We start from the raw sequence: 288,358 nt of genomic DNA on the forward strand, positions 1-288,358 counted from the left end.
ACTTCACCAGAACACCTTAGCCAAGTTGAGCCTCTGAATTGAACTTCCAGGAAATGTCCTTGTCTACTGTCCTTGAGTAAATGTTTTTGAGAGCCAAAATCACTTTCCTACAAGACTCAGATTCTGCAGGACATGAAACAGGCTGCATTCATCACAAGGTACAACTTCTGCCAGATACATGCAGGATGGGGTTTTTTTTTAACCCTGATTGCTCAAATGAAACACGTAAGGAGCCTGGGGGAAAAAAAAAAAACTGATTTGTATAGACCCACCTCTGGCTAATTAAGTTAGAATCTCAGGGGGAGCCAGGAATGAAAACCATTAACGTATAGCTCTAGGCATATAAATATCAAATCAAATGGCCTCGCTAGTAAATCCATTCCATTCTAGAAGGTGTTATGGTGAGTTTTGAGATATTTATTAATTTAGCTTATATTGTAGACCAGAACTCTCATTCATTTATCCAATCAATATTTACTGATCATTTGATAAATGTCAGCTACTACCCAAAATGAATTGCAATTTGGAGGGGGAGATAGAATATCAGCAACATTAATACCTGCAAGGGGGAAGTGCAGAATGAAGTGCTTGGCAGAGAGGCAAACACTCTGCATTTGGCGACACAGATTTTCATCTCCTGCTGACCTCAGTCCTTGGCCTCCTCACCCTCCTCACCCCTACACCCCCATCAGCACACTCTTGGGATTATGGGGCCCATGTTCTAGGGGAACTTCACCATTTATAACCATTTGCCAAAGCCAGATGGTGCTTTTAGTAAATCTTGGGAGCACCTGAATTGCTTTATTTTAAATTTAAAACAGGAAAAAACAACTGACATTCCTAAATCCCAAGGTAACATGAAAATTTGGAAGTAATACATACTGAGAGGGTTTCAAGCTACAGAATAGGCTGATGAAATGAGCCCTTGGCATCATCTATATGGAGGAAGCCAATGCCATAGCAGAACCTTCTACAGAAATATATCTGGCCAGAGCAGAGGTGCCAAGGAACTCATGTGAAGTCAGAGCTGGCGGAGGTGAGACCACGCTCAGACTTTGCACGACAAATCGCAGGGGAATGTCTTACTGTTCTTAGGAGGTGGGGGGCAACTGTCTTCAGCCACATTATCAAGGGAATGATTTCCTCCTCTCCCCCATGCTAGCAAGCATCGTCCACAAAATGAGCCACGTAGGTAGATCGCTGTTCTAGAAAATGCTGATTCCTGTAGTGCATCTTTTTAAAGTTTTTTGAATTAAAAAAAATGAAGATTTGCAGACATGGATGATGGACCCACAGTCGAGCATAGCCACTGAAATTGGGTTGTGAAAGTTTGAGGATAGCTTGTCCCTGAGCCCAGAAGCCCCTTGTCCCAGGCGGACCCTCCTTCAGGGCACCTTTATTCTGTGCTATGTCTAAGAGAGGAAAACTGCACTTGACTATTAGTTCCATGTCTGAATAGGTGGATGATCTTAGGTCATTTAACCTGTCTGGGAGACTCATGTCCCTGGTCTATAAATTGGGGATGACGTCCACAGGATTGCTGCAGATTTTCAGTAAGTAGTTTTGAGTCTAGTGTATGGCACAAAGTAGCAATTTAAAAGAGGAGCTCTCAGTATCTCCAAAATACAAACACACTCAGAGGGGACATAATGTCACAACTTTGAATAGTTGGCCTCCTACAGCAGTACCCTGCATTTTCTTCTTATCTAATAAATAAAAAAAGAAAATAAGCCCTGCATTTAATAAACGGTATCTCCCAGATCAGCAATGTGTGACTGGTACTGAGCAGACATAGGACAGTATCAGGAAGCTGACATCTCAAACCAGCTTTCTCACACATTGTCAGATTGTAAATTGTCTGTAATATCCTGTTGTTACGTAGCTATTTAGCATTTTCAACATGATCACCTCAAGCCAAGTTTTCAGAAAACTCTGGTAGACAAATGGAAAATAAAATATGCCTTGCTCTCAAGTTAGACAATGTTCTTTTACTTAAAAACACATTTTCAGGGTCAGAAACTGCACCCCCCCCAACACCACCAGGAACTGAGGGAAATGAGCAGGGAGGGGAGGATGAGATATGGCTAAGGTTTCATTAGAAGCATCAAAGACAAGAGAAAAAAGGATCTGGCAGGCACTCTGGAGGGGCGTCCACCTGGGACAAGAGTCTTCTGGGCTCAGGGACAAGCTAACTTCAAACTCTCACACCCCAGTTTCAGTGGGATGTGCTCAACTACAGGTCCATCATCCATGTCTGCAAATCTTCAGAATGTTCCTCTTGGCGCAGAAGGACAAACTCGGATCGTTAACTGAGACCAGTTCTGCCAGGCACTTCTGACTGTCCACTGTGGCGCCAGAAATCAAGCTCCCACATCATGTCCTCAGTTCTCAAGATGAATGGAATCATTTGAACCTGTTCGGCACACATCGTATGGAAGCACAATTGGACATGAGACGCATCTTCTCTTCATCTTAAATCTTAACCTTTTCTTCTCTTGGCACTGACTAAAGGAGCGGGTAAATTTAGACAGCACTTTTCTCCTGACTTATCTTTGTCAGTTGGCCACATCTCAAGCAATAAGCTAACTCTACATTTTCTCTTAAAAACAGGAGGCTACTTCAGAAATGTATATGTCACTTCAAAATAGCATGAAAGTGCTCAAGTAGTCTGCCATATTCTTGAACCCCCAAAGTAAAAAAAAGAAGGAAAAATGTTAGATACATTGAAGAACCAAGAAAAACAATAGACTCATGTCTATTATGAGCAGGATCACTATAATTAGTCAATTAAATGTAAGAAATCAAGTTTATATAAACTTTTCACTATGTGCAGATAAAATAGATATATCCTACTGTGTTATCTTCATTTATTTTTTTTAAAGATTTATTTATTTATGCATACAAGAACTGGGAACAGGCCAGAAGTGGGGGGGGGGTGGTAAGAAGATTCACCAGAGACAGAGCGGGGATCAGAGCAGGCAGACTGATGAAAAACACTGCTGAGGGAAGCAGCAGGCAAGTCAGGAGAGGTCTGCTGCACTATGTGGGTAGCTCCCTGGCCAGGGATAGAACTCATGCTGAGTGGCTGCAGATAGCTTCATAGGTTGCGTCTTAACCCTTGCACCACTGGGAAGGCCCTGTTGTTTTCATTTAAAATATAGAAATGTACATCAATTCACCAAGGCCTTTCCACTGGGCATGAGTCCACGCATTTGAGTTTCCCATTGGCCTTCCAGAAAACATATTTAACATGCATCACTCTAGTGGAGACTGCTGGCTTATCACCCAAAGTTATTCTCTCTGTAATAGAGAGATTGTAATTCAGTGTGTTTCTGGCCCCAATCCTAACATACCCCTGTTCTCCTGCAGTTAGGTATGATCACACTACTGAGATTTTGTCAATAGGGCACTTGCAGAAGTGATGGGTACCACTCTGGCTTATGTCTTGAGGTAAAGGCTTTGCCTACTCATGCATCTTTGCTTTAATTCCAGAACCCCTAGTAACATGTTTTTAACAACTTAAATAACAAGGCTCTAGGGCTGGCTGAAGAGAATGATGAAAAAACCTGGATCACTGAATGATTAGAAAGATCCCTCTGATCTACAATGATCATCTTGGATGACTACACAAAAAAAAAAACAAACAGGGCCCCCCTGGTGGCACAAGGGTTAAAGTCTCAGCACTATCAAGCTATCACCAGCCACTGGGGCCTGAGTTCAATCCCCGCCAGGGAGCTAACCCACATGGCCATCAGAGCTCTCCTGTCTCCCCGTTGTACCCCTCAGCAGTGTATTTCAGTAGATCTGCCTGTTCTGCTCCCCACGCTGTGTCTGGTGAATCCTCTCACCCCCCTGCACCTCTGGCCTACACCCCAGTTCTTCTATGCATAAATAAATAAATCTTTAAAAAATAACAATACTATCAAAATATGCATGCTATTTGGCAGCATTCCACAGGAATGGAAGAAGTGAGAAGGTAAAGAAAGACTAAAGGCAGAAGCCTTTTGCCCAAGAAAAAATTCACCAACAAATTAGTTCTCATTCTCAGAGCTATCATCATTTATGTTTGGCATTATTTTTAAGGTTAATAGGTTAATTTGTAGTAGGAAAGCATGCTAATGAATGACATTTATTAATTCACACAAAGAGGCTTACTCATGATTTTTTTCTCTCTTGCCGAATTATATGCATGCCTCACTATATTAGATATTTATAGGGAAGAAAAAAGTAATTTCAAGTTACCATTACCAAGCTGCAGTTGGAGTGGATGCAATGGCTGTGGCCCTTCTGCAAGCCAAATGTGTGGAGCTGAGTAAGTGCCTAAGGTCCCCAGGGTCTCTGTTTCTCCATGAACTAAATGAACGGGCTGAACTGCAACCCTGAGGGCCCCTCAGCTATAACATCTCTTGAAACTGAGAAGACTCATTCTGATTTAGAGGCCTTGATGCAGCACATGGGTAAAGCTATGATTTTTTTTCTAGTCTCTGGCAATCTCCCTTATTTTTTTCCAGAAGACTCAGTATGTATTTAGAAATTTTATGCTATAATATAATTAAGTATCCTAGATGTCTGTAGTGGGAAAGTTTTCAGGTTATCCAATTCACTACACTGTAAAACCTGAAAGTCCTAATTATAAGTACTTAAAGAATTCAGCCCAAGTGGTCAAACTGGGGGATTTTCATATCTTTAAGTGATTACTGTATTAATCATAAAAATAATCATTAAAGCACAGTGTTAGAAAAAAAAAAGTTTACCTCAGGACCATTTAAAGAAGGATTATCACAAACACTAAAGTAGAATCAGATAATTCAGACTAAAAATAAATAGAATAATTATACAAATTGGAGCTTTATAAAAATTAACTTTAAAAGTAAATTAACAATGTGAATTTACAAAATCAAAAAAGATAAACTCATGCCATTTGAAGCAACATGGTGGAGCTAGAAGGGATTATGGGGCCTCCTCGGTGGCGCAGCGGTTGAGCGCTGGGTTGCGAAGCTGCCCGCAGCCTCTGCAGCACCAGTTCGATCCCCGGATGCTCCCCGGTCACCAGAGGAGGGTCCCACATGGCGCGCAGACCTCTCCTGCCGCCCGCTGCTCCCCTCAGCAGTGTACTTTGGTCCTTCTGCCTGCTCTGCTCCCCACTCTGGCTCTGGTGAATTCTCTCACCCTCCCGCGCTTCTGACTGTACACAGTGCTTGTATAAATAAATAAATAAATCTTTAAAAAAAAAAAAAGATTAGAAGGGATTATGCTCAGTGCAATAAGCCAGAAGGAAAAAGAAAAATATCGGATGGTTTCACTGATAGGAGGAATATAGTGGAACCAAATAAAAGACTAGGAAAAAATAAAAATAAATAAGCAGAACTAGCAGGCAACTATAAACCAGAGACAGTCTTCAAGGGGGGGGGATAAGGAGGGATCAAAACAGGGGAAGAAGAACATAAGGAACTGTGGTGATGGTTCAGGAGTGAATTGGTGGTAGGAATTTTACCGGTACTACACCTGAGAGGAGAAAGCAAACATTGTACAAAAATGAACAACAATATAAAATATTTATAAATAATTAAAAATTTTTGAATGATTCTTTTAAATTATAAATTAATAACTCTCCTTTTATAAATAAGCTATGTCTTAATTAAAACGCTTTTAATGAAGATAAACATTGTCGAAATCAACAAAATATTTAAAAGTCTAAATGACTCAGTAACTTGAAAGAAAAAAATGTAAGTTATTAGTGGATTACCTTTAAAAAGACTCTGGATTCCAGTTAGCAGTCTAAGTTCTTTTATATTTTTAATCTTAAACAATTCTTGGGACACATAGTTATTGCTACCATGCAGATAGCCTCAGATGACAAGTTCTATTCTCACCATCACCTATTACTGCCAGTTTTCCCAGGAGAATGTAAGCTCCATCAGGGAAGCAACTATTTTGGTCACACAGACCACCGTATTACCACCTTATGATACCAGTTTGAAGTATATTTGGCTAACTAATGCACTGCTTAATAAACACATCAAGAGATTCTAGTAAATAGCCATTAGAAGTACTAAAAATATTTAATAATATTAATAAAGTAGCCAGCCACAAAATATTTACACAAAGACTTCTTAAATGTTACTATTTGCTAACTTGAAAATAAGCTGGATTCAGAATTTCCATTTTCATTAGCAACTACAAAGTGCACATGAACAAAATTAAGAACATGTAGAAATGATGAGAACTAAAATCCTGTTTGAAGGACACAGAATGAGGAGACACACAATCTGAAAGTGGAAGGCCATATTTTGCAAAGAGGTCAATGCCCTCTACAAGCTAATCCATGTTAGATTTAATTTCAAGTAGTGTTGTAAACAAGAGACAAATCATAAACCCTATGAGCTAAAACAGTATGATAGCAGCATAAAGTTAGATAAACAGATAAATGGAAAAGAGAACTATCAAAAAATGGAAAGATAGAAAAAAATGTCAGCATATAATGCTATCGAAAAATGCCAGTATGCTAAATGTATATATACCAGGATCCCAATTTTGTCTTGTTTTTAAAGATAGAGTATGTGTGTGTGCTCATGCATATAAAATCCTTCACAATTACAGATCACAACTTTAAGAGAGGTTATTTCTAGCTGAATGGATTAGGAATGTTTGCTGCTTTACCCCTTTCTTTATTTTCCAATGTCTCAAAAATAAACATTTTCACCTTTATCATCAGAAACAAAAATAAGGTACACCCATATGTGAAGTGCCCACAAGGGTCCTCAAGTCTCTCCAAAGTTGGACACTCCCTGAATGGAACAAACCGGCTTGCGTGATCTTTGGAGGATGATGCACCATAGGCAGGCACAGCTAAGCAACAAGATTATAATGTCAAACACTCAACAACTTCAAAAATGTGCTTGGCTGATTCCAGATGTTCTCAAAATCCAAACTGCATTTAAGAATCTTGATGGAGCATCAGAAGGGAACAAAACAGATGGAATGCCAATCCTACTGAGTATTGCTTGTTTGAGTTGCATTATGCTTTAAAAGAAATTTCTATCAAGTCAGAGCCCAGAGGGGGATCAGGCAGCAACCCCTGGGGCAGACCACGGGTGCAGTAAAGTGCACTTCCGACTCGCCATTTTAAAATAGGAACCTTTGATTCAACCAAGACTGCTTGGAACTGGGAGAGGGCTGCCCCTGCAGCCAGAGGTGAGCTGGAAAGCCCCCTCATGCCAGGCCCTGTCTGGCCACAAGTCTGAGCCCAGAGGGGGATCAGGCAGGAGCTGCTGGGGCAGACCACAACACGGGCACAGGGAAGTGCATTTCTGACTCACAATTTTAGAATAGGGACCTCCAGGGCAGTCCTTGGGACTTCAAGCACACCTTTGGAAATAAACAAATACAGAAGGAGGAGATATTCTGTGACAGTGACCATTAACATATTCATAGTACCACAGCCCTACTGGACTTCTGGCATAACAGTATTTAACTTGATTGGACCACCAGTTTCCAACATCTCAGAAAGAACACACCAAAAAGGTGCCAACCAGTACCAGTGATACAGTACCCAAGGCACAGGACAAATTAGAAAACAAGCAGCAGGGAGAAGAAAAACTACAAGCAACCAAGCATTCCTCAGAGAAAAGACACACCACAAAATGAAAATCACCCACCAGATTGCAACATCAGTGACTTAGAAGAACTTCTGAGACTTCCAGAAAGAGAATTTAAAATCATCATGATTAAAAAACTGACAGAAGTGATAAAGGAAAACAACAATAAGGGGAAAATAATCAATGATCAGAAGAACGAAATTGAGTCCCTAAAAAGGGAAGTGAAAGAAATATAGGCGATCAAAGGATTGATGGAGGGGCTAAGAACTCTGGGGAAAACAGTGATAGAAGAATAGATGAAATAGAAGAATGAATAAGTACTCTCGAAGACACAGAAATAAAAAGAACCAAAGCAGAAAAGGAAAGAGAAGTACGAAAAAAGAATAAAAAGAATGAAGAATAACTTTGGGAACTATCTGATTCCACGAGGAAAGGAAATATAAGAGTTATAGGAAACCTAGAAGGAGAGGAGAGAAACATAGGAACAGAGAAAATATTCAAGGAAATAATTGAAGAGAACTTGCCAAACATGAAGAAGGAGCTGAAAATAGACATACAAGAAGCAAGAAGAACTCCAAATGTACATGATGAAAGGAAAAATACAGCAAGACACATAATAGTAAAAGTCCCAAGAATCCAAGACAAGGAAAAAATAATGAAGATGACAAGAGGGAAGAAACAGATAACATAGAAAGTAAAACCAATTAGGCTGACATCAGACTTCTCCAAAGAAACACTATGGGCAAGAAGAGAGTGGAGGGACATAGTCAACAGACTCCATGAGAACAAATGCCAACCAAGAATACTCTATCCTGCAAAGCTCTCCTTCCTCTATGAAGAAATAATAAGGACCTTCCCAGATAAACAGAAACTCCGGAATTTCATTACGACTAAACCCCCACTCCAAAAAATACTACAAGGAGTCCCAAAGCCAGAACCAACAAAGGGATGAATAAGAACAAAACAAGACAAAAAAAAATTATTTAAAAAATAAATAAAACCAGAAAAAAACAAACAAAATGGCAAATAAAGACGCTAACATATCAATATAAACCCTAAATGCAAAGGACTAAACTCTTCAATAAAAAGACACAGAGTTGCAGGCTAGATTAAGAAACAAAACCCAACCTTTTGCTCTCTCCAGGAAACTCACTTAACTACAAAAGATAAAAATGGACTAATAGTAAAAGGATGGAAAACAATCCTACAAGCAAATGGACCAAAAAAGAAGGCAGGAACAGCTATACTTATATTAGATAAAACAGATTTCAAATTCAAAAAGGTAAAAAGAGGGCCTCCCCGGTGACGCAGCGGTTTAGCACTGGGTTGCGAGGCTGCCCACAGCCTCTGCAGCACCAGTTCGATCCCCAGCTGCTCCCCGGCCACCAGAGGAGGGTCCCACATGGCACGCAGACCTCCCCTGCAGCCCGCAGCTCCCCTCAGCAGTGTACTTTGGTCCTTCTGCCTGCTCTGCTCCCCGCTCCGGCTCTGGTGAATTCTCTCACCCTCCCTCGCTTCTGACTGTACCCATTGCTTGTATAAATAAATAAATAAATCTTTTTAAAAAAAAGTAGACATTTAAAAAAAAAAAGGTAAAAAGAGACCCAGAAGATCTCTACATTATGATCAAATGGACAATACATCAAGAAGACATAACACTCATTAACATATACTCACCAAATGAAGGAGCACCAAAATATATCAGACAACAATTGTCATCTCTGAAAACAGACAGAGAAAACACATATGTAGTAGGAGACTTCAACACACCACTATCAACAATGGATAGATCAACAAGACAAAAAATAAGTAAGGACACTAAAGCTCTAAATAAGGATCTAGACCTCATGGGCTTAACAGACATCTACAGAACACTAAATCTAAAAAAATCTGAGTACACATTTTTCTCAAGTGCACGAAGATCATTTTCCCAGATCAATCACATACCGGGACACAAGACAAACATCAACAGGTACACCAAGATTGAAATCATACCAACCATCTTCTCTGACCATGAAGGCATCAAACTAGAAATAAACCATAAAAAGAAGGCAAGGAACTCTCCTACCTCATGGAGATTGAAACCCACACTACTGGAAGACCACTGGACTAATGAGGAGATCAAAGAAGAAATTAAAAAATACTTTGAGTTGAATGACAAGGAGGACACCAATTTCCTAAACGTATGGGATGCAGCAAAAGCAGGAATAAGAGGAAAATATATAGCAATACAGGCTCACATCAAGAAACAAGGAAGAACTCAAGGAAACGACCTAATCTCACAGCTCAAAGAACTAGAAAAAGAACAACAAAAAGCCCTAAAACCAGTAGAAGAAAAGAAATAATAAAAATCAAAGCAGGAATAAATGAAATTGAAACTAAAAAAACAATCCAAAAGAGCAATGAAACCTAAAGTTGATTTTTTGAAAAAATAAATACAATAGACAAATCCCTAGTCAGGCTCACACACACACACACACACACAAAAAAAAAAAAAAAAAAAAAAAAGGGAGAAAGCACAAATAAATAGGATCACAAATAAAAGAGGAGAAATCTCAACAGACACGACAGAAATCAAAATCATCAGAAACTACTATGAACAGTTATATACAAACAAGCTCAACAATCTAGAAGAGATGGACAAATTCCTACAACTCTACAATCACCCAAAGCTAGATAAGGAAGACATAGAACACCTAAACAGCCCAAATATAAGCAGTGAAATTGAAATGGTAATCAAAACCCTCCCCATAAACAAAAGCCCAGGATCAGAGGGATTTACAAATGAATTCTACCAAACATTCAGAGACGAATTAGTGCCTGGTGCAGGCAGTTGAGCACAGCGCTGTGAAGCTATCTGCAGTCTCTGCAGCGCCTTTCAATCCCAGACACCAGCGAGGGTCCTGCATGGCAAGACAGACCTCTCCTGTCACGCCCACTGCTCCCCTCAGCAGTGTGTTTTGTCAGTCTGTCTGCTCTGTTCCCCGCTCTCTCTGTGGTGAATCCTCTAACCCTCCCATGCATCTGGCCTGTACCCCAGTTCTTGCATAAATAAATAAATCTTTAAAAAAAAATTGAGGGCCTCCCAGGTGGTGCAGCGGTTGAGCACTGGGTTGCACAGCGCCCTCAGCCTCTGCAGCGCTGGTTCCATCCCCGGCTACTCCCCAGCCACCGGAGGAGGGTCCCACATGGCGCGCAGACCTCTCCTGCTGCCCGCTGCTCCCCTCAGCAGTGTACTTTGGTCCTTCTGCCTGCTCTGCTCCCGGCTCTGGCTCTGGTGATTTCTCTTGCCCTCCCGCACTTCTGACTGTACCCAGTGCTTGTATAAATACATAAATAAATCTTAAAAAAAAAAATGAGTTGGGCCTCCCTGGTGGCGCAGTGGTTGAGCGCTGGGTTGCGAAGCTGCCCGCGACCTCTGCGGCGCCGGTTCGATCCCCGGCTGCACCCCGGCCACCGGAGGAGGGTCCCACATGGCTCGCAGACCTCTCCTGCCGCCCGCTGCTCCCCTCAGCAGTGTACTTCGGTCCTTCTGCCTGCTCTGCTCCCCGCTCTGGCTCTGGTGAATTCTCTCACCCTCCCGCGCTTCTGACTGTGCCCAGTGCATGTATAAACAAAAAAACAAACAAACAAATAAATAAATAAAGCATGCCTCTAAAAAAAAAAAAAAAAAAAATGAGTTGCTCTTAAAAAAAAAAAAAATGAGAAGGAAGGGATAATACCAAACACGTTCTATGAAGCCAACATTACACTAATACCAAAACTGAACAAGGACAACACAAAAAAAGAAAACTACAGGCCAATCTCTCTAATGAACATTGATGCAAAAATCCTCAATAAAATTTTAGCTAACAGAATCCAACAATGTATCCATAAGATAATTCACCATGACCAAGTAGGATTTATTCCAGGTACACAGGGATGGTTCAACATCCAAAAATCAATCAATGTAATCTAACACATCAACAAAAAGAAATATAAAAACCATATGATAATATCAATAGATGCTGAGAAAGCTTTCAACAAAGTAAAACACCCATTTATGATAAAGGCCCTTGAAATTCTAGGCATACAAGGAACATACCTCAACATCATAAAGGCCATATATGACAAGCCCACAGCCAATATCATTCTCAATGGTGAAAAGTTGACAGCACTTCCATTAAGATCTGGAAAAAGACAAGGATGTCTGCTCTTACCACTGCTTTTCAATATAATACTAGATGTCCTAGCCAGAACAATAAGACAAAAGAAAGCCATGGACGGAAGAGTCAAGCTATCACTATTACAGATGATATGATAATATACATAGAGAACCCCAAAACTCCACAGAAAAACTAATTCAACTAATCAATCAGTTTAGTAAAGTGGCAGGATACAAAATCAACACACAAAAATCAGTAGCCTTGCTATACACAAACAATATATCTGAAGAAGAAGAAATCAAGAAAACCATCCCTTTTATTATTGAAACAAAAAAATCAAATACTTGGGAACAAACCTAACAAAAGAGATAAAGGACCTATCCAAAGAAAACTGTAAAACACTGTTAAAAGAAATAGAAGAAGACACAAAGAAATGGAAAGCCATCCCCTGCTCATGGATTCAAAGAATTAACATTATCAAAATGGCCATCCTACCAAAAGCAATTTGCAGATTCAATGCTATTCCAATCAAAATTTCAATGACATTCTTCAAAGAAAAAGAACAAATATTGAGAAATTCATATGGAGCCACCAAAAACCCCGAATAGCCAAAGCTCTCCTGAAAAAAAAAAGAAGGGAATGGAGGTATCACACGCCTAGATTTCAAACTATACTACAATGTCATAATAATCAAAACTGCATGGTATGGGAACAAGAACAGACACACGGACCAATGGAACTGAATAGAAAATCCAGAAATAAACCCACAGACTTACAGCCAACTAATCTTTGACAAAGAAGCAAAGAATATGCAATAGAGCAAAGAAAGTTTGTTCAATAAATGGTGCTGGGAAAACTGGGTTGCCACATGCAAAAGAATGAAGCTTGACTACTACCTCACACCATGACAAAAACCAACTCAAAATGGATTAATGAACTAGACATAAGACCTGAAACCATAAAATATATAGAAGAAAATATAGGTGAAATACTACATGACATGCATCTCAAAGACATCTTTACAGACACTTCACCCAAAGCAGTGATAGTGAAGGCAAAGATAAACAGCTGGGACTACAGCAAATTAAAGAGCTTCTGCACAGCAAAAGAGAGAGTAACCAAAACAAAGAGAAACCCCACTGACTGGGAGAAAATTTTTGCACACAACACTAATGGTAAAGGACTGAGCACAAAAATCTACATAGAGCTGATGAGAGTCAACAAAAACAAAGTAAACAATCCAGTCAAAAAATGGGCAGAAGAGCTAAAAAGCAACTTCTCCAAAGAAGAAATGCAAATGGCCAACAGGCATATAAAAAAATGTTCAGCATCATTTATAATCAGGGAAATGCTAATGAAAACTACAGTGAGATACCATCTTACACCAGTGAGAATGGCACATATTAAAAAAAACTAGCAACAACAAATGTTGGCGAGGATGTGAAGAAAAAGGAACTCTCCTGCACTGCTGGTGGGAGTGCAAAATGGTCCAACCACTAGGGAAAGCTGTGCAGAGATTCCTAAACCTACTAAAGATAGAGCTTCCATATGATCCAGCAATTCCACTTCTAGGTATTTACTCAAATGACACAGAAACAGTAATTCAAAAGGGCACCTGTACCCCTATGTTTACAGCAGCATTATTTACAATAGCTAAGCTTTGGAAACAACTCAAATGCCAAAAAATAGATGACTGGATCAAGAAGATGTAATACACCATGGAATATTACTCAGCAATCAAAAAAGATAAACACATGCAGTTTGCAGCAACATGGATGGAGCTAGAAGGGATCATGCTCAGTGAAAGAAGTCAGAAAGAAAAAGAAAAATACCAGATGGTCTTACTCATAGCAGGAATTTAGAAAACCTAAATAAGGGACCAGGAAAAAGACTAATTATAATAAAGAAAAAATCAAAATCAACAAGCAACTATAAACCACACTATTGGGGGGGGCAGAGAGGAAGGATTAGGGTCAAAATAAGGGGGGTGTGCAATTGTATGGGGAATATAACCAAAATGAAAATGCATACATTGTGCATAAACAAAAAATGATGTAAGAATTATATAAAATAAAATATATTAAACATAAAAAAATTTCCTATCAAGTCAGTATTTACCCAAAGTACTTTACTTCACATTTTACTGCTTATCTGGGAAGTGAAAAAGGGATCTTTTCCTTGAAGGACAGGCAACTTTCCTGCCTTGTCTTCAAAAGGGATGTATCGGGGACACTAATCCGGCATGTGGCACACACCTGTCCTTGTACCTTGCCATCTTTACATTTGGCTCTGTCACCCCACCATGAAGCTACCAGCATGTCTGCTGTTCTAGAGGAACTCTCATGAATCAACATGCCAGAACATAATACCACCACCTACATAATAGTAAGAATCGACATATACCTATTATGTGCCCAGCAATGTTCTGAACACTTCCCATGTACAAAATAACTCATTTGATCTTCATAAGAATCCCACTGGGAAGTACTAACACCATCTCTAAAGGAGGACAAGTGGTGGAAAGAGGTAAAATGCTTTTGCCAGAACCACACCACCAACATGTGGTGAAATAGGAGTTTGAACACAGAAAGTCACAAAGGAGGAGATAGAAAATTAAAGGTAAGAATGCAGCTCAGGTACACAGTTGGCTGTCCTTGCTGAAACGGAGGTTGGCTCATGCTAGATAAGCAGCAGAGAAAGTGCAGTTCTACTGGGGAGCAAATCAGTCAACACAGATGAGGGAAGGACAAGAACTTAAAAAAAAAGTGGAGGGAGTCAGGCAAAGGCTAACCGACTAGGACTAGACAACAAGCAGTTAAAATGCTGTGAACATGCATGACATGGACAGAGCCAGGGCAGTCATTCTGTGGCTGCAAGGGCCATGGAGAGGAAGGGTGGTGACCATGTGAAGATCGGATATAAGGGGTGTAAAAAAACAGAGAAATCAGTGGTAGAGAGGTGAGACTGTCAGCCAAGAGGAAGGAGTGGAAATGCAGAGGTAGAGATAGTTCCACTCTGGAAAAGCAAGAGGCAGAGGGCGAAGCCGCCGGTTTGAGAGGAAATGGCATCATTTCCTTTCACTGTTATTCTAACCCTTGCATGATGTCTTCCTTAGCTGCCCTGCCAAACTAATTCAGAAAGATGAACTAACTCCTCCCTCCGGACTTAACACTATGGAGAGTGAAATGGCAGCACACGCTGCAACTGCCCTGCAACTGCCCCGGGTGCCCTGCATTAGGTCAGATGCGTGGTTTTCTGCATATCTGTTTTCAGGGATTCTAGCCAAGAATCAAGTAGGACTTCAGGTGAATGGATACTATTTGAAAAGAGGGTTCTTCTCTGGCAGAATTACTGTGCGCATGAAATGAGATCACTGGTGTAAAGGACGTATGTACAGGGTTTGACACTAAGTACATGCTCAATGAATGGTGGCCACATGGACAGTGTCTCTCCTACTCAAACTTAATCTCTCCCCACTATAATTGGGCATAAGCCCAGGCACGGAACGCCCCCTGCTGGTTGGCTTTAATCTGACTCAGAAATGCCAAAAGTTAACGTGGGAGGATTTGAAACTTAAATGGTATATGTCCCCTTGAGCACAGAGTTAATTCATGGACCACAGAAGTTTATCTACCGACCAACTCTTTCAGGACTGGGGGGGTGAGTGTATCCTGGAATGTTGGTCAAGTTTGGATAAGATATGAACTGTAGGGTCACTGGAGAATGACCTCTGTTCTGTTCAGATGGTGGCTGAGTGGCGGGGAGACACTGGCAAATTCAAGATGAAAGGAATGAAAAAAATGAAGAAAAATGAAGAAAGAAAAATTTTTCATAAGAAAAATGAAGCTGGAATATCGTGTTTTAAGATAGATGACCACAAGTGGTCAAGCATAAAAATAAGCAGAGTAGTGTGTTCAGGGCCCTCTTAGCAAAGCCTAAGACAAACCTAGAGCAAGTAAAAAGAAAACCACTATAGACATTCCCCAGTATAAGCAAGATAAAAGTCACTCAAGTCTATAGTCCAGAGAGACAAATCTTATTTTTAATATCATCAGTCTGGGCTTAGTGCAAAAAAGCTACTCTCCTTCCTTACCCTCCCTCCCTCCCTCCCTCCCTTCCATACTCTGCTTCCCTGCATACACTCCATATACAAAAACCTTGATTAAAAAGGCTGCACCCCACCAGAGGGAGAGAGGGTGTGGATTCCAAAGACTCAAAAAGCCCAGACTTGCTAGGAAAATATCCATCTCCCCTTAGATTCAGAGAGAACTCATAGCCAGGAGGGAAAGCCAGCTGTAGGGGACCCACTTCATCTTCAGCATGGCCAGCCCCTCTCACTCATTGTGTTCAACTCAGTGCATCCCCTTCAGTGGAACTGGTCACACTGCTGTCCCCTACCCACCAGAATCCTCCTGTTTCCTCCTTCACCAATCAACCTTGCCCACATTCCATTCCCTGGCTTAAATCCTTTCAATTTCTCTTGGCACAACAACCCATATTTAAACTTGATTTTTTTATCCATGAAGTAGGATAATATTCCATTAGAGATTTAGCTATTAAAACATAATGATGGTCATAATAATAACTGACATTTACAGAAGAGCTTAATATATGTTAGGCACTGCCCTAAGTCCTTTACTTGCTTGACCTCACTTAACCTTTATGAGCCTTTATGAGAAAGGTACTGCTATTACATACAACTAGCAACCAGGCACAGGCAGGAGAAGTAACGTCCCAACTGTCATACAACTCAAAGGTGACAGAACCCTATCTCAAGTCCAAGCAGTTTGGTGCCTGAGCTTTCATTAACTGCTACACTCCACAGCACTAAAGGCATTAAGGTGATAAAAGAGCCAGAGATGCAGGAAAATCTAATCATGCCCCAATCATGTCCATTCCAACTGCAAAGCCCTCTGAGAAGTAAACATACACGTGGCAATGGCAAGATACATTTTGTTTTTTTTCAAATTACTATTTTATTATTTGCCCCATAACACCTAAAGCTCTACTTGACCACCTGCAAAAGTGTGCTAGCACCTTGTTTCAATTTCCCCTGATTTTCTCCTGCTCTTCCTTGGTAAGGTTTGATCCTGGAGTGTTTGTTCTCTGCAAAGCAATGATTAGGCAGGAAGCACATGAATCCTGATTGATCCTTCCTGCCTTGCTCGGCAGTAGAGCATGGATGCCCGAGCTGGACACCTGGTTTCAAAGCTTTGGCTAAGTCACTGTGTGCCTGCTGTGTGACCTTGAGCAAATCATACCACCTCTTGTACCTCACTTCTCCCAGGAGTACAGTGTATTGTGAGAATAAGCGATATACGCAAAGCACTGTGGGATGGTTCCTGGCACACAGTGAGTGTAGGGTCCAGCTCAGAACAGTTAAGAATCAACATGTTTGTGTTGCTCCTTAATGTTTGTTCTTTTGTACACCTTTTTATGTTTTTAAAATTTCTCTTTCCTCCCCCTGCCCAATTTCATTAATTTGTGTGTACATTTTCACAACACAATATATGTACATGTTTCACTCATCCTCCAACGAAATTCTCATGTAGATGTCCTATTCCCTTCCTTCCCCTATCCCCCCTTTCCCCCCCCCCACGTGAATTATTTTGCTAGTTTGTTTTCTTTGGTTATTTATATTCCACAAATAAGTGAAACCATCCAGTAAGATCTAAACATCTCTAAAGAACACATTCAGAAGGCCTCCAGACACACGAAAAAATGGCAAATATCATTATTGAACCCAGTACTGTCATAAAGTGATTATACCAATTTTACAAGTATCATCTCAGAAAATATGCACTTAACTACACACAATCCTATTATCTAATTTTAAAGGCAAGAAAACCAAAACTCAGAAACTATATATCCAGTCAGTGGGTAGATTGGTTTTCTACTGCTGCTTTACAAAAGACCACAAACTCAATGTCCTTACAACATGACATTATCTTTCTGTTCTGGAAAATCAAGTCTTTGGAAGGGGGCTCTATACTGTCTCCGGGGGCTCTGAGAGAATCTGTTAACTTTCCTTTGCAGTGTCCTCAGACCACCCACATTCCTTGGCTCCCAGTCCCTTCTTCCATCTCCAATGACTACATCACATTGCTCTGACAATTTTCCCTTTCTAACATCTCTCGTCACAGTTGGGGCATCATCTTCTCTTTAGAGACTCAGTTAGATTGCACTCACCCAACTAACTCATGTTAATCTCCATTTCAATATCCTTGCCTGAATTAAATCTTCTGCAAAGTCCCTTTTTCCATGTCAGGTAACATGTTCACAGTCAGGGATTAGAGTATAGATATCTATTTTGGGAAGGTGGGGCAAATGCATTCTTTTGCTTACCACTGGGAAAAACAAAATTTGGATGTTGGGATAAAATTCAAGTGTGATTCCAGAATCCATACTCCTCCTCCTTCTTTTTCTTTCTTTCTTTATATATATCATTTTTAAACAATGTTTGCCCCCCACCCCAAACAGGTATAGTCCCCATAGAATTTCCTTGCTTCTTCTAATATACAACTCCACACAAAAGCTAAATTAAATGTTTTTGTTGTGTTTTCTGGTGGCCAAATCAAGCATGGCATATAAGTTTAGTGCAGCTGCAGGCAGCCTGAATCCATTTACATTTTAAATTGAATTAAATGGTCCTGAAGTACATTTTGTTTATTGTTATTCATTTTGCATTCTCCTTAAACTCAGCAAAACCCAGTGCTTCTTTGCAATTGCAAAGCCTTATGATAATGCACAAACATCTAATTGTTTTTCCTGCTCATTATTTAAGCTAACTGAAAAATAAGATAGGAACCAAGGAACTTCTTTAGGATTTGCCAGTGAATTACTAATCCTCTTAAGCAACCATTTTGAAGTAAGATTAGTAAGTGAGCCTTGAACATTTGACTCCCTTGCAAGGTGCTTGATGACTACTGGGGGCCTGCATTAACAAAGCACTCAGATTCCCTCTGCTATAGCAGCTAGGTATGCCTGTATGTGGATATTTAGCCCCTAAGCCATGGAAAGAGACATCCTGTACTTGCTGAATGCATTATAATAAAGTAAAAATCAAAATCAACAAGCAACTATAAACCAGAGACACACTGCTGGGGGTGGGGGGGGGGTGGCGAGAGAAGGGAGTAGGATCAAAAAAGGGGGATGGGAATTGTATGGGGACTATAACCAAGATGAAAATGCATACATTGTGCAAAAATGAAAAATGATGTAAAAAATATAGAAAAGAAAAGAAAAGAAAAGAACTAGGCTTAATTTTTGAGTACTAATTCCAATTCACAGCACGGTTCAGTTACAGACATAGTGCCATTAGGATAAATGAACAGAGAAATATTTAGTACGAGTTCTTATAAACCAATCTGTTATGGGTTAAAATAAATAGTGCCCCCTCTTCTACCTCACAACAGCTTGTTGAAGTTCTAATCCCTGGTATCTCAGAAGGTGGCCTTATTTGAAATTACAGATGTGATTAGTGAAATGGAGTCACATTTAAGTAGGGTGGGGCAGTGTTCTAATAGGAGGAGAGAGGAGTGGGAGGAGAAGAAGGTGACCATCTGACAACAGAGGCAGAGGGTGGAATGAAGAAGTTATAAGCCATGGAACACCAAGGAGTGCCAATAAACAGGTAGAAGAGCATAAAATGATTCTTCTTACAGGTCTGGAAGGAACCAATACTCAGTTTTGAAATTCTAGAATTATAGCCTGTCCTAAAATCTTCCCCTCACGCCAGCCCTTTATCTCACTTCAGAGGAATGGAGAAAGAGCCCAAGAAGAAACACATGTAATGTTAGTTACACAAGCCTGAGAGTCCTTAAGTTACAGCCAGAGATACAAGTACATTGCTTGACTTGAGATTTAACCATAAAGTTAGAAAACCCCCTCCCGCATACCAAGAATGCTATATATACTAGAGATTACCACAGAAAGAGCTGTAAGACACAGATTCTCTCTGAGGAGGAGTACTTAGGGACGCACAGTCAAAAGGGTAAACAAAAACAAGAATACTAGATGAATGTGAAGCCTCTGGCATCAATAGTTACAGGAAACAATAAACACAGCCTAACTTCTGAATACATTAACATAACTAAATACATTAACATAAATGTTCACATTAGAGGCCTACTTCAGTTTCTATTATTCAATACAATATGCCCAGCTTTCAAAAAAAAAAAAAATTACAAGGCATGGATAAAACAATCAAAAAAATAGTCTGAAGAGATCAAGTAAGCATCTGAACTAGACTCTGATAAGATACAGATTAGAATTATCAGGGAATTTAAAATAGCTGTCATTAATATCTTGAGGGCTCTAATTGAAAAAGTACCTATAAGAACACACAGGTATTATATAAGCAGAAAGTTGAAAATTCTAAGACTTAAAAGTGAATGCTATAAATCAAAGCACTAACTAAAATAACAACAAAAACCATCTAGGCATATATATTTAACTTGTAGAAATCAAAGGTAAAGAGAAATATTGAAAGAAAACTACCTTATAGAAACAGAAACAAGGATAACAGTGAATGTCTCTTCAAATACCATGCAATCAATCTGAAGACACTGAAGTGAAATTAAATATAAAGTGTGGAAAGAAGAAAAAGTGGTAACCTAGAATTCTACACCCAGCAAAAATATCCTTCTAAGTAAAGGATAAATGAAGAAGAAGGGTCACTAGAAGACCTGTGCCATGAAAGGGTATTAAAGAAGTATTAAAAGGAAAATCAGTATTAAAAGGAAAATAGGTTAGAAATTTGGATCTATATAAACAAAGAATGAGTATTAAAGATGAAATAAAAGGTGAAACCAAATCTTTGATTTTTAAAATTCTTAACAGATCTAAAAGATAACTAGTTAAAATAATAACAACATTGTATTGGGTGATTATAGCATATGGGTAAGTAAAATGAGTGACAGACAGGGAGGAAGAATTTAAATCTTTAAAAAAGAAAAATAGGTTAGAATAGATCATCTTTCTCTATTCCCCCTCCTGTCTGTGACTGAAAAAAAAATCAATTTTAACTTATTTTAATTCTTATTTTGATATCTACAAGGAAGAGTTTGTTGAAAGGTACAAAGAGCTTTTGAAAACATTTTCCTGATCTGTTACTTAGTAAGTTTGGGTTTCCATATTTCCATGCTGTGAATTGCCTTTAGCAAGTTTGTCTAGTAATTATAATAAAATATTTGATTTGCTTACCTGGTTTAGCATTCCACAGTGCATTGTGCTGTGAATAAGGAAGACACAAGGCAGAAGGGAAATGGCCATTTCATGATATTGATTTTACTGTCAGAGACACCATGGGACATATGCCTATCAATCTACAAAAGAAACAAGCCAAGCTGCCTTCTGTGCCTAAATAGAGCTCGAATCAGTTTGTGATTACCTCCAGGTCTGTCAATAGACTTCCCTTCCCTGGGTGGCTGTCAATACACTTCTGACCTCAGCCCATACTTTTATGATACAACTTCCCTGTCAATCAAAAAGTTTTGCTCTTTTAGATGATTGCTTAAGTTGCAGTGCTCATTAAAAAAGAAAAGAAAGGCCACTTTGGTGCTAGCCTCCAGAGCATTGTGGAAACGACCTTCCCCTTTTGAAATGAGATACTGATTTTGCTTCAGGTTGAAGCTTTTGAGAAGGGAAAAAAAACAAGCTTAAGGCCTACTCACAGTCTTATCCCAAGGTTTTCCCTGCTATAACTCCATGTAATAAAAATCCCCAACAAGCAGAATTCTAGACATAAGGCCAATTTCCAATTTGAAAAACATGTTGTTAATGGCAGCCAGATATAAATGAATTCATACCTTTTCTAGCAGTTACTCGCATTCTATTTTTGCCCAACTGGGAAATTAAAGTGGCATGAAAATCAATGTTTTACTTTGATGAAAAAAGGGCCAGATAATCAATCACACATTGATACACTCCTTCCCTGATTAGAAAGTTCTTCAAAGCACAATATGCCTAAATAAATTCCAACAGGCCCACGTGAGTTAGATGCAGGCATTAACTGGAACAAGTAGCAATTCTTCTTGCTAGTTAAAGATCTTTAGCTAATCAGAGGCCCTCCAGTTGTATAGTAAGGAATGTAGTCTATGGCTCTGTTTGAAATTTTACCCACACACTTCAGGGATATAAAGATCTTCTCAGGCCAGGAGGCTCAACTGCCCAGCAGTAAAAATGATAGCTATGGCTCCTTTCCAGGATACTAGGTATTCACCCTAAGGACTCTAAAGCCCAACAGTCTAAGGTTCAAGCCCTATAGCCAAATGGATTGGTTTTCACTTTGGGTATCAGGTTCTCTAAAACGGGTGTTTGGGACAGAATGCAGTTTCTTCTTACGAGGAAAAAAGGGGGCTTTAAACTGCTGTTTCAGATATGAGGCCCATGTGGATACCAAGAGTAAAGCTTCACATTTAAGGAAGTGATTCTGGGCCTCCCTGGTGGCGCAGGGGTTAAAGACAGCTCTGTTGAACTATCGCCAGCCACTACAGCATGAGTTCCATCCCAGGCCCACCAGGGAACAACCCACATGGCGCAATAGACCTCTCCTGTCTTGCCCGCTGCTCCCCTCAGCAGTGTGTTTCAGTAGATCTATCTGCCTATTCTGCTTCCCACTCTCTCTGGTGAATCCTCTTACCCCTACCCCCCGCACCTCTGGCTTATTCCCCAGTTCTTGTATGCATAAATAAATCTTTAAAAAAAAATAAGTGATTCTTTTCTTGTTTCTCATTTGCCAGTTGATAATATACTGCCTCATATCACCCTAAACCACACAGTCTAAAGTCTAGCATGTTTCTGCCTTTTAAGCTCAACCAAGATATGATAAAGCATTTATAAAGTTATTAAAACAAGAACATTGTTGCATATTTGCCTCTTTGCCAACAGTCTGCAAAATCCAAAGAGTGTTTTGGTCATGAGAAATGAGAAACAAAGACAATGCTTGCTTTTATTTCAATTTTAGTGATGTGTAAGTTCAGGTTATATTGGTATTCACAAAAAACTAGATACTTAAAAACATGGAGGGGACAGAGGAAAGAGGGAAAGGAAATAGATGACTTATGGTAAGAGGAAGTGAGGAGCCTGTAGAGGAGCAACTTCCAAGCCAGTGGGTGGCACTCATAACCAACTAGATGGTACAAAGTATTTTCTGGACTCTACCTCCTGGTTGGGGTCTGATGGTAAACAGAAGCAGGGGTAGTCCTTTGGCAATTAAACCTTGGGGACCTAGGCGGTTAAGACCCCTGGTGAGGAGTGTCTGTGGAGAAGCCACCAGCTTACCACATGTGGTTGAACAGCTTGGACCCTGGTCTCTGCAAAGCAGCCACTATCTGGGCAGAACAGATGTGATTTTTGCCATTTGCCAGCTTGTATATACCTTCTCTCATCTCTCTTCTCACTCCCTATGTAAATAAGTTTTGTCATCATTACTTCCCCCCATGTTTCTGCTTTGGAGTCAGGTCCTGCTCACAGATAAGAACCCACCTACTAGGTCACCCCCAGTCCCTCAGGTTTGTCCCACTTCTTCTTGGCTAAATGGTGTGCCATAACAATAATGCAATTTCAGAGACTTAAGAAGGTTGATGAAATTTGCACCAAGTACAAAAAACCTCTACCATAATTTAGTCACCTGACTTCTCCAGCTTAAAACTGAAGAACTTTTTGTAAATAAAAAAGCAAGCCAGTAGTGCCAAGAACTCTAAGGTAAAATAAAAACAAAAACGTAATTACTGGAAATTTCTAGGGCTGTAATGTTGTTTTGATAATGGAGAGGCCAGGGGAGCACCACTTAAACCATTTCAGTCTCATCAACAAGAGACAACCTGACATTACGCCCCAGCAAGTGTACAACATTACCAATGCAGTCTCGTTGCCAAAAATGTTAACCTGAATCTGATTATGAGGAGACAATTAGAATACTGCATAATAATGGACACTATACAAGAAGCCAGCTGTCTTGGATTCTTTCAAAAACTCAATGATATGAAAAAAGAATTATTCTAGGTTTAAAATCTAAATAGTCAAGTGTAATGCAGAAATCTTAAATGGATTCTGGGTCATGAAAGAATCAGCATCACATGAAAGAGATCTTTGGGGGATTTGAGAAAACTGGTGAACACATTTTATTAGATATTGCACTAATGTAAATTTTCTTAGGCGTATATGGTGTTAATGTAGAGAAATGCCATTCTTAGAGGTATGCTGAAGTATTTGGAGGTAAAGCGTTGTAACTGTAGTGTCTATAACTTTCAAATGACTCAACACACACATTTATGGAGAGAGTAAATGTGGCATAATGAAACAACTTGGTGAATCTAGGTGAAGGGTGTATTGGTGTTCATTATACTCTCAGTGCTTCTGTAGACTAAACACTTCTTTCCAAAGCTAGGGGAAAATTTTGTTTTTCCTGACATCAAACTCCTCTTCCTTTTATCCACTCTCCAACAACTTTTAAATTTTGACTCATTTGGGATTTCTAAGGTTTACAGAAGTAGAATAGAAGATGCTTACCCTTAGTAGGAGAAACATTTAATTCACGGAATTGGAATTAGTTGTGAAGCTACAGAGCTCTAAATCTTCAAACTCTTAACAATGATTTTGCATGTTTATTTCAAATAGCTCTAAGTGTGGAATCCAAGAACTGCCCAGCTCCAGTTTGGTGTCCTTTACTTTTAAATATCTTCACCAAACTATGGTGTTTGAGAATCGTTTCCAAATGTACAGCAAATGAAACAATGGCAGTTCATTCTCTTTTATACATCACTTTCCACTGCATATGCAGTATTCCCGAATGTACACATCCTTAAAACCACTGTTTTCTTGTAGCAGGTTGACAAGTGATACTCCCGCTGACTTATAAAACTACATGCGGTCATTTCTGTTCTAAACCCAGAATTTAGCGTAGCACTATGTATGACACAAAAGAAAAATTCAACAACCACTAGTTGGATAATGAAATAGATAAAATAAATATCTATGCTGAAGATTTTCTAAGGGAAACTGTAAACTGAGTATTTTAACATATTAATGATATGGGGACTACTTTAATAATAAAAACTTTAAAATGTTATTATTGGGCAGAGAGTTGAGAAAAGCTTCTGGAATGTAAGAAATACGGGACTGTAATTATAGACTAGAAATGATCATTACCTTGTATCAGGAACCATAATTCAACCAGAGACATGGCTGAGCTGTTTGTCCAAAACTTTACAGGTTTGCTATGAAGCTGCATTAATAAACAAAATCTGTAAATCAATAATCACATTTTACGTCTTGAGTACTTAGAAATTCAAAATAAATGAACTGTTTTTTTCCTCAGCTATTTACAAAGTCTATTTAACATTTGAGTTTCAAAAATGAATTAAACCCTTTCCTTCAGATAATTTTTTTTTGGCAAAGTAGCTATTTTAGTAACATTTGCTGTAACACTAAAATGAAATCTGTCAGGAACTAGAAAGATGAGTATTTTACCATAATTGAAAAACTAGTGCAGATTTGAAAATTTCTGATTAGCATTAGTGGAAATAGTACCTCCAATGACAATAATTAAGTCAACAAAAAGAAATGGCTCTTCTTAGATCAGTTTTGAGGACTGAGTAATAATGATAAAGAAATATCCCATTAAAGAAGCTTTTAGTCTTTAAATGAAAAGATAAACTAAGAGTAACATCTGTAATATGCAGCAGTGCTACCTATGAGGACAGAGTCAATGACAGAGTATGAAAGAAAACTTCCTTTCACTGGGCAATTTTTATGAATTCTTTTTTTGTAGGGCAGGAAAAAAAAATCAAAACAGTCAAAGGTGAGGTATCTTTGGAAAATTTAATTTGGACCATATTTTCCCTCTTGCTGAAAACATCAAATATTTCCATACATTTTGGGTTCCACAGCTTACAAAGGGGCAGTGGGTTTCCCGCAGTTACATACTGTACCCAACTTTCTATAGAAAGATCAGACATTTTCCAACTTTGCTTTTGAATATTTCCTTAAAAATGCTTTAAAGGTTTCTTTCAATACATGGCAAGTAAAACAAAGTAAGGCTTATTTTCTCCTTTTCCCCCTTTTTGGTACTGCATGTTGAAGGAATAAGGAAGGAAGACTTGTCACATCAGTGTGGGTACCCTGGGGATTGCTGCTAGGTCCTCAGGGCACACCCGTATCATCGAAGCCCTGCTGTACTCCTGCACTGAGGAACCTGAGATGGCTAAGTGCTGAATGTACTGTCACAGCCATGTCACAGCACAGGGGGTCTGTGGGCTGCCTGGTTCTTCTCGGTGCTCATGGGTCTCCTGACTATCAATACTAACAAAGGAATGAAGACCAATCATAACCAGAGGTCTCCCAGCGGGTACTGCAGTACACATCTTCACTTCTGTTGGCCTTACAATGTGCATTTAAAGACTATACATAAATACTGAAAATAAAATGAGAAAAAATCCCTTTTACTAATAATTCTTATATCAAATTACTAGGATGAAAATAAGAGGATTTGTTTGAATAAACATATTTTTGTCAGATGGAAGCTACTCCCTTAAAAGATAATCTCAATTTATCTTTGTCAAGTATATTTCTGCTTGTTGCACATTTTTAAATGCATCATCTGAATAACTTTGTCATTTTTCAAACTTTCAGTTTCATTAGCTTAAAAAAGGATATGGCAGCCAAATTTAATTTTGGTTGAAGAAAAACATTTCAGATATTAACCCTCATCTTCTTAAGTGTTAAGAGCACATGATTAACAAGTAATCGAAGTTTCTTCTCTTAACAGGAAACTAAGCTCTAGTGTTGTCAAATCTATCTCTAGTAAACACAGGGCCCCCTTATAAATACAAAATTAAATTCTTTTCAGGAACAGATTTGTAATTTTAGTTATGCAGGATTTACATCTATTTGCCGAGTTTTGTAGTTAGAAAAATGTGTGGTCTTTGCCTCTTTATTTTCATACTCAAAGGATTTCTTCATCGTCTCAGCAGGCTCTCAGGGACAGATGGCAGGTTGCATTTCTCAACTTATTTCAGAAAGAGGAAGCAGCCACATGTTATATGATCTCAGAAACCCTGTAAAAATTCCTGTAGCTGGGTGACGATCTCTGTGTCCACCGTTTCCATAAGGGACTGAAAGCCTTGCTCTCCCAGCAGTTCTTGCTGGGCCTTCAGCTTTTCATAGATGAACTGCTGCAGTGATACCGTGTGCACCGGGTCCTTCAGGGCCAGCTGTGAGACAGAGAGGAGTTATACTGTGTCAAAGAGGCAAAACAAATCCCTCATACTTGCAGCTAACACTCTCTGTAATGTCTTTGTAAGTAACAAAACTGCTTCTGTTTCCTTTCTATGGAGGGATTCTAAAACAGTCCTGTGTTTTAAAGAAAAGTTCATTCAATTAGTCTAACTTCAGTTTTCTAGAACCTTTGAACATATTGACTGATTAGCCCTATTTCTTAACAGCTAAAGGTTTGTTGATGTAAAGCATCAAACCCAGTTAACGTATCCTAAAAGAAACAGCATTTACACATAATTGTTCCATGGTTCTAGAAAGATCAGGTACTCCACTGTGGCAGCTCAATGAGACCCTCAGGACTGACAGTGGACACTGATATTCAGGGTTGCTACACTACTTACCTTCAAACGGTTTGCAGAGAAGGAGAGAGGGAGAAAGGAAAAACAGATAACAAAACATATGCTCCCCTGCCTCTTTAGAATAGCTGGGAAACAAAATACAATTAAAAATAATTCATAATTCTATTTTCGTAAGATGATAATTGTAACAGAAAACATTCTAGTCTCCATTCTCTTTTCAGTGCCTATGAGTTGCACATAAACATATAAGTAGATACACAATTAGCACAGGTTTTTGCATTTAAATATTACACAAAAAATCCTACTCTAATACATTTTTAATATTCTTATTAGGTCAATAATTTTCTATGATAACGATGTTGAAGTAATCATGGTGTAGTTTAAATACAATCTTAATTGATTCCACTGAAAAACCTATCACTATTCCACTTTACTACAGACACAGCTTTTCCTCTACATTGGATTATTTCCTTAGAATATTTATCCCTCAAGAATTACTAGATTAAAAGGTGCTTAATACACCTGTGTAGTTGTTTTCCTCATGGTTTGTACCACATGAAAAGGTACAAGAGCTTTCAGTTTATGACATTGCTGTTATCACTATTTAAATGCTTATAATATAACGAGTAGAAAATAACACTCTATTGCTTTGAGGAGCAATTTCTCACATTATCAGTAAAGCTGGACATCTGCAAGGCCTAAATAATAAACAAGAGTTTTTGTGCCCACTATGACTACACAGAAATTCTTTCCTTTCCTCAGTGGTAACTCAATTTTATTCTAGGTAAATGAAGAAGCTGAATCACATCTGCAACTTGAGCAATGTAAATAGATTTAAAAATAATAACAAGTGGAAAATCTAATTGAGAGATATAAGTAGCACAAATTTGAAAATAAAATACTTTATCCACATTTATTATATGATCACATGGTTGGTCTTCATTCTATTAATATTGTATGGTGTACCACATGACTTCCAGATGTTAAATCCACCTCAAAATCTGGGGATATATCTTGGATCATGGTGTGTAATCTTTATTTATTGCTTAATTATGCTTATAAGTTTGTGTGTATGTGTGAGTAGGGGCAGGAGGTTGCATTCTATATTCAAGAGGCATACTGGTTTGTAGTTTTCTTTTCTTGTGATATTTGTGTTATACCAGCATCATAGACTCAGTGGGGAAATGTTCCATTATCTTCCATTTTATAGAAGAGCCTTTAAATCCTTGATCAAATTTACCAGTCAAGTCATTTATTCATGAGTTTTTATTTGTAGGGGATCTTTTATTTATAAACTCAATCTCTAGTTTTTAAGTCCATTCAGATTTTCTACTTTCTGTTTTGCCTATTTTGGTATGCCACTTTTTTTTTTTGACATTATTTTATTTATTTTTAAGATTTATTTATTTATTTATACAAGTACTGGGTACAGTCAGAAGCACGGGAGGGTGAGAGAATTCACCAGACTCAGAGCAAAGAGCAGAGCAGAGCAGGCAGACTGATGAAGTACACTGCGGAGGGGAGCAGCGGGCAGCAGGAGCGGTCTGCACACCATGTGGGACCCTCACCCGGTGGCCTGGGATCAAACCCGAGCTGCAGAGGCTGTGGACAACTTCACAGTCCAGCGCTCAATTGCTGCGCCACCGGGGAGGCCCGGTATGCCACTTTTTAAAAGTATCTCTCTTCAGGATAAATTTTACAAATGTATCACTTACACTTTTTCTGTAAGTATTCTCTCAAATGTGAGATGTCTATTAGTCAAAGACCTAACAAACAAAACTTTTAGTATGTTCCTTCTTGCTAAAAATTTTCAAGCACTAATATTTAGTTGTATTTGCAGATAGGGCCTTTAAGGAGGTAATTAAGTTTAAATGAAGCCATAAAGGTGGAGCCTTAATCCAACATAACTGGGGCCTATAATATAAGAAGAAACACATATACCAGGAATGCAAGCACACAGAGAAAAAGATCATGAGGACATAGCAAGAAGCCTGAAATCTGCAAGCCAGGTGAAGCCTCAGGAAAAACCAAGCCTGCCAACACCTATATATTGTTGTTTAGCCTCCAGCACTGTGAGAAATAAATTTATGCTGTTTAAGCAACTTAGCTGGCGGTATTTTGTTAGGCAGCCTTAGCAGATTACCATATACAGTATGTATTAAGTATGATAATCAGAACTGGGTGTACATTCCAAAGCAAACAAGCACATGAATTCTGTACAACAAGATGGTAAACATATAATAATAAAAAAAAAGTTCCTCAAGAGACAACTATAGTAGCGGTGATAAAAAGTCTCAAAGGGCCCCTTGGAATTTGGGTTTCATATTGTATGCAATTAGTGACTTAACAAAGAGTAAGAGTAATACAGATGCCAACTGGAACCTACCTCATTAGTAGGGTGCAGCAATTCAAAGTTAGATACTGACTTAGGAACATTTGCATCCAACAGATTCCAGAAATTTAGATGATTTAGGTATATTTTAGAAACTGTCAATTATTTACAGTGAAAAATGAGAGGCCAAAAAAATTTTAAGTTTAAAATTTTATTTTAATTAAAGTAGGGAGTTTTTGAACACCACATGATTACATTTTTGTAAGCAAATTTCTTTAAGATTTTTGGCCTGTTGCATAGCTATTGTGTTTACACATCATCTACTGGGTTCCGTACAAATCTATATTTTTGAGACTCAAACTTTATGAGATAAAAAATGACAGCATGCATACAGTGACAAAAACTGAAATTCCAATTTAGCAATTAAGCTTGTAATTTAAGTTTTCTTATGTAATTATTTTTCTCTTTGTATCTGTCTTAGGCCTAAATCATTACTTGGGAGATTTTACTCCTTTTAGTTTTACACTAATTATGCATTTCATTGTATGGGCTTCAAATCCCTACAAAATAAGCTTGAGAAAATGTACAATTTAAGCAGTTAGCCAAAGTAATTATTTCAAGTTCAGATCTGAGCAACAGAACTGTTTACTTTCTCATATTTCAGTATGCAATGTTCTTCAACAGAACAATTACATAGGAATCAAAATATTATATATCCATTTGCTAACTCATGGCTACAAGCTAATAAGCACGTGCTAGGCACAGACTAGGTTCTTCATGTTTATTATTATAATTTAAAACAATAAAGATAAAGAGGAAACAGATCTCAGCAATGTAACAGAAAATCTTTATATAACAGTGGTTCTCACCAGTGGCAACATAATGGAAATGTCTGGGTAATTTTTAAAAATGCTGATGTCTCAGTTCTACTTGTAAAGATACCAATTTGACTGGTTTCAGGCACTGGGATTTTTTTTAAAGCTATAGGCATGCTAGGGCATGCTATATGTCAGCGTCTATAGTATTTTCCCCCCATTTTCTGGCTCCATCATCCAAAAAGCCCATTTTCTAGCTCCATCACCCAAAAGGGCATCATCACCATGCCCTTTTGATCTTGGTTTTCATTTTCAAAACTCCGAATGATTCTCTCAACCTCGGTTTAAATGAGATTCAAATCTGTAAGGACCTTTATTTTGCCTGCTTTTTCTCATCTGTTATTGTAGATATATAACAAGAACATACATTTATATAGTTACTGCTTAATTGGCCACCTTATAAAACTCTCTCCATAATTGATCTATTAGTATCTCGGACTTTTCTGGCTTAAATGATCAAACAACTAATGACTCTTTTCTCTTCTTTGCCAATACTTAAACCTGTAATCACTCACAAGCGAACTTATTGTCTTTCTTCTCATCACATTGGCTAAAAATTCCAGACTGTTAGCTCATCATCGAACCTATTTACCTTCTGCCTAGGCACATAAGTCAGCCGCATTTGCCAGTCAATGGACAGTGTGAAGAAAAGCTATGTGCATTGCCAACCAGTCTGACTTAAAACACTCCTACTCCTGTCTTCCCATTTCGTCTTCCAGCTAGAAAGATGCCAAGACAGCAATATCTCAATACATCGGGATCAGCCCTGAGTTACTATGGACTATATACCCACTCCAAACCCTGTTGTTTTGTGCCCTTCCTGAGTAAGAAATAAACTATTATATTAAGCTGAGATTCCAGGGGTCTGTTACAGAAGATGGCATTCTCTGGCATTTAGATCATTCACTAAGTGGTATGTCTGCATCTAATTCCACATAATTTTTAAAATCCTATTAAAGACATATTCTGTTGCTTTTTAAGAACGAATTTTACCTAGAATACTGAATTTTACCTAGAATTTTACCTAGAATTCAATTTGCTGTATAATTTTTGCATCTATTTTTATAAGTAATCTATATTTTCTGCTTTAATCTTTTTCTGACAACTCCTAGAAGAGTTGAACTACCACAGGATTACCTGCTCCTTAAAATTGGGAAATAAGGAGAAAAGGAAGGACCTACTCCAGGAACTCAACCTCCACAATGCCTTGGCCATTTATTTAACTACAGATTAACGGCTTCTATCCAGTGAATACTGATGCCATTAGATATGTCCACATATCTGGTGCTTTCCACTGACCAGAGTAACTGAGAGAATTATCTTCTTTTTGTTATTTATCCTGACACCCTGAGAGGCTAAAAAAGAAGAGTATTTTAAGTTTAAAATTTTAAACTTCTCCCTTCGCTTCCATTTTCTTTTACCTCTTTTTCTTTCCTTTTCTCTTTCTCTTACCGATCTCTCTACCCTCTTCTCTCTCACACACACACAGTAGTTTCCTCATTCCAACAAAGTATTTGCAGCAGTTTATTACCATTTAGTATTTAATAAGCTGTATCATACCACTAAGTTTCATGTTATCTTAGCTATCTCCACTTCAACACCTCCCCATTCTCCCCTTTTAAAATTAACTTTACATATAGGAACTCTGCACTGAGAGTGATACAAAATACATTCTCAGAAACTTTTCATTGAATTAGATGCTAGAGACAGTAAATTTCTTATATGTTATATATAAGAGTATAAGTCCATAAGTCTTCGATTGGCTTGAGCTATCTATCTGCTAAGAACTGGTCTTTGGTAACCAGATGTTGACCAACTGCTTTGTAATTGATTCTAAAATTGCTTGATAGGGCCTCCCCGGTGGCGCAGCGGTTGAGCGCTGGGTTGCGAAGCTGCCCGTGGCCTCTGCGGCACCGGTTCGATCCCCGGCTGCTCCCCAGCCACCGGAGGATCCCACATGGTGCACAGACCTCTCCTGCCGCCCGCTGCTCCCCTCAGCAGTGTACTTCAGTCCTCCTGCCTGCTCTGCTCCCCACTCTGGCTCTGGTGAATTCTCTCACCCTCCCGCGCTTCTGACTGTACCCAGTGCATGTATAAACAAAACAAACAAATAAAATAAATAAATAAATAAAAACATGCCTCTATTAAAAAAAATAAAAATAAAAATAAAATAAAATTGCTTGATAACATTTCACCAGGAGTTTTATTTCTTGAACAAAAATACAAACATAATTCTCAGGGACTGGTATAGTTAATTTAAAGTCTTAAATTCTAAGGATATTGTAGATATTCTGATAATGGTTACTCCATTTTTTAATGAATAAATATTGATAAGTTGTTTGAGACTTAAGTAATCTCCAACAAGGAAAAGCAAATAGACAGATACTTTTAAATGCTTGAATTGTATTGTTTTCTAAATTAACATGATAGGGCCTCCTTGGTGGTGCAGGGGTTAAAGACATAGCGCTGTCAAGCTATTGCCAGCCACTGCAACATGAGTTCGATCCCCCGCCAGAGAGCTACCCACATGGCACAGAAGACCTCTCCTGCCTCGCCTGCTGCTCCCCTCAGCAGTGTATTTCAGTCAATCCGCCTGTTCTGTTCCCCACTCTGTCTCTGGTGACTCCCTACGCCAGAGCGGGGAGCAGAGCAGGCAGAGGGACCGAAGTACACTGCTGAGGGGAGCAGCGGGCGGCAGGAGAGGTCTGCGCGCCATGTGGGACCCTCCTCCAGTGGCCGGGGAGCAGCCGGGGATCGGGGATCGAACCAGCGCCGCAGAGGCTGCGGGCAGCTTCGCAACCCAGCGCTCAACCGCTGCGCCACCGGGGAGGCCCTGGTTGGTTGGTTTTGAGAATTTTCCATTTGACTTCTGTAGACAATTCAGTAGTGGAAGTACTGCTGTGGGATTATTCCTTTGTTTTGTGCCAAACTTGCCAACTAAAATAAATGCACAGTGTAGTTTAAATCATGCATAAGACTATTTTAAGTACTCCAGCACATTAGGTGAAACAATCATAGAATTAGTTTTTCTTCTCTCAGAAACAGAGATAATGCCAATCTTAAAATACTGCAATTTCTTGAACAATTTACCTATATCAACAGATGGTCAAAGTGGTCATTCCCCCACCACATTCTGACATTTTTATAGGTTATTGATGATTTATAGTTTGATGAGATGATAATACCAATTTTGAAATAGATTGAAGTCACTAACTTATTATTAAACCTTCTTGTGTTTATAGGTTCTCTTTCAGCATTTTCTATTTCGAGCACTTACACTTTTCAATCTGTCACCTGAGAGCTTGACCTTATGGAGCATTTTATCAAGACACTTGAGATTCTCATAAGATTTGCTCAAGATCTCACTTCTTGGAACCACTGAGGTAATTGGAACAATAAAGGAGCAGGTGTTTTTCTAGATGGTTTATACTTGTCAGGTTCAGATTTTTCAGTTCCTTTAATAAGGTGGTATGCAGAAATAAATGATATTCATAAAACCAGAGAGTGTAGCCAGAGATGACATTTAGGTGGTAAAGTGAAATCTCATCTGATTTTTCTCAGTGTTTCTCTTTTATCCTCTTTCCATCCTCTGTATCACAAATTATTGGATCAGTGTATTACAGTACATATTTGGTTTTAGAGTATACTGTCTCACAGAATGAACAAACATGAATATTAGTAATATTTCTGAAGGAAATACTAGAATCAAAGTCATTACTGGGTAATAATGTTTAGAATCTACCACGTGATTGCTTTTTAATTTAACAACATTGATAGCACAGCCCTAAATATCCCATTAAACTTTGTTTTATAGTCATTTTACTTTGATGATGAGAAGATGAATAGAAGGAGGAAATCCTTCTATTATTTAGTTATATATTAGAAATTGAATGGAGATAGTTTTCAATTTATAGCTGAAATTGGTTTACAGCATAAATGCTTTCATAAAACATAAAGGATGATTTCAAAAAGCAGTCCATTTTTGTAGGATTCTAAATATACACCTATGACCATAATGTCTTTATTGACTCAATTTATCCTATTTTAGTAAACATTTCCAATTCAGTGATGTCACATTATCCTCATGGCCTTCTGAGTAAACTGATATTTAAGATAGTCTTCGGTAGTCTTGTGATCCTGTAAGTTAGTTGAGCCGAAAAAGATCTCCTAGTTGGTGCGTGGTGACATATCTGAATAAAATAATCAGTAAACTTAATTTAGTAGTAGCTATTTATCAAAATTCTACCCCATAAATAGAAAATACTTTTTAAAAATGTTCATGAGACACATATAAAAACTGAGCACATTCTAGGCTCTCAAAGAAAACCTTTAATTTCCCAGAGCAGAAATAGCACACGTCATATTCTCTGACTACAGTGATTTAAAACCCTAAGTTGGGCCTCCCCTGGTGGCTGAGCGGTTGAGCGCTGGGCTGCGAAGCTGCCCACAGCCTCTGCAGTGCCAGCTCCATCCCCGGCCACTGGCGAGGGTCCCACATAGCACGCAGACCTCTCCTGCTGCCCGCTGCTCCCCTCAGCAGTGTACTTCCGTCCTTCTGCCTGCTCTGCTCCCCGCTCTGGCTCTGGTGAATTCTCTCACCCGCCCGTGTTTCTGACTATACCCAGTGCTTGTATAAATAAATAAATAAATCTTTAAAAAAAAAAAAAAGAATGGGCTCTATTTAAAAAAAAAATGCTATGCAAATCACGTAGTGTTTCGCCTATATTTCCTTCTATGTATTTTATGGTTTCAGGTCTTATGTCTAGTTCTTTAATCCATTTTGAGTTGATTTTTGTGTATGGTGTGAGGTAGTGGTCAAGCTTCATTCTTTTGCATGTAGCAACCCAGTTTTCCCAGCACCATTTATTGAACAAACTTTCTTTGCTCCAATGCATAGTCTTTGCTCCTTTGTCAAAGATTAGTTGACCATAAATCTGTGGGTTTATTTCTGGATTTCTATTCGATTCCATTGGTCTGTATGTCTGTTCTTGTTCCAATACCATGCAGTTTTGATGATCTTTACAGACACATCACCCAAAGCAGTGATAGTGAAGGCAAAGATAAACAGCTGGGACTACATCAAATTAAAGAGCTTCTGCACAGCAAAAGAGACAATATAACAAAAACAAAGAGAAACCCCACCAACTGGGAGAACATTTTTGCACACAACACTAATGATAAAGGACTGATCACAAAAATCTGCAAAGAGCTGATGAGACTCAGCAACAACAAAGAAAATAATCCAGTCAAAAAATGGGCAGAAGAGCTAAAAAGAAACTTCTCTGAAGAGGAAATGCAAATGGCCAACAGACATATGAAAAAATGTTCAACATCACTTGTAATCAGGGAAATGCAAATCAAAAATACCATCAGATACCATCTTACACCAGTGAGAATGGCACATATTAAAAAAACTAGCAACAACAAATATTGGCAAGGTTGTGGAGAAAAAGGAACTCTCCTGCACTGTTGGTGGGAGTGCAAACTGGTCCAACCACTATGGAGAGCTGTGTGGAGATTTCTGGACCTACTAAACATAGAGCTTCCATATGATCCAGCAATTTCACTCCTAGGTATTTACCCAAAGGACACAGAAACATCAATTCCAAAGAACACCTGCACCCCTATGTTTATAGCAGCACTATTTACAATAGCTAAGCTTTGGAAACAACCCAAATGCCCAAAAACAGATGACCGGATTAAGAAGATGTGGTACATATACACCACGGAATATTACTCAGCATTCAAAAAAGATAAACACATGCAATTTGCAGCAGCATGGATGGCGCTGGAAGGGATCATGCTCAGCGAAATAAGCCAGAAAGAAAAAGAAAAATACCAGATGGTCTCACTCATAGCAGGAATCTAGAAAACTTAAATAAGGGACCAGGAAAATGAATAACTATAAGAAAGTGAAAATCAAAATCAACAAAAAACTATGAACCAGAGACACTTTTTGGGGGGTGGGGGCCGGGAGGGGAGGGATTGGGGTCAGAATGGGGCATTTGCAATTGTATGGGGGAATATAAAAATAAAATTTATTATTTATAAAAAAAAATGCTTGAGAAAAATATCAATCATGTAGAAATTTTAAAGCAATACTTTAAGAGGGAAAGTTTCAATTTTGAATAATGAGATTATTACACATAAAAACATGTGGGTACATCAAATTATTCACAGTGTTCAGTCATTTTATTATCACCCAAGAAAGAATGAAAATAAAAGAACTCAGAACTCATTTCAGGAAATGAATAAAAAAGTCAAACTTAGGAAAACAGAACTAAGACATTAATAATTTTAAAAATAAGTTGGGGGACAGAAAAATAGCAAAATCAATGAATAAATGTAAGAGGTATATATCTTTTCTTTTTTAGTAGCAGCAAAATAAGCAAACCTAGTTCTATTAGGTAGCTGGTCACATGGTCATAGTTGGTATTTATAACTATCTTCTTTCATTGACCTTTGTTTTCCTTTTGCTTATTAGCAAATCCCTCATCAGGTTATTCTTTACCCAGTGGACTGGCCCAAACTTTTAATCTTGGACTAGGCCAGTATAGTTTTCTACTGATCTTAATTACAAGGCACGGTAATGGTAAAAAATACCTTAAGGCATCTCATATTCTGGACATACTGTCCTCTCCATTATGGACTAAAAGTCTTATCTTCCCTTGATAATAAGGATCAATCACCCCAGCCAGCACAGTAACTTCCTTCTTTGTCTGTTTATTCAGGGGCATAGGAGTCCTGGTGCCATTCTTAACTTCCAGGCCAGTGGAATCACTGTTATGTCTCCTGATGGAAGCATTCCTTCCTTTGGAACTGAGACCACTGGTTCCAGCAGAGAATAAGGTCACTGGGACAGGAGGCAAAACTTTTGCTAGTGGGTCACTAGGAGTTATAGTGAGTGGTGCCATTTCCATTTCCACCTCCTGGTTCGTGGAGCCATGAATGCTGGCTATGGGAGAAACACATCCCTGATTCTGAACATAAGGAGAGTATATTAAGGATAACCTTGCCCCAGGCCTGCAAGATATTGCCGTTATTGATTCCCAAGGGCCTTTGTCTGACTTTCACAAATTAATCTTCCACAAATTTTTAAATTTCAAGTGAGGAATGTTTACTGTAGATTACACAATAGGAGAGGGGCAGGAAGTATCCTGGGCCATGCTCTGGCCTGAGAGCAGCACAGGTCATGGTTTTATGGAGCTGATTACCAGGGTGGAGTGACCAGGGAGCAAGTTTTAAGCCTGTCAACACATTCTACGAAAATACCATCTGTAACACAACTCTTATTTAAAAGAAAAAAAAAAATACAAAAATGGGGGAAAATACAAATAATTCATTCATCACACAAAGGAATATAAATGAGCTATAAACATCTGAAAAATGCTCAGTCTTAAACATGAGTTAAAGTACATTAAATAGCCAGTCACTGTTTTCTGCCTATCATATTGTCCAAAGTATGGTATAAATCATGTGCCATTGCTGGATACATAATTAAAAATATTAGTTGTTTTTCTTGCTCTCAAGAAAATGTATGCTACACTCAACACTGAATAGCCATGTTAGTCTGTCAGTTATTCCTCCACATTCAAATGGCATTGCATGAAAAATGCAGTAATTCATCTCACAGAGAATATTCCCATTTGACACAAAATATTTAAAAGATGTGTGCTCAAGAATGGAAATTTAATATAACTACTAAATTGTACTATGTCATCAACTGTATTTTTAAATGAAACTAGCTTTTTTTTTTTTAAAGATTTATTTATTTACGCATACAAGAGCTGGGGTACAGGTCAGAGGTGTGGGGGGGGGGGGTGAGAGGATTCACCAGAGACAGAGTGGGGAACAGAAAAGGCAGATTGACGAAAGTACACTGCTGATGGGAGCAGTGGACAAGTCAGGAGAGGTCTGCCGCATCATGTGGGTAACTCCCTGTCTGGCCAGGGGAATTGAACTCGTGCTGCAGAGACTTCAGACAGCTTCATAGGTTGCATCTTAACCCTTTGCACCACCAGGGAGGCCCTTAAATGAAACAGCTTAAAAAAAAAAAAACCTTCCCACGCCTCTTGCCTGTACCCCAGTTCTTGTATAAATAAATCTTTAAAAAATAAAAAAAAATTTAAAAAATAAAAAAAACAAAAACAAAAACAGTTTACTATGCAAAATAGTAATACTCTCAAAAGGGCATCCAGGATGCTCCTTCCTTACTCTCTGTGGACTGCACTTTAAGAATTGTTGCTCAAGAGATGCATGGGATGGACACCATTTCAATGGAATGTCAGCATAAGCAATTATGAAAAGAAATGATGCAAAGCTAAAGTTACGTACAGGGAAATAGCTTCCTGTATTTATTACCTTTAAAAACTAATCAGAAAAAAAAAGTATTTCTTATTTGTGTACAACACACAGCTCATCTGGAAATAAGTATATCCATCACAAAGTTAGTAAAAGCTACTATGGGGAAAGGGCACTTCATATATTATAATTATTTCATGGTCTTAAATTAGTATAAGTTACTCTTAATTTAAAAACCCTCAAAATATCAACTTCCTTATATGGAACAATTCTTTGAAAAGAATTCCTTAATTGTCCCTCTCTCAAAAGATACATTCTTTATTAAAAAAAAAAAAAAAACAGAATTAGCAGTACTGATAATTTGAGAAAAAGAATGAAGCAGAAGAGAAAAGCAGAAATCAAAGTGGGATAAATTGCTGAGAAGATAGTCTATATAATTTCACCAGCAAGTTACCTAAGTTACTGAAAACAAGCAAGGCTATATTCATCATCTAGAAACATCAGAAGTTCATTTACATTGAGCCAATGCCACACTGCCAAAGCTTCCAAGTGAACAGCATCAAATTTCTAAACTGCTTCCTGATTAGGATTTTAGTAACAATTAAGTAAATAATGAAGAAATAGTGAGGCTGTCTGCTTTATAATATTCAAGAATACTGCAGTCAGTGGGAAATTAAAAATCTCAACAACAAAAAACCTCAGAACTAAACCTTTTGTTTAGTTCAATGTTTTGAACAGATTTTTCTTTTCTAGTGCCTTCTGATTACTTTCATCTAGCCTACTGTGAACGATCTTAACCTCTGGATCTCAAACTACTTTTTGACTAACATTTTTGTTCTATCACAGGAAGAACTGCTGTCTCAGGAGGATGCCTGGTTATCAATTTGTGTCTTTATTACATCTCAGTTGGATTATTTCAATTCATTATTTCCTATCCTTTTAGATTGTTTTAATGTCACTTGCAACCCCACAGTTTACAGAAGACGAATTAACCATTACAACAGTGTATTTTTAAGATCTGGGATAAGTTTAACACTGATTTGAAGAGCTCAATTTTAAGGTAAGATATACAATCTACAACTTTAAATATCTGTTGTTTTTTAATACAGTTTTAAGTAAAGTTATATGTTAGGGTAGTATTCTGTTTGTTTCAGTATCACCCAGAAATGAAGACAAGGCTACATTAGCAGCAGTATAACAGGCAGTATAATAGTATAACAGCAGTACAATTGAAGAGAAGACAGTAGAATCTGAGCAAAGCATGGAAAACAAGTAAATCCTATTTTAAGAAACTGACTTTTTAATAGGATAATGATATTGAGTATTTCAAAAAGAGTATGTATGTTTGTATTATTTATCAATATATACCAAAAGATAGGTTCTGTGGGTATAAATACAAGCTAGCGGTGGAAACATTGATTATAAAGATCAACACATTTCACATGGTGAACATTCAAAAATGTGTGTGAAATGAGTATGAAAGAAAAACGGTTTCATGCTGAAGATGCTACTCTAATGCTATTGTGTGGAAGTGGAGAGAAGCAGCTTACTCCCTGGAACCTTTGTCCAGGCAGTAAAATATACATCTTCTCCCTAATCTGCATGTAATATCTCAAAGTGTCTATAAATTTCACCCAGAAGTCAATCAACAGACTGAATCCCAGGTTAAGAAATTCTACGTAGATGAAACATTGATCCCAATCTTTACCACCACTCTCCGCAACCTTATGAATTAATAATTCTCAAACTAGGTCATTCTTTGGATGACCCAAAACCCAAATGCATACTTGCTATTTTCCCATCTTAATTTACACATTATTATTAACTAGAATCCTGTTTATAGACACTGATACTTAAATTGAAATTATTTTGAGAATATAAATCCAATGTTTTAAAATTCTCTAGTTTCTATGTATACAATAATTACAGCAGACATAATACTAATTACTCATGCCAACTTATACAAAAAAATGCCATCCTCTCAACATACTGTTTTCCTTGCAGATTACAAAGAGAGAAGTGACCTATAGATTGTATCATCAAAGCCACAAAAAGTTTGAAAATAGAAGATCTGAATTCACTTGTAATAATTTTACACAACGATCAGGTAAAGGTTAAGTGTTTTCTAGAAGGTTTTCTTGGTTATATATAAAGACCACTGACATAACTTACTGTGAGAAGCAGGATAGTTCCTGCCAGGACTGATCAGCTATAAAATCAATTAGAAAAATTATGCTTATGTGGTGCTAGCTCTATCTAATGGTATTAGTAAATTTCAAGATGAGGAAAAGAGATAGTTGGGAATGGATCTAGATTTGTACTGAGAATGAAAGAGTAGAGCACTCTGAAGACTTAAGACAGATTTAAGGGAAAAGATCCAAAGACACAGCCCTCACCAACGTGCATACAGCTTTCCATGGCCTAAAGAAAACAGTGAAGATGCTTCAAAAATTAAAAATGAAGAGAATACCCATATTTAAAGAAACACTAATATGTAATACAATAATATTTGTGCAACAAAGCTTTACTGAATCTTTTCTGCATAGCAGTTATACATACAAAGATAAATGAGACAGGGTTCCAAATTGCTAGCAGACAATAGATTTACTAGGTTAAATAAAACAGAAAGTGGTACAGGCAGTGAAAACATACAAAGGAGATACTCTACAGTTCAGAGGAGGACTTATTACTGTCACAGTAACTGGGCAAGGGTGGGAAGCAGGATCCAATAAGATCATGGGCTCTAGATTCTGTTTGACTATGTAAGGTGTAAGTTAAAAATAAAAACTCTAATAGCCATATAAATATTTGAGCCTATCAAAAGCTGAAGACTATTACAATCCAATGAAAATTCACTGGGAGAGCTCACTAGATGAACAGCAACTTAGAAGTAACGTATAATACATTAAAATGATATTTCAGTGGTTCATAGTATGATTTTTTTTTTTTTCAATTCTAATCTACCTCCCTGAGATAGGTAACAGAAAAATAGTAATTCACATTTATGGACTGGATATAATATAGCCAAAATTTTTTCTTCTAAAATACATTAAGATATATTTCCAAATGTGCATATAAAAGATGAAAAATAGAGCAAATTCATTTTAAGCATAATCTCAGAAATGGTTAAAATTATTGCCAAAATTATATTTCTGCTGAGAAAAAATACATGGATAATACTAGAAAAGGAGAAAAAATAGTGTTATTGTCAACAAATTAAGAAGGAAAAATCCCATTACACTCTTCAACTGGCTAAAATTCAGCAAAAAAAAAAAAAAAATTCTAGGACAATACAGATATCAAACTTTTAAATTTTATAAGCAGCTACAAACTTAGGAAACTATTTACTTAATCTAAAGCTTCACAAATGTAATGCTCCTTGACACTGACATTATTATATAGACACACAGAATTTCTTTAGCCTATAAGCTCCTTTACAACAGGGACTGTTTTGTTCACTGCCATGTCCTCAATGCCAGGAATTATGTCTGGTATACAGCAGTAATTCAATAAATATTGATACATAAAATACCTTCAAATAATAATTAAATCCAACACATACTAAATGTTATTCACAAAGGATTACCATCTTTGTGAATTTTAATATTCTTACTGAAATTGATTTTTTCTTTGAGCATTCCTCAAGTTTATATATCTAGCTCTCAGTTATAGTTTGTTCAATAACTGCAAACTAAATTTAATTATTAAAAAGTAAAGCAAATAAACCATCCATTTCCTAACATGCTTATCAAAAAAGACATGATATGCTATACTTACTATGCAGATTCAATTCCACATAGCTAACCTGTGATCTAACCTAGTATATTTTCCCCCTAAACCTGTAGATCCCATAGAATTTGCAGTTTCAGCAAAACAGTGTACAGGACTCCTCAAAAATATTTTAGAAAAGTGACAGAAATTTTAGAAGTTAAAATTCAAAGAGTGCATCACATGGCAAATTAATCAAGTTCAGCTTTAATCTTGGTCTTACCAATCTGAAACTCTGAACAAGAGGTAAGTTCTTAGTGCCCCAGTTTCCTCATCTGTAACTGGTCACAAAAATGATATGGGGGGAAAACAGGATGACACACACTAAAATATGCCAAAAAAATAGACAATGTTGTTATTACTATTATTGTTTCAAAGTCATAGAAGTAATGTTGGTAAAGACCATTCTGCATTATGTAGCTACCACTGTAAACAGGACAAGTGAGTGAAAAGTTAGTATGATATTTAATAATGGTTAAACTTATTTATACCATTATTACCAATTAATGCATCTAGTAAGTATATGTTAAACTAGGTTATTATTTACAGGAGAGTATCGAAATATTTCTAGGGTTTAACCTGAGAAATGCAGTAAAGAAAGATCAGAAATACCTCATTAACACAGATTCATTTGCTATATCAAATATTTCATTAATAATGCTTTCTTAAATGCAAATGGCCAACAGATATATGAAAAATGTTCACCCTCAGTTGTTGTCAGGGAAATGCAAATTAAAACCACAATGAGATACTGGTGAGAATGGCCCATGTTAAAAAACAAAAACAAAAACACAGAAACATGTGCTGGTGAGGATCTAGAGTATATGTAAAAAGAACCCTCTTACATTGCTGGTAGGAATGTAAACTAGTCCTGCTACAATGGAAAGCTGTGTGGAGGTGCCACAAAACACTAGAAATGGATCTGCCATATGATCTAGCTATTCCAATCCTAGGGATCTGCTCAAAAAAACAAAAACACTAATTTGAAAGGAAACCTAAACTCTTATGTTTATTGCACCACTATTTATAATAGCGAAGAAATGTAAACAACCTAAATCCCCCAAAACAGATGAATGGATCAAGAAGATGTGATATATATACACAGTGGAATACTACTCAGAAATTAAAAAAACAAACAAAAAAAAAACTCATGCCATTTGTGGCAACATGGATAGAGTTGGAAGGCTAAGAGAAATACGTCAGAAGGAAAAAGATAAATATTGGATGGTTTCACTTATATGTGGTATAGAAAAACCAAACAAAGGGTCAAAGACAACCCTTGAAAGCTGACCACAGATATGAGGCATCAATGAGGGCAGGGGGAAGGAAGATGGTGAGACAGGGTGTAAACATGGTGGGGATAGAGCACTAGGGAATATGGTGATAGACTATGGGTGCTTTGGTGGTGGGAGAACAAACTATGGTGACCACACATGAAGGGAGAAATCATATACTGTCTAAGCATTAAGTAAATTAGTAAATAATAAATAATGCTTTCTTAGCAGTTACCAGAAAGACACCAGAAAGCACTAATATACACAAACACTTAAATTTATTAAGTACAACTTACAAATGCTTTATTTCACTAGAAATAGTTATATTAAATAATTCACTAGAACACTACATATCAGCGAAGGAAAGTAACATTAAAACTAAAAATATCAAACCATTTTTGAGCTTACAGGTCCTGGAAATCTGATGATCCAATTTCTCCTTCATTTCTCAGCAGAAGAAAAAGGCTTAGAGAGACATAGTTTGACCAGTTCAAGGTCACCACTAACAGCACTAGCAGGAATAGAATTGAGGTCACACAAGCCCTTGGATACTGTCCTTTACTCTACATTAGCTGATAGGGAGATGATATTGAGATAAAAGCAAAGTAAAATGGATAAAAGTCAAACACAGCTTACAGGCTGCAGAGCAGTAAGTATTACTATACTCTGCAAATGAGCATGACACCCTTGAGGGTTAATGTGGGACAGTTTAAGAAGTGAATATCATAATCACACTAAATAATGAGTGCCAACATTTACACAGCAATTGCTGGGTGTTCAGCATTATTCCATGACTATTTCATATATTATTGATTCTATCTTTAAGTAGGTATTGTTGTGTTCATTTTGCAAATGAGAAAAGAGGACACAATGAAGTTATTAACTGCTGAGGTGAGGAGACCAGAAGAGATTCCAGGAGAAAGTGGTAAAGTTTATTTATATACCTTTTTACATTCAAATGTCAAGGTAAGTATATAAAATTCAAGATTGTAAATAACTTTTAAAAGCAAGGTATTTAGATGTTTCCATCTTTTTTGTTCCCTTTTTCTTCTGAGATTTCCATAGTGAGAATTAATATCTTCAAACAAGTTAGTAGCTTATTTAAAGATTTTTTATAATATATCTCAGAAAAAGTTTATTGTAAAGATCCACATGGCACAGCAGATCTCTCCTGACTTGCCCACTGCTCCTCTTAGTAGTGTATTTCAGTAAATCTGCCTGTTCTGCTCCCCAATCTCTCTAGCGAATCCTCTCACCTCCCACACTTCTGGCTAACACCCTGGTTCTTGTATGCATAAATAAATAAATACTGAAAAAAAAGAAGTTTGGGAAAAAAAAAATCCATGAAATAACAAGGAATGAAACCACTTCAGAAAATCTCAAAACAGAAGAATTAGCATTGCAACTTAAATAAGGTTTGATAGTCACATGTTTCTGTAAGTAAAAGAGTAAACCCTCTGTTCTGCTTAAACAGGTAGCAATTATTTCAGATCAAAAGTTAAACTCAACTCCCTGTACAATTTATCTTTGTGTTTCAGAAATACTTCCAAAATTTCAAAATTCAGTGAGTTTGCAATAATTCTACCACAAGCAATGATGGATAGATGCCTGGATGAATGGACAAATCAACAGATATTTTCAAACCTACAGAATACAGTGCTGATACATGGTTCTCCAAAATTTCTGAAGCTACCTTAGTAACTTACCATCTTTTTCCTCTTATCCTGCTCTGTGGGAGGTTCTTCATCTTCTGTTACTTTTGGTTCTTCAAGATGAGACATCAACATACAACTGCAGTCAAAAAAATATTTTTAGCAAATTATAAATGCCTACAAGATACTAAAATTACCTCAAAACCACAGATTAATGGTTCTACATATGAAAACATGTGGAATAAACTAGATAAATTAATTCAAATTAATAATAACTATTAACTATAAAAAGATTCCTCACTTTAAAAAAAGTCACACCAAAAAGAATTTAAAGCATTTAACTTTAGCATATTTATGTATAGGCAATTTGTGAAGCAACCATTGCTTGGCATAGCAAGGCATATCTTTTATAGTTTTCTAAAAAACTATACAAACACTTTAAACTAATGCTTCCACTTCTAATCTTTGTATACCTGTAGATTATTACACTGTTTCATAGCAGTAGCAATAATTTAAACAATAACATTGTTAAAAATACTGCTAAATTATCCAACAACCTTCTTTGTGCTCCAAATGACATTGCTGTTCTGTGAGAACCTTATAGCTCACAGCATTTGTATCTGCAGGACAGTTATAAATCATTTCACTTTGATTATCTGCACCACTGCTCTTCCCCATTAGCAGAGATAATAGAAATATAGATTCCTATTCAGTCAACACAAGGAGAAAAGAAATGAATATTGTCTACTGAATCAAGTGGATGGTACAAAACCCACTTTTCCCTAGTTCAGAATAGTAAAATATCTCAGTTTATCAGTCATAGGTTCCTAATCAATAAACCATGTCAAAGGAAGTTTGGTTTTTCTTATGTTTTGTAGCAATTACAAGTAAAGGACAATTCCTTACTTAGTTGTGTAAGTTTACTGTTAATTCAGGGTTATGGGCAGGTGTTGACACCAGAAACACAACAGGACTCACTCCTGGAGAGGACATGAGTATCCTTTCCCAGTCTAACCCACAGTTATAAAAAAAAAATATTCTGGAACAAGTACCTCTGGCCTAGCCAGTGCATAGAGGTGGGGTCAAAGAGAAAGAACCTTAAACTGGAAATCAGAAGTCCTGAAAAAGAGCTCAGTCCCTAACTCAGTGCATGGTCTTGATCTTTTGGAGCTGCAATGCTTTGGTCCACCATCATATAATATGGTGCAGCACAGCTAACGAGAAACAAGAAAATGATGACTTTACTACTCAACCCAAAAGCTATCTAATACAATGAAATGTCCAGAGAAAGCCTAGCTCTCAGTTGGTATTTAGAACTGAAGAGTAAGATGAACTTCCATCATGCTAGTTATTTAATGCCTGCTGCAGACTTGAATTCTAGCTACAATTAATCTGAATCTATAAGGAACTATGCTTTATTTTACATCAGATTCCTTACGGCAGCCCAAATTTGTTAACTTATTTGTATAGTAAGAACTCCCTATTCTACTTTTCTGAAATTAAAAGATGTAGCACATTAATAATAGTGTATATATTATAAATACACACACATTTTTCCCACCTACCAAAAAATATCCAGAGAACAAAATAGTTTTGTTTTGTAATTCTATACATTGCAGTGATCTGAAAGATGGGACATTAAAACAAATTCTGGGATTTAAAAGCACAAACTGGGGCCTCCCCTAGTGGCACAGTGGTTGAGCGCTGGGCTGCGAAGCTACCTGCAGCCTCCCAGCGCTGGTTCAATCTGTGGCCGCTGGCAAGGGTCCCACATGGAACAGCAGTGTATTTCGTCGGTCTGCCTGTTCTGTTTCCCGCTCTGGCTCTGGTGAATTCTCTCACCCTCCCATGCTTCTGACTGTACCCAGTGCTTGTATAAATAAATAAATAAATCTCAAAGATAAATAAATAAATAAATGAATAGATGAATAAATAAATAGATAGATAGATAGATAGATAGATAAATAAATAAATAAATAAATAAATAAATAAATAAATAAATAAATAAATAAATAAATAAATAAATAAATAAATAAAAGCACAAACTGATACTCTCTCCTAGAGGAAAATCAGAAGAGTTAACAGGTTGGGACTTAGATGGCATCCAAAGTGGGTACACTCTTGTGTGAGTGAGCCCTTAATCTGGGTCTCTACACATCCAGGTAGTTAGTGTCAGAACTGAATTGAATTAAAGAACACAGCCTGTGTCTGAAGAGAATCTTTTGATGTTGAAAAACACTACAGACTACGGAACTGGATATCAGCTAAGTTGATTTAAGAAACCATTTATGGATCACTTCTGAATGTTATAATGAATAGAACTGACAACATTATTCAACTGGTTTCTGTAATATATACTTAAGCTGCTTATATAATTACCACTTTCCCTAGCCAAGCACCAAATTTGTCCAGTTGTCTCCTTTGTATCACCATATGTTTCTGGGGGGGGAAAAATGATACAGTTCCAAAGGCTCAATAAGTCACTATGGAGATCCTATTCGCTTGGTCAATGGCCACTTTCAATTGAACATGTTTAAGAAATTCTAGCCAATCAGACATGAAGTTAAGTCTGACAGATGGGATGTAGGAAAGACTTTCTTTGAGGTTAACAAAGACATAAGGAAAAAGAAAATTAGCTATCTGGCACTGAAATTGTTGTGAATTGTTATGTCTTAAACTGTTTTGTAACAATGAGAGAAGGTAGTCTGCAGACCAAGTCAATATGGTAAAGGATGGAAAAATAAAACAGGTCTTTGATAATGTTGTGAGGTCACAGTCAATCCTGGAGTCATTTGTTGGGTTGTCAGAAAAGTCATGATGTATCTTTTCTGGTTTCAAGCAAAAATATGTCATGACTTCTCCGACAACCCAATACTTAAAGAGTTATTTTGTTGTCAGAGATAACTAATGCTTTACTGTTAAAGCCAGTTGACTCAGAGTTTCTTTACTTGTAACCAAAAATACTTTTCTAGCCCCTTATATATGAATATCCACTTAAAAATTCATTTCTGGTGTCAGGCCAATTAAAGAGTCTCCCATTCCTGATATACCTAACTATTTCTTCCTACTTGAAAATAAGAACTTTGTAATTTCTAATGGCAATTAGGAAGTGCAAAGCTGAGCCTTACAAACAAGATGCCATAAGTTTCTCCAATTAAGGTTTCTTATTTAAATTCCTTCAATCCTCCGTTAATAGTTTTTGGTCATAATGAGCAAGAGCTTTTCTTATGGATTGTCTCAAATCCTTATAGTCACTAAACTGAATATAGGCAACTAACACTACAAACTAGCAGTACAGATAAAATACCACAAAGAAACAGAAAAGGAAGCAATGAATTCTTCCTGAAAATCTGGAAAGGAATCTTAGACGTAGCTATTTGCCAAGTAGGGTGATGCTGAGGGCACAATATTCCAAGAAGAAATGTTACAAGCCAAGTGAGATCTGTTAAAGAGAGTAGCACATTTGGGGAATAATGAAAAATCCAGAGAGGTAAGAGAAAACACTCTAACTCAATATACACTGAGGGCTAGCAATGAACAGCAGCTCCATCAACTTTATAAGAAACCGCACTTTCAAAAAATAAGGCAGAATGTATCAGAGGGGAAAGATATCCTAAAAAGGTCACTGGGACCTACACAAGTCAGGATAATATACAGAGCATAATGTTAGAATCAAGGGATTTAAGGCTTTTTTTGGTATTTTTTATTCCATTCTGAAGAGCCATTGGCCAATGTATCCAATGAAGAAGGAAAAAAATGCTTATAAAATTCTATGTTTTAGGGCCTCCCTGGTGGCGCAAGGGGTTAAGCACAGCACTGTGAAGCTATCCACAGCCACTGTAGCACCAGTTCCACCCCCGGCCAGGGAGTTGACCCACATGACATGGCAGACCTCTCCTGTCTTGCCACTGTTCCCCTCAGCAGTGTATTTCAGTGAATCTGCCTGCTCTGTTCCCCACTCTGTCTCTGGTGAATCCTCTCACCCAGCACCTCTGGCCTGTACCCCAGTTCTTGTATGCATGAATAAATAAATCTTAAAAAAAAACATTCTAAGTTACTTCTGTTTCAAACAAAATTACTTTCTTTACCGTGTTTTATACTTTTTTTTAAAAGATTATTTATTTATTTATTTACTTATTTATTTATGCAAGCACTGGGTACAGTCACAAGCGAGAACAGGCAGATGGACAGAAATACACTGCTGAGGGGAGCAGCAGGCGGCAGGAGAGGTCTGCGCACCATGTGGGACCCTCGCTGGCGGCCAGGGATCGAACCGGCGCTGCAGAGGCTGCGGGCAGCTTGGCAGCCTAGCGCTCAACCACTGTACCACCCAGGGAGGCCCATGTTTTATACTCTTAAAGCTATAAAATCCACAATTTTAGTTGTTTTTTAGAAAAAGAATTATAGTGCCTCTAAGCTTACTAAATTGCTGGCTAAATCCTTTCTCCCTTTTTACGTCCCAAACTTGGGCAAGGGGCTGTCAATTTCATGTTCCAATGTGCCTAACAACAAACTATTATTTAAGGGGAAAAAAAAGGAAAACATTCTAACCAAAGATAAGTAGAAAGTAAATTTCTAGCCTCATTAATATATTTTCCTAGTTCAATAAAATATGACCTCTACTAACCAAATCACAAAGACAAAAGAAACCTATATTCGTAAACTCTCAAAATGGAACTCTTCTTTCTTTTAAACAAACCCATTTCCTATACTATTCTCAAGAAATAACTATCAAGACTAATAAATTTGAGGTCTGGAATCTCATGAAGGCTTGTTTATTATTATAAGAAATATACCCTTTATTAATAGTATTAATAAGAAGGTATGGCAATTAATAAGAAGGTATGGCAATTCTGCTCAATAAAAAAATACACTGAGAAAGAAAATTTCAAATTAATAGTTGCGTAACTATGAGATTATCAGCATTTCTGACAACATAACTATATTCTCTTCTGGAACCAGGCAAGTATGACATAACCCTGTGCTTCTTTGACCAAGCAAACATGAAACAAACCATCCATTTTTACCCCATAACTGGTTTGAGGACAAGGAAGAGGAATTTTGTTAGTTAAGCAAAACAACAATTAAAATTGTTTTCTCTATAAGACATGAAATTTCAAAATTGTCATACTGTACTTATATGCTGAGGAACAAAAATTATGCAGGATTTAATTACCCCCCAAATCTAAGTGTGATTAAATTAAATGATCTACCTACTCTTTGTAAGTTCCTGTTTCAGTATCTTCTGTCATGACATCATGTAGGCCCTCCACTGAGATGTTTATGATCCCACAGAATTTATCCTGGATAACACTACAATAAAAGAAGAGCAAAACAAGTTAAATTGAAGTATTTCAAAGGGTAATTCTTGTTATTTTTCTAATTTTCAAATCCTCTTGAAGATGAATAGAAATTTTAGTTCTGAAATGCAAAAGAAATTATTCAGTAAGTATATATCATTTGCTCATTTAAACAACTCCACATTGGGCCTCCCTGGTCGCACAGCAGATGAGCGCTGGGTTGCGAAGCTGCCCTCAGCCTCTGCAGCGCCTGTTCGATCCCCAGCCACAGGCGAGAGTCCCACATGGCACGCAGGTCTCTCCTGCTGCCCACTGCTCCCCTCAGCATTGTGCTTCAGCCCTTCGGCCTGTTCTGCTCCCTGCTCTGGCTCTGGTGAATTCTCTCAACCTCCCACGCTTCTGACTGTACCCAGTGCTTGTATAAATAAATAAATAAATCTTTAAAACAAAACAAAACAAACAAACAAAAAAAAAAACAACTCCACATTGTTTTCAGTAACCTCTTTTTTAGTCAAAATGCACATGTGTAAAACTATAGGTTTTTTGTGTGTGTGTGTGTGTGGGACCCTCGCTCAACCGCTGCGCCACCAGGGGAGGCCCTAAAACTATAGTTCTTAATCTTGTCTTAGTATTTCCTGTAGGTACAGCATTTTAAGGAATTTTCTAGAACTATAAAAACTATATCTATAGAATATGTGAGCTGCAGAAACAAACTTCATGCAGCGGTGCTTCATCCTGGCTTTTGAAAACTATGCAGTAAAGAAAAAACAAATCAATCCATCTTTCATGTGCTTGTTCACCCTACTTAAAAACCATGCTTCCTTAAAATTGCCTCTGACCTCTTGCATCATGATGAACCCACGCACAGGTATTCGAAAAACTAAATGCACTTAGAAAGATAAAATTTCTCATGGCCAAAGGCACAATAAATTAAATATTCTAATATTCACTTGGTTAGACTAAACAATATTTGGTTAAATGAGAATAGGACTCTAATTTCTTTTTGTCCCATTTTTATTAGTATTTGTCCTAGTGAATATTTTATACTTTTCACTGTTTTAGGTAACTGACCCATCACCATAAAACATGATCTTTATATTACTTCTCTGTAAGGGATGAAGCTACATACTTATATCACAAGGTCAACCCCTGGCACCAGGGAGGAAAACAAGCACGCAGGGACACAAAATTTTTGATTACCCTTTCCGAAGAGCTTTACAATCTAAAATTGATGTTTGAAGTTTTTCACAGTAGCAGGCCCAAGAAATAAATGAATCAGAACCTAGTCACAGAACTTCTCTACTCTGGAAATGCAAATCAAAACCACAAGACACCACCTCATACTCATGATAAAAACCAGAAACAACTGTTGGCAAGGATGTGCAAAGAAAGAAACTCTTGTACACTGTTAGTGAGAATGTGGACTAATTCAGCCCCTTTAGTAAACAGCATGGAGGCGTCTCAATAATGCTGTAAATAGAAATACCACACTGAGCAACTCCATTCCTCAGTATCCATGGAATGCAAAGTTACTAATTCAAAGGGATATATGCATGCCTATGTTCACTATATCACTATTTACAATAACCAAGTTACGGAAACAATCTAAATACTCAAAGACAGGTGAGGGAATAAAGAAGGTGTGGTATAGATACATAACAGAATATTCAGCTATAAAAAAGGTGAAATCTTGTCATTTGTGTTAACATAGAATTATGCTAAGTGAAATTAGGAGAAAGACAAATACTGAATGATTTAATACATGTGGCATATGAAGAAACAAAACAAAGGAACACATAAACTAAACTAAATGAACCCTAGAAACATAAATGTAGATTCAAGCTACTATGGGGAGTCAAGGAGAATTTAGATGGAGAAAAATGGGGGGAGGAAGTCCAATGGTCAATGGTGTAGGATATTGGTGCTTTGATGGTGGTGACAGTATGGTAACATACATTTAGATCTCATACAGTACTGTAGACCAGTGTTCCCTCAACACAAAATAATTATAGGAAAGAAATATACTCTAGCCAAATCACTATTATTCAACTTAAATATCAACCTAATTAACATTTGGAGTCACTATCACAATACTGTATCTTAAATATAGGGGGTCAGTGGAGTTAGGTAAGAAAGCAAATTTCTAGGCACCAAAAAAAAAACTAACCAGTAAGATTTTCTGGTAACTACATTTCTCTGCTTATATTGTTTAACAGGATTAAGTACAGAATAGTTTAATGAAAGAAAAAGGTAAAAGAAGAAAGTTCTGATTTATTGGTCTTGTTTCAGAATTTGTCCATAGCAGAGACTACAAGTGGTAACATTCACACTAAAATTAGGGTTTATTTTCCTCCTCCAGATATTTTCTAGGATCTTGGCTGCAAATACATTTGTCACTTAAATGGAGACACACATCTTTTTTACTCCATATTCTCTACATGGTCATGGAAAATTGTATTAATAAATCTAGTTCCTCTGTCAAATACTAGCAAAAAAATAGGATAAAAAATTCACACTGGAAATTTACTGTTATTTTAAAATGAAAGTTGAACATTTTTCCATCAACCTTCTTTCTTACAAACATTTTCTAGCCTCAGGAATTTTACAGCCCTTTCCAAGTGCTAGGAATTCTATCACCTGGAATTTACCCGGTTAATTGTATTTACAATAAGAATATAACTATAAGTGTATATGGTCCTTGAGTCTAGAATCAGTGCTCAAGCAAGGTTTCATTGGTAAAAAGCAGATAATTGAAAATAACAGGTTTTGAAAGTCAAAACATAAACTCAAGTAGACATAATTTTTTTTTTTTGCTCTTTGGCGTCTCAAATAAAACAAACTTTTTTATTAAGGCTAGAAAAAGGAATACCACAGAATATCATAGAATAAGCCTTATTTTATCAAAAACAAGACTTTCCAAAACCAAAGATCCCAACTAAGTCAGGGTTTATGCATATGCACTGGGAACTGAAGACATACAAGAAGACATGGAGATAAAGTGAAAAAAGAAGACAACATTATGTATTTGTGTAAAGTGTGTACAAATATATATAATCTCACACTATTCAGGATCAGAAAACTACTTCCTGCTAAAATAGTGTGTCTACTACACCACATGATGCTTCAAGAGTTAGAAGCGGGGCCTCCCTGGTGGCACAGGTGGGTGAGCGTAGTGCTGTGAAGCTGTCCAGAGCCTCAGCAGCGCGGGTTCGATCCAGGCCAGCCGGGGAGCTACCCACATGGCGCAGCAGACCTCTCCTATGTCGCCTGCTGCTCCCCACTCTGTCTCTGGTGAATACTCTCACCCTCCCACACATCTGGCCTGTACCCCGGTTCCTATATGCACAAATAATCTTAAAAAAAAAGTCACAAGCAACAATAAAGGCACATGAGACCAGCACATAAGACTGCAGACTATACATTTCCTTTATTCTCTTCTTTCCCCAGGGAAACTCTCTTTTAACCCACAGGGTTTCCCACATTAATGTGTAGTCACAAGATCCTACCAACTTCAGCAGAGTGATGTCTAAAGGTACTAAACAACTTTAGTCAGTTTTTTTTTTTTTTTTGCATAAAGTTTTTCTTTCTTTAAACTTTGCTTAAAATAGTGTAATACTAGTATAGGGAAAAAAATAGCTCTATCATCTTGTCACCAATATTCCACAGCTGTGAAATCAGTAAGAGACTAGATAATAAAGCAATCTAAGAAAACCCCTGGGCCTACCTGGTGGAGCAAGGAGTTAAGACGCAACCTATGAAGCTGTCCGTAGTCTCTATAGCACAAGTTCGGTCCCCCAGCTGGCTAGGGAGCAACCCACATGGTGCAGCAGACCTCTCCTGACTCACCCACTGCTCCCCTCAGCAGTGTACTTCAGTCGATCCACCCGTTCTGTTCCCTACTGTGTCTCTGGTGAATCTTCTCATCCCCTACACCTCTGGCCTGTACCCCAGCTCTTGTATGCATAAATAAATAAATAAATAAATCTTAAAAACAAAAAACAAAAAAAACTCCGAAGTTACCTAAGGGCTCATCATTAAATATAGTAACAGAAAAGAAAAAAATAGACATTTTAATAAAAAAAATATAATGGCTCTTTCTAGGAGAAAAACTTGCTCTTCGGCCAGAGTTAGGCATAAATAAAGTCTAATCAGTAAACACAACAGAGTTCTGTTTTGTGTCACAAACCCCATTCTCCTTCTTAGTCCAAAGCAGCACATTTTATTTTTTAAAAGATTTATTTATTTTTTATACAAGCACTGGGTACAGTCAGAAGTGCGGGAGGGTGAGAGAATTCACCAGAGCCAGAGCAGGGAACAGAACAGGCAGACCGCGCCACGTGGGACCCTTGCCGGCGGCCGGGGATCGAACCTGTGTTGCAGAGGCTGCAGGCAGCTTCGCAGCCCAGCGCTCAACCACTGCGCCACCAGGAGAGGCCCCAAAGCAGCACATCTTATTACAGGACCACACTCAGGTTCTAAGCCTATGATGGAAAATATTTGTGACACCAACTTGGTACAACCCCTAAAATTAAAGCTGTTTTTCAAAACTTTGTAAAAGAGTTTCCGACATTTTCTTTTCCCTTTTTCAAGCCTTAAAAATAAATACGGCACATTTTACTGTTATTGTCATGGTGTAGGTTAGATAATTAGGTAAAAATGCCCATGTGATTTCCCCTCAATTTCAAGCTTAAACAGTTGGGTATTTTTCTTTTAATCCTTAAGCTCAAAAAAATGTCAAAATATGTATGTTTGAAATATTGAATTTCTTGATCTGAGTTATTTGTCCAATAGTAACATTGGTATAGATGGGATTTGAATAAAAGTTAGTATTACTTGGGGGATACCTAAAAATAAAACATACAAGGAAACAGGAAAGAAGAGAATAAACTTGTTAACTCAAACACAGGTTGTCATAAAACAGCAGATCAGCAAAGTAAACCTAAAACTTTATGTATGAGAAAGCTGAGGATTCTAAGAATAAAAAGTAGTAGACAGAGCATGAGGAAGTACACAAGTTTATTTTTTCTTATTACTTACCTGTTCACACAAATCTCTCACTCTCCCACAAATATCCATCCTTACCTGTACCCATCATTTAGCCTTGAGCTATGAACACAGTGGTAACCCCTCACTTCCAGAAGACGATGAGACCCCAGGCTACACCACTCCATCATCTGTGACCGTCCATTTCCTGTCCACTCCTGCTGAAGTCTGTCCCATACCACTGAAGTCCTCACCAACAACCTGACACCAAATCTACTCCATTGCCAGGAGGGGGTTGGGAGTATGTTCCCAGTTATACCAGAAGTGGGGATACGCTTCTGAAATGTCACACTGAAATTCTAAATATATTTAGAAGGTATAGTGATATACACAATCAGTCGTTGAACTCATTACTTTCTCATTTACTTTATGGAGTGAAGGGGGAGACTTTTTTTGGTATGCCTTGGAAACTTACCCACCTTTTATAAAATTTAGTAGAAAAACTATATGTGTATCTAAAACTATCTTTTCCTGAGTTTGCTAATCAAGAATCCTTAGGAAATAGTATAGAGCTATAAAAACCTTAAGAAAAGTAAGCTTCCTAAGCTTCATCAATTGAGAATCTTACTTGGTTTTAACCTTGCTGTTTTTTCAATAGAGTGGAGTGCTATTCAAGATGTGAAAAAATGAAATGCTGAAATTATAGCAGAAAATTTCTTTGCACCTATCTTAAGTTTAAAATGTACAATTATTGGGCCTCCCTGGTGGCGCAGCGGTTGAGCTGCGCAGTGCCGGTTTGACTCTGCAGTGCCGGTTCGATCCCCGACTGCTCCCCCGCCACCGGAGGAGGGTCCCACATGGCGCGCAGACCTCTCCTGCAGCCCGCTGCTCCCCTTAGCAGTGTACTTCGGTCCTTCTGCCTGCTCTGCTCCCCACTCTGGCTCTGGTGAATTCTCTCACCTTCCCGTGCTTCTGACTGTACCCAGTGCTTGTATAAATAAATAAATAAATAAATCTTTAAAAAAAATAAAAAAATAAAATAAATAAAATGTACAATTATCAAATAGTGATTTGTGAGCACTCTAAAACATTTTTTTTTTTTTTTTCGAAGTACACTGCTGAGGGGAGCAGCGGGCGGCAGGAGAGGTCTGCGCGCCATGTGGGACCCTCCTCCAGTGGCCAGGGAGTAGCCGGGGATCGAACCAGCGCCGCAGAGGCAGCGTGCAGCTTCGCAACCCAGCACTCAACCGCTGCGCCACCGGGGAGGCCCCTCTAAAACATTTTTAAAGGAGTGGCTATGACAAAAACTAGAATGAAAACCATCTTGCATAACTATCGTTCCACATATACAAATTAATAATAAAAATTAAAATTTTCTAGTCAAACCTAAATCAGTAAATTATATATAAAAACAAAAATTTGAGTTTCTAAATAACTTTTTATAAATTTGAGATTTTGTTTTAAGACCCAGACAAACACGTCATACGGATTTTTCCTAACTTCAAATAGCCACTTATTGCTGATCACAAATATCTTTAAGAGGATATGGTTTAGGGCCTCCCCGGTGGCGCAGCGGTTGAGCGCTGGGTTGCGAAACTGCGCACGGCCTCTGTGGCGCCGGTTCGATCCCCGGCTGCTCCCCGGCCACCGGAGGAGGGTCCCACATGGCGCGCAGACCTCTCCTGCCGCCCGCTGCTCCCCTCAGCAGTGTACCTCGGTCCTTCTGCCTGCTCTGCTCCCCGCTCTGGCTCTGGTGAATTCTCTCACCCTCCCGCGCTTCTGACTGTACCCAGTGCGTGTATAAACAAAACAAACAAACCAGCAAACAAATAAATAAAGCATGCCTCTATTAAAAAAAAAAAAAAAAAAAAAGAGGATATGGTTTACATCATGGAGGAAGAGGGCATAAAAGGGTTTCTTTCCTTTCACTTTAAATATTTTTACATTGTTTGAATTATTTTTGTAAGAAGCATGTATGTTTAGCAGTTAAAGAAAAACTTATTTGGAGTTGTAGGGGTTATGAAGACTCAATAACAAAAAAAATTATTATAAAAAATGTCTTTCAATGTGAAACAAATATCACAAACTCTTTCATAAGAACCAATTTATGCAAGACCAGTTTTATTTAAAATATATTCATGTTTTCTACTGAACTCAACCTAGGACAAAGCTTTAAACTAGGCAAGGAAAAGCTCTTGGGGTGGGAGGATTTTAATTTTTCCTTGCAATTTCCAGTATATCACAAAACCACTCCTCCACTCCTTCCTGCTTTTCTCACAGATATCTTAGGGCAGTGGTTCTCAAAGTGTGGTCTGTAGACCAGCAGCATGAACAGAGTCACAGGTCTCACTCCAGACTTTTCAGTCAGGAGCTTGGGAAGGACAGGGACAGAAGTCTGTAGTTTCAGCTTCCAGCTGATTCTGAGTCTGAGAACGTCTGTCTTAAGGTATATTGGACAATATAACACCTTCTTATAATTACTTTAATCTCACAATACAAAGTTGATAATTATCACTTGCTTTAAACACTCCCAGATTGTTTCAGGCTAATTTTATATTGATAGTATTAACTTTGAATAATAAAAAACAGAAATTTGGAAGAAGACAGTATAATGCTTAAGAAAATTTTAACATATATTGGTTCAGTCACTACTTACAGAATGAGAATGGACACTTACCATATGCCTAATATTCTACAGATGATAAACATAAGCAGAAATTTATGCTGACAGAGAAAAACATTATATCACTTCCATAACTTCCGTTCTTATCAATCTATACTAAAGATTCTCAACTGAGGCTACTCCATCTCCTGGGGCTCTTTCATCTTATTCTGCCTCATATACATCCGTCTTCCAAAATCATGAGCAAAGCGGTAGCTGTTATTGTTTCACTTTCTTTGTAAAGGCAGCACAAAAAACTAACACCTTTGACTTGATACTTGCCTGCCAACAGTCTGCCAATCACCAAGGCAGTTCCTCTTACTTCCAAAGTAGCTCTGGCCCCATCCTTCTACTACCACTATCCTGGCCTAGGACTTGAGCATTTCCCCACTGATTAGTGATTCAGATTCATACTCAATTCATCCTGTCTCCAGACTCACTGCTCCTTCTGGAAGGTGTACTTTCTAAAGAGTAAATTTGATCATGCCAGTCAACTGTTTAAAATCCTTGCATGGCTCCTTAAGGGGAAAAAAAAAAAAAAAAACATGAAATTACTGTATCTTTCATAATCTGATCTCTATTCACCTGCAATTATCATACCACCACCAATAGCTTCAGTAGTACTGAATTTTATTTCTTGCAAATCAGTATTTCTTTTTCTTCTGTCTTTCTTATATAACTTTATTCCTACCTACTATTCAGCTCTCTTCTTTGGGCTAAATTAAATTCTATTTTCCTTCAAGATCTAGTTTCATTACTTTTCTCATAAAAGTATTCTTCACCTCCACAAGCTATATACCAAACAGCACCTCCAAGTACAGTCCTTATCATACTATTCAACAACCATGTGCCTTCTCTACATGTCCAGGTCTACATGAACAGGAACCATATGCATGTTGCAAAAAATTAATACTTTAGCACCTAGGAACCAGCATAGCATGAAACTAAAAGTCTGGGTTCTAGAGTCAGAAAAACCTAAAAAGCATCACAAGCTGTGAGAATTTGAGAACATTTCTTACACTCACTCTGCCTAGCTTTCCTTACTGGTAAAATGTAGAATAGTACTGTCTTAGAAAGCATATGAAGGATTAAATGTGGTATGTGAAACATTTTGCATAGTGCTTGGTACATAGAAATATTGACTATTATTATTACTTAATACAGTGCCTATTGAAGAAAAAATATTTGTTGAATGAACACACTATTCACAAATTATTAAAAACATACACTTTATTAATGCTAAACTCATATAATTCATTATATTTCCAAATGAAGTTTATAATTCTATAAGGAGGCTTCAGTTCTATTTATATCCATCACACTGAAGTTTTCTTATAGCCAATATTTAGATGAATTATAAAGCAGAATGTTCAAAAAGAATAACCTGTGCCTCACTTTCAGGGTCAATTTGTTTATGAAGTCGAATCTGCTCTAGACCAGGGCTTTCTAGAGAATTTGGGGAAGTATTACAAATTGAGGCAGTTACATTATACCTTGCTGACTGGTAAAAACTGTAGTATTCAAGTCTATTTTCTCCTGAGTTTTCTGGTGCCTTTACTTTTTGTTTAAATTGAACAACTTTGTATATCAAAAAAATGATCAAAACACAAGCTAAAATGAAAAAAGCCAGCAAAATGTCAAAAGCCACATTCAACTTTTCAACTTCTTGTGTACAAATCAGAGCTGTTTTCCCTGACTCTGAAGTAGCATCAATTGGGATAGCACTGTTTTTTTCCAAGTTCAAGTTAACAGAAGAAGTAATCTGTATTTGCACAGGTAACACTGCAGTAGTCTCTAATGGATTACCCAAAGTATTCTTTTGAAAAAATCTACTGGCAGGTGAAGTACGAATTTGTTCCCAAAAAGTTACGCTCTCAATATTTTCCAAATGTTTCCCATTTGTGGTTACTTTATGCCAGGCCATCATTAACGCAGTGGTCTTGCGATGAATGTGAAGAGATTTTACAGCCCAAGCTCTGGATACATTTGTTGAAGATGTATCACAATTTGGAAAGACAGTCCACTTAATATAATGCAACGTTCTGCCACGCATGGATGGGGGATTCTGACAAGAGATGTTTAAGTAATGGTTGAAGATGCTAGTCAGTTGCGAAGGCCCAATAGTTTGTAGTTACATTTCCAAGGATTAGAATTTGCCTGAAGATGAGTCAATGAAGACAATGGCTTAAGGACCCTTGGATGTAAGTCTGTAAGATTATTAAATGACAGATTAAGGATCTTCAAAGATGCTCTTGTTTTCAAATGTGTCATGATCAATGCTGACTATTCTGTTTCTACAAAATTGCAGTAAATTAAATTATTTAACAAGCTACTGTCAATTTTCTAAATCATTATAACTTAAAATCAAATGTTTGATCATTAGTTCCACTAAATCCAGTCCTAGTAACATATTCAATTTTTTTAGTTTTTTATGAAATACTGTAGTTGATAAGTCCTTTAAATGCAAAGGGCTTGTGATTTACAAGACAAAGAAGTTTTTTAAGATTCTTAAGCAGTTCAAAAACATATGGTGGTTCCTTTGTTAAATTAGTACCTTCTAGATAAAAATAATTCAGGTTTCCAAGATGCTGAAAGCCTGAATCTGATATTTAGAATTTTATTGATTGATAAATCAAGTATCTGAAAAGCAATCATACCAACAAAGGTACCACTCCCAAGGAAAGCAAGGGAATTCCGTAGTAGATTTAAGTACTGAACTGAAACTAGATCATTAAATACTTCCTTTAAAACAAAAGGTATGTGATTAGACTGCAAATATATATTAGGAAGATTGGAAAGTTCCTCAAAAATTCCAGGATCCAAGCATTTTATATAAAATTATTATTTAGACATAGAAAGTATAATATCTCAACTGAACAAAGGTTTTTGGATAGGTACACACAATGCTAGAATTATCCAAATACAATACTACCAAAGCTTGATAAAAACAAAAAAATTCACTTAATTCACTTTCATTTATGAGATATATTCAGTTCAACTAGATACAAAGAAACTGTACTTTCAGGAAAATTCTTGGGAATACTTGAATGGCCTAAGTTACAGCAGTTAATTTGTCTCCAGTGCTGAACTGGCAAATAGACAAAAATCCAAACATCTGTTTATGAAATAATAATAAAAGATAATAGGTAACAAGTAGAAACAATCACAGACAAGGCAGAGAAAAGTATAAGCCATGCATAGCCTTGTTCTTAATTTTTCTATCAGAATTGGCCATAAAAAGGAAAAATTTTAAATTATTAAAAATTTCTTAAAATGAAAGTTTGGTAATACTAGATTTCTGTATTTTGTATTACTTATATTAGGATCAGCTAATAATGTTAAGTCTCGTAATTCACACCATGTGATAGCATAAAAAATAGAATGTGTTCTAGAATTATTAACATTTTCAGGTCATTAACCCACAGCTTGATAAAAATGAAAATTCAAATTTAATGAGCTAAAAAAAAAATGTTTGCTAACTCAATTTAAAATATTACAAATGACAATGACAAAAAGGACAAATGATGATGTAAGGATAACATTCTATGAATGTTCCTTTATTAACTATATTAATTAAATAACATGAAAATACAAATTCATTACAGAATAATTAAACTCTCTAAACTACAATTTTTTATACAACCAAATTATTTTTCACTTCAGCTAAAAGTTCATATTTTAAATAAATAATCTTACCAAGAACAGGAAATTCATATTATTAACACTCGGCTGATTCAAGTAAAGGTTTTCTTTTTAAATCTGAAGAGCGACATTTCTAAACTCCATTTCTGTCAGTGGCACTGCTGACCTCCACCCAGTCACCTCTTTTTTTTTTTAAAAAAAGTCACAGTTTGCTCAGGAAACACCACTCTTCACACAGGTTCCTCTAAAGTCAGTTTGTAAAACAGAGGTTGCCATGGATACAGGAAATTGAGAGACAGGAAGCAATTTTATCTGTGTTTTAAACGTATTGTTGAAAGGAAATCTCAGGAACTTTTTTCACAATGCAGTTAATTTGAGTTTTCCTTATGCCCACACCAAAATATCTCATAATTTAAAAATAAGTTTTTTTTAAAAAGGAAACCTGAAAATTTATATATGCAGAATGAAAGAACTATCAAAAACAGACTATTGAGTGGAAAAAGCTGAATTAAGATGTAATTAAGTAACATAATCTCTGTGAAAGTTTTTTTTTTTTATTTCACATATAGTTGACATCACTCCTCCTCTTTGTACAATGTCTGCTTTCTCCTCTCAGATCAACGAAAGCTTTAAATGCAAAAAATATTCATATTGTTATGTATATACCTTAGGGAAACTTCAGCTTTGTTTTACTTCTTAAAGAAAAGGTAGCAAAACAAGCAATCTAGAATGGTACATAAGTTATTACATTATCTTCTGTGTTCTCCTTTAATTTTTCAAATAAAAAAATAAATTACTATCAATTAGTATTTTAATATATATGCCTTAAATAAAATGATATGAAGTAGCATACCAACAAAAATACCATGTAAAGGTCTTTGCATACCAACAAAACTTAGGGAGAGCTAAAGAGGCCTCTGAATGACTTTCACCCTACAGACTCTAAATCAGCTTGACTCTTTCAGGAATATCTCTATGTGTAATGTAACATTTTAGGTAAGGATTTAAAGAAATTCCATATAAGAGAATAACTGTTCTCATAAAAGTTACTTATGGATCCTAAGAGTAAGAGAATCAAAATTTGAAATAGGGCATATAACAATGTAGCAACAGTTAAAATACTGGCATTTTTCCTTAATGTAGGGGGAAATTTTCATGAGGAACAGTATTTCAATACAGATTTACTTTTAAGTTGCAAGGGAAGAAAAATAAACGACATAGTGGACAAATCAGACAACACCTTGACTAGAATTAACATTGATGATGAGAAGCAAGTAGACATCACGTGCTGCTGGATGTGATTTCAAGGTCACAATATCACTTATGTGACATTCCAATCAGGGAAATAACCTGAATCTAACTGTGAAGGAAGAAAGGAGAGAAGGAGTGATGGAGAGACATAAAGTGAGAAAAGGAGAGAAAGAACTGTACTATTCAAAAACATTGGTCTAATTGCTTCTCAGTCTTTTGGCTAAGATCAAGTACAAAAATGGTAGTCTTAAAAGACCCAGGAAATGATATTACAGAGTAAAACAGACTACAAAGATATGGCAAATGCAAATAATACCTCAGACCAGACTGAAGAATTTAGGGATAAAAGGTTATGATCTATGCAACTTACACAAAATGAAATATCATGTGAATGTGTGTATGTGTATGAGAAAGAAAGGGAGAAATACTCTAATCACATTTTATACCCGCGGAATTTACATTCTAGTGGGGAAGATGGTCATTAAAAAAGTACTAGATATCCAAATATCCTTCAGTAGCTGAATGTAATATATTCATATAATGGAATTCTACTCCGAAAATAAAAGAACATTCTAAGGACACACACAACAGCTCGGATGAATTTAATTACAGTTGCGGAATGAGAAAACCACTTATATGACATTCTCCAAAGATAACATTATAGTTAAAAAGAAATTATGAGTGGTTGCCAGGGGTTAGCGATCATGGGAGGATGTAATTCCCAGGATATATATAGCACAAGGGAATTTCCTGAAATGATGAGACTTTCTGTATTCTGATGGTAGTGATGTTTCTACAAATCTACAAGTTATTTAGATTTTCAGTAATGTATACTTGCTGCAAAAAATTTACTTTTACTCTATGTAAATTTAATAAATAAAAATACAAAAAAAATTCCCTGTATTTTAGAATACAAATAAATATTATGAACAAAAACTACTCAAAACTTCTTTTATCTATAATCATGATCTGTCTAATAAAGTAAAGAGTGCTTTTGAAGGTACTGGAAAGCAGGACAATTTACAGAATTTATTAAGTATCTAAGTCACAAAGAAGCTTAGCATATTTCAAAGACACAGAAATAGCCAGCATGGTTAGTTAGAAATGACTCGAGAGTGTATATGAAAAGTCTCAAGAGGTATGTGAAAAAGCAGATCCTGCAGGATGAGTTACCCCATTGAAACTACTGAAGGGTTTGAACTAAGAGGGTTTGAATTTGCTTTTAAAAAATGGTTCTCTCTTCTCTGGGGAATATGCCTTGGAGGAGATTAAATATATGAGAGGAGGGACTACTACGTGTCAGGCATTATGCTACACAGCAAGGATACTAAAGATAAACAAAATCCTGGTCACTGGTTACAAGGAGCTCAAGGTATCCTGGGGAAAAATAAATGTTCAGTTGAAATACTCATTATAACAACATCTTGAGTGTGCAGGTACATATATATGGAAGTGCCATATTTTGGGTGGAAAAAATGCATATGAATTCATCATCAGCACAGCTAAAATTTAGTATAAACTAAGAATAAACCACTTCCCAGGCATTGCTCTAAATATTTTACATGTATTGGTTTACTTAACACACAATAGTGTAACAGTTTAGCACTACTTTATAGGTGAAGCAAAACAGAGACAGGTCAAGTGCCTTGCCCAAGGTCACACACTGAATTGAAGAGCCAGGATCAAATCTACCCAACATGACTCCAGAGCCTGAACTTTTTGGAATGTTATTATAAGACCTTAACCTCCAAAACACCTGGAAGGTTAAGATATATAAAAGAAGTATAGAAATAATAGAGCAAGCAATTCATAATATGATTCAGTCAAAAAACTTCAAGGAGGCAGAAATCACTTTTAAGCAAAGAAGTTAGAGACTGACTCTACCACCTCCCCCCCCAAAAAAAAGAAACACCACACACACTAAGAGATAAAGAAATGTCAAAGTATGGCAAAGATTTCCCGTGAGGCAATAAAAAATTGTGGCACTTACAACACCACAACTCTACCTTCTTTCTCCAGTTTTCCTTCAGCCTCTACTCCAAACACGTTTCCCTGATCTACAATGACATGGGGATGTAAGGGCTCCATCACTGCTGAAGAGAAACAAGAACAGCATATGCTATTCTATTCCATTGGCAAATATAAACTGAGCTCTAACTCTTACCACTTTGTAAAGAGCAGTCAATGAAATATCCTGAGCTGTAATATCTGCCTCCTGAGCTGAAATATCTGACAATCTCTAAAAGGTGGAATGCAAGCAACAGCAGCAGCAAGAATAATGAACACTGGGTCAGTGCTTACATTTCACTGTGATGAAAAAGCTGCAGGGACACAGTATCTTTTCTCAAATGTTGGCACTGGTCACATTTGAACAGACAGAATGGGGGAAAGTCTCAGAGTAAAGGAGGAAAAGTCTCAGGAAAGCCTAGGTTAGCACCTTCACATATTTGGTCAAAATGATTAAGAGTAGTAACACCAATAGTAGTAATAATAGTGACTGATTTAATAGTAATGGTTAATTAATATGCATTAGTCCATACTTTACTATGCATAATAAATATATTCTCCAATTTACCCTCATAACAACCCACAGATGATAGTATTTATGTTTTGCATTTGAAACATGAGAAAACCAAGGCCATGAAAGAGGTAACTGGTCCAATGTTACATAAATAGTAGGTAAAGCATGCATCTGAGGCCAAAAAGTAACCTTCCTCTCTATCTCACTGTCTTTTTCTAAGACCTCTGGATAGAGTGAAGCACAAGCTCACACTAAAGAATTCCCCAAAGTAGGATGTTCCTCAAGCTATGAAGATACATTATGTATGTATGCAAAATCAGGAAGTACACAGTATTCATGTTTGTACTCCCCCATGTACTTCTGCTCTATTCTTATGCTTTTATCCCCATATTGGAGCAAGAACAATTATTTTAACAATGGGTTTTGCAATTTTGAGAGCCTAGAACTCACACTCATTCAAAAATATAGTTTCATGGTCCAACCACTATGGAGAGCTGTGTGGAGATTTCTGGACCTACTAAACATAGAGCTTCCATATGATCCAGCAATTCCACTCCTAGGTATTTACCCAAAGGACACAGAAACATCAATTCCAAAGAACACCTGCACCCCTATGTTTATAGCAGCTCTATTTACAATAGCTAAACTTTGGAAACAACCCAAATGCCCAAAAATAGATGACTGGATCAAGAAGATGTGGTACATATACACCATGGAATATTACTCAGCATTCAAAAAAGATAAACACATGCAATTTGCAGCAACATGGATGGCGCTGGAAGGGATCATGCTCAGTGAAATAAGCCAGAAAGAAAAAGAAAAATACCGGATGGTCTCACTCATAGCAGGAATCTAGAAAACTTAAATAAGGGACCAGGAAAATGAATAACTATAAGAAAGTGATAATCAAAATCAACAAAAAACTATGAACCAGAGACACTCTATGGGGGGTGGGGGGCGGGGAGGGGAGGGATTGGGGTCAAAATAAGGGGATTGTAATTGTATGGGGAATATAAAAATAAAATTTATTTTAAAAAAATACAGTTTCATTCTAAAACAGCTGGAGATTATGAAACCTCAAGGTAATCTTATTTGATCACAGCTTTGCTTTCTTAGGTAACATTTTTAAAAAAGATAATGCCATACAGTGGTTAGTAATTCGAAAGGAACTCGGTACGAGATATAAGGAAGACACTGAGAGTGTAGTTTCAAATTCCCAAGTGTTCAGGAACTTTAAGAGGATAATAAGTAGTTGTTCTAAAATGCCAGGACAATGACATTTTATACAGAATAATGAAGTGGAAAATACCCTCAATATACAGCCTGTGTCCAAGCACATAATAGATATTTTAAAAATATTGCCGAATGTTTATTAGTATTAGGATGTTATCCAGAGAGGAAGTTGGGAGCATTTTAGTTCTGCTGTATGGCTCTCGGGCAAAGTAATTTGTATTGGAAATACAGGCCAAATGGACTATTTCCATTCCAATTCTAAGGTGAAATGATAGAAACACTTCAAAATACTTCAATTAGAGTGGCATATTTTGAGAGTAGGGGGAGACACTGGGTTTACAAAGGACTGCCAGAAGAACAAACTGATCTTCAGCTTTAAAAAACATTTTATAGGGCCTCCCTGGTGGCACAGCAGTTGAGCGCTGGGATGCAAAGCTGCATGCAGCCTCTGCAGCACCAGTTCGATCCCCAGCCGCCAGGCGAGGGTCCCACATGGTGTGCAGACCTCTCCTGCCGCCCGCTGCTCCCCTCGGCAGTGTGCTTCGGTCCTTCTGCCTGTTCTGCTCCCCGCTCTGGCTCTGGTGAATTCTCTCACCCTCCTGCGCTTCTGACTGTACCCAGTTCTTGCATAAATAAATAAATAAATCTTTTTTTTTTAATTGCATAAATGATTATAGGCCTTCAATAAAAAATTCGCTTAGCCCAGGAAATAATAAATTATCTCTATTTCATGAAACAGCCATGTATACAGATGAAGACAAGGAATAAGCAATTATGGCACCCACTGTTCACCTTCATAAACAAAACTTATCTATGTCCTTCAGCTTCTGTTAAATTAAAACTAACAAAATTCAATTTATGACTATTAACCAGCTTAAATTAGGCACTTTGCTCAAACAGTGTCTGAAAAGAAAACCAGCTTGTAACTCATAACAAGAACCAAAACATATATACACAGAAGTCAGACCTACTACTTCCAGTTAAAATTTTTTCTTTTCTTTAATTAAAAAAAAATCTTTTTTCACCCTCCACCAAACCACCTATGGCTATACCTCATCTGGACCTTGAGATTATGCTGAATAAGGTAAGTCAAAAAATGAAAGACAGCAGATGGTTTCGCTCATCTGTGGAATATAAATACTTAAAAAAAAAATTCATATGCAAAGAGTAGTAGGAATAAATCTTGAATTTAGCAAAAAAACTAAAATGGTTACCAGGAGGAATAAGGGGAGGGGAGAGGAAGGGGAGAGGGTGCGATAAGCCATATATTCAGAGAAGGTGGGGGAGGGGCTAGGGACAGAACCTAACAACCAAGTCCCTAAAACTTCAAAGTACTCCTATTTTAATAATGAAAAAACTTAGACACAGGAAATTAAGTAAGTTGGTCCTGGTCATTAGCAAGTGACTAGTGGCAATGGGATATGGATGTTATTCTGAAGTCTACAGTCTTTACCAAATTTCTGAATCACAAGTTGAACTGGGATGAAAGAGAATTTAATGGCTTCCCAAATGGTCATTCTTTTTTCCTTAGAGTAGTGGTTCTAAGTGTGAGGCAGAAGATACTACTGGCATCTAATGGGTAGAGGCCACAGATGCTGCAATGCACTGGACAGCCCCAATCAAAAATAATTACCTGGCCCAAAATGTCACTAGTGCTGTGGAGAGAAACTCTGCTTTAGAAGAGTATTATTTCAATACATTATAATAAATGAAAGAGGAAATACCATTTCCCAATTTAGCATGATTCAAAAATCATTATCAACATGATTCTTCAGATCTGCTTATTTCAGACAAGGGAAATGTTATAATGAAAAATCTAAAAGAAACACGGTAAATTAACCAGGAAATATCACTGGGGATGCAAAAGGGAGAGAAGATTCTCCAAACTCCAAAAACTATGTACTTGTAAGTAGAAGATAACAATGAGAAATGATAAAACCGCTATTTTGTCAACATGACTTTCCATTAGAGTATGTGGATATAAATCATCCTAAATTATGTCACGGACTAAAGACTATGTGCAAACTTTTAGAGCAATGAAATCCTTTTGTTTGTTTTTCAGATCATTACATTTTCTGTATATTTCTTTAGCCACTAGCCCATTAAGGACATTATAAAGTTAGATGGCTATTCTTTAAAAATCTGTTACCACATTACTCAAGAAATTTTCTGGATACCTTTATAATGACATGAATTCACTACGACCTAACAGATCTATCATTACTCACTCTATTTAAAAATAAAAATAAGATCTGACCTTCCTATCACAAACTATCTTCTGACAACTTTTAAGAATGAAATTTTAATGTTTAAGAGAATTTCTAGTCATAATGTTCTACCCCTCAATTTACGTAGGTTAAGAATATTCACTTTCCTTGTAGAAGCCAAATATATTGACAACTTATGTTATTAAAAAATTAAACCACACTTACATAAAATTCAATATTAAGCAAACTGTATTCTTATAAAAATATAAAACAAATATGCTTTTGATGTATACTAATTCTTAACCTGGGTCATTTCTAATTTTCTCTTAATAATTGCATTCCTATATGTTAGAGAAAAACCCTAATATGTTTTATTAACCTTAATATGTTTTCCACTCATTAATATATTCAATTAATGTTCACAGAGTTTTAACTACCACCAAAGCCCACATTCTTTAAATTTCACTTTTAAGGCCTGAATAATTCTCAAGTCACTGTTTTTCTACAGAGAGAAAGGGAACAATTAAAAGTTAGGTGTAGGTAGTTTAAGTTTGGTTTCCAAAAACAAATAAGATCAATTTCAATGAGGCAATAACTTGGTCTTATGCATGTCTACCTGAGAAGCAGCATCATCTGGTGAGTAGAGAACAAGCCTTGGCATCGATGTACCCAAGGTCAAATTTTGCACCATCACAAGCTAAACCTTAGGCAAATTAACATTTTAAAGTTATTTTTTTCCTTTATCAAAAGAATATAATCATAATCATATCTGTACCTCAAGACTGTTTTGTAAATGAAATATAAATATATAGGACTTAGAAAAATACAAGGCAGATAGTGTGTTGCTCAGTAATTATTATCTACTGTTAGGATGTTAAGACAAAACACTTACCCATTTATTCAAATTACCACAGTAGTAATAAATAATACATAAATTTTAAGAACTTCTAAAACCAGACTAATTTCATTAATTTATCACTAGGATGCATGTACTCCAAAATTCCCTAAGACTTAAAGATCTAATATATTATCATTATTCATTTCACAGCACCGTATTAAGGCCAGCTTTTAATATCTTTAAAATTAAAAGTACAAAAAAATAAAAATGGACATAGTGCCAAATTCCACAAATACAGGGAATAAAAACAAAGAAAACAGATATTCTTTAAGTATTCAAATAAAAACATTTTATATTGGCTTTATGGAAATGAGAATTTTAACAAAGTTTGTGAAGTATAAAATAATGAGCTCATCTATGAAAGTAGAAAATAACTTGCAAGCCGCTTTAGAAATAATCTGAAATAAATAACTACAAAATTGCATAACACACTTTTTGAATTACCAGAGGATAGAATACTTTATGAAGTGCTAGTGACACTGAAATATTACATATTTAACATATCTATACAAAAAAGAGTAACTAAAATAAGTCAATAAGATCTGGTTATCATAAAAAATGGCAATAAGAATGAAATAAATCAATAAAATGAATATAATCATTAAATTCCAATGCCCACCACCTCCCAATCACATATTTTCAGATCTAGTCCAATACTTGCCACATCATTATCTACTAACAAAATGAACATACATACATATATAATAAAATAACACTGCCAAGTAACAAATAGCAATTTCAACGGCCAAAAATAGTGCTAATAGTTTGATGCTTTAAAGGGGCAAATTTCAAGAAAACATTCCCTCACCTATTATCAGATGGCAGAAGAGAAAGCAGAGCCAAAGCTGAAAGCTTTCTTCGTTCAGGCTGTGTTATGTTGTCCATGCGATCAACCCACATTTCAATCATATTTCCCAAAAGTTGGTCCATCTAAAAAAAGATGAAGAGACATCTCAAAATATGTGAAATGCTATTTAACTGTGGATAAATACTGTTAAAGGTTAAAACCTTATAAGGCACGGACAAGTTTAATTTCAGCAAAACACAGAACTGGAATACCTGAACGCAAACCTTGAATTGGAAAATGACTCTAATTAATCTTGAAAGTCAATTAATTCTGAGAGCTAAATACACTTTCTCAAAGCCATAGCTATTTAAGTAATTTCATTTAATAAACTGCTAACTCAATGCACACTTCCTCAGACACTAAAAGAGTACATGCATTTTTCAAAGTTGTCAACTTGTACTTAGGTTATAGTTTATTCAGCTGGATGATTATAGTTCAATAATTTGCTGGATTACGTTTTTGCTAGTTCCAGAGGAAAGAACAGGTTACCACCTCAACCTGAAAAGTTTCAAAGGGAAACAAATGAATCATCTCTTAGGACCTTTATATAATACATTAAAAACAAATCAACATACTGAGAATTCACTAGTACAAACAAACTGTAATTGAATGTGTTCCAATATAAAATTTCACATGTCACAAAATAAACTATTATTTTGATTTTTTCCTTTTCCAAACATAAAAGCCATACTTACTCGTTAGCCTTACAAAAACAAGCAGCAGGCTGGAATTGGCCCACAGGCCAGTTTGCTGACCCTGGGAATACTTAAGCAGGGCCAGAGCTAGGATAGGGCAAACAAGGCATATAGGGTGTAGAAATTAAAGGAGCTGCTCATGTCAGCACTTACTTGCCTCACCTTAATCCTGTCCCTGATGATAAATGCATAGTTTCCAATGTTATAGGAATATCTAAAAGAAATCTAAGCAGCTAAAAGGGTTGGGGCAGTTTCCCAGAGAAGTCATGTTTAAGGAACAATCAAAAGAGCGTAGGAAATCAACTAAAGGAAAGCAAGGGGGTTAGGAGGGAGATTCCAGGCAGAGGAACAGCCTGTACACAAGGACTCTTAAGAAAGAGAAATGTATCTCTAAGAAACTAGTATGTTCCAAGCGCCTCCCTTGGTGGTGCAAGGGGTTAAGTCTCAGCACTATGAAGCTATCAGCAGCTACTGCAGAGTTCATCCTGGCCCAGGGAGCTAACCCACATGGTGCAACAGACCTCTCCTGTCTAGCCTACTGCTCCCCTCAGCAGTGTATTTCAGTATACTCCCCACTCTGTCTTTAGTGAATCCCCTCTCCCCCTGCACCTCTGGTCTACACCCCAGTTCTTGTATGCAAAAACAAATAATTCTTTAAAAAAAAATGTTCCAAGCATTGAAGAGTTGGGCTAAACAGTTCTAAAAGAGGATAACTGAAGAGACTAAATGAGTAAAGAACCAGATTATTGTAGGCCTCTGTGAGCAAACCCACATTAAGGAGCTTGGACTAAATCTAAAATTCAAAGGAAAGGTATAGAAGAGATCTTTAAAAAGGTAGTGATAAAACCATATTAGAAAACTCAGGGCCTCCCTGATGGCGCAGCGGTTGAGCGCTGGGTTGCGAAGCTGCCCGCGGCCTCTGCAGCGCCGGTTCGATCCCCAGCTGCTCCCCGGCCACCGGAGGAGGGTCCCACATGGCTGCAGACCTCTCCTGCCGCCCGCTGCTCCCCTCAGCAGTGTACTTCGGTCCTTCTGCCTGCTCTGCTCCCCGCTCTGGCTCTGGTGAATTCTCTCACCCTCCCGCGCTTCTGACTGTACCCAATGCATGTATAAACAAAACAAAACAAATAAATAAATAAATAAAACATGCCTCTATTAAAAAAAAAAAAAAAAAACCATATTAGAAAACTCAACTAGGTTGCCATGGAAGTAAGTAGCAAGATCACAAAAACAGAAGCAAAACAACTACAACAAATGTTGATGACCATTTATATATAGCAAATTGTGAAATAACAAAATAATTCTTTCAGAGAATTTCTAAAATAAAAATACCTTTAAACAACAGAATTAAAAGATGATCAGATTTTCCTACTTTGATAATGTTTACAAATTCTACCCAGGCAGGTGCAGATAAAAAAAACTAATCACTAACTAAACCAGTCAAATAAATAACCACTGCAAAATGAACCTTATTTCCAAATGGTTCCATTACTTTGTTATAAATTTAAAGAAAGTAAGGTATAAATAAGCTTTCTGTGAGAATAAAATAATTTTATAGCATTCTAGCCCCTGTAGAAGCAGAACAAAATGTTCAGGCAAAAGTGATCTTTTCTTCCTCCCTCTCTAATTATATCCTCAATCTAACTTTCATACCAAATATTATTGAGATAGAAAATGTGATATTTACATATGATTTCATAAAACAATTGATTCATCATGTGGAAACAAAATAACCTTTACTCTCTCTAGAATTTGGTATACTATTTCAAGACAAATGCTTAGGACTAACTTGAGGGAAAATTATATGTTCTAAGCGACAACTCCTCAGGAGAGTCAATGTTTCTAGGATAAGAATTTGTAAGATTTTGAGTAAGTTACCGCGATGTTTCACCCCCTCCTTAAATTTATAAAGTTGAAACTGAAGGACATTATTTCTAGAAAACCAGGTTTTCTTAAGAAAGGGTTGGAAGGAAAAGCTGGATTCAGTTTAAATTTTATAGAAATCTAAACAAATAATATTCATATTATTCAGTTGCAAATACCTTATTGCATCTTTATAATAAATTTATTTACTAAAAAAGCACATTGATACTGTAAAACAATTTTAGTACTGAACATGTGCATTTGTTGGCTTTCTCAGAAGTCCCACTAAAATGAGAGCAAGGAAATAAGAAAAGCGAAGAAATAACCTGCCCGGGCATATTAAGAAGAGAAACAACAATGGGTAAGATGACAATTTTTGGGAAATGGCCAGTGGATGAAAACAGTGTTAAGTGATTTGGCAGAACAGAAAAACCTGAAACTAAAATGCCTGTCAGGAAAATAGCAATCTAATGCAGGCAGATTTTGTCCTCAGAACCCTGCAACCATCAGGCCACAAATAAGATTGGATGAGGCACAAAGCTCAAAAATAAGAGTCATGGCTGCAAATCTGCACAAGGAGCAACTGGAACCTTCTAGGTTTACTAAAGGTAAACCATTACTGAAGGAGCAAAGATACAGTATCTAGAAAAATGAAATGGAGAGACCATAAACAAGGAAAGGCAAGGTGAGGTACAAATTAAAATGAAAATCTAGATGATTTAAATGAAAATCTAGATGTTATATGGTGAAACACTCTTATCCCCAAAGCCTTTTTTCCCATCCTGAGTTCTACAACTCTTGTTTACACCAAGAGAGTGGCTATCAGGAAAAAAAAAAAAAGACCACAGGAAACAAGGACCGGCAAATACTGTCATTTTCCAGTAAATCACCCCACAGCAAAAGTATCAGTCTTCAAGCCCCAAGAATCTAAACTAAATCAAATGATCAGTCTAAAAAATTTTCATCATTCATTCAATATAATTAACTCTGAAAGACTTCAAATAGTAAATGCTGACAGAAGATTCTAATGGTGACTTCTGAAATGAACCCTTTCTTAAAGATATAAAATCACTCTTAATTAATTTGCCTTCCTCCACTGCTGTTCAGAGGACTTGGGCTATGGCAACAGCAATAGAGAAGAGGAAAAGATGGATTTAATGTGCTTATTTACAAAATTACAGGAAAGAATTAAGTGACATCAAGAAATGACATTACGCAAACTCTTCAGAATTAGTGATCCAGGTTCTAAAATAAGTCAATGCCACAAGGAAAAAGGGATGGGGGTTGGAGAGCTGGTCTACAATAAAAGATGGGAAAACTAGTGAACAAATGCAAGAGAAATATAGGCAGTAAATATATGGACACTCATAAGAAACTAACGTCACAGGACTTGAGAGTTTAAAGAAGACAGAAAATCCTGACGTGAACATCGGAACTGGATTATAAGAAAGAAGTAAGATTTGGCCTGTCTCGAAGGAATGGCTATCTAGAGATGAGCAGAAGTTCATGACTTGAGTCTTAAAAGATGCTCATGGATTAGTAGAAAGCAAATGAAACAGAGAAACCATCAACTGAGACCAGAAGGACATAAAAGGGAAATCAATCTACAGTGTCCTAGAACCTAAAGAAGGGAGGAATTTTAAGGAATGATGGCATCAGAGGAATGGGAAAAAGAGGGTGGATAAAATGGGTCAACTAGTAAAGTATAGAATTGGACTTTAATGGTAAACTTAATGTAGTATTTAATACATATGTTGATTTTTAATGATGCACACCTCAAACATACATGATATTTGAATGCGCTGAATGTTACTTCAATTTAAAAAAAAAAGATACGATCAAAAGATACTATCACATAATAGGAGAAAATGTCTCCAATACCATATATCTGATGAGGGATTAATATCTAGAATATATAAATAACTCTGAAACTCAGTAACAAAAAAAAAAAAAAACAATTCAAAAATGGGTAAAGAACTTTAATAGACACTTCTCTAAAGACAAGCTTGAATAAGGTCAATAAGCATGAAAAGAGACCCAATATCACTGATCATTAAGGAACTATAAATCAAATCTACAATGAGGCATATGATGTTATATCTCACAACCAATTAGGCAGACACTACCAAAAAAAGTATTGGTGAGGATGTGGAGAATTTGGAACCCTTGTGTACTGTGGGCAGAAATGTAAAATGGCACAGTTGCTGTAGAAAACAGTAAGGCAATTCATCAAAAATTTAAAAATAGATGATGCAGTGATATCATTTCTGAAATGTATCCAAAAGAACTGAAAGCAAAGTCTGGAAGAGATACTATCACAGCAGCTTTATTCACAGTAATTAAAATGTGGAATCAACCCAAGTGTTCACTGATTTAGATGAATGGTTAAGCAAGATGTAGTATATACAAGCAACAGAATATTATTTAGCCTTAAAAAGGAAGGAAATTCTGATATGTGCTGCAAAATGAATCAATTTTCAGGATATTGTGTAAGTTATATGCTAATCACAAAAGATAAACACTGCATGATTTCATTTATATGGAACTTAGAATAGTCAAAACCATAAGTACAGAAAATAGAATGATGGTTGCAAGGGACTATGAGTTCAGGGGAATAAGGAATAATGATTTAATAAGTACAGAAGTTTACTTTCACAATATTGAGAGAATTATGGAGAGATGGTGGTAGTGATTTCACAACATTATGAATATATTTAATATAGCTGAATTGTTCACTTAAAAATGGCTAAGATGATAAAATTTATGTTAAGTGTATTTTGCAATAAAGAAACTTGGGGGAAATTTTTAACATAATAGATCGCTTTTCTTTCTCTTTCCACAGTGGACATACCACTGTGCTCACTGTATTATTATGTAATTGCCTGTTTTAAGTACTGTCTCCCTTGAAAGGTCATAATAAACTTGTGAAAGTAAGTGTCTCCAATGTCTAGCGGAGAAGTGCCTATTCCAAGATAAGCAGGAAGCAGCAAAATGTGGTCATGACATATCAGACTCTGAAGTTAGATTGCAGGTATTTTGTATACCTACTCCAACATTGTCTAGCAGTGTGAACATGAACAAGACACTAAGTCTATATAAGCCTCAGATTTCTCATATGTGAGATGGAAATTAAAAAAATATATTTTCGGGCCTCCCTGGTGGCTCAGGCGGTTGAGCGCAGTACTGTGACACCTCTGCAGTGCCGATTAGATCCCGCCTGCTAACCCACATGGCGCAGCCGACCTCTCCTCTCTCGCCCTCTGCTCTCCTCAGCAGTTTATTTCAGTCAGTCTGCCTGTTCCGTTGCCTACTCTATCTCTGGTAAAGCCTCTCACACACACACACCCCCACCCCACGCATCTGGCCTGTACCCCAGATCCTCACACTGGGTTCTTCTGAGGATTTAAAATTATACATAAAATTTATATTTATCATTATAATTAAAATCACTTAGATTTTGCTGAATGTAACTGAAAAAACTCTAAATTGTTTAACATCATCTATCAGATTTAATTAAGCAATGAAAAACCTCTCCTTATCTATTCATCAAAACAAAGGCTAAGATCTCTAACTAGACAAATCTAATTCTACAATAGTCAGATATATTTTAAAATTTATTCTTCCTTACTCTGGATTTGCTTGAAGTGAAAATTATTATATTTGTTTCAGCCACAAACCAAATATTTCACATATCTCCACTTTAGAGATATAGGTTGAGTATATTCTATACATTTTATAAATCTTAATAGATTAAAAACTTTAAAATAAACACTTTACTATAATTATACAGTTGCAATTAACCAATGCACTGAACAATGAGAATCTATTCTATACTTACACAGGTGGTTGGTTTCAGTCACTTTTTTTCCTTTTAATTAATACTTTGCTGAAAAGGTCATGTCCACAATTATGATGGAAACATGTTTCATGTCATTAAGAAAAAGCCAATTAAAGGAATGAACAGTTTGATTATATGTAGTATATTCCTGCTTCATTCCATGTATTAGTAAAAAAAAATTCTAACCATAGACAAGAATCAAAACTCTGACTAAGAATTAAGACAGAAAAAAATAAATGTTTCAATTGCCATTCAGATTGCCTTTTTCTTTGTTCTCCCAAATTACAGGTTAACATCATGAGTTATTAGATATTTAAAAGATAAAACTTCATCAAATTATTTCCAATCTTTATTTGGATAAAGACTTTCTCCAATATAGTGAATTAATACTTACCTCCTGATTAAATTTATGTGCCATCTCATTAAGAAGTGAAGAAAAGAAACTAGTGTTTTGCAGCAGGACTCGACCCATAACACCAAGATAAGTTGACATTACTACAGGATACCTCTGTTCAAACAAATACAGCATATGTGAAATTGGTTAAGGTGACAAATATAAACAACTATAATATTTACCAGTGGCATATATATTTACATTACTTTAAATCTCCTAACATACAGTTACATGAATCTATTTAAGATCTCAACATATAAAAATGGTGGTTTCACATTATTTAGTAGGTGACAAAACTAGCACGACTTTTTCCCATTTATTTGCTTCAAATCATTGTGCATGAATACACATGCATATAAGAAAGGAGATAAGATAGCAAAGGAACCCTGTATTTTCCTTTGTAGAAAGGGAAAAGGCAAAGATGCATAAGTACCCTGAAATTTATTTCATTGTTTAATTTACTTCAAAAAGAGTCAATGAGAAAAGTTTTGACAAAGAAGAAATAATTTTCCTAACAAAAGTAATTAAAACCACAATTCCAGATTTTAAGAAAAAGCTTACCTCCCCTTCTATAATACCCCTGAAAACACAGGGCAAAATTGGTTGAAACATCTGTGGGCCTAATACTGGATTCACTTTAAGGGCATTTTCCACAACCTAAAAATCAGAAAGATACACTGGTAACACTTAATAATACAAGTAGATACTTCATGCCTAACAAAGAAAACAATGCACTAAGCATCATACATCAAATATGAGAATACATACAAGTACATAAGAATGCAATATTTAGACACAGATATACATCTTACACAGAATTATAATTAATCACTCTTATTAACATAGGTTGTCAGGTTGTTAATGTAATTCTTTGCTTCTTTTTTTTAAGATTTTTTTTATTTATACAAGAGCTTGGGTACAGGTCAATGTGCGGGAGGGTGGGAGGATTCAACAGAGACAGAGTGGGAAGCAGAACAGGCAGACAGAACGAAAGCACTACTGAGGGGAGCAGTGGGCACGACAGGGGGGGTCTGTCGCGCTATGTGGGAATCTCCCTGGCCGGCCAGGAATCGAACCCACGCTATAGAGGCTGCGGACAGCTTCACAGGGTTGTGCTCAACTCACCGCGCCACCAGGGAGGCCCTAATTCTTTGCATTTTAAACAAACAGCCCTTAAAGCAACTACTGCACTAATGCAGGCTGCAAAAAGCATTTCAAAAATATTGGCTTTTGAAGATGTGGTATTTATATACACAATGGAATAATACTCGGCTATTAAAAGAGATGAAATCTTGCCATTTGTGACAACATGCATGGAAATGGAAGGGATTATGCTAAGTGAAATAAGTCAGAAGGAGAAAGAAAAACAAGAGAATGGTGAAAGACAAGGGAGGAATGCCACTGTGGTACATGTGGTTTAGTAGCATGCAACTGAAGAAATGTGAATTTATTCTCTAAATCATATACAGTATTTGTAAACTAATGTTACCCCAATAAAAAAATGTTACAGGAAAAAATGGTATTGGCTTTTAACAGTGAAAAGGAAAGATAGAAACAACTATACCCACTCTCTAAAAATAAATCTACATTTAAGATTATAAATAAATTGAAGGGAAAAGGCATGCTGCATGTTTATTAAATGAGAAATTCTTATTTCATTATGACACAGATTACTAACCATGAGCACTGGCTGCTACAGATAAAAAAATTATAAATTACTTTTATATGAGTGAGGTGTGTTCCCTCTATAACAAAGACAGTAGCATGACATTCGGAATGGGGGTAGGGGGCTGCTTACTTTTGTTTTATTTTTAACAAGAAAGACCAAATGGACAAGCAGCAGCAATGGGGACCAAGAAGGAATCTACCAGGCTATCAGCCCCACTGACACAAGGGTTAAGAAAAAAAACAAACACTATTGGAGAAGCTGTGGCCAAGTACTAAACTCAAGGCAAAACCAGTTTTCTCTCTAAGCTTTTAGCAATATTTCTCACAATTGACTTATCAGAATTCTTAATCAAACAAGTTATTTATTATACAGGACTATTCCACAGATGGAGGTGCTTTTAGGCTCGCCAGTCTCTGCTCATAATGTGTAAGTAGCCTACTCCAAGTATTATGACAAATACATACTTTCATGCAGTTTAAGACATTTCCATGGTGGGCCTCCCTGGTGGGGCAGCGGTTGAGCGCTAGGTTGCGAGGCTGCAGCGCCGGTTAGATCCCCGGCCGCCAGGTGAGGGTCCCACATGGCGCGCAGACCTCTCCTGCCACTCCAGCTGCTCCCCTCAGCAGTGTACTTCCTCAGTCTGCCTGTTCTCAACTCCGCTCTGGCTCTGGTGAATTCTCTCACACTCTCGCGCTTCTGACTGTACCCAGCGCGTGTATAAACAAATAAATAAATCTTTAAAAAAAAAATTGTTTAAAAAATAAAATAATACATTCCCATGGTAAGGAACTAGTACCCATGAATGACAATATCCTCTCATTTAGAGCAAGATGTAAACAGAATGTCCAAAGAAAAGTTAAAAAATGCAAAAACTTTACTGTGGACCAAATGCTATACTACCTACTAAGAGATAAAGGATAAAAGATAACACAGTTTATAAGTAAAAGCCAATAGGAGATGAGATTCAGAATTAATCTGACTTCAATAAGGTCTTTTTTTTTCCCAATTAGATTTGGAATAAAGATGGGGAAGAAACAAATAAGTTAGATAGGTTTATGTGAGAATTAAATGAACTTTATGTTAAGTATTTAACAACATGCAGCGGGTAGTAAATGTTAGTATTAGCTAATATTGTTATAGAATAAATTATACTTTAAAAAAGCCTGTTCCATCTTAAGTAAGTCTCATTAAAGTGAATGAAAGCAACCTGAATCATTACTGCTGAATAAGACCATGACAAATACAAAAATTTCTAAACTGAAAGTGGTGTGTCTACATATCAACAAATTTCAAATTAAAGAAATGTTAATAATTTAGAGTATTTTTAGAATAATTGTATTCATCTAGATAACATATTCCGAGTCACAGAATACAATAGTCTATTTTTGTTCTTAACCATTTGCTCCTAAAGCAGGCATATTTGTCTCTCTATCCAGTTTTCATAACATTGTAATTTTCTGCTTCAAAGCACAAAGAACTTACTTCAGATATTGTCAGAAATTAGTATAATAGTGAAAGTGAAATTTAGTCAAAAATACATTTAAAATTTGTATAGCATAACTGTATTAAGGAAAGTATCTGAGAGGTATTAAAAAAGAAAATAATAAGCTAATGTTAACTATTATTATAGTTTTACTGGAACTCTAAGAACAGGAAAGTGTCAAAAGTTGTAAGCATTCATTCAGCTTTCAAGTACAGGAATAAAAGCTCCATTGTCCTAAAATATTCCCTTATATTAAAAACAAATAATCTATTCATAATAATTCTATATTCTCCTATTTAAAATCCACTTACTAAATAATAAAATCTAAGATTTCAAAACAATAAACAGATTTAGCTATAGCAATGTTTATATAGCAAGAGTCTTAAATTACAAATTTACAAATTACAAATTTAATTCAATTATTTATATGATATTAGTAACGTCCTACTGGTGGGCCTCCCTGGTGGAGCAAGTAATTGAGTCTCAGCACAATGAAGCTATCAGCAGCCACTGCACCAGGAGTTCGCTCCTGGAGGGTGATAGCCCCTATGGTACAGCAGACCTCTCTAGTCTCACCCACTGCTCCCTTCAGCAGTGTATTTCAGTAGATCCACCTGTTCTGCTCACACTCTGTCTCTGGTCAAACCTCTCACTCCCGCAGCCCCTACATCTCTGGCCTACACCCCAGCTCTTATATGCATAAATAAATAAAATAATTTTTTTAAAAAAATAACTTACTACTGGCTTACTGAGAAATTGGTTTAAACTGCAACATGTTAAATGTTACAGATGTTTTAATATATTTGAATGATAACTAATCTGTGCTGAGTCAATCAATCAAAAAATGTTAGGCACCACTGAAGGACAACTAATAACATAACTTTCTTCACTTCTGAGGAAAAAGTGGAAGCAAATAAATTTCTCTCTAGTAAAATTACAAGGAAAATGTTGTACATTACACAAATTTGGAATTTTCTCCATAAATGTTTTTGTGTTCTGAAAAGCAACTTGTTCCAAGTTTCTATTGTGATTTAAAATATAAAACAGAAAATTTGAGAATGTGCTAAAATGAACACATTTGATTAATGGAATTCCTAGGAAAATCAGAATTAACCAGGGAACTTTTTATTTCAGCTCCCGTAAAAACTCTTTTCTTTCTAAATTATAATAATCCTCTTAAAGCCTAAGGTCATTATTCTAATATAATGGAATCATTCTTAAATATCAACTTTAGTATCAGTAGTATATAATTCATTTAAGACAATGAGATCAAAAATACTATTCCCCTCAAAAACTAAGTACAGATGTACTAGTCACTCTACAATGTGCCTCTGCTTCAGTGACAGGCATCAGGCAGTCTGACAACCTTGCCTTCTTTTTGACTGAAAATACCAAGATTACATGCTAGTTCCCTACTTGTCACTTAACATCACATTTAAAGATTTAGTCATTGCCCTTCTTGTGAACTCTTTCAGAAAACAAACTCTTGCACCTTTTCCATGCTAATGCTTCCACATACATTTTAGATTAGAAATCCAAATTTCTTAAAGTATTTGAAGCCATTCACCATTCAAGTGGGTCATGTCCACCTACAAAAACTACTCAGGTTAAGTTATCCTCATTGCCTCTGTATACATAAAAGACCTCATTTCATTTTTTAACAGTAAGTCCCTGTTATAAGTTAAATTGTGTCCTCCACAGAGATTTGTAAAAGCCCTAATTCTAAGTACTAGTTATAATTAAGATGAAATTATTAGTGTGGACCCTGATGACTAGTATTCTTATAAAAGGAGAAAAAAACAAACACAGCAGAATGTTCTGTGACAATGGTAGCAGAGAACTATAGTGATCCAAGTACAAACAAAAGAAACCAAAGACTGCTGGCAAACACCAGAAACTACAAAAAAGACAGAGCACGTCCTCCTCTAGAGTCTTCAGAGAGAATATGGCCCTTCCAACACCTGAGATTTTAATTTCCAGAACCCTGTGAGACATATAAGTACTATAAATATTACAAATTAATTTCCATTGCTTTAAACCACCCAGAATGGGGTACTTTGTATGGTAGCCTTAGGAAACAAACACAGTCCTTAATGATATCCTCGAGCTTCTTCCTTTTCTCATCACTTTATAATTTAACACATTAATACCCTGGCACAAGACCTCAATTTATAGACACTAAATGTTTTAAGTAATACCACTGTCCCCACCCTGCTTCTCTGCAGCATTTAAAACTTGAATTATATTTTTCACCCTACAAGGCTGCCAGAATTGGCAAATAAAAATATTATCTGGCAATATGAACCCCTACTAAACTTTCAAGATTCAGCTTTCATCTCAACTACTTATCCCTCAGAAAAGCTCTCTATAAAATGCTGGGTTAAATGATCATTTTCATACTCCCAGAACAAAGTAAATGAATAGTTAGCAATTGACCCCAGGAGAAAATGCTCATGAATATCACCTGTGGAAATTTTTAAAAGAAATATTTATTATACTAGCCTTACTAGAATTTTTAAACAGTTCAATAACTGATTTTAATATACTCTAATCAAAAAACACTATTTTCATAACATTAAATACAGATAGGTTGTTTACTTGCCTCCTCTCAGCAACAGGTTTACTTAAAAACAGGAACTGTGGATTTCTTATTGACTTTACTAAATAGAAGACAGCATTACATACAAATACAATGCCAAACGTTGGCCAAATCTGATCCTATACATGATATTATAAATAAAATGTTATTGGAATACATGAGCACTCATTCATTTCCATATCATCTATGATTGCATTCAATCTACAATAGCAGATATAAATAGTTAAGACAAAGCTTATACAGTGCAGAAAGTCTAAAATATTTATTATCTGATCTTTTACAGAAAAATTATGTGAATCCCTGATTAAAGGGCACTTGCACACACACACACACAGTGAGCAGAAAGAGTTGCCAATAATAGTAAACACTTTGGTGCTTGCTCTTTGTCCTAAAATTTATTTCACTAGTAAGAAATCAAATAGTTTTTAGGATCTTAAGTAATGCTAAGGTTTCCTCACAATAAAACATTACTCTGGGCATTACAATAGCTAAGCTTTGGAAACAACCCAAATGCCCAAAAATAGATGACTGGATCAAGAAGATGTGGTACATATATACCATGGAATATTACTCAGCATTCAAAAAAGATAAACACATGCAACTTGCAGCAACATGGATGGCGCTGGAAGGGATCATGCTCAGCGAAATAAGCCAAAAAGAAAAAGAAAAATACCAGATGGTCTCACTCATAGCAGGAATCTAGAAAACTTAAATAAGGGACCAGGAAAATGAATATAAGAAAGTGAAAATCAAAATCAACAAAAAACTATGAACCAGAGACACTTTCAGGGGGGCGGGGGCGGGAGGGGAGGGATTGGGGTCAGAATGGGGGGGCTGCAATTGTATGGGGAATATAACAATAAAATTTATTTAAAAAATAAATAAATAAATAAAAATAAAACATTACTCTGTCATGACTGTAAAAATCACGTAACCAGCTCTCAACTCAAAAATCAGAAACAATAAAAGGAATACTTTTACACAACTAGCAAAAACACTCCTGAAATAAAAGGACAAAAATCAAAGTATTATACTCCCTCCACTTTAAGCTATACTACAAAGCAATAGTAATTAAAACAGCTTGGTACTAGAATGAAAAAGGACACAGATCAATAGAACAGAATTTGTGAGAACAGAAATAAAACTAATTTACAACAAAGGAGCCAAGAATTTACAACGGAGCAAGGATAGATTCCAAATGGTTGTTGGATTACTGAACCGAGACATGTAAAAAAATAAAACTGTGGGCCTCCCTGGTGACGCAAGAGGTTAAGAGGAAACCTATGAAGCTATCAGCAGCCACTGCAGCATGAGTTCGATCCCCGGCTGGCCAGGGAGCTATCCACATAGTGCAGCAGACCTCTCCTGACTCGCTTGCTGCTCCCCTCAGCAGTCATTCCACCTGTTCTGTTCCCACTCTGTCTCTGGTGAATCCTTTCCCCCCACACACACACCTCTGGCCTGTACCCTAGTCATGTATGCATAAATAAATCGTTAAAAAACACTTCAAAAAAAGGAGGGGTACTTTTAAGTCACAGCTTTCCCCAAAGTCCATAAAAAAATCACATATATATGTGTGCATGTACACATATAATTCATACATGTAAAGATATAGTTTAACACATATTTACATACACATGCTGATATGCACGCATACACATTTAACTGATATGATATACATATTTATATCTATATGCATTGTCAAATTTTACACCGCTGGTAAGAGGTATTAAACCCATTGGACACTGGTAAAAGGATCACTAGAACTATTCCAGAATTATTCTAGAATTACTCTTCCCTTTCTTGCCAATCAGGCAAACCTAAATGAAGATATAATTTGACAAATATAGGTGGAAAACTTAAGATAATATTCATTTTAAAAGATGACAATACCTTAAGAACTTGAACTTGACCTTCTGTAGTAATTTCCTGTAGCAGCTCACAAAAAGACTGACATAGACCTACTGCATATGTCTGAAATTCAATCAAAGATCAAAATATACATATGGCATATCCGCAATATCAAAATAGACATAAAATTAAATTTGGGACTCATAATCGATTTGAGAACTATGTTTTAGAAGTCTAAACAAAGTTTCTATCAAAAGTCATTAGGAAAAGTTTAGGTACTAAAAATACACTTTACTGTTACGCTGAATTTCACAGAAATATAAATATATGTTTATTTACATAGCATGCTTTATATACAAAATATTTAATTCACAAAACTACATATTAACCTTGCAGTAGGTAAAGCTCTTTCCTCCTTGAAGTAACAGATTAATCTTTCAAATAATGAAAGTATGCATCCTGATTTCAAAGGGGAATAATAAAAATATATTTTTATTATAATTTTATAATGCAAAAACTAATTAAATTTTTATAATGCAAAAACTATTAAAACATACCTGTAAAAACTCTGATGATGACAAAAAGATATACCCATTGATGATCTTAAAGCAGGTTCTGAGGTTTTCTGAACTGAGTTCTGGCAAAATAATAAATTTTTGCTTAAATAAGGGCAAATTGTTCAAATTGAGTATGATTAAATGTTGAAGCAGTATGATTTTACCAAAAACACATTGTATATTTATATTGTGATAAAAATATTTTATGTATCTAATTATACAGCTCAAAAATGACCCCACAAAATAACCTATACCTAAAACCTGCCATTTTTTGTTACTAGTATTTTAGAAATTCTATTCACTTGCAATAGAAAAGATATTAAAAATCTTTTTCTGACAAAATAAGCAAAAGCACTTGGTTTTTACCGTTCTCAAATCGTAGGCAAAATTAGAAGACATTCAACTCAGGTGAGAATTTCTAACGCACTTTCACAAGAAAATGACAACTCCCCCCCCACCCAACATAACTTTACATTTTTTTTGTGTGTGTGGGTCCCTCGCTGGCGGCCAGAGAATGAACCGGCGCTTCAGAGGCTGCAGGCGGCCTGGCAGCCCAGCGCTCAACTGCTGTACCACCTGGGGAGGCCCCCCCCATCATAACTTTTAACGCACTATACTTTAAGATTTAATAGGCAAGTTAAATCTGAAGACTGATCAACTTGTTACTAAGCGAATGAAAGACTTTGCAAAGAAATAACAAAAGCTGTCATCTAAGTATTTTTTCACAATCACAGACAGAAAGAAAAGGCGTAAGTCTTTACATGAGATAAAAGTTACACAATGAAAAATTCATACTATCCTTTCTCCTCAAGAAGGAAAGTCACTCAAGCCTGAATTTTTGCACATGGTTTAGTAGATCAACACTAATAGTAGGTTTTACGGACACTACCATGATAAGGAGGGTCCATATTTAAGTAAGAACTTTGAACGACTAATTCCAGGCATCTCAAGGAATTTCTAAATCACTGTCACCTACAATTTTGTCTATGATAGAAAAAAATCAAAATTTAAGAAGGATCGATTTAAAAACCATCATGCCATCTCTTACAAATATTTTATAAACTATTCCTGGATCAATATAAGCATCTACTCGAGTGATTAAGTCACTTCATACTACTTTCCATGCCTCCATCATGCCAAGAAAAGCTTTTACTAAATTTTCTTGAGCAAGCTATCAACAGGAAGTAGTAAATACGGTATTAAAAATAAATAAAATCAATACATTTATTTGAAGGTATACTGAATATGTTGACTATATCCATGAGTTTTTAGTAAGATCCTAAAGAAAAATAAAATAATTGTCTGGTTCTAGTATCACAAGGAGCTTTTATTGCAATCATATAATAGATTCAAACCTTGTGAATAATTTAAGTCAAATATTTTCCAATAGGAGTAATTTGGGCACCCAGGAGTCATCTGGCAATGTCTGGAAACTTTGGTTGAAAGTTGAATAGAATCTATTCAACTACAATGTGTGGAACAGCCTTTCACAAGAAAGAAATACCTGACTTAAAATGCCAATACTGTCCAGACTGAAAATTCTAATTTAAGTGATCAACTTTTATTTTCACAGATTCAAGAGTTCTGAGAATAATCTGAGGCCCTACAAGATATAGAGTTATGCTCTATGCATGCATGATTACATCTGTGAGTCTATTTATAGTTTATACTCCATCCCTCCATCCCTCTTTGTTTAACTCTATTCTTTTGTATCCAGTTCTTTGGTTTCATGTGTCAAAAGTATTGCTTTAAAGACTATGCATTGGAGCAAAGAAAGTTTGTTCAATAAATGGTGCTGGGAAAACTGGGTCGCCACATGCAAAAGAATGAAGCTTAACCACTACCTCACACCATACACAAAAATCAACTCAAAATGGATTAAAGAACTAGACATAAGACCTGAAACCATAAAATACATAGAAGGAAATATAGGCAAAACACTACGTGATTTGCACATCAAAGACATCTTTACAGACACATCACCCAAAGCAGTGATAGTGAAGGCAAAGATAAACAGCTGGGACTACATCAAATTAAAGAGCTTCTGCACAGCAAAAGAGACAATAACAAAAACAAAGAGAAACCCCACCAACTGGGAGAACATTTTTGCACCCAACACTAATGATAAAGGACTGATCACAAAAATCTGCAAAGAGCTGATGAGACTCAACAGCAAAGAAAATAATCCAGTCAAAAAATGGGCAGAAGAGCTAAAAAGAAACTTCTCTGAAGAGGAAATGCAAATGGCCAACGGGCATATGAAAAAATGTTCAACATCACTTGTAATCAGGGAAATGCAAATCAAAAATACCATGAGCTACCATCTTACACCAGTGAGAATGGCACATATTAATAAAACTAGCAACAACAAATGTTGGCGAGGGTGTGGAGAAAAAGGAACTCTTCTGCATTGTTGGTGAGAGTGCAAACTGGTCCAACCACTATGAAGAGCTGTGTGGAGATTTCTGGACCTACTAAACATAGAGCTTCCATAGGATCCAGCAATTCCACTCCTAGGGATTTACCCAAAGGACACAGAAACATCAATTCCAAAGAGCACCTGCACCCCAATGTTTATAGCAGCACTATTTACAATAGCTAAGCTTTGGAAACAACCCAAATGCCCAAAAATAGATGACTGGATCAAGAAGATGTGGTACATATACACCATGGAATATTACTCAGCATTCAAAAAAGATAAACACATGCAATTTGCAGCAACATGGATGGCGCTGGAAGGGATCATGCTCAGAGAAATAAGCCAAAAAGAAAAAGAAAAATACCGGATGGTCTCACTCATAGCAGGAATCTAGAAAACTTAAATAAGGGACCAGGAAGATGAATAACTATAAGAAAGTGATAATCAAAATCAACAAAAAACTATGAACCAGAGACATTCTATGGGGGGTAGGGTATGGAGGGGAGGGATTGGGGTCAAAATAAGGGGGTTGCAATTGAATGGGGAATATAAAAATAAAAAAAAGTATTGCTTTAAAACATTAAGTTTCATGATTTTACAATAGACACATCAGTAACACCTAAACAATAAATCATTTTCCCCTACTTATTAATCTTTATTTTGGGGATCTCTGGGTTAATCAGAAATATGTATAGACTTCATCTATGAGCAACAGAGCACTAAATCACTGTGCAAAAGAAAATGGATAAAAACATAACATATAGAAGCAGTTTTACAATTTTTACAATTCAGTTCTTTCTGGAACAGCTATTCAACACAAAAATTTAGTGAGGAAAAATTAAATTTTAATTTTTAATTAGTTTCCTAAAAAAATTTTTGCTTATATTTAGTAATTCAATTTTACTTTTTAATAATTTAAATTTACTTTTAATAAGCAGAAAGAGTTCCAAAAAGTTATACAGAAAACATAAATTCAACATATTTGCTAATATTAGGGACTTTAATAAACACAGACGGTATAATTTAAAGTTAGGTATATAGTCCAAAACTCAAAAAGTTTATGATTTTATACATACCAAGAAGTGGTGACATATTCTGAAATATACGAAGCAACTCTGGTGTAATACAGGGGCTATTTTCCAAAGTCACTAGCCTGGAAAGAAAAAACAAATGATTAAATCATTTTCTGTAACTGCCCCATCTAAATGAATAAAGTAAAATGTCCCCAAAATGGGAAGTTATAAAAATTGTCATTCTAGGAAAAAAATTTACCAAATTCATCAAAGTTACCTACAAATTATAGAATATTATTTCTAAGCACATAGCAAAAATAACAAGTAACTATATGCTAAAATATTTACAATAATAAAATTATAAAGTAAAAGCATTATTATTATGGGTTGGTCAAAGAGAAATATAAATTATTTGTATCACTGTTTTGATTATCTTGACACATTCCTCTCCAATATAACTGAAATATTCCTTCAAAGAAAACTGATTAGACAAAGCTATACATGTGAATTTTTAAGCAGAGAATGTAAATTTACTCTCCCACAAAAAAATTATTTAGAAATATACTTGAAAATATATTCCCACAAAAAAATATTTAAAAAGAAATTATAAGATAAAAAAACATTATCAACTCAACAAATAAATCTAAGAAAATTAAACTTCTTTTGAAGAAAAGCATATATGGTTACATTAACATACAAAATATACAAAGAGGGAAAGAAGTACAATGGACTATGTAGTACACTATAGTTGATTTGGTAATAGCTGATGGAGAGTCTCCTAATGTTATCACAATTAAAAGAATAAATTGTTATTTTAAAAAAATACAAAATGTAAGTATTTGCTCTTTATAAGAGACATAAGTAAATGTCAAACACAAAAACTACAGTAAAAAATTGAACAAATACAGCTAAATCAAATCTAAACAAAATAAACCACATGACAATACTAATATCAGATAAAATTTAAATGTAAAGGGAAAAGATGGAAAAGTAATCACCACATATATTTATTACAAGCTTCATGAATATATTTAAAATTCTAATAATCAATTTATTTACTCCTTTAACAATGTACAAAAATAACAAAATTTTGTACGGTGAACGTTTTAAATGTACAGATCAAAATAGCCCCTGTATTACACCAAACACTGTACAAAAATTAACAATGATGTAAGACATGTATAAATATATTTTTTAAAAGAATAAAGCCATGGAATTTATAAATCTAATACTTATAATAGTTGATTTATAATAAAAGAGAAATCTCTAGTGAAAGTACTTTAAAACTGAAAAGTGACAGAGATAGAGCAAATGTACATAAATTTTTCTATTAGTAACTTACAAGACTAAGCATCAAAATTAACTGATATGGAAAACAAAACCCAAAATAAATGAGTACAAACTAGGAAACAATCTGATAATGTTATCAAAACTCTGATTTACTCCTCAAGCCTCATCATGGGTCCATTTCTCGTTCACTTCATTATTGTATTTTCAAATGATTCATAGAATAGTTACCATATTTCAGAAAACATTCCAGCATAAAGAAATTGATTTTTAAAAAATTGGTGAAACAAATATAACCCTAATATAAAAGCACAGAATCACAAAAATAGTTCTAACTCATAAGCAGAAAAAAAATCTAAATATTAGAAAGCCGAATTTTATACATCAAAAGTATAGTTCACCCTGACAGTTTATTTCAGCAATTCGAAGTTTTTTATAGTTTTTTTTATAAAAAGAGAATTTTATAACCCTGAATAGACTGCAAAAAAACAATCAAATCACATTGTTTTTTATTTTTAATGAACAAGAATATATTGCATCTAAAGCAACCATCTGATGCTGGTTGCTTGCCAGTATCTATTACTCATTCTATTTCCAAAACACAATGAAATAACCTGTTTTATTTAGGGTCTTGTGTTCAAATACTGTTTAAAACACAGTATTACATGTTTAGATAAGGAAAAACAGCTAAAATACTAATGAACTAAATCTTAGGCCATAAATCAAATGATAAAGAAAAACCTAAAGCATGTGGGAAGAAACTATAATAAAAAGAGCAGATATTAATAAATAGGAAATAATCATACAACAAAGAGAATCAAAGGCAAAGTCCAGTTCTTTAAAGCTATTTAACATCAACAAAACTATAACAAGATGGATCTAAAGGAGGAAAACCATGAAAAAAATGTTATCAGCCTGAGAGTTTGATTCGGTATACATGGCACAAACATCATTATACACTGACCACAAACATGAGCACATGTATACATGATCAGAAACAACTGGTTCTAGTGATCCCTTGATAACTTCAAATTCCCATGCTTCCACATACTCATTTTTTTCCATTGCTCCCCACAAATCTAGGATGGGCACATTCCAGCCTATAACTCTCAGTTCTGACCAAATTCACTTCTGCACTAGTTTTACTAGGATAATCAGCAACATCTGACATAGGTGATCACTTACTCCCCTTTAGAAAATATTCTCCCTTTGCTGGCTTGGTTTTCCTCCTGTATCAGTAGACAGCTCTCCTTGTGACCTCAAAATGTTATTCTGCACTTGGCAAAATGTTCTCTATCTGTGCCTGTCTTCCTAAGCAATTTCACCAATTCTCAGGTTTTCAATGTCATATACAAAGTGCTAACAACTTCACAAACATCTCACATCATAAACACCACATGAGGTAGAACTGTAATTCCTCATTTTAAATATAAGGAAACTGAGCCTCCCAGAAGATGATGACAAAAAGCATTGCAGTGGTACAACTGGAATTAGCACCTGTATCTAATTCCAAATGAGTTCCAAACCACTAATAAAAATATATTTTAAAAATGTGTACTAATTCTTTAATTTAAAGAATCTTAACTATTATTAAATTAAGTGATTTTTAAGCATGTTCTAATAATTTAATTTTATTTATATATAAAAGCTAGGAAGAGACATTATCATTAGCATAGCAATGAGCATTACCTGTTTATACAATCCTTAGGAAATTTATACACCTTCAATGACATGTTAATATACTGTCTACAATGCTAGTAGGTACCTGAATCTATCTTTTCACTATAATATTTTTAATTTTTACAACAGCCAACATCATATAGTAACTACATACTTAAAGAAAGTACTATATATTAGAGATTAATACTTTAATTTGCAATCTAGAGTAGGGTTTGGCAAACTATAGCTCATGTGCCATATCCAACCCATACCCTATTTCTGCAAATTTGTTTTACTGGACCACAACAATGTCCATTTTTTTATGTATTGTTGATGACTGCTTTGGCACTAACAGAGTTGAATAGCTGAGAGAGAGACTGAATAGCCTGGGAAATCTAAAAAGTTTGATCCAGAGTATTCTATATGAATATAAAAAGCTTTGACACATGCTTATTTACATCAAACTGTCCAGAAGTCATTTAAGTTCAAATAATACAATCTAGAAATAATGAGAAATCCAAACTGCTAATTAATAAGCCTCTAACTAGATGTGTTTTTAAATCATTCATCTAGCATTCTGATAAAATTTATAATTTGCACCAAAGACAATGTCCAAGGATAAAAAAAAAAAAACCTGCTCATTCCTAGACACCTAAGTCAAACTAGGAAGGAAGGACAGGAGAGAGGGAGAGAAGGAAGAAGAGAGGGAAGTATAGAGGGAAAAGGGGGGGAAAGGAACCACAATATTTATTTTCTTCTATCGCTAATTTCTTGATTTTGCTTTTTAAATTTCAATAGTCAGTTTACATCTTAGAATTTTTTTAATTTTTCCTGTGTTATAAACTATAACTTAAATGAAGATTAGCCATGCAGAAAACTGCTGCTATCATATGATGGGCTTAATGGAGCAACGGCACAATCCCTTATATAATGAGCCGTCATGAAATAGGTTTGCAGCATTGAGCTGCTACAGAAATGGCAATTCATTTTAAATCTGTTAACAATAAATACTATGTATCTGTAAAACACCAAGTCAAGCAGGACTAACATTTGGGGTTGAGGTATATATTATCTCAGTACTTACTGAGTAGGTAGTAAGAGGTTGGAAAAACTCAACATCCTCAAAGCATCTCATTTAACAGACTGGAAATTTTAAGTCAATTTTCAGTTTTGAAAATTTAACAAGATCTCCATTTTTATACCTCAAATTCTAAAAAATGAAATGCAGCTGAGTCCTAACTGAAACTTTCCCTTTAACTTTGACTAGTGATAAGTCTATACTGAGTAACAGCCGCCAAGAAAAAATGGAGTTATTATGAATCTCAATTCAGGGAACAATTTTTATGTTTTTGTTTATAAAAGTTGAGTCTTTAAGTCCTAGCACATGACCTATGTTTTATTGGCATGAGAATGGGGAAGGTCAGAAAAAAAATAAGATCCATGGTATCAAGTTTTTTCCTCTTACCATAATTCTAAACCATCTTCCAGAAGGTAAACATGTGGAGGCTGGGAAACATCTGTACTCAGTTGAATAACTGGGAGCAGGAAAGGGTACAGGTTCTTGCTGTCTGCTCCTAATCCCTATGGGAAGTATAAATAAAACTTAACATAAGACACTCTACGGTTCCATTCCCACCAAAAATCACCTATTATATAAAAAACGCTAAAACAATTCATAAAAAATAAATCTGATTTTTTTAAGGAGGATCCTAATTATAAGCACTACAAAAACAAAGTAGTTCTATTTACAATTTGAAAACAAATTAGCAAAAAAATATTGTTCAATTGCCAAATGGTAGTAAAACCATATATGCCAAGGCTAAACACATCTGTTTGTTTTAAAGGATTCTAACACAGAAATTTTAATTTTTCTTCTCTGTTGAAGAGGTATTAAAATTGATATTTTAAATTTTATAAATCATCTCACCCATATAAATGGCCTAAAATGAACCCAATTCAATGTTCATCAGTAAGATAATTAAATTATGGTACATTCACATTCTAGAATTCTGAGTAGCCATGAAAAAGGATTAGTCATGGAATGAAAACATTCTTAAGAATAATTATGAATGGGATTTAAAAGGTGCAAAATCATGTGCATAAAAATTTCACATGCCAAAGAATTTTTTAAAAATATCACCACATCTGTATATGTAGGTATATTCATAAAATGTCTCTTCAGAGCAAACAGAAAACAAAATTGTTAACACTAGTTTAATGTGCGAAGGAGAAAGGATGTTGGAAAGGGGTAAGAAGATTTTTTTCTTCTTTTAATTTTTTGTAGGGTTTTCTAAAAATATGTATGCATGATGTTTTTAATGAAGACTTTTTGTTAATATTTTAATGAGCCAAGAATACAAAGATGAAAAAAGGGGTTTTATCTAAAATTTTAGTTTGCCTAATTAATAGAGGATGACTCAATGTATCACACTAAATATGAGTACTCTGAAATAAAACAAAGTAGATAAAAAGATCAATTTTTAATCCAGAATAATAACTAAAATCTCTGCAAACTACAATGCAACAAAATATATATGTATTCTTCTTTTGATGATATACATAAATTTCTTCATCTGTGGGGAACAAATAAGTGGATATATATAAAGCTCATCTTTAAATATGTTAACTATAAGTTTGATGCTTTCTGTAACTAAAAATCAACTAAAATAATTTATTAAAGATGTTTCCAAAGGAAGAGATTATAAAAATGCCACATTTAATATAGAAGCACTCTCCACAGCTCAATTTTTAACAGAATAAAAGAGAAACGACATTGAGAAAGATTAGTCATTATCAAATAGACTTAAAATTTCCTAGAAAATTAGACTCTATTTATAGTGCACATCCCAATTAGCACAATATGCTAGCATTAATAAAACTAAAAAGAGTAACAATTAAAAATATAACATTGTCAATTAAAACCTAAAGACATTCGCCTATGTGACAGTGACATGAAGAATATGTTGAATCCCAAATATGCAGCTGTAAGTAAATATGAATACTCTCAGCTCACAGCTGTATGACAATATCGATAATAAAGTGAAAGCTCAAAAAGAAATATATCAGAAATTGGGAAAGTTATCATGGACTCGAACAGTAAGAGGAAGTAAAAGACAACAAAAAGAGGTACAGAACACAGCATCCCACAGAGGACAGGCAAGAAAAATCCTTTTGATGAAAGGAAAGGTAAGGATAACAACTGTGCACAAGGATAGAGCAAAACCAGTCTAGACTATAAAGCACATAAGAATCTTCCAGTTTTGGCTAGTTGTACAAAGAAGAGAAGTTGAGAATCAAAGTCTCAAGGGATATGACACACCAGAATCTCTCCATTGCTGATGTTGAAGATGAAAGGGAAAAGTATCGAGAAAAGGGCTGAATTCTAGAGGATGAATGGGACCCCAGCTGGCCCCAGCAAGTAAACTTGAACCTCAGTCCTGCAATCTATCAGAGCATGAAGACAAATAATACTTCCCCAAAGCCTTCATGGGATTATTTAGACTGGCAGACACTCAACTTCAGCCTAGCAGATCCTGATCAGAGAACACAGACATGGCGTGCTGGATATCTGACTTACAGAACTTGACTTCATAAATAGACACAGTTTTAAACCACTAAGTATGTAGTAATTTGTTACACAGAAACAGAAAACATATACTAACAAAATTATAAATATAGAAGAGAGACAGGAGTATTGTTGTACAAGAAAAATAACTACAATAACAATGATACAGTCTTAATATAATCACAAAATAGTTTTTATATAGTCATAAAAAATAAAAATATTAAATAATGACTTAAATGATAATATAATTATATAGATGGATAGAGAAGATAGTGGTCACATTCAGGGGAATGAAAAAATAAAGTTTTCATTTTCTATATAGGGAAATCAAGAGGTAGAATCAACAAAGCCTAAATCAAGAATTAACTTAAGGGCTATAGAAATAAAAAGTTTAAGAAACCAGGCTATTAGTGTTGAAAGTGGGTATCTCTATCCACTGATAGCGATGGGGTTAAAGTAAGCACTATCAAGCTATTACCAGCCACTGCAGCTTAAGTTTGATGCCCGGCCAGGGAGCAAACCTACATGGCCTAGCACACCTCTCCTATCTCTCCCATTGCCCCACTCAGTGGTGTATTTCAGTAGATTCACCTGTTCTGCTCCCCACTCTCTCTCTGGTGAATCCTCTTACCCCATCCCCACCTCTGGCCTACACCCCAGCTCTTATATGCATAAATAAATAAACCTTTTAAAAAAATAAATAAATAGGGCCTCCCTGGTGGTGCAAGAGGTTGAGACGAAACCTATGAAGCTGTCCACAGCCACTGCAGCATGAGTTTGATCCCCAGCCAGAGAGCTGACCCACATGATACAACAGACCTCTCCTGGCTTGCCTGCTGCTCCCCTCAGCAGTGTATTTCAGTTAGTCTGCCTGTTCTGTTCCCACTCTGCCTCTGATGAATCCTGTCACCCTCCACACCTCTGGCCTGTACCCCAGTTCTTGTATGCATAAATAAATCTTTAAAAAAATTGAAAAATAATAAATTTTTTAAAAAGGATATGATAAGCTATTTTTCATAAAAAGTCACTAAGAACTGACACCAATTAATCCAAGAACAATGTTCTCAAATAACTGAAAATCATACTTTAAACTACAGCCTCAATTTTAGTATTAAGTGTAACATGCTTTCTCCAAGGACAGATGATTATTTGGCTGGAACCTTGCACTCCTGGCTTATATAAACACACAAAGTATACTTAAGTACTGGAAAAAGGTCTTATGCACTGCGAACATGCCATGCAAGTTACCCAGACTCCCTAAGATTTCCTGAGATAACACTGCCTGAGGAGATACAGAAGCAGGCTTTTCTTATACCTTCCACACAAAATTTTCATATTGAGGCTAAATGCATATTTTTAGCAGAGATATTATGCAACAGATGGGGAGGGTTACCATTTCTTTTGTCACTTTTTCCCCCCTCTTATTTGTCCCACTGAATGACAACTGTTACTGGCACAGTCATAGGGCAAGGATGTAATCAGGGGTTTTTCCTCTCAGTACCAACTACCAAATCTTGGCCCCACTGCCTAGAAAAGGACCTGAGAAAGTGTGCTGGGGGCCTCCCCGGTGACGCAGCGGTTGAGCGCTGGGTTGGGAAGCTGCCCGCAGCCTCTGCAGCATTGGTTCAATCCCCCGATCCCCAACCACCAGGCGAGGGTCCCACATGGCGCACAGACCTCTCCTGCTGCCCGCTGTTCCCCTCAGCAGTGTACTTCGTCAGTCTGCCTGATCTGCTCCCTGCTCTGGCTCTGGTGAATTCTCTCACCATCCCGCGCTTCTGACTATACCCAGTGCTTGTATATATAAATAAATAAATCTTAAAAAAAAAAAAAAAAATTAAAAAAAAAAAAAGGAAAGTGTGCTGGCTTTGTACTATTACTTAAAAGAGAAATCTCTGGCAAGCCACTACCCTTCCTTTAGTAAGTCTGTAAATAAGCCTTTATATCCTCTTCTAAAGGAAGGATATAATCTTTATAAATTAATCACAAAATTTAAAGAGTATAGAGAGGTGCTAGACCAGAAAACCAATTAAAAAGAAGTGCTTTAAAAAAAAAATACATCTTTCTTGGTCCCAGATTCCAGGATGACCAAGAAAAAGAGAAAAAACAGTCATGTCAAAAGGCGACGGCTCTATAGAGCCTGTTTGCTGCACCGCCTGCACCCAATGTGTGCCCAAGGGCAAGGCTACACTAAGAAGTTCCTCATTCAAAACATAGCAGAAGCCACAGCAGTCAAGGAAATGGCCTAAGAGCTTCGATGGCTACGTTTTTCCAAGTTGTACATAAACTACATTACTGCATAAATCATGTCATTCACAGCAAGTCAGGAATCATTCTCATGAAGCCCAGAAAACTGAACACTCTACCCCAATATGCACTATGGATGTTGCTCCCACAACCTCTTCCAAAATCCATGTAAAGGAGTTAGCCTTAAGGAGGGAAGAAAAATCTGTCCTCTGGTGAAAAATAAAATGGAAATTATATAAAAAAATTATATATCAAATATGTGTCAAAATATGTATCAAAATCACATATTTAAAACTCACATATATAAAATTTTTTACAAGATAAAAAAAACTACACTATGAAACTGCAAAGAACTTACCTGTACAAGATGAATAAGTGTTGTCAAAATAGCACATCTCAACATATTGTGTTCTTCACTCTGCTTCCAAAGAAGAGGCAGATACTGTACCAAACATCCTACATATGGCCGTATCTATCACAACAGAAAAAGGAGAAGCAAAAGGATGTATCAGAAAGAAGGTGATTCACTTCAAAATACTATTACGTTCCAGACAGAAAATATCTAATGTTTACTTGATGTAATATAGTAAGCATATATATTTTTAAAGTTAAATCAGACATTACAGACTCAGATCTATAGTTTACACACTTAAGCACAGTTAAACAAGTATATTTACTGCATAAAATTTATGTATATAAAAGAATTACTGAGATCAGCTATTTCTCATTGGACAATGCTGTTATATTCTTGTTAAAAGGATATAAAGGTAAAAATAGATAAACACACAATTAAAAAGGGTAATTGCAATAGTTATAGTATGCACAGATACAGCGGAAACACAGAAGCAAATCCTTTCAGAAAAAACTGCTAAATTCACTATGGATTAAGTAAGTTTTTTAATTATTAATTTTTCATTTTTTAAAAAACCAAGTATAAATGTCAGTTTTGAATAATATAGAACAGAAATCACAACCTATAAGTTAATGAATCATTTAACTTTCAAAAAATATACACGAAGTGAAGCTATTAATGAATTTTATATATATACATATATACTCCACTCATCTCCCTACCATTTATTTTCATAAATGTTTATAACAAAACATTTTGTTTATAACAAAATTACCTGCATGTTGACTCTTTCAATCACACAAGAAAGGACATGCAAAACATGCATCTTTGTGTCACATTCTGTAACTTGCTGCAGCAATTGAAACAGTAGTGTGAACATGGTTTCTAAATACTGCAGGCAAAAAATAAAGGTTGGAAGAGAATTGTAAAGACCATCACATAGATACAGAAATAAGAAATGAAGTTAAACTGTAACATCAAAGTCATAAAGATAAAATAGTCAAAACCTTAGCATTACCTAAAAAATTACAAATTATTCAAGTTTCCAGTATTTAGCACAGTTTTTTTTTCTTTTTTGCTGCTAAATGTGTCAATTTTAGAATTTAATTCATTCACAAACTGAATGTTTTCAGAAAAACACTATCTAATTTTCACTTTTATACTGTTAACTAAATTGTTAAGTGGTTTGTAGCTTCTCTTGCACATATGCCTATCACCAATCACAAACATTTTGTTTTGCAAGGTCTACTCATTAAAGCAAAAGGAGCACCAATTACTGGTAACTGCATACCAGCTTTGTGATGTGGTCCTTAATAAGTTGCAAGGAGATCCAAATTTTTGTAGATACGTACTTGTTATTCTAAGATAGCTATTTCTTATTAAGAAACAGAAAACAAATACCCTATGCCTGGCTCTTAATTACTATACTATAAAAATTATAGAAGCATCTTAACAATCACAGGATGCCAGCTGCTTACACATAAAACAAACATTTAGGGCCTTGCTGGTGGGGCAAGGGTTAAGGTGCAACTTATGAAGCCACTGCAGCACGAATTCGATCCCTGGCCAGGGAGCTACCCACATGGCGCAGCAGACCTCTCCTGACTCACCCGTTGCTGCCCTCAGCAGTGTATTTCAGTCAATCTGCCTGTTCTGCTCCCCACTTTGTCTCTGATGAATCCTCTCAGCCCCCTGTACCTCTGGTCTGTACCCCAGTTCTTGTATGCATAAGTAAATAAGTCTTTTTAAAAAAATTTATTCTTTAAAATACTTGTTTCATTTTTATACAAGTATTTCTAAAACATATTTCCCTCATTTAAAAATACCTAGTGACTGGTTCTTTAAAAAAAAAAAAAAAAAAGGTCTCTGCTCCAAAAGTTTCCCCATGTATGAAACCCCACCAAAAGAAATAAACATTTTATCATTTATTTCTTCCTCCTGCCTCTTTAAAAAAAAAGATCTAAACACTACTGTCCCAATCTTCCTGACATATTTAACAAGGGCTTACTCAGTATCAATGATGTGAAAACACTATGCTAGGGGTTGGGAGTTAAATGAGGAACAAAAAGATGAGTCAGACTTGATACTCAGATCTTTTAATTTGCAATCTAGTATAGGGTATAGACACACAACAGAGGGAGCTAACCTAAGGAATAAAAGTGACACATATAAATTGAAATTCATATAGAAATGCAATTACTAGACATTTCACATGTGAGAGAAAGAAAAGTTTGCAGTCAGCTCAATAATATATTACAAGATACCTATAAACAAACAAGCAGGATAACATGAACTGTTACAAATAAAAGTTACCAATAAAAGTAATGAGTTCCAAAATAATCTATTAGCCTTTAAAATTCAGCTTCAATAAATAACTTCAAGTATAAAATAACACTTAATATCCAAAAGACATTAGCAGAAATTGTTAAAAAAAACTATGATTGAATAATCTTACCGGCAGAAATTGATCCGTTCTAAATTCAAAATCATCAACAGGTAGAGAGCAATTAAGGAAAATGAGGTTTATGAGGATAAAAAATATATATAAAATTGAATATAATAAACCAATAAAAACTACATTGTAAACTATTTTCAGAAAATAATTGAAAATTTAGAAGTATTTAAATTCTAGGCCTCCATGGTGGCACAGTGAGTGGTTTAAGTCTCAGCACTACCAAGCTATCACCAGCCATGACACCATGAGTTCCATCCCCCACCAGGGAGGTAACCTACATAGTGGAACAGACCTCTACTGTCTCACCCGCTGCTCTCCTCAGCAGTATATCTCAGTAAATCTGCCTGGTTTGCTCCCTACTCTGTCTCTAGTGAGTCTTCTCACACATACACCCCACCCCAACCCCTCTGGCCTGTACCCCAGTTCTGTACACATAAATAAAAATAAATCTTTACAAAATAAAAGTATTTAACTTCTTCACAATCAATACTTTAAAAATTTTTAAAGGATATTTAACTTCAGAGTTGTAGCTGTTTCAATACGAACCTAAAAGAAAATATATCATGAGCTTTTAATTATTCTAGAACCACAGAAAAATATTAATAGCAAAACACAAAAATTTTATTCCAAACCACTTTAAAGTCACAGAACATATTATCATCTAGAATTAAAAGGACACTCCCCTCATTTTGCATCAAAAGTTAAAAAGAAGGCCTCCCTAGTGGCCTAGGGGTTAAGTCTCAGTGCTATCATGCTATCACCACGGCAGCCTATATCACAATCCACCCAGGGAGCTAACCCACAACATGGTGCAGCAGACCTCTCCTATCTCACCCACTGCTCCCCTCAGCAGTGAATCAGTAGATCTGCCTGTTCTGCTCCCCATTCTGTCTCTGGTGAATCCTCTCAACTCCCCTTCTCCCCAGCACCTCAGGCCTGCACCCCAGTTCTTCTACACAAAAATCTTTAAAAAAAAAAAATTGGGCCTCCCTTGTGGCGCAGTGGGTTGAGCACAGCTCTGTGAAGCTTTTCGCAGCCTCCGCAGCACCAGTTCAATTCCCAGCCAGCTAGGGAGATTTCCACATGGCTGTCTTGCCTGCTGCTCCCCTCAGCAGTGTCTTCGGTCCATCTGCCTGTTCTGCTCCCCGCACTGTCTCTGGTGAATCCTCTCACCCTCCCACGACTCTGGCCTGTACCCCAGCTCTTGTATAAATTTTTTTAAAAATAATAAAAAATAAATCTTAAAAAAAAAGATAAAAAGAAAATTGTGCTATTCCCACCCTTTTCAGTTTACCATAATTGGCTTAAGGAGCCCTTTTATCCAGTGTCATGTACAAGAAGAAAAATAATTTGCCCTAAGTGTGTGGAGGATATGGAAGTGAAAGAGAACAGTATGACAGAGGGAAAGGGAAGATTGTGAAAGAGGAAAAACAGTGTGGTGTTGGAGAAGCTGGAGGATATTAAAAGTGAACAGGGAGGGAAGTGAAAAGAAGGAAGGAGGAGGAAAGGAGAGAAAAAACAGGGGGCTTCCCTGATGGCACAAGGGGTTAAGTCTCAGCACAATGAAGCTATTGGCAGCCACTGCAGCATGAGTTCAATCCCAGGACAGGGAGCTGACCTACAAGGCACAGCAGACCTCTCCTGTCTCAACCAATGCTCCCCACAGCAGTATATTTCAGTCATTTCGCCTACTTCGCTCCCCACTCTGTCTCTGGTGAATCCTTTCACCCCCACCCAAGCACCTCTGGCCTACATCCCAGCTCTAGTATGCATAAATCAACCAAATAAATCTTTAAAAAAAAAAAAAAGGAATGGGAGAGATTTAATAAAGAAAGAAGAGAAAAACAAATTTACATTTGTTTTCTAAGGAATCCTTAGAATATCTAAGATATATGTTCTGAGAATTTCTAATGCCAGTGTTTGCATATATAGAAAGGTTTATACAAATTCTTGACCTTCCCTAATCATTCTGTCTTTGTATATAAACATGTTACCTGGGCAAATCATACCATCAGAGCACACTCTCTTTACTCTCTTTAATAAAGTTTTATTCTCTGAAACTTGATCCAGCTAAATTGATATGAACTCACAGTTTCCAAATTAAGGAAAATGAACTTAAATCATGACTACATTCTACACTCTAAAATAATTTATCTACAACTTTTATCTTAGATGCTACACTTTCTGCATCATTCTAGCAAGCAATTAGTGATTACACTAAAATTTAAAAAACTCTACTTAACAAAAAGACATAGAATGAGGTTGGAAAACTATAGAAAGATTCAACTGCACTTAAAATACTTTATTCCTCAAATAAAGCATTTCCCACATTTATACTATTTAATGATATTTACAGTAAATTCTCAATTATTTACACAAAGTAGATAATACTTAAACTGAAAATTCAAAGATCAGTTCTACTGGTATTGCAATGTACCATTTCCCACAAAAGATTGGTAGATTAGATTTTTCTTTACTTAACATTAAAAGTATTTATAATATGACACAGGAAAAAATGAGAAGAGTAAAAGTGCTGAAAAACAGGGTATTGTGGTAGGTTTAAATTTTTTTAAAAAGGAGAAATAACTAAAGATCTTAGCATAGATCTAAGAAATAACTAAAGACCTTAGCATAATTCAAGGAGTAAAATTATTCAATGAAAACTACAAAAACAAGTAACTGGATTCACTTCTTTTTAAAAGGGTATACTAGAGTCAAAACTAAGATGAACACAAAGAAAAATGACTTAATATTAAGTCATGAACATATTCACTCAGGCACACAATGAAGCACCAGTAAGGAAAAAACTAATTTACAGTTTCAGACGTCTTTTATAGTTGTTTTTTTTTTTTTTTTTAAATAGAGGCATGGTTTTTTTATTTATTTATTTATTTATTATATTTGTTTGTTTGTTTTGTTTATACATGCACTGGGTACAGTCAGAAGCGCGGGAGGGTGAGAGAATTCACCAGAGCCAGAGTGGGGAGCAGAGCAGGCAGAAGGACTGAAGTACACTGCTGAGGGGAGCAGCGGGTGGCAGGAGAGGTCTGCGCACCATGTGGGATCCTCCTCCGGTGGCCGGGGAGCAGCCTGGGATCGAACCAGCGCCGCAGAGGCCGCGGGCAGCTTCGCAACCCAGCGCTCAACCACTGCGCCACCGGGGAGGCCCTCAGACGTCTTTTAAAAACCTATTTAAGTAATATAATAAAGCCCCAAAATTACTACTTTGAAAGGGGAATAAAGTAACAAAGTCATTATCAAGTTTTCAGTAACACAAAATCAAGACTATTATCTGAACACTATAAAGAAAGAAAATGTCCTACAGAAACAATAATTATAAAGGTCTTTAAAAAAATCCTCAGGAAAGAGACAATTAATAGTAAGGGTAAAATAGATGTTGGTGCTATCACAAATACAAGAATGACAAATTCTATTCTAAATTAAAAAGGGGTATGCAAGCTACAAAAGGATCTTTAAAATCTGTCTTCTTTTAGTCTAACTAAAAAAGTATAAATGATTTTAGAATGGCGGTGTTTGGTTAAATTTCATTTCAATTTCTAGTGATAAGAAGGACAAATAACAATCAAAGGAATTTCTTTCCTCAAATCATACTATTTACCAAGGAATAAAAAAGGTCACCATATTTTAAAGAAGGATATAAACCATTCCTGAATTTGAAGCTTAACATAGATTAAATTTATAATAATAAACACTTTTAAGACATTTAAGCAATATACCACTAAGTCTTGATCTTGAAGCAAGTTGCAAATGGCCTCATATAACATGGGTCTTAAGTCAGACTTGAATTTCACAGAAATCCACTGACCGATGAGCCAAATCACCCTGCGTCGCAATGGTTTATATCTAGAAAGGGGAAAAGCATGAAATTATAACGTTAAATATTTTAAGAAGGTTGCTTCACTTAATGTTATTTTATCATTTAATCTAATGTAGTAAAAGACACAATATGCATTTTTTAAGTAAAAGTTTAAAAGCTACTTCTTTGTACCACAATAGAAAAGTACTACAGTATAAACACTAACAATAAAGTCCTGACCTGAAATAAATGAAAATTCTTAGGCAGATATACTGTAACTCTGATTCTTCTGTGTTTATAAACTTCAATACATATACATACATAATATCCAAGACAACCTCTGCTGCCCAAGTAACTAAAAACAGCCATAATTAACTCCTACTAATAGGCTCCAAAAAGGACTGAGGAGCTCCTGTACTCAATTTTATAGTTATATTAATTTCATGAAGATTACTTTTAGTGCATTGTGTGAGATTTCCAGTCATGTAAAGTATTCATATAAACTTAACAGACCTCATTAAACTCTTTAATTTCGACAAATAAATTTTAAATTTCTTAGTGCCCATGTCAAAGTAAAAATAAGTAATATTTTAATGCTTATCTCTAATATTTGCATATTAGAGATAAATATGTTTACAACTACTGTCATTTCAACATGTAACCCATATAATCCATATACACTGCTTTAGTTTTTAAATGTAAATGTATTTAAAGTCATTTCCTTGTTATACTAAGAACATTCTTTTTTTTTTTTTTTGGCATAGAACTGCAGTGTAGGCCAGAGGTGCAGGGGGTGAAAGGATTTACAGAATTTGGAATAGAACAGGTGGATTTATTGAAATACACCACTAAGGGGAGCAACAGGTGGGACAGGAGAGGTCTGCTGCATCATATGTGGGTGAGCTCCCTGGCTGGGGATCAAACTCAGGTCATAGCAGTGACAGCACTGAGACTTAACCCCTATGCCACCTGGGAGGCTACCAAAATTACTTTTAAAGCATCTCCAACTCTACAACTCTATGACTCTAAATATTTATGAAATAACCCATCTATGGATAGCCTTTTATTCATCCATTACTATAGTCAAGAAATGCTAACTGATCTACAACCTATGATATACACCCTGTCGACAGAAATAAAGTATCTGCAGCATTTAATGCAAGACAAAAGTTTCTTTGAATTTTTTCAAGTCTCTCATTTTAAACTAAGAAATAATTTGTAAAAACTATGAAAGAACTTTCCCCTTCTATTTCACTCACTAAGCACTTAAAATACTTAACACAAATATTCAAATGTATGTGAAACTTAAGAATTGGGAGAAGTCCTACTAAATGTTAGATCTGTACTAGGCCCCTCACTGTAAGCCTAAAGTGGATGCAAGTTCTTTTTGTTCTAGTATCACTACATCCTACTGTTCCCATCCAAAAGACCTGAAGCATGCTTTAGTGATTCCAAGGCAAGTCATCTTTTCTGGATGTTACAGTGATTAGGCTCCTTCTTGACACTAGGTCAAGCACCTCAGTGTCCAATTCACTTTCTTTTGTAGATACTTTCTTTCTAAAATTTAGAGACCTCCATTTTTCCTTACCATTGCATAAAATTTCCTCCTGCGGTATTATCTAACATCAAATACTTCATACAAGTCATAATCAACATTTGAAGTAAAGTAACAACAGCAACTATTTTGCTTATTTTTCCATTATAAGGTTCACAGTCTTTTCATTCTATTCCAGAAACCTATCAGTTAAATATGATTTTTAAAACTTGTAAGCAATTTTAATGTCTTATCTTCACTAGAAAACCAGTAAGGTAAAATAAAGGCTTAATAAAAATGAAATTGTATACTTGCCTATTGTGAATGACTTGTAATTCTGGAAGAAGTTGGTTTTTAAACCACTGATCAAAATCCACACTGTCAAACAACTCATAAGCAGCTAGTCCAACAGCATTATACACTAAGAAGAAAATATGAGAAAAAAATTAAAGATTTCAGATACTAGGCCAAAAGCTAAGTGTTCTTATGCAAGGAATTAAGCCTTAGGAAGTATTCTGAAACATGTAAAATGCTAAAAGGTTAGTGAGGGAAATTACTTCAGTAGACATTTCAGAAACATTTTACTTTGTGTTCTTCCTAAATATTCCCTATAGTGTTTTTTACTTTTTTAAAGATTTATTTTTATTTATTTAAACTGGGGTGTAGGCCAGAGGTGGGTGGGGGAGGAGGAGAAGATTAACCAGAGACAGAGTGGGGAGCAGAACAGGCAGACTGACTGAAAAGCATTGCTAAGTGGAGCAACATAACTGAAATGCATTGCTAAGGGTAGCAGCAGGCAAGACAGGAGAGGTCTGCTGCGCCATGTGGATCAGCTCCATGACGGAATCAAACTCATGCCACAGTGGCTGGCGATAACTTGACAGCGCTGAGATTTTAACACCTGCGCCATCAGGGAGCTTCCTATTCCTTAGTGTTTTTAAACAGAAAATTGAACTCATGAAAAACATTCAAGTCAAATTATTAAAATTTTAAAATAACATGTTTCCAAAGAGATGCAGTATTTTATCACCTGGTCTCTACTTACCTTTTTCTATTCTCATCTCTCATCACAATCCCTTAACTACTACTTTAAAATTAAACCAAATATTCCCAGTTCAAAATGTCACTATTAGCTCCTCTTCCCTTCAGATTTTTTTCATTTTTCTTTTTTTTTTACAACATTGTTCATTTTTAAACAATATTTGCTTCCCCCCACCCCCTCAGGTGTAGTCCCCATAGAGTTTCCTTCACCAATGTACCTGTACACCATCACCTCAATCCCCTGTGCTCCTCCCTCCCTCCCTCCCTCTGATCCCTCTCCGGCCTCCAACCCTGCAGTATGTCTCTGATTTATAATTGTCTGTTTTTGCTTTATTGTGTTTTATACTGTTATTATTTTCTTACACTGGTCTTATCTGGTTTCCCTATATTCCTGCTATAAGTGAAACCACCCGATATTTATCTTTTTCCTTCTGGCTTATTTCACTGAGCATAATTCCTTCTAGTTCCATCCACGTCTACGGCCATACCAGCCTGAATGCGTGCGATCTCGTTTGATCTCGGAAGCTAAGCAGAGTCAGGCCTGGTTAATACCTGGATGGGAGACCTTCAGATTCTTGTACTGCTCCCTTCATACTGCCTCTTTCGTTTGGAACCCTCCTTGAAAGCCACCCCTACCCTTGCATAGCTAACTCCTACTTATCCTTGTGTTATTGCATTACACTTCTTTAGGAGCATTTTCCTAGGCACACCAAAACTGCTAGTCATTTTTCACAATACTATGTGATGACTACCTATTTTATTTACTTCAGTAGATGGTTTTTATTTAATTAATTTCACCTGAAGCATGATCATGTTGTGAACATGAAGTCAACAGTTAAAGCAACAAATGGGGGGTTTACATTCCCTTCTTTACTGAGCCTCCCACAGGCCCATTGCGAGGTGGATGCCCGAATGTGCTGCAAGGCACTTACGCCGCAACCCTTGTGCCCCTGGGAAAGCCCTTCCCTGATTAGTCACGAATTCCCAGCACACCTTTAAGACTTGGCAGAATGGGAAAATTAATCACTGTCACTTTATGTGTTTCCGGGGAAGCTGGGAATATTTCTTTTTTTGAATTTTAGGGAACAATTTGACCCACAAGCAGTCCTTGACCTTACCCAGGAGCCAGTGCCTTGGATGCCTACCAATTATGCTGGTACTCCGGCTGAAGGCCGGGAGGGTGGGAGATGTGGGAGCTGGTGAGTTTCTGGCAAGCTGACACAGATGGCAGATTGGATACAACACCCGCCCCTATTTTCAGCATTAGTTACCCTGCACTATGTTAGAATTAATTGCCTGTTTACTTGGTTATCTCCCCCACCAGAAAGTTCCTGTATTTTAGGTGCCCTTGTATACCAAGTCTCCAGAATATTATTTGCCACAAAACAGATAAACTGTTTTTTTACTGACATACTAAACATTTCTAATCACTTCAGTTCTACATACCAGCATCTTTGATTAATAGTGCATTCATATCTTCCACATTGGTGGGCCCTGGGAAAATAAGAATTAGTAAAGGTAAATAAAGGTTTTTTTGGCAATATTTTATTTGAACTCAATTTACTAATTTCTCAGTTTACTTGAATATTATATATTCTATGATATTATTAAATATATATAATTATAGGGGTAAGTCTGTATTTTGTTATCATAATCATTAAGGAACACAGGGACAACATGTAGTCATACATAATTTTAAAAATCATTAAAACACATTTGAAAAATGTAATGCCAAGCAACGTTACAGAAAAACATAAGCAACAATTGCTAACTATTTTGTTATACCCTTATTACCAAAGAAAAGTCTCAAAGGAAAGAATCAAAAGATAAATGCCACAACAGGAAAAAAAAGTAGGCAATTCATACAAGCTCTAAACATATAAAATAAACCAGGTTTCAATACATATAAAAAAAGGTGACAAAAAAATGCAAAGTGTACATAGAAAAGCAATAGTCATTATATAACAGAAATCTTTTAATAAAAAGATGGCAGTCTCTACACTATTATGCAGAAAGGAGAGCAGCACCATGGTTAAGATATGAAAAACAGTTTATTCAGTCAGTATATGTTTTTAGGCTAGAAAGAATTTCAGCAAGCTTATTAAAGTACTTTTCTATTATCAAATATCAATTCTTAAGCTCACTAGTCCAATATGATCAACTGCAGCCCTAATAAGCAAATTGCTCCAGAACTACATATAAAATTAAATTGAAAGCCTTATCAGCACACACAGCATCTCAGCAGAGTGTAACCGAAATAGCTGATCCACTTTTCTACAGTGGTAATAAATAAATGGATGGGAAGAAAATGGATATGATGTTCTATACCCAAAAATCAACTTTAGTGTAAATCCTATCAAATTTCAGAATCTGCAATTGTACATTAAGAAATCAGTAAATAAGGGCCTCCCCGGTGGCGCAGCGGTTGAGCGCTGGGTTGCTAAGCTGCCCGCAGCCTCTGCAGAGCCAGTTCGATCCCCAGCTGCTCCCCGGCCACCAGAGGAGGGTCCCACAGGGCACGCAGACCTCTCCTGCCGCCCGCTGCTCCCCTCAGCAGTGTACTTCGGTCCTTCTGCCTGTTCTGCTCCCCGCTCTGGCTCTGGTGAATTCTGTCACCCTCCCGTGCTTCTGACTGTACCCAGTGCTTGTATAAATAAATAAATAAATCTTCAAAAAAAGAAAATAGATTCTCTTATAAAAAAAAAAACACAACACAAATTATCTTTAAAAATTAACAAAGTAAAGCCTGACAGATAAATTCATTTTTTCCCCTTGGTTTATAATTTAAGAAGAAACATTCTATGGGACTTTTGAGAAAACAAAAGCCTAACAGGTGAACTATCACCAGCTATCACAAACAAGATCAGCAATCTCCTTCCCTACTGCAGATTCTTTTATTTCCTTACATCTCCATCTGCTCAATCCTTGCTCCATAAAATGTGATTCCTGCCACCAAACCAACTGACCAAATACTATGTTGTCTAGGAACATTCCACTGCCTTACAGCAATGGACACTTATGATAATATGTTCTTCTCCAGGATACACTATACCTCTCTTCATACCTCTAGGATAATTTCTTATCTAGCTTTATTTCAGGACCTTTTACCTTGTCATATCTCTTTACAAGTGAAGTTTCAGATTTTGTCCTTGAATATCTTTTCTTCTCCATAGACTACTTATCCACACACTCCAAAGTAATCTATTTCCAACCACTACTAATTACAGAATCCCCTGCAATCAAGACTCAGAATTTCAGGATCATATCTGATCACTTTCCCTTGCCCAACACAGTCAATCAATAAAATTTTTAATAAGTAAGCCAAATACTGGGAATAATGTATGAACAAAATAGATGTGATCACTGTATAGTGAAAATATAGTATAACAGAAAACTATAGATAGTATAGTCTAGCAGAAAAGTCAAAATAAATCACTACTAAATGTTAAATAATTACTTGTGTCAAAAATGTGAAGATCAATTGCAGAAAATTTACTTCATCATTCTCTTAAATTCCTCACTTTCTTTCCATTCCCACCGCCATCATTATGAGACTAACATTTAACATTTTTTCTGACTACCTCCAGCATGCTCCAGATGGACTTTTATGCAAACAATATATTTGATTTTCTGGAATTTTGCTTCTAATGCTAGTAGTTCTGATAGCAAAATCTAACATACTCAAAGTCTGTCTAAGGCCTTTCGCGAAGTCTATTCTTGTTCACAATGGTCAAGGTGACCACTTCAGAAAAGAACATATTGTGTCTTTCTTAAATTTGTATGTACTAGGATATGGTGCACTGCACATGGTAAGCACTCAAACTTTATTAACTGAACATTAATTAAATAGGTAAGTCAGGGCCTCCCCAGTGGCGCAGCAGTTGAGCACTGGGTTGCGAAGCTGCCCGCAGCCTCTGCAGCGCCGGTTCCATCCCCAGCTGCTCCCCGGCCACCGGAGGAGGGTCCCACATGGCGCGCAGACCTCTCCTGCCGCCCGCTGCTCCCCTCAGCAGTGTACTTCGGTCCTTCTGCCTGCTCTGCTCCCCGCTCTGGCTCTGGTGAATTCTCTCACCCTCCCGTGCTTCTGACGGTACCCAGTGCTTGTATAAATAACAAATAAATAAATCTTTAAAAAAAAAATAGGTAAGTCAAAGTATCACAAAATATACTTCACCTTGAAGTGTTTGCATCATTTCTAGAAGTACGGGAGTAAGAGTTTGATTATATTCATGGAATATATCTATAAATAGTACTTCAGTGCAAGGCTGAATGGAAAAAAAAAGAAATTTCCAATGAAAAGCAATGACATATTATACTGATTTATATCATAATAATAATAAAAAGAATACTCATTCTTAAAACCCCAAAACTCTGAAAATATTGCCAATTCCTGATATATTGTTTAAAAAATAGGATTATTTTTAAGCTACTTTTTGTAAACACAGCAAGAAATAAAATGAAATTGTAGTAATTCATAACATATAATGTTTATTTCATTACTTCAAGTATTTGGCATAATGTATTCAAAACTAAAACTACAGAAAATAAACAACTAACATTTCTAATTAAATCATTCTTTAAAAAAGGTTCTAAAGTCACATTCATTTATAAATTCAGTACTATAAATAACTGGCTATTCAGGAATTAATGTTAAAAATTATATTTATTTTCTTAGCACTAACATAATAGGCAACAACAGCAACTTGTGAGTTCAATTCACTACAGAGTAGTATTTCTTTTAAGACACACAAACATTAACAGAAATCAGTGTTAGTTATATGAAAAGAATGATTCATTTTGGTTCTTAAAAGCAGTGAATCATTAGATGTCTCATAATACAAAGAAGTTATAATAAAATTTTTATGGTATCATGCCTTATGTTTAAAAAAGAACCTTATAGATATACATACTGAAATGTACCGATGATATGTGCCATCTCAGATATTTTCAAATACCTGCTTCAAAAATAATCCAAAGTAAGGGTGTAGAGAGTGCTTACATGATACATGACTGGCCATAGTTGATAACTGATAAACTAGTCTTTGGATACAAATGGTTCATGATATTATTCTATTTTTTAAAGTACTCGAAATTCATTAGAGAGATGCTTTAAAAAACAAAAAGCAATGGATATTTATTTTAAAGCATAAGTTATTCAACACTTGATTTATAATTTCTCTGGTTTTCCATATAAATTTATGAAACAGAAAAACAATGGCAAAGTGTATCAATTATATAAACACAACTTATCACAAAAAAAGTTCAAAGACATTTGTCAAATTTTCCTCAAATGTTGACCATACCAATAATGTATATTTAAAAGCATTCCATAACTAAAAGTAGTGGGCTGGCTTTGAGAATCACATTAGGTAATAAGAAAAATAAGGTTTCAAGAGAATCTTTATAATTATTGAAATATTTAAGAGGAGAAAATACCATTTTAGAGTTTTCACCTCTAAGAATATTTTTTATTTATGCAATGACAATTGTTTCCAATCAATTTGCAAAAATTGCAAAAAAAAATTCATTTTGCAAACCCCAAACTTGCAGAAAAAAAATTTTTTCAGATTAAGTTCAAAATTTAATTAAGTGCTTTCCTCTCAAATACAAATTCTTGCAATTACAAGTTTCTGTCTGACTTAATGCTCAGTATCCTCAATAGGGTGTTATTCTCCACTAAGAGTTACAGACCAATTAAGCTTTTCCCTATCCTTCTTTCAACACTTACCCTCAAACTATATTTCCAAGAATCTCCTCCTGTTTCTTCCACTGCTGCAATTAAAAATACGACAAATGATGATCTCCAAGAATGCAACAATAATGTTTCCAAAATTTCAGTCTGGAAAACTGAAGACTAAATAATATCACAATAATATTTCTGTGAAGTGTTTTAAGCATAACACTAAAAGTAAATCATTAGGAACACAAAGTCTAAACAGATTTCTTTACTGTAAAAACTGACCATATCTACATGTAACAGTCAGCAATCAAGAGTTTACATCCATCAGCATTCTCAAATTAAGAATTCTTCCCGAAGAAAGCTCAAAGTACTTGTCACATCCAGAGCATCTAGCATCACATGACACACTACCATGTATGTCATGATAATACTGAGAATCGTTTTACTTCAATAAAATGTCTTACAAGTTAAAATAATTAGTCATATTTTCCATAAATTTCCTATATTTATATTTAAAATAAAATACCTCTGGGCTTTAAAATATAGGGATTCAATGTTTTATGCTATAATACTACATATATTACATTAAAAAATAAAATACAAATAAAATTTTAGCTAAGAAAATGGGGCCTCCCCGGTGGTGCAGCGGTTGAGCGCTGGGTTGCGAGGTTGCCCACAGCCTCTGCAGTGCCGGTTCGATCCCCGGCTGCTCCCGGGCCACCAGAGGGTCCCACATGGCGCGCTAGACCTCTCCTGCCACCCGCTGCTCCCCTCAGCAGTGTACTTCGGTCCTTCTGCCTGTTCTGCATCCTGCTCTGACTCTGGTGAATTCTCTCACCCTCCCGCGCTTCTGACTGTACCCAGTGCTTGTATAAATAAATAAATAAATAGATAGATAAATAAATAAATCTAAAAAAATTTTTTAAAAATTAAAAAAAAAAAGAAAAGGACAAAAAAAAGAAGGTACAGAGTATTATTTTCTAAATGAACTAGAATTGCTCTTATGTGACAAAAAAAGGAAGATTAAGTTTTCGGAAATGCTTAAGGTGTTCTTAAAATATTAGTAAACAGTATGTGTATACCTACACAAGGACACCCAGGCAAAAGGATGAGTAGAAATGATAACGTAGGCTATGTTCCACCACAGTTGAAATAATTAACACTTAGGTACTTTATTCACACATAGGTACTTTATTATGTATACAAATCTTTGATTTTCTATATCACAGGCATAAGTAGAATTAATTTATCTACTACTAAAATTCAAAAAGATAAAAAGATCGCCTCAAAAATACTTCAACTACCGAAAAATTAATTTCAAATTAAAATTTAAATAGGTAATCCATTTAGTAATTCAGAAATTTTCATTTTCAAAATCTTTCAAAAGTAAAAATTTCCACAAATATAAAAAACAAAATGAACTTCAAAGTAGAAATTGAACTGCTAATAGAAAATTTTATATATATTTTATTAAACTCCATAATCTAGTCATAAGAACATAAATTAGCTTTTCTGAAGAAAATTATGTAGTTTTTGAACAGGTAACTCATTTTTGATTTATAAATTTGTTCTAAAGACTAACACAGAGGGCCTCCCCTGGTGGCGCAGCTGCTGAGCGCTGGGCTGCGAGGCTGCCCGCAGCCTCTGCAGCACAGGTTCGATCCCCATCCGCTGGCGAGGTTCCCACATGGCGCGGCAGACCTCTCCTGCCACGCCCGCTGCTTGCCTCAGCAGTGTATTTCATCACTCTGCCTGTTCTGTTCCCCGCTCTGGCTCTGGTGAATTCTCTAACCATCCTGCACTTCTGGCTGTGCCCAGTGCTTGTATAAATAAATAAAATCTTTAAAAGAGAAAAAAACAAAAGACTAACACAGAGGTTAATTTTTAAAAACCAAGATTTTCAGATCAAAAATGCTGTATTAAAATACGTTTTTACAGATCCTCCCTGGTGGCACAAGGGGTTAAGATGCAACCTACGAAGCTAATCGCAGCCACTGCAGTACGAGTTCGATCCTTGGCTGGCCAGGAAGCAACCCACATGGTGTAGCAGACCTCTCCTAACTCGCCCGTTGCTCCCCTCAGCAGTGTACTTCAGTCACTCCGCCTGTTCTGTCCCCACTCTGTCTCTGGTGAATCCTCTCCCCCCACACACACCTCTGGCCTGTACCCCAGTTCTTGTATGCATAAATGAATAAATCTTAAAAAAAAACATTACTATATTTATCATTCAAAAATATGATATATATAGAAGGAGGAGAAAAGTCATGCTAAAATTGAAAAATTCTTACTAAAGCCTTCTGGGTCTTCTTCCCACATTGTCAGTTCTTCTTCAGTTAATAGAAAATAATGAGAGACTAATCTTCTACATATCTCTGTCAAAGTGGGATATGTGAAGAATGCCATCTTTATCTTGTGAGCTTCAAGAGTTTCAGGGCTGCTATCTAAGGAAATTAAAATTACCTGGTTAATTGTATAGACAAACATTCTACCCAAGCTAGATTACATAATTGAAATTTTCAATTTCATTATCCACAAATCTCAAAGACACTTTCCTTTGTGCATACCACGCACACATCAGACTTGCTTCTCTCTTACCACTATACCTTACACATTATCACACTAAATTACACACCATATTGAAATGTTTCACTTATGTCTGTCTGTCTGTCTCTCTCTCTCAAAAGCCTTCCACATTTGCTTTGGTACATGAATTAATTCCAAAAAATATAACAAGTAAGTTAGCCTTCTAAAAATTACACTATTTTATGTAAAGTCAGAGTAAATTTTTAATTGTACAAATAAATACAGCCTACAACATAAACCACAGTGGTTACTGAAGCATTTAACTCTTAAACTCTCTAATCTTCCACTGATCTATTGTGCAACAAATGAGAGATTATTAATGCATTTCATGGTTTTTTTAAATCTGGCATTCACATAAGCTAGGTTCTAATCTTCATTTCTATTTCATATACGATTTTATTTTTCAGACTAAAATAAATATATTTCAAAAAGTTAGATAAAAATAGTAGTTACTTCACACTTAGATTAAAGTATGGAAATTTAAAAAAGCATTACCTTCAAAATTTTTAGATGGCTTGTAAGCATAATTTTTGACAATCATCTTAATAAGATTCATGCACTGGACAATGAATCGTTCAAATGTAACACCTTCACCAACTTCTGTAAATACATAGCTTACAGAAAATTCCAAAGATCTCTGAATTAGAGGAGTAAAAGAAAAGGGATGCTGATCCAAGAAGTCCAAAAGCTATATGTAAAAAAAAAAAAAAAAAAAGACAATGTATTTTTCTCAAATTCACATAGGAATACAATCATCCACAAACATATCTTACATTTTAAAGTTTGCTAAAAAAAAAGATTTGGCAAATTTTGAACCTTGGTAGGGAGTTTGTATATATGCAATTTTACACGTTAGGTACTTCTTGGGATATATCATATAATGTGGATTATATCAGATTACATCTCATAACAAGAGCTTTTCTATTTTTAGAACAGGGTCCAAAATAGATGCATTTCATACTTAATAGAGAAATAATGGATAAATACAATACCAAAAAAGTTTAAATATACAAAAGATAGGCCTTTAAAAAGTAATATATAAAGGAAAAGAATCTAAACAATATCCTGCCTGTCCTCTAAGAACTGTATTTTGATGTATCAACTAACTGATGAGGAAAATTTCTTTATAGAAGAATTTTTTTTTTAAAGATTTATTTATTTATACAAGCACTGGGTACAGTCAGAAGTGCGGGAGGGTGAAAGAATTCACCAGAGCCAGAGCAAGCAGAAGGACCGAAATACACTGCTGAGGGGAGCAGCAGGCGGCAGGAGAGGTCTGCGCGCCTTGTGGGACCCTCCTCCGGGTGGCTGGGGAGCAGCCTGGGATCGAACCAGCGCTGCAGAGGCTTGCAGGCAGCTTTGCAACCCAGCGCTCAACGGCTGCGCCACCGGGGAGGCCCATATAGAAGAATTTTATAATAAATACAAAAAGAATTATAAAATGAAATGCCATTATTTTGTAACCCTTAGTCAAAAAGTTAATCTAGGCAATGATCAATCATCAATAGCTTCAAAAATCAATAGGACTAAATGGGACACTAGAAATTTTATACAAGATGCTCACTCATCAGTTCTAAACAACCAGAAAATGTACTTTTCCTGATGTGTTGCAAAATGAAACACACAGTACCACTTAAAATTATTCTTGCCATTCCCATCCTCCGCCACACACAAAAAAAGCCTGAATGTCATCAAGCCTTTATGATTAAAATTTATAAGCAATATGAGAGGAGGTGGGGTAAGGAGACAAAGGAATGTGTTGACTACGACATCAGGATACAAAGCATAAAACCAAAACATGGAAAATTCTACAGAAAATTATTTTTACCTAACAAATAGCAAGGGGGGGCAGGGAATGGAAAGAGAACTGACACCATGTAATCCTGATTCAAACAAATCAACCATAAAGCACTTATGAGAAAACTAAAAACTGACTAAATATTTAGATCACATTAAGAAGTCATTACTATTTTTTAAATGTGATAAAGGTGTAAAGATCATATGTGCTTTTTCTAAATCATATCTCACTGACACATATTCTTTTTTTTTTAAAGATTTATTTATTTTTGCATACAAGAACTGGCGTACAGGCCAGTAGTGGGGGTGGGGGGGGTAGTGGTGAGAGGATTCACCAGAGACAGAGTGGGGAATAGAATAACTGACTGAAATAAACTGCTAAGGGGAGCAGTGGGCTCACTGACACATATTTTAATATATATAGATAATACTATATTGCTTAGTGTTTTTTGTTTTTAGCTTAAAGGTTATCTGGATTAGGGCCTCCCTGGTAACGTAAAGGGTTAACTCTCGGCACTAGCAAGCTATCAGCAGCAGCAGCCACTGCAGCATAAGTTCAATCCCCAGCCAGGGAGCCAACCCACATGGTGCAGCAGACCTCTCCTGTCTCGCCCGCTGCTCCCCTCAGCAGTGTATTTCAGTCAATCTGCCTGTTCTGTTCCCCACTGTTTCTGGTAAATCCCCCAACCATCCAAGTCTAAAATTTTACAAAAATTAAAGACTTTCATAAAACTTAACTTCATCAGAAATCCATGCCCATTGCCCAGCATGTAAATGCATCCATATAATTCTATTAAAAAGATGTTTTGGTATTGATGATGATAATCTGTCATTCTGAATATACCAACTTCCTGATCTTTACTCTGCTTGCTACAACTGATCTACCTCCTGTTGAACTGAGCTGTTTACTTCTTCATTTTGTTTTCTTGTATAAGTCTGAGAAATGAACTTCTCTAATATTTTTCAGGGTTAATTTTTATATTAAGGTGACATATACTATAATATGTGGAAGAGAAATTTTATTACTATGTATATGTTCTTAAAGCTTCAAGATACAAGGTGTTTTGTCTGCTTTTCTATAAACAGTACAAAAATTAGTTACTTTATACCAAAGTGAAAAAAGTGCTTAAATTTGAGTAAGGAAATTTTAACTGAGAAAACATACGTGTTTAAAATTTCAAAAAACTTACCACTTTAGTAAAAAGAATGATGGTCTTTTCCAGCCTATCTCTACATACGTTTTCTGTACCTATATTTCTACCTGTTAAAAATACATTTCAATATTAGGAAAAATGTACAATATTCTATTATTCACAATGCCAAAACGTTTTACAAAAATAATGTCAAATATATATTCTCATATTTTGCAGTATGAATTCACTAGTATGCATCCCCAAGTTCAAATAAACCATAAAAATAATTTTTTAAAAAACAGTACCAAGATTCGTATTTAACAGACATAATAATCTTCAGTGTCATTTCACAAAATGAATACTTAAAATACAAAGTGAGCCCATTTTAAAGTAAATGTGTAGAAATTTTACCAATGAACCATGAATCACATTTTCAAATTTGAAATGAGTCACAGCTGAAATATTTTTCAAGTAATCTAAGTTATAAATAAAGCATTCAAAGATAATATACTCATTATTTTTCCTATGTCTTTTAAGAATTTCCTCCTGATGACTAACTTGGGAAAATTTTTTTGTACATTCAGAATAATGTCGTTCAGTCTATCAACTACTGTTCTCTAATCATATTCTCTTTTATCATTTATGGTATTCTCCTCTCCTGGAAGGAATGCTACTCTTCCTTTTGCTTCCTCCATGGGGATGAACAGAGAAAAATGTCTATTTTATTTTTTTTTTCTTTGCATTCCTTAAATGATATCTTTATTAGGATTTTATTTTTTTTTATTTTTTTTTAAATAATAAGTTTTATTTTTATATTCCCCCATACAATTGCAAACGCCCCATTCTGACCCCAATCCTTCCCCTCCCGCCCCCCACCCCCCAAAAACTGTCTCTGGTTCATAGTTTTCTGTTGATTTTGATTTTCACTTTCTTATATTCATTTTCCTGGTCCCTTATTTAAGTTTTCTAGATTCCTGCTATGAGTGAGACCATCCAGTATTTTTCTTTTTCTTTTTGGCTTATTTCGCTGAGCATGATCCCTTCCAGCGCCATCCATGTTGCTGCAAATTGCATGTGTTTATCTTTTTTGAATGCTGAGTAATATTCCATGGTATATATGTACCACATCTTCTTGATCCAGTCATCTATTTTTGGGCATTTGGGTTGTTTCCAAAGCTTAGCTATTGTAAACAGTGCTGCTATAAACATAGGGGTGCAGGTGCTCTTTGGAATTGATGTTTCTGTGTCCTTTGGGTAAATACCTAGGAGTGGAATTGCTGGATCATATGGAAGCTCTATGTTTAGTAGGTCCAGAAATCTCCACACAGCTCTCCATAGTGGTTGGACGAGTTTGCACTCCCACCAACAGTGCAGAAGAGTTCCTTTTTCTCCACACCCTCGCCAACATTTGTTGTTGCTAGTTTTTTTAATATGTGCCATTCTCACTGGTGTGAGATGGTATCTCATGGTAGTTTTGATTTGCATTTCCCTGATTACAAGTGATGTTGAACATTTTTTCATATGTCTGTTGGCCATTTGCATTTCCTCTTCAGAGAAGTTTCTTTTTAGCTCTTCTGCCCATTTTTTGACTGGATTATTTTCTTTGTTGTTGCTGAGTCTCATCAGCTCTTTGCAGATTTTTGTGATCAGTCCTTTATCATTAGTGTTGGGTGCAAAAATGTTCTCCCAGTTGGTGGGGTTTCTCTTTGTTTTTGTTATTGTCTCTTTTGCTGTGCAGAAGCTCTTTAATTTGATGTAGTCCAAGCTGTTTATCTTTGTCTTCACTATCACTGCTTTGGGTGATGTGTCTGTAAAGATGTCTTTGATGTGCAAATCCCGTAGTGTTTCGCCTATATTTCCTTCTATGTATTTTATGGTTTCAGGTCTTATGTCCAGTTCTTTAATCCATTTTGAGTTGATTTTTGTGTATGGTGTGAGGTAGTGGTCAAGCTTCATTCTTTTGCATGTAGCGACCCAGTTTTCCCAGCACCATTTATTGAACAAACTTTCTTTGCTCCAATGCATAGTCTTTGCTCCTTTGTCAAAGATTAGTTGACCATAAATCTGTGGGTTTATTTCTAGATTTTCTATTCGATTCCATTGGTCTGTATGTCTGTTCTTGTTCCAATACCATGCAGTTTTGATGATTATGGCTTTGTAGTATAGTTTGAAGTCTGGGAGTGTGATGCCTCCATTTCCTTCTTTTTTTTTCAGTAGAGCTTTGGCTATTCGGGGTTTTTGGTGATTCCATATGAATTTCATCAATAATTGTTCTATTTCTTTGAAGAATGCCATTGAGATTTTGATTGGAATAGCATTGAATCTGTATATTGCTTTTGGTAGGATGGCCAGAAAAATGTCTATTTTAGAAAAATAAATTAGAGCTGTCTGATTCATTCTTCCATGCACAGTACCCAGGACAGCGCCTAGCAATAGACTCAAATGTTTTTACTAAATTGAAAATGACTGCATCAAACAATCAGCGACTCCCTAAAAGACTTTACAATAAAATATCTTCTCAGAGAAAAGTTAACTCCCCCCAAACACAAACACACAGACACACACACACATATACAGGATATACATATTTACACAAATGTCAATACTAAATACTCTTATTGGAGTAGTGGATTACCAAGAATCCTAAAAGTAAACCAGTAAAGATTAATGAAGGAGATTTACAAAATGAACCATACCATTAATAAAAAGTTGCATCATACATTCATGTAAAATGTTTTCAAAACAGAAACAATAAAAATGTCTCAAGAGCATTTGGCAAACATTAACATTTGTTAAACATAAGACTCCTGTCATTTAGAAAACCTAAATAAGGGACCAGGAAAAAGACTAATTAATATAAACCAGAGACATACTGGGGGGAGGGGCAGGGAAAAGAAGGCTTATGGTCAAAATAAGGGGGGATGCAATTGTATGGGGACTATAACCAAAATGAAAATGCATACATTGTGCAAAAATGAAAAATGATGTAAGAATTATATAAATTATATAAAAAAAAAACATAAGACTCCTGTGGATGTCTATACGGAACATAGCATGTCAGCAGCAGAAATATAGCAGAAAGAATGGACACAAAATATATTTTTTTAAAAAGGGGTTCCTCAACACATTAAGACAACACATGAAGACAAAGCAGAACTTCCAATTTAAAACCAGTAAATTTATTATTAAGATACAAGATTTTGCCACCTCCCCAGATTAGCAAGTACAAAGCTGAAGTTATTAATGAATAAGGACTCTATAGTAAAAACTGTAATGGAAGTACTTACTGCATTCCAGAAATTGTTTTAGACGTTCAAATATTCCGTGTAAAAAACCCTGGGAAAAAAATTTTAAATAGTCTAAATTTTTTCTGATGAAAACATTTTCCTTTAGTTTCCAGGTATATGAAAATATCTACCATATCACTAAAAAGTTTAAAAAAAATAAACAAAAAATAATGCACTGTTATGAGCAAGTCTTCCACAAGAAAATATTTTCATCTCTTAGATGCCTCATTTCAATTACCTAAATCACCATACAAAATAAGAATTTTGTAATTAACTATCTCACTAAATGTGTTCTATTTTATTTCTCTTCACAGCCCTTATAATCCCCTGACATAGTGTCTATTATATGTCTCCTCCCACAAAAAATGAAGTTTCGGGCCTCCCTTGTGGTACAGGGGTTAAAGTCTCAAATGCTATCAGCTATTGCCAGCCACTGTGGCATGACTTCGAGTCCCAGCCAGGGAGCTGACCCACATGGCACAGCAGACCTCTCCTGCCTAACCCGCTGCTCCCCTCAGCAGTGTAATTCAGTCAGTCCGCCTGTTCTGTTCCCCACTCTGCCTCTGGTGAATCCTCTCATCACTCCCCTCCACTCCTCTGGCCTACACCCTAGTTCTTGGATGCATAAATAAAAATAAATCTTTAAAAAAAAAACTAAGTTCCTTAAAGGAGTCAAAACTTAGCTTTAATTCTTTTTTTTTTTTTGGTCATTTTTTTTTTTAAAGATTTATTTATTTTATACAAGCATTGGGTATAGTCAGAAGCGTGGGAGGGTGAGAGAATTCACCAGAGCCAGAGCAGAGATTAGAACAGGCAGAGTGAGGAAGTACACTGCTGAGGGGAGCAGCGGGCAGCAGGAGAGGTCTGCGCTGCCATGTGGGACCCTCGCCCGACGGCCGGGGAGCAGCCGGGGATCGAACCGGCGCTGCAGAGGCTGCGGGCAACTTCGCAGCCCAGTGCTCAACTGTTGTGCCACTGGGGAGGCCCTAATTCTTTTTCCCAGAATCCAGGAACAGTATTTGGCAACGAGTACCAAATATATGAATACATGTTGCCAATCATTTAAAACAGAGATTCTTAGTCTCAAAAAATTAGACATACCTTGCATTAGTTATCAGAAAAGACAAATTTCACCTTTTATCATATGTACCCTGTGGACCCTTATTTCTTAATATATATGTTAAGGTGTAACAAATCCTTTACAGAAATAAATAACTTTTAAAACTATTAAAGTTTTAAGAATTAAACATAAATTTCTCTGAATCATAAATCCTGGTGTATAAACATCACAAAAGATGTCATGTATCCTTATAGCAAATGCAATGTCCAGGTTTTTGTCACAAAACACTACTAAAGGCCTTCCTGAAGAATGACTGACTGGAATAGAATTCTTTTGCTCATCAATTCTTTCTTTATCTTTTTTTAAGAGATTTATTTATTTATCTATTTATACAAGCCCTGGGTACAGTCAGAAGCACGGGAGGGTGACAGAATTCCCCAGAGCCAGAGCAGGGAGCAAAGCAGGCAGAAGGACTGAAGTACACTGCTGAGGGGAGCAGCGGGCGGCAGGAGAGGTCTGCGTGCCATGCGGGACCCTCCTCCAGCGGCCGGGGAGCAGCCGGGGATGGAACCGGCGCTGCAGAGGCTGCGGGTAGCTTCGCAACCCAGGGCTCAACCGCTGCGCCACCAGGGAGGCCAGCTCATCAATTTTTGAACCTTAGAATATACATCACAACTTGTTGGGCATATCAATGTAGTTTTTCTCTTTGTATATATATTTTTTAATTGATTGCAAAGAGAAACTATAAATGTTATGATCAGCATAAAAATTATTTTAGTATATAAAAACAAAGGAAATCAAGGATATAAAAATAATTATCCACAATGCACCTGGTAATGTTATATAATAGCATTCAAATTCATAAGCGTTCACAGTAATTCAAATTCAAATTGGCACATTCTATGTACCATGGCATCTGGAGAACTATCCTATCTCCTTCACACAATAGCCTCTTTTTATGTAGTGAAGATAAACGACAAGTCTAAAAGTAAAGCATAACATATACAGAATGGTAAAAACAAACTACTTATTCACTTAATAAAAATTTCTAAATGAACTTCAAATAAAAATAACCTTTAATCATTCAAAAAAAAGCCAATTATTTTCCCAAACTCTCTAGGAATAAATTCTTTCACTTACCATCACCTCCATATTCTTATGAGGTTCCACAAATCCATTAACAGTTAACTTGCGCAGCACTATAAAGTAAAATCAATTTTATTGCATCTTATTTTTTCATTATTTTATCCTAATAAAATCACAATCATTAATAATGACTCAGAATCACACAGCTTCATCAAGGGTAGTGGTTAATCATGCTTAATACCTTCATTCAATAGATAAGGAAAGGTACCTCTTATTTACTTGATTACTTAATAAAAAAGAGAATTAAAGCTAATATGAGGCTTGTGATTCAAAAGCAGTGCTTTTCTCATATATCATAAATACTCATGCTTTGAAAACTATAATCTAACATTTTACTTAACTTATATAATTGTTAGGCTACTTCTTACTGTGCAATAACCCTGTTTGCTTGAAACTGAAAAAATTTACCACTATTTTATAAACCTTAAACTATAACTCAACAGTCACCAAAAAAGTTTCACTCATTTTTAGGCTATACTAATGAAAATTGTTATTTCCTAAAAGGGATATAAAATTAAACTATTTCAAAATCTGGAATAGACTATAGTATTCAGTTACAAGCATCATATTTTATGGGTAAACTGCTATACACAGAGAGATAAGAGATTTGAAGTCAGATCTGGATTTAAATTCTAGTGCCATTATCTACAATTATATTATTTGAAGCAACTCTTCTAGATCCCACTTTCCTCATGTGTGAAACATGGTTAATAAATCCAACTCTTGGGCCTCCCTGGTGGTGCAAGGTGTTGAGCACAGCACTGTAAAGCTATCCGTAGCCTATGCAGCATGAGTTCAATCCCAGACCTGCCAGGGAGCTACACACATGGCATAGCAGACCTCTCCTGTCGTGCCTGCTGCTCCTGGCAGTGTATTTCAGTCAATCCATCTGTTCGGTTCCCTACTCTCTCTGGTGAATCCTCTCATCCCCGGCACCTCTGGCCTGTACCCCAGTTCTTGTATGCATAAATAAATAAATCTTAAAAAAAAAAATCCTTCTCCATAGGCTTACAGGATTCAGTAGTGTAATATATATAAAACACATGGCACAATTCATTAACAAGGATGATTGATAGTAGCATAGGAGACTACAAAGAAAGCACTGCTATCTATATTACAAGAGTTAGCATTAATGAAGTCAAGGCTATCTAAAGCAGTATACTATTATATTTGACCCAGATGCTAATGATGTTACTGTATTATAAGAGAAAATAGAGTTTAATTTCATCCCTTGTTAAAAAACTTTCTTTTCTACAGTAGGACCTTGGTTTGTACTATTCTAGGAAGGTCTTTCTCTCTCTATCACGAGATTCTTTCCATTATCTTTAAGGATTTTGATTTAAACTTTACTTTCGAATGACATTTTTTTTTCTGACCATATGATCAGTAATCATAACATCAAAAGGCCTCCATTAACAGATATCATTTTACATTTCTGTGATCATTTTATCAAGTCTGTCTCCTCAGTGACAAGTACCAAGGTACAAATTTGTTGAAAGAAATAATGAATATATGCATGTCTAAAAGATACTAAATGCACACAGATGTAAATTCAAGAGATTACATATAATATAAACTCTATCCCTAAGTATTTATTAAATCTTAACAGGACAGAAATTTATACTTGGACAGAACAAGAACTTTTTTTTTAAAGACTTTATTTATTTATGCATACAAGAACTGGGGAACAGGCCAGAGATGAGGGGGGATGAGAGGATTCACCAGAGACAGAGCAGGGCACAGAACAGGCAGACTCGACTGAAATACACTGCTGAGGGGAGCAGTGGGCGAGACAGGAGAGGTCTGCTGTGCCATGTGGGTTTCTCCCTGGCCAGCCGGGGATTGAACTCGTACTACAGAGGCTGTGGATCCTTCATAGTGCGGTACTTAACCCCTTGCACCATCAGGGAGGCCCCAGAACAAGAATTTTAAAGGAAAATATTATTTTTTAGGTTCAGATGCCTTAGAAATGTTAAAATGCACCTACGATCTTGAGATAGGGAGTGATGGAAAGCTTAAAGCACGATAATAAAAATCAGCATAGTTAACATCCTTTCTGCCAGGAGTTAGGTTTTGAAATCAGTAACTCTACAATCAAAAGAACATGTGAAAATTTTTTAATCATTAAATGCAGTGCAATCATTACATAAAATTTTGGGTATATAACCCTTTATCAGTTACTCTAATTCTTTCTAAAATCTTTTGACTTCTTTCTCAGAAATGTTGGCAAAACCATCTCTTACTCACTTGTATAACAACCTGTACAATGGATTTTACCTGTCAACAGTTCTTTAAAATCATTCCAACATTTGTCCATAAGACTCAACTCAAAGCTGCTGATATCTTGGAGTTTGTGCATCCACTGTCTAGCTAAAATATCAGAGATGCATTAAAGAATGGCCAAAAGTATATGACAGCATTCTAAGGTAGTGGAGTAAGTGTGATGAAAGTGCTTATGAATATATCAGAAGGATGAAAAATGGGCTGTAGTAAGTGAGATATAAAGGTTGTTTGAGATCAAACTAAGAAACAAACTAAAAGAGCCTTAACACTGAAAACATAAGGAGAGAGTGGAAAACAGAAAAGAATTGGTATGAATGTTTTTAAAAGGAAAGGAACCTCAAAATACATTTATGAAGATAAATAACTCAGTTCAGGAAAGGTGAAATGGAGATTTATACTAAGAGAACATCTAAAAGCAAAGCACAGGAAAACACAGGTCAAGATGGCACCCCATCAAGCACCTTCTAAAATCCTAGTGCTTCTGAGGTACAAAGAAGATAGATGGACTCCTGAGTTCTCAGAGAAAACAGATGGGAGATGGAACTCAACTAAATCTTGGAGACAAAAGTTTAGAAAAGTTAGCATGACAAAGATATAGGTAGGGTCTCAAAATGACTCAAGTAGAAGATGTAAACCAAAAAAAAAAAAAAAGTGGTAGTATTTGAAAGTAATTTTATTCAGAACCATGAGATCTCAATAATGAGAATGTAACTTACAACAATGAAATTATGTGTGCTTTCATAAATTAGTGGGGAAGAGCTATTCTCACAAAAGAAAAACAAACTACAAATAAACACTTGTCTCTGAGGAAGAAATTAATCCCTTATTCTCCAAAGCAACTAGGAACAGAAAATCCAAGCAGAGGAACCTTTTGGTGACTGTTCTGAGGTATGTCATTTCAAAAATTAACATATCAAGTTTTTTAACAGTACCTTTTAAGGATAGCAGAGTTCGTTCTAGTGAACTTAGAACTGTAGCTTCAGTGCCAGAAGAAACTTGTTGAAAGAATGTATCTGTATGGTGATTCCACAGAGAGCAGGCAAAGTTATAAATTCCAGAAGCTAACTGTAAAGAAACATCAATAAATTTGTTCATAGTAATAGATTTCATTGATTAATTATACCTACATAATATATACATATCAGCATTTTCAATGAGATTGAAATAGGTGAGCCATTTATAGCAACATTCCAAACATTTTTAGCCAGAATGCAAAAGAGAAAGTATCGTTTGCAAAAGCTGTCACTATGAATACATACACAGACATACACATAAAAACACTCCCTAAAATACTAGTTTCTTGAAACAAAACCCAATCTAATGTCTGCAGTGAAGTGTGATATTTTTCCATTTTTGCTTTTTCTTGTCTGCTAACAAATCGGAACACTCAGTTTTTAAAACACTGACTTAAAGAATGTCATTGAGTATATCAGATAAATCAATATTAAGAAATATAAAGGAATCAAATTTCTGTGTTTTAACGGTTCTACTCATAAGGTTTGGGGGCATTTAAAGCCAAAGACAGGGCCTCCCTGGTGGCGCAGTGGTTGAGCGGCGGGTTGGGAAACTTCCCGCAGCCTCTGCAGTGCGGGTTTGAACCCCGGCTGCTTCCTGGCCACCAGAGGAGGGTCCCACATGGCGCGCAGACCTCTCCTGCCGCCCACTGCTCCCCTCAGCAGTGTACTTCGGTCTTTCTGCCTGCTCTGCTCCCCGCTCTGGCTCTGGTGAATTCTCTCACCCTCCCGTGCTTCTGACTGTACCCAGTGCTTGTATAAATAAATAAATAAATAAAAATAAATCTTAAAAAAAAATAATAATAATAAAAAAAATAAAGACAAAGACAAACCACATGGTTTGAAAGGGTGCTTTCCAAACGAGGACTGGTACTTTAAAACCTGGCTCTTACATGAGATGCAGTTAGCCTCTACTCCTTGGTAGAGGCACAGTCCTCTTACAGTGGTATTTTCAATTTTTTCCCAGAAGGTCTAAAACCAATGTAGTTGAACCTACATGGTCATTTATTTTAAATAGTTATCTTTGGTATACTTCAGAATATTTTTTCTTATTCAACATATATCTCTTCACCCAATTAAAGACTGTATTTATAAGATTAGGCATCAAAAACCCATCAGAAATGCAACATTAAATATAACATTATTTCTATGGAAAAATCAAATTCCATTTCTATTATTTAATTAATTTCTATTATTCATTAATTTTAATAACCTGTGCTTATTGGAAACCATTTTGCTATATCCCCATGTTGCCTCAGCCTGTATCTATCCGTATAGGCCACACAAGCAAAGGCTTGACCCTCAGCTTATCTGAGGGTTAGAAGCAGAAGACCTTGGGTGATCCTCCTGTTACACAAGATGGAAGCAACAGCTATGAGACTATCACCTGCCCACCTCCCTATCTTCTCTGTTAAGATATCATAAAATAGTTTCTCAAGGCCTCCTGGGTTCTAATAAAGTAGACATAAAGTTTTCTGCTCACCGCCCTCAGAATAGAGCTGTAGAATGCAAATGCACTTAGTCGCAGTCTAGAATTGGCTGCTAAACAATAGGTTATCCCACAAAGTATACTGGAGTCACCCAGTTCACATTGCTTTCATCGTTATTTTTGGTTCATAGGACAAGGGCAACCAAGTCACTACAGGTGGTTAACACTTTTCCCTATAATAAAATGCCTTATGTGTATACTTATATGTAATAAAAGGTAAAATGACTACTTATGCAGCCATTATAGCATATTCTCATGTATATATGCAATAGTTCAAAGAGTAAATATAATTTATTTAATCCAAATATTTTGTTATGGCCAAAACATTGCAGTGATAATTATCTCAATACAGAACTATAGCAAAAGTAGCAGTATCATAAAGAGTATAAAACTGACATGACTCCATGAAATACTGTAGAGAAGCTCAAGCTAATTAGAAAGGATGTAATCTGATGGGGGAGCAAAAGAAACTTGACTCAAAAAATTAAAAGCTTTTACTTATAACTTATAACTCTAATATTTTTCTTGATTAGTCAAGTCCTTTTAGAGACTATGAAAGTAAATTACGTCTAAAATAGAAAAACCAGGCCTCCCTGGTGACACAAGGGGTTAAGACACAACCTATGAAGCTATCCGCAGCCACTGCAGCACGAGTTTGATCTCCGGCCAGGGAGCTACCCACATGGCACAGCAGACCTCTCCTGCCTTACCCGCTGCACCCCTCAGCAGTGTATTTCAGTCAGTCTGCCTGTTCTATCCCCAATCTGTCTCTTGTGAATCCTCTCACCCCCCCACACCTCTGGCTGTACCCCTGTTCTTATATGCATAAATAAATAAATAAATAATGAATAATGAATTTTTAAAAAATAAAATAGGAAAATCCATCATTCAAATTTATTACATTTATTGCATAACTTTAAGTTATCACACCCTATACTTTTCCAAAAATGTAAGTCATGAAAAGATCAGTCTGAATAAAAAGAAAAAAGAAACAGAAGGATTTATAGGGGAAGGATTTACAGGCACCACTACAGAGACCTAAAAATCAAGTTTTAAAATTAAAATATAATTTCTTATTGTAGCAAATATTGCAAAGAAAAGAAAATGAAATCTATAGCTTTGGCTAAAACAAAAATCTAAGGGGTACGATATCCAAGAACTATTATACTCTGAGCCTCTCTCTTACTTAGAACAAAACAACAACTTGAATTATTTTATTTGCATTTCCTCCTTAAAGCAAAACGTTTGATACTAACTTCTACATATAGAGGCTATAAAAACTGCATAGGCTTGTGTTTTATATAAATTTTTTCCATCAGTGTTACTTGAAGTTTCTTGACCTCTTTTATTTTTTTTTTTTGACCTCTTTTAAAAGCTATTTCCAGGATACAAGTATTTATGTAGACCACAAAAATTTATGTGATAAAATAACAGTAGCTGTTTTGCGACTCTATTCTAGGCACCACTCACAGCACTTTAACTGTAACAACTTATTTAATCATCATGTAGGAGCAGAGGGAAATTTCCCTCTTCCCCTGGGGGGTTCCTCTCAGGTTAATAAGGTAATCAAATTAACATCACACAGATTTGTAAGAGAAAAACCAATTTTAATTATATACATAGGTGTAGATTTAAAAATCAGTCTGGCAAAATGAGGATGTATCCTGAACTGCAGAATGAAAAGAGTGGCCCATGGTATGAAGAAGAATGGGAGGGAGACTCACATGAGGAGGAGAAGCAACTCATGCTGAAGGCCAGATACTTTGTAATTAGATACTTGCCCTGACATACAAATAGGCTTCTTTGATAGAAAGGTTATTTCTGGAGATAACCAAAAATTGAGTAATACCCCCCAAGTTTCATTCTTCTAGGCAGTTACAGAAGTGAAAATTTCTCATGAGTCTACAGTGTCTCAACTGATATCATTTTAAAATAATCTACCTACCAAAATGACCCATCTTGGGAAAGTCTTTCATGAATATCTTAGGGAGGCCTAACATTCTATAACAATCTAAAAAGTATATATTTTTATGCCTCTTTTACATTAAGAAAACAGAGAAGGCCTCCCCTGGTGGAGCAGCGGTTGAGCGCTGGACTGCAAAGCTGCCAGCAGCCTCTGCAGCACCGCTTTGATCCCCAGCCGCTGGTGAGGGTGCCACATGGCACACAGACCTCTCCTGCTGTTGCCCCGCTGCTCCCCTCAGCAGTGTGCTTCATCAGTCTGCCTGTACTGTTCCCTGCTCTGGCTCTGGTGAATTCTCTCACCCTCCCACGCTTCTGACTGTACCCAGTGCTTGCATAAATAAATAAGTAAATCTTAAAAAAAAAAAAAAAAAAAAAGGAAAGGAAAGAAAACAGAGGTATAGAAAAGTTAAGTAACTTGGTGAAAAGCAAACAGCATAGGGCCTCCCTGGTGGTGCAGCGATTGAGCGCTGGGTTGTGAAGCTGCCCGCAGCCTCTGCGGCGCCGGTTCGATCCCCGGCTGCTCCCCGGCCACCAGAGGAGGGTCCCGCATGGCGTGCAGACCTCTCCTGCCACCTGCTGCTCCCCTCAGCAGTGTGCTTTGGTCCTTCTGCCTGCTCTGCTCCCGGCTCTGGCTCTGGTGAATTCTCTCACCCTCCCGCACTTCTGACTGTACCCAGTGCTTGTATAAGTAAGTAAATAAATAAATAAATAAATCTTAAAAAAAAAAAAAAAGAGCAAACAGCATATTATTAACAAAAGCAAGAGTTTGGGTTTAAACCAAGAAAGGTGCTTATAGCCTGCATATTTAATTTCATCATCCTAATGCCTCTTCATATTAACTAGCAATTAACTACAAGTAATTTAGTAAAAGAAATAAGAACTATTTTATAAGTTCTATTTAAACTTCGTAAGAGGCCTCCCCGGGGGCGCAGGAGTTAAAGACAGCGCTATCAAGCTACCGCCAATCACTGCAGCACTAGTTCAATTCCTGCCAGGGAGGTGACCCATATGGCTCAGCAGACCTCTCCTGTCTCACCCGCTGCTCCCCTCAGCAGTGTATTTCAGTCAATCTGCCTATTCTGTCCTCCACTCTGTCTCTGGTGAATCCTCTCACCTCCCACATCTCTGGCCTGTACCCTAATTCTTGTATTCATAAATAAATAAAAATTTTTTAAAAATTTAAATTTTTAAAATCTTAAAATCTTTAAAAAAATTTTCATAATATCAAAATATGCGCTAATATTAAGTATATACAAAAACCATACACTCAGAGTCAATACAGTAAATTGTATTCTCCAAAAGTTATATAAGGTAGAATTTTCTTTTATTGATGACAAAGGGGGAAATTTCCCACATACTCACTGAGGACAATACTGTTGCTACTATGGATGCAATTAATTATGTGAATCAGCATCTAATATAACAAGTTCTTCACTAAGTCCTACCTCTTTTGTGCCCATTCAATAGAAAACTGTTCTTGCATAGAATACCTGTTCTGCTCCCCACTCTGTCTCTGGAGAATCCTCCCACCCCACACACCTCTAGCCTACATCCAGTTCTTGTATGTATAAATAAATAAAATAAATCTTTAAAAAAAAAAAGAATCATAAGAACTTTTATCTAATTCTCAATACCCATTTATTTAGCACTATAAGCCTATAAAGAAAAAATGGTAATCATTCCCTAGTTCTTCAACTAAAAGTGAGATCAAATTACTCAACAAAGGTAATTTTCCACATGGAATATGGCACCATTTCAAGAATGAGAAAATATTAAAGAAAAATTTGCCACCATAAATTACCAGCACAATATTTCAAAACTACATCAGACTTATTTTAAAGGTATTTTACAATAATGGTAGCAATAAAAGAAAAACTATAACTGTTCTAATTTTTTTTTCAGGCATTACTTCTGTTACAGAGAGACTATTTATTTTATAGAATTCACTACCTACATACATAACAAATGCAAAGTCCTCTCCCCTTCCAAAACAAACAAAATATATCACAAAACACATATGAATATTATGCCAAAGGTTCTTATTGTCAGATTTGGATTTTTTTTTTTAATTTATTTATTATTTATTTATTTATTTATACAAGCACTGGGCACAGTCAGAAGCGCAGGAGGGTGAGAGAATTCACCAGAGCCAGAGCAGGCAGAAGGACCGAAGTACACTGCTGAGGGGAGCAGCGGGCGGCAGGAGAGGTCTGCGAGCCATGTGGGACCCTCCCCCGGTGGCCGGGGAGCAGCCGGTGATCGAACCGGCGCTGCAGAGGCCGCGGGCAGCTTCGCAACCCAGCGCTCAACCGCTGCGCCACCAGGGAGGCCCCAGATTTGGATTTTTAAAAAATTTATTTCATAATAGTGGAATTAAAGTCATTAAAACAAAATTCCATTTTGCTTCATAAAATCACCTTTTTTCCATTTATAATGTGACTCCAAAACATGTGAGAAAGTTCAGTAATTCAGATAATCAAAGGTCTACTCCATTTAACCTTAAGTAATTTCCATCAATATTGGAAAATTTCATTCTCATTACTTAAAAAAATAAGTAACACAGTAACATTTATATACGTTTTGTTTTTTTTTTTTTTTAAGATTTATTTATTTATTTATATAAGCACTGGGTACAGTCAGAAGCGCGGGAGGGTGAGAGAATTCACCAGAGCCAGAGCAGAGAGAAGAGCAGGCAGACAGACGAAATACACTGCTGAGGGGAGCAGAGGGCGGCAGGAGAGGTCTGCGCACCATGTGGGACCCTCACCCAGTGGCCGGGGATCAAACCAGCGCTGCAGAGGCTGTGGGCAGCTTCGCAGACCAGCGCTTTACCGCTGCGCCACCTGGGAGGCCCAACATTTATATATGTTAATGACAGACTAATTCTTATCTCTTTATAGCCGTGAAAAGTTAACAGTATGAAAATAATACTTTAAATTAGGACACAAAATGAAAGGTTTGGCTTAAAGCAGTTACTGCTAAATGAATGAAGGCATATAGCATCTGAGACAGAAATCAAGAAAAATTACTAGTACGGAAATTTTTTATAAAAAAGAATATTCTCCTTTGCTTCACATTCCAGTGTTAGAGATAAGCACCTAGTAAAGAACATTAGGAATCTATTAAAGCTCCAACTCAAGATTCTTTTTTAGCTAGTATATAAAAGGCCTCTACAAAAATACAAATGTGTTGAAATAAAAAAGTAGTAACACTATCCCTTCAGCACAATGATGAAAAGAGGGAAAAAGAAGAAAGCAAGCACAGGAATTTGGGGAGGTACACTGCTAGCTAGTCTATAAACAGAAGCCCTGCAGAAGCTTCTCCTCGAAAAGATAAAATAATGAAGGAAGCAAAAAGGAGGAATCTTTAAATTTCTTCTATATTTTTCCTATCAAAAATAGTAAGAGGGAAGGGAAAATTCAGTTAGGCAATATGAAAATAAATTAATGAAAATTTTTGGTTCTAGTTCATGAAAACATCAAATGCTTACATTTTCTTTTCTAAAACCAGAAGAAACAGTGACACCCACTGACTGCTTTAACTACTGAGGAGCACAAAAGACTTGATTCCTTGAATATCAAAAGTGAACCATTACAGGAAGTTTTATTTCTTTTAAAAAACTTTTCAAATATTTTCTTTTAGTGGGCCTCCCCAGTGGCACAAAGGTTGAGTGCTGGGCTGTGAGGCTGCCCAGCAGCCTCTGCAGTGCCGGTTCGATCCCCGGCCAACGGCGAGGATCCCACATGGTGCGCAGACCTCTCCTGCCACGCCCACTGCTCCCCTCAGCATTGTATTTCATCAGTCTGACTGTTCTGTTCCCCGCTATGGCTCTGGTGAATTCTCTCACCCTCCCGCGCTTCTGACTGTGCCCAGTGCTTGAATAAATAAACAAATAAATCTTCTTAAAAAAAAAAATTCTCTTTTAGTCTCAGAATCGCTGTCCTTACAATTTTCCCCTAAGGAAAAAAAAGTCTAAATCAAAGTCATGTAATCTTTATCCTTAAAACAACCAGTTTCTTCTTCAATAACGCAATGGCTCAATGACTCAATAACTCAATAGGGGAAAAGGGGGAAGCAAATCATGCTATTTTTAACTAAAACATATTTAAGAGATAGAAACAAATGTAATGTATCCACTTTATTCATTTTCCTAGCTCAAATAAATCACTTGTAAAAATATATTTGAGAACCATGTAGAAAACTCATTAAAAGAATTAAATCATATTACATCAATATTTTTACTTTTCTTAGTATCGTGAAAGTTAAATGATTATGTATGTTAAAGCAACCACATTAAGTCCTAAGTGGAGTCATTCATGCTAGACAAACTAAAGCTTAACTCAGCTCCCCAGAAAAAGCCTAGATAAACCACTAAGTATTTGCCCGCCCACCACATGTCACCTAACCAGTTACAAGACTTCCCTTTGTGCTGATAAGTAAAGAAATCCTGCTTTAATTTATCAGCTAACATCCAATGTAACTTCCTGGATCCTCCTCACTTCGGTCTATAGTATATATGCTGCCGAAGCAAGCACCTCACTTTGGTCTATAAAAAAAAAAAATCTCTTGCTTGTAAAGTTCTTCCAAGCTCCTTTCTATCTGCTGGGCTGGATGTTCCAGATTCATGAACCACTGAATAAAAACCTATTAGATTTTAATAAATTGTGAACAACTTTAACATATAAAAAATGAAGTATTAAGTAATAAGGTATCAAGAACTCTTTAAAGGGCCTCCCCTGGTGGCGCAGTCGGTTGAGAGCCTCACTGTGAAGCTGTCCGCAGCCTCTGCAGCGCCGGTTTGATCCCGGCCGGCTGGCAAGGGTCCCACATGGAGCGGCAAACCTCTCCTGTCTCACCCGCTGCTTCCCTCAGCAGTGTATTTCATCAGTCTGCCTGTTCTGTTCCCTGCTGTCTCTGGTGAATCCTCTCACACTCCCGCAAATCTGGCCTGTACCCGGGTCTTGTATAAGTAAATGAATAAATTTAAAAAAAAAAAAAAAAGAACTCTTTAGGATCTCTTTACCTTAGGAAAAAAGGGAATAAATAGAAATACCAAAATGTTAACAGCTATATCTAGGAGAATGGGTATATGGTAGTTTACAGTTTCAGTGTTTTTAAAACTTTATAGGGCCTCCCCAGTGGCACAGCAGATGAAGCACAGCACTATGAAGCTGTCTGCAGCCTCTGCTGCATGGGTTCAATTCCCGGCCAGCCAGGGAGATACCCACATGGCGTGGCAGACCTCCCTGCCTCGCCTGCTGCTCCCCTTGGCAGTGCTTTCTGGCCATCTGCCTGTTCTGCTTCCTGCTCTGTCTCTGGTGAATCCTCTCACCCTACCACGCCTCTGACCTGTACCCCAGCTCTTGTATAAATAAATAAATCTAAAAAATAAATAAACTTTATAATAAGTAATTTTAAAAATACCTGTACATTTGAGCAATAACAAAAAAGGTATAGCCGTTTTAGTAGTATACAGTGTTTCTTCTTTTTACTGAAGTATAACTGATATATATAACATTAGTTTCAGGTACATAAAATGATTCAAAAATGATTCAGTATTTGTATATACAGAGAAAGGATCGCCACAATAAATCCAGTCAACGTGTCACAATACAGTCACAAAACTATGTTTCCTTGTGAGGAGAATATTTTAAGTTTTTTCTATAATATAAGACTTAAATCTAAATTTGCTTCTGTCCAACCATGGCATGCATATTTATCAAAATACCAAGATGTGTGAGCTCAAAACAATTTCTACTCAAACTGCCAAAGTCTCCCAACTAATATTTATTTTCAGAGACGTTTCGAAGATCTGTGAATCTGTTACCTATGCATTTTGTCATTGGTACAGCTCAAACCCAGGAGGATCATTGTTGACTCATCTTCCAGACTACTAAATCCTAGCAATAGCACTAAGCCTACCTTCAGACACTAGTGCCTACACCATGTTCTTAAATATCCGAAGTATCAACTCAATAAATGGGAGGTAGAGGAGAAACTACCCTTCTCTGCATTTGGGACCCTACCTTTGTTCACAGTTGCAGCTCAGGCATCCAACAGAGTGACTGGCACAGAGTAGGAACCCAAATATTTGCCAGATGACTAGATAAATGGGCAAAAGAACAAAGCATAAATTAACACTGCTTTAAGAACAATTTACAGAGTCTGGTCATAAGGTTTTTATATTTTTATGCTCCCTATTCTAGTTCCTTTTTCTTAGGACTCAAATGACCATGTGAACCATGCAGAAAGAGTAAGTACCATGACACCATGTTATACGTAAATATTCTAGTTTAGTGCAGCTCCATTTCGGGGTAGGGGTAATCAAGTTAGTTACTATGAGACTCTCCTCCCTTAAAGTTTCTATAAAAAGGTCCTTCTTTCCCCCATATATATAAGCCTAGATACACATGCACAAATCCCTGTATAGGTTGAGGGCAGAAATGATTTTTTATAGATTATAGGAGTCACTCTTTGAATGATGCTTTTTGAAAGTCAGTATAAAATTTGGCAGAGTAAGAGATAAAATCTAGACTCAATATGGCATTTAGTATGGCAATTAGAACGACCCAACAAAACTGATAACAAGATATATTTAACCTACTTGGTGATAAACTTACAAAAATACATCTACTTTCATAAATTTTACTACACTATAATTTCCTCAAGGCTTGACCTATCTCATGTAAGTGGCTTTTTGGCGCTCTCAAATTTAACATTTATAATTGAAACTATGAGAATCTTCTTGAAAGACAACTTCATGAAGTAAGTTTATTAGAACTAAGTTTGAAAGTCTTACCTATGAAACTGAGTTATCTTTCTTAAACTAATCAATCCAACTGGAAGAAGCTATGTGGTTCTGTTAAGTTTCTTTCTTTAGAAAGCACAGCAACTCATCAAGAAGTCTCTTCTGAAGTGTAAGGTGATTTGACTTCACCTGGTCTCACAGTTTTCTCATACCTTTGCACAAATAATGTGTATGATGTTTAGTGGGAATATCAATCCCAAATCCTCCAGTGTTTTGTTAATTTTTGCTGTTATAGCCTTGACTATAGTATGTTTTCTTCCATGGCAGATTTTAATAGCTTACAAAATGACTTTTGAGGGTGTATTTTCTTTCCCCATGAACATACTATTAGTGTCAGTATTACACAGCTCTCTTGTACACAGACAGTAGGCAAGTCTATAATTGACTCTTAAGTACAAGAAATTAAGATTAATTCCTAATATCCAGGCTTAAATGATACCTAATAAAAATGGGTTATGAAAAATGTCCTTTTAAAAGATTCATATTAAAGTACTCTTGGATGAAATGGGGTGGTCAGGGTTTGTTCCAGCAGAAGAAAAAAGCAAATGCAGCAACACCATAAGAACAGTTAAATATGGGTGAAGACTATTTGGAGGTAGTTGTACTATTATCTCAACACAAGTATGTTGAAATTTTCCTATTAGGAAGACTGTTTAACTCATTGCATGTCAAAATTGCACAGCAAAGAATCTAATATGGTCAGTTGGTTAAGACCTCTATTGAATGCCAAGAAAATATAAGAGAAGGAATAACACTAAGGTCTTTGTATAAAGGTCTTGGCTTCTAAAAAAAAAAAATAGTGATTAAAAATGCAAACTTCTCTGGCCTCCCTGGTGGCGCAGCGGGTTGAGCACCGCATTGTGAAGCTGTCCGCAGCCTCTGCAGCACGGATTCGATTCCTGGCCAGCCAGGGAGAAATCCACATGGCGTGGCAGACCTCTCCTGCCTCACCCGCCACTCCACTCAGCAGTGTCTTGGTCTGTCTGCCTATTCTGCCCCCCCCACCACGCCCCCGCTCTGTCTCTGGTGAATTCTCTCACCCTCCCCCACTTCTGACCTATACCCCAGTTCTTGTATAAATAAATAAAAAATCTTTAAAAAAAAAAACAAACTTCTGGGCCTTCCTGGTAGCACAGGGGTTAAAGTCTCAGTGCTATCAAGTTATCCCCAGCCACTGCAATATGAGTGATCCCCAGCCAGGGAGCTAACCCACATGGCGCAGTAGATCTCTCGCCTCTCCTGCTGCTTCCCTCAGCAGTGTATTTCAGTAGATTCGCCTTTTCTGCTCCCCACTCTGTGTCTAGTGAATCTTCTTACCTCCCACACCGCTGGCCTACACCCCAGTTCTTGTATCCATAAACAAATAAAGTAAATCTTAAAAAAATACATTTTCATTTTTTTGGTATGAGCTACTTCATTTACAACAGCAATGTATCTTTCTGGGTTATATAGTCTGTCTATAAGATATTATTTGATAAATACATTTATAACTACATTAGATTTATTATTTGTACTTTAAATCTTCCTTGCTCTCATAGACGTTAGAATTTTTTTTAATTTCTTTATTTATGCATCAAGAACTGGGGTACAGGCCAGAGTGCAAGGGATGAGAGGATTCACCAGAGACAGAATGGGGAACAGAACAGGCAGACTGACTGAAATACACTGCTGAGGGGAGCAGCAGGCAAGACAGGAGAGGTCTGCTGTGCCATGTGGGTAGTTTCCTGGCCGGGGATTGAACTCATTCTGTAGTGGCTACAGATAGCTTCATAGGTTGTGTCTTAACCCCTTGCGCCACCAGGGAGGCCTGACTTTAGATTTTTAACTGAGTTAATGTCAACATTTTTATATTCAGGTTTATATGAAAAGCATATATTTTATAGAAAGAAATTCCTTTTTGTGTCAAATCAAGTTGAATTTTGTTACCACAAAAACAATTTTTTCTCAACTGATTTTGTAATCTCTCACCCTGAAAAGAAACTAATTTCTTTTAATATGGAAGGAAAGAGGATATAAGAACTGTTCAGATGCACTGATCAGCAGGTAGCAGCAGTTCACCATGCACTCCACACTACTCTGCCATAGCAACTGTGAGCTTGCATTTTTTTGTGTGTATTGGAACTAGTACATCAAGACCATTTGGCATTAAAGTAAACATATTATGAAAAGGATGATTTTCATATACCTCAGATTACCAAAATAATAGTGGACACTTTATTAACTAGCAAAATTACTTTTTATAATGATGCCTGACCAAATTAGCTAACTTCCATTAAACAAAACATCTTGAATCCCAACCCAACTAGATGAGATTTCCCTCCTAGCCTATACTATATGCTCCATGTTTCAAGGTTCCACTACTCTAGTCCATATTGAAAGATGCTAAAGTTGATTTTTTTCCAGGAATCTTGAGTTGTAAATATCCTCCCCAAACTCATGCTTACTGAAGTTTTACAGTAGAGTACTCTTAAAGCTGGCAGGTACCTAGGAACAAATCTTCTATTGCTTACTCATTTAACATTTATTGAGTACAACCCATTATGTATACTCTTCTGGGTTAGTTAAGACTAAAGCAATAAGAGGGACAATTCTCCTGCCTAAAACTCATGGTATAGTTAAGTCAACATTATAACTCAGTACAATACAATAAAAATACCAATTTCTTTATTTAAATTAATACAAGATCCAAGGTAAACCTATATTTCACTGTATATGGAGAAGTAATCGCTTCCTGGTACAAGACAACCAAGTAAGAAAGTTGAAGTTGTCAAGAATTTAATTCAAACAAATTATCCAGAATAAGGACCCTGACTAGGCACAATTCAAAGAGTAGAACAACAAATGCTGGGAAGGATGTAGAGAAATAGAAACCCTCCTACACTGTTAGTGGGAATGTAAACTGGTCTAGTCCCTAGGGAAAATATCATTTCTCAATATATTAAAAACAGATCTACTTAATGATGCAGTAATTATACTCTTAGGTATCTACCCAAAAATACAAAAACACTAATTTGAAGGGATATATTTACTTCTATGTTCACTGCAAACCTATTTACAATAGCAAAATTATGGAAACAGCCTAAGTGTCCAAGAACAGAGGAGTGGGTCAGAAAAATATAGTCTATGTACACACACACACACACACACACACACACACAGGAAAACTGCACAACTGCAGAAAAGGATGAATTCTTGCCATTTGTGACAATATGGATGGAAGTAGAGGACAATGAATGCTAAGCAAAATCAGTCAAAAGAAGAATGACAACTACTGATCATTTCACTTAAATGTTGAACGTAACAGGGCCTCCCCGGTGGCGCAGCGGTTGAGCGCTGGGTTGCGAAGCTGCCTGCGGCCTCTGCGGCGCCGGTTCGATCCCCGGCTGCTCCCCGGCCACCGGAGGAGGATCCCACATGGTGCGCAGACCTCTCCTGCCACCCGCTGCTCCCCTCAGCAGTGTACTTCAGTCCCTCTGCCTGCTCTGCTCCCCACTCTGGCTCTGGTGAATTCTCTCACCCTCCCGCGCTTCTGACTGTACCCAGCGCATGTATAAACAAAACAAACAAACAAATATAATAAATAAAAAAAAAAAAAAAAATGTTGAACGTAACAAAGATTACAAAGATTAGTCAAAACCCTAACAATTATAATCTCTTGGGCCTCCTTGTTGGTACAAGGGGTTAAGTCTCCGCACTATAAAGCTATTTGCAGTCACTGCAGCACAAGTTGGATCCCCGGCCAGGGAGCTGATCCACAAGGTGCTGCAGATCTCTCCTGTCTTGCCTGCTGCTCCCCTCAGCAGTGTATTTCCGTCAATCTGCCTATTCTATTCCCCACTCTGTCTCTGGTGAATCCTCTCACCACCACCACCATCCCCCGCACCTCTGGTCTACACCCCAGTTCTTGTATCCCTAAATAAATAAAATAAATCTTAAAAATAAAGTAATAATCTCTTAACATCTTACTGAAAAACTGAGACAAACAGAGGGGAAAGGTGGCAGGGTGGGCACATGGTGGAGGATGACTGGGGCACTAGTAGTGGGTAGGATGTGAAAACATACTGTAGAGGTTAAACTTACAACCCCTAAAGTAGATACAACAATACAAACCTACTTAACCTCAATAAACATAATGTGGAGAGAAAAAAAAAAAAAGAGTACTGTTGAAAAGAGTCACCAGTGTTACATGGTGCAGTCCATAATATTAGGTTGAAATATGAAAATCACTGTTTTGGTAGGCCAAAACAGTCAAATACAAAAGCACCCAAGCAATTAATGAAGAAAGAAAAGCCTTTTCAACAAATAACATCAAAATACTTAATGAAGGACTATCACTTCCATCCCCTAGCTATGTCAGATCCCTTCTACATACACTTCTCTCCATCATCCTACACACACTTATCCAGACATGTCAATTTTAACTTGCTAAATTTCAACTCTGCAACCTCCTAAATGTTCCTTTTACCACTACCTATTTAAGAGCTTTAGCATCTTATTTGAACTACTTCATAACCTCAAACCAGGATTCAGATTATTCTCTACCAATCTGGCTACTAAGTGATCATATCATTAAGTTTATATCACTAACTTAAAATCATTCAGATGTTATCTATTATTCTGAACCTTCTGAGGTCAACTAGAAAGAATGTGCAATCTTTCAAAAAATATTTTAGAGATAAAATTAGATAATTTTATGTAAGTAGCACAGTATTCAAATCATATTTAACCAGATTAAATCACTTACATCATAAAACAGCTTTCTATCCGCTGCCAGACGTTTAGAGGCCAAGGTCTTAGTAACATGATAGAAAGTAAGTAATGCTCTATGCTGTCGAAGATCATCTTGGACTTTAACAGATTCTATAAGAGTGGGAATCAGTTCAGGCCACTGTCTGGGACAGTCCAATCGAGCAACTTTTGCAATCAGCACTGCAATCTGAGTTGCAATCTAGGAGAAAAAAATTGTCAGAAATAAATATATGACATCAAACCAGTGAATAAGAAATGCATTCATAGTTGAAAATAACCTTTTTGGTTAATTACACATTTGACCAAAGTGAAAAAATTTCACTGAATAACTGCTTAAGACACCGTTCTCAAAGTGTGGTCTATGGATTCCTGAGGAGCCTAAGAATCTATGAGGTGTCTGTGAGCTCCTATTACCAATAACATATCTTTGTGAAGCTAGAGTCTCTTCATATAACTTATATAAAAATATATATCACAACAGAGTAAATGAAGAAGATAGGAAAATCTAGATGGCTTCTTTAAAATATTCAGACATTAGGGCCTCCCCTGGTGGCACAGGTGGTTGAGCGCCATGCTGTAAAGCAGTCCACAGCCTCTGCAGCACCGGTTTGATCCCGGTCGCCAGGCCGGTGAGGGTCCCACATGGCACGGCAGACCACTCCAGTTGCGCCCACTGCTCCCCTCAGCAGTGTATTTCCTCAGTCTGCCTGTTCTATTCACCACTCTGTCTTTCGTGAATCTTCTCACCCTCCCGCGCATCTGGCCTCTACTCCGTTTCTTGTATAAATAAATCTTTAAAAAAAAATTCAGACATTAAAGACATATGCAAATATGCAAAAGAATGCCACCCTTCTCTTTAAATATTTATTGTAGGGCCTCCCCTGGTGGCGCAGCGGTTGAGCACTGGGCTGAGAAGCTGCCCGCAGCCTCTGCAGCGCTGGTTCGATCCCTGGCCAGCCGGTGAGGGTCCCACATTGCGCGCAGACCTCTCCTGCCGCCCGCTGCTCCCCTCAGCAGTGTATTTCGTTGGTCTGTCTGTTCTGGTTCTGGCTCTGGCTATGGTGAATTCTCTTACCCTCCCGCACTTCTGACTGTACCCCAGTTCTTGTATAAATAAATAAATATTTATTGTACGAGGAAATAACTACTGCCCATTTTTAACTTCTTTATATTAACAAATAATGATTTTACTACCTTTAATTAATAAATATTTTTAATTTTCTCAACTTTAATTTATAATAAGTATCAACAGATGTGACACTTGAGGGTTTTATTTCAGCAGTATAGGAAGTTCTAAGACCACAAAGCTTAAGAACCACTGAAAAGCAGAAATGAACATCAAACATTAAGTATGTAAATACTGATATTTGCACAGATCAGTCGCTTTCCAAATGTTGGCTGACAGGACACCCAAACAATAGTTTACCCCCTCAGCCACCCAACCATGTCCTGCCCCAGTAAGAATCATTCGATTCCTTTCCATCTTCTCTCATCTCTTTAGTCAAAAAGCTACAATGCATACAACTGAGATCACTTAAACAAGTTGAAATAAAACTGCACTGGAGACACTACCAAATAAAGTACGATTTAACACTCAAATTGAAAGAATCAAGTATGACAGTAACTGTTTTTTATCCATAAACAAAAATTATTTTATTAGAATGAAAATCTCACTGAGGGAAAAAAAATGCCCACATATTCTAATTCCTATCCCCAAAAAGTAGTAAAAATTGAAAATGTGATTATCAAGGAAATAGTAAAAATCTGAAGACAACCTGTAGCTTTAAAAAAGGATAATCAAGGGCCTCCTGGTGGCGCAGCAGTTGAGCGCTGGGTTGCGAAGCTGCCCGCAGCCTCTGCAGCGTGGGTTCCATCCCCAGCTGCTCCCCGGCCACCTCCCACAAGGCGCGCAGACCTCTCTTGCCGCCCGCTGCTCCCCTGCTCCCCTCAGCAGTGTACTTCAGTCCTTCTGCCTGCCCTGCTCCCCGCTCTGGTGAATTCTCTCACCCTCCAGCACTTCTGACTGTACCTAGTGCTTATATAAATAAATAAATAAACAAATCTTAAAAAAAAAAAAAAAAACAACAACACAGTATTAAGAAGGAAACTGAGGGCCTCCCCTGGTGGGGCAGTGGTTGAGCGCTGGGCTGCGAGGCTGCCTGCAGCCTCTGCAGCACTGGTTCATTCCCTGGCCACCCGTGAGGGTTTAAAAATAAATAAATAAAATAAAATAAAAAAGGATAATCAAAATGATTAAGATGATTTTTTTTTTTGCAGTAAAACTACAAATATATAGAAATTTGCTTTCAACACTGGCTCAAAAAATGAGAATGCTAATGAATAGCTAAATCTAACAACAATTTTTAACAGCTAGAATTGGATCAAGAAATCAATAGAGAAGTATGTATAAAACAAAACAACAAAACAAATGGACATTTTGGGTCTACCTAGTGATGTAAGGTATTAAGTCTCAGCACTATGAAGCTATCAGCAGCCACTGTAGCATAAGTTCAGTTCCTGGCCTGGGAGCTAACCCACATGGCACAGTGGACCTCTCCTGTCTCACCCACTGCTCCCCTCAGCAGGGTATTTCAGTCAATCTGTCTGTTTGCTCCCCACTCTGTCTCTGGTGAATCCTCTCACCCACCCCCCCCCCACACACACACACCCCTCTGGCCTACACCCCAGCTCTTGTATACATAAATAAATAAAATAAATCTTTAAAAAAAAAAAATGGACTTCATGTAAAAACAAAATTAATTTGGAAAAGCAAAAACTAAGGAAACAAAAAGAGTAGTTGGCATTCATTTTCTTCCTCACCTGGTTTATTGGTTCATTGAAGTTGGTAATTAGCCCTGCACGCAATGTAGATTTCTCCTCTTCTGAGAGAGCACTGTAAAAAGATATATTTATTATGCTAGAGAATGATAGCCAATATTAAATGCAGGAAGTATTACTGTGAATTAACAATAAAAAGCCTTTCAAACAAGGTGTCTCTGATCATTTCTGGTTAGTAAATAGAATTATTCCCATTTCTTATATATTGGCACTTAATTAAAAAGCATAAAATTCCTTCATAATTGAATAGGAAGCACAAAATAGTAAGCAACAGGAAATAAGAAAAACACAAAATAATGACTGTGATATTTTGATGTTTGCTTTTATTGATGTAAACACACTTGCCTATAAAAAATTTAAAGGCTGGCTAAAAAAAAAAACTATATGAGGAAATACAAGTCTTCTCTAACCTCATTAATAAAATTTGAGTGAGGTTACTCTACAGGGAAGAGGAACAAGAATCAGAGACGACTTGGATAGAACAATTATTAGAAATAAACAACTTTAAGAACTTTCATCTTATATCTCTGGAAATAACAATACTAATAATTTTGACAGCAAATGAGAAGAGAAACTACATAGCTAAAGGACGGAGATGAAGACTTCATTGTATAAGATATATTTTAGGTGTGAACTGTATTCAAAAATTAATTTTTAAATATTTTTATGATAACACTGATTTACAACTGTATATGATTCAGAAATATAGAATCCTACCACCAAGCCACCCATGGTCTTCCACCATAGTCCACTGGGCCTCCTTCCTCTACCTTTTCCTCTCCACCTTTTCCCTCCCCTTCTAGTAGCCTCAGTTTTACAATTAGATTTCTAGGGTTTGTTTTGGTTTAGTGTTGTCAGACTTTTTTTCCCTCTATATTTGAGATGAATCCATCATCCAGTATGTGTCTTTCTTTTTCTGGCTTACTTCACTTAGCTTAATTGCTTCCAGTTCATCCATGTTGTCACAAATGGAAAGCGCATTCAATCCTGCACGTCTTAACTTTAAACTCCTCGTCTCCTGAAGTGAGGGAAAACACTTCTAATGTTTGAATCTACCTAGGTTGTGGTAATTTCTGCAGCCCTCTGAAACTAATACAGCATCTAAAAACAACCCAGTAGCCAGGACTTGAAAGACAGGAGTCTTCAAGAAATAGAAAATGACGTGTGATAAACCAGTACATTTCCCCTTGAATTACTTATCCAGAGGAAATCAAGCTGAAAATAGCAGCTAGGAACTAAAGAGCTAAAGAGAAATTTCAGCAAGTCTCACAATGCTAGATACACAAAAACTGAAATCAGGGCCCACTAAGAAGGCAATACTTTGGTAAACACCTGAGGCTTGCAGTTGAAATCCCAGTAAAGCTAATACCTGGGACTAAGAGTAAATTAGGACCACCCTCAACTACATCAAGGTTAAGATCATATTCTATTTGCTTTCTAGAGAAATTAAAATTTCTCTGGAGAAAAATAACAAAATTCAAAGCCTCTCCAAATTTCCCAATAGGATTGTTCAACACTCAATCATAACTACCAGGCATACCACACAAGAGAGGAAACAATCAAAACACACACAGAAATAAGAGCTTTACAGTGTAGTTATAAAAATTACAGAATATTTATGATTATATTCAAGAAAATAAGCAAAGGATGAAGAATTTCACCAGAGAAATGGAATTTATTTTTGTTTAAATATCAAAGGGAAATCCTAGACCTGACAAATACAGTAAGTGAAATAAAGGTGATGAACTAGAAGGTAAGCCTATGGAAAAGAGCCAGATTGCAGCATGAGAAAAAAAGGCCCTCTGCTTTCGAGGATTCAGTCACAGGACCCTGAAGGGACAATGAAAAAAGGGGCACTGAAAAAAATACAAAAGGCAATTCATCATGCAGAAGACAAATGAACCCAGATGGAAGCCCAGTAAAACTGAAAGATAAAATTAAATACTGATGGCAAAATAACATAAGGTAGTATTTAGCAAAGTTCAAAACCTATTAGAATTAAAAGTACTCAACAATAATACTACTAAAAACAAAAAGATATAAATGGAAATAAAGTATCACAATGTTTTTTAATTTATGTGGATAAAATAAATTACATCTAAGGACTGTCTCCAGTAAGTCATGGATACATATTATAATCTCTATGAAAAGCACTTATTAGTAAAAGTGTCCTAACAAGTACAAAGAGGCGGAAATTGAGAAATAAAAAACTTACTGAATAATCCAAAGAAAGGCAAGAAAGAAAATAAGAGAGGAGGGGTGTGTCACAAAGATCAGATAGAGACAAACAGAAAACAAATAGTGAATGATAGATTTATCCCTGACCTTATCAGTTATTATGTCAAATATAAGTAAATGTAATGCTAAAATTCAATGTTTTTGAGACTGGATTTAAAATAAAATCCATCTATTTGAAGTTTATGAGGAAATATTCAAATCTAACAGCAAAGAAATACTAGGGAAAATGGCAAAAAAAGATATACCATGAAAATACTAGCCATAGGATGGTTGGTGTGGCTCTATTAAATCAGAAAAATTAGACTTTAAGTCAAAACACATAACTAAAGACAAAGAAGAACACTTCATATACAGGATATGATCAATTCAATAGGAAAATAATAACCCTGAACCTCTAGCAACATAGCCTCTAAAAGAGAACAAAAACAAAAACGTAGGCAAGTTCATAATCATATTTAGAGGTTAACACACCTCCATCGGTAAGTGATGGAAAACGCAGCACAAAATTAATAAGGATACAAAAGATCTGAACAGCATAATTTAAAAAGTTGACCTCACTGACATGTGTATAAAATTACAATCTACATTGTAATGTACATTACAATAAACCAAGGTATTTCAAAGAAAGAAATCTTAAAAAAAAAAAAAAACTGAAAAGCTCCACATTTGGGAATTAAACTAAATACTTTTAATTAATACATGATCTAAAATCCAATCACAGGGGGATTAGTAATTATTTTTAACTTACTGGTAACAAAAAGACTACAGATCAAGACTTAGGAAACTAACCTTAGGCCATGATTACAAGAAAAGTCTTAATGTTTTAATGGCATATATAGAAAGACTGAAAATCATACTAAGCTCATTTAAAAAAAGCTAGAAAACAGCAAATTAATCCAAAAAAAGTAATAGTAAGCACATTACACCTTATAAAATATAGTAGTTAAAAGCAGACAAATATGCCAATAAGAAAAAATAGAAAATCCAAATACAGATCCATCAGTACCAAGTGCCTGATTATATAATAAGGGAACCAATGAAATGTGAAAGGAAAAAATACACATGGTGGGACCTCCCTGGTGGCGCAAGGGGTTAAGACGCAACCTCTGAAGCTGTCCGCAGCCTCTGCAGAACAAGTTCGCTCCCCCAGCTGGTCAAGGAGCTACCCACATGGCGCAGCAGATCTCTCCTAACTCGCCCGCTGCTCCCCTCAGCAGTGTACTCCAGTCAATCCGCCTGTTCTGTTCCCCACTCTGTCTGGTGAATTCTCTCACCCCCTGGATCTCTAGCCTATACCCCAGCTCTTGTATGCATAAATAAATAAATCTTAAAAAAAAAAACACATGGTATTGCATCTACTTCTCATGTATACCTTACACAAAAATCATTTTCTAGATAGATAAAACACCTAAATTTAAAAAGTAAAATAAGGTTTCTAGCAAAAAATTTTTAATATTCTTATGACCTTGGGTAGAGTAAAAATTTGTAAACAGGTCCCAAAAGAATTATAAAAGACAGCTAAATTGAACTAAATTGAAAATACATGATTTTCAATATGTACATTCAATGAAGGGATTTATGACCAATGTAAATATAAAGGACACAAATCAATAAGGCAAACCAACTTCTTAGTGTGCAAATGGCAGCTCCTTCACAAAACAGGATACTCAAATGACTATAATAAGTATATTAAAAAGTTACTCCTTGGAAAAAGGAACTCTCCGACACCGTTGGTGGGAATGCAAATCGGTCTAACAACTACAGAAAGCTATATGGAGGTTCCTCAAACCACTAAAAATGGAGACACCATATGACCCAGTAATTCCACTACTAGGAATTTACCCAAAGAATACAAAAACATTAATTCAAAAGAATACCTGCAATCCTATGTTTACTGCAGCACTACTTACTATAGGTAAGATATAAAAAGGGCCTCCCTAGTGACGCAAGGGGTTAAGTACTGCACTATGAAGCAAACCACAGCCTCTGCAGCACGAGTTCAATCCCCAGCCAGCCAGGGAGCTACCCACATGGCACAGCAGACCTCTCCTAACTCACTCACTGCTCCCCCAGCAGTGTACTTCAGTCAATCTGCCTGTTCTGTTCCCCACTCTCTCTCTGGTGAATTCTCTTACCCCACATCTCTGGCCTGTACCCCAGCTCTTGTATGCATAAATAAATCAATCTTAAAAAAAAATTTTAAAAAAACCCAAATGCCCAAAAATAGATGACTGGATCAAGAGATGTGGTATATATATGCGATGGAATACTATTCAGCAATCAAAAAAGATAAACTCATACCTTTCACAGCAACATGGATGGAGATAGAAAGGATTATGCTCAGTGAAATAAGCCAAAAGGAAAAAAAAAAAAGCATATGTTTTCACTTATAGGAGGACTATAGGGAACCAAGTAGGGGATTAAGAAAAAAATAATAAAAATCAACAAAATTAGCAGGCAACTATAAATCAGAGACATTCTGAAGGGGAAGGGAAAGGAGAGGGATCAAAACAGGGGAGGGAAGAGCACAAGTGACTATGGTTAAGGTTCACGGGTGAATTGGTAGTAGGAATTTTATAGAGACTAAACCTGAGAGGAGAAAGCATACAGTCTATAAAAATGAACAATGATATAAAAAATATACATGAAAATATATATATTAAAAAAAAAGTTACTCTTTGTTCATCAGGAAAATGTAAACTTTCCCAAGTGCACCAGTAAGACTAAAATTAAAGGCTGATTAGACCCAGTGCTGAGGAGAATGTACAGCAAATGCCAACACTCATCGCTGGAGTAGGAGTGCAAACTGGTATAACCAGTTTGGAAAACTATCTGACAGTATCAACTAAAATTGAATATGCATCTCACCATAAATGATAATAAAATATACACTTACATGCAACAAGCCATGTAAAAGATTTTTCAAAGAAACTTAGTCCTAGAAACAATTTAGTGCCCATCAAGGACAGAAGGATAACGGTGGTATATTTCTAAAATTGAATGGTATATTCCCTACATAAAAGAATAACTACTGCAAATACATGAATAAATCTCACAAATATAACAATGAATAACAGTCAGATACAAAGGGGACATACTATATGATTTCCAATTGTATACAGGTAAAACTAGGCCTCCCTAGTGGCCCAACTACAGGTTACATCTCAGGGCTATAAAGCTTTTGGCAGCCACTGCATCAAGAGCACGATCCCCAGCCAGAGATCTTGATCCCTGGCCAGGGAGCTAACCCACATGGCAAGGCAGAACTCTCCTTATAAGAGAGGCCCTCTGTTCACCTCAGCAGTGTATTTCAGTCATTCTGTCTAATCTGCTCTCCACTGTCTCTGGTGAATCCTCTCACCCCACACACACCTCTGGCCTACACCCCAGCTCTTGTGTGCATAAATAAGTAAAATAAATCTTAAAAAAAAAACAGGTTAAAAAAAATCTATGAGCAATGTTAGGAGATGCTAGGAGATCTAGGAGTAATGTTAAGAGATGACAATAGGGGAAAGAAGGATTCCTGAGTACTAGTAATAGTCAACCTAGTTCTGAGTGGTAGATATTTATTTTTTTAATGATTTATTTATTTATGCATAGAACTGAGGTGTAGGCCAGAAGTGTGGGGGAGGGTAAGAGGATTCACCAGAGATAGAGCGGGAGCAAGACAGGCAAAATACACTGCTAAAGGGAGCAGTGGAGGAGACAGAAGTCTGCTATGCCCTATGAGGGTTAGCTCTCTGGCCGGGGATTGAACTTAGGCTGCAGCAGTTATAGCATGATACCACTGAGACTTAACCCCTACACTACCAGAGAGGCCCTTATAAACATTTAAACTATACCCTCCATTTGTATGATTTTTATGTGTGTTATTTATTATACTTCAGTAAGTTTTTTTTTTTTTAACCTTAAAAGCATCTGCTCAAGGTTAGTAATCAAATTAGAAAACAAGGTTAAAAACATTTAGGCAAAAAAAAGTCAAAGTCCAATGTAAATCTATGTTTTCCTATTAGAAGTATTTCTGTAATCTATGTATTTCTATGTAACCTCTGTAAAATATGTATTTTTCCCAAGGAAACAGGTTCAACAGTTTCCATAACTTTAAGTAAGAGATTAATAAAATGATTAGCTACCAAAACAATGAAAAAATACATACATATTAAACAAGCCATTAAAACCTGAAGAAAATTTGATGTCTTTAGCAACTGTTCAGTAATAGATAACACTTATTCTATGCATATGCCATCATTAGGCTGATGTTGGACTATATCCCAAGCAGAAACTGGATATTATCAAATTGATTAGGACCCAGTAAAAGGTGCATTATATAAAGTACTGACATAGAAGCTTAATCACTGTAAAAATAGTGGTAACAGTAGGAACTATATGAAATAGAATTTAGATAAAACCACAGATGTTTCAAGTACCTTAAATTTGAGTTTGATTACTAATACTGTCCCTTTGCTCCTTGCTAAGTATATTCTTACCATGCTTAATCCCTCAGTACATTTAATATAAACTAAAAGAGATAGCTTGGAATTTAACTACCTTATACCACATGATATTTTCCTTAACTTTTAAAATGAGTTACAGTTTATTATAAGTTTACTTTATGTGAAAGTAAATCTGAAATATTTAATGATAATTTACCTTCCCTTTGAGATGCCAGTATAACGATATTCTTTATACAACCAGTAAAACAAAATGAATTTTAGGAAACATCTAAAATTTACGTGCAGCTGCAGTTTCCTGCAACTCACAATTTGTTATCACTTATTACTTCATTTCTCTCAATATTATGAATTCCTAAAATAAGACGTTTGCTTCAAATTATAGTATACTAAGTGAAGACTTAAAATATTCTAATTGTTTTCAATATTATTTAAGTGCAGTATCTTTTATATATCTTGCAGTACTCAATTTTTTTATTTTAAAGTTTTATAAATATAAGAACATAAAGAGCTTTAGTGCCATCTGCTGGTAAACAAAGACTACACTACTTACTCAGCAAAGTTCACAATTTTCTACCAAATAAATTCCAGGGTCATGTCCACATTGCCTTTCCGTCAATTATATAACATGTAATTGATTATGTTGAGAAATCTGTTCACTTAGCCACATATAGAGCAGTGAGAACAGAATCTGATGAGATTATATGTATGAATGAATATCACCCCATTCTGCTACAGAGGCAATTATGCAGAAGACTTAGGAATTTAATATCCAGCTGGTTCAGAAATGTCCTGGGAGATAACTTCTCAAAGACTTTTTTTCAAAATCCTAAATGTAGGGCCTCCCTGGTGGCCCAAGGGGTTAAGTACCATACTATGAAGCAATCTGCAGCCTCTGCAGCACAAGTTCAATCCCCGGCCAGCTAGGAAGATACCCACATGGCACAGGAGACCTCTCCTGTCTCGCCTGCTGCTCCCCTCAGCAATGTATTTCGTCAGTCTGCCTGTTCTGTTCCCCACTCTGTCTCTGGTGAATCCTTTCACCCCCACCCCCCCCGCACCTCTAGCCTGCATCCCAGCTCTTATATGCATAAATAAATAAAACTTAAAAAAAATGCTAAATGCATACTTCTTTAAAAAAAAAAGACCTTTATCAACATGACTTATTCAGTCCAGCATTTGCTTCATGCCCACAAAATTAGAGATTCTCAGAAGCAGAAAGAGAGCAAGAAATCCACTAATTCCTTACCAACCCCCCTAAAAAATACCATGGTGAAAAGCAATATGGCTGTTGATTTTTTTTAATAATATATTTAAGTATGTTTTACATCATTGTTCATTTTTGTACAATGTTTGCTTTCTTTTCTCAGGTATAGTCACCACAGAATTTCCACCAGCAATTCACCTGTGCACCATCACCATAGTCCCTTGTGCTCTTCCTGCCCTTGTTTTGACCCCTCTTCCACTTCCTCCCCTGCAAAATTTCTCTGATTTATAGTTGTATGCTTAGTTTTGTTTCATTGTGTTTTTTATTGTTATTTTTCCCTGATCCCTTATTTTGTCTCCCTATATTCCTCTTATAAGTGAAACCATCCAATATTTTTCTTTTTCCTTCTGACTTATTTCCACTGAGCATAATCCCTTCTAGCTCCATCCATGTTGCTGCAAATGGCATTATTTTAATTTTTTTGATTGCTGAATAGTATTCATTGTGTATATATTGGGTGTGGATTTTTTAACTAGCATAGAACACTTTTCTTCTTCAGTAAAGCACTTTATTTCTTTTAAACATCAAATGCTTATGAATATGCAAGTCATCCTATCATAGAAACCATGCCAATCTCCGAATTTTTCCAAATTTAGTGTATGTACTGCTGAAGTAAGCAAATTATCTTTTTACATTAAAAATGAAGATTATAACATACATTCTTATATATTCTTTAATTTGGAAATGATTACACTGGAGGGGAAGAACACTGGAACTTACTGAGGTGCTACACGTCTCCAGTAACGATCAATTCCATTTTTAAAATATAGCACAGCAAGCCATCTTACATTTACATCCAGAGTGTGGTTTGTGAAAATATTCTGCAAATAAAAAACATACTATGAGAATAAATATCTAAGTAGTTAAAACTATAATTAATATACCCACAATAAAGTATAAATAGATTTTTTACTTAAAGTCTTGCTTAAATTTTATCACAATATATGCCATATTGCTATTTTCTAAACATCTACAGTCCTATAATTCATATAAGAATGCATACCTACTCAGTGGCATGTTAATTAAACCAAGTAATGAGTATGTGGAGAATCATTACCTTAGCCTAGTTTTATTTGAAATTTTGCTTAATAAAAAATTAAACACACAAACCTAATCAAATAACAGCACAACTCCCCCCACACACACACACATACACACCACTAAACTAAACACCTTCAGAAAAAGTAGCTCCATCACAGCTAAGATTCCATGATTCCAAGGGGTCCAAGTCCCTAGATTACTAATATACAATATAAAATAATGTATTTCAAAGTATTCTCTTTATCAAAACAATTATGGTTACCAATATGTTTGGCAGCAGAATACTTTTAATATAAAGGTAGATGTAATGTGAAACATTTCAACTCAAAATTAACCATTACTTAAAAACCATATTCACTGTGTTTAACCCAAATACAGACAGTTCTCATTTTGCACAGTGGTGGGACACTAGAAAAATGACTCTGGAAGCCAAACCATGCAACATGATTTTAATGATGTAGAAAATTCTCATTACTTTGTAACATTTAAAAAATTTTAACTGAGGGCCTCCCCGGTGGCACAACGGTTTGAGTGCAGCTCTGTGAAGCTGTCCACAGTCTCTGCAGTGCAGGTTCGATTCCTGGCCGGCCAGGGAGATACCCACATGGCACGGCAGACCTTTCCTGTCGCACCCACTGCTCCCCTCAGCAGTATATTTTGATCCATCTGCCTGTTATGCTCCCCACTCTGTCTCTGGTGAATCCTTTCACCCTCCCATGCCTCTAGCCTATACCCCAGTTCTTGTATAAAAATAAATAAATCTTAAAAAAAAATTTTTTTTAACTGAGTTATAAATGTATATGGAAATAAAAATACATTGTAAACATCTCAAACAGGGGCCTCCCTGGTAGCACAGGGGTTAAGACACAGCACTATGAAGCTACCTAAAGCCAATGCATGAGTTCGATCCCTGGCCAGAGAAGTGACCCACATGACACAGCAGACATCTCCTGACTCGCCGGCTGCTCCCCTCAGCAGTGTATTTGTGTTGATCTGCCTGTTCTGTTCCCCACTCTGTCTCTGGTGAATTCTCTCACCTCCTCCCACCCTGTCTTTGGCCTATATCCCAGTTCTTGTATTCATAAAATAAATAAATCTTTTTTTTAAAAAGAGCTTTAAAAAACTATTTCAAAAAACAAAACATCACAAACACTGCAAATTAAAGTGGTTTACTTCCTTAAGAAAAATTATTTATAATGTTGGGTACATAGGACAAAGGTAGGACTATGCTAAGGAATAGTAACTGATTCAAAACGCACTCCATCTCAAAGCAAAAACAGCTCATATACCCAGAACTGATCTCTTATATACAACCCTATGTGGGTAAATACCAAACCCAAAAATAATGATGCAAAAGTGTGTTCTTTACTATGGAAAAAATATTCATAAGTATAAAAGTACCATGCCATAATTTCATCTTTAGAAAGTCCTATGTATCTAAAACTTAAAAGATTACAAAGATTGTTGTCTAACATCTATTTATTCTACTTTTGGGACTTTACTCTCATCACATTAATCACAGTTGATATTAACACTTCACATGCCTACCGCCCATACCCATTGAATCATCTACAGCCTGGAGTCCAGCACAGACCCAGTATAACAAAAACTTCATATTAAGCAAATGTGTAATGTGAGGGGTATTGTAGAAGATGGTGGATCTTAGCTTATCTTAGCTACACTTGGAAAACCAAGGAAAATGAATTTGCAGGGGTCAATGCAAGTAGAAATATCCCCTAAATATTTAAAATAAGACTAGCGGGCCTCACTAGTGGAGCAAGGGGTTAAGTCTCAGCACTATGAAGCTATCCCCAGTCACTGCAGCACGAGTTCGATCCCTAAGTTCAATCAGGCCAGGGAGTTGAGCCACATGGTACAGCAGACTTCTCCTGTCTCGCCCCCTGCTTCCCTCAGCAGTGTATTTCAGTCTGCCTGTTCTGTTCCCCACTTTGTCTCTGGTGAATCCTCTCAACCCCTGTACCTCTGGCCTGTACCACAGTTCTTGTATGCATAAATAAATAAATCTTTAAAAAAATAAGATAAAATAAGACTTTAAAAATATCTTTAAAAATAAGATTTTATTTTATCTTTATCTTATTTTATCTTTATTTTATCTTTATTTTATCTTTAAAAATAAGATAAAATAAGACTGTAACACAAACCTATGATAGTATATACAAATTTAGGAATCTCCAAACTAGAATGAAAAGTAGATTAAATGTACCTGGACAGTAAGTATAGGGGACAAGGAAGAATTAAAAACTCAGCAGGTTCTTTTTAATCTATTATAATCTATTTCATCTGAAGGAAATTTTACTATTCCTCAGGGGGGGGAAAATTCAGCTAGTAAAAATAAAAACAAGGTTTGGGTACTTACTGTTATTAATTCATACATTACATTAAAAAAATCACAGTTAAACAAGTGCACTGTTGTTTTAAAGGTCAGTAGTAACTAAAACAAGATATTCCAAAAGTGTTTCATAGCCTGAAAAAACACAAGTCTAATTATATAGAATATACAAACAAATGAAGAGTAAAGATACTCAGATTTTTCTAAAAATCTATGCCCAAAATTTACAAATATGATACTGGAATTATATAAATAAATCTGTTTCCTTAAATATCTTAAAAAAAAAAATCTGTTTTTACCTTATTGTTACTAGACCAATTTTTATGTACACATTTAGAATATAAAGTATGACTACACATTTAATTTTCCCTACATTCATGTTCATTTATCTTCTTAAATGTAACACAATTCTCTCTCTTTAGCCATGATATCAAAATATGTATGGCAAGTGCTATGATTTTCTGTTTTACAAGATATGGTAAACAAATACTGCATCAGTGACAAATGACAAATACTGCATCAGTTTTTGATCCAACTGGTAATTTAACTGCCCTGGCCAGAAATTAAATTGCAAACACTCATCAGAGTTCTCAAATTTTCAGAAGTAAAAAATAATGAAGGCTGGGGCCTCCCTGGTGGTGCAAGGGGTTAAGACGCAAACTGTGAAGCTGTCTGCAGCCTCTGCAGCACAAGTTCAATCCCCGGCTGGCCAGGGAGCAAATCACTTGGCGCAGCAGACCTCTCCTGACTCGCCTGCTACTCCCCCTCAGCAGTGTACTTTCGTCAATCTGCCTGTTCTGTTCCCCACTCTGTCTCTGGTGAATCCTCTCACCTCCAACACCTCTGGCCTGTACCCCAGCACTTGTATGCATAAATAAATAAATCTTAAAAAAAAAAAAGATTTATTTATTTATACAAGAACCAGGGTACAGGCCAGATGCGTGGGAGGGTGAGAGGATTCACCAGAGACAGAGTGGGGAACAAAACAGGCAGACTGACGAAATACGTTGCTGAGGGGAGCAGCAAGCGAGACAGGAGAGGTCTGCAGTTCCATATGGGACCCTCTCCCGACAGCCGGGATCAAACCCGCGCTGCAGAGACTGCGGACAGCTTCACAGCGTGGCGCTCAACCACCTGCGCCACCAGGGGAGGCCCAATAAATAAATCTTTAAAAAAAAAAAAAAAAGAAGAAGAAGAAAATATAATGAAGGCTGTCAACAGAAAAAGGTATTCTTTCATTCTGGCAGTGAGAAAACAATTTTATAAAGCAAAAGCTCTAAACTCTGAGAAAGTTTTAAAAGAATATGTAAAAAATGAAAGTGGTTTACTTCTTGAAAAACGTTATCTTAGAAGAGTGGGTGCATAGGACAAATGTAGGACTATGTTAAGGAATTTTAACTGACTCAAAATGTACTATGTATCACACCAAAAACAACTCAAATATCCAGAGCTGATCTCTAAGGTATGGGAAACCTTCAAACTGTTAAATTATCGTATTTTCCATAATAACCAGGAAAAGATTTTATTTACTTTTTTTGTGGCAATGTTGGTTTACAACCCTGTCTATAATTCAGAGGTAGAGGATCACAATTCTTAAATATATGTTATCATACCATACCCATTGCCAAAGTACCCATAATAGCCCACTGTGAATCCTCCCCACTTTGACCCCTACCCTCTACCCGCCTCTTCTGGTAGCATCAATTCTACAGTAAAATTTCCAGGATTTGTTTGGTTTTTTGTCTGTTTCTTTGTTTTGTTTATTCCACATAAGTGAAATCATCCAAAACTTGTCCTTCTCTTTCTGGCTTATTTTGTTTAGCATAATCCCATCCAATTACACTCATGTTGTTACAAATGGCAAGAGTTCATTCCTTTTAATAGCTGAATAGCATTCTACTATGTATAAATTCCACATTTTCTTATTAATCTACTCACATCTATCCTGACACTAACATTGTTTCTATAATTTGGCTACTATAAATAGTACTGCAACAACATAGGAATGCATCTATCCCTTTGAATTAAGTGGTTTTGCATACTGTGAGTAGATCACTTAGGAGTGGAATTATTGGATCATATGGTAGATCTATTTTTAATATTTTCAGAAATCTCCATACTGTTCCTCATAGGAGCTGGATCAGTCTATAATTCTACCAACATGGCATGAGGCTTTCTTTTTTTCCATATCCATGCCAATACTTGCTGTTTCTGGTCTTTTTGATATGGACCATTCTTACAAACGTGAGATGGTATCTCACTATGGTTTGAGGTCTCACTATCTCTGATGATAACTAATGATGAACACTTTCATGTGCCCACTGGCCACCTGTGTGTCTATTTAGCTCTTATGCCCATTTTTTGTTTGGGCTATTTGTTTTCTTTTTTGTTCAGTTGCATGATTTCTTTGTAGCTCCAGCTCTTAGTAGCCCCTTCCCAGATGCATGACATACAAATTTTTCCCCCATTCAGTAGGGTTCTTAAGGAAACAATGTCTTAAAGTAAAACATACTAAACAAAGTAGACCAAACTCTGATGCCACAGTGGGGAGACCTCAACATTTATGACAAGCTAATTAGGACAAGAATGAAAGTGCACTTATAGTCTTGAGATCAGTATTAATTTGCTAAAATTGAAAATCAGCATAGTGCTGCCTTCTAAGCAGATACTACCAATTCCCTGTTCAGTTATTGATTCATACATCAACCAACACCTCTTAAACACCCTCAAAGATCTGTGCTCTGAATTAAAAATGACACTGACAATGGCCAAACGTTAGGACCAGTTCACAAAAGTAAACAACCAATGCAAACAGATCTTTAGAACAATTAAAGTAACGGTGTTTTAATTTATTAAAAATAATAGTAAAATATTTTAAAACAACTTACCAGTAACACTGAATAGAAACCTGGCTGTGTCTCCCACTGTTTCAACTGTTCCTCAGCTGGTTTTAACACAGCAGTATCCTGACTGGTGGCCTGTGTTAAGACCTGAAGAACAACAGTGCTGGCACTATTGAGATCCATGGAAACCTAGCAATGATAAGTTAACATATTTGAATGTATAATATACACAAAAAAATTAATAGTAACAAATGGAGGAAAAGCTCAATCTTCTGAATTACTATTATACTTCAGTCATTCATCTACTCCTTCATACTTCTGCTGATTTTCCACCTTTTTTATGTACCACCAATACTCTTAACAAAATTCCCATAATGCAAATCTCTTGCGTAAATCAGTTAACTTCTAAAGGAAACTGTCTTTCATTGTGCCATAAATAAAAGGTAATATTAAATTTACACACCAAAAAAAACAAAGTTACTAAATTCTGGTTAAATGCCATTGCTTACCCAGAACTCTTACGTATAATGCCTCTGCCTTCGTTTATAAAATGAGATTAATAATTGTCAACATTGGGGCTCCCCGTGGCGCAGCGGTTGAGTGCTGGGTTGCAAAGCTGCCCGCAGCCTCTGCAGCGCTGGTTGGATCCCCAGCAGCTCCCCGGCCACCGGAGGAGGGTCCCACATGGCGCGCAGACCTCTCCTGCCGCCCGCTGCTCCCCTCAGCAGTGTACTTCGGTCCTTCTGCCTGCTCTGCTCCCCGCTCTGGCTCTGGTGAATTCTCTCACCCTCCCGCGCTTCTGACTGTACCCAGTGCTTGTATAAATAAATATTTTTAAAAAAAGGTAAAAAATAAATAATTGTCAACATAAAAAAAAAATTGTCAATATCAGAGGAAAGAGAACAAGAATATTTTGCTTCATTGCTAAGTAACCCATAACACCATTTAATACATGTAATACATGTAACACTAACAATACAATGCCTGAAACATTTTTAAAATATAAAAGACATATATAACATTAAGAAATACTGTGTGGTGGAGGGTGGGGGTGAAAGAACTAAACCAGCAAACAAAACATAAACCCTAAATTAGAAAGAAATTTAAGGGCTGTGTCATCTAATCCTACACCAAATATCTAAAGTGATTCTGAAAACACATGAATGATATACTGAATTTTCTAAGATTCTGTTTCTAATCATGTCCAAAATTGTGTACAACTGTGTACTTAACAAAGTAAGTATTGTTATTCACAATATATACATACAAAGTTATGTGAAATTAAAACTGAAAGCTAGGGGCCTCCCTGGTGGCACAAGGAATTAAGTCTCAGCATGTTGAAGCTATTGGCAGCCACTAAAGCACAAGTTTGATCCCCAGGCAGGAAACTGACCCACATGGCACAGCAGACCTCCCCTGTCTTGCCCACTGCTCCCCTCAGCAGTGTATTTCAGTCATTCTGCCTGTTCTGCTCCCCACTGTGTCTCTGGTGAATACTCTCACCCCCCGTACCTATGGCCTGCCTGTACCCCAGGTCTTGTATGCATAAATAAATAAATTTTTTTAAATGAAAGCAAAAAATAGAAAGTAAATCTATGTTATCAGTGCAGAGTTGATTGGGACTTAGCTCTAACAGCTATACCAAAGTGAAGAATGTTCCAGGTAGTAACCATGAAGAAAACAGCCAAAGCAAATGAGTAAAGAGTTATAATTAAATTGCTGTGACTAATGAAAAAAGAAGGTAAGCAAATGTTGATTCAACGAGAAATTTGACCCAAAATATTACAACTTTTAAGGAAAATTAACCATTTTGGATCTTTTGTGAGCAAAACAGGGCTAAACCAAAAGATAAAAATATCTCTTTTAGAAGGGAATAACTGGGATCAGACAAAATACTACCAGTTAACAACAGAATTGGACTAAAATTTAAAACTGGTCATAGGGCCTCCCTGGTGGCACAGGGGTTAAAAACAGCACTATCAAGCTATCACCACCCACTGCGCAGGCAGGAGTTCGATCCCCCACCAGCCAGGAGCAACCCACATGGTGCAGCAGACCTTTCCTGTCTCGCCTACCACTCCCCTCACCAGTGTATTTCAGTAGATCTGCCTGTTCTGCTCCCCACTCTCTCTGGAGAATCCACTCACCCCCCACACCTCTGGTCTATACCCCAGATATTGCATGCATAAATAATCTTAAAAAAAATAAAATAAAACTGGTCATCATTTCTTGTATTTTAAAACTGACTGTTGTGCCTGTAAATATATTGCATCCATTGCTAATAGAAAAAAAAGTTTGTGTCATTATAACTTGAAAACAAGTGAACAGATTTTCACTCAATTTTAGAGGGCCATTGATAATGTACAAATCAAAAAACAGGCCATGTAAGAGAAATTCACTTTCTGGAAACCCTAGAAGATAAAGAGGTTCCTTGTGGGCATCTCTGGTGGCGCAAGGGGTTAACACACAACCTATGAGGCTATTAGCAGCCACTACTGCATGAGTTTGATCCCCAGCCAGGGAGCTGCCCACATGGTGTAGCAGAATTGCTCGCTGCTCCCCTCAGCAGTGTATTTTAGTCAGTCCGCCTGTTCTGTCAGCAGTGTATAGTCAGCAGTGTATTTCAGTCCGTCCGCCTGTTTTGTTCCCCACTCTGTTTCTGGTCAATCCTCTCACCTCCACATCTCTGGCCTGTACTCCAGTTCTCGAATGCATAAATAAATATATCTTAAAAAAAAAAAGAGGTTCCTCATGTGACAGAACAAACCCATAATGCATCTGAGTCCAACAAGATCCATGACATAGGCTTAATAAATATTTGCTGAATAAAGTGATCATTTTTTTTGAGTCATGCTGTTTATTTTTTTAATTATAAATTTTATTTTTATATTCCCCATACAATTGCAACCCCCCCCATTCTGACCCCAATCCCTCCCCTCCCGCCCCCCATCCCCCAAAAAGTGTCTCTGGTTCATAGTTTTTTATTGATTTTGATTTTCACTTTCTTATAGTTATTCTTTTTCCTGATCCCTTATTTAAGTTTTCTAGATTCCTGCTATGACTGAGACCATCCAGTATTTTTCTTTTTCTTTCTGGCTTATTTCGCTGAGCATGAAGAAGTGATCTTTTTTTTTAACTATAAACTGAATAAAGGTTCACAGTGACCATATCACAGCTAATTAGCTGATTTATTAAATAAAATGGCTGGAAGTCTGCTGTGTAACAGTCACTGTTTTAGGTGCCAAAATATAGCAGTGGGGCCTCCCTTGTGGTGCAGGGGTTAAGACGTAACCTATGAAGCTGTCCGCAGGCTCCACAGCACAAGTTCGATTCCCCAGCTGGCCAAGGAGCAACCCACATGGCGCAGCAGACCTCTCCTGACTTACCTGCTACTCCCCTCAGCAGTGTATTTCAGTCAATCCGCCTGTTCTGCTCCCCACTCTGTCTCTGGTGAATCCTCTCACACACACACCCCATACACACAAACCCCTGGCCTGTACCCCAGCTCTTGTATGCATAAATAGAGAGAGAGAGAGAGAGCGCGAGAGCAGTGAAGAAAACTGTCCCTGACTTCAAGCAGCCTACATTCTAGTGGAAGAAGATAAACCTCTAAAAACAAACAAACAAAAAAGAAAGAAAGAAAAGAAAATAGACAGTGATATGAAGAAAATAAGATAAGACAATGTTCAAAACAGTATGGTGTTAGAAAAAAAAGACACACAGACCAATGGAATTGAGACCCCAGAAATAAACCCACATTGATGCAGACAGTTAATCTACAATAAAGGAACCAAGAATATACATGGGAGAAAGCAAAGTCTCTTCAACAAATGGAGCTAGAAAACTAGACAGTCAGATGCAAAAAAATAGAACCAGACCACTATCTCATACTGCTATCTCATACCACACACAAAAATTAACTCAAATGAACTAAAAGATCTGAAACCATAAAATATGCAGAAGGAAACAGTGGCAAAACATTTCATGACAATGATTTCAGAGATGTCTTTGGGAACATCACTCCAACAAAAAGAACACAAAAGCAAAAATAAACAAATGAGACTTCATGAAACTTAAAAGCTTCTGCACTGCTTATTAAAACAAAAAACATCCTACTGAATGGGAAAAAATATCTGTACATCACACATCTAACAAGCGTCCAATATCCAAAATATATAATGAACTCATAACAACAAACAACCTGGTTAAAAAATGGGCAGAGAACGTGAATATACATTTCTCCAAAGACAAACTGATGGCCAAGAAGCACAGGAAAAGATGTTTATATCTCTTATTATTAGGAAAATGCAAATCAAAACAAGATACCACTCACCACTATGAGTGGATATTAAGCAATAGACAAGAAACACCAAATGTTGGAAAGGATGTGGAGAAAAAGAAACCCTTGTATACTGCTGGTAGAAATGTAAATTGATGAACCACTGTGGAAAACAGTTCAGAGATTCCTCAAAATACAAATTCCATATGATCCAGCTATCCCACTTCTGAATATTTACCCAAAGACTACAAAACACTAATTCAAAGTGATATATGTATCTCAGTGTTTGCTGCAGCATTATTTACAAGAGTTGCAAATAACCCAACTACCTATCAACAGATAATTAAAGAAGATGTGGTGTATACGCACAGTGGAATACTTTTTAGCTATAAACAAAATGAAAGTCTCACATGCGCAAAAACATGGATGAACCTAGAGGGTATTGTGCTTGGTAAAATATTTCACACATAAAGACAACCACCATGTGATTTCACCCATATGTTGTACATAAAGAAACAATGCACAGGAATGAACTAAAAACAACGAAAATAAACTTTTAGACTATAGATAAAATTAGTGGTTACAGGGCCTCCCTGGTGGCCTAGGGGTTAAGTGTCAGTACTATCACTGCTACAGCCTGAGTTTGATCCCCTGCCAGCTAACCCACATGGTGCAGCAGACCTGTCCTGTCTCACCCACTGCTCCCCTCAGCAATGTATTTCAGTAGATCCACCAGTTCTGTTCCCCACTCTGTCTCTAGTGAATCCTCTCACCCCCCACCCACACATACACCTCTGGCTTGCACCTCAGTTCTTGTATACATAAATAATCTTTTTAAAAAATCATTTTAATAATAAATTTTAAAATATGGCTCGGTTGCAAGCCCAATAATGCCCCTATCAGTAGGAACTCTTACATTTTATCATTAAATTGTTAACACTGAAATGATTTTTCTAGGTTTTCTGCTTCTCCCAGTTTAAACAGACAGCTTCCACTTATCATGCACTGTCTAGCTGTGTGCTTGAGACACCATGGTGAAGGTTGGAGTGAAGGGATTTGGCCATAATAGATGACTGGTGACCAGAGATGCTTATAACTCTCCCAAAGTGGATACTGTTATCATCAATGACCCCCTCACTGACCACAACTACATAGTGTACATGTTCCAGTAGGATTCCATCCATGGAAAGTTCAATGGCACACTGAAAGCTGAGAACAGAAAGCTTGTCATCAATGAAAAGTCTATGTCTATGAGTGAGATTCCATCAACATCAAATGGGGTGATGCTGGAGTCCACTGATGTCTTTATTACCTTGGAGAAAACTGGGGTTCAGTTAAAGGGTGGGGTAAAAAAGGGTCATCATCTCTGCACCTTCTGCTGATGCACCCATGTGTGTGATGAGCATGAACCATGACAACTCCCTCAAGATGGTCAACAATGTCCCCCATGCCACCAATGCTTGGCTCCCCCAGCCAAGGTTATTCTTGACAACTGTGGCATCATGGAGGGGACTCATGACCACAGTCTATGCTATCACTACCATCCGGAATACTATAGATGTTCCCTCTGAAAGTTGTTATGCAAAGGCCATGGGGCTGCCCAGAACATAGAATACACTTCTTTTTACACCACCAAGGCTGTAAGCAAGGTCATCCCTGAGCTGAACAGGAAGTTCAGTGGCATGATCTTCCATGTCCCAATCTGCAATGTGACAGTTCTGGTAACCTGCCATCTAGAGAAAGATGCCAAACACAATGATATCAAGTATGTGGTGAAGCAGGCATCACAGGGCCCCCTCAAGGGCATCCTGGTCTACACTGAAGAACAGTTCCCTACAACTTTAACAATGACACCCACTCCTCCACCTTCAATGCTGGCCAGCAACCTCATGAAAGTGATGAAGAAATACCTGTTAAATTAATTCAATGACTAAATCCCAATCTCTTTAGAGCTGTGTAAAGTTATAGAAATGAATGCAAGTCTCTGACTTTTCAGGACCACTCATTCTAACCTTCATAATATATTAACACTCTATCTTCTTTCAGCTCTCTAGCAATTCAACCTAAATTCACAATATATAACCACATCTACTGGTCAAGCACTATTCTGAGAAAGAAAAATATGAGTTTTTGCATTCAAGTCTAGAGAGGGAAAAAGACTACAATCACAGGATATTATAAGAGCTATGATAACCTGTTATAGAAAAAATATAAGAGGAAGCTCTAACTCACCCTATAGAAGTTGGGATGGTTTCCAGGGAGAACAAGGTACGGTTCTAGTCTTGAAAGTTGAGTAGGAGTTACCCAGATGAGTGGTTTATGGGTGTTTGTCAGGCAGGTGATGGGTACATTCTAAGCAGAAGACACAACATATAAAGGTCTGATTTTTTTTCAAGAAAATCCTAACAACTTTGAAGAATTGTAAATCATTAAGCATGACAGAAAAAAGGTGAGGCAGAAAATACCAAGTGAAAGCAAAAAGCAAGCAAGCTCCATGATCACTAAGGCCCTTATTTCCTAGACTTAGTAGGATGGAATTTAATCTGAAAATTTGCAAAGAAGGATTGTGAATAATACCACAATCTGCCTACAGAAAAGGAGAGGGTAGAGAGGGATGGTATATGGGCATAGAAGCAATTATTTAGAAGATTTATTTACATAAAAGCTCAGACAATAATGATAATCTGAAGCAAAATAGTAGCCATAGGGAAAAAAGTAGATGAAAGAGGCAGAAAAATATTTAGTGAATAATTAGTTGGAAGAAAGAAGAAACAATAATGCAAACACACACACATACATGAACACACATAACACAACAGTTAAAATCCATCCAATCAAACATAGTATATTTCCCAAAATATTAATATTTTATTTCTGGAAAAATATTCAGTATATTTTAATTGTCGCATACATACAAGGGTTATTTTGCACTCTGGTTTGTTCCCAAATGCAAACACATTCACAATATCACAAAGTCTAAAGATTGGTTAATTACCAAATAATCTTCATATATTTGTTTAGAATATCCAGTGTTATCACAACTAAATTCATTTATGGTAAGAATCCTTTTGCTTTAGGAAGTGTACCTAGGGCAGAGGCAGCTCTGCTACCCTAGGGCTATAATAGATGGCTACAAATTATTGCTGTAATTAAACTACCTGTCCCTGTGCTAAATTGGGGGCGGGGGGATTTCACAATCAATAGGGAGAGATTTTCATTCTAATTTCACAGAAATCTTCCTCAGTAATGAAAGAGAAAAAGGTGTCATTAAATGGAAGTCTTATTTTGTAGATTCACTTAGCCCTGCGCCAGAAGTCACTGCACTGACTAGAGAAATCGGAAATAATAGGAAAATGGAGGTGTGAATTCCCTACCCAAGAAAAAAAAAAAGCATAATGGCTATAAACTGCTCTTCCTTACTTGCTTTTGAAGAAACCACAAATCTCATGGGCAATACCGTACTAAAATTGAGCTTGTTAAAATTGGGGTGGGAAAGGGGATGTATCAATTGCAATCTCGGCACCAGCAGGCCATTTACCAGTCCTACCTATTTAGTAAATTCACTCTGTAATACTTTCATCACTCAGTACCCATGTCACAAAAGAATAAAGAAAAATGAGACGAACCTCAAAATAGTGTTGCTGATCACAAACATTCCCAATATTAAGCTACCAGAGTCGCTGGTTTTGAGCACTGGCGGCCATACCACAGCAAAAAGCTCTTCTCTAAAAATGTGCAAATTCCCTTCACTTTTTCATTAAAGGCAAGGAAGGAACTAATGGTTAAGCTTTCAGAGTATTGCTATTAGCAAGCAGAGTCGTGTGTGTAATAACAATGTACCGTGGTTTTGTACTTAAGATGATCACGTTCACTCAAATTTGCACCACCTATCCCCAAGGGCAAAGGCACCACCCTGGCCCGCAATCTCAGCCACAATGGGCACCCTACCCTTTCCTCATTTTGGTACCCAGTCTCTAACTCCCCACACCCTGAATCCTTCGCCACCAGCTTTCTCTCTCCCGGGCTGACTCGGCCAGCTCCCAGAGGTTCCTAGGATTATGCAGAGGGAGCCTGCAGGCCGCCCTCGCCGCGCTACTCCTATCTCTAATCTACCAGTAGTCCCACGTTCCCCTCTAGCTTTTCGGTTCTCCACTGTCCAACCCACTCCTCCCTTCTATTCGCGCGCGCTTTGCGGCTCTCAGGCCGGAGCCTCACCGTTTGGTTCGTTCCGGAATGGCCCGGTTCTCCCGCTTCCACTCCCCAACACCAAGCGGCGTCGGTTGGTCCCGCGACCCACGCTTCCAGTCCACACGCCGCCGCCTACTGATGCCGAAAGCGGCTTCTAGGAACGCGCCATGTTCAATGTCGCGGTTCGAAACGACACAGACGCGCGAATATGACGTCACCAACACCCAAAGCGCATGTAAAAGGCAAAGAGAGAGGGCGATAGGGAAACAGACGGAGGAAACGGGAGGGGTTTTCTCTTTGAAACGAAAGGCGCTGGGCGGCTAGCTCTGCGGCGTGCGCTTGCGCTTTGTGAGGTGCAGGGAGCCCCAACTCGGCGCGATCTGTAACCATGGAAACGCGTAGGCCCACTCGCGGGAAAATCAATAGTCTCCTGGCTCGACTGAAGATTGTATGGAACCATTTCCCTTCCTACTCTAGATAGTAACTATTAAACTGCATTGTCTTACATGTTCGTCTCACAGCGAAAAGTTCTTAAAATAACCCTACACCCATTACCGGTAACGCGCCCAAGAATGCTTATTTTTTTAAGGTCTTAAACTTGCGGGAGCTCAAGCAAGGACAGTAGCAAGGGTGGGAAGACGGAAAAGGAACTCCAGTTCTCCCTGCCTCTGCTACTAGCTAACTAGTGACCCAAGTTTTCTTAGCTCTAGAAAGAGAAGTCGTCAGGTGATAACGTGCGTGTTCATAAAGATCAATAATGCATATTTATTGAGCCTTCAGAATGTGTGAGATATAGTTTTAAGATCTTACATGAATGATGCATTATCATCCTAAACACAAACTACAGGGCGCTTTTCTTTTTCCGATTTTACAGTGGAAGAAACTGATTCACACAGAAGTCAAGTAATCTGCTTATGGTTACACAACTGGTAAGCTGCAGTGTTAGGGTTGAACCAGATCATCATAAACCCTGCATTACAAGGCCATTCATCACACAAGGGCTGTTTTTAAAAGTAAAAATTTGAAAATTACCTAATTGACCACAAAAAAAGAATGACCGGGCCTCCCGGGTGGCTCAGCAGGTTGAGCACAGTGCTGTATAGCTGTCCGAAGCCTCTGCAGCGCGGGTTCGATCCCCGGCGGACCTCTCCTGTCTTGCCCGCGGCTCCGCTCAGCAGTGTTTTTCGGTCCTTCTGCTGTTCTGCTCCCTGCTCTGTCTCTAGTGAATTCTCTCACCCTTCCGCGCCTCTGGCCTGTACCCCAGGACTTGCATAAATAAATAAATCTTTGGGGGAAAAAAAATGACCAAGTCATGATGTGTCCGTATATAACAAAATATAAAATACAAATTATTCATCAAAAATCATGTTGATATGTAAATGAAATCATCATACAGCACACCTTAAACTTATACAGCAATGTGAATTCCTTCTCAATAAAACTGGGGGCGGGGGGGGGGTTTAATTTTGTTGCCATGTCAACATATCCAATGACTTGGGACAAGAGTGAGTTTCAGAATTAAGTTCAGTATGGCCCCATTTTTAGAAAGAAATACATGCCAAAATATTAACAAATTTGTCATTAGCTGAGTGGTATTATGGGTTGGGTTTTTTGTCTGCATTTTTTTTTGTTTGTTTGTTTGTTTTGTTTTGCTTGACTATGCCTTCTGATTTTACTGGAAAGTAATGTTTCTTAAATTTTTGGCTTCAAGCATTTTTTTTAAGATTTAATTATTTATGCATACAAAAACTGGGGTATAGGCCAGAGGTATGGAGGGTGAGAGGATTCTACCAGAGACAGAGTGGGGAACAGAACAGGCAGACTGACTGAAATACACTGCTGAGGGGAGCAGGAAGCAGACAGGAGAGGTCTGCTGCACCATGTGGGATGCTCCCTGAGTGGGGATGGAACTCGTGCTGCAGAGGCTGCAGATAGCTTCATAGGTTGTGTTTAGCCCCTTGCGCCACCAGGAAGGCCCAATTTCTCAAATTTTAAGTATGCATAGAATCACACGGAGATTTTCTTAAAATACAGATCTTGATTCAGTTGCTCTAAAATTCTTAAGTTCTTTTTTTTTTTTTTAAGATTTATTTATTTATACATAGAAGAACTGGGTGTAGGCCAGAGGTGCAGGGGGTTGCTGGTGAAAGGATTCACTACAGACTGAGTGGGGAGCAGAAGAGGTGGATTCTCAAGTTTTAATAAGTTTCCAGTTAATGCCAGTGCTACTAGTCCACAGGTAACATGTTGAGTAACAAGATTATTAGGAATAAGCAATAAAGGAAAAAAATTACCTAACGAGGGCCTCCCTGGTGGCGCAGCGATTGAGCACTGGGTTGCGAAGCTGCTCGCGGCCTCTGAGGCGCCGGTTCGATCCCCGGCTGCTCCCCAGCCACCGAAGGAGAGTCCCACATGGCGCGCAGACCTCTCCTGCCTCCTACTGCAACCCTTAGCAGTGTGCTTCGGTCCTTCTGCCTGCTCTGCTCTCCCTGCTCTGGCTCTGGTGAATTCTCTCACCCTCACACGCTTCTGACTGTGCCCAGTGAATGTATAAACAAACAAACAAATAAATAAATAAATACATGCCTCTTTAAAAAAAAAAATTACCTAAGGAATTAAAATGAAGAAACTTTCTCTTTGGGATAATAGGCCTTTGGGAAGCTAAGGAAAGCTAAAACTTAGGAAAAAATACACATATACAAATTTTAACCTAGAATTTCAGGACACCAAATTAAAATATAACTGGAGGTCCTAGTTTCAGCCACATGAAAGCACACACTAGTGACATGTTGTGTACAAAATAAAAAGGTACCGCTGATAGTACTTCATTTAATTGCTATATTTTCATATTCTCAGTTTCTTAGGAGAAAAAAGGCAAATAAAATTTGAATGAATTTAATTTTTTGAAAGATTTATTTTTTAAAGGTTTATTTATTTATCCATACAAGAACTGGGGTGTAGGCCAGAGGTGCAGGGGGGTCAGCGGATTCACCAGAGACAGAGTGGGGAGTAGAACAGGCAGACTGACTGAAATACACCGCTAAGGGAAGCAGAGGGTGAGACAGAAGTCAGCTGTCCCCTGTGGATCAGCTCCCTGGCCAGTGATTGAACTCATTGCTGCACTGCAGTGGCTGCTGATAGCTTCATAGTGCTGAGACTTGGTCCCTTGTGCCACCAGGGAGGCCCCCTAAAGACTTATTTTTATTTATTTATTTATTTATTTATTTATGCATACAAGAACTGGTGTGTAGGCCAGAGGTGTGGGGTGGTGGTAGGGAGAGGATTCACCAGAGCAGAATGGGGAGCAGAACAGGTAGATCTACTGAAATACACTGTTAAGGGGAGCAGCAAGCGAGACAGGAGAGGTGGTCTCTTGTGCAATGTGGGTCAGCTCCCTGGCTGGGCTAGAACTCTGCAATGGCTGGAGATTGCTTGACAGTGCTGAGAATTTAACTCCTGCATCACCAGGGAGGCCCTATTTTCAATAATTTTTTACATAGGTCGAATGAGATAATACACGTAAAATTCTTGGCACATAAGAAATCCCCAAATATTGTTATTATTGTTTTTATTTGTAAATATCCTTCTCTTGAAAGTTCTTTTTCATGTTTATCTTTTTTATTCCTAACATTTGACACAACACCTGGCACTCTAAATTCTCCAGAATTGTGGAAAAAATTAATGATTTATTGAAGATGTTCCTAGGGTGTCAGTTTTTCCCCGAGTTGCGGCGGAGTTTCTTTGCCGCAAAGAAATAACAAGGCTCACGATGCACACAATTAATTGCACCAGGAATAGTCCATTTTGGTTATAGGGTACACACAAAAAATTGAGAACATCCAGTACACTGGCAGGCAGAACAGACATGGAACACGTACTCCTGGAATTAACAGTCGAATACATTTTCCTGTCACAATACCCAATACATACCTATTTGCTGCGTTTGGGGCTTTTGACCTATCTCAATGGAACAAACTTTGAGGTGAGCAAGTTCCTATGTAACTCTAAATTCCAACACCCTGCCATTTAACATGCAATGGAACTCAATCAATAACTATCTAAAAAATGAAAGACGTGACAGAAAAGAAAGCAAAGCCAGTAGCAGCCTTAGTGGAACTGAAGAATTTTTTTTTCTTTTACTTTCTCAGAATTCCTTTCTAAAACGCAGGCAGAAAATCCACTCCCACAAAGGAACAAGTTTTCATCCCAAGATCCTGGTTTTCCACCCCAGATCTACTGGGAAACCAAAGCGAGGCACATGGCATAAAGAAACCGGGTTTTGGATTTCAGACATTCACGGAACTGGCCTCAAAAAGCATTCACAGGGCTAACGCATTTTATAATTTGGAACCGCACTGCAGTTTACACAACCGGATCCAGGGACTGAGCTGACATGCGCAGCACTACAGTAACCAATCTAAACTGCGAATTGATAGCGCTCTCTTCCGGGATCTCTAGTCTCCGGGTAACTTAGGCTTTCCTCCAGCTCGAGACTACAATTCCCAGAGGCCAGTGCGTCCAAGGGAGGCCCCTTTGCTAAGGGCGGAGTCTAGAGTTAACTTGCGGGCGTGTCCTCGCCCCTCCCCTTACGTCAGGAGTGACGCGCATTGCTGGGGCCACTATCCCCACGTGGTGCGGTGACTGGGATAGTTGCCTTTGCATCTTCCGGACTTCCCAGGTCTGTGGGCCCGCAGCCTGCAGAGATGCCGAAGATCAAGTCGGGGGCGAGCGGCCTCCGCCGTGAACGCTTGAAACAGCGCGGAGAGTTGAAGAGCGCCGGAGGTGCGGGCGGGCTGACGGGAGAGGGCTGGGCTTTCTTTGGGTGTGCAGTCCTCTAGCTCCGACAGAGATACGGGCCGGGGCAGTGAGGCCGGCTAGGGCCCGCGCTGCGAGGGCCAATTAGTCGCAGCGTTGCCGGAGCGCCGGCCACTGGCCCTGCACGCTGCCCCTGGCTGCCGTTCCAGCAGAAGGGGTGACTTAACGCAGGTGTCAGTCCCGGCTCCAAGCATGACGTTTGGTGGCTGGGCGCTGAAATACTCCTCCATCCATTCTGTTTTCTACTCTGGGACTAATATCTAATTTTAGTTGCAAATTTAAGGCCGTTTTCTGTTTTCTTCCAGGACTCACGTTCAACACGGGTATTGGGCAGCACATTTTGAAAAATCCTCTCATTGTTAACAGCATTATCGATAAGGTGGGTATGGAAGAGGAAAGGGAGAGAGTTGTTGGTTTGATTTTTTTTTCCCTAGGAATAGAGTAGTCACCACTCATCCACTGGGGTATGTTCCAAGAGCCTGTGGATGCCTGACACAGCCAGATAGTACCAAACCCTAGATATACTGTTTTTCCCGCTATATACATACTTATGAAACACTTTAATTGATAAATTAGATACAGTAAGATTAAACATAAAATTTAATTAAAACTATACTGTAATAGGGCCTCCCCGGTGGCCCAGCGGTTGAGCACTGGGTTGCGAAGCTGCCCGCGGCCTCTGCGGCACCGGTTCGATCCCTGGCTGCTCCCCGGCCACTGGAGGAGGGTCCCACATGGCGCGCAGACCTCTCCTGCCGCCCGCTGCTCCCCTCAGCGGTGTACTTCGGTCCTTCTGCCTGCTCTGCTCCCCGCTCTGGCTCTGGTGAATTCTCTCACCCTCCCATGCTTCTGACTGTACCCAGTGCATGTATAAACAAAAAAAAAAACAAATAAATAAAACATGCCTCTATTAAAAAAAAAAAAGACTTTATTTCCCTATTTAAAAAAAAAAAAACAACTATACTGTAATAAAAGTTGCATGAATGTGATCTCTTTCAAGGTACCTTACTGTCCAGGAGTGTTTTGGAACTGAAGATAATTGAAACTTGGGATGGGGGAGTGGGGCTGATGCATTTAGCACAACGTGGATGCTGGGAACAAAACAAATACTCTATTAGTGCTTGTTGAATTAATTAATTTGTCTCGGATTCAGTTGTCTTTGACACATTTGCTTCATTTTGCATGTGTGGGTTTCACCTTGCTTCAAATTCTGTTTGTTGATTATTTACTTCATAGCAGTGTATCTGTACTTGTTAAAGATTCTTGTGTTTCTAATCACTTTTTGTAGGTACCATTTAGAACTGTTCATTTACTTCAAAGCCTAAACCTAGGTCTATACCACACCTTAGGAAGTTTGTTCCCCCAGAGAAATGTAAATGATAATTATGAACTCTTTGGAGTGCTATAAATCACTCTTTAGAGTATTCCACTTCTGTGGATTATTGATGTTGTCTTATTGTTGTGGATAATTGTGTACTAGGACATGTAATATAAGTAGTGATTATTTTCATGGTTATAAAGGAAGCACCCTGGAGTGCAGAGTGTGTGTTACATAGTTAAAGGAGCTAGACTTAATTTAGTGTCATCTGCAAAATGAGGGTTGGTTTCGCTTTTTTAACTTTTTGTCTCTGGATTCTTTTGAGCATGTGATGAAAACTATGGGCTCAGAATATTGCAATGTATGCATGCAAACACTCAGTTTTGTACACATTTCTGGGTACTCCTGCATCCCTGAAACTATGCATTTGTTATGAACTGAGAAGTCTTGGTAAAATACCAGATTATCATATACAATCAATCTGGTTTGAAGTTGTTGATAATAACAGTGTTGGTAATAAGATGCTATTGGAATCATTTCCAATGTACAAAGCAGAATGTCAATCCAGAAGGAACTGGTATTCCTGTTTTTCTAATTCAGAACTCTTGCCTCTGGTCTGGTGGGATTAGATTTCCACTTGTATTTAATGAGATCATGCGGGAATGTCACAAAAATGGGTCCAGAATAAGATCTAACAGTGCTTATGAGGAAAGATATTCAGGTGTAAATTATGTGTTCGGATGTGCCAGAAAAACTAAAGCATTTGTGCTTATTTGTAGGCTGCTTTAAGACCAACTGATGTGGTGCTGGAAGTTGGACCAGGAACTGGCAATATGACTGTAAAGTTGCTGGAAAAGGCAAAAAAGGTAAAAGGGGGATTTAGTCTTTTGATATCAGAAATGGTGATATGAGCAAACTCAGCTGATTTACAAATACAAATCTATTTTAATAATTGCTGTTATTTGAACAGTAACTCTTGAGTCTTTGTTTTGCTTTTTAAGATTTATTTATGCATACAAGAGCTGGGGTGTAGGCCAGAGGTGGGGGTGAGAGGATTCACCAGGGACAGAATGGGGAGCAGAACAGGTGGATCTACTGAAATACATTGCTGAGGGGAACAGCTGGTGAGACAGGAGAGGTCTGTGTGCCATGTGGGTCAGCTGCCCCGGGATCGAACTCAGGCTGTAGTGGCTGTGGATTCCTTCATAATGCTGAGACTTAACCCCTTGCGCCACCAGGGAGGACCAACTCTTGAGTCTTTGCTAGCAGATTTATCTTCTTTATGCTCTCTAATGAAAGTAGATAGCACATTTTGAAGAATTATCTGAAAAGAATGATACTATTTTCAGAAGTGTGGGGATGGGCTTAAACCAGTAAACATTAATGAAGCATCCAGGATCAAGCAACAGCAGGAAGCAATTAGCATCCAAAAGGCCTCAAGGGGCAAAGTGGGGAACCTGTTTTACCAGAGTCCAAAACAGTAGGATCCATTGAACAGGAGCCACTCATAGCAGAACATAGTGGTCCCCAGAACTTCTGCCAGGCTTGGGTCAGGTATTAGGAAATACTCCAACTTCTGCTCTTGAGCTTAGAATGCTGGTTAGCCAATCCCAACCAGAAGTAGAAGAGCAAGGGAACTGGACTGTATCACCCTCCACAGCAGAAAGAAAAGATTTGTGAATCAGACAGTATAAGCAGCACGTGTAGACATGGTCTTCCTGGAAGTCAGTAAAACCTCAGCAGATGTTGAATTCAAATAATAATTTCAATCTTATCTGGTATCCCTATTCACTTACTTGACAAGTTATACTATATTTTAGATCTTAGTAAATGGAAGAATACAGATCCTAGGAATTGTTTTATTTGCTTCTAAGAACATTTACTATACAGACATACTATAGTTCTTTCTTGGGTTAGAAGGCATGGGGCCGGTGAGCATGGTGAGTCTGTCATTTAGCTAGAAGACTCACACTGTCTGATTGCCTACTTTTCTGTTTGGTGTTTTTTACTTGAAATGGTAGAGTATAACTGAAGGAATACTGATGGTAGAATTGGGGAAGGAAATTTAATTCACATAAGTCATCTAAGAATTACTATTGAGTTAAAAAGATTTATACTCCATAATTACTCTAAAAAAAGCTTTTTAAAAAAAATTTTAGGTAATTGCCTGTGAACTTGATCCAAGGCTAGTAGCTGAACTTCACAAAAGAGTTCAGGGCACGTGAGTATAAATAATAGAATTAAAGTTCATTCCAATCTCATAAGAGAGTATTCTTTTTTAATTGTTTTTTTCTCCCCCTATTCAACAGGCCTCTGGCCAGTAAACTTCAAGTAATGGTGGGGGACGTGTTGAAAACAGATTTGCCATTCTTTGATGCTTGTGTGGCAAATTTGCCTTATCAGGTATGTTTTCAAATTGTTGGGAACATTATACTAAGTTTTCTCTGTCTTTACCACATGTAACTAGTTCATTCTCTTACAGATTTCTTCTCCTTTTGTCTTCAAGTTGCTGCTGCACCGACCTTTTTTCAGGTTTGTGACAAAAGACAAACTGCCAAATTTTAGAAGGATTGACAGTACAGGCTGCAAATACAGAGGGAATAATTCAGCTGAAATAACACAAGAGAATTTGTTTTGTAGAAAATATTGTGTGTGTGTAGATCTCTTTATTTCATTTTTCAGTTGACAAAGTTACTTGGGGGAGATAGTGTATACATCCTACTTCTGAAATCAGATAGCCTTTTCCTATTTTCTAATCCTTAGGTCAATAGCCTTGGTCAGACTTTTTATTCTTATGCCTTAGTCAGGACCATCAATTTTTTTTTTTTTTAATGGTGTCAACTGTATCAGAGCATTCATTCCAAGGGGTCCAAGTGATTGTAGTTATATGAAATTTTTGTTTGCATTACACACACACACACACACACACACACACACACAGATGTTTGTGACCTGGATTGCAATGCCAAATATTTTTCTTAGTGTGACTCATAGCAAAAAAAAAAAGTTTGAAAGCCAAAGCCCACCTTTGAAGCTGTTCTTCTGTTCAAGGGCCTCCAAAAGCCTCCCCATTGCTTGCTGAATAAAAATAACCTTTAAATCAAGGACCCAGAGTGTTAGCATCTCTCTCTCTCCTGCCTCAGCTCTTCCATAAGGGTGTCTGCTACCCTATGAATTCAGTTTGACTGCTGAGCCAATTTTGTGTTGGTCTTATTTTCCTGGAAGGGGTGGATGGACTTGTGTTGATCTGAAATAATTTCTCATCTGATCATTGAGGGATTATATTCCAGCCAGCTTTCTTAGATTAGAGGTGCAGCCATTTTAAAATAAAAACAAAGCTAACTGGATCATTTTCTGTTAATAAAGCTAAAACAAAGTTTTCTACCTTCTGACAGGCTGAACTAATGACCATTAACCACAGATACTGCTTTACTCTATTTCCAACCCAAGAAAATTCATTGAAGCTAAAATATTTTTATAGTTGAAAGTGACTATTTTTTCACTCCTCTCTGGTGATCTTTTCAGATGTGCTATACTTATGTTCCAAAGAGAATTTGCTCTCCGACTGGTTGCAAAACCTGGAGATAAGTTATACTGCAGACTCTCAATTAACACACAGCTGTTAGCACGTGTGGACCATCTAATGAAAGTAAGCATTGTTGAAATAATGTGCCATAACTCATCCTTATCTAGCTATGCCTTCTGTAAGAGCACATTTGATTATTAAAGGTTTTTGAGAGGGCTATCTAAACATTTTCTGATTAACAGGTTGGGAAGAATAACTTCAGACCACCACCTAAGGTAGAATCCAGTGTTGTGAGAATAGAACCTAAGAATCCACCACCACCTATCAATTTTCGGGTGAGACTAAAATACTAGGTCATTCAATGAAAGGGGGAGCGGGGAGGCCAAACCAGAAGTGGAGGGATGTGGTGTGTCTCTCATCTTAGCAGGAGAAAACTACTGAGTCAGCCTGAATGTACAAATAGGGAAAATGTTAATTATGACACATACCTGTAAAGGATTAGATGGAATAATCTGACATAAGGTAGATGCAAGGACCAAAAAAGAGCAAGGAAAATGTTTGCAAATGGCAAAAAGATTAGAATACCATTGCATTTTGTGAAGTTATAGCTATGGAGACATATAGCATCTGAATTTGAATGAGACTTGAATAAGCAAATGAAAATAATTGTTAGAGTAATATTATGGGCAACGCTTTCAATCAAAATTGTTTTTGCAACTTAGCCAAATCACTTGATATAAAACCATATTGCAATCACTTTATATGGAAACATGATTGCTTGTGTGGTCAGTAACTGGTGGTAAATCAAGTGGTTTGTTAATGACTCCTTCAAGGAAGTGAGGTAGTGTTACCCAGATTATATCCTAAATCATGTGTTTTGAATCTAGTTTTTTGAAAATGATACACTTAATTAAATGCCATGTTGTTTGTTCAGATATGTCAGTTATGTATTTTTTTCTGATTTTTAAAAATTGTGGCTAAAATACAGTGAGGTACACAAAAGTCAAGTGTGTATCTTACTTTTTGCATGTGTCAGCCAGAATAAGATGTAGAATATTTTTGTCATTTTAGAAAGTTCCTCATAGTTTTATATATTAAAATACAAAATAATACCTATCAAACATGGACAAGAAGTTTGATATAAGAAAACATCCATTTTCTGTTTCAGGAATGGGATGGCCTAGTAAGGATCACCTTTGTTAGGAAGAACAAGACACTGTCTGCAGCATTTAAGTAAGTATTTTACTAATTTACAATGTAAGAAGGACCAGTGCTACAAATACTGTGCTAAGTGCTAGAATTTGGTACCTTTCCTGAACAGATACCCTAAAGCATAAAGATTATCCATTTCCAGATATACTTTACCTTCTATTTTTTTTTTAAGATTTTTTTAAATTTATGCATACAAGAACTAGACCAGAAGTGTGGGGGATGAGAGGATTCACCAGAGACAGAGTGGGGAGCAGAACAGGCAGATCTACTGATATACACCGCTGAGGGGAGCAGTGGGTGAGACAGGAGAGGTCTGCCGCTCCATGTGGGTCAGCTCCCTGGCCAGCAAATTAACTCTTGTCTCAGTGGCTATCACTAGCTTGATAGCACTGAGACTTTAACCCCTGCGTCACCAGGAAGGCCCTACCTTCTTTTTTAATAGTCCAGATACATTGTTTCATACTTTTCACACCATTAAATCATAGGGATTAGATTCCAGTAACTCAGGCGCCACTGGTGTTCACAGTTGATTCTCTGGGTGGAGCAAGCTGACACTTCAGTTAAATCCAAGTACCTTTCTCTTTGGCTTCCTTATTTTTCTGATCATTTTCTTTTACCCATTTCAGGAAGCTATCTGGGCTCTTAACAGTGCTTAATATACTCAAGGCAAAACATTCTCTTGGCAAGAATCTTGCCCTTGCCAACTGCATGCTGGGTAAAGGTCTAGACTCTGCCAGCTTTGTCATGGTAACATTTGTGGGGCTTTCCTTTTTGAACAGTGCCCAGCCCTTTGATGTCTATAGTATCATCTTTCTGGTAGATTTGTATGTGTGTGGCCAAAGGAACAAATCCATGTTTTCTAAAAGGTCCAGAGAACACATAGTGGGTGCCTTCTTTCTTGAGTTAGTGATTTACTGGATGATGGTTATTTCTGCTGAACGGACACCCTTTACCTCTTAACTTTGGGAGGCACAATTTGAGAATTAGATCGGATTTTCTGGCAGAACAAGGGAAAAAAACCCCAAACTGACCACACATCTGACTTTTCCATGGGAAAAAAAAATGGTATGGTGGATCCCTTAGACACTTGTGAAAGATTCATGCTGTTTATTTAGTTGAAAAAAGTAAAAGGAACTTGAAGCTATAATTAAAAAATTTTTTTGAGGTCATGTTTTGTGGGGAGTCTAGAACCTTTAAGAATTTAAGAAGCGTTATGTATATTACTTTTAAAATATAACTAGTTTGTGATTGTTTTTAAAGTATAAATACTTGACAATTTTTTTTAGTTCCTTAATTTCAACATGTGGAACACAGATTTATAAACAGAAAGGAAATTATTTGTAACCTCCGATTTTTAAATGGTCACTTCTTTATTCTATAGGTCAAGCGCAGTGCAACAGCTATTGGAAAAGAATTACAGAATTCACTGTTCAGTCCATAATACTGTAAGCAAAAACTTACTATAGTTTCAATGGTTTTTTTATTTTAAAATATTCCTGTATTATTATTTGCCAACTATCTTTATAAGATTGTTTCATTCAATCTTTAAAAAAACAGTATTATATATGACAAATGGTGTACTATAACTAGTACAATTTGAGTATTGACAGGTCAGTGCCACTGTCTGAATATATATATTGTGTAGAACAGGTATGACCAACCTTAATTATTGCACTTTATCCTCTAGCCTTTTTTTTTTTAAAGATTTTTTTCATTTATGCATTCAAAAACTGGGATACAGGCCAGAGGTGTGGAGTGAGAGGATTCACCAGAGACAGAGTGGGGAGCAGAACAGGCACATCTGCTGAAATACACTGCCAAGGGGAGCAGTTGGTGAGAGAGGAGAGGTCTGCTGCGCCACGTGGGTTAGCTCCCTGGCTGGGGGTAATAGCATGATAGTGCTGAGACTTAAGCTTTATACCACCAGGGAGGCCCCCTCTTTAACTAGTTTTTAATCATAGAAATTCAGCGGTAGTTTGCTCAGCTTAAAACGTGTACCATTTGCTATGAACTGAACTGGGACCATCTGAACTGTGACCATCTGTTTGTTATTCACATAGCAATTACAAATTTAAAGTTGACATCTTAATCACTTTTAGTGCCCAGAAATTGAAATATTTCCATATACACTATGTGATACTTGGTAACTTTTTAGTTTTCAGATTAATTAAACAGAGCAAAGATAAATTTCCTTTGCATTTTTTGACTCAGAACTTACATAGATTAATGTGCCACATAGCTATCTCCATTTTTTCTTTAATGGACCAAGTCTTTGTACACCTGCCTAAGTGGGAAAAGGTTAAACTGGATAAAGAAAAATATTTGGATAGAAGTTGTTAAGTATAAAATATTTCATATACTCAAGGGTTAGAGGTTATCTTAGAAAAAAAGGTAAAAAAGTTTGATGCCACGGTTGTTTTTGTTTTTGTTTTTTTTTGTTTTTGTTTTTTTTTTGTGGGACCCTCGCTGTTGGCTGGGGATTGAACTGGTGCTGCAGAGGCTGCGGGCAGCCTTGCAACCCAGTGCTCAACTGCTGCGCCACCAGGGAAGGCCCTATGCCAAGTTATTTTTAAAGTAGTAACTGCTTTAAAATTTAGTTTACAGGTTTTATTATGATGTCCCCAGACTGAAACGTAACTATTTCAGAATTTTTTAAGAAAATGGCAGTATAATGATTAATTTATATCTTCTGAATATTTGGTATGTTTTAAAGATCAACTGCTTAATTAGAGATCAGTTCTTACCTGAACTAACAGGCTTTCAAACTGTCATGAATAGAGATGAAAAGTATCTATTTCATGATTTACTAAACTTAAAAAAAAAAAATAGAGTCAAGGTGACTTCATTAAAGATATGTTGCTCATTTATTCTGAATCTTATTGATAGATAATACCAGAAGATTTCAGCATAGCAGATAAAATACAGCAAATCCTAACCAGCACAGGTTTTAGTGACAAGCGAGCCCGTTCCATGGACATAGATGACTTCATCAGGTAATTACATGTTTCTTAAGTGTTTACATTTCTTTAGTGTGACACCTTCAGATTAGATTTAAAGGCTTTTAAGCGGTTTAAGATGCTACCTGGGAGATATTGCATAGCACTTCCATGACATGGAATAGTATTTGGTGTAGAAGATGGAGACTCGTTAGTTGCAGCAGAAAGAACATTTTCTTTAAGAACAGTCTAAGCCTGGAAATAGCCTGTCAAAGTGTGTTATGGTGTGTGCTTCTTCCCTCCAGCCCCCATTCATAGTTTTGTCTCTTCAAATTAGCCTATTAAAATTTAAGAATCCTTATACATATATATATGTATATGTGTGTGTATATATATGTATATATAGTTGGATCTTTTTTTTCTTTTTTGTAAATAGCTAATGTTAAGTACACCTTAAATACAAAATATTTCTGATTATTTCTAACTGGTGTAGTAACTACTTGTTTTATAGACTGAGGGAAGTGCTACATACCTAAAATAAAAAGGGTGTTGGTTATCTGGGCAATAAAATTAGCTTTCTTCCATTTAAGTCAGTCATTCTTATAAAAGCAGAGAAGGCTTCTATCGTGCAGGTTGTTATTACTAACCTATACTCATTATTTTTAATCACTAACACTTTGCTTTCTTAACTAATACCCCATCGCTGCGCACAACTTTCTGCCTATTGTCCCAATTCATTTTTAAAGCATCCATATTCTAGAGATTGAATAACAATGAGGGTAGTTTGGTCATTGATTTGATTTTTCTAAATAAAGCAGTTCTTTATAAGACAAATGGGCTTTTCACTTTATTGACAGGTTAGTAGTACTTCTGAGTCTTTGTAAGACATTAATCCTAGGAGTTGAAGATTATTCATGGAGTACTTATCTTCATTTTTTTAGGCATTTTAACCTATCTTCACCTCTTCCTATTGGCCTTCCTGAAAATACTCTCAGGTTGAAATAGAAAGATACCTTATTACATGTGGTTTGCTAACTAGGATTTTGATGAGTACATAGGTATCAAGAGGAAAGCAACCTGCCAGTAGTCTTGAGCCTCAAGAATAGTAACCTCAGAGAGGTAGATGAGACATGTGAGACTAGCTATTCATTTTTCTTCTACCTCTAATTTCAAGTGGAACAAGTGCTAATGAATTTGGGCCTAGGATAGTAGAGGTTTAAGGTAATTTTAATCAAATTATCTTAAGACAAAACTATGACAATAGAGGCACCAAAATTCCTTAATGACTACTCTAAAGAGTGGATGGGATTCATAGGTTTGATGTGTTCATGTTTCAGAACCCATGGTATAGTAACTACATATATGCAGTTACATGCTCCAAATTAACTTCAATACCATCCCATTTTGGCTTTTTTTTCAGACTGCTACATGGATTCAATGCAGAAGGTATCCACTTTTCTTAGGTATCTGGGAAACAATTTTTCAAACTCAAGAAATGAAACTGGAATTATATATCTTTAATAATTTGGGAAGGTGTACGATAATTTTGCTCCTCTAGGACCCTGTGCTTGGACTGTTTTTGCTTTCAGATTACTGTTGTCACCACTTATTTATTACTCTGAATTTATAAGTCAATTCCAAGTACCAAGTTAAAAATTTTTTTTAATTTTGGTTTCTCTAATGTTTAACACAGGTTAGGGTCCAATCTATATACTGATAATCTTCAAGTCAAGAGCCGCAGACACGCACAACTACTTGACACTTATCTTTTTTAAGTTTATTGTATAAAGATGTTACTCTTCTTTCTTTGTTATATATATTACTGTGATCTCTTAGGCCTTCAGCTCTTTAGACCTTTATCCCTTAAGAAGTAAAAAAATTAAAATATGCTAAAGTCACATATTCCCCATACCATTTCTTATTCGTGTGTATAGTAAAATGTTTCTTAAAATGTTTTTATTTTTGCTTCTCTCATTATTTCTCTAGTCTATACAACTTCTATCACTGCCTATCCCTTTAGTTATCCTGTAGCATCATAGACTACATTAGAGTTCTGTGTAAGCCTGAGTTTTCTACTGCCAGCATGTGATTACCAGGCAAATTACTTCTGGGCATGAGTCCTTACCTGTAAGATGAGGATGCTTAACTAAAATCAAATACTTTTAAGACTGCGTATTTTTCCTGGGAGAAATAATCCTAGGTCTAACAAAATTGCAAAGGGTTCTGTAAATCAAAATTAACTTTAAAGTTAAAATCAAATCTCTGCCCTTCAACTCCAAAGCCAAAAAATCCCAACTAGCCATTTTTTTTCACAAAATAAGCTTTCAGTATTCATGATTATTCTGGATAATAAAATTTCTATTACTTCCTCATATTCCTGATGTTTATTTTTAACCTATTTTTAAAATATCAGGCTGAGAATTTCAAGATGTCATAAATAAATCTTAGCTACTATGTTTAAATTATAATACTTAGTCTTAACATCCTTTAATAAAAAATTATAGTAGCTTATTTATATAAGGAAATTAGTAAATCTTCATCAATATTTAGTTTTATCTAATAGGAGTGTTTCCAAATTAACGAAGGTACATTGAATAAACCTAGGTTTGCCTAAAAGATTATTTTGGAACCTCTTTTCAAAGTGATATATTAAAACAGTCCTATGTAATTGAAATAATGAGTATTCTTAGTTACTTAATAGGGATATCAGCTTCCAAGTCTCAGAAAGTAAATAAGGCTTAATCCAGACTAAAAAATTATTCTTTAAATAATAGCTGCATCAAGCCACTTTTTTTACATAAATATTAAATATACTTATAAGAAAGTTATTTTGCAAATTTCACTTGTACCATTCTGTATCTTTATAGGGTAATTTTAAGATTTAACTCATTTCCCCCTGTCTGTCCCTATGAACTTGCTGAGTTTTAATCCCTTATCTGGCCTTCAATTTTCTTTTTGTGAAACTGAAGGACTTGATTATACTACTAAGATCTTTTCTGATACTGATTTTTCAAATACCTTTACTAATGATCAGAATGAAGCCATTATAGTATAAAGGCAGTACGTTTGGATGTAAGGAGACCTTCCAGAAGCAATACCCACTAACTTAAATAATAATTTGTGCTTTAAAATGAACAAGTTCACATCTCTTTATTGCCCTTTAAAGATTGGTTCTTCTCAAAAACTACCTTTTAAAACAGCCTCTGCAAGGTCATTAGTAACAGTTTTCCATTTTTCCTCTTCTCTTGGAAATAACCACTAATAGAACATATAGCTGCAAGAAAACCTGAGTCCCTTCCAAAACAAAGGTGATTGTATTGAAGTAAATTATCTCTAAAACTCGTTCCATAGATTACATTTATTAATAAACACATTGTTCTACATTTGTTCTATATTTCAAGTTTACAGAGGGGCTTTTCACCATGATATTAGGGTTTCCTACAACTATCCTCTGAGTTCTATGAACAGTGAAATCGGGAGTCTGGCTCATGATTCTCTATTCATAGCTTCCCTTTGGCTCATATGAATGAACTAAGCAGTTCCCTAGAGTAAATCAAAACAAGATATCCTTGGGAGACTTTTTGTTCTTAACCTGCTCCTGGATTCTATTGTGGGAACTGAGGGAAAACTCCTAGAGAGAGATATAAATCTTTTAAGAAAATATTTACATGAAAAGTGGTCACTTCCTTGGAGTAGTTAACTGTAAAAATAAGCGCCACCATTTATAAAGTAGGATACCCTACACCAACTTATTGGTGAAACATCACACATTAGGTAATAATAGAGCTTGGGTTAGAGCTGCCTCTTAAGGCAAAATCATCTCTTTAGTTTCATTCTTTTTCAAGGGAGTTAGGTACTGTCTACACTTGGCTTAAACTAACAGTTCTATTATGGACTACTTTCAATGTACATGTAATCATTCATGCATCAGAAGCCAATTTCCTTTAATAGTACATTTAAAAAGGTACATGTTTTGGTGCTAATGGACACTTCAACTTAAATAATCGTATTGGTAAGGATCAAATTGCACTATTAATCTTGTTAATACCACACTGGAACACACACTGCATATAAATGTATTATCCTAAGATAAAACTCTTCTCAGAATTTCATTACTTTTTATTATACACCAACTACTTTATATTTTAGTTCTTTACAAAGAAAATGCTAAGAAAATTAGAACCATGTCATATGGTTTTAAAATCATAATTCCAGATTTCTTTACATGTAAGATGGAATGGTCCAGCAGCTATGTCCACTGTCACAGACTTTAGTTCCATTTAATGATATGGCACATCCTGCAAAATTAACTAGTCACACACAAAAAATGTCTCAAATACAGTAAAAATGTACACACATTAAAGGTAATTTACAATAACAAATAAGGAATGTAATTTATCTTGGCTGTGCTTCAGAAATTTAGGGTCAATAGCCTTAGTCAAGGCACAAAGCAGGAAGAGGAGAGCACAGCTGTCTCTAGAAGTGGGCAAGGTATGTACAACCACTGATGAGGTATGCATGCACGCAAATGATTTAAAACTGCTCAGTCTTGCTACAAAAATTGAACCAAGGAAGTAGGAAATGCTGTGGCTTCCCCCTACTATTGACTTCTGGATCAGGTCCACAATCTTACTTAATCATATAGAAAATAAAATTGGCAAGGATCTCCAAAAGTAAATCACTATTTGGGTAAATGAAACAAAATGCTTCACTATTCCCAAATCTTGGTTTTGCCTCCTGGATTAGAAGCATTTTGTAGACAAAGGAGTGTTTCACAAAATTGAAATGTCATTCAGGTGAAGGGACAAAGACATTTTCCACATACACTTTAAAATTTCAAACATTCAAATGGCCCTTACAACTGACTCATTTTATATTACAATAGTGAGGGTTCTGGGGATCCTTTAGCAGCAAATACTAATTTAAAGGGCACGGGGTCTCTTCGGATTGATTTGCTTGCTGGCCTGTTCTTCTTCTTGTAGAGCTGCACGGAAAGATTTCACTTTATCTTGGGGGGGAAAAAAAAGAACAAGGGAATAAGTATTGTATTGCTTGAAATACAGTATACAACTATGTGGGGCTTATCAAAACAACTTATAGCATTAACTCAGGATTTCTGCCTTTGTTCTTTGTTGTCCAGCAACTCAGAACTAATAAATACAATGTTCAGTTATGGTAAAGTAACAGTAATCATTACAGATTCCTGGAAATACCTATTTTTTCATTATCAGATTTCTATTCTGTTTAGCATATTTCAGTGTTCAACTTAATATTCTTTTTTAAATTGTAGCAGGCTATGCGTATTAAGTATGTACAGTTGTGTACAAAAGGAATACTATGAATGTTATTAAATTGTAAAATAGATATTTCTTCTCTCAATGAGGAAATTTCTACTCCCATTTCCACTTTATAAGCTGTGGAATTTTTAAAGATATCTGAATGTTAAAAACATCCTTTTTTTTTCCATATGAAGTGAGACTAGGAAGGGGGATTATAGGATAATAAATTTCTTGGTCTTAAAATTGTCTCCATTTAACGTGTACTAAATTCAGACTTACGTAAGAATAAGATATAGGTAAATAAATTGACAGAAGTACTAGCTGTGAAATCTTTCCATGACTGTTTCTCAATGGGGGGGGGTGATTTCTGTCCCCACGGGGGCATTTGGTAATGTCCACAGACATTTCTGATTATCACAACTGGGGTGGCACTACTGTCATCTGGTCAAGAGACCAAGAATGCTTATAAGTATTGTACAATACACAGGACGTCACTGCTTAACAAAGAATTACCCAGTTCAGTATTGCATAGGTTATGACCTTCAGAAGAAACATACAAAAACCTCCATGTTTTTCCTCTCTTCAAAAGTATAAAATGTCTTTAAAAAGTTGACATTCCTGAAATTCAGGAAGAGTTAAAGAGTTTCTGAATCTGATGGCTGCTAATAGAAAAATAATAACTCTCAAACTTCTAATATTAATGCCAAATCCTACAGATGGTAAAAAAATTTTTCTAAGGAATGAGAAATGCAATATATATCTATATATATGGTAATTTCTTCAATGTTCCAGATATGATGATATACATAAATTCTGAGAAAAGGAATAGCAGTCAACTAAGTTGAATGCTATGTTTTATGAAGAAAAATGTTAAAATGCATTATTACCTATCTTCTGAATAAAACACATAATGAAAAGCTGCTTGTGAATTATATGGCAGATTATAAAAATGATCAAAATACTTCAAGTCTTGAAAATGGAAAGCATGAAAAACAAGTAAATTTAGAAACCCCACACCTGCACAAACAATTCTGCATTAGGAAAACTTTCACTATAGGATATGATTTCATATAACCAACCTCACAAAAGAACAAGTTTAAAGAATTAAGCAGCTTTTTTGGTGCCTAAAACATTTCCAATCTGGTTTCATGTTGCACTGCAGGTACAAACACATCATCCAGATGCCCACTTGCATATAAACAGCTAATTTGCTAATGCCTAGGAAATTAGCACATAACAATAAATGCATATCTGAAGCTATACAGAGGTAAGAAAAAGTCAAGAAGATGTAGCATGTGGGTAAATTACAGGCTTCCCTTCATAAGCAAAGTAGAAAGCGTAGTTGTCTTGAAATCTCCCCCTTGATTTTTTGAAAACAAGTGTTCAAAAGAAAAGACACAAGATAAACAGAAAGTTCTGTAGATAGGCTATGAAAGTGACTTGAATAGACTAAAGGGTTCTGAGAAGTATCAGTCTAGTAGAGTATTAATTCTGATATGGGAATATAAATTTACAAATTTGTTAAATACATATTTCCACATTTTAATTAGAAGATGTCTGCCATCTTCTCAAAAGACTGATGATTAGAGAGTACTTATAATGATGCGCCATGTTTCTTTTTCAGAAGAAACATGGTTAGTTTTGTCTTTATACCCATGGAAAGATGTTAACTGATGCTCATGATTTGCACTTCCTATGTCTCCTTGCAATATGAAATCTCCCCAGTAATCACAAAATACAAATATTAAGCTGATTTTAAACAATATAAGGAAAGAATTACCCCGCAGCTCAGTTAAAATGTCTATTTTTTGCTCAAGAATAGCTTCAAGTTGTGTGGCATATGAATCTACATCATAGTCTACTTCTTCAGTCATCTCTAGGAGAGCCTTTTCATCTTCTAACCATCGAATAGATTCCTAGAAAGACAGAAATTTAGTAATCCAATAACCCTTTTTGTAAGACACAACAACTTATAAATTTTATGTTTATTAAATATAATCAAACATACCAAAAATGATAATATCTAAAATACTAATAGCCATCTAAAATTAAAAAAAAATCATTTATAGAGTAAACTTAGGAAATAATTCCTTAAATTGGAACACACAATATATGGTAAGTCAAGCAAGAGGCTTCATTTTTCTTCTTTTACTATATCTTACATAGGGATTTGAAGGAGGGAATGAATTGAACACATAAATATCAATGAACAGAGTAAGTCTCAAATCCTTAACAGCTATCCCTAAAACTAGGAAAAGAATATAGTAAAGTAAAGCTATCTAACATGGTCTATGGTAACCCAATTATTTGTAAATCTCTGGAATTAACATATCCATCTGAGGTCTCTTTGTGATTAGGACAAAAGGTAATTCTAATAAATAGTAGCTATTCAAAAGTATGACTATAAGGAACCAATGTACAGCCAATTTTAGGACAGCTGAATGAATTGCAAAATAGTAGTTTCTTACCACTCATAAATACTTCAATGAAACCTTTCTTTTTTAAAAAAAATATTTATGCATACAAGAGCTGGGGTACCAGGCCAGAGGTACCAGGGGTGAGAGGATTCACCCATGACAGAGTGGGGAACAGAACAGGCAGATCGACTGAAATACACCACTGAGGGGAGCAGCAGGCAAGACAGGTGAGGTCTGCTGTGCCATTTGGGTTAGCTGCCTGGCTGGGGATCAAACTCGTGCTGCAGTGGCTGTGGATAGCTTCACAGTGCTGAGACTTAACCCCTTGCACAACCAAGGAGACCCCAAATCCTTTGATTCTTGATTGATTTTAGATATGTGCAATTTATGAGTTTCTTTTTCCAGCAATGTCATAAATCGTATGGATTATTTACAAGTTAAATCACTCTAAAGTAAAGAATTTTTGGATGTAAAACTGGGCACATTCTCACACTTTAGGTAACATACAATTGCAATTTTCAAACATTAATGCAATTTAATAGCTAACTGAACCAGATTATTTATCACCAGGCAGAACTGGTTAACAAGGAATAAATATCTACTAGAAGATTAAATATGTATTAATTAACATACATACACACCAAGATTTTCATTTCTTTCTGCTATACACTTACTTTTTAAAAACAAAACCCTATTTTAAAGAGAAATAGAAGAACAATAAATGGAATTACTAAAGGAACACTTGATTCAAAGAAAACCTAGTCCTGCCAATAAACAAAAAAACGAACCATGAGACTTTATCATAAAAGGGCACAGTGGGGAAGAATGGTTTTCATATGACCTTATTTGACAAGAGGACAGACAACAATTATCTTAAATTACAACTGTCCTTGATTTAGTCTATCACCTAGATCTCTAAAAAAGATACCCATAAGGGTTTAACTAAAACGAATGTACACTCAATTCTGAAATAAAATGAAGTGTCCCCTTATATTTTTTAGTCCTTTATCAAGGTGTTTGAATACACTAGAAGTAAGGTATGTTAATATTTGTTTACAGATAACAGATTTCAAACACCAGAGAAGGCATACTCATAAATAATTAAGTTATTTTTAATGGGGGGAAGGAGAGGATTGTGAGGGACGAAGGTGAGGATCACAGAGTAAAAATGCTTTTACTAGGTTCAACATACAATGGGATCAATACCTAAAGAATTAGTTACTGCTACTGGGAGGGAGTATCACCCCTTACTCTTCTGCCACTGATAGACACCATACTCATACACCACTTCTAAAGCAGTCTTCCTTTTCTGCAAAGACAGGTAATTCCTCAAAAGCTCAGACAGCCTCAGAAGACTCTTAACTGCTGTCAAATAAACTTCCTGAAAATGAAGAAAGGGGTAGTAAAGGGTAGAAGTTCATTACTTCTCTTAAAAATGGACAACTGAAAAAAGCAAGTAAGTGAGAGGATGGTAGTGGACTAGGTCTTTTCACCATAGTGCAAAGAAAGGTTGCTTATAGCTATCATCCAGTCTACACAACATATGCTATGTTCTATTTCTTACACACATACACACAAACACAAATATTTCAAAGAATTACGAAAGTTTTAGCTAATTTATGTAAAGAAACACTTTTGATGAAAGATCCTGTCTTACTTTACCTGGAATACTGCCCTGTGATCTTCTACAACTTGTTCTTCCATTTCTACCATTTGTGAGACAGCTTCATGGAAAGTAAACAATTGTGGAGAAACTTCTTCTTCCTTAAAATAAGAAGTTTTTCTATGTCATTTACAAAAATGTCATTTCAAGAGGCAACTGCAGTGGTACATATCAGTAAGGAGTAATTTTCACTTAGTCCAGGATTTATACAGAATTATCCTAAAAAAAGCAGTCTGTTTTGGAATAGTAACTTGCAAAAACACATTTACTGCAGGCTGTAAATTTACTAAAATATTTCTTCAGTGTTGTTTACTTTTAATTAATAATTTTTTTTTACTGTGTGACTATCAAATTAGTTTTCTGCAGATGTCAGTTCTTTTTTTTTTTTCCTTCAAGATTTATTTTATTTATGCATACAAGAACTGGGATACAGACCAGAGGTATAGTGGGTGAGAGGATTCACCAGAGACAGAGTGGGGAACAGAACAGGCAGATTGTCTGAAATACACTGCTGAGGGGAGCAGTGGGAGAGTCAGGAGAGGTCTCCTGCGCCATGTGGATACTCCCTGGCCGGGGATAGAACTTTTGTTGCAGGGGCTGCAGATAGCTTCATAGGTTGCGTCTAAACCCCTTGCTCCACCAGGGGGGCCCAAGATGTCATTACTTAACTAAATCTTCATTTCCACACCACACTGCATAGTTTATCAGTATTTACAGTTAAATTGAAAACTTAGCTGATAATTTCTTTTCCTCAACAAAAACCTATAGTCACATATGACATTCATTAAGTCAATATTTCTTTGACTTAGCTTTCTTTTATTTTGCTACTTTTATTGAAGTAACATTACATTGTAACATTGTTTTAGGTGTTTATCATTATAAATCAACATCTCTATATACTACATTAAGTTCATCACTAATAGTCCAGTTCTATCCTTTTATTTGATTTACCAAGCCCCCTACCCCTTCCTTCTGGTAGCCACTAATTTGGTCTTCTGGCATAAGAGTTTTTTTATGTGTCATTTAATTCATCTGTTTGCTTTCTCTATACTATATGTGAGTAAAATCATATGTCTTTCTCCATCTGACTGATTTAACTACGCTTAGTACTCTCTAGGTGCATCCATGTTATTACAAATGAAGGATTTCATCTTTTATAGCTGAGTACTAATCAGTTACATCAGATTTTCTTTATCAAATCATCTATCAATGGGCATTTAAGTTATTTACAATACTTATTATAAATAGTGCTGCAATGAACATGCAGTACAGATCTCTCTTTGAATTAGTGTTTTTATATTCTTTGGATAAAAACCCAGAAGTAGGATAATGGATCATATGGAATGTCTACTTTTAATTTTTTGAAGAATTCCCAGACTGCTTTCTATAATGGTTGCGCCAACTTTCATTCTCACCAACAGTGAGAATGGTTCCTTATTTCCACAACCTCTTCAGCACTTGCTATTTCTTGCCCTTCAGATAATAACCATTCTCACAAGTGTGCAGTGATTTTTCATTGCTGTTTTGACTTGTATTTTGATTTGCATTTTCCTAGTAAGATGATCAACATCTTTTCTTTTCTTTTTTTAATTTATAAAAGCACTGGGTACAGTCAGAAGTGAGGAGGGGGGTGAGAGAATTCACCAGAGCAGGGAACAGAACAGGCAGACCAACGAAATACACTGCTGAGGGGAGCAGCGGGCGGCAGGAGAGGTCTGCGCGCCATGTGGGACCCTCGCCAGCGGCCGGGGATCGAACTGGCGCTGCAGAGGCTGCGGGCAGCTTCACAGCCCAGCGCTCAACCACTGCGCCATGAGGGGAGGCCCGATCAACATCTTTTCATTGGCCTGTTTGGGCTAGACTTTCTTTCTTTCTTTTTTTTTTAAAGATTTATTTATTTTTATACAAGAACCGGGGTACAGGCCAGATGCACAGGAGGGTGAGAGGATTCACAGGAGACAGAGCGGGGACCCTAACAGGCAGACTGACAAAATAACACTGCTGAGGGGAGCAGCAGGTGAGACAGGAGAGGTCTACTTCACCATGTGTGATTCTCGCTGGCCGGCCAGGATCGAACCCGCGCTCCAGAGGCTGTGGACAGCTTCACAGTGCAGCGCTCAACCACCTGGGCCACCACGGAGGCCCTCTTTTTGACCATCCTTCCCAACTCCAAAATCTAATGATCTATTTATTTCCTCAAAATGTGGTTTTAGTGGTAAAGAATTTATTTTAAAAATAAAAGTGAGTAGAAAAAGCAACATCAAAAAAAAAAAAATTACAGGAGTCTAAATATGTGTGCATTATTTTGGTTAAATTATTGTAAGTAGGTATTTAACTCTTTCATTAACAAGTTACCATCCCTAAAATTTTACATAATCAAATTGTCCAAAAAACTTTTTGTCTTCTCTTTGGAAAAAAAAATGGGCCTTTTATCGGGGCATATAGGCACTATTCTCTCATAATCTGTCTCTGATAAAATACACTCAACATACCTTCACTAATTTTACCTACCTACCTACCTACCTCCTCTCAAGCCCAGGATGTCCTTTTTATTCCCTTTGCCTCAAGATATAATATAAATTCCTATCAGTTCCATGTAACATATTAATAGTATTGTGTGTATACAACTATTTCTATTTCTGGTATTCTAAAGCACTTGACTATCTTCTAATCTATCTACCTGTACATGAGTTTTATCTCTAGGACATATCTTACACAATATTCCATTTCAATGTACCTTATTAAGAATAAGTAACAGGAGGCCTCCCTGGTGGCACAAAGGGTTAAGTCTCAGCACTATCAAGCTATCGCCAGCCACTGCAGCATGAGTTCGATCCCAGCCAGGGAGTTAACCCATATGGCGCAGCAGACCTCTTCCGTCTCGTCCGCTACTACTCTGAGTGGTGTATTTCAGTCAATCTGCCTTATTCTGTCTCTGATGAATCCTCTCACCCGCCCTCCAACCCTGCACCTCTGACTACACCCCAGCTCTTGTACACATAAAATAAATCTTAAAAAAAAAAAAAAAAACCAGCAACAAGGATTTGTACACATTCACTAATAATTAACAAATAGCTAATGCTAAACAACCTCAAGATAGTTCCTTGGGACTAATCACAAAAATCTACAAAGAGCTGACGAGACTTAACAAAAACAAAGTAAACAACCCAGTCAAAAAAATGGGCAGAAGGGTTAAAAAGAAACTTCTCCAAAGAGAAAATGCAAATGGCCAACAGGCATATGAAAAAATGTTCAACATCGGCCTCCCCGGTGGCACAAGGGGTTAGGATGCAGCTTATGGAGTGGTCCACAGCCACTGCAGCACGGGTTTGATCCCTGGCTGGGGAGCTACCCACATGGTGCAGCAGTCTTCTCCTGGCTCACCCACTGCTCCCCTCAACAGTGTATTTCAGTCATTCTGCCTGTTAAGTTCCCCGCTCTCTGGTGGGTCCTCTCACCCCCGACACCTCTGGCCTACACCCCCATTCTTATATGCATAAATAAATAAATCTTAAAAAAAAATGTTCAATATCACTTGTAGTCAGGGAAATGCAAATCAAAACTACAATGAGATACCATCTTATACCAGTGAGAATGGCACATATTAAAAAAACTAGCAACAACAAATGTTGGCGAGGATGTGGAGAAAAAGGAACTCTCCTGCACTGCTGGCAGGAGTACGAACTGGTCCAATCACTATGGAACACTGTGTGGAGATTCTTCAATCTGCTAAAGATGGAACTGCCATATGATCCAGTAATTCCACTCCTAGGTATTTACCCAAAGGATACATAAACATTAATTCCAAAGGCCACCTGCACCCCTATGTTTATAGCAGTACTATTTACAATAGCTAAGCTATGGAAACAACCCAAATGCCCAAAAAAGATGACTAGATCAAGAAGATGTGGTACATATATACAATGGAATATTACTTAGCAATCAAAAAAGATAAACACATGCAATTTGCAACAACATGGATGGAGCTGGAAGGGATCATGCTCAGTGAAATAAGCCAGAAAGAAAAAGAAAAATACCAGATGGTCTTGCTCATAGCAGGAATTTAGAAAACCTAAATAAAGGACCAGGAAAAAGACTAATTATACTAAAGTGAAAATCAAAATGAACAAGCAACTATAAACCAGAGACACACTGCGGGGGCGGGGGGCGGGGGGCGAAGGGAATAGGATCAAAACAAGGGTGGTGGGAATTGTATGGGGACTACAGCCAAGATGAAAATGCATACATTGTGCAAAAATGAAAAAATGATGTAAAAAGTATATAAAATTTAAAAATTAAAAAAAAAAAAAGATCCTTGGAGGATGGGAAAGTTGAAAGAAATACATGTTCTCTCAAACATGGAGGAGGTTGCAAGAACTCTTGATGTCATGCCTAAAGCCTGTAGTTTAGTTCTGGTTACCTAACCAAACTATAAAGGTCCTGCAGAGACTAAACAGATGCAAAAATAAAACGTAAGATCTACTATAAGGAGTCCTATCTTGTTCTGCTTCACCATATCTAGTTACAGTAAAGGTTTGGCTTAAGGATTTTAAGAGCAATTATAATCGGGCCTCCCCGGTTGGCACAGCGGTTGAGCGCTGGGTTGCGAGGCTGCCCGAGGCCTCTGTGGTGCCGGTTCGATCCCCGACTGCTCCCCGGCCACCGGAGGAGGGTCCCGCATGGCACGCAGACCGGTCCCGCATGGCGTGCAGACCTCTCCTGCCGCCGGCTGCTCCCCTCAGGAGTGTACTTCGGTCCTTCTGCCTGCTCTGCTCCCTGCTCTGGCTCTGGTGAATTCTCTCACCCTCCCACGCTTCTGACTGTACCCAGTGCTTATATAATAAATAAATAAAATAAATCTTTAAAAAAAAAAAAATAAGAGCAATTATAATCTCCTTCAAAACTTTTGGGAAGAGGATGGATTAAACCCTGGATCTCAACTTCAGTTCATTATCTACTATGCTTCAAAGTTTAGAACTCTTACTTTAAACCAGATTATGTAAACTTTGAGACATTTGGGGTGGGTAGAGGGTGGGCTGTCCTGTACATACAATGTTTAGCATCCCTAGTCACTACCCACTAAATGTTAGTAGCATCACCCTAGTTATGACAACAAAATCTCATCATACATTTTTCTCAAGGTGCACCAAGTCACTTGTGCAACTAATGCATTAAACCCTACTTTATTAATAGAGAAATCTGGAACATAGTAATTAAAAATGGCACGCCCATTTCTATAATTTGGACTCTAATACTCCCTTTTAGAAAGTATAAAACTGATGAATGTTATATTGTTTCCAAATAATATGCAGCTAGCAAAAGGCTTCTTGACATAACATCTAACCTTGGATAAGAAATTCCAACCTTGCCTGTCTTCAGGACTTACCAATTATATGATCTTAGTCAAATAACTTGACCTTTAGTTTTACCATAGAATTACAGAATTTTTCTTTTTTTTAAAAACTCTTTTTTTTTTTTTAAAAGATTTATTTATTTGCTTATTTACTTATTTATACAAGCACTGGGTACAGTCAGAAGTGCGGGAGGGTGAGAGAATTCACCAGAGCCAGAGCGGGGAGCAGAACAGGCAGAAGGACCGAAGTACACTCTGAGGGGAGCAGCAGGCGGCAGGAGAGGTCTGGGCGCCATGTGGGACCCTCCTCCGGTGGCCGGGGAGCAGCCAGGGATCAGCCAGGGATCGAACCAGCACTGCAGAGGCTGCGGGCAGCTTCGCAACCCAGCACTCAACCGCTGCGCCACCCGGGCGGCCCGAATTATAGAATTTTTCATATCAAGTTGTAAAGATTACAACAGGCAATAAATAAAATGCCTAGCAAATGTATGTCATGTAGTAAACAACTAAAATGGTATCTTTTTTCAGTATAAGAAATTAATACAAAAGGGAACTCCCCGGTGGCGCAAGGGATTAAGACAAAACCTATGACGCTATCCGCAGCCACTGTCGCACAGGTTCGAACCCCCGCCAGGGAGCTACCCACATGGCACAGCAGACCTCTTCTGACTCGTCCGCTGCTCCCCTCAGCAGTGTATTTCAGTGGATCTGCCTGTTCTGCTCCCCAATCTGTCTCTGGTGAATCCTCTCACCCCCCACACCTCTGGCCTGTACCCTAGTTCTTGTATGCATAAATAAACTTTAAAAAAAAAAAAAGAAATTAACACAATAGGGTTCTTAGTGGGAAAAGAATGAAAGAAACTATATAGAGTATACTTTTTTTTTTAAAGATTTATTTATTTATTTATACAAGCACTGGGTACAGTCAGAAGCACAGGAGGGTGAGAGAATTCACCAGAGCCAGAGAGGGTAACAGAGCAGGCAGAAGGACCAAAGTACACTGCTGAGGGGAGCAGCGGGCGGCAGGAGAGGTCTGTGCGCCATGTGGGACCCTCCTCCAGTGGCCGGGGAGCAGCCGGGGATTGAACTGGCTCTGCAGAGGCTGCAGGCAGCTTTACCAACCCAGCGCTCAACCGCTGCGCCACCCAGGAGGCCCGAGTATACATTTTTAAAATGAAGTTAAGTAACTACTGAAAGGAATTATTAAAAGAATTATGTGAAAATGTATATAATTTGCAATTTTTTTGGTTATTTATTCCTTTTTGTCCTTATACAACAGATGCAATATTTTATTATTTTTTGAGTAATTGGGGAAATAAAAATTGTATTTATTTTTATTTATTTATGCATACAAGAACTGGGGTACAGGCCAGAGCAGGTGTGGAGGGTGAGAGGATTCACCAGAGACAAAGTGGGGAACATAACAGGCAGATTAACTGAAATACACTGTTGAGGGGAGCAGCAGGCCAGACAGGAGAGGCCTGTGGCATAGCTCCCTGGCCAGGGATTGAATTCATGCTGCAGTGTGGCTGGCTATAGCTTGACAGTGCTGAGACTTAACCCCTTGTGCTACCAGGGAGGCCCGAAATAAAAATTTTAAATTGTGAAATTCACTAAACATTTCATACCTATAGAAAGTGACCAAACAAATGCTAGCACTTTGCTATGTTTAATTTTTGATATATTTTATGTGTCCCTTTAATACATATACAAGTATACAAAGTTCTTTCACTTTATTTTTAAGCTTTATATATGATATATTATAGATATAATTCTTTGATTTTCTTTTCACCCTATTACTTTAAAAATCCCCACATTTTGGGCCTCCCCAGTGGCGCAGCAGGTTGAGCGCAGCACTGTAAAGCCGTCCACAGCATCTGCAGCACTGGTTCGATTCCTGGCTGGCCGGCGAGAATCCCACATGGCGCAGCAGACCTCTCCTGTCTTACCTGCTGCTCCCCTCAGCAGTGCATTTCAGTTGTCTGCCTGTTCTGCTCCCCGCTCTGTCTCTGGTGAATCCTCTCACCCTCCCACTCCTCTGGCCTGTACACCAGCTCTTGTATAAAAATAAATAAATCTTAAAAAAAAAAAAATCCCCACATTTTAATACTGGTATAAAATCTGGGGGGAAAAAAGAATAACACATAAGAATCAGAAATCTTTCTGAAAGGGCCTGACAATACATATTTGGGGGCTTATGAGTCACATGGTCTTTATCACTTCTACTATGGCAAGAAAGCACCTATAAAGTAAATGAACATGGTCATATTTCAATAAAACTTTATTTGTAAAAACAGATGGCTATCCTATTAGCTATAATTTGCCAGCCACAGATTTAGATGACAGTTTCAATTATAAAATTTTACTACTGATAAACTAAGATTAGATAATTGCATTATTAAGTCACTTACATTTTGTTCACAGAGAAGTTTTAGATCGTCTCTCTGAGGGGAACTTCCCACACCCCACTGTGCTTCTAAGTCATCAATCTGATTTGGTGGATGATGCATTATTGGACGAACATCACCAGCAGCAGTTGGATCAACAGTCAATTCTTTCACCCTGTAAATACATAAGAAATAGCCAATATTAACAAAACTCATGCAGAGGAATAAGAAAATATCAACTTATTCAATATACAGACAATTCAATTAATACAGTAAGACTGATGTCAGCTTTCCAAATGACATATACATATGAAATCCATGGAACTCTAAAGGAATGTGAAACTTTTAATTTTAGGAATTTATTTAGGAACTTAAAATTATTTCGAATATAATTATAATGTATAATAATTGAGAATTAGGAATAAGCAAAGTAAAAAAAAACTTATTGCAATTAAATTAAAAGACTCACTGCAGAAAATGGTTAACAAAATGGCATTTAGGTCAATAGATGGATTCTTGCCAAAATCAGAGAATTTAATACATTCTGCAGATTTCTGGTAGTCTTAATCTTCAGTTAAGAGATATGTGTGAAATAACTTAATTTCTTAAGTGTAAAGATTAAAATGCATACATTTGGGAGAGGGTATTCTTTCAAAGTCAACAGAATCCTTGTTATTTCCTTACTAGGAAATTAAGAGTGTATAGAATAAAAGTAAATGCAAAGATGACATCATCCTTAAACACAGTAAGAGGAAATACAAAGTATGATTTCTAAATTAACATTTAAAGCAAATAAATTAATAAAGTATATAAAAATGAAGATCATGCAGTACAACCACACCACCTGCCAAACAAAATGAAAATGAAAAAAAAAAAAAAAAAGGCTCAGGACAAAGAAATATGAGACATTTATACATAGCACAATTCAAAAGAAACTATTAAAATAAAGATCTTATGTATAGAATGAAGTAGACCTGGTAATCGAAGGAGAAAAGTCGTCATACTCATAAGAAGGAGAGAGATCAGGGCGACTGCCACTACCCTGTGAGAAGGGAATGTCTGATGGACTAATTCCAAACTCCTTTACTCTGCAGCAGCACCAAAACAACAAATTAAAAGAAAATGGTCTTATAAAGACAGTAATACACTTTTCAAGTTCTCATTGCAATTTAATTTGTTTAGAAAGGGTATTAACCAATTTTTAAGACGCATTTGAATCTCCCTGTCTTACTGATTCCTCCATAATCCTGTCTTCCTTTCTGATATATCATCCCCTTTCTCCTGAGCCTTCCTATAAGTTTAGCTAGACAAGTACTTCAATTTGAAAAACCCCTTATTTAACTACATGACTACTCAATCTGATTTCCTTGTGTGGTCAATATCATGAATATTTTGTTTACTACCATTAATGAGTCCTTACCAATCTGAGTTTTTTTTATTTTTTTTATTTATTTTTAATTTTTTAAAAAAGATTTCTTTATTTTATGCAAACAAGAACTGGGGCACAGGCCAGAGGTGGAGTTATGGTGAGAGGATTCTCCAGAGACAGAGTGGGGAGCAGAACAGGCAGAGCCACTGAAATACACTGCTGAGGGGATCAGCGGACGAGTCAAGAGAGGTCTGCTGCACCATGTGGGTAGTAGCTCCCTGGCCGGGGATCAAACTCGTGCTGTAGTGGCTGCAGATAGCTTTATAGGTTGCGCCTTAACCCCTTGTGCCACCACGGAGGCCCAATCTGAGTTTTTGTAAACAGCTCACACAAGGATTAAGTTATAATGGTGCCTACTCTTTGGAATGAATTATCTTTTTCCCTATGCATCTGAAATATTACTGACTATGAAAGTATCATTGGTATAAACTGAGAAAATAGTCACCAAATCTTCTGTGTTTTGTGACTGAGATGAAGAACCCTGGTTGAGAAAACAATCTAAACTGCTTTTGCTAATGTTTCTAAATAGTACATTTAACCAAATTATGGCTTTCTTTGTGGATTCCCTTTGTCACTACGGGGTCAATCCCATTTCCTAACAGTAGGCAATATTTATTAAATATTTCCTACATGTCAAGTATTAAGATTAGTAATTTTTAGACTTTGTTTATTTCTTACAATAATCTTATGATATCTCCATTCTACAGATGAGCAATTGCTAAAAATCTTTATTCCTAGATATTTGGAAATAAAAGGCAGAATGATTTGGGCCAGATGACAAATACTTATATTCAGCAGCTATATTGCAAATGAATTTTATTACATAATACATTAAATCATTTTATTAGACCTAAGTGAACGAGAGGAATGGCCAGATACAATATTTTCACATTAGGGAAAGCCCTTTCTAGTCATAAATCTGAAGACATGAAAAATTTTTAATTTGGCTTAATTCTAGAACATGGCAAGATTCTACTACACTAAGCTGTCCTTCCTGTCTCCCATGAACAATTTTGAAATAAGCAGCATTAAAAATTAACCCCCACACTAAAAATATTAATTACAGTATTAATGATGAATCAACAGTACATAAAAGTTCGCAACTAGGAGCTCATAAATCAAAAGTTAAATGAGATTAAATTTAGAGAACAATTAGAGTTCTATTACATTTTAAAAGAAGTTTATATATTTTCACAAAAGGCAATAGATCTGCATTTCCCAACAGTTTTCACTATCATTTTAAAAAATGTCTTCAGTTGAAACAAAAGAAATACACATAAAAATAAAGAGCATGATTTCTTTTATGTAAAGTTCAAATACAGCTGCCTCTAGTGTTCAGGCATACATTCACAGGTAGTAAAACTGCTTTTTAAGAAGAAAGAAAAATGAAAAAATTATTCCACAAAAGTCAGGAGAGTGTTTATGCTGGGATGAAGATTAACTGATTTTGGCATGTTATTTAGGATTTGCGATCTAAAAGCAACACATGGAGAACTTTCTGGGGACTGGTAATGTTCTATTTCCTAATCTAAAAGAGGAATTTTCATTTTGTAAAATTCATTAAATTATTCATTTGTTTTGGATACTTGTCTACATACTTCATATTTTAATTGATTAAAAGTAAAATTTCATAGTAATTAAAACAAAGAAATAAGACAAATACTTATATTCAGCAAAATTAAGAGACTCTCCAATTAGAAATGGAATACAAAGGGGAATTTTATCTCTTGGTTAAGACCACAAGTACAGCATGTGATAGACAAATTTAAAATTATATAGTCATTCAAAACGAGCAATGGGAAAAATCTATGAACAAATATAGATAGACTAATCACAATCCAAAGTTTAGAGGATACTTCATGATTCAAGGAATAAACTGCTTTAACAATCCATGTTTTCTTTATTTTCATATATAATAATCAGTTATATATTAAACTTTGTAACACTACAGACAAGAATGATAAAATGTAATCCACACAGAACAGACAGAACTGTGTTATCACTCCTTATTCAAACTTGAAATTCTCCATAGTTACCAGAAATAATTTCCAGCACACATAATTTAAGAAATACAGACTGATACCGCGCCCCCCTGCCTTGCATAGTTGCTTTAGAGTCTTATAATTAGAAGATCTTCATGTTCAAAGGTAGTAAAATATTATGAAATGCAACCTGGTGAAACTGAAAAACAGAATCATGTTCTAGGAGAGAAACATCAATTCTTTTAAAAATATATATATCTGGGCCTCCCCAGTGGCACAGCGGTTGAACGCTGGGTTGCGAAGCTGCCCGCAGTCTCTACAGCACCGGTTTGATCCCCGGCCACTGGAGGAGGGTCCCACATGGCGCTCAGACCTCTCCTGCCGCCCGCTGCTCCCCTCAGCAGTGTACTTCTTCAGTCTGCCTGTTCTGCTCTCTGCTCTGGCTCTGGTGAATTCTTTCACCCTCCCGCGCTTCTGACTGTACCCAGTGCTTATATAAATAAATAAATAAATAAATATTTAAAATATATATATATATATATATCTTCCCAATTTGTATATTTCCTTTTTTGAATTTGATAAAATGATTCTAATATTATTTTAATATGCCAAAATAATTCTGTGAAAATTGAAAGAAAAATGTATTAAAATTTATCCTATCAGGGATTAAACCATACCGTGATCTACTCCTCCCAAATTTCAAAATAACCATTTCATACCTATTTGCGTATCTTAACGTATTAAGAGTATTTTCACAGGATGCCATTCCCGGAGAAATCGTGGCAATCTATGGGGGAAAAAGTGCAAAAGTAAAGAAAATATTACAAATAATGAAGACTAATTTGCTTTCTTACATCCATAAAAATAATAATTATAAATGCCTGTTAAAATATAAACTCTATGAAGAGTTGTTTATAGAAACAAAAGTTACCAAAATCAAGCAGAAAATGGAGGTCAACACCTAGAAAAAAGGAATAGCTTCAAGCATCCTTTTTTTAAAATTGTTTTTTCAACAAAGGGAAAGCACTACTATTGTTGCATAGGACAATTGAAATTGTATTAGAAACCTTAAGTTCCATTGGTTATGAAAGTAAAGGTCAGCATTTGGAGTTAGGAACCGCAGCAGCTAGAAAGTAAAATTTGTCCCAGAAAAGAAAGACAGCCACAGAGGAAGAAACCAAAATTCCTCATATAAACTGCCAAATCTCTGGCTGACCTCTGAATAGGCATACGTAAATCTGACTCCAAGTAACATAGCTAAGTGTGAAAGAAGTAAACAGATTCAGTTTTAGTTGCTGCCCAAGACCCTCGGTGAGGGGGATGTGGACTTTGGAGTTAAGTACAGCTAAATTAACTTTCTGCTAAAATAAAACCCAATCAATAATCTTATGACAAATGATATCATCCAATATTGCCAGGCATATGAACAAAGAGAAAAGTTGGCCCATATTCAAGAAAAAAATAAATGGAGATCAAACTTAAGACCACCTAGATGTCGGAATTAGTAGAAAACATCATCCAATTAGACTGGCAGGGACCACAATCCTAAATATCACTGTATCACTCAGAAAAGGATTTAAGTGATTGTCACTAATGTATATTACAATTTTCCCATAGATAAGGGTATAGATATTCATTAAAACATAAACTTACCATGCAGGTACGAGAGTTTTCACCTATGAAGGAATCTCTTAACACCTGAGTAAGTTTACTTGCTCGGAAAGGAGTATGAGGTTTATTTCTACCTAAGGCTCTGATGCACTCCTGAAAATTAAGAAAGCAAGTCTCAGAGAAATCTGAGCATATTTTAAAAGATCTCTTACTATAGAACTCTACATTTAAGATCTGATCAACTCTATACTATTAACAAGTTTATCGCACAGTTAAAGTTCCCATAAATCCTAATTCAAGAACACGATATTAGGGGAAAAAAACATTATTCCAAAAGGAAAGGCAATAGGATAATCATAAAAAGTTAAATGTTTATAAAGTGGCACTCCAGTAGAAAAAACACAGAATGCTTCCTAACAGTTCTACCAAGCTTTGCTTTTCTAGTTAAGAGATAATACTGATTCAACTTTTTGAAGTCTCTCCACATCTTCCTGAGAAACTTTCTTAGCTCAATTCTCTGATTACCTACCATCCTCCAAGAAAATATTAATGACAAAGGCCCTTGGGAATCTCCCCTAAATAGCTTTGATTTGGCTTGCCAACTAACAGATTTTTTATCTACCCTAAAAAGAAGCATATAAAGAAAATTTCTGGGTACAATATAAATCTATAACTGCAAACACAAAAAACTAAATTTTGATAACCTTTCACTTTTAAGCAAATGCTATCATTTTATATCTGAGAAAATAAAATAAAATGACATATAAAAGGCTTTTCATAATTAAATACATTTTATTTACCTTGAGTGCTAAAAGGCTTTTATTAATTTCAGCACCTTCAAGCCTAGTTTGCCTGTCTGCGCTGGAAGTATCAGCTCCTCTTTCATTTCCAGCCAAATCGATGAGAGAAAATTTGCCATGTAGTTTTCCTTTCCTTCTAAGAATAATCTGAAACACTGCATGGCTCCGAGATGAATGTGCATTTGCAGATGTTTGACCAGATGTTCTACAGTGTGATGAAGGAAATTTTGATACATAAAAACTTCAATTTAGATGTCCAAATCATAGTATTTTCATTAAAAAACAAAATACAAAAACTACTTAGCCAACTTTCATCATTTAAACCAACATCCAATTTACTTGTGGTATGTTATCAATATTGTAGATATCAGTTGCATGTATAGTAAAGGTTTTTTTTTGTTTTTTTTTTTTTAGTAAAGGTTTTTTAAGTACAATGTTTTTACTTCCAAGATGTATTGAGTAACATCCTTGATCTGTTTTTGCTATCGCTAACCTATCTAAAACTTATTATGCAGTTAAATTTCCCCTTCTTAATTAAAAAGAGATTTACCTGCAACTGTTGCCTATGTCAATGAGTTTCAGTACATCTTCAACACATTTGACCTCCCTTTCCTGTAATCCCACCACTTGAACCTGCTGTTTTCCATCTTCTAGAACTCTTAATTTTGTTTTTCTGTTTAGCAAATCAAACACCTATTTAAAAAAGACAAAACAAATTGAAAGTAGAAAAATCACCTTAAAGGGAAAAAAGTCTATAAAAATGAGTCATCCAGAAACCAAATATTATTTCCGAGAATCATCATTAAAATAATAATGTTCAATACTGAGGTTGAAGAGTTTCAAAGAGCATTAAAAAAATCTCCTAACAAATTCTAATATAAAATTCTAAATACATATAAAAATGAAGTGTTGGTGATGGCTGCATAACAATATGAATGTACTTAATGCCACTGAACCTGTACACTTAAAAATGGTTAAATAGTAAATTTTATTATGTATATTGTAAATGCAATTAAAAAGCTTCCACTTACTTTTCCACTATAAATTTCAAAAAAGGTTGCATATACTTGAAGTTCTAACTTCTTATAGTTTGGCTTCTTTAGCATTAAAAAGACATCTCGAGCTGTCAAGAATTTCATATGGAGAAAATTTGTTAAGATGCGCAAATATAATTTTTAAAAGGCAACCCAAGATTTCTATTTTTAGATGAGTAAGTTAATCTTTACCTAGAATGATAGTTATCAATAATAAAAATGAAGACTAACATGAACATTATAGAAAAATATAGTAGCAATAGTTTTTATTTTTTAAAGTTTAGATGTCACTCTCCTTCATATTTGTTAAAAGCATGCTACTACTATTCTTATAAATAGCAAAACATTAGTACAGGTGGTCTTAATAAGGCTACTGTCATGATACCAAACAGCTTTTCATAAATCAGTTGTTCAACAATAAACACTAAGTTCCAACAAGGTGCCAGATTACAATGATACAAATATAATCAAGATTTCTGCACCCCCCAAATTAATCCCATTCTTTACACTCATTTTCATAATCTAAAATTGACATAATATAGTGTATATAAAATTACAACTATCCTTAAAATACTAAACAATATTTCCAAGACTTACTTCAAAGTCACCTGAACACTCAATTACAAATGACATGGGGACAAAAACAAACAAATAATCACCTGCTAATGCATAAATTCCTTTTGAACAATCTTGGTTCTTTCCTGAAAAATCACCTCCCATAGTCTATATGTTAAAATGACAATAAAGAATAGACATTATTCAGGAGAAAATCTTTAAAAATTTTAGGTCTTAATGCAAGTTAAGATAAACTGTAACTTCATATTGGGATGTAATTATTATAATTATTATTATGAATTCCTTACATGAGTTTTTCCACTTCCAGTTTGCCCATAAGCAAAGCATGTAGCCATTCCCCTTTCAAATATAGTTTCCACTAGTGGTCTAGCTGTAAACCTTAAAAACAAAATTCATCAGTCAGAACGTGCTGTTAATAATTAAATCACACAAATAAGTTATATCAAATCTTAATAAATAAAACTTATACCATGAGTTTTAAAAAATTTTAAATAATCAACATCCTTTAAGTTGTTTAAAGGTATTAAAAACAGAATTGCAAGAAATAATTAAGCCAATAAACGATAGTCAAAATAATAATGCACAGAAAAAAAATAGATAGTAACGCAAAAAAGACATATACAGAAAAGGGAAGTTTCTCAAAATAATCAAAGATAGTCATGTTAGTCAGACAAGCAGACATATGTAATGAAAACAAACCAAAAAATTGATCAAAAATTTCAACAGAAACATGGGCCTCCCTGGTGGCACAAGGTGTTACGCACAGCACTGTGAAGCTACCTGCTGCCTCTGTAACATGAATTCAATACCCAGCTGGCCAGGAAGCTAACCACATGGCGCAGCAGACCTCTCCTGTCTTGCCTGCTTCTCCCCTCAGCAGTGCATTTCAGTCAGTCTGCCTATTCTGCTTCCCACTCTGTCTCTGGTGAATCCTTTCATCCCACATACCTCCGGCCTGTACCACAGCTCTTGTATGCATAAATAAATAAATCTTAAAAAAAAAAAGTTTCAACAGAAACAGAACCAAAAGAATGATAATCTCCAAAGAGAAAACTCGATGGGGAAAAACCTACAAGAATATTATCTTGAGACCACTTAAGCAAGTAGAAAAATGGTAAGATTTCCTTGAATGTAGGTAAATATTCTGCTTTTTATATACACTTCAAAATAATAAATGGAATGCTTTACTGAGCTCCGCTGATTTTTTGTTAAAAAAGCGTAACTGGGATGATACACAATAACAAGGAGCAGGAAGAACAGTTTTGGCCAAAGAATAGTAATGAGCCTGCAGAACCATTAGATAATGCCTCAATACACAAAAGTTAAGAATAAGAGATCAGAGACAGGATCAATATTAGAAAAGTGAATAAACATAAATATAGGGTGAAACAGAATATTTACTAAATTTAGTATATATACAGAAATATACCTTAATTTATAATATTTCTTCAAAACGATTATAAAAATTAAATATTTATAAGAGAAGAGGACTTTATAAATGGGGAGGGAAGATTCTGATCTCAGAAAGCAAAAATGTAAATTTAAACAAGTTCTTCACAATATTTCTATTTAGCATTATGTTTTTAACTTTTGTTTTCTTTCTTTACCACTAAACTTCCCAGTTTAGTAGTTTAAGACCAATGGAATTGACCTCAGTCATATTTCATTTATAACAACTATCGTACTGTCTCTTAATAGCTATTTAATTTTGTTTTCACTCTATTCACAAAGGACAATAAAACACTCAAGTAATTGCCAATACAGCTATATAAGGACTGAAATAGCAAAGCTGCTAAAACTGATCTTTTACAGTAAATAGAAATGAATATTCACAATGTATGAAAATCTACACTTGGCATAAAAAATTGGGATGTCAATATATAATACATGCAAATTTGAGTGGTTTATAATTTCAATATGTGAGCACACAAGAATTTCATGTACTAAAACTATCTCAATGACTAACAAATGCTAATATTCACTAGAATGTTTATTATTCTTTTCTTTTAAACTCAAGGTAAAAAGCGTATTACAGCTTTGGAGATCTGCTAAGATTAATGTAAGTATCAGGGTGGTAAAAAAAACATGGCATATGAACAAAATTCTGACTTAAAATGAATATACCTACCTGTAAACCATTTCATTAGGCGCTGAGTCATCAAAGGCATAATCAAAACGAAAGGTTTGGTTTTCTAGGTACCTTGTTAAATCTACTTTTTGTTTTGGTTCATGTACCATCACAACATCTTTACTAGGAATTGTGATTACATCAAGATCTTTCATTTGAGTTTCTAAAAGAATAAATGAAAATCAGTCCCCAGTAATTTTCACAACATTTGAATTAACGTACAAAATTACTTTCAGTAGGAAGACTTTAGATAAAAGTAATAAATTCTGTAAATATAAATATCCCATAAATGTCATGCAATAACAGTATTTCAACAACAAAGCAAGATAGCAAATTTCTACAAAGCAATGATTCATATAGCATTAACAAATCAACAGATTTAACCAAAGAAATCTGCATTATGGCTGTGTATAAATGATTTGAAATGAATTATATTTCACTCTTCCAACCCAATTTGATTTCTGCTATTATCAAAATTAATTACAGAGAGGACAAAATCAACCTTTTATTCAAGCTCAACAAGCATCGTACCTTTTTTATTGAGTGGCCGTTTTCTCACACAAACACATATCCTATGTTCATCAATCTAGAAATTAAAGTTTTTATTTCAATGATTATCAGTGGTATGCAAAACAATGAAAAGTCAATTATGCAATATTTCCTCCAAAGATTTTAGAAAATTATGCACAGTATAAATATATAAGCTTAAAAACAATTTGCTTGCACAAATTCTAATAGTTCTCAGATGTAATTGTTCTAAAATATTGAGTATAAATGGAAACATGTTTAATTTATTACTTGGTAAGCCATTAGGAAATAACTTTGTAAAGGGCACTAGTGTTCTCCAACACATTAGACTCACAGAAAGAAGTTGTCTCATTTATTTCAAGAAATACTGTGTAAACAAAGCAAAAACGGTCAATTATAAATCAGAGACATACTGTAGGAGAGGAGGAGGGAGAGACATTGGAGGGAGAAGCACAGGGGACTGAGGTGATGGTGCACAGGTGCATTGGTGAAGGAAACTCTATGGGGACTATACCTGAGGGGGTGGGAGGAAGCAAATATTGTTTAAAAATGAACAATGATGTAAAAAAATTAAAAAATTAATATAAAAAAGAAATAGTGTAGAATAAAAGTAAAATTTCCTACCAAGTAGCCTGTCTTCAGATTATATATAGGATAAGTTGGTAACAAAGACAATTACAGTAGCCCCCCCAACCAACTAAAATTCCCTGATGCTCAAGTGTCATATATAAAAAGGTATAGCATTTGTATATGAACTATGCAATCCTCCCCCATACTTAAAATCATCTCTAGATTACTTATAAGTCCTAAGTACAATGAAAATACTGTGTACATAGTTGTTATACTGTAAATTATTTGGGGAATGACAGAAAAAAGGTCTGTACAGTTGACTTCTGAACAACCTATGTTTGAGTTGCACAGATCATCTTAGTGGATTTTTGCTTACATCCCTTCCCTGGGTTTTGCAATCATGAATTCAACCATCCATGGAGATTAGTTTGCAGAATCTGTGGACTTGAAACCAGCCTGGGGCAGGCTACCAGGATCAGAAATTAACACAGATTTTTGATTGCACAGCACTGCTTCCTTTAACCTCCACACTGTTCAAGAGTCAACTGTACATGTTCATTATAGACACCAGCATCATGACCTAACTATATACTATACATTTCTGAATCACAACTGGTTCAATCAGAAGATGTGTAACCTGTGGCTACAAAGGACTAACTATATAGAAAAGATATATAAGACCCGCATATTAATGAGCAAAATAATTTGAAAAATGTTATAAATATACCAATTCTTCCACACTTTTTCATAAAATCTATGTCCCTAATACTTGCCTTTTAATAATAATTAACATAAAGAGCAAGGATTGGCAAAGTATGGCCCACAGGCCTAACAGGGCCCACTACCTACTTCTGTGAAGTCTTACTAAAACAGTTAGAACCATTCTTTTATGTATTGTCTACAGCTGCTTTCATACAAGGGAAGAACTGAGTGGTGTGACAAAGACCAAATGGTTCACATAGCCAAAAAATTACCATCAGACCCTTTTCAGAAAAAGTTTGCCAACCCATCCTAATGTTTGAGATCAGAGATATCAGGTTAAGCATGGAGGGGAAGCAAGGTCTAAAATATATGGGATATAAATACTATGAACAACTCTATTAAATCCTATATAATACAGCCACCTAACACAATCATATTTTGGGTACCTAATATAGTCTGTGTATGCTAGATCAGAAAGATTATTTTTCATTAGTACCAGTTAGTCACAAAAGTATTGCTAATAAATTCTCACTCTTCAACGGAAAGGACTTGCGTAATAAGATAGAACATTTCTTGAGCATTAGGTTTCCTGTCTCCTGTAGTCTTTAACAACCATTATTTATTGTTAAAATCATAGTAACATTTAAAAATAAAAAATGAACTAATAGTAAATTGGAACACTGTGGGACCTACAACCAACCGCAAAGAGGGAATAAGTTTATAGAGTTGAGATCAAAGTGTAAGTGATGGTCAGAAAAGAAAGTGGGTCTTCTGACAAAACTTCTTTAACTGTTGCTCGGCTAAAAGACGAGGCTTTGTTTTGAAAAGGACATCCATGGGAAACATGCCTGATATATTAAATTAAAGGAGATAGCAAAAGTTGAAGGAGAGAGTAGATGGTTTCTTGATTTTCTTTTTAAAACATGGAAGAGGAAAAACTACATAGCTAAATATAATATTAATTTAGTGGGTATCAAATGTGTTTTTATATACAGCATAGAAAGTTCCAGAGCAATGGTTTATGAAAAAACCTTACAGGGGCCTCCCTGATGGCACAAGGAGTTAAGTCTCACTACTATTAAGGTATTGGCAGCCACTGCAGCATGAGTTTGATCCCCAGCCAGGGAGCTAACCCACATGGCACAGACTTCTCTTATCTTGCCTTCTGCTTCCCTGAGCAGTATATTTCAGTAGATCCGCCTCTTCTGCTCCCCACTGTCTCTGGTGAATCCTCTCACCCCTTGCACCTCTAGCCTAAACCCCAGTTCTTGTATGAATAAATAAATAAAAATAAATCTTAAAAAAAAATCTTACAGGATCTGCTGTCGTTAGTGGTCTGTAATCCAAACTTCCTCTAAAGTCTCTGATCATACACATAATTTCATAATTTGGATTTGTAGCATCAACATCCTATAAAAGAATAGAATTGTTCAGTGTAACTACAATAATGTCATACTTGTATTTATGTTACATGTGGTTTGAAAAATAAAATTAAACCAATAGATTGTGTCATTTGACATAGCCACGCCCAACTTCAAACTGGAGATGTGACATAATTTAGTTTCAGAGTTCAGGACTAATAATGTGTCTAGAAATCAATTTCATATTAAGAACACAACTGTTAGTCTACATGCATTCTGCTTACTCCAAACCAAACACTCGCATTAAAGTCAACCATGATGTATTTAAAAAATTAATCTATTATGCATATATAACTTAATTGTACCAGAAAATGCAACAAAGGATCTCCTAGTAGCCTAGGAGTTAAGGTCAGGGCTATCACTACTATGGCCTAAGTTCAAGCCTGGGCCACAGAGCTAACCCACTTAGGGTGCAGCAGACCTCTCCTGTCTCCCCTTTGGCATGTATTTCAATAAGCCTGCCTGTTCTGCTACCCACTCTGTCTCTGGTGAATCTTCTCACCCCCTCCCCATACCTCTGGCTTACACCCCAGTTCTTCTAACACACACACACACACACACACGAAAATTCAACAAAATAGTGGTTATCTTAAACACTGACCAGGAACTACAGGAAAGCGGAAATTGCAGAAAAATTCAAATAATCAGCTTCTTCCTACTACTTAAACCAGTGTTTAGGCAAAGCATAAATATGGACTCACTTATGGTCCATATTATTTGTTAACATTAAAAAAAAAAAGTCCTAAATCAATTGGGAATTTATATGAATCAGATGTCAAGATAATTTTCTAAATACTTAAAATTGAAGTTACTGAATGCTAGCTTTAATTAATTTTTTGCTTCAAAATGAGAGTAAGATAAATATGATGATCGTTAGCATCCTCCTAACAGCAAGCAGTAAGCTATTGAACATTCTAAGTTATATTTTTTAAAATACCAAATACAGATTTTCTTTGAAAATAATTAAACTTCAAATCTGTTAAAGAAACTTACTTTCCATTAAAATTTTTTGTAGAAAATATTATCAACAATGGCAACTGAGAAGCAGAAGGTTTAAAGTGAGAATTAAGAGATCACAAAAAGATGTGAAAATATTAAGAAGCATCCACAGATGGCATCTGTGTGGAGTATTAGTAATCTGTTTTGCATATTTTTTCAAAACCCAACTGGTCACTCTCAGTTCCCTTTCAGATCTAATTTGATATATTAAGACTCAGTATTGTCCTGCATACTACAATTTCATAACACAACATATATCTTTATGATTACAGGCATTTGAACATGCTCTTAAATAAAGAAACAATATCCATGTTTTATTAGAGTCACAAGTTCTCAGAATATAACAGACACAAGCATAATAGAAGAGTTGTAAGTACCAAGTTTATTATGTGGTGACCTGTAGAGAGATAAAAGACCAGCCCTCTATGCAATTTTTCTACCACCAGTAAACAGTTTTTCTATCATGTAAGTGAACACGAGAGGGCGCTGTAGAGATCCATTCTCAGTATCTAGTATTAGTCAAAACACAAGGAATTGCCTCTTGTGATACATAGAACGTACTGACCATGTAAAAAGCACTAATAAAATACGTAATATAACTGGATAGTCTTTTGAACGTATTTCTAGATTACTTTTGAAAGTCAAAATCTTGACGAGCACATGCATTAGAATTCTGTAACATAATGGCTTATTCAAAATGGAACAAACTTCAGGATAACAAAGGCACTAAAATACAAAATGTACACGTAGTGAAAATCTGTTAAGATAAATTATTTTCTTAAAAATCTTTATTATATCTCAATATCTATCTAATTTACTACATAGAATTCTTTAATTTATATTACAAGCCAATCACTTTCACTGAAAACATTTGTTTCTGTTACAAACCTGGGCTCTTTTTTCTCTAAGTTCTTGCTGTTGCAGTCTCCTTTTTTCTCGTTTTTCTTGTAATTTTTCTACTTCTTTCACACAATTTGATTTTCTACGTGCTAAAAGAAAGATGAATTTTAGTTTTCTTTTCAGAGCACTGTACTCACACACACGAAGTTTAATATATAATTTCAGCACATACACACCATCCCAAAAAGGGACACAATGATAAAGCATGCCTACAACAACCATGTGAACTTTACTTATGAGCTGCTTTAACAAAACTAGGAACAGGACAATATACATATGAGTCAAGAAAAATGACTCTAACATATTGATACATGTCATCTCTTGGTTAAGAATAACAGATCTTTAAATTGAATTGAAAAGTACTAAATAAAAAAATTTCTTTAATAACACTGTCAAATTACCTCCTGGCCAGAATTTCAAATTCAAAGCAAATGAAAGACTGTTACAATAGTCACAAAATTTTTTTCATCTGAAATATATTTTTAAAACCCCAATAGACTAAACTTCTAAGAAAAAAATTATTTTCCTCAGTGGTAAGATGAAATCTGCAATAAAGTTTGCAATTAGGTTGTTTACCATTTGGGGACTTATAAAGATGACCAAGAGAGAATACATGTATGCCTAAAATGACTGAATCCTTGATACATGATTTACATACAAGGGGGTCCAAATTCCTTTTTTGCAGCTTGAACTGGAGATATATCTGAAACACTACCATTCTGTTGTGCAGAGGAAGACTGTTCAGGAAGTTGACTAGGCCGCGCACGTGCAGAACCAACAACTGTAAGGAAAACAAAAATTAGTGAAGGTGAAACTTGGTAACAGGAACACAGATATCTCAAAATAACTGATACTTAAAAGTTGCATTACCGAATTTCCAAGTTTAATTCTGTTCAATCAATTGCTATGCTAACAGAGGATTTGAAAGCAATGAGCACACTATGGTTCCACTAATGTTAATCTTAGTCACAAAACTCAATCTGAATTTTTATTTATATAAAAACCAAATCCAAAATGTAAGCGTGCAAAATATGAACGTTAAATGCATTATTTTGAAACTTTTACGCAATTTCTAAGTCCTGAAAGCAACTTAAAAATTCAACTCTGTATGCCAAATCCCACTCTTTGCTCAACTATGCAAATTTTCAGCAGACAATTTCCCACTGTTGATATTATAAAACTGGAAAAATGATGTAAAGTTAAATGCAAATATCATACATTACAAAGAAATAAAATCGTTTGCAAGATTCAAAGGACAATATTTAAAGTGTAGGGAGGGCCTCCCCTGGTGGCGCAGGCGTTTTGAGTGCCGCGCTGTGAAGCTATCCGCAGCCTGCAGCGCAGGTTCAATACCAGCCAGCCGGCGAGGGTCCCACATGGAGAGGCAGACCTCTCCTGTCTCACCCACTGCTCCCATCAGCAGTTTATTTCATCAGTCTGCCTATTCTGCTCCCCACTCTGTCTCTGGTGAATCCTCTCACCCTCCCGCACATCTGGCCTGTACCCCAGTTCTTGTGTAAAATAAATAATCTTTAAAAAAAAGAAATAAAAAAATATAAAGTATAGGGAATTTTCCTTCTGTTTCCAATTTATCCTCTAGTATCGATACCCATCCTAATCCAATCCACAAATACAGAACAATATCACTATTAGAAAGGGTAACTCTGAACTGCTGAATAGAAATTAATTATGCTTTGTATTTCCTGGCTGAAAACACATGGAAAACCTGCAATTTATTATACCTTACAGACATACTATTCAACTTTTTTTAGCTGACTCTAAGTATCCCATGATCCTTTAGAAAATCCTGTTACCCAGAAAATAATGTAAAACTGTCATAATGATTAAATTCATCCTTCTGAAATTAAAAAACTACTACTTCATTCCGTCTTTCTCATAATAGTCTCCTCAACTCTGAAAACTTGGGTAGCTAAAATGAATCAAAAGTTGCATATTATCATGAAACTTTTATATTCACCATATACCTTTATCAACAATTTTTTGATCTTGTCAACATTCTTACATTAGGAAATAAATTAAAAAAATAAATCAGTCTCATGAAGTTAAATAAATAATAATATCAAGGGAATACTCACTTCTGACTTACCTTGTCAGGGTCATTCTAAAATTTCAATAGGCAAAATTAATAGACTAATTTTTACTTTACCTCTATTATCTCTTGGAGGAGGGTCATTCTTAATAGAAGCCACAGTCCGTCGATTCTATGAAATAGAAAATACTTGTTTTACTTTCTCTCTTTACTCACATATATCATAATTTCAGCATGCTTTTTAAACAAAAGGAGGATAAATATATAAAACTAAATGGAGAAAAATCTAATAAAGTACCATTAATGCTGTCAATATGTAAGTCTCTTTATATGAGTATTCCCCCTACTTCCAAAGACATATACGTGTGTGTGTATATGTATGCACTGTTTTCTTCAGGAATTAATTAGACCCTCGCACTCACTGCACTAAAGACTTTGTGTAAGTTAGCCCATTTAATCTTTACAACAACTCTATTAAGTCTTTATTATTGCCATTCCCATTTCATGTATGAGGAAACTAAGGAGAGATTCAGTAATTTCACTAAAGTTTGTGCTATTAATCATTATGCTTATCTGCCAAAACTGTGTAAAAAATTTAATCTTTGGATGCAAGGGGTTAATAAAATAGTAGTTTTAGACAACTTACAGCTCATTGTTAAACTGACACATCCAAACATTATGAAGTGTGCAATCAGTTACATTAAAAGGTTTCATTGTACTATCAAAAACTTCAACACCACATGGATGAGGGCAGCAAATTTTGGTACTACTGTTTATTTAACAAGACTTCATTTTAATCACATGAAAAAAATCATATCAAAAAATGCAAGTCTTTTCAACCTAATTGGACATTCAAATCTGATGGTTATTACTAAAAGGGTATTTATAGTAGGGTCTCCCTCTAGACAAAATACATCTGAATCTCTGTGAATGGGCCTAGAAATTCTTCAGGTGATTTTAATGCACAGTGGAGATCAGTAGTAACATATCAAGGATAAACTATGAATACCCTGTTTGCGGTGGCAACTAATAAGCTCTAAGCTGTGACTTTTAAAATATGCTAAAACTATAGGAACTGAAAAGCTGCTTTATGTTCATATGTACAGCTTACAAAGTAAGATAGTTTACTAATACTGTTGAGCTTTTTTCACATTTTTGAGCTCAACTATGTCTTCCCTGCAATAGCGTGAGTTATAAGATTGTCATATAATAATTATCTTTGTAAATAATACTGACAAAGAAAAATCAACACATTGTTAAACCGAACAAAGAACTGCAAATTCAACTTGTGGGACTATCTGGTTCAAAGAGTTACACTTTTGACACAAAGTTTCAATAATGAAAGCTTCAGTAGAAAAAATGAGGAATTGGGGACTCCCTGGTGGTGCAAGGGTTTAAGATGCAACCTATGAAGCTATCCGCAGCCACTGCAGCACAAGTTCGATCCCTAGCCAGGGAGCTATCCACATGGCACAGCAGAACTCTCCTGACTCATCCACTGCCCTCCTCAGCAGCGTATTTCAGTCAATCTGCCTGTTCTGTTCCCCACTCTGTCTCTGGTGAATCCTCTCACCCCCCCACACCTCTGTTCCTGTATGCATAAATAAATAAATCTTTAAAATAAAATAAGGAATTACCTTTACAAATAATACAAAATACGTGTCTTTCATTTTTTTTTTTATTTATGCATACAAGTGGGTGGGGACAGTTTGATAGCACTGAGACTTTAACCCCAGTGTCACCAGGGGGGCCCAGTGCCTTTTTTTTTTTTTTAAGATTTATTTATTTATTTATACACGCACTGGGTATAGTCAGAAGCGCGGGAAGGCGAGAGAATTCACCAGAGTCAGAGCGGAGAGCAGAGCAGGCAGACTGACAAGGTACACTGCTGAGGGGAGCAGCGGGCAGCAGGAGAGGTCTGCATGCCATGTGGGACCCTCACCCAGTGGCCAGGGATCGAACCGGCACTGCAGAGGCTGCGGGCAGCGGTCAACCGCTGCACCACTGGGGAGGTCCGCCTTTTAATTTTTAAGGAGAAAACTGTTAGGGAGGATATTTATCTTCACAGATAATATAGAAGTAAGTTAAACTACAATTATATTCCTTAAACAAATACAGAACTACTATTTCAAAAGGCTTGGAGTGTGAATTTATTATGATTAATAAAAAAAAAATTCTTTATGAAAGTCATATGTATTCACTAAAGAAACACTGACAAGCAAATAGTTTGTCCTATATTTCCCAAGAAGCTATTAATTTTAGGAAAAACCCTAATCAGGAAAGGAGATTTCTAACATCTCATTTCCTAACGGTGAATGAGACACCCTTTGCTATACCTTTCAAAGTATAAGTCTATACATGCATGTGAACGACAAAAAGTGTGTTTTTTTAAAAGTGAACTTAATTCTTGAAACATAATCTTCAGTCTGCCAATTTCAAATCAAAATATACATACCCTCCTATGAATTTTCATCACTAACCTTTACAATTTTGTTTACTTTGGCTGAGGATGCTGGAGGTGGAGGTGTTTCTGGACTGGGTTCAATTTCTTCATCAGGTACAAGGTCAGGGTTAAGAGAAAAGATGCTCTCCAAGTCAATCTGTTGGTTTTTTTTTTTTTTTTAAAAAAAGCATATATTTTTAGAGTATATTTTAACAATTAACCTTTTATTTTTCAAATAAATTTACAGAGAGAGAATGTTAAATGATCTCAGCCTAAGAAAGAGTATGCCATTAAAACAAGATTATCTAGAAATATAAAACACATATATTTAAAGAGTCTCCCTCTACAGGTAACATTTTGTGTTCTTGATTTTACATCCAATCATGTAAGATATGCAGAAGGAATCTAGTTTCTTAAGGCTGAAAATTTTTAATCATTCAAAGTTTCTCAAAGGATAATGAATATATACTATATAAAAATTAAATACTCTTCTGCTTTGTTTTATATTCAGAATCTTGATTTTAGAACTAGAAATAAAATTTAACCCAGTGATCTTACCTCTTTGCCTTTTGTATCTCCATTTTCTATCCACTCAACAGTTACACTTTCATTATCTTCATTTAAAGACGTTACCATTGCTTGATGTATCCGGCCTAAGTGGGTATAAAATACACATTTTTAAAGTGCCATGAATTATGGGATTCCTCAATACTATCAATTACTATTTTATAATTTGCAAACATTTAAAAAACTTATTACAAGGATCCCCACAAACTCTCAAGATTAGGAATGACCTTTGTCCACGAGACCATAAATCAATTTGCTATTTGTCAAGACCAGGAATTTAAGAGATTGTATTAGAATGAAAGTTTATTTTCAGCACATGTAAATGGTTACACAGTGGCATAAATTACCTATAATTTTACACTGTTAAGCAGTTCTAATCATTAGAAAGTATCCTGTGAGTCAACAATGACCATGTAAAAGACAGAAAATTCATAAAGCAATTTTTTAAACTTATTTAAAATCTCAGATTATACTGTACAGACTGACAATGTTTTAATATTAAGAAAATGAATCTGAGTCCAAAAAAGTTGGGAAATGCTAACCATATGTATAATTTGTTTATTCTTTGTATTTATCTTCTGTTATATATGTTACAAATATTTTCTTCAAAGTTGTAGATTATCTTTTCACTTATTTTATGGTGTTTTTTGATGAGTGTGAGTTGTTAATTTTAGTGTAGTCAAGTATGTACTTGTCAATTATGCTTTTTTTTTTTTCATAAAATTACTGAAAAAGAATTCACTAAGTCTCTTACACTTTCCTCTAAAGTTTTACAGTTACTTTTATACAGGACTGTAATCCGTTGTCATTTTGATCCTTTTATATAAGGAAAAACAATTTCCATTTTCCCCCTACAGAAAGCAAATTCTTCCAGAACCATTTCCTACAAAGCACTTATTTCTCTTACTTATCTGCATACTGTCAAATTCCAACTATACATGCATAAGTCCATTTCTTCATGCCTGCACCAAAATTACACTGTCTAAATTATTTAATATCAATATCGCTCTGCATTGTCTTGCTATCCTTGTAAAATAAGCCCTCCTGTCTTATTGTTCTTTCAGAATTTCTTTGATCTTCTTAGTATTTTGCATATCTGTACAAATTTTAAAAATAGCCTATAAAGTTCTAAAAATCAAATTAAAAAAGGTCTGTGGGGATTTTGATTGGAATTGCACTGAATATTTTGTTTTGTATTTTTACAGCATTGATCAGGAGCTGATACTAGCCAGCAGTTTTCCTTTCTCATATCAACCTTATTCTGGTATAGTAATTATAAACTTAGACTTAAACCTTGAGTGTTTGGTAGGCACTGATTAAAATCATCTTGGCTTAGGGTTTTATTTGTGAAAAGATACAATGTCCTTAATTATAGGTTTACCATCATTTTCTGTCCTTCACTGCTTTGATAATTGGAGATTTGTATAAAACTTTTTCTGGAGACTTGTATCAAACTTTGGATATAAAGTTGTTCATAATTATATTGAATGCCTGTGGTTACTGAAATGATAATCTCACTTTTTCATTCCTAATTATTCAACTTTTTTTCTTGGATCAATCTTACCTGAGATTTTTCAATTGTACTTGTCTTTTCCAAGAATAACACATTGTTTTGTTTAATCTTTTTTTTTTTTACTTTTCAAAAAGACAGGTTTATTAGGAAAAGGAAAAGAGAAGACACTTCCACAGACACAAACAGGCGTAAAGAGCTGCTGCTGCTTTGCAAAGGGTAAAATGTTTGTGGAAAAAAACACCTGCACAGTCATAGGTAGGCAGGAGAGCTGCCTCTGCTGATAATTTTTATTATGTTATTAATAATAAAATATAATTGCTCTTACCATTATTTCTTACATTCAACTTAATTTGGCAAATTTGCTGAATTTTTACCTCCCCTTAAATTTTTTTTTTAAAGATTTTTTATTTATTTATGCATACAAGAACTGGGGTGTAGGCCAGAAGTGTGGGGTGGTGAGTGGATTCACCAGAGACAGAGTGGGGAACAGAACCGACAGATCTACTGAGACAATACACTGCAGAGGGGAGCAGTGGGTGAGAAAGGAGAGTATGCTGCGCCATGTGGGTCAGCTCCCTGGCCAGGGACAGAACTCATGCCACAGTGGCTGGCGATAGCTTGATAGGTTAAAGTTGAGACTTTAACCTCTGAGCTACAAGGGAGGCCCCCCTCCCTAAATTCTTAAGATGGATGCTTAGCTTATTCATCTTTACCTTTTCTTTTGTCATCATAAGCATCCAGCTACCTATTTCTCTTCAAGAATTGCTTTAGTAGCATTTCACAAATTTGTGTATGTAGTATTTTTGTTATTCAGTTCTATTTCTAACTTTATGCCTCTGACTGATGAGTTATTTAGAAGTGCTTTTCAAATTCTAAACACAAATTTTCTAGGTATCTTGATAATTATTTCTCAAGATGAGACACGTGATTAATCAGAACAACTAAAGCCACAAGTAATTGGTATAATTGGCATGGATTCCCTGTTTATAGTGGCTAAGTATGATTCCTTCTATTTCTACCTCAGTTGCACTCCACTGGCCTCTCTTGTAGGAAAATATCTTACAACCCTAGCTCCAGTGAGCAAAGCAACCGGAATTTTTAATTAATATTTAATTCAAAGGGAAGTCATACAAGTCTTTTTTTTTTTTTTTTTTATAGAGGCATGCTTTATTTATTTGTTTGCTGGTTTGTTTGTTTGTTTTTGTTTATACATGCACTGGGTACAGTCAGAAGTGCGGGAGGGTGAGAGAATTCACCAGAGCCAGAGCGGGGAGCAGAGCAGGCAGAAGGACCGAAGTACACTGCTGAGGGGAGCAGCGGGTGGCAGGAGAGGTCTGCACGCCATGTGGGACCCTCCTCCGGTGGCCGGGGAGCAGCCGGGGATCGAACCGGCGCCGCAGAGGCCGCGGGCAGCTTCGCAACCCAGCGCTCAACCGTTGCGCCACCGGGGAGGCCCCATACAAGTCTTTTATCTTAAAAAAAAAAATGCTTTTTTAGTTCCTATCATGCTATAGGAGTCAAACTTTAGCCATCCATGCCTGCTCAGTCCCATCTATCATTTTCTGTTTCATTTCTGCTTCATGATAATGTCTTGTTTTTAAGCTTAGTCATCTTTTTTGGCTTTTTCTTATGTATCTCTGGGGCATTGGGATGCTAATACATGAACTTCTATATTGTATTATTTTGACCAGAAGTCCCAATCCATCTTGAAGTCATATATCACATTCATAGAAAATGGGAATCAGATTTGAAAACCGTAATTTCACACTACTGGATAAAATCAGTACCATTATGTTAATAACTGTTAGTTTCAAAACTGATTTTTTAAAACTTAAAAATCCAGGTACATATTTAAAAGTTTTCAGCTTTATTTGAACCTACTTACAAAGACAAAATGATTTCGTAGAAAATGTCACTTGTTGATAGCTCAGTAAAAAAAATACTTACAGTTTTGGGAAGTACGAACAAACCCTACAGAACATCTCCCAAATCATTATTTTCCCAGATATAAAGCTCTCGGTTTTATTTATTTTTTATTTTTATTTTTTAAAGATTTATTTATTTATACAAGCACTGGGTACAGTCAGAAGCGTGGGAGGGTGAGAGAATTCACCAGAGCCAGAGAGGGGAGCAGAGCAGGCAGAAGGACCAAAGTACACTGCTGAGGGGAGCAGCGGGCGGCAGGAGAGGTCTGCGTGCCATGCGGGACCCTCCTCCGGTGGCCGGGGAGCAGCCGGGGATCGAACCGGCGCTGCAGAGGCCGCAGGCAGCTTCACAACCCAGCGGTCAACCGCTGCGCCACTGGGGAGGCCCCAAGCTCTTGGTTTTAAAACCCAAACTTTGTAAAATTTATCTCTCAATACCAAGATATTTTGACCAAGGTTTATATAGTAAAAGATTTATATCTGTTTAGCGGCAGGAAGACAGCGCAGGATATACATGACTCCTCGGTGGCCTTTGAAGTCTTTTACTGGGATTTACCCCATAACAGGGCAGGCAGGGGTGCAAGTCTTCACTCTCTCTCTGGGCTCTCTGGCGTTCTCTTGTGGCCTCTGCCTCTCTTTCACTCTGGTGTTCCTTTGGTGCATCTCCCTGACACTGCCCTTATAAGCCTAGTCTCAGCCAGGTGAATCCCATCTACCTATGCCACCCCCCCCACCAACCCTATTCCAGGTGCCCGCCATCAGGCATGCATTCAGGACTGCAAGGATCCATCATCAATCCTAATGGTGGGAGGGCAGAAAAGCCTGATACCTTTTATTTACCCTACAATCTGTACATGCCAAAACTCAATTCTAATTTTTTAAAACATTTATTTATTTATGCATATAAGAACTGGGGCGTAGGCCAGAGATACGGGGAGGTAAGAGTGGAGAGCAGAACAGACAGATCAACTGAAATACACTGCTGAAGGAAGCAGTGGGCTACAGGAAAAGTCTGCTGCGCCATATGGGTAGCTCCCTGGCCGGGCATCTAACTTGTGCTGCAGTGGCTGGTGATAGCTTCAGAGTGCTGAGACTTTAACCCCTGTGCCAGGGAAGCCCTCAATTCAAATTTTAAATAGGAGTGCTGTAGGGTAAGGAAAAATGCCAGGCTTTTCTGCCCTCCCGCCAACAGGATAGATGATGGATCCTTGCAGTCCTGAATGCATGCCTGTTTGCGGGCACCTAGAATAGGTGAGAAGCAAAGAAGCAGAAGCAGAGAACGCTAGAGAGCCCAGAGAGAGTGCGGATTTGCTGGGGGCTGGAAGGACTGCCAGCCTCCAGGCCCCCCAGTACCCCTGCCTGCCGTATACCTGGTAATCCCAATAAAAGCCTACAAAACCACTGAGGACTCTGACTCCTCCTTTACCCTGTCTGCATGGGATCAGAAAACCGGCACTGTGTCCAGTCCTGCCTTTACAAGTGCACAAGAAAGGTTGCGCTACATTCCAAATATAATTAACAGACTGTCAGCATCACATATACAAAAAGTAATGCGGGCCTCCCCGGTGGCGCAGCGGTTGAGCGCTGGGTTGTGAAGCTGCCCGCAGCCTCTGCAGCGCCAGTTCGATCCCCGGCCACCGGTGAGGGTCCCACATGGCGCGCAGACCTCTCCTGCCGCCCGCTGCTCCCCTCTGCAGTGTACTTCGGTACTTCTGCCTGCTCTGCTCCCGCTCTGGCTATGGTGAATTCTCTCACCCTCCCGTGCTTCTGACTGTACCCAGTGCATGTATAAACAAAACAAACAAACAAACTAAATAAATAAAATATGCCTCTATTAAAAAAAAAAAAAGCAATGCCAGGTATCAAAGTGACAAAAAAAAATTTTGGCACAAGATGATGCTTGCACCGTACTCAGTGTTGTGAGCCATTTTCTGACTGCTGAAATTTCCATGGCCTCTTATATTAATTTAGCCCTTGTTTTGCCTAGTGTTGAATGAATCCCAAAATATTTACGATCATGTTGAAATGGATGGTCAAAACAATGGATGGTCAAAAAACAATATTAGGAGAAAAGATTTTATTGAATATAAAATGGATTTACTACTATATTGTTTGTTATGCATGATTGTTTTTACACATGTGTAGGTGATTTATAGTCTTTTAAAAAAACTTACTGGGATTTTTTAAAAAAAAGTTATGCATGCAATAACTGGGGTGCAGGCCAGAGGTGTGTGTGTGGAGGGGTGAGAGGATTCACCAGAGACAGAGTGGGGAATAGAATAGGCAGACTGACTGAAATACACTGCTGAGGGGAGCAGCGAGCGAGTCAGGAGAGGTCTGCTGCGCCAGATGGGTAGCAGCTCGCTCCCTGGTCGGGGATCAAATTCGTGCCGCAGTGACAGCAGACAGCTTCATAGTTTGTGTCTTAACCCCTTGTGCCACCAGGGAGGCCCTTATTAGAATGTATGAATTGCTCAACCCACTGCATTTTTTTCCCATTTAAAATAAAGGCAAGTATGTTCCCAATCACCATTTTCAAACACACCCTCTGATCTTCAGGAACAAATTACTGGCCTTAAATAGGAGATGACCATGAACTGTTTAGAAACAGAATCTTTGCAGTTCTTTTTTTTTTTTTTTAAGATTTATTTATTTAAGCATACAAGGGCTGGGTTGTACGCCAGAGATGTGGGGGATGAGAGGATTCATCAGAGACAGAGTGGGGAGCAGAACATGCAGACGTACTGAAATACACCGCTGCGGGGAGCAGCGGGCCAGACAGGAGAGGTCTGCAGCACCATGTGGGTCACCTCCCAGGCCAGGGATCAAACTGGATGGAACTTGTGTTGCAGTGGCTGCAGATAGCTTCATAGTGCTGCGTCTTATTATAGTGCTTCATAGTGCTTGTGCTACCAGGGAAGCCCCATTTGTGCTACCAGGGAAGCCCCATTTGTAGGTTTCTGTTATTGGAAACTAATTAAGTTTCCAAGTTTCTGTTATTGGAAACTAATTAAGTCATGTGAGAATCATCATTATTCTATGAGAAAAACTGGCCTGTATTGGACTATCTTTAAGATTTATTTATTTATACAAGCACTGGGTACAGTCAGAAGCGCGGGAGGGTGAGAGAATTCACCAGAGCCAGAGTGGGGAACAGAACAGGCAGACTGACGAAATACACTGACTGCTGAGGGGAGCAGCGGGTGCGGCAGGAGAAGTCTGTCGCACCATGTGGGACCCTCCCGGGAGGCCGAGGATCAAACCAGCACTGCAGAGGCTGCGTGCAGCTTCGCAGCCCAGTGTTCAACCGCTGCACCACCAGGGGAGGCCCTATTGGACTATCTTTAATGTAAAAAACAGTAGTCTCCTAAAAGTCAACTTAAGAGAATGTAAATTTTATCCTAAATTTAAATGTCAGAATTATTAATAAAAATATTAACTAATTCAAAAATAAATCTAGAAAATATTTTAAAATCATAACCTTTATTTCAAAGTAATTGTTCAGTTGGCTTTAAGAAATATTTCATATCAATTAATCTCTCAACTTTTTGTTATAGTGATATCAAAAGGAAAAACAGTTCAGATCTCAACTTTTTAATACCTGTTGGTAAACAGTAAAACAAACTTTTTTAAAAAAAAAAGTTTTATTTATTTATTTATTTATTTATATAAGCACTGGGTACAGTCAGAAGTGCGGGAGGGTGAGAGAATTCACCAGAGCCAGAGCGGGGAGCAGAGGGCGGCAGGAGAGGTCTGCGCGCCATGTGGGACCCCCCTCCGGCGGCCGGGGAGCAGCTGGGGATCGAACCAGCACTGCAGAGGCTGCGGACAGCTTCGCAACCCAGCACTCAACCGCTGCGCCACCCAGGAGGCCCCTAAAACAAACTTTAAAAGCAAAAAAAAAAAAAAGAAAACCCCACAAAGATAACCAACAGAAAGCCAGAATTCAAGTCACATTTTCTTTAGTGAATACAAAAGACAAATGCATGGATTCTATACTTTAGGACATCCTCAACTTTAAAAATTAAGACGGTTTTCTAAAGATTGGTATTAGTGCTATATAAGTTGCCTTAAGAGGTCATATATTTATTGAGCTGTCAAAAACCAAGTTTACATCTTGACTACTGCCTCTGAAAACAGGATCCTATTATATGTTTCCTAGTTTACAGATGAATTCACAACAGCTGTGAGACTAAGAAATGCCAGCAACCAATTAGGCTGGCATAAACCTTGTCTAGCGTATGAAGTATAATTTGGTTGCAAATGTAGAAGACAAAAGACAAAATAGCCAAGAATAAAATATCATTACAAGTATTTAAAGTCTGAATATTTAAAATATCGACAAGTATATGAATTTTATTAAGAGAATATGGTGGTAGAACATTAGAAAAAATATGAAAAAAAACAACAATTAATTCTTTTCAGGGCCAAGTTGTTTTCTAAAGGCTATGATTATTTCTGAAATACCTAGGATTACAAACTCCATGATTTTTTCTATTTCTAATTACCCTAATCACAGAGTTGAAGCATACATGAGCATATTCATGGCAAGCCTTCCCCAAAAAGTAAACATTAGTTTTATCAGTTCCTCGTTGAACTATTTCTACGAAATTTTCATTTCATTCTTCTAAAATATTAAGACTTTTATACAACTTTCAAAACTGAAACATGTAAGAATAATACAACTAAAATGATTAATGAAAAAAATTTAAATTATAACACAGTAGATAATTCTGAACTTTCTGAAATTATTAAATCTAATTTTCTGTTTAGTTTGATAAATAAAAAGCATAACAAAATTAATACTTTATAAATATTAGGTAATATATTTTTTAATTTTTTTTTAATAGAGGCATGTTTTATTTATTTATTTGTTTGTTTGTTTTTTGTTTATACATGCACTGGGTACAGTCAGAAACGCGGGAGGGTGAGAGAATTCACCAGAGCCAGAGCGGGCAGCAGAACAGGCAGAAGGACTGAAGTACACTGCTGAGGGGAGCAGCGGGCGGCAGGAGAGGTCTGCGCACCATGTGGGACCCTCCTCTGGTGGCCGGGGAGCAGCCGGGGATCGAACCGGCGCTGCAGAGGCCACGGGCAGCTTCGCAACCCAACGCTCAACCGCTGCGCCACCGGGGAGGCCCTAGGTAATATATTTTTTAAATTTTACACGAACTTTGAAAAAAACTAGTCACTAGTCATTCATGTGTATCCAACACATCATGAAAATATAAATAACTTAAAGCACTGTTATAGCTCTCCAGTGTATCTATTACTGGTAAAACCTCTGCTAACCTACTCAGTTTTCAATCAGAATACCATGTATAATTAAAAGACTTTTTAAATTGACTTTTTAAAATAGCATAGTAAAATTTATCCAAGGTAGGACTAAGAGGAAGAACAAGCATGACTATGCATTCAAGAACAAAGTAGTAAATATTACTCAAGATACAGAATCATATATTAAGATCAAGGGCATGGCAAATGTTTCCAGAGATTGAGTAAAATATATATGCTTACTCAAAACAGTTGTAAATACTCTGAAAGAAATACTTTCTTTCAAGTATTCAGTTCCCCCCAAAAGAGAACCCTGATAAAATTATTTTAAAAAACAATGACTTTAAAGCCTTTGCCACTTCATATCCTGTGACTGATTATAATCTGTCTTAAACAGGTCTCTTAGTTTAATTTTGTATGAAACATTGATCCTGTAAAGCAAATCTATATATTTAGTTATAAGAACCAAGCACCAGTGCACAAAGTAATTTAAAAATTTGAACACATCTTTCCAAGTATAGTTGTAGCAAAACATGTTAATTAGCTTTAGTTTCTAAGGAGGTTTGTTTAAAAGCTGTCTCTTAAAATACACAATCCCTTTCTTCATTTTATTTAAAGGATTCTAAAGGATGTTCCTTTAGAATGAAAGTAACCTACCTCTTTATACTAAGTTTACAAAGTAATTTTGTCATTTTTAATAGTAAGATGGAAAAATAAAGATTATCAAAATGCTGCTTTCTGACACAAAGACTAAATACGACAACGGATACTACAAACAGCATTATTTAGAACACCAAAAACACTGTTTGCTACACAGTAATATTCCTTTGTTATTTCTTGTCCTGTCCACTATCTCAAAGCAGTTTATAATTTATCATTTTATATTCTCTCCAACGGTAAATGTCAATATATTCCTAAATAGCAATGACAAAAAAAGAATCTGGTGATTTGTCAGATGATCACAGCGGACCCAGCAGTCAAACACTTGAACTGTAATATTCAGGTTTTGTTAGCTAATCTAAACTGTGATGAAAAGAATACTTAATGAGAACTGTGTAAGCGTCACACCTTCTTCAGTAGCTTTTTGGTAAAACAAGGAGCCATTAGAGAAGGAGACAAATAGTGCCTCAGCTGACACTCCTAACAGTGCTGTTGCTGTTTAGTAAATCCCTGGAGAATGTGACTTTGCCAAACATAGAGACCTTTTTGTTTTATCACATTTAAGATGTTACTGTTTATAACTAAATTTAAAAGTTCCTGCATTTCTCTTTTTAGACTTTAAACACAAAACTGGAATTCTGACAAAAGAGAGAAAAAAGGGGAATGGTACAGCTAAGAATTTTCATGAAGCAGAGTTTAAAAATAGGACATATTGTACACAAACCACAAATTTTCAACTTCTTGCCTCTTCTGTCCATTGTTTTGAAAAGGGATGTGAAAATTTAATGCTGCTCTGTTTCTCTGGGGTGACAGGGGAACTGCTGATCTGTTGGAGTTGTTTTTGTGCTGACTGAACCGCACGACACACATCAAAATATGGGTAGAATTCTCATTTAGAAGAGTCTACTACGTTTTTGAGAAAAGTTCCATTCTGAATTTGCACAAGGGTAATAAGAAAAATGTCATAAAGGGGCCATGAAACTATTAAAAAATATTAAATCACTACAGCTTCCTGATATTACTCTGCATATTTGGGATTGGAGGGAGGATTTAAAAACTGTCCAAACCACCAGTAAAATGAACACAAAAACTGAAATTTCTACAACCAAGTCATATGATTATAATCCTAAATGAAACACTAAAAATGTAAATACCACACACACAACAGAATTTAGAAGAACTTCATGAAGTTTACCAACTCACATTTATTACCTAAATAAATCTCAAAACATTGTAATTAAAAGGAAATTCTTCATATCCACATTCCCTCGGGTGACAGAATACCTGAAACATGTTAGAGAATAAAGGATTTACTATCTATAATACCACAGATTTTTATAAGTGATGTTAAAATAACACGTCACTGAGATAGTCCAAAGTTTTGAAGACTTCCTTTCACAAATCTGCTAAATTTACTGAGCAATGCTATCTAATTGCTCGCTGGCTTAGGTTTTTACTTACTCATTCCATACCAATACTGTGGCGCTATTTTCTGACTTTTTTTTTTTTTTACAGCTCCATGAGATATATCTTTAAATGTACCTTTTCATCCTTAATCTCATCCTTAAATATATTTCTCTTTGAACTATTTCTAACAAGAGAGTGAGAGACATCTTTTTCACAATGATTTTCAACAGTTTTCAACAGCAGTAACCTAGGCAGTGTACACTTGTACATACCAATTAACAAAATTTAAGTATAACTCAGAAAAGTGCCAAAAACATGACAAATTATTCAGTGATTCCAACTGGCTTTCCACTTTTTAACTTTCATTAGGGAATTTAAGACCTGAACTCAGATGCCTTGAGTGCAGTAAACAAAATGTTTAGTCAAAGTTACCAAGCGTTAATGAGGATGCCAAGTGAACTGATAACATCAAAATCCTTCCCAAAATCCTCTCATAGATAAAAAGGCTCAGCAATCTGGATAGTCTAAGAGAAGAAGCTTACTTTATAATACTTAGAGGGGGGACTTGCTAATGCCTAGGGAAATAGCAGCATATGCCAATACTAAAAACGCTAAGTAAAAATTTCTGATAAGGAAGTTAGCCTGTCTATCTTTCCTGTTTCCTAGGAGAGTGGGTCAGAAAAGTTTCTGTGAAATCTTTAAAGAATGTTATAAACACATTACAACTGATTTTCAGAAACCTGTATTCTAAAAAAAAGATATTTTGTCACTAAAAAAGGACTAACACAGAAATGTCTATATAACCCAAATAATATTGATACCTACACTTAAACATTAAAAATAAAACTGCTACAGTTACAGTTGAAATTTTGATTAGAAATGTTGAGTCTCTGGTCATACTAGTACCACGTTAAACCAGTCACTAATGAAAATGAAATCTTTAATTTTAAAATACAGTAGTTTCTGTTTTTCAGGTTTTCATTCCAAAAATCCCATTGGATGCCTGACACCAGATAGTACCCAACTCTGTACAGTTTTTTCCTTATATGTACACACCGATGATGAATTTTAATTTATAAATTAGGCACACTAAGAGAGTAATAATAATACCTAATAATAAGAACAGCTACACTAATAAAAATGAATCTGGTCTGTTTTCCCTTAAAATTTCTTACTCTAATATTTTTGGGCCACAGGAAACTGAAACTACAGAAAGCAAACTGCAGATATGGGGAGACTACTGTATTTTTAACCACTATTTAAAAATGCACTTCCAAATGCATTATGTATTATTGTGGTCTTGAACAGCTGTCCAGATTCAAAATATATCAATATATTCACAATGTCTTTACTTTGGGACTGAATTTTGTCCCCCAAAATCTGAGTGCTGAAGAGCCTCTGGGAAGTAATTAGGATTAGAGGCCATGAGATTGGGGTTCTCATGGGGAGATTTATAAATGACTTCATACGATGAAGAGCAAGAGGGAAATGTTCTTCTCCACTACAGGAGTATGTAGTTAGCTAAGGACAAAAGAATGGGAGAGAAGGAAGGAGGGAGGATCAAAGAACTGAGAGGCCAGGGTACTAGAAGGATCAATTATCTATGAATGTTGTAGTTATGAAGAATCATGACAGGAATAGGGTCAGAGAGAATAAAAAAGTCAAGAGCCAAAATATTCAAGGAATTAAGGAAGCTGGTGACGTCTGAAATTTTATGTTGGGGAAGCAGGTACATGATGTTTCCATTAGCCAAGAAAGGCATAGAGAAAATACAGATATTTGAAGATTAAGGCATTTTTGATAAGCTTAATTTGAGATACTATAAGGAAATCTATGTGGAAGTATTAAGACAGATCTGAAACTCAAGAAAAGACTGGTCTGAAGAGGAAAGTTTATCAAGTTGTCATTTCTAAAAAATTTAATTCTAATATGTAAAATTATAAACATGTATGTTATAAACCCCCAAATGCCCTTTAATCAGTTTCTTTATTCTTTACTACATGGCCAATCTTATTGTCATTCCTCCCACCACCAGTATTAACAGCTTGATGCATTTAATCATCCTTTGCAGGGTTTCTTTTAATTTTTTTTAAAAACCTTAATAATTTTTATCTATCTATCTATCTATCTATCTATCTATCTATCTATCTATCTATCTATTTATGCAAGCAAGCACTGGGCACAGTCAGAAGCGCAGGAGGGTGAGAGAATTCACCAGAGCAGGCAGAAGGACCAAAGCACACTGCTGAGGGGAGCAGCGGGTGGCAGGAGAGGTCTGTGCGCCATGTGGGAGCCTCCTCCTGTGGCCAGGGAGCAGCCGGGGATCAAACTGGCGCTGCTGAGGCTGTGGGCAGCTTGGCAACCCAGCACTCAACTGCTGTGCCACCAGGGAGGCCCTGCAGGCTTTCTTTTTAAAACCAAATTTTACTAATTTACAAAACTATCATTTCAGGAGTATGGTTTTGTCTCAATATGTGTATATGCTTCACTCACCAGCCATCAAAGTTTTTGTGCCATCACACTATCAAACACTCCCTATCTAGCAGAGAACCAGATATGGTCTGTTCCTTAAAATTTACAGAAATAAATAAATAAATAAATAAATAAATAAATAAATAAATAAATAAATAAGAAAGATTTACAAAGTGTGACAAAGTTTATTAAGGAAAAATAAAGTGTATTATGAGAGAATAAGGAAAGATTAAATTCTGATGTGCAAGTCAGGAAAGGCCTCTGAAAAAGTGCAAATATAATACACTGAGAATTAAAAGCAAAAGTTTAGTAAAGCAAAATGAGCAAGAAGAAAGTTTTAAGTAAGAGACAGCTCATGCAAAAGTTCTGAAATGGAAAAACACTAAATGAAGGCTAACAAGGCTAACCACTGGGAGCAAAGACATAAGTGTTTAAGGAAAGGCAAAAGCCTAACATATAAGACCTTGAAAGCTCATTTTAAGGATTATCTGGTCCATGTCCTTCAAAATCTTGATACAGGGCCTCCCCTAGTGGCGCAGCGGTTGAACGCTGGGCTGCAAAGCTGCCACAGCCTCTGCAGCGCCAGTTCGATCCCCGGCCGCTGGCGAGGGTCCCACATGGGGTGACAGACCTCTCCTGCCAAGCCCGCTGCTCCCCTCAGCAGTGTATTTCGTCAGTCTGCCCGTTCTGTTCCCCGCTCTGGCTCTAGTGAATTCTCTTACCTTCCAACGCTTCTGTCTGCACCCAGTGCTTGTATAAATAAATAAATAAATCTTAAAAAAAAAAAAAAAACTTGCTACACTAATAATCTTTCCTTGTTCTATATTTTCAGACTCCTCTCATCCCTGTGGTCATTTCAACCACAGATAAGCTGATTTGATCTCTCTCCATTAATCAAAGGACAAATTATTGGATGGCATAGCTTGTGTATCTTCCATTTCCCCACAAAAATGGCAGCTCCTTATGGACAGAGACTTTTGATTTTTTTTGTCTTTTTTCTTTTTACTTTTTTAATTTATTTTATTTATACAAGAGCCAGGGTACAGGCCAGACGCGTGGGAGGGTAAGATAAGTCATCAGAGACAGAGCGGGGAACAAAACAGGCAGACCGATGAAATACACTGCTGAGCGGAGCAGCAAGCTAGACAAGAGAGGTCTGCTCGCCATGTGAGCCTTGGGTTGCTCCAAGGCCATCAGGGATCGAACCAGCACTGCAGAGGCTGCGGACAGCTTCACAGCGCTGCGCTCAACGGCCTGTGCCACCAGGAGGCCCCCCCCTTTTTTTTCATTGCTATGTCTCAGTACCTCATACATTGCCTGAAATACTCAATATAATGGTTAGTAAACACATATATAGAATACAAACAGTCAACTATCCTCTAACCAAGGGCTGGTGTTTTGAATAATTTCCTGGAAATAATGTCATTGTCATATAAAAGATTAACTTCACTGATTCTGGCCTCCATTACGAGGCCATCTACTTAAGCAAAGTAATCAAATGCAAACTGATAATAACACATGGAGATTTTTTTTTGTTAGCCTCATTTATTTAACTATGCTCAGGTTTTGAAAAATCTCCCCCAAAGTTATTTAGTTAGGCTGTTCAAGTATATTAGATTAAAAATACCTATTTTTCGGGCCTCCCTGTTGGCGCAGCAGTTGAGCACTGGGTTGCGAAGCTGCCCGCAGCCTATGCCACGCCGGTTCGATCCCCGGCTGCTCCCCGGCCACCAGAGGAGGGTCCCACATGGCGCACAGATCTCTCCTGCCGCCCGCTGCTCCCCTCAGCAGTGTACCTCGGTCCTTCTACCTGCTCTGCTCCCCACTCTAGCTCTGGTGAATTCTCTCACCCTCCCGTGCTTCTGACTGTACCCAGTGCATGTATAAACAAAACAAACAAACAAATAAATAAAACATGCCTCTGTTAAAAAAAAAATACCTATTTTTCAAAAATTGTATTGAGAAATATGGTCTCTGGGGCCTCCCTGCTGGGCAGGTGGCTGAGCGCAGCACTGTGAAGCTGTCTGCAGCCTCTGCATGTGCAGGTTTGATACTGGCCAACTGCAGAGATACCCGCGGAGATACCCACATGGCGAGGCAGACCTCTCCTGCCTCACCCGCTGCTCCCCTCAGCTGTGTATTTCAGTCAGTCTGCCTGTTCTGTTCCCTGCTCTGTCTCTGGTGAATCCTCTCACCCTCCTGCACATCTGGCCTGTACCCCAGCTCTTGTATAAATAAATAAATCTTTAAAAAAATAAAAAATAAACAGACAATACAATCCATGAATGTTTTGACAGAGTAAACAGAGAGTACTGAGACAACATAAAGCAGGGAACCAATCCTAGTCTAGCAATCAAAGAAAGATGGAGTGTTTTAACAAAGGCAAAAAGGAACAGAAACTAGGTTAGGTAGTACAGTGTTCTAAGGCAAGAATTCAGAGGCTGGAGCACCTCAAATACATGGCAAGAAATGAGACTGGGGGCCTCCCTTGGTGGCGCAGAGGCTGAGCGCCGGGTTGTGAAGCTGCCCATGGCCTCTGCAGCGCTGGTTCAATCCCCGGCCACTGGCAAGGGTCCCACATGGCGCAGCAGACCTCTCCTGCCATGCCCGCTGCTCCCCTCAGCAGTATATTTCGTCAGTCTGCCTGTTCTGTTCCCCACTCTGGCTCTAGTGAATTCTCTCACCCTCCCGCGCTTCTGACTGTACCTAGTGCTTGTATAAATAAATAAATAAATAAATAAATAAATCTTTAAAAAAAAAAAAAAAGAAATGAGACTGGACAGGGAAGTCAGACTGTTCAGGTTTTAGACAAGCTACATTAGAGTTGGGCCTTCATCCAGGGAGCAATAAAGACAGAAGTCAACGAGGTTTACAGCACATGATCAGTGGGCTAAATTTATGTCAGAAAGGTTATTCTGAAAGAGTAATCTACCAAGGGTGGAGAGAACTATTTGAAATTTGCTGCAACAGTCCAAACAAGACATAATGCTACCTGAACCAAGTTATACTGGAGGAAAGGAAACAGGACAAGGATGGAATGAAGAACTCCTTGGACAGTTAATCAAGAGTACCTGAAGAAACGAGGTTAAGTGAAAACAAGGACTCAAGGAATAAAGACATCTAGGTTTCTGATTTGTATAACTGTGTGAATAAAAATGATGAGAGATACTGAAGAAGTAGATTTGGAGAGGGGGCAATAGGTTCAATTTTTGAATATGTTGAATTTCAAGTATTTATGAGCTGTGGAAGTGGAGCTATTCAATAACCTGTTAGATATACAAACAGTACACGTCTGGAGCCAAACTGAATTGAAGTATTTAGTTCATTCAGAGAGAGAACAGTGTGAAAAGCAGTGAGTCCTGAAGGACACCAACATTTAAGGAACAGACAGAGAAAAAAGGACCTGCAAAGATCTAGGAAAGGTCTAAATAGCATTATTTTCAATTTAGTTAAGAAATAGCTCTTAAGGAAACCAAAAAAAGTGTTTAAGGTTAAAAGCAATGTATCACTCTAAATAAAACTGCATACCAAAGAGTATATAAAGGAAATACATACACTACTTAGGGTAGTGTTGTGTAGTCAACTCTCCATATCAGTTACAATTCCGGGGGAAAAATAGTAAAAATAAAACCCATGTATAATCACAAAGCAATTTCAAACAGTTTTATAAAAAATAAAGATCACTGATTCTACACAGGCCCCCAAATTGATCAATTATGTCAGATTTCTAGTGAGTTACTATAAGTTGTTGTATTTTCCTGACAATATAGCTGCTTATCTAGTAAATATTCTTGCACCTGATAGTATATGTAAATGTCTAAACTTTTGACAATCTTGTGAGCAAAAAGGACCCAAACTTAGGCAATGGTAGAGACTAGAAAGATTAGCATCTCTTTTCTAAAAGAAATTAAAAAGCCAAAGAACACTTGTAGTGAGTGCAACAGCTATTCAAAACTTTGCGTAATTTACATGGTAACCTCTCCTACGGAGAAGTCCAATTCCTTCCAAACCATTAGATGAAGGGACACTAATGATCATGCAGCAAATGCTTGTTGTATTAATAACAACACCCAAAGGCAAGGTATACCATAGAAAAAAAAGGTATGTAATTAATGACCTGTCTTCCCTTATCTGAAATATCCATACTACACAAAGAATTCTGAAGGAGTCATAGTCCAAAGACTTTAGAGGCGGACAATCCACGTTCCAATCTCATATTTGCTACTCTCTATGACTTTAGACAATAAATTTCCTTATTGAAAAATAAATAAGGTTTGAGCAGTATTTCAAAGGGTTATATGTGGTTACATTTTAAGACTTCCCTCATTAATTAGGGCCTCTAATTTGTTATTTTTTTTAATTTATGCACAGAAGAACTGGGGTATAGTCCAGAGTTGTGGTGAGGTGAGAGGATTCACCAGAAACAGAGTGGGGAGCACAACAGGCAGATCTACTGAAACACACTGCTGAGGGGAGCAAGCAGATGAGACAGGTTTGCTGTGCCATGTGGGCTAGCTCCTTGGCTGGGGATCGAACTCTTGTCACAGTAGCTGGCAATAGCTTGACAGGGTTGAGACTTTTAACCCCTGCACCACCAGGGAGGCCCTTGTTCTTATTTCTTAAATACCCTATAGGTAAAACTACAATATCCATAGCAATTATAGGTTTTAAAAAAAAACCTACAAAATTGTTATTTGCTCACCTTTCATGAAATGAAACAATCAGATTTCATGTGCTTGTCTCACAGCTATGAATTTCCTATCACTTAACTTTAACAAATCAACTCTTGTTTAACTTTAATCATGGTTCATCTCAAGGATGAGTCTCCTAAGCAAACACATTTATCATGGCATTTGAACTATAAACCCAAATTGTCCATGGACCAAATAAAGAGATGGAGCTAAAGCTGCAAAGAATACCTGAATGAGTCCTCTTGTTGCACTATAGCATATTTAAAAAGCTTTGTCAGTAAACCTTAAACATCTCATATTGGCCAACAAACTAAGCCTAACATCTATGAAGAACAAAAATTTACTTTAATTGCAACCCTACATTGCAACCCTACATTCCTCACTATCAATATCTTCAATGGGAACACTTGATCCAGTTGATGAACCTACTAATGACACATCATTAATACTCAAAGTCCAGAGTTTACATCTGGGCTCACCTTGGTATTTTGTTTTGACAAATGCATAACAACTGTCCACTATTATAGTATCATATAGAGTAATCTTATAGCTTAAATTATAATTTCACTCCCTAAGAATTCTGTGCTCTATCTAGTCATCCATCTGCTACCCTTTTTTAAGTCCTAAATTGTAAACAGGATTAAGAGATTCTAAATGCTGAAATAACATCCAGAATCTTGAAGATGAGAAGCGAAGGCAAAAGTCAGGGTAGAAAGAATTGACCTAAAATATGCATGAAAGAAAAGGAGAACAGGGCCTCCCCGGTGGCGCAGCGGTTGAGCGCTGGGTTGTGGAGCTGCCCGCAGCCTCTACAGCGCCAGTTCGATCCCCGGCCGCTGGGCAAGGGTCCCACATGGCACACAGACCTCTCCTGCCGCCCGCCCGCCCGCTGCTCCCCTCAGCAATGTACTTCGCCAGTCTGCCTGCTCTGCTCCCCGCTCTGGCTCTGGTGAATTCTCTCACCATACCACGCTTCTGACTTTACCCAGTGCTTGTATAAATAAATAAATAAATCTTAAAAATAAATAATCTTAAGGAAAAAAAGAAAAGAAAAGGAAAACAGGTACATTTCAAGAAACAAAACACTTCATTCCTTATAGAACTGAATCCAAATTTTTAACTAATTCTTTTTACTTCTTCCCCAACCCCTTCCAAAGAATTCTGAAAGGGTCGTGGCTAATAAACTATATAACTGAGTCTTTAAAAGGCAAAGTAATTATAGTTAAGTAAATTCTTGAGGTGCATATAAACATTTATTGGAAGTGACTCATATCTTACTCACTTTTAAGATATTAGTGGCAAAATCTATAAACAACCTGAGTTGAGTACTCTCTTTCATATACTACATTGTACATGAGCTCTACAGTACTCTACAGTGTATTCATAAATAGGATTAGTTTGAGTAAACTGAAGAGATTTCAGAACTTACACTCAGACTTTCCAAATGTTAAGCTCATTCCTTTCAACTTACCTGTCCTTTTTTGCCACCCCCCCCTCCCGCACAAGTGATTTATCACCACAGAACATCAATTCTTCTTGCAGCGAGTTCTACATCTATCTGTTCCTTAATCATTGCTAACCCTCCTAGACTGATGCAATCTTAGCCTTGCTAGCTCTCATTTTCAGTACTACTCTCCCTCTAATCTATTACTAATCACTAGCTAACTCCTATTACTGCTTTAGGAGATTAAGTCCTATAGTAGTTTCCAAATGTCCTAAAAATTAATTCCAAGATGACTTACCCTATCTTTGTTTCCATGTTTTTAATAAGGTGCCCCAGATTCCCCCTTAGTTTTTATTTTTTTCATCTATCATTCTCGTCTGTACCTACCTTAAATGTACTTTTTAACTGACAGCCCTTCTCTCCCATGAACCTCTCTCATGTTATACGCCATGCCCGGAGTGCCTCCTTTCCCACAAGGCAAGACTGGTCATCTTCCACCCACCATTTAAACTTTGCTCGCCATGAAATCTGTCAGATTGCTTTTAGGAGATGCTACTTTTTCTAAAATAATGGCTCACAACCCTGCTGCACAGTGGAATCAGTGTATAAAGTATTTTGAAATAAAATACTGATGCCCCAGTGCAGCCATTATGCAAAGCGATCTGGATTTACCTTAAAACTAAAATTGGAAATACTCAGCAATCACATTCTTGGGCATTTATCCAAAGAATACGAAACCATCAATGCAAAAAACTATACACTCTACAATGTTTATGACAACATTATTCACAACAGTTAGGAATTGTAAGCAATCTAAATGTCCATCAACAGTTGAGTGAATCAAGAAAATGTGGTACATTCTTAGATGGAATACTATTCAGTCATAAGGAATGATGAATTGCAACCATTCTCAGCAAAATGGAAGGAGTTTTGAGGGAATTATGTGTAGTAAAACAAGAAAAAATGACAAAAACAAATACTGGACATTTACACAGCAGATGACTTGATAAAGTAAAATACTTACAAAAACTTGAGGATGTTAACACCATGAGAGTGCTAAGGTGAAGAGGGAGTAAGGAGGGAGAAAGGGACAAGGGGATAAAAAGGATGATGGTGGGAAAATAAAAGAACACACCCACCTGTAAGATAAATGAATACCAACTACTATGGGAATAAAAGGCCCTTTCATAAAATGGGGAAGATACTGTCTACTATACATTTAGCAAAGCAACTGACAAAAAAAGTGCAAATGTTATATTCCTCAGGTAGCCAGACTAAAACCTGCATTTGCTTTTTTTAAAATAAATATTTATCTTTTATTTATTTATGCACACAAAAACTGGGGTGTAGGCCAGACGTGCAGGGGGCGGTGAGAGGATTCACCAGAGACAGAGTGAGAAGCACAACAGGCGGATCTACTGAAATACACTGCTGAGGGGAGCAGCGGGAGAGGCAGGAGAGGTCTGTTGCATCATGTGAGTTAGGGATCCTCCCTGGCCAGAGTTCCAACTCATGCCTGGGATTGAACTCATGACATGGAACTCATGTGGCAGAGTGGGGATAGCTTGATAGCACTGAGACTTGAACCCCTGCACCACCGGGGAGGCCTCTGAATTTACTTTTTAAGAAAGGAATAGAAATCAAGTGTGGAAGATATAAAGGGACATGGCTTCTGAAGCTAAGCAGACAGCTGCCAGTAAGATTCATAGTCAAAAGGGTCACTAGGCAAATTTTACCTTAAGTATGTCTCCTGATGATGTCTTTCATTAAAAAAAAAAAGTACACAGGTGGAATTTGGCTAAAATCAATGCTAAAAGAAAAGAAAACAAAACCTGGAAAAAATCTTTTAAAACAAAATATGGTGCAGGGAAGTATCTGATCATTATAGTCCCTTGGTCACACTGTATGGGGAGGTTGTTCCTCAATAACATGTAAGTCCCAGCAGCTGGCTCTATTTTAATGCTCTGCTTCCTTGGTTCCTATGTTTACAAGCACCCCAATGTAGGATATTTAGAAAGAAACCTGCCAGGGGCTGGTCTGCCAGAAATTTAAAAATGAATAAACCATATTCCATTAGATACCAAGCAAAGGTTAAAAGTTATAAAGTTAAAATGAAATGGTCTTAGATAACGGAAAATAGGGCAATAATGGCAATGCCAATTCAGTGGACTGAGAGGAGACAGGACTGGTGGTGCAGTAATTGAGAATTCTGAGGTTCATCAGGAAAGCATGCCATGAGGGATAACTGGTTATGTACAAAGTAGGTGAGAGGGACAGCACATATGATGTATTTTCCATTTAGAAGAATCAAAACTTCAAGAATTTAACTTAAAAAAATTTAAATCTAAAGAGGAAGTGGTAAAGGTACACACACAAAATGACATACTGCTATCAATAACCAGTCACACTATATGTCAATCAGTCATTAGTTTTTAGAGCAGGAACTGTGTGTGCCTTATTCTTTTTTTATATCTCCAACACCCAATATATCACTAGATTGTGAAATAAAAGTTTATTTAATTACATTTGCCTAATGTATTTGTTTTATTGTACAAGCCAGAGATGCGGGGGTTTAGAGGATTCACCAGAGACAGAGTGGGGAACAGAACAGGCAGACTGACTGAAATACACTGCTGAGGGGAGCATCGAATGAGACAGCAGAGGTCTGCCTCGCCATGTGGGTTGCTCCCTGGTGGGCAGGGGATCGAACTCCTACACTAAAAGTAGGAGATGCTACTTTTTCTAAAATAATGGCTCACAACCCTGCTGCACAGTGGAATCAGTGTATAAAGTATTTTGAAAGAGCTGCAGAGGCTGTTAACCCCTTGCGCCACCAGGGAGGCCCTGCCTAATGTATTTAATCACATTTCTTAAAACCAAGAAATGTGAGACTACATTATCTTGTGACATGCCATAATCCTTTTACGTAGTCTCTGCACAACAAAATACTTTCAAGCCCCAGTAAACGTACAGTGGAGTGTGAGCTTTATTGTAGCAGATAGTAACAAAAATAGGCAGTATCAGAAATAACTGCTGGACTAGATTTAGAAATCAAACTTTTAAAAGGCACATAGCCCCGCCTCCATTTTTCTCTTGGGACATAGTAACAAAAAGTTAACTTAAACTCAAGGCTAGCCAACAATGAAACAATATTCCATTTTATGTTTTAAGTTTCTACTAGGCAAGATCCCATTTAGTTTTTCTACTAAGTACATGGCATAGCTGGACACAGTATGTATAATTAAGCACTTAACTGTTGACTATGGTGAGTTCTAATATCTAATTTCACTTTGGGGCTATATACCAGTGGAATTTTTAACCAAAAGAGCTGGTATGTGACAGAGGGGCAACCTAACCTATATTTGCACCACAACTAGACTAGAAGAGAAAAAATTAATTTTATCTGGGTTTATAAAATTCTATCTATTTTTAAGCTCAGAACTATGATCTCAAAATAAACACCTTAAAAGTTTATGTAAGGTTATACATAAGAGATGGTTAAAAGGAAAATGAGTGACTGAAACTTAAACTTTGCAAGAAAGAAATAATATATTAATGAGACGTATATTTGCAACTAGCAAGAAAGGTGATCAGATTATCGCTCAAGGAATCCTGTACTAGATTTTCCACACTCACACCTCTTTCCTTATTTGAAAAGACACAGGTAGACCCAGCAATTTGCTATTTTCTCTAGATTTTTTTCTTTTTGTGATATATAAGACACCCCCACCCCACCCCCAGTCCCAAGACTTTCATTGTAACAATCAAGCAACTGAGCTGTGACTACAGATTCCTGGTTTTCTGTGATATTCCTGGAAGCAACAAGTGAGTGAACAACTGAAAAAGACCCTAAAGCCTTAGATTTTTAAGTTTCAACGCTTAAAGAAATGTCAGGATTCAATTTGACCTCACCAATTCGAAATTTAAGCAACGTTATCAACTGTAGGCTTACTGGGCCTCTTTGGTAGAACTTTTTAAAAAACCTCAAAATACACAAAGTATACATTTCATACCATCATCAGCTAACATTTACCACACTTAGAGAAGCGGGAATGAAGAAATAGTATTTGGTTCAGGCCACATCCAGCCCCTTATTAACTATGTGATTTTGACAAGTAATTCAGATGCCTCATCTGTAAAATGATGTATTGGACAGCTCCCTAGCCTGCTTACCTCACATGCTTTCTGTGAAGATCTATTAAATAAGATACTTGGGAAATTATGAAGGCCTAAAATGGAGCCATTTTGTCCTGCTAGTCACCATGTAAATTACTAATTCACAAATTTCCCCATTCTAGTCACTCCTTAATCAGAGTAACATAACTCTACCTACAGTAAGACTAAATGCACAGCTGTATGGTTCACCTTTAGTTACTAAATCCCACCAGTCTATTCTCCAAAAGACTTTATAACTACATGTAAAGATGAATTAGTTGAAGAACAAATGTGGCAAGGGATGTAAAGAATTAGCTCACTTAATATTTTTTTCTAACCGCTGCCTGCCCTAATCCAAAATTCCTGATAGGTTCTTTGAAATCTTCAATTTGCTCTGAATTTCAGATACTGAAGTAAAGCACTCTTTCCACCAAGGTTTAATTAAGAAACAGGAATATTTTCCTCCCACAGTTTTAGATTTTATGCCTTCTACTCACTGTACTATATCACTTTGTATCAGATCATCCCAATCAAGCTCCATAACATTGCTCTCTAGTGGTTTTCCCATAAGTGAGAAATAATTTCCTACATCTTGCTTGAGCTATAGAAAACTGTATACGGTCCCCAATTACCAGAAAATTCTTCCCTTTACTGTGACAGTTCTTAAGAGATATTCTGGTTTCTATGCTATTGATTAAGCAAGACAGATTCCTGGATACTACTGACAAACTACATGAATCTAGACAAAGCCACTTACGGTGCCTTGGGACTCATTTTCCACATTTACAAAACTGAGAACTACATAACTCCAAGTATATTTTTGGTTGAAACAGTCTATGGTTCTCTTCAGATCACTTGTATCAATACCATGATTAAGAGATCCCAAAGAACAACTCATCTTAACAGCAGCTTTCAAATATTTGAAACATTTCTCATCAGTACCCCAACCTCTAAAGGATAGTCAGAGTTACTGTAGAACAGATAACTATTTTAACAGGGAGTGCAGTTTTTTAATTTTCCAATAAAGACTAGCTACACAACAGCAAGATTTTCATTGGACTCCCAAGTCCAGAGTCACTGGATTCTGAAAAGGAAATGCATCAGAAAAACAATAGGAAGACACATGCAAGAAAATAAATCACATATAATTGCCCATTTCCAGAAAAAAAGTCCTTTTTTATACCAGGTTCTCTATTGTGGCTGGGAACAACATCAGAAGTCCAATCCTAACCTCTGTCACTTCGGGCCTCCCCAGTGGCGCAGCGGTTGAGCGCTGGATTGCGAGGCTGCCCGTGGCCTTTGCAGCTCCAGTTCGATCCCCAGCTGCTCCCCGGCCACCAGAGGAGGGTCCCACATGGCGCGCAGACCTCTCCTGCCGCCCGCTGCTCCCCTCTGCAGTGTACTTCGGTACTTCTGCCTGCTCTGCTCCCTGCTCTGGCTCTGGGGAGTTCTCTCACCCTTCCGTGCTTCTTTTTTTTTTTTTTTTTATTTATTTAATTTATTTTTTTGTTTGTTCGTTTTTGTTTATACATGCACTGGGTACAGTCAGAAGCGCGGGAGGGTGAGAGAACTCACCAGAGTCAGAGCGGGGAGCTGAGCAGGCAGAAGGACCGAAGTGCACTGCTGAGGGGAGCAGCGGGCGGCAGGAGAGGTCTGCGCACCATGTGGGAACTTCCTCGGGTGGCCGGGGAGCAGCCGGGGGATTGAACCGGCGCCGCAGAGGCTGCGGGCAGCTTCGCAACCCAGCGCTCAACCGCTGCGCCATCGGGCTCCCGTGCTTCTGACTGTGCCCAGTGCATGTATAAACAAAACAAACAAATAAATAAAACATGCCTCTATAAAAAAAAAAAATTCTTTAAAAAAAAAAAAAAGAAAAGCAGAAAAGTGAGATCGGCCTTAGCAGATCACTCAATTTTAATCAACTTTGAGGCTCTTGAACCAAGAGGCCTGTCCAAAATGTGGGAGACCAGAATATGGAGGTGGCAGCACAGGATGAGCACAGACGGAAGTTTCATTACCTGGGTAACATTTCTTCTGAATGTTTAATTAAAATGTTTGAAAAGCAAAAATCCAATGATAAATGAGTCACACAAAAACTGAATGCAAGGAATTCTGTAGGCATATGGGGGGGGGGCTACATAAATGAATTCTGGGAATTTAAGTTTATTAGTAAGTATTTTAATCTTGTAAGACCCGAGGGCTCTGGTTGAAGTACACATGTGTACCCTTTCTTGCCTCAATTGCATTCTTTACAGCACTCCTCCTCCAGTGCAGCTTGAAAATTTTAAAAGAAATGTACCCAAAAATTAACACTTAAAGGAATATGCTATCTCATAAATGCTAAAGAATGACTTAGGAAGTCAAAGGTTGATGGGTCACCTAGTTTTAGTAATTAGTGAAGTTCTACTGGGATCAGTTTTGAGCAGGCTCTTGAAAGATAGGAATGCATCTCTTTTAGTTTACATGTTTGCCCTTGAAATATGTATGATTAATATACGAGCATCACTGATAGGAGAAGTATGCCTGAAGCAAGGACAGGGATCACCATTAGCAAGCATGCAGGAAAACATCAAGTCACCAGTTAATAGCAGTCTGAAGCAGTTCTTCACTTATGTGATTTCTCTTGTATCAGGCACTGCAAAGTTTATTTTTTTATATTTATTTTACTTACGTATGCACACAAGAGCTGGCTTGTAGGCCAGAGGTGCGGGGAGCAGAACAGGTAGATCCACCGAAATACACTGCTGAGGGGAGCAGCCGGCAAGACAGGAGGGTCTGCTGCGCCATATGGGTCAGCTCCCTGGCCTGGGATAGAACATGTGCTGCAGTGGCTGTAGATCGCTTCATAGTGCTGAGACTTAATCATTTGCGCCACTAGGAAGACCCCGCAAAGTTTATTTTTGTTACTATAACCACTAGTGTTTTATCCAATAGATATGGAAGGAAACAAGAAGGGGTCTTTAAAGTGAAAAACAGAAAGCTTGAAGGAAGTCTCCCAGGTATCAATTTCCTATGAAACCACCACCCAATACAAATGATCATTCCCTTCTTTCCAAGGTCTCTTGTTATCTTTCCCCTTCGGCCAATTTCAATTGTATATCTGAGATGCATAAATATGTATGTGAGTATAGGTTAGCACCATACCAACTGTGTTATTTTTTATGTGAAAACTTTTTAAAATGTGGATTTTAGGGCCTCCCCGGTGGAGCAGCGGTTGAGCGCTGGGTTGCAAAGCTGCCTGCAGCCTCTGCAGCGCAGGTTCGATCCTGGGTGAGAGTCCCACATGGCGCACAGACCTCTCCTGCTCTGGCTGCTCCCCTCAGTAGTGTACTTCGTTTGTCTGCCTGTTCTGCTCCCTCACACTCCCGCACTTCTGACTGTACCCAGTGCTTGTATAAATAAATAAATAAATAAATAAATAAATCTTAAAAAAATAAATAAAATGCAGATTTTAGGTTACTAGCACTTATGTCAGAACACAAAGTTCTGACATGTCATTGTTTCTGGTATAGGCAGAAGATGAAGGCTGAAATATCCTAGAACCCCAAAAGAAGCAAAATTGTTTCATATATGATATGTTTAAATCTTAGTCCAAAAAAAAATTAAAATGCAAACCTTTCAAATGTCATGATACTGTTTTCTTTTTCTCATAAGATTTTATAGATGTTAAGGCCTATAATCAATAAAGGTTTAGAATAAAAGAACTTATATTTTATTGCACCCCCAATTCCAATACGCAAATCCAATTTTTGCTAGTATAGTAAACCCACACACACTCACCTAAAACTAAAAAAAAATACACTTTAGGAAAAGTAATTGGAAGAGAAAATACAAAAAATCCCCAACCCAATTAAAGTACACATCTCTTCCCCACTAGTTTTACTGGTAACTTCCAAAGCTCTAAGTGGTATAATTTATCTATACATTACACAGGTATAATGCATCTTGTATTTCTACATAGATGTTATCACAAATTATCTCAAGTATAATGAAGGAAAGAAATTATTTGCTATACAGAGTCTTCCAATACATCCTACAGATAACATGAAAGTCAACATAGCTTCACATAAGTTAGTCAGACATGGTAGAAACAAAAGGATGTGGACGAGTGAGCAACGTTACTATTGACAAGGCCAGACCATAACAAATAAGCCATAAATAAAAGGGATGGGTACGAGGGAGACAGCATCAAAACCACAAGTTTTCAATACTGGGATTGAAAGAAGGGAATTTTACGTATTTCCCTCCATGTGTTTCTCCTTTAATAAATTCTATCCAAGTCTAGCTGATCCACATCCCAAGAGGTTTCCCAAGAGAAACCTATAGAAAAGCACGTCTAAGACTTTCAAATTAAAAAAAAAAAAAATTAAGCAGGTGTTTCCACCGCCACTTACACCGCTCCCCGGGTTACCTCCCCGCAGGGTGTGAAAATATCAACATCCGGTAGCCCACCCCAGCGCCCGGGCCGCCTCGCCGGCTGCCTCAGCCCCCCGCTTCCCCTTTTCGGTCTCATCACCTTTGAGCAGCTTATGGAACACTTCTTCTCCCTGCTCCCCCACCCTCATTCAAGGCTGAGCATGACATCTCCGCATCCTTCTCCCAACACGGGCTACCCGAGGGGAGAGAAGGAAGAGGCGAGTCGGGAGAGGCGTGCTCCAGAAACCAAAGCCGAAGCCGCCTGACACCCGCACAGCAGTTTGAACCCCCGGAGTTGGCCTTTACCCCCACCTTGGCCTCTGACCAGCAGCCGGTGCTCGCAACGCCGAAATCACGGTCGCCACGCTCTCCCCGCCCCCACTCCCTCCAAGAGACACCGGGGAATGAAAAGGCCGAGGGGGTTGGGGGGACGTTAGGCCGGGTCCTCCCCACACCAGCCCGCCCCCCGCCCCCCGCGCCGGGCCCCGCGGGAGGATGGAGACGGCAGGGCCCCCCGGTCCGGAAGCGTCCGCCGCGCCCGCCCGCAGCCCCCAGAGACGCGGCCCGCGACCCCCGGCCCTTTCCCGCCGGCCTCCCCCGGCCCAGACCCCCCGCCGGGCCGCGGCCCGTCCCCGGCCCCGCGGCGGCACCCGGGGCGGACCCCACGCCGGCCTCCCCGGCGCACACGCCGCACACAAAAGCGCCACGGCCGCCGCCTTCCCGCCCCCACAGCCCGGCGGAGCAATCAATGGGCGGCCGCGCCGCGTCCCCTCCGCGCACACCCGAATGCGGAGCCCGGCCGGCGCGGGCGCGGCGCCGCTCACCATCGCTCCGCTTGATCTCCACGTAAATCCCGATCTGGATCTTGCCGAAGTTGGCCGTTGCCATCACCTCATCGGGAGCGGCGGCGGCGGGCCGAGGGAGGGAGACGGGAGGGCGGAAAAGGCGGGGAGGGGGCGGGGTGGGTGTGGGAGGGGGAGCGGTGGCCCGCGGCCGCGCCGGCCCGGGCGACAGCGTGAACGCAAGCCGGGGCCGCGAGGAGCAGCGGCGGGCAAGCACGCGGAGGCCCGGGCCTGCAGGCCGGCGGGAGGACGCGCGCGCCGGGGCGTCGGGGTGAAGCGAGGGCTGGGGCCGCGAGGCGGCGCGGGGGAGAGTGGGAGGGCCCGAGCCGCCCGCCCGGGAGCCGACGCTGGGGAGGCGGGGCGCCGCGCGCCTGCGCAGAGCGCGCCGCCCGCGTCCCTTCCTCCTCCGCCGGCCTTGCCCCGCGGCCTCCAGGCGGCCCCGCCCAGCTCCGCGGCGGGCTGGCGGCGGCTGCAGCTCGGCGGCGCGGGGAGCTGAGCGCGCGCGTCGTTGCGCGGCGCCCGCCGAGCCCGGCTCGCGTTTGATTTCAGCGCGCGACCCAGAAGAGGCGGGAACCCGCGCCCGGGCGCCTTCCTGGCTCTCCGGCGTCCATGAATTAGCGCTGGGGCCGCGGTGAATGAAAGGCCCAGCGGCTTCGAGGCTTTCCCTGTGGAGCGTGGGGCCGCGGCTGCACTTTTAGGGACCGCCCTTTGGCAGCCAGGGCGCAGTGTTTCTTCTCGGAGTGTCACGTCTGTTGTCACTTAGTAACTTTCCTAAGACACACTTTGGTCCGTTTTCCCGTTCGGTTCTGAAAGAAGGGAAGAAACGCCCACCCGGGGATGAGCGTCACCCACCCGAAGGCAGAGTGGAGACCGCTTCTTCGTGGCCTTGCCGCAGAGCACATGGCCGAGCCAAGAAAATAAAAACCGTCTCTGTGGTGGGGCGGCCTTGACTGTTCGGTTTATGATGCATCCGATGATGGTGTTCTGTGTCCGCTGTACTTCCAGACCATTTGCCCTGGCTCATAAAGCCAATAACCATGACTCAAGAGCAGAGGGCAGACACATAAGATTGACTAAGGACTGTGTCTTTACTGCAGAGTCACTTGACTAGTCTGACCACCTGAGCAATGTGAGCAGGAAGGCCGTGGGGCCATGGACCATGGAAACTGTGTTTACATCACTGTGTAAAAACCTCCAAATTCTGGCTTTTGCTGCTAGCACTGGTATTTGTTGGGAAGGAAACCCTCTTCCTGTTCTGCCTTCTCTAGTCATTGTTAATCTCCCTGTGGTAATAACTAAAAGTACAGTGTTAACCTTAAAAAATTGGAAACTGAATAGATAGGTATGTTAAGTGCATTTGCACATCTATGCACATGCCTAGAGGTTTCAACCCAATATAAATAATCAAGTCAAGTAGGCCCTTAAAAAGTCGTTAAAAGATTCTGGCCTCATCTGTGACTTGAACATTTTGAAGGCATACTTGTCAAAAGAGCAAATTCTCTTAAATCCACTGTAAAGTAGGATTAATTTCTTTGAAAGAAACACTGGGTTGACAGTTTAGAAAATTACTTCTGCTTTTACATTCCAGAAATAACACTATAAACCGTCCCTCAAGAACAGTGTTTCAAAGTAAGGCTTGACCAAATCAAGATTTAGTTTTTATCATCTTAGGAGTTTTATCCAGTCTTTGAGCTCCTGTCTACTAGAACTCATCCTCTTATGTCTCTATGATTGAGAGATAAAGCATCTATTTATTTGCTTGCAAAGTCTTTAAAGAATGCAAAGAAATCAAGTTAGACAACCATTAAATTTTAAATTGCTTCATAAAACATTAGGTTTTATCACAGTTGTTGACATAATACCTTGCACCCTGTGGGTTATGTAATTAAGAAGTCTAAACCTTTAATCCATACACAAAGGTATTTTAAAAACATCTTCCTGCTCCATAAAAAATGTGAGACATGCCACTTGTCAAACATTAAAACCATCCTTTACAGGTCATACCCAAAGGCTTATGTTTTTGGGTACACCCCAGTATATATGTTTACTAAGACTTGCATCTTGAGTTTTATATGCTATGACTTCCAGGAGAGCAGCCATCAATAAATGCAATGTGGCTACTACAGTTTTGCTAACATTTTGGACTAAGTACTCTGACTGGCTCAGGCATTTTCAAGGTATATAACCCTAATGAAAACAGTGACGGCCACATGGTAGGCTCTGAGACATTTGCTCAATAAATTATCTTGTTAAACTGCTCTGAATCTCTGTTACCTCTTTGAACAAAATGAAAAAAAATAGGTTCCATTAAGTTCTTATGAGGAGCAAGAGAAATAAAATGTATCGTGCTCTGCTATTTAAGAATTATAATTTAAATTTAAAAAACAATGTAAAGTCATTCTATAAAAATAACCTAATACTCATATATCCACAAATCATTGATTAGAATTTGACACTTTTGATTTAAAATTAAACAAAAACAATTTGACTTTGGCCCTATCACTTCACACTTAAAAGCAAAGCAAGAGCTTTACAGAGCTTTCTATATTCTTTTACCCACTCTAGTCCATCTTACCTTAAATGACAGGATAGTTTTGCTCAAGGATTATTTCCATTAAGTCATAATCTATTAAGAGGGATTACTTGGACCTACCCTATTAATTCTGATAAACCATTGTTAAAAAAAAATCATAGCTATTATAATCCAACCAAGTCAATCTCCTTATTATGCCTAGAATTTTTTTTAAAATGCCTCTGCTTTAGGATCACTGTAAAAATCACCTCAACCCTAGGAGATTTTTTCCAAGGAAATGACCATTAAACTAGGAAGTTTTGAAGCTGAAGCAATCACTCACTTTAACCAGTTGCCTATTTCTCTTTCGAAGAACAGAGGAATAATTTAGCTCAGTTCTAACTCAGTTAAGATATAGACATGTCTTTATCTTCTTACTTGACTATTTCCCACTCATTTTTACATCATTTCTCAATTACTTCCACGAAGTTTATGGCTTCGTAGCAAGTGGAGAAAATGAGCAGGGTTGACAGAAACTTTGACTTTTATTGTCCACTTTCAGCCCTTCCACATTTTTGGAGGCTTTTTGTTGTCAGAGATATCCATTCCTATTAAGTTTCCTCAGATACTAATTCTTACTAAATTGGTGTAATTTCACTATAATTTATTTTACTCCTTAAGCAAATATCTTAAAACCCCCTGGGAAATATAATCTTAATTTTACCCTCTTTAAAATACCTATTCTTTTCTTCACCCTTGGGGTTCTCACATTCAGGCTCCTTTATCTTGGGGGAAAAAAAGTTCTCTTGAGCCTCCTCTTACTATTTAAATTCGTTCTATTGTTTACTCATCCCCATCGCCCCCTTTCAAATTCTCAAATAAATGTTTAAATACCTACTGCCTCAATTCAAGTTCACATAGAAATCCTACCTCAGGACTTGCTTGAGACACCTGCTCTAAATTCGACTAGTTTTCTGTAATTTCCCAGGGCTAGCTTTTTTCCATGCTTCCCTCGTACTCATTGCTATGTCATGACTGTAAATCTATACCCAGCCCAGATCCCCATAATACAATTCCACCCACATCCTTGTCACCTTCATTCACACTCTTGGAACAATAACAAGCAATGTGTAGTTAAATGATAATTGTGTGGTACAGGCTCTAAATAGAGAATAAAGTCACTAAGGAGTCAGAGAAGAGTTCCTGGTGCTATTTTTTTTTTAATGCTTTTTATATCTTGTTTATGGGCATTGAAGTTCATTTTTAGAAAAGGAGTAGGGGCCAGGAAGTGTGACTTCAGCTGGTCCCTGAATGATGACTGAGATCTAAATAGGCAGACAGCAAGGGGGAAAAAAGCAAACAAGGCAAGAACAAAACAAGCAAAACATGGCTATTTTGATACAGTCATTTTAATTCCAGGTAAGAGAGTGTAGAAATAGTTTCCTGCAAAATACACTAGATCTAAAGAAACTGTAGCAGGAATGACCCAAAGCCTATGACATTTGTAGGAGTTGTTGAAGGACTTGCCTGTGCTATGGTTAAAAGCATAAGACCTAAGAAAGTAGATGAAGACTATCTGCAGAAAAGAAACATAAATAAACCACCTGCTGGGCTGAGAGAATCTAGGAAGACATAGTTTATGGTTTTGAAAATAACATGGCTGTCATGAGTAGAGTCAGTCAAGAGTAGTTCAAAGAAAAGGAGTTAATGGATCGGCTAGAACTTTTGGAAGGTTTAGGTGGAGTACTGGCACAACCAATTGCTGGAATTATGATATAATTATCAGTAATTGTTCAGGCATTAAAACAACTTTAGAAAAAATTTTCAAGGTAAAGGGGAGTGTGTACACCTACTAAGTATTAGAAATATTGAGGAATTACCATTAATTTGTTTTGGGCACAGTAATGATCTTGTGCTTCTGTTTCTTTCTAAACCCTTATTTATTAAAGATACACACAAACACACATGCTACAAAAGCTTTTATTAAAGGGGAGAGATCAAGATTCTTTTTGAATGTTTAGTGTTGGTGGAACTTTCAGTTCTTGCAAGTTGAAGTATGGTACAAAAACATAACACAGGGAAAGCAGAATTGTTGAAAATCACAACTATTTTTTTTTTTTATAGAGGCATGCTTTATTTATTTGTTTGCTGGTTTGTTTGTTTGTTTTTGTTTATACATGCACTGGGTACAGTCAGAAGCGCGGGAGGGTGAGAGAATTCACCAGAGCCAGAGCGGGGAGCAGAGCAGGCAGAAGGACCGAAGTACACTGCTGAGGGGAGCAGCGGGCGGCAGGAGAGGTCTGCGCGCCATGTGGGACCCTCCTCCGGTGGCCCGGGAGCAGCCGGGGATCGAACCGGCGCCGCAGAGGCCGCGCGCAGTTTCGCAACCCAGCGCTCAACCGCTGCGCCACCGGGGAGGCCCGAAAATCACAACTATTATGTGATGTGTAGTGATTGCCAGTCTCCCTTCACTTGGCACATGACTGAGGAATGGACAATGGAATGTTAATAGAATGATGTGTCCCCTGTCAACCCATAAAACTCTATTCCTCATCTATTAGTTGAACAACAAAACTCTTAGAAAAAGGGTGGAGCCGAAAGTTGGAAGATGTCTGGATCCCTGAATGACTATCCCCCCTCCCCACTGAACTGCAATGTACCTTGGGATGTGTAAGAAACAAATTTTTATTGGGTGAAACCACTAACATCTGGGATTGTTTATTATAGAGGTTAGTCTAGCATGGCTAATACACAAATCACCATCAAAATTTCAGATTACTAAATGATAACTAAAAGTTGTGATGTGATTGTGACCAAAATAATTCTCACAGATCAGGTTTCCTAGGAAGCAGACTCAACAATAGAGATTCATGTGTACAAGATCTATTGGGAATTGATTTTGCAGTCAACAGTTTTGGGAGAGTGAAAGAAGCAAGACTAGTCAGAAGGACAAGTTGAACTGAGATGCAGTGATTGTTCTGTCAATTTCACTGTGACTTTTAGAGTTAGGTTGCCTTAAGTTGAGATTGGGAGGCAATTGTAATCCTTCATGTGGGCCAGTTTTTTACATTTGGTTACAATAAGGGGTGGTGAGTGGACCTTGACGTGGTCAAATCCTGAAGACTCAATCAGTGGTGAGGCCTCAATAGCTTACATTCCTGTAACTAGGGAAATGAGTGCCTTGGTCTTAAAGTGGCATCTGGGAGTCTATTACCCATCCACTTCAGAATATTCCAGAAACTGAATTGTGAGTGGTAATATGTGTTTAATGAGCAGAGCAAAGAGCTATTTATTGTTTATGAAGAAGACTGCCTAGTGAGGCCAAGGGAAAAGTAATGTCTGTATTACAGGCCTGGGAATTTGAGAAAGTAATTAATATCAAGACCCCAGTAAACAGAATCAGGACAATCTTCCCTGAAGTTCTAGCTGAGAGCAAGACTCAACTATAGATAACTGCATGAAATAAATTACAACTTCCAGTTGTTAACCTCCACTGCTTTCTGATTATCAATTTGACGATAATAATCAAGTTTCATTGAAAACCAGTTGGAGGCTGGTAAGATGATCAAAATAGGTTCATTGAGGCTTATAAAATTTGATTCTTAATACATTTTTAAAGAAGACAAACTTTACTTAATGAATCTTTATTATTTGCCCCAGAACCATATCTTGAAAGCATAGAAAGATTGCCCAAAGAAAAACTCCACTTGGAGTTTAAGTCTAATGTTTTGAAATTACATTCTGAACTCTGCTTGCTTCGCAGAGCCTGAATGAGTAAGAGATAGATTGATTGAGGACGACGTTGTTCCAGGGGTAACAAAAAAACTGCAGTGATAGAATATCTGTCTTTTTCCCTTGGTGCTATTAAAATACCCAAAAAACCAAGAATAATAATACAACTGACATCTGTACTCCCACCTCCTTTTATTATTACATAATAATTAGTTAATTCATAATAATAAATATTTTATTTTTACTCTAAGTAGCTTTATTTACAAATATTTTAAATTATTCTTTATTTTTGCTTTGAATTTTGCTCAATCTTAATCTTATGGCTAACTCTCTACTTTACAGAGTGACATTTAGGTAACCTTTACTAACTCTTAAGACAAATGGTGAAGAACTGGGAACTTGCCCAGGAAAGGAAAGCCCCCTGTGAGTTCAGAGCTACAGAAATAAATCCTCAGGCCAACTCCATGGGTGCTCAGTTGATCTAGTTCATGTTTTTGTTGGACTGCTGACTTCAAAGGAAACTTTCTGTAACCTCACAAATACAGGCTTCTTTCAGAAGCTGGTCACATGAAGCAAAACAAAGTTTCCAACAATTCAGTTAGAATGAATTGTATTTGAGAACAGCCAGTACCTGTTAGAAGTAACTGTCCCCTATCATATAACTCAGCAAGCTGTCCTAATGAGTAATTACACTTGAGAACTTCAGGTTTGCTGTTACTAAATTTTTTTATTCTAAGGAAAATAATTCTCTTCAATAGAAATCTCATCAGAAATTTGAAATAAAGCCTTTGAAATAAAGCATTATAGTATTTAGGGTATCTGTGTGTGTACGTGCATGTGTTTTTGTGTGTCTGTGTGCGTGGGTAAATGACTATAAACTATAAAAGAAGTGGTTTAGGGTAACTCCATAAAATAGATGACCCATTTTTTCATTTGATGTTGTAGAATATATAATACTCAGGGAATCTGCTGTCAAGGAATTCTTTCCAAACAGTTTGTTGTTGTTGTTATTGTTGTTGCTGTTGTTGTTGAATTAAGGGCCCTGAAGAGTGAGTATCTACAAAATTCTCCTCGAGAATTATTCACTTATCCATCCATTTGTCAACTACTTATAGGATACCTACTCTGTGACAAACATTATTGTAGTTGCTTGTGGTGCATCAGAGCACAAAACCCAGATTCCTGACCTTATGCTAGGGGAGTCTTACGTCCTACTAGGGGGAGAGAGAAAATAAATAAAAACATAACAAAAGGGGCCGATTGAGCGCAGCACTGTGACGCTGTCCACAGCCTCTATAATGCGGTTCGATTCCCGGCTGACCAGGGAGATTCCCACATGGCGCAGCAGGCCTCTCCTGTCATGCCCACTGCTCCCCTCAGCAGTGTATTATGGTCGTCTGCCTGTTCTGTTCCCCACTCTGTCTCTGGTGAATCCTCTCACCCTCCCATGCCTCTGGTTTGTACCCTAGCTCTTGTATAAAAATAAATAAATCTTAAAAAGCAACAACAACAACAAAGGTAAGTGATATAGCACATTAGAGAAAGATAGGTATATGGCTGGGGTGGGGATGTTAGGAACAGTAGGATTCTACAAGATTAAGTAGGTTTGTCAGGGCAAGACTTATTGAGATAGCGAGTTTTGACAAAGATCGGAAGAACACAAAGGAGTTTAGCTCTGTGATTTGGGGAGTGAAGAATGAACATTGCAGCCCATGTAAAAGCCTCTGGTTAGGTTTGAGGAAGAAAAGGAGCAAGCAGAAAGAGAAAGCCGAGATGCGACCCAGAGATAGGCATAGCCAATCTCTCCGAGTTTTCTTGATTTCGATCAGAAATGTCAGGCCTGGCCCTCCCTGGTGGCACATGTGATTGAGAACAGCGTTGTGAAGCTGTCCGTAGCCTCTGCAGTGCAGGTTTGATCCTGGCCGACCCACATGGCACAGCAGACCTCTCCTGTTTCACCCGCTGCTCCCTTCAGCAGTGTATTTCAGTCAGTCTGCCTGTTCTGTTTCCCCTCTGTCTCTGATGAATCCTCTCACCCTCCTGCACATTTGGCCTATACTCAGGTTCTTGTATACATAAATAAAATAAATAAATCTTTTTTAAAAAAAAGAAATGTCAGGACTTCTATTTCCACATAGAAATTTCACTGGACTTGGAAAGGTTGTGATCTTGAGCAAGGTGGCTTTCTGCAGTTGAAGGACTGCAAGTAGCGGGCTTTAGATGAAATGAATTAAAAACCCATTAAAGTTTTATCCTCAAGTGGTTAAAAAAACTAATTTAGAAATAATTTTGATGCTAAATATTAAGTAAATAAAAAATTGTTTGAATAATTAATACTAGTTAAGACGGCTATTTTTTTGGTCCAAGAAGAGAAGCCCAACTCAAACTACCTTAAAAACAGAAAAAGGGTGGACTTATTGGAGAGTAACCAGAGTAACTAATTGAATCCTAGAGGCACCAGAACCACAAGAATAGAATTATCACTGGGGCACAAAAGGAAACCCAGAATTATCCTTCTTGTGACCTTTATCTTTGGCCCTTTCTCCACATCTGCTTCCATGTATTAATGCAAAGCAGTTTTCTTGCTTATAGTCCACATCAGTTGGAGCAGTAATCAAGTTAGCATTTATAATAACCATTTGGAGAAAAATGATTGGTTTTTCTCTGTTTCAGTTTTAAAAGTCCTTAAGGAAGGGACCAATAGCTTCCTTTAAAGTCAGATACCTGCCCTTAGCCAATTGATACTGACAGCGGTGGCAATCACATTACAAGAATATGGCAAAACTGCAGCAACCCTACCCTACAGATGGCACAATGGGATAGGGGACAACTTCTAGGAAGTAATTACTAGGTAGACAGAACAATGGATACAGTGAGGCCTCCAAGATATTGCAATTTTGGTTCCAGACCAACAAAGCAAATAGAGCAAAAAAGTGAGTCACATAAAATTTTGGGTTTCCTGGTGCATACTATACTGTCTATTAAGTGTGCAAAAGCACAGTGTAATTAAAAAAACAATGTACAGGGCCTCCTCGGTGGCGCAGCGGTTGAGCGCTGGGTTACGAAGCTGCCCGCGGCCTCTGCGGCGCGGGTTCGATCCCCGGCTGCTCCCTGGCCACCTGAGGAGGGTCCCACATGGCGCGCAGACCTCTCCTGCCGCCCGCTGCTTCCCTCAGCAGTGTCCTTCGGTCCTTCTGCCTGTTCTGCTCCCCGCTCTGGCTCTGGTGAATTCTCTCACCCTCCCGCGCTTCTGACTGCACCCAGTGCATGTGTAAACAGAACAAACAAACAAAACAAATAAATAAAGAAATAAACATGCCTCTATAAAAAAAAAAAAAAAAGATTTCTCAGTTGTTGAGTGATAGTAATAATTATAAAAAAAAAAACAATGTACATAGCTTAATCAAATGTGATACAGACACGAAGTGAGCATATGCTGTTGGAAAACTGGTGCCTATAGATTTGCTCTTTGCAGGGTTGCCACAAACCTTTGTAAAAGGTTTGTAAATTTGTAAAAAAAAAAAAAAACACAATGTCTGCAAATGTCTGCAATAAAATGAGGTCTGCCTGTATATGTTCAGTGAAGGTTTAGAGAAGTAAAGGATAACATATTCATAATAAAAGAGTAAGTTTGCTCGAGATCCAAAATAAGTCTTTGGAGTTTGATGTGAAATCACAGGGTGGTCTCAATGTCATAGTAAGAAAAGTTTGGCTGGAATCTTGGCCTGAGACAGGCTGGCATTTCTCATGTTCTAATCATTTTATTACATCATGCTGCCTGAAGTTAAAGCACTGCCTTTATTGCTACATCTAATGAAAAGGGTTTAATTAAGATTTTAATTTCCTCTGCTGACATGTTGAGGGAGGTTTCAGAAGAGATAAGCTATAGATTATAGTTTTAACTACATTATTTAGCCTTAATAGAGAATTCAGATGGTTTTTATAACATCTACCTCCTTCTAAGATTTTGGTGACAACAGTAAGTAGACTTGTTAATAACTGACTTTAGCATCTGGGAATTTAATACCTATGTTTAACTCAAATGTCTGTTGATGCTACCTACTCTTCTTTGTTTCATGTTCTTGGGCAAAAAGAAAGTGTTCCCTAAGATGTGTAAAGACTGCCATTGCAAATGTTATTATGGTAAAATAGAAAACATTAAACTATTGAATGTGAAAATGTGGAAGAATATGTCTGATCTAGCTTTAAAAAAAAAGAGAAATTATGATCAAAGTGAAGTTATCTCTGTATGTTAGTGTCTTACTTAGTAAGCTTGAGCTACTATGAAAAATATCAGAAACTGGTTAGCTTATAAACAAGAGAAATTTATCTTTCACAGTTCTCAAGACTGGGAGATCAAAAACAAGGTTGTGGCAGATTTGGTATCTGGTAAGAACTGGCTTCTCAAACAGCTGTCTTTGCTATAACCTCACTTAACAGAAGAGGCATAAGAGCTTTCTTGGATCTCTTTTTTTTTTTGTTGAAGTAACATTGTATTATAATATTATATAAATTTCAAATGTGCTTCATAAAAATCAACATGTGCAGAGCCTCCCTGATGGCTCAAGGGGTTGAGATACAACCTATGAAGCTATCCGCAGCCTCTGCAGCATGAGTTCAATCCCTGGCCAGGGAGCTACCCACATGGTGCAGCAGACCTCTTCTGACTCGCCTGCTGCTCCCCTCAGCAGTGTATTTCAGTGGATCAGCCTGTTCTGTTTCCTATTCTGTCTCTGGTGAATCCTCTCACCCCCCACACCTCTGGCCTGTACCCCAGTTCTTGTATGCATAAATAAATAAATCTTTAAAAAAAAAACAACATGTGCATATGATACGTTAAGTCCACCACTAGAAGTCTAATTCTGTCCTTCACCATCCATGGCCCCCTTTACCTGATTTATCCATCCCCATCTCTTCTTCCCTTCTGGTAACCACTAATTGGTCTTAGAGTCTAAAGGTTTATTTTTGTTTTATTTAGTTTACCTATTTGTTTATTTCCTCTATAAACTTCCTATGAGTAAAATCATTCAGTTTTTGTCTTTCTTTTTCTGACTTTTCTCTAAGCATTATCCCCTCCAACCCACCCATTTTGTTACAATGGTAGGATTTCACCCTTTTTTTTTTTAATATAATTGAGTAGCATTCCACTGTGTATCCATACCACATTTTTTTTTTTAATCCATTCATCTGTCTACAAGCACTTAGGTTGTTTTCAGCTCTTAGCGATTGTAATAATGCTACAGTAAATGTGTGGATAAATATATCACTTTGAATTAACTTTTTATTTTTTCATGTAAATATCCAGAAGTGGGATAGTGATCATATGGAAATTTCTATTTTTAATATTTTGCGGAATCTCTATACTGTTTCCATAGTGGTTGCACCAATTTACATTCCCACCAACAGATTCCCTTCTCTCCACATCTTCTCCAACACTTGTTTCTTTTCTTTTGGATAATAACCATGCTCAGGAAGTGTGAGATGACATCTTGTTGTTTGGGCTTGCATTTTTCTTGAACCTCTTTTATAAGGGCGCTAATTCCATTCACGAGGGCTTTGTCTTCACTAACTAATACCTCCCAAAAGCCACACCTCCAAATACCATCACTTAGGGGATAGATTTCCAGCATTTAAATTTGGGGGAACACAAACATTCAATCTATAACAATTACTATCAAAGGAATGGGTTTTATACAGCAAGGATACAATGTATGTGTAGAAGGAGCAGGAAGAAGAAGAATGAAGACTATTCTTAACTCCCTTTCCAATATCCCCAAGTCCAAACATTTCATTTTACTGTTTGGTTTTTTTTTAGATTTATTTATTTATATATACCACAACTGGGGTACAGGCCAGATGTGCGGGAGAATAAGAGGATTCACCAGAGATACAGCAGGGAACAGAACAGGCAGACTAACTGAAATACACTGCGGAGGGGAGCAGCAGGTGAGGCAGGAGAGGTTGCCATGCCATTGGGTTGCTCCGGGGCCAGCGGGGATCGAACTGACACTTCAGAGGCTGCAGACAGCCTCAAAGCGCTGCGCCCAATAGCCTGGGCCACCAAGGAGGGCCTCATTTTACTGTTTATAATCGACAACATTCATCACTTTTTAGACAAGACCACTAAAGTCGGGCCTCCTCGATGGCGCAGCAGTTGAGCGCTGGGTTGTGAAACTGCGCGCAGCCTCTGCAGCACCGGTTCGGTTCCCAGCTGCTCCCCGGCCACCAGAGGAGGGTCCCACATGGCGCGCAGACCTCTCCTGCCGCCTGCTGCTCCCCTCAGCAGTGTACTTCGGTCCTTCTGCCTGCTCTGCTCCCCGCTCTGGCTCTGGTGAATTCTCTCACCCTCCCGCGCTTCTGACTGTACACTGTGCTTGTATAAACAAATAAATAAATCTAAAAAATAAATAAATAAAAGCAAAGGAATGTTAAAAAAAAAAAAAGACCACTAAAGTCAGTGTTAAAACCGGGAAAACAAGGTCTCAATGATACCATTGTGCTCTGCTCGTTTCTGCTTTTCGTGGGCTAAGGGAGAAGGAAGCATATAACCCATCTCCTTTACTGCCTTTGGGTTGGCATACTCCTTTCCTTCCACCCTGGGTTTCCATGATTCCTGACTTCAGACTTTTTCATATTGGTGGGAGTATGGCTTATTCCATTAAATCTTATCACTTGTAGTCTTGTCATTCATTTATTTGATTTCTACTTTGAGGTTAAAATTATGATGTAATGGTCTTCTCAAACACATGCTTATATTTACTGCCCATTTAATTATGATTCCATTTTCTTTAACTTATCAGTGGTCAACTCTTAGAAAGTGAGTTCTATGAATATTTGTTAATTAAAATTTTTATCTATCGTCTCTTTCTTTGTAGGTATTTTATAGTAAAAAGTCACATGTTTTGTAAAATCTGTGAACGCAATTTTAAAAAATGAACAAAGTTAAGGTGCCCTAAGCTTCTGAGTAATGGCACCATCCAGTATACATAGTCTACATGAAAAAGTTATAAAGCTTTTGTCAGTCATACAGGACAGATGACCCAAAGGGAGGTAAGACCATTACATTCCATGAGACTATACAAAGATGGGGAGACAGAGTCCCAAACAAAACTAGAGCTCTCTTGTTTGGACCTGCCCAGTATTAGTCATTTGTCAGCTTGATTATATAGTAATCAGAAGCTTAGCAGTAACAAATTACATACTACTAAGAAATCCTTCAAATGGATTTGTCCCTAAATTCATGGCTTTCGTTGTGTCATTATTTTTGTACCATTTATGTTGGGGTTTAAATTAATACTTTGCTATACTCTAATTTTCCTTCTTAAACTTGTTCTTCAAAATTCCTCCAAAAAAACACTTTTTGAGTTAGAAGTTTGTGCATGGAAGAAAGTAGTTATAATAAATATTTGGGTTAATATTGGGAATATAAATGGGAAAGATTAATAGATTTTTAATATAAGGGTAATAGAACATATTTTGTGCCTGGATCCCTTTGGCAGTCTAATGAATCCCATGAATTCTTTATTTAGTGCATAAAGTTAAATACATAAGATTACATAGGAAATCAAATAATACTGATGAAATAGTTATTTTTGAAAGCAGACAAAATAATATGTGGGTTTCTTAATTAAGCCATTAAGTTAAATGATCATGTCCAATAATTACCTAATGATCATGTCAATAATTACCAAATTACCAAATTTTTGAAAAATTGTTGACTATAATGATATTTTGAGACATCTACAACCATTGCAATGTGATATGGGAAAATCTTAAATTCCTACAAGTGACAGCATGCTAAGACTGCCATCTTCTGAAGTTGCCAGCATCTTTTCTATGAGTCCAGGTCTGTATCCTTTCTTATCTGGGCCCCAAAGTAGCCCAACTTATGCCAAGATCTCTCAAAGTTTCTCAGCAAAGTTGACTTTTCAGATTTTTTTCTATTTGCTTTTCATCTCTTGCAATCAACTTGCAATAGGTTTCCTATTCCCATCCTAGTCATAGGAATAAGTGATACTTTAGATAGACACATCAAGGAATGTTTATTCACCACTTCTTCCCTTCCTCCAAATCAACAAAATCTTAAGATCAAGTTATGCTTTTGTCTTTCACCCTCTGTGGTTTTGATTCCTTGGGTCAGCATCACCCTGGGATTCATTTTCATCATCCTGGCTTTGGAATTTTGGAATTCATATTAATCTTTGTGCTTATTCATGTCCAAAAGTTGTTAATTTTTTTTAAATGTATTTATTTATTTTGTAGAAGAACTGGGGTGTAGAGATCAGAGGTGTGGGGAGTGAGGAGGATTCACGAGAAACAAAGTGGGTAGCCGAACAGGCAGATTTACTGAAATACACTGCTAAGGGGAGCAGCGGGAGAGACAGGAGAGGTCTGCTGTACCATATGTGAATTCACTTCCTGGCCAGGCACTGAATTCAGGCCACAGTGGTGATGGCACTGAGACTTAATGCCTAGGCCACCAGGGAGACCCTAATATCCAAAAGTTGTGATGCCAGATATACATCAATTGTCTGTCACTCAGTTGACTGCAATGATGGTTCCAGTTGCAGCTATAATCTTAGTGTGAAATTTATTTTTTTTTCAAAGATTTACTTATTTATGCATACAAGAACTGGGGTAGAGGCCAGAGGTGTGGGGGGGTGAGAGGATTCACCAGAGACAGAATAGGGAACAGAACAGGCAGACTGACTGAAATACCCTGCTGAGGGGATAGCAGCAGGCAAGGCAGGAGAGGTCTGCTGCACCATGTGGGTAGCTCCCTGGCTGGCCAGAGACTGTAGACAGCCTCACAGTTCTGTGCTTAACCCCTTGCACCACCAGGGAGGCCCCTTAATGTGAAATTTAAAGCAAGCTTTTTTTTTTTTCAAGAGCTAAACTTATTTTATCATATATATTCTCAGAGTATAATCCTAGCAGTCCTCACTTTTCTCAATAATCTTTAATGATTCTCAGGGTTAGTTTCTAGATCTTTCCCTAGTCTACCTTGCTTCCATCTCTTCAGAGCTGTATGCTGCATTCTGTATGAATGCATTCTGTTCTATTGGGTAGAGTTCTTTCATGAATGCAAAGTGAAATAGTTAATTTTATGTGTCACATTTTCTAGGTTACTGTATCCAGTTGTTTAACATCAATCTAGATGTTGCTGTGAAGGTACTTTTTAGATGTGATTAACTTTTAAATCAGTAGACTTTGAGTAAAGCAGATTATCTTCTATAATGTAGGTGGACCTCATATAATCAGCTAACAGCATTAAGAGGAAAGATTGAGGTCCCCTGAGGAGGAAGGAATCCTGCCTCCAGACGGCCTTTGAACTCAATTTGGTAACATGGACACTTGCCTAGGTTTCCAGACGGCTGGTCAACCCTGCAAATTTTATACTCTAAAGCCTCCACAACTGGGTGAGTATTTCTTAAAGTTAATCTATCATCAAGCTAGCTAGTTAATCTATTTCCTTCCTAATGGTTCTGTTTCTTTGGGGGAAATGACCTATATATATATTCATTGTCTTTTACTATAAACACTTCCGACTTTAAACAAATCTGACTTTGAGATTTGCTCTTAGATTGGGCTTTTCACAGTCCTGTGGTTTGGACCTGTCCCCACTAATATGTATATCTGCCTATCCCAGACATGAATTTTTTCACTTCCTGGAATATTGGACATTTTATTTCCAGTGTCCATTCCTGGCACCAGCTTTACAGCAGGATGACTTTTCTCTTGTCTTTCTCCCATTGTTTCTGGTTCTTTTCTGTCTTCTCCCTCATCTGAGCTGATAAGGTCTCAGAATGTCTAATGTCTAAGTCTGGTAAGGCAGGGGAATCTTAGTTCATTCTAAACATACCTCTAAATGTCCTAAGCCTATCATTAATCTTAGGCATTAAAACAAGGATGTTTTCCCTGATAAATGAATAGATCCATAATTTGGTTTTCAATCTGTTTCTAATGAATTTGATTACAGAGAGGCAGTTATCCAGACTAGTCCACTTACGATTGAACAAGTGAATTGAATTTTCAGGAGCAGCAAAGTTGAGAACCATAGTAATTCAGTGGTTACTTGTGTTAGCTTTCTGGAGCTGCTCTAGCAAATAACCACAGATTTGCTGGTTTACAACAACATAAATTTAACCTATCCCAGTGCTGGTTGCCAGAAGTTCAAAATAAAGGACTGTCTTCTACAGACTATAAAAGGGGAATCCTTCCTTGCCTTGGCCAGCTTCAGGTAGCTCTTGGCATTCTTTGATTTCCTTGGCTTGAGGCCCTATCACTCTCATGTTTGCCTTTGTATTTCTATGTCAAATTTCCCTCTGTATATTTCTTTCTTTTTTTTTTTAAGATTTATTTATTCATGCATACAAGAGTTGGAGTATAGGCCAGAGGTGTGGAGGGTGAGAGGATTCACCAGAGACAGAGTGGGGAACAGAACAGGCAGACTGAAATACATTGCTGAGGGGAGCAGTGGGTGAGTCAGGAGAGATCTGCTGCACCATGTGGGTAGCTCCCTGGCCAGGGGATCGAACTCATGCTGAAGTGGCTGCATATAGCTTCATAGGTTATGTCCCAATACCTTGCGTCACCAGGGAGGCCTCCCTCTATAGATATCTTAACGGACACTCATGGTGGCATATAAGGTCCACCTGTATATTCTCTTCATCTCAAGCTTATAGTCATAGATTCTGAAAATTAGGACATTGGGAACCATTTATTCAACCTGCCACAAAGCCTTTTCTGTGACAACTTTCTTTGACTTTTTTTAATAGTAAGAACAGTTTCTAAGAAAAGTTCTATATGAAAAATTCATATGGAGTTCTTCAAAATGAGTCAAAATAACAAAGAACACACATTTCACACATTTCACACATTATAAAGATTGTATAATCTCTTCATCTAGAGTTTACAGTCACAGTGTTTTGGTCAAGATACTGTAAAAGCACATACAATGATTTTCTGAAAGTAAAAGCAACAGGAGATATTACCCGTGAGTAACTGCTCTGACTAAGCCTTCACAGATGTTTGCCTTCATTGGTTGCTATTTTGGGTTCACACTATCAGCAGGAACCAGAGTGTGATTCTCTTTTAACCCTCATTTTAGCAGAAAAAGTACATTGGAAAAGCATATGGATGGGGGAAATAAGATTAGCTAATACCGGTAGTAGCAACATAATCAACTAAAGATATTTACTTATTTTAAAATATTTGAGACTTTATTTTATTACTACAATAAAGTGGCATTCTCAAACTTCTTTTTTTTTTTTTTTTTTTTTAGTTTAGAGAGGACAAATGGAAGTCTGTGTTGCACAAACATTTTCAGGACTCAACATAAAACATTGTGTAGGAGGAAGTATACATAAAGCCAAGTGACCTGCTTACTAGTCACAGTTTTCAATAATGAGAACTGTATTTCTCCTTCTTGGATTGAAGCAATATTAAACCTCATTATTAAGCATGATGATTATATTTAAACATACAGCCCATGTTTTTCAATATTTTATTTTTATTGTCACCTGAATTTGTATTTAAGATAGAATATTTTCCTATAGTGTAACTCATTTTGATAACCTTCAGAATGTCAAAAAATTTTGAAATGATAAAATCAAAGATTTATTTATTTATTTATTTATTTTTTAGAGGCATGTTTATTTATTTATTTATTTGTTTGTTTGTTTGTTTTGTTTATACATGCACTGGGTACAGTCAGAAGCGCGGGAGGGTGAGAGAATTCACCAGAGCCAGAGCGGGGAGCAGAGCAGGCAGAAGGACTGAAGTACACTGCTGAGGGGAGCAGCGGGCGGCAGGAGAGGTCTGCGCGCCATGTGGGACCCTCCTCTGGTGGCCGGGGAGCAGCCGGGGATCGAACCGGCGCCGCAGAGGCCGTGGGTAGCTTCGCAACCCAGCGCTCTACCGCTGCGCCACCGGGGAGGCCCTCAAAGATTTATTTTTGTTCTTTTATTTTTCTTGTATGCATCAAAACTTCTCGAATTTTTTTTCTTTTTTATCTAAAGATAATATGCACACTTAAGCACTACAGAGTTGTAAATATGCCCACTTTTATAGTTTCAATCAAAAGGAGGAAACTTCTGGAAAGTGTTACAGTATTTAAATTTTTCCTTACCAAAAAGAATTTATGTATTCCAAATGCATGTTAATTGTATACTATAAAAGCCTTGTGAAGGGAAATATCTTGACTGTATTTCCACTTTCATTTATACTTATATCTATATAATATTTGGTAAATTGAAGGACTCTTATCTGTTACATCAGTAATTCAAAATTGTGCTTACATGTAGGCTACCTACAGTACCAACTAAACACTTAGTACTACCGTTTCAGGTTAGTTAAATGTACAAGGACTAGTTGGGGGATTCAAGATAGGGAAAGCAGAATTTCAGGGGAATTCACATGCTCAAATGATTAGCTCCTCAAAAATAAATCCTGGATAGCTATCACACTAAGTTGAAATGACATGTTCGTAAGATTGTATGCTACAATTGTAATGAATTTTCCTAGTCACCTTTCCAATATAAAAGTATACCCAGGAGATTCAACAGTTTAATAGAATGAGTATAGACTTTGGAGTTAGACAAACTTGGATTGGACCACACATCTGTAATTTTTCCCTGTCTCTTGGTAAGTTAATTAATGTTTGTGAGCTTCTGTTTGTCATCTTTAAAACAAAAATAGTGTTATCTTTTGTAAAATAAATGAGTAAATGTATGTAAAATGCTTATTGGAATAGTTGGCATATCAAGTATGCCATAAATATTAAATTTTTCCTTGCCTTAGAGACCTAAATGAAATTAAAATAACTTTAGATATAGCCTCAGGCCTCCCCTGGTGGCATAGGCAGTTGAGCGCAGTGCTGTGAAGCTGTCCCAGCCTCTGCAGCCTCTGGCTGGGTTCGATCCCAGCCAGCCAGCGAGAAACCCACATGGCTCAGCAGACCTCTCCTGTCTTGCCTGAGCAGTGTATTTCAGTCAGTCTGCCTGTTCTATTCCCGGCTCTGTCTCTGGTGAAAACTCTTGCTCTTCCGCGCATCTGGCCTGTACCCTGGTTCTTGTATGCATGAATAAATAAATCTTTTAAAAAAATAGATATAGCCTCATAAAACATAGGCCCTTTATATTTATTAGTACAGTCATTTTATAAACAGGTTCATAAAAGAAATATGGTTGAGTCTATTAAACTGGAGTCTCTAACTTAAATTTTCCTCTTTAATAATATTATAAATAAAAGCAAGTGGTGAAGTGATAAAAGACATTTATTAAGCACATTTTGTTGTATGCATTGTTGTTGAATCCTTACAACAATCTCATGAGACACATGCTTATCCTCACTTTAAGAATGTTCAGTAACTTGCTCAAGCTCTCACAAGTAGCAGGGCTGAGTCTTGAACTGTGGTCTACATGACTCCAAGTTCAATATTTGAATTAAGGTGTGGCAGTGGAAATAGAGAGTAGGGCATAAATTGCAGAGCTATCAAGATGTTAAGAGATATTGTGTGCTAAAATATATTACACTTCCTGGCTATATTTTGGATGGAAGTCAGTGAGTAGTGATGTCCTTCTAGGCAGAATATTTCCAAGTAATGAAACACAGTTTCAGGTAACAAAATCCCTACTCCTCTCCCCCTGGCAATTATTGTAAGCTTGCAGAAGTGACAACCCCAAAGCCAGGGATGCAGCAACTCTAAGAGCATAGGAAATGTTTTCTCTTTCTTCTCTGAAGTTCTATTTTACTTATTTCTATGCAGATGGGCTTCCTTTGCTCCTGACCCATATAGAACAATTTATGACTGGCCTACAGTTCCCAAATTTGCATGTGTTAGATTCAGCCACATAGAGAAACATTCTGTTTTTCTCTCCTAATTGTAAATTCCCAGTGCAGGGACTATGGCTGACCCACTTGGCGTCAGGTACCCCCAGTCCAAGAAACTGTTGTCAGGGCTACAGAATTATGTAACAAACTTGGTTTCTGGGAAGCAATTCAGGGCTAGGGAGCACTCACTGGAGAAGAAGGTCTAGGCAGACACTTCAAGTGTGGTCACCACAGTGCCTTTACTAAGAGGAAATGCCCGGGGACTGAGACAGTGAGTTGGGTTATAACTCCCAAAAGTGTTTAATCTACTTTCAATAGAGTCCAATGCGGGTTCCTGGTACCAAACCGGTGCCATCAAAGATAGATTATATTCATCCTGCCTGTCCCCCTCTTCAAACTAGCTTGACTCTAGAAGTTTTAAACTTCAGGTAACAGAGTGCTGTTAGTTTGGGGGAAAAGTCTTTCCTCCATTGTTCTTGGGAAAAAATGGAATGCAGAGGGGTAATTAAAGAACAGACAAATTCAAATAGAGAAGCTCTGTTTAGTAAAATAAACTGGGTAAGACTTTTAGGAAATTTATGTCTGTACCACTAACATTTGCTTTAGAAATGAGATTTAGGCCTTCCTGTACTATCGTTCTCCATAGGGCAAGGAGTTCTCAGAGTGAAGGGGACATGCCCAATTGGAGCCTAGTCTCCCACTTCTTGACCACATTCTTAGTATCAAGCACTTCTTACTCCCCCACCCAACCATTACTGACCTTGCTCTCTGGGTATCTGCAGGCCTCTGCAGGCCTCATCGCTGAGTCTGAGTTCTTAAGAATGCTCTTAGAGGAGTTAGACCCAGGAGTGTATAGTCAGACCTTGAATGAGCAAGTAGGGGTGACTATTTGGGATCTAGGTATGGAATAGAGTTGAAGAATGGGCCACTGGCCGCCATTTGTACTATAGCCCTGGGTATCCCAAATGCTAAGAGTGGGACTGCTGTCTGAGTTGTAGTTCTCAAACCTTAGTATATAGAAAAATGATGGGCCTTTTGCCAGAGAGTAATAAACAACTGGGTCTGGTACAGGGTCTAAAAAAAAATCAATATTTTTAACAAGTTACACAAGGACTTACATATTGGGAAATGCTTTTGGAGATGTTAATTTTCTTCAATTTGAATTTAAAAATATGCTTTTTTTTTTTCTTGTTCTTATGGAGGTAGGGTAAACATGTGTATGTTTCTTTGCCCAAGACTTTCCTTCAGGGTGTCAGCAGTAGAGCTCTTCACAACAGTAGGAATTGTATGTAGGGCTGACATTCTAACTGTTGTTAGGGGTGAGAGTGGGGCCAGCTGTGTCGTGACAGGGCCTGGGGGAGGTAGCTCTGATGTTGCAGTGTTAAGACTGATGGATATGGGTGAAAGGAAATGTGCTGGCAGTGGACAATGATGTTTCTAGTGTCTTTTGGAGGTTATAGCTTAAGAGCAGGTGCCTGCTTGAAGAAAATGGATTGTCTAAGGAAGAAGTCAGTTCCAAAGCAGAGAATGAGGGATTGGGCGGTGAGCCTTACACTGGGGCAGAAGGGAAATCTCTGTTCTCTCTTTTGACCAGTTTGTCCAGGAATCTAAGTTGGCCTATTCTTGGAAGTACAAGTGATCTGCCTTCCAAACAGGGAAATAAGCTAACAGCTGTTGGGGCTGTACCCCCATCTCTCTAATTGCCACTTTGAATGGCAGTTGTAAGAATTTCCTGGGTGGGTTTTCCTCAAGTTCTACCTAAACTTGGGGGTTGGGGTGCAGGCAAGGAGGAAATGATGTCCTCATCTCCTAAGGTAAGCTTGGGTGGCAGTAAGGGCCCATCAGTGCGAAGAGGATTATCAATCTCCAGAGGGCAATGTTTCTGAGGTGGCGGCATGGTGGGAAGATGAAGAGCTCAAATACAAAGGTGGATCCTGAGCTTATTTGGGGAATTCAGAATTGAATGGTCTTGACTTTGTTCCCTTTGCTGGGGGACACTTTGAAGAGACATAGTTTCTAGCAATTAAGTTGAAGTGGCTTGTGCCTTTGAAAACTGGCTAAGGCAGAGATTTTTGGGTTGCATTCATGGACTTTTTGAATTTTTGCTGACATTTTAATGCTCTGACCACAGAAAGATGAAGAAATGCTTTATGCTGTTTCTGTGTGAAGCTCTGAGTAGAACAACTGAGTCTAGCCTGCACTTCCTGGGAGCACAGACACTAAGTAAGACGTCTAGAGCGGAAAAGAGGCATTCCAAAAACACACTTTGCTCTTGAAATTAGTATGGTTAAAAACTCATTTTCTCTTTTTTTTTTTTTTTTTTTTGTGGGACCCTCGCCGGCCACCGGGAAATGAACCGGCGCTGCAGAGGCTGTGGGCAGCCTCACAGCCCAGCCCCTCAACCGCTGCGCCACCAGGGGAGGCCCAAAAACTCATTTTCTGAGGTAGAGTTGCTACAGGGAGCACAGGAAGGTTTTTAGAGCTGTTAGAGAAAGGGGAATTAAGGTTGATGAGGAAGATAAAAGTGAAAATGGAGAAACTAAAGTCTGGACTTTTGAAGTATTCAAAAGTTCACATTCATGTTGGCTTTGATGAAACTGCCTATAGCTTATCAAAAGGGAATTAAAACCCCCAGGGCCTGGAAAGCCCCCCAATAGTTTAAGGGATGGGAGATTTTTCAAAGTCACAGGATTGCAAGAAATGGAAGTTTATGTGATTTAAAGCTGGAAGGACAGGTTTAGGAAGCCCAGGAGACTGCAGATAAAAATCTGACCATAAACTGAGGCTCAGCCAACATTTATGGGCTTCATCTTGGAGGAGGTGCCCACACTCCATGCTCCTATGTCTGGCAACCTCCATCAGTGGTCCTGAATGTTCTTGACTTTGTGCCCTTTGCTTGGGTACAGAAGTTTTAACCACAGGAAGAACTGTAAATAATAAACTGATAAACCAAGACCTATAGTTTAATATTCTTATGTTTGATTTAAGAACAAGTTTAGTAATGAGGCTTGTAATCAAGTCACTTTTTAATATTCTTTACAAATGAAATAATACAAGCTTTCATTTTTGGCTTGTGAGGATTTTAGCTTCTAAAACAAAAATCTGGTTTATTAGATGTGCAAAATTCCTTAAAAATTTGTTTTTATACTGACTTGCCAGGTGATTTACCTGGTCTGTCATTGTAATTTAGAATGTTTAAGAGAATTTGATTAATTAAACATATAAATTGCTAAATATTTACAAGAGTTTGAGTTGTCAAATGCAAGAGTTCTTTGAGCACTAATCAAAGAAATAATATGAGTGATTGCTCTGAATTAATATACAAATTATAAAAAAGGCTTTAAGTGTTATCTTTTAGTAATAACAAATAATGATACATATACTTTTCTGTACACAAAATCTTCTTCAGAAAATAAAAGCTTCCTTGGACCTTGATGGTACAATCTTGGCTGCATGATGCCTTTGTTGGCAGCTTTGAGCAGGTTGCTAAATTACTCGGTTCCTCTTTCCTCACCGTAGTGTGGTTATCACAGAAGTACTTCTCTTGAGATTGTTATGAGACTTAAATGAAATAATACAAGCAATGTACTCAGAATAGTGTTTGGCATCAACTGAGTACTCAATAATTATTATTCAGTTATTATGAATTTAAAAATTAAAAAATCTCGGGCCTCCCCGGTGGCGCAGCAAGTTGAGCACTGTGCCATGAGGCTGTCCACAGTGCGGGTTCGATCCCACTGTGGATCCCACTGCAGTGCGGGTTCGATCCCAGCTCGATCCCACAGCAGACCTCTCCTGTCTCGCTTGCTGCTCCCCTCAGCGGTGTATTTCTGTCATCTGCCTGTTCTGCTCCCTGCTCTGCCTTTGGTGAATCCTCTCACTCTCCTGCGCCTCTGGCCTGTACCCCAGCTCTTGCATAAAAATAAATAAATCTTTAAAAAAAATTTTTAAAAAATTAAAAAAATCTCAGTGTACAGTAAATAATATACTTACCTACCTGTGCTGTGGCATTGCAAAGTTCTGACCCTGGCAAGGGAGGGACACATATGACTCTGGCTTGCAGAACTGGAGGTTTCACCTGCTTCTTCTGACCTGGCTTTTGAAACTCAACTATTACAAAAATGTTTATTTTGGGCCTCCCTTGTGGTGCAAGGGATTAAGTCTCAACACTATCAAGCTATCAGCAGCCACTGCAGCACGAGTAACCCACGTGGCTCAGCAGATCTCTCTTGTCTCGCCCGCTGCTTCCCTCAGCAATGGATTTCAGTAGATCCACCTGTTCTGCTCCCCACTCTCACCCCCCGCAACTCTGGCCTGTACCCCAGTTCTTGTATGCATACATAAATAAATCTTTAAAAAATGTTTATTTATTTACTTGCATCTTTAAAATCATCTGCACTGTAATTGTAACAGGGTGGTCCCCACGAAAGGGGGAGGTCCCAGGTTTCCTGCCCCACTCAAGGGAAGGGGTAGCTGAGCAGAGAGAGAAGAAGCTGCAGATTAGACTGAGGAAGGAAGGAAGCAGGATGAAGAGCCAGAAGGAGACCTGGAGGAGGCACATGGAGCTGAGAGACACGTGAAGAAACTGCTCTTGCCTTTCGGTTGTGGACTGGGTGACACAGATGTGGGTGAGAGACCTGGGGGGAGGTGACAATGGCGGTTTTTGTCTTCCTTTTGATTTTGCTCTTTTCCCTCCAGATTTGTCTGGTTGTTTCTGATCCTTTTCTGTGGTTCCCCACTGGAAGATGCTTTAGACTTGTGGCAGGCTTTGGGGCCTTGCTCTGGGCCAATCCCATTTGGATGGACTTTTACCCACGAGGGGATGGGTAACTTTAGGTGCTTGATTTAGAAACTATATTCTTTGCCTTTCCTGTATTGTTTCCTGATTATATTAAATTTCCTTCCCATTAAAGTCTCATATGTTTTGTGTTGATGCAGCGGATGGCAGAACCTATTTATAGCCGGCAGTTTATGGGGCCTGGGGTGCCCCTCTCCCTGCCCTGTAACATAATGACTAATTTCCTAAAACAAAGGCACAGATAGCTGGCTCTGCATGGGCATTTGCATATGGTGGTGATGGGTTTACCATCAGAAAACCTGTCAAACATATGAATGAAACTTTTTTTTTATACTTCAAAGGTAAAGATAAGGATTACTGCTATGTTCACTGGATGACCATAATGGTTAAAGTATTTGATTATTACAGTAAATGGTATGGAGAAGTAAAATGTGGAAATGTGCTTTTGTCAGAGTCAAATACTGTTTTTGATTTAAGTAAGACACCTGGCAAGCTGTATTCATGGCTCATCTTCCCTTATACAAAAAGGATAGAGAGAATGAGCAGAAGGGAGCTTGAGTAATAAAGAATCACAACCTACTTTCCACCCACATCAGAAAGTCTTTGTGGGCTACCAAAGATTGGGAACTACATGGGAGGAGGGATATAGGTTACTAGTAGTTATTAAATAGCAAGTTCAACCTGCGATTTGTGTGGTGGTGAAGACTGCACCATAACTCAGGTATAAATCTTATTAAGCCCAAAGAAAATGAGAATGTATAAATAAATTAGCATAAATCTGTGGTTAAAAGACCCATGGAATTCAGGAATTATCAACTCCTTCAATTGATTGTTGTTTTGTATTTTAAATTACTAGTCCATCTGTTACTACAAAATCATAGAAATAGATGACACTTCACCTGCTTCAAGTCCCCCATTTCCTTCTAAAACTGTTTCTCAACAAGACCCATTTGAATTTGCTTTTCATAAAGACTCCCTGAAAGCGATTTTATGATTTCCCTTGTTAGTGCTTCCATAGCTGTCAACCCACATCACCAGGAAATCTTTGCTGGTGTCTCTTAGGAAATCCCCTTAAAATTAATGAGTAACTCCATCTTGCTCCTGAGTGGGAGGGAAATATAATGGAATATGATTCTGCTGAATCGAAGGTGAATAGAGCCTCCATTTGTTATTTGCTGTCTGAGCTTCCAGGAGTGATGAGGCAACTTCTGCAGGTGAATCACAGTCAAAGAGAAAGAGAAGTGATTGGTTCCTCACCCACCTCCTTTGTTTTAGGGATAGTGAAATCAAACTGTGGAGAGTACTATTGTAAAACACAGTAGAACCCCAATTCATTTCAGAAAACATTTGGGGATAGCCATGTATGTAGTATTTTTCCCTTAAAATTTTTCACCGTATGCTAAAGAGATCTTAAGACATACGTCCTTATTTTATATATATATTCAGTTCAGCAGCTATTTAAAATGATGGTGTAATTCAAAACAGAATGGCTTATTAAAAAGTCTGGTTGCTGGGCCTCCCTGGTGGCGCAGCAGTTGAGCGCTGGGTTGCAAAGCTGCCCGCAGCCTCTGCAGCGCTGGTTCGATCCCCGACCGCTGGGCGAGGGTCCCACATAGCGCGCAGACCTCTCCTGCCGCCTGCTGCTCCCCTCAGCAGTGTATTTCGTCAGTCTGTCTTTTCTGCTCCCTGCTCTGACTCTGGTGAATTCTATCACCCTCCCGCACTTCTGACTGTACCCAGTGCTTGTATAAATTAAAAAAAAAAAAAAAAAAAAAAGTCAGGTTGCTGAGTCCAGGTTGGGGATAGATGAGGCTGCTTTAGAAATGACTGAGGTGATCTAGTTGACCGCATATGCTACGGCCATTAAGGCAAGGAAAATAAGGAAATATTCCAATGTATTCCAAATAGAATTTACTCAAGAAAAAGAAAAAAGGCCAGATATGAATGGAGATTGAAAATCAAGTTAAATTAGATTAGATGACTCCTGGTAACTTGTTTGGTGGCAAAGATGTGTTAAACAGCTATATAAACAATGGACAGAGAGAAAATTGTTGCCATTTCTAAGCCAGGGAATGGTGGAATAGACCACACCAGAAAAATCAGGAGGCAGAAATCTGTTCCAGTAGAAATCCCTAGAAGAAGGCCATGTTATTAAAGATTTGAGCATGATCAGTTCAAGCAGGGTTTGGAGGTGGAGTGAGAAAGATAATAGGTAAGAGCCAAGTATCACAACACGGCTTCAATTCAAGCCTCAAATTCACACTTCAGTTCTAATATGACCAGTAAAGACAGAAGCGAAAAGTTCCAAGTGGCTGGAAATCAGCAAACATCCAGGCAAGAAGAAAGGGTCACCCTAGCCTTAAGGTATTTTAGTGCAAATTAGTAAAAGCTATTCTCTTTTCTAGGGACATGGCGGTCAGTTCAAATGTTGATGAGCAGATGGCAGGCTGGATGTCAGCCCCATCAACTGGGACCCATGTGGGATCATAACCCACTTGAACACACACAGGGCTTTGCGATTGGTTGTCTCAGTGCATCATTGGTTCTCAACCAGGACCCCTCGTCCAGACCCATTGATTCAGAATTTCTGGGGTAAGGTCACTGGAATCTATATTTTGTTCTTTAATGTTAGTACATACACATACACTTTATATGTATTTCCCTCCCAAACTAGTACCTGCCTATTAATATAAAATCAAGTGAGTATATGTATGAAGAAAAAGTGAAAGTTAACCTTCCCTTTCCTTCCTCATTCTTACTCCCTAGGATTAACCTCTCCTCACAGATTTTCTTTGTGCACAAAAAATGTATTCGTGTTTTGTATATTATTGTCTGATATGAGGTAAAAAAAAAAAATTATGATGCAATATTTGTTAAGTCCTTGTATACCTTCCCCACTCTCCCATCATGAAAAACAGAATCTTTGACTAATTGAAACTGAGGTTTTCATTAGGGAGGTGCAGAAAGTGCATTGAGAGAGCTTTAAAACTTGAAGGAGTCTGAGATGTTTTTATCAGTCAGGATGGTGGCAAGAAACAGATGGGTCATCCAGAGGGCTTAATTAAGGGACTGTTTACAAAGGGGTGAGCAGACTTTAAAGAGATTTGGAAGTGCCCCAGGGCTAATGATAATCGGGAGCTGCTACTTTTCTTTGGCCTCTTGAGGAATGGACTGGAGGCTGCTACTGGGACCCAGTTAGAGAGTCCACCTTAATAATAGCAACTAGGCTGACAACTCAACAGGAGGGACTGGAGTGGAAAACTAACTTGATCTCACTCTTCCGTCTTCCAAATACATCCTGCCAAGAGTCCCCACTGGTCCCACCCAATTGGAAACCAAAAGGCAAAGGAGTCTGCGAATACCATTCATTTAGGTCAGCTTCCTTGGCCACAAAGCAGAACAGAGAAAGGGCTTGGAGAGGTAATTGGAGGCTATCCAACACAGCATGCTTCTGAAAATATGTGTTTTACAAGGCAGGAGGAAGGATAGAAAAAAACCCCAGAACCCAGTACACAAAGAAAAAGAGAAAGCAGAAGAGGTTTTGAGCAGCAGCTGCTGCTACTGCTCACACATGGTGTGTGGTGTGTGGTCTATGGTGTGTGGAGTATGTATGAGAGAAGGGGGAGATGAGCAAAAGGGATTTTTGAAGAAATGTACTACAGATTATAAATTGAATTGTTGGAATACTGTTTTTTTTTTCCCTTTCAAATATGTACAGAGATTGTTATCCGAGGAGGCTCATAATTGCATCTTCTCAGGTGCAGAGAAAAAAGACTGGAAGGAAATATACCAAATGTTAGTAGATTTAGTCTCAGAAAGTGGATGGCTTTTATGAAATTTCATATAAATGATGTTTAGTTCTTATTGTGTGCATTTTTATCATTTTCCAAACTTCTGATCATAAATACACACTATTTTGCAGTAACTTCAGCTTGGTCCTAGAAACTTTTCCTCTCTTTGTTTACACTCTTTTTAGGTGATCTCATCTATTCTCATGGGGCTAAACATCAACTATGTTCTGAGAACTCTTACACTTATATTTCTAGCCAAACTTCTCTTCTGAGACCCAATCTGACATGGTCAACTGCTGCCTCACGTCATTCCTGGGTTGCTTAATAATCTCAAAGTCAACATGTCTAAAACTGAGGTCTTAGTTTACCCCCCTCCCTCTAATTGCCTGACCTCTTCTTTCCCAGGATTGGGATTTTAAAAAAATAATTTTGCTTATTCAATTCACATGGTACAAAATTTAAAGGTATAAAAAGGTTAATTATAAAATTTGTACCAGTTCTAATCCAGATTTTATTTCCGATTTCCTATCCACTGAGTTTTCTTTCATTAAAACATTATCTAGATTTTTAATTTTTATGTATACAAATATGTGCAAATATACATCTTTTTCATTTTATGTAAAATTTAGTCAGCTTTTATCCATTTTATGCCATATATTCTATCCATTACATTTTTGTATGTTTCTCTTAATGACCTGTCTTGTAGATAGTTCTATATTGGGGTGTGTGTGTATGTGTATATACATATATAGGTGTGTGTGTGTATATACACACATACACACACATATATACACATATATATGTATATATATACACATACACACATATATATGTACATATATATGTTTTTTTTTTTAATTTTTAGAAAAGATTTATTTATTTATACAAGCACTGGGTATAGTCAGAAGCGCAGGAGGGTAAGGGAATTCACCAGAGCCAGAGCAGAAAGCAGAACAGGCAGAACTATGAGGTACACTGCTGAGGGGAGCAGCATGTGCAGCAGGAGAGGTCTGCGCACCATGTGGGACCCTCGCCCAGCGGTCGGGGATCGAATCGGCGCTGCAGAGGCTGTGGGCAGCTTCGCAACCCAGTGCTCAACTGCTGCGCCACTGGGGAGGCCCTATATAGTTATTTTTTAATACCTGCATGACATTTCATCATATGAATAAGGCTAAATTTTTTTTTAAATAAGACTCCATCCTGAGGTCAGATTATTTATATTTAAGGATAAACATTCATTCCCTCTCTCTCTTTTATCACAAAACCATAATTTCTGCAGGTAATCCATCTTCCTGCACTCTGCCCTGTGCTTCACGAAGCCAGTCATGGTAATTCCATTTCCATTGCTACTGGTGGGTTATAAATGGCCTTGTGATTCAGTTCTGGCCACTGAGACCTGATGAGACATTGGCTGGGAGGCTTGTAGGATAGTTTTCATTCTTATTTTTTTTTAAAGATTTATTTACTTATACATACAAGAGCTGGGTGTAGGCCAGAGGTGTGGGTGGTGAGAGGATTCACCAGAGACAGAGTGGGGAGCAGACCAGGCAGATCTACTGAAATACACTGCTGAGGGGAGCAGTAGATGAGACAGAAGAGGTCTGCTGTGCCATGTCTGTCACCTCCCTGGCCAGAGATTGAACTCATGCTTCAGTGGCTGTGGATAGCTTCATAGTGTTGCGTCTTAATCCCTTGCACCACCACGGAGGCTCCAGGTTTCCTTCTTAAAAGGAGACACAGGAAGAACAGATACAACGGTTCTGGCAACCATGCGGGAACAGCCTGAAGGCAAAGGCAACAGGAGAAGATGGCAGAGCACAAAGCTGGGCAGGACCTGCATCCTTGAGGAGACACGAGTCACTGAAAGCTCCTTCCTCTTTGTGAACTTCTACTATGAGAGATAACAGGACAGTCAAGTCAAGTTTTCTGTAACTTGCATTTAAAAACCAACTATTTGATACTGAGAGGCAATACAAATCACCTGATGGGAGGGATTTGACTATTAAGTGCAGTGTTCTAAGAAGGAAATGAAAGATCTCTGTTAGAACTTGTCACAGAATTGTAAGCAGTATGAAAAGAACTTCCTGTGCATGTTAGGGAAAACTTCGAGTGGTTTCCACAACTTTTAGAAAGTCTGAAGACAACTGAGTGTGAGTGTGTGTGTGTTTGTGTGCACGTGTGTGATAGTCATGATTTTAAACCTAATGGGGAGTTCTTTTCACACTTGTGCTTTAATCAGTAAATAAATGTTTTAGAGCCACTTCAGTGATTGTTTCTTGGAAATGGCACTAGATGAAGAGATAAAGATTGAGAATGCTTAGTGAGTGCTCACTCAGACCTGGATGTTATCAAGTAACTTAGGTACGTTATCTTCAGTGTTCTTCAAAACTACCTTATGAAGTAGGTACTATTATCATTCCCATATTACCAAAAAAGACATGATTTTGAGAGTCTGACTAACTGGTCTGAAGTCACAAGTCAGTAGAACCAACTGGAATCTGAACCCAGTGTCTGTGTGACTCCAGTCTCCACGCGCTGAGGCCTCATCTTTGAGCACATGGACATGCCGGCCACTATCCAAATTCTTCCCCTGGTCATTTTCTTTTGGGTACCCTGCAGCAATGTCTGGAACTTTCCTTTTTAGTTATGCAAACAGTCAAGCTAGTTACACAATAAAAAGGAGAGAAGGCCAATTCTGGCACTAATTTTAGGGCAAACCACAGATGTCTTTGATGTTTTCATTGTGCATGAGAACAGAGCCAGTGATCCGACAGCTGCTGGCAGCCCTGATTAAATATGCAGAATATTAAGGCAGCTTTATCTCAGCACCTAATTACAGCTGGCACCGAGGAAATTTATTTTGCAAAGGAGGAAATGTCAAATGGTATACATGCAATATATAACCAAATATGATTGCCTCATTCTATTTTCTCAGAGCTGTTCAATTATGGAGGCATCTATTAAATGTTCTGCTCAACCTGTGTAACCCAAACTTTGTTTTAAATATTATTGGAACAACTCAACTGTTTGTTGTCTTATATGTCTATTTATTTTTTTTAAGATGTAAAATACATCTAGTGTTTAATAGCGAAAGCAAACATAATAATGACATTCTTGTTTACTCCAGGTTTTTACATCCACCTAACTAATACAAAGAACCATAATTTAATTTCTTACTATCGAAGAGAGTTTCATATTTGCAATGGCAGAGAAATGGCTTTATATTGCTGGTATGGGAAAAGAACTAATAGTTGTCACTAGAGCTACCCATTCTCATAAATGGATGAAGCCTGCTTCACATTTGGTCAAAGAGACTAAAAGTCCTGTAAGGCTGAAAAGGAAGTGCCGAGTCTCCCTTCAGGGAAGGGTTTTTTGCTCAGATATGAGACACTGTTTGCTCTCCAACTGCTTGCCCCTTTGAACTCTGCTTCAGCTACAGAGAACCACCTCTTGATGCCAGGCCCTGTTAGAGACAGTCCACAGTCAGAGTCTGCGTGAGGCTGGGGTACAAGGGCGCAGCCAGTTCAGGCTAGAATGGACATTTTCCAGGCAAGTCTCTCTCTACAGTTCTCCCTTTGTTCAACCGTCCATCCCTTCCTTCCCTTACTTTTAGTGTGGATTTCTCACCATCTTACACCCCAGATTCCATCGTGGCATTTCTCAGTGTCTGCTTTGATTGAACCCACCCTATGGCACCTTGTAAAGTGAATCACATTAAAGTAATTCCACTATTTTTGCTGGGGCAGGTGTGGGAGGTGGCGATCGATCTTTCAGCTGTTGTGTAGAGTGGAATATAAATTGAACTAAAGTTCCGAGATGACTTTCAGTGCTAAATAGCCACATTAAAATTTATCAGTTAATTATATACCAGAAGTTTAATGTTCTTCCTCATACACTCAAGTGCATTGGTAAAAAGTATGCTCTTTTTCTTTATCTTTTTACTTCAATGTTTCATCTGCCCATCTCACGTTCCTGTGTCCTTGAATGCTTTCCCTGCTGTTCCATTTCAAAGAAAAATACACTGTTCTGCCTTCTATCTTTCTCACTCCTACATAATCTGTGTTTGTTGCCTTCCTTACACCCTAAGATGCACCCTAAGATCCGATCCTTGGGCTTTGCTCTTCTACTTAACTCACTCTACCCGGATGACCTCATTATATGGCTTCACCTTTGATACCAACACGTGTTGGTTACGTCCGGGTTTTGAGTTTACAGTTCAGAACTCGCTGCCCAGAGCCACTTTGTTTCTTAAAACAAGAACATCTGATATGGGATGATCTCTTCACAACCTTCCTTCCCAAATACTCCAAAGCAAAAATAAGCACCAATGGCAACCGGTTCCTCCTCCAATAGTCCTGTATGCGTGAATAGCACTTCTGCTCACCCTGTGATCCTAGCCGGAAATCTGGGAGATGTCCCACACTTCTCCCTCTCACTAGCTCTCCATCTCCAAGCAGTCCCCAAACATCTTGAGTCATGGCACTTCTTTTTTCCCATCATCTCCTTGCCTTTCTTCTAGGGGTAGCTTAAATTACCCAATATTGTCTTAAAACCTTTCTGCTTAATCTCATCCATTTTCCCCTTACCATCCGATCCTGTTGTGTTACTGCTGAAAATCTTCCCGCGGCTGCCAGCTTAGCAGTCATGGTCCTCACTGACATGGACCTTGGCTATCTAGTTTCATCATCACTCATTCTTCAACATCTTCCCTGAGCCTTGGGCGTACTCCATCAGGCAAAGTCATATTTCAGTGCTTTAGCAAGATATGGTGCCCTCTGACTTCTTCATAAATACCCTTTTGGGTCCCTCACATTCTCTCTCCAAATCTTCTTCATCCTTCCAGGTCAGTCCTGCCTGGACAACCTTTATTTGGAAATTGCTTCCCAGAACTTCCTCTCCTGGCATCTGAGTATGTGTCTATCAAAGCATTTGTCTTATTCTGAAGGAATTGTTCTTCCAACTGGTCTATAAAACCCCTTGAGACTAGGGGTTATACTTGATTGGAGTTTGTATCAGGATACAAAGCACAGTACTTTTCACAGAGTCTATTTGTACCATGTTTGTCAGATGAATGAAGGTACATAAAAATGTAATTACTTTTCAGTGAATTGTTGTAATGGTAGATTTCTAAAATGCACACACACATTTGCCACATAGGTCCTTGGCACATTTTAGACAATATTTTTATTAATATTACATATCACACAAACAAATTAGCAAGATTTATGTTTTTTTTTTTTTTAATTTTCTAGAGGCATGTCTTATTTATTTATTTATTTGTTTGTTTGTTTGTTTGTTTGTTTGGTTTATACATGCACTGGGTACAGTCAGAAGCGCGGGAGGGTGAGAGAATTCACCAGAGCCAGAGCAGGGAGCAGAGCAGGCAGAAGGACCGAAGTACACTGCTGAGGGGAGCAGCGGGCGGCAGGAGAGGTCTGCGCGCCATGTGGGACCCTCCTCTGGTGGCCGGGGAGCAGCCGGGGATCGAACCGGCGCCGCAGAGGCCGCAGGCAGCTTCACAGCGCTCTACCGCTGCGCCACCGGGGAGGCCCAAGATTTATGTTGGTTTTTACTTAAAAATTATCTGTAACAAAATTATTGAAATATAAATCATGAAATGTAATATTATTTTCACATTTTACAATATGTAATATGTATAAGATATTTATTATATACATATGGTATCTATAACATAATTTATGTATAAATTATATAACATTTATATATTATAAATTACTTCATATAATTTAATATTTATTATATATTTTAATTTAATTCTATAACTATATGTTATAAAAGAATGTATACATAAATTATGAAGAATTTTATACACACTATAAAATTATTTTAACATAATTTAAGCAGGGAAAACCAATGTAGATATTGCTAATGGGGATTTTTAAGTAGGTATAGTGTTTTTCGTGGAGTAACTAGCAGTTTCTGCCTCTCCCAACTGATTGTCAACATATGGGTAAATAACAATCTGCTGACTTTGAAAAATTAGTTATAATCCATTTCACATAATGCATGCAAATCACAGCAGGCAGTGGCCCATAATTGAAGGATTAGTGTTGGCCCTTAGGGTAGTTTTTAAAATTCACAGGCTGATAGAATGTTATATCCCATATGGACCCAGAATATTCTCATCAGGGAGTTTCTAGTACTCCGTTTCCACCTACAGAATATGCCCTGTACAGGATACCGGGAGAATGAGAAGCTCCCCATCCATCAGCGTAGCAGCAGATCTCTGCTGATATGGTGAGCAAAGGTTGGCAGTTCCTCAGAAGAATTTGCATTGGGTCTGAAATGGAATAGATCTGTAAAACCACTTAGGGCACGTCTAACTTTTCTGCTATCAAAGGCACACTGCAACTTTTTCTTGTCTCATGCCTAAACCTCACATCCTGTTAAAATTGCTCTATATACTCTGCTCCTTTCATATCTCCAAGGCTTGCCAGCACGGAGCAGGAACTTCCCATGTGACTGGTATCTCTTACATCTCTTTGCTGACTTTCTCTCTTTATTCTACCTGACTGCATCATCCCAAACCTTTAAACTTGGCAGCCTGCTTATTATGTCTAGTTATTGCTTTCCCTTCTTCTTGTCTTACTTTTGTGGGACCCATTTGGAATCTTTCAGGAGGGAAGTTTTCAACCCTAACATTTGTGGATTTAATGCTATCCAGTTTAGATTAGTTCAGAAGTAGGTGATGAGAAACTTGCTGCTAATCTGTGGCACTCTCTGCTCCTGGGTAGGGATGCTGGTGTTTTTATAAACTATTCTCATTCGTATGAAATGGCTGAACACAGCAGTGATTTGGCAAGCCTGAAGTCATACACTGGGACTCATAGCAACTTGCTTCTACTAGCAACATGAGATTTAGAAACATTTCCTTGCCAAGTGGCTTTGAATCAGCTAGAAGTGGGAAGCTATGAGTCTGGATCGTTTTTGCTGAGGTGACAAGGTTTCAGAGGCTTGGTTAATGGTCAGATCCTTTGTTTAAAGGGGCAAAATACACACACATATATTTAAAAAAGGTTACTTAATTAGACTCTATGCTATTATTAATAAGAATGTTTGAGTTGCAAGTAAAGTTTATAAATCACCTCTTATATGTCTTTGCAAATTGAAACAAAACAGTTAAAAGAACCAAAAACGGTAGATCTCTACAATGATTATAACTGAATCAGAAATGCATATGATTCTGTCTTAAAGGAATAATTGGTTAAAATTTGAATTAGTTTGATTTCCTAAAACTCAGAACTAACTAGTGGAAAGAAATGGTGCAAATTTTTATGGATATATGAAAGGGGTAGAGAGAGAAGGGATCTACTGAGAATGAAATTTATTTAAGAGAATCTACAAAATGTGCCAAGCACATATAGCTACGTGACTTCATTTAATTGGAGGAGTGCTGAGCATCATGATGATCTCAAATGTCTTCCCTTAGGAGAAATGATCTTTCTTCCTGGAATGTTGCAGCACTGAAAGTCTATTCTACCCTTTGACATTTATTTTATGCTATCCTATAATATTATCTTTTAGAAATGTTTTATCTCATCATTATCACTGTATCTTTGTATGCGTCTAACTTATTAAGGTTATCTATTCATTACAGGTTGCCCTGGGCAATTCTGGCTTATGGCAATTGCCTTGGTAAAATTATTAATAGTGCCTCCATTCATGGTCAAAAATGTCCAGATATGGCTGATAATTTGTGATGTTACTCTAGTCTTATCCCCCTAAATAAACTTAAAGTTCCTGTATCAGTCAAGATCATATAATAACCAGCATACTCTACAGAGATTTTGAAGAGACCTTAATAAAGGTACTACTTACTGAAATGTGGAGATCAACAAAGGATTTTGAGACACCAGGCCTGAAAGGGCAAAGTGTGGAAATGATGTTATGGGAGTCCATTTGAGAAGTAGAGCCTTGGGAGAGAGACCACTCTAGAAAAGCCAGTCTTGAAAGGATTCAAACACTGCAGATTGGCCTAGCAAGGAAAGCAGTTTCCTGTCAGTCTGTCCTCCCATTATTGGTGTCCTGTCTGTGCCTTTCATTAACTGAACTCAAAAGGAAGCCAGAAGGCACAAGAGCCCAAGTGAGAAAGTTGGAAGCTATCAGCATTCCTGAGAAAGGCAAAGAATAGATTGAAGGGGGTTATGGAATAAGGGATCATCAAGAAGTGGCCATAATAGAATATAATTCCTTAAGTTGTAGAGTCTCTGTCTTCAAGTCAACTGAAAGCCAACTGTGGACACATGCATGAAACATGCTGCAAGAAAGACTGTGATGAACAAGATTTGGTAGTCACTTTAGGGAATATTTTCTTTGCTGGGGAAGAAGAAATAAATGTAAAAGAGTTAAACTATAAGACTGAAGATAAGTAACAGTTGAATACACTGTAATATTTGCTTAGCAGTATATGGTTACTGTCAGTTAATGGTGTAAACTCTAGCTGTTAAAGGAGTTCAAAGGGTGAGAAATCACACTGGGATGGAAGAATTTGAAAAAGGATTTGTTAAAGGGAGAGAAAATTTCAGTAACACTGAAATCAAAGTTGACTTGACATGGGCCAAAAGTAGAGGTGGGTCATCTTTGGATGAATGGTATGAACAAGAGCACAGGCTGTCAAGTTGAAACATATCTTCCCCTGGTTGGAGAACTGTGAACACTTCTGGGATTTCAAAAATTTCAAAATTTTCTTGGATACAATTTCCCATAAGTGTCTAAAGGGAAGTCATTCAGTAAGAAGCATGAGCTGTGACTGGCCATTTATTCATATCCTCAACATTTATTGAGTGCCTGGCTGCAATTTGCTCTGAATCTACAATGTCTGAGGAATCAAATAAAGCAATATATGGTCCTTTCCCGAGGAAAGGGAATGTAAAAGGTAGCAAAGAAAGCAAACAATTACTTTCCCCTGTGATTGTGGAGGTATGCACAGACTATAAATGTGAGTACATAGGAGATCATCTAAATGAGACTCAAGCAGAGGGTGGGGCAATTAAGGAAGACTTCCTGGAGGAGGCAACACAATCTGAACTTGAAAGGTGAGCAGGAGTTTTACAATTTTGTCTTCATTTATGAATGTCTATCCTGCTGCATTCTGAAAAAGGAAGTAAGATGGTTGGCTTAAAAAACACACACAGCAGAATATAAAGATACAGCACAAGATGAGTTTCTTTGCCCACACTGTCAATTTTGATTTAAGAACAGACTTACAAGCTTGTAGTTTAATCCTTATTTATTGAGTAGGAAACTGAAATTTGATGGTTACAATACCTTGCCCAAAGTACACAGTCCTGACAGGCGGTGATAATAAATCAGAATCAGGTTGGTTCGATTCCAGAGTCTGTGATTTTTTCCACAGATATGTGAATGTAGCTTACCACCCTTGCAGAGAGCTTGTGATCTAAAGATGCTTTGCACAATAGTACATTTCCAAGGACTGAGAATGAGTCAGTGAAAAGCATTGGAAAAGATGGTCTAAGAAAAAAGAAAATCCATATGTTTATTAAATAAAGAGGGGTGTGAAAGAACATTGCATATTGGAAGGACAGTATATTCCCCTTACCCCTATGCAAAAGTAGAATATTCTAGTCTTTGGTTATAACTTTGGTAGGTTATTTTATAGATTAATGTATATACTGACTCAAAAAAATTGCTACCCAATATAATCTTAGTGACTTACAATATTTTTGTGTATACACTATATATGTACATTTTTCTTTCTTTTGAAGATTTATTTTACTTATTTATGCACACAAGAACTGGGGTGTAGACCAGAAGTGCAGGGGGTGAGAGGATTCACCAGAGACAGAGTGGGGAGCAGAACAGGCGAATCAAATGAAATACACTGCTCAAGGGAGCAGTGGGTGAGACAGGAGAGGTCTGCTGCACATGTGGGTTAGCTCCCAGGCCTGGAATCAAACTCATGCCACAGTGGCTGGCGATAGCTTGATAGTGGTAAGACTTTAACCCCTGTGCTGCCAGGAAGGCCCTATATGTATATTTTTCTAAAAATTTGAGTAACTGTCTCATGATTAAATGTAACAGATATTTCAAAAACTAACAATTCTGTAAGATCATTTTGGAGGCTAGGTGATAATACATTTATGAATGTGCTGTATACTCTTGTACTGTGTTCCTGCTGTGGACATTATTTCCAATTTTTTTATGATTATAAACAACACAGCAGCAAAGTAATTAGAATTTAAATTTGCTAATTAACCTTTGGCCTTTTCATAACAGTTTAGATTATGAAGTCAAATTTGGACATGCTTTGCTTCTCTAAAACGGTTTCATAAACAATAGTTGTTTTAAAGTGCTCTGAAAGAAATACATAGTACTTTCTCTAATTCTGAGGAAACTGAAATATAACAGGCTGAAATAACTGTGTATTGGAGGAAAATAATTATAGGGGCAATTGGTATGGCTATTAAAAAAAAGTATGGAAACTACCTGTGGGCTGAGTCACTGTCTAGTTTCATCGAGGACAGAGACCACAGCTCTTAATGGGATTCCTTTACTTTAGTGACTTTCAGTTTTTCCCCAAGGAGCATAAGAAATGTGAACAACTCTATAAAATGATCTGGGAGGTGATCAATCTCATGAACTACTATAATCATAGTTAAACCCAACTTTTTTTTGATTGTATACAATGAATTCTTTGCATGTATTTGTCAAAATTTTTGCTTAACTTAGAAACAAAAATAGAGCTAGAAAATATATTATAGACTTTTGTAGGAGCCAGCAGCATGTAGCTGAGGCCTGCCACTGCTGAGGTCTGGGGCTCCCTTAGGCTGGGAAGGAAGGTGAAGGTTCATCTCCCGGCTGGCCTCTGGCCTACTTTCCACAGCAGTTCCTATGAAAAAGTTGAGTTCATTTGCCTCTGTTCCCTTTCCAGCAGCCCCCTTGCTTAGGACATCAGGGGGCAGAGTTTGGCCCCTCATCTGCACCGGGCTGCTCTAATGTCATTATCCAATCACTGTTTTAAGAGTCCTCCTTTGGAATGTCTCAAAAAGATCCATAATTCAGAAGATGAGTTGTTTAATAAATTCATAGGCCCAATCTCTTAGTCCTGAAAGTCCTAAATATAAATATCTCAGTCCTGAAAATAGATCAGTCCAATTAAACAATTGGGTCCACTTTCTGGAGGATCCAAAGTTAAGCTCTTAATTATGGAAGTGTTAGCAGACAGAGGGGCACCCCAGTATCCTCAAACCTGCCTGCCCTAAATGAGTTCTGCCATCCACCACACAGAGACAGAACATACCGTACTGAATAATACCTTTAGTAAAAAAGAACTTTAACACAATCAGTGTGCAACAGAGAGAAAAGAGAAAATAGCTAAACACTTTCCAATGAAACACCCATCCCCTGTGGGTAAATGCCTAGCCAAACAGAGTTGGCCCAAAGCAGGGCAACTGAGGCCTAAAATCTTGCCAAAAGTCTAAGGTACCTTCTGGTGGGGACGAAGGGAAAGGGGCAGAAGGGACTGGGCAAGTCTGTAAGGAAAAGAGCTAAATCAAAATCAATGTAAAGGTTGCCATTGTCAGCCTCCCCACAGGTCTGTCACCTAGGTCTCTTTTTTAAGTGTCTCCTTTCATGTCCCCTGAGTCCTTGGCACAAGTCCAGGCTCAGAAGCAAGGTTGACTTTTTCACAAGTCTCCCTATACCATGATCCTCCTCCAGGTTTTCTTCTCCCTTCTCCAGTCTTCTCTAGTTTTTCCTTAATGGCGAGCTCCACCCTTCCTTGGGTGGGTCAAGGAACCTGAAACCTCCCCTTTCAATGGATATCATACTGTTACAATATGACAACCCCATGCAAAATGTATCACAAGTGGCTGCCCCAGCAACTTAGAGATTTTGACTGCATTTCCGGTGCCTGCAGAGGGCTTCAATCAACAAATAGAGTGCTTTCCAAAACAGAACTTTCTCAGTAGGAAACAGAATCTTAGGATCTTGTCTTCCACCAGCAATCAACACATTCAAGAAGTCAAGGGACAAATATGCCCAAAACGAATGGTGTTGACAAAAATCTCCAGTAGCAAACCCCTTTGAACTTAATCCAGATAAAAGCACTCTAATTTTTCTGATCCAAATTCTGCAAAGCCCGAGTATCTCCAAGAATCCATTAAGGCTATATAAGCAATTACCAGTTAACACATAATCATATGGTTTTTCCACCTTAGCTCCCAAGCATAAATTTGCCACTTTAAACCATCACTGGATCTTTGTTGGCTTGGAAAATCCCCTGAGGCAGAGATCAGGGAGCAGTTGCAAACAAAAACTTAAGTCACTTCGAAACCCATCAGTATCCTTAGAATTGCTAATCAGACCTGTAAG

The 288,358-nt window shown here is 37.3% G+C and overlaps 4 protein-coding genes across 7 annotated transcripts; 1 reads left to right on the forward strand and 3 right to left on the reverse strand.

Annotated features, from left to right (window-relative positions):
- Positions 1-26,513: 26,513 nt before the first annotated feature.
- On the reverse strand, positions 26,514-159,609 carry IPO11 (importin 11; the record flags this gene model as incomplete). Its single annotated transcript, XM_084233994.1, has 29 exons — positions 26,514-26,958; positions 45,578-45,662; positions 50,741-50,836; positions 71,029-71,150; positions 77,858-77,971; positions 78,419-78,514; positions 85,502-85,582; positions 86,017-86,096; positions 89,512-89,588; positions 93,860-93,975; positions 98,565-98,678; positions 99,334-99,450; positions 101,014-101,054; positions 101,526-101,559; positions 104,751-104,877; positions 106,680-106,785; positions 108,852-108,899; positions 111,580-111,670; positions 113,134-113,177; positions 115,374-115,526; positions 116,164-116,356; positions 118,656-118,726; positions 121,886-121,934; positions 124,086-124,144; positions 127,307-127,439; positions 142,394-142,597; positions 145,219-145,291; positions 153,913-154,013; positions 159,472-159,609. The coding sequence occupies 29 exons, from the start codon at positions 159,607-159,609 to the stop codon at positions 26,794-26,796; spliced, it is 2,928 nt and encodes a 975-aa protein (XP_084090120.1). The 3' UTR covers positions 26,514-26,793.
- On the reverse strand, positions 59,823-61,682 carry LRRC70 (leucine rich repeat containing 70; the record flags this gene model as incomplete). The annotated part of the gene is given in 15 exon segments (XM_084233183.1): positions 59,823-60,550; positions 60,553-60,571; positions 60,575-60,719; positions 60,721-60,766; positions 60,769-60,806; positions 60,808-60,846; positions 60,848-60,898; positions 60,900-60,918; positions 60,921-61,078; positions 61,080-61,300; positions 61,303-61,335; positions 61,341-61,446; positions 61,448-61,544; positions 61,547-61,631; positions 61,635-61,682. Coding segments are annotated over 15 exon segments (1,818 nt in total). The 5' UTR covers positions 61,668-61,682.
- Positions 159,610-172,596: 12,987 nt separating the features above from the next.
- Positions 172,597-183,163, forward strand: DIMT1 (DIM1 rRNA methyltransferase and ribosome maturation factor; the record flags this gene model as incomplete). The annotated part of the gene is made up of 12 exons (XM_084234059.1): positions 172,597-172,675; positions 173,014-173,087; positions 174,806-174,892; positions 176,186-176,247; positions 176,336-176,429; positions 176,509-176,558; positions 177,552-177,675; positions 177,795-177,887; positions 178,721-178,785; positions 180,146-180,209; positions 181,651-181,757; positions 183,121-183,163. The coding sequence occupies 12 exons, from the start codon at positions 172,597-172,599 to the stop codon at positions 183,161-183,163; spliced, it is 942 nt and encodes a 313-aa protein (XP_084090185.1).
- A 3,459-nt stretch (positions 183,164-186,622) lies between these two features.
- Positions 186,623-247,384, reverse strand: KIF2A (kinesin family member 2A; the record flags this gene model as incomplete). Of its 4 annotated transcripts, none has more annotated exons than XM_084233360.1 (21): positions 186,623-186,708; positions 188,760-188,895; positions 191,059-191,160; positions 198,824-198,974; positions 199,774-199,887; positions 202,930-202,997; positions 203,864-203,974; positions 204,622-204,826; positions 205,172-205,314; positions 205,653-205,744; positions 206,315-206,378; positions 206,519-206,609; positions 208,360-208,522; positions 208,891-208,945; positions 211,474-211,569; positions 213,468-213,568; positions 214,195-214,260; positions 215,647-215,701; positions 218,010-218,129; positions 218,531-218,625; positions 247,321-247,384. In XM_084233360.1, the coding sequence occupies 21 exons, from the start codon at positions 247,382-247,384 to the stop codon at positions 186,623-186,625; spliced, it is 2,178 nt and encodes a 725-aa protein (XP_084089486.1). The 4 variants fall into 4 exon arrangements, with proteins under 4 accessions (XP_084089486.1, XP_084089485.1, XP_084089488.1 ...); XM_084233359.1 differs by having other exon boundaries at positions 214,138-214,260; XM_084233362.1 differs by lacking the exon at positions 199,774-199,887.
- Positions 247,385-288,358: the final 40,974 nt, after the last annotated feature.

This window comes from Talpa europaea (assembly GCF_964194135.1).
Source record: "Talpa europaea genome assembly, chromosome: 5".
NCBI classification, from domain to species: Eukaryota; Metazoa; Chordata; class Mammalia; order Eulipotyphla; family Talpidae; genus Talpa; species Talpa europaea.